At 39.1% G+C, this 288,358-nt stretch overlaps 2 protein-coding genes across 3 annotated transcripts; both read right to left on the minus strand.

Moving 5' to 3' along the window:
- Nucleotides 1-42,716: 42,716 nt before the first annotated feature.
- On the minus strand, nt 42,717-218,433 carry CKS (Nucleotide-diphospho-sugar transferases superfamily protein). 2 transcript variants are annotated; one of them, XM_089416893.1, is made up of 8 exons: nt 217,817-218,433; nt 200,905-200,950; nt 148,403-148,489; nt 148,162-148,286; nt 100,338-100,477; nt 100,153-100,204; nt 99,871-99,981; nt 42,717-42,741 (listed from the first exon to the last, which is right to left on the minus strand). In XM_089416893.1, exons 1-8 carry the CDS (start codon nt 218,033-218,035, stop codon nt 42,733-42,735), a joined length of 789 nt encoding a protein of 262 aa, XP_089273019.1. In that variant the 5' UTR covers nt 218,036-218,433; the 3' UTR covers nt 42,717-42,732. The 2 variants fall into 2 exon arrangements, with proteins under 2 accessions (XP_089273019.1, XP_089273018.1); XM_089416892.1 differs by lacking the exon at nt 42,717-42,741 and adding an exon at nt 60,733-61,066 and having other exon boundaries at nt 217,817-218,432.
- Nucleotides 218,434-245,296: 26,863 nt separating this feature from the next.
- LOC149182592 (polyamine oxidase 1-like) lies at nt 245,297-246,494 on the minus strand. Its single transcript, XM_089418608.1, has 3 exons — nt 245,980-246,494; nt 245,569-245,887; nt 245,297-245,479 (listed from the first exon to the last, which is right to left on the minus strand). Exons 1-2 carry the CDS (start codon nt 246,069-246,071, stop codon nt 245,725-245,727), a joined length of 255 nt encoding a protein of 84 aa, XP_089274734.1. The 5' UTR covers nt 246,072-246,494; the 3' UTR covers nt 245,297-245,479; nt 245,569-245,724.
- Nucleotides 246,495-288,358: the final 41,864 nt, after the last annotated feature.

Here is a 288,358-nt window from a genome sequence, read left to right on the forward strand (position 1 = left end):
AAGTATTGAATATCTGATGAAGTGTGAGATCCAGTCTGCAGGTTATGGGTTTGTGATGCTTTGCTTGATCTGAACAAGGGATGCACCTATGTGGATGATGATGAATGATGGATCAGGATCATAAGGCCTTGAATGTATTATGAGTATGTGGTTTGATCATGGATAGACTAGATCTGAATTATTGACGCATGTTTTATTGTATAAATGTTATGATCTGGGTATGACTGATGTCTGGAATAGTTGCAAAGTTATGAGTAAATATTTACATATCTGTACATAGGTTTGCTTTGGCAAAAGCGCGTATACACGCTAGTTCGACTCATCAGAGTAGCGTATACAGTATGAAGTATGATATTTGAAGTTGTAGTTGGATCTGGTTGTTGTTGCAGATTTCTGTGTTCTGCTCTGTGTTCTGTTGACTGTGTGTTGTTGACAGGGTTTAAGTAATTTAGTGTTGGGTGATTCAGAGATTGATGATGCAGGTGTAGTTGATGATTGTATTGCAGTGGTGATTGATTTTTTGCTTCCATGTTGTTGATGGGTCTAGTATGAAAATTGAATGAAACGTGGCCTTCAGATTTTGGTGTTGTGCTTCAGGAGTATCCAGTATGAAAATTTATAAAATGTGGTCCATGGAGAAAGAGTGAAGGTTGGAGCCTTCAATATGCCAGTGCCTACGTACTGGTAAACATATCGTCCAGTACAAGAGCCAAGGGGTTGGAGCTCCCTTCCAGTAGAAGCTGGAAAATGAGAGAGGGTTGTAGCCTTCTGTAGGCTGACACCTATGTACTAGTAAATATATCAGCTAGTACAATAGCCAACGGGTTGTAGCTTCCTTCCAGTAGTAGCTGGAGAACAAGAGAGGGTTGTAGCTTTCTATGCGTGGGTGCCTGCGTACTGGTATGAGTCTGCACCAGTATAAGATTGTAAATAGGTTTTTCTTATATTAAAGGAAGACAGCAGTAGGTGGTTTTTGTCCCGCATTGGGTTTCCACCTTATATCATGGTGTTCATGTGTGTCTCTTATGTGTGATGATCTATTCTATTTTTACTACACCTGGTTATTGTTTATATGGTTAATGATGTTTTGATGCACTGATTAAAGATCAACATATGATGAATTAACTTAATCATAAGTTTGCTGGATATACGCTAGTTGCATTAAACACAGTTGTGTGTACACGCGAGTTCCCTTAACTAAAGTAGCATATATGAATCTAATTATGGAAATAAAAAAGTTATTGATTTGCTAATACTGATTCACCCCCCCCCCCCTCTAAGTATTATTTCCAACAATTGGTATCAGAGCAGGTCCTTTGGTAGAATCTTGATCACTTGAAGGAGAGCCATAGAACAATGGGAAATAAAGCGCGTCAAAAGAAGAAGAAAACTCAAAGGAATAGGGACAGCTTGCTGTTAGGTGGAAGAAAGTATTCAGATTCTGAATCACCTCAAATTGAAGATGAACAAGCAAATGAAGCATCAGATAAAATCATAGATCAACAAGATCTATTTAACAAAAGGGAGAGTTCCCTCAAAGAAGAAGCTATCAGCTTAAAAGCTTAGCTAGAGTGTGCCTTCAGAGTACGTCAAATGCTGCAGGAGCAGAACGAAGAACAAGAAAATGAGATTCTCAAACTAAGGCAACAAGTGGAAGAAGGAGGAAAGTTTGAAGAAATCTTGAAGAAGCGATATCTGGAAAAGGAAGAACAACATTAGGTTGAGGTAAATATCTTGAAAGGTAAATTAGCAAAAAAAGATAAACTATTACGATTTCAAGACAGTACTAAGATTTTGGATGATATTCTTAGTAGTCAAAGGTCACCTGCTATCAAAACTAGTCTTGGTTTTTATGAATCTGTTGAAAGTGAATCTACCTCACAAGGTGAGGTAAGGAACTCTAATGCAAAATTTGAAATAATCAACAAGGAGATGAGAGGTCAACCCCATCAACAACCAAACAAAGAAAGTCTTCAAAGAAAATCCTTTACTCTTAATTGTGGAAGTGATAGACGGTTATTTCCTCCGATGAATAATGTTTTATGTTTTATATGTCATAATTTTGGGCATGTTGCAGCCAGATGCAAAAGTAGAATGGTTCAAAAACATCACACAGAAATATCATCACGTTCCAGGTATTTTAACGGACATTGTTTTGCTTTTAATATGTTTGGTCACAAAGCCATTGACTGTTATAGAAGGAATATGAAACATATGAGATGTTATGCATGTAACAAGATTGGACATTTAGCAAAGGAATGCAGGAGAAGATTTTGGGCACCATACCAAAATGAGAAAACATCATCACAGTTGAAGATATAGAAGACGAAGGAAGTACAGTCAGAAAGATGTGGCATAGCAGAGTATATAGACATGACAGACTCAGAGGGAGTTGAAAGTGTGAAATTTCAGTGTTCTAAATCTCATACGTAGGTTTCATGAAGACAAGTCTCGTATACACACGAGTTCTAAGCTGCACAGTCGCGTATATGTTAGTTTGAAGAAAAGTTGTGGGACAGACTCAGGAAAAAGGGTCTGATATGGTTCAGTCAATTACTTGCTCTATTTGATGATGGTTACAATTTATTGATGATGTGTGGAAATGTGTTGGCACTCATAAGATGTTGTTTAGAAGTTCTTTGGATCCTAACTTGATGATGATGATGCCTTGATACTTCTTGTTGATACATGCATGATCAGATCTGACAGTGAACAGATGGAACAAGTTCAGGGGGGAGCATATGCTTCGAATAATACATTGTTGGCATTATGGTTAGAAGTCTTTGGTGATGATGCTTATGTGGCTAAATGATACATCTTGATACTTATTGTTGGTTGGTCAAGAGAATGGTATTGTAGGTTACAGGTCCGGATGTTGTTGACAGATGCTTATGGTGCAGATCATATATGGTGTATGATAGTTGTTGATGACTATCATGGTCTTGTTTAGATTGTTGGTCTTTGTTATAAAAGTCATGAATACCATTTGGTGTAAAGGTCATGCAAAGACCTAATTTGTACCCCCACTATGCATGGGAAGGATGATGTAATAATTTCTATTTTCAGTCATGTATAAACATTTGGTATATCCCCACTTGGTTGGGTGGATGAGTAAAAATGGTGTATCCCCACTTGGTTGGGAGATTGATGTATGTATGAGTCATTGGTGATAGGAAGGTCATACTCACTTAGTTGAGTTGTAGAATCATGTTATTCTTTTGAAAATATTGTTGCAGACTCGGCATGTGCTCAGGGGGAGCATGGATGGATTGATACATCTTAGCATGTACAAAGGGGGAGCTCAATCAGAGATTTCAGCATGTACTCAGGGGGAGTATGGACAGTAGAATGTATATCAATGGAGAGAATATCTTGGTCCACCCTTTTCCCTTGATTTCAAAGGGGGAGAGTGACTTGGTGTGGTTGTTGCCATCAAGTCCAAAGGGGGAGATTGTTGGCATTATGATACAGGTATGATATAGGTGTTTTCCTTGATGGAAACTCTCTCAGATGAAAGATCATAGTATAGCAGGTAAACAACAAAGAATGAAGAAAGAAAGGTATACGCAGGGCCACCATTGACCAAGCCGCATATACACGCAGGTTCATTGTATACAAAGTCGCATATACGAAAAGGTATACGCAGGTTCACCATTGACCAAGTCGCGTATACACGTAGGTTCTCTATATACAAAGGCGTGTATAACATACACACGTACTTTCACAGAAGGAAAGGCACGTACATGTTGGAAAACTAAGTTTTGGTCCGTGGTATTTGGTCCATGGTATTTGGTCCGAGGTATTGACCCCAAGTATTGGGTCCAAGGTATTGGTCCTACGTGCTTTTGGACCATAGTATTGAGAGAGGCCTAAACCTATATAAGGAGGAGAAGATCATTATGCCAAGGGGTAGAAGTGGTGCAAGTATTGAATATTTGATGAAGTGTGAGATCCGGTCTGCAGGTTATGGGTTTGTGATGCTTTGCTTGATCTGAACAAAGGATGCACCTATGTGGATGATGATGAATGATGGACCGGGATCATAAGGCCTTGAATGTATTATCAGTATGTGGTTTGATCATGGATAGACTAGATCTGAATTATTGACGCATGTTTTATTGTATAAATGTTATGATCTGGGTATGACTGATGTTTGGAATAGCTGCAAAGTTATGAGTAAATATTTGCAGATCTGTACGCGGGTTCGCTTTGGTAAAAGTGCGTATAGATGCTGGTTCGGTTCATCATAGTAGTGTATATAGTATGAAGTATGATATTTGAAGTTGCAGTTGGATCTGGTTGTTGTCGCAGATTTCTGTGTTTTACTCTGTGTTCTGGCGACTATGTGTTGTTGATAGGGTTTTAGTAATTCAGTGTTGGGTGATTCAGAGGTGATGATGTAGGTGTAGTTGATGGTTGTATGCAGTGGTGATTGATTTTGTGCTTCAATGTTGTTGATGGGTCCAGTATGAAAATTGAATGAAATGTGGCCTTCAAATTTTAGTGTTGTGCTTCAGGAGTATCCAATATGAAAATTTATGAAACATGGTCCCTGGAGAAAGAGTGAAGGTTGGAGCCTTCAGTAGGTCGGCACCTACGTACTGATAAACATATTGGCCAGTACAAGAGCCAGGGGATTGGAGATCCCTTCCAGTAGTAGCTGGAAAATGAGAGAGGGTTGTAGCCTTCTATAGGCAAGCGCGTACGTACTAGTAAATATATCGGCTAATACAACAGCCAGGGGGTTGTAGCTCCCTTCCAGTAGTAGCTGGAGAACGAGAGAAGGTTGTAGCCTTCTACAGGTGGGTGCCTGCGTACTGGTATGAGTCTGTGCCAATATAAGATTGTAAACAGGTTTTCCTTATATTAAAGGAAGACGACAGCAGGTGGTTTTTGTCCCGCATTGGGTTTCCACCTTATATCATGGTCTTCATGTGTGTCTCTTATGTGTGATGATCTGTTCTGTTTTTATTGCACCTGGTTACTGTTTATATGGTTAATGATGTTCTTATGCACTGATTAAAGATCAACATATGATGAATTAACTGAATCATAAGTTTGTTGTATATACGCTAGTTGCATTAAACACAGTTGCATGTACACGCGAGTTCCCTTAACTGAAGTAGCATATATGAATCTGATTATGGAAATGAAAATTTTATTGATTTGCTAATACTAATTCACCCCTCCCCCCTCTCAGTATTATTTCCAATAATTGGTATCAGAGCAGGTCCTTTGGTAGAAGCTTGATCGCTTGAAGGAGATCCGTAGAACAATGGGAAAGAAAGCGCGTTAGAAGAAGAAGACAGCTCAAAAGAACAAGGACAAATTGCCATTAGGTGGAAGCAAACATTTAGATTCTAAATCACCTCAGATTGAAGATGAACAAACAAATGAAGCATCAGATAAAATCATAGATCAACAAGATCTATTTAACAAAAGGGAGAGTGCCCTCAAAGATGAAGTTATAAAAAGCTGAGCTGGAGTGTGCCTTCAGAGTACATCAAATGTTGCAGGAGCAGAATGAAGAACAAGAAAATGAGATTCTCAAACTAAGGCAACAAGTGGAAGAAGGAAGAAATTCTGAAGAAATATTGAAGAAGCAATATTTGGAAAAGGAAGAACAACATCAGGTTGAGGTAAATATCTTGAAAGGTAAATTAGCAGAAAAAGATAAACTATTACACTTTCAAGACAGTACTAAGATTTTGCATGATATTCTTAGTAGTCAAAGGTCGCCTACTATCAAAACTAGTCTTGGTTTTTATGAATCTGTTGAAGGTGAATCTAGCTCACAAGGTGAGGCAAGGAACTCTAATGAAAAATCTGAAATGCTCAACAAGGAGATGAGAGGTCAACCCCATCAACAACCAAAGAAGAAATGTTGGAAATAATACTGAGAGGGTGGGGGGTGGGTGAATCAGTATTATCAAATCAGTAACTTTTCATTTTCATATTCAAATTCATATACGCTACTTCAGTTAAGGAAACCCGCGTGTATACGCAACTGTGTTTAAGGAAACTAGCATTTATCCAGTAAACTTATGATTCAGTTAATCCATTATATGTTGACCTTTAATCAGTGCATCAAAACTTCATTAACCATATAAACAGTAAACATGTGCAGTAAAATAGAACAAATCATCACACATAAGAAACACACATGAACACCATGATATAAGGTGGAAACCCAATGCGGGACAAAAACCACCTGCTGCCGTCTTCCTTTAATATTAGAAAAACCTTTTTACAATCTTGTACTGGCACAGACTCATACCAGTACACAGGCACCCACCTACAGAAGGCTACAACCTTCTCTCCTTCTCCATCTACTACTAGAAGGGAGCCACAACCCCTAGTTCTTGTACTAGCCAATCCGTTTACTAGTACATATGCGCCGGCCTATTGAAGGATCCAACCTTCACTCATTTTCCAGCTGCTACTGGAAGGGAGCTCCAATCCCCTAGCTCTTGTATTGGCCGATATGTTTACGAGTACATAGGCGCCAGCCTACAGAAGGCTATGACCTTCTCACTTCCTCCAGGGACCACGTTTCATAAATTTTCATACTGGATACTCCTGAAGCACAACACCATAATCTGAAGGCCACGTTTCATCCAATTTTCATACTGGACCCATCAAAAATGTTAATGTTAGTGTCTTCACACTTCCATCGGTGATCAAATTGCTCTTTTGCATGCATATTAGGTGTCTCATTCGATCAGTTGCATTCCATTATGTCATGGATCAACTGATGGTAGTGGTTTCATTTCAGTTTCCCTCATGTCATATACCTGTTGGCTTGTTCAAACCTCTTTTCAGTCATTTATAGTCATTTCAGTTCATTTCATTTATAAAAACCAGTTTTAGGGTTTAGTTTCACTAGGTCTTAGGGTTTGTCATCATGGTCATCCAAAATTGAATAAAAAGGTCAGCAGGCACATGAGGAGGATAAAAAGGTTCATAAAATCATAAGTTTACTTCTGATATGCTCAATAAATCTTTTTCACCTCAAAACTTTGTTTTGAGGTGAAAACAGAGTTTTTCCATTTTTTGTAAAAATTTCATGTAATTTAATTGTTTCTATATGTAATAAGCACTCAGCAGCTGTTCTTGGTCACCTTGCCAACTCCTGCCACTGCAAAAGCAAAAGCATCAAGACATCAGTCCATCAAATTGCCAAGAAAAAGAGTCAAACTTCAAACTGAAAAACAGAGTTTTTGAAAAAGTGACTAAGACTTTAGAAAAGTGGGTTTGCAATGAAGAAAAATTAAAGTGTATCATATATAAAGCAAATTCATGCTAGCAAGTCATTCCATTGTGCAAAAAGTCGAGTGGAGAGCCAAAATCACGTTTTGAAGGAAGATTGAGCAAAAGAGGAAGAAAACCCAAAATTTGCAGCAAGTTTGTCTGGCGCTGTGCATCGGAGGGTCAGCGCTGCACATCAGACAACGTTTCCCTGTGTAAAAATACACTAGCACTATGCATCAGGCAGGTGCTACGCATTGGGCTTAGTGCGTTGCGCATTGGCCAGGGAGGTTTCAAACTCACACAAATTCATCTCAAATCCTCCCAAATGCTGCATTCACCTCCTACAAGTAAGTGTTCATATATCCTAAGCTGAAATAAGTCTTTTTCATGTTTTGTTAATGAGTTTTTCTTCCTAAAATAAAAACCATAGCTTGCCTCCATACTCTATTTCACCTCATTGCAAAATATTCACATCATTGCAAAACCAACATCCTTTGTCCCTTTTCCCAACTTCATTGCATTAAAACTACCCCTTGATTTTATTTTCCCTTTCCCTATTTCCCTAAGAAACTAATCCCCTTTATCAAACCCTAAGTCCCTCATACATCAAAACCCTAGTTCCCCAAATCCTTCCCTTCATTCCCCTACCCCACCTCATTACTATTGTTCCATTTACAAAATCTCTTCATACTCATTTTCTTTGTCCCCACCTATTATCCGTTGTTCGCCATATCATCACCACATTATATCATAGAGACAAGCATGGAAAGAAGCAGTGAATCAGATTTTGAAAAGGACACACTTAGTGATAGCTCAAGAGAAAGAAATGTGCAATCCAGGAGGCCTCACAAAGGTGGAAAAATCATTAGGGAGGAACCTATCAGCATGAGTGAACTCCTTGCTTGCCCACTAGCCACCACATGTTTCATATATCAGTCCTGTTTTGAGTTTTGTGAAATGGTTGAGAGGGTCAAATTCCACCATGAGTTAGCAAGGCAATTTGTGATAAACATGGATAACAATATGGTACATCTTACTGGGGTCAACTTCACTCTTTCACCAACTATCATTGCAGAAGCCACAAGAATTCTAGATGTAGGGGAAAAGTGGAACAAAGGAAAAATATCAATAAGCAGAATTATGAGCCTTATAACCATGACCAACTCAGTAGGGTGTTTCCTTTTAAATTCTTGGAGGACCGGTATGTTCCACTCATGAAACTTATCATCAAATACTTTACATGTGAGGGTAGGTTCTCCAGACTTTATGCCTACCACATCAGATTGTTCATGCCCTTCACCCGGGTCAGAATGATGAGCATCCCTTATTTCATATGCAAAAACATAGAGAGGATGACAATGATTGAAAAAATAAAACCATATCCACAGCAGCTCAATAGAATTTATCATTTTTCTGTCATCAAAATTGTTGTTTTGCATCAGTTCACTAGGTTTGGAATGCCATGGGAAACTTCCATTGCCCATGAGTGCTTCAAGGGGCCTCAAATATTTTCAGATCCCCAAGAGGAAGGTGAACCTTCCGAGCAACAAAAGGAGCCTAAAAATAAAACATAGGGGCTTCCTGTTCCTGTGTTTGTCACCTATGAAAGAGGCACTAGGATGCTCTTTGTGGCTACCAAGCAAGTACTATATCCATAAGGGGTGGAAGGGGTCTCGTTTTCTTCACCAGACCACAGGAAAATTCTATCTTCATCAAGGGTGAAAGGGGATTTTCCTTCTTCTCCAGCTATATAGGTTAGCCAGTAGTCAAATGGCAGATATAAAGGAAAGCAAAAGATGCATGAGAAGAGCTGTCCTGAAGGGCAAGACAGAGAGTTTATTTTGATTGAGCAGGATGTCACTAATTTGGGTTCTCAAAGCTCAAGACTCAAGGACATGATTATTAGAGAAAAGGAGGCTGAAATTCAAGCCTTATCTCTTAACCTTGAGAGGGCCAAATGGATCATCAACTTTCGTGAGCAGGAAAACAAACAGTTGATAGATAAGCAAGTTATTATGGAGCTGCAGATGATTAGGGAAAATAGGCAAGAGGCAAAGAAAGAAAAGATCAAGATGACCTCCCTTGAGAAAGAAATTGAGGATGACCAAGAGTCATGGTTGGAAAGGGTGAAAATTCAACTTGAGAAGTTTCTTGAGAAAGCCAATAAAGAGAAGAAAATGTTGTGCCATATAGCCTATCATTACTTAACTCGGAACAAGATTTGCAAAACAAAGGTAAAGAGGCTAAAGGCTAAGTTAAGGAAAGCCTTAAGGGCCAAGAAAGAACATGATAAACTCAAAATCTTGGCTGAATCTTCATTTTCTCAGCAAAGCACTTAATGAGGTTGCCTCTTGCCGAATTTGAGGAAATTTTGGAAACTTTTTGTCTTTCTGCATTTTTGAAAATGGAAACACAGGAAATTTCGGCTGATGCGCAGCGCCAACATTGAATTGGCTCACTCTTTTGCCAAATGGCTTGTAGTTTTGGATTCAAAATGAAAAAACAACCAAACCCAAAAATTTTCATCAATTTTGGAGAAGATCTAGGTCACCTAAAGGGCAAAAAACACCCAAAAAATGCCCTCTCTGCCACTTTTTGGACCCACAGGAAGCAGTCTTGGGAGAAATGATTTTGGAAGGGGCAAATCAACTCCAAATCAGAAAATTCAAAGTGTTATAGAAACTAGATAGGCAGAGATTTGCAACAAGCTATCTTGGGCCTGATTTGGTAAAGTGCAAGGCCTCCAAAATCAGTCTTGAAGTGGCACTGCGCATCAGGGAAATTTTTGTCAATTTTGCCTAAAACTCAAAATTTCGCCCAATTTCTTCAGTGGTTGAATTTTCTTATTTTCTTGGTAAATGTATGCAATGATGTATTTAATGTAAGTATTGATGAAAATCACCTCTTAGGGTAGATACATCAAGTTCCAAGTGGTTTTGAATTGTAATGAATTGGTTTCCTAAGTTTTAGAGGTAAGCTGTTCCACTGCCTACTTTTGTGTTCCTAGTTTAGATATGGTTGAAACCACCCCTTTTCTCATGGATTCGACCTTGATAGCTAGCATGAGTGGTTTCCTTGCCTATATTATGTAATTTCTTAGTCATTTGGCAAAAGTGTTGGCACTCATTGAACATTTGTATCAGCAATTTGGCAAGGAATAAAACCAGGTTTCACAACTATTTTTGTGGGATTCTTGTGACAGTGAGTTTATGTATTGTTTCTTCTTTGTAATGAGTTTTTACTGATGTTTTATATGTTTCCACATCTCTTTCTCACTTCTAAACTAAATGAATCAAGGTGAATAGACAAAATACACTAAATTACAGTGCTTTGTCTTGGGAATACATTTGGTTTTCAATGTTTTCAACCATTTGAAGAGGATTCGTGGTTTCTTTATCCAATCCTCAACTCCTCAGCTGTCTTAATCTACCATCTTAATCCATTTCTAGTACATAATTTCTTGTCTACCTCACCCCACAGAACATGACTGTATCCCTGAGTTGATTTCCCAGACCCAATCTGCCTTCTCCAATTGATCCAGCAACCAAAACCTAAAAATCAAACCTGAAACCCTAATCTACTATACCTAGACTAAAATCAGCATTCGTTTCAGTCATCTCAAGCCCTAGTTGCCAATATCCTAATTGAGATTGACAAGGAGAGAGCCCTCTCCCGACTTGGTAGGGCTAGATACCAAGTTAAGCGTGGTTTGATGCTACCCTAGACCTGCCTTCCTTTAGCCTGAGGTAGATCAAGGCGCTAACATAGTGGCGACCATATTGGGGAAGAGCTGAAATATATAACCCCAGTACTTTTAAAACAAAATTCTAGACTTTTGGATGATAGGTTTAGAATTCATTAGGCTGAAAAAATTGTAATGTCCATTTGAATTTTGGGGAAAAATCAAACACACTGGCTTCAAGAAGATACACCAAGGCCAATCCTGATCCTGATCCTCCTCCCCTGTTTGAAAATCCTAATCTCATTCCAAGAATACTTAGGCAAGAAAGTTCATTGAGTCCTAGACCGATTTTTAAATCCCATTCATGCCCAATCGAGTTTCAATATCTTGAAGATCTCCCTTTTGATGAACATTTTGATCTTTCTTTGTTTGAAACCAAATCTGAAAGTGAAATTGGTGATACCGTTTTAAATCCTCAATTTTTTTAAGACCTTGAAACTGAAAGAGTGAATAGATCGATTGATGATTATATCTTAAATTATCTTCAATCAACTATTGTGGCTACCAATATCCCTGGGCTTCTAGAATCAGCATCTGCTACTCTTGGTTCATCTGTTGTCTTATCTAGTTATGAGGTTCATTCTCAACCTCAGTTTATCCCCACCCTTCCTGTTCAACCCAACATATCTAATCAGAGATCTGTCACCTCTACTCCTCCTTCAACCCCTCAAACACCCATCACATCCATCGACCTTGTTGTTATAAATCCTCATGTTTCACCAAGGCCAGTTTCCAATCCACCTCGAGTAATGGCTACTAGAAATGCACCTCTCGTTTTGCCACAGAACTTGGATGCTATGCCTGCTGATTACTAAAGTAAGATACCATTGTTTGATGCTACTCAAGGCATCACAACGTAGCAGCGTGTTGACAGGATGAACAACTTCTTTGATCTTCATGAGATAGATGAAGAGAATGTGACCATGCGATTATTTATGCAAAGTTTTGGAGGCGAGGTTCGAAAGTGGTTCAGAGAACTACCTGTGGGGACTATCAATACATTGCCGGTTCTTCACAGACAATTCCTGGATCGTTGGGAGGTAAAGAAAAATCCACTCCAAATTCTTTCCGAGTATGAAAATATAAAGAGGAATGCTGGTGAAAGTGTTCAGGATTATTGTGTGAGATTCAATACTGTCTATAATGCTATTCCAGCTGATATCAAGCCACCGATGGGGCTGGATTTGATAAAATTCCCCGATGGTTTTGATCCCGACATGGCATACCAATTGAGAGAACGAGATCCTGCTACATTGGAGGATATGCAGAAAAATGCCGTGAGTGTGGAGGCAAATCTGCTAGCTAAAAGAGCTAGGATGAAGACCGAGAAAAAAGTGACCATAAAGGAAGAGGCTTCTTCCTCAGATGTAAAGGCTGATCATTTTCTCCATAAAATTGAGAATATTTTTCACATATTGACAATTTCAGGTAAGCCCAAGACACCAATCAAAAATCCAAATTTCCACGGTTAGTAGCAACCACAGTTCAGGATCAAACAGCAGGAACAAAGAGCACAAGATCAATCAGCACAGCAGCAAGTCAAAACACCTCTACAACAGAGTTATGTGCATGGCCCAGAGTCAGAGGATGATGAAGATCCCATAGGAGAGGAAAATCAATTTTTCACAGTAGATGGTTTGCCTATCTATATCACGGAGGATGAGGAATATTCAGAGATCCTGACTGTACAAAAAGATGAGGATTTTATACTATCCAATGAAACAGTCCTAGAAGAAGAATCAAATGAATATCAGAGGGGATATATGAATGCACTGACAACGCAACAAAGACAGTATTCACTCAAGAGCAGGGATGTACCAATCAATCCGGTCCAAAAGAGAAAGGAAGCAGCACAGCCTAAGAACGATTCTTCAAATGTTCAGAAAAAAGGCGAGGAGCCAGCAAATCTTACTTCCAGCAAAGTAAAATCTGCAAATGAGAAGACAAATCAGCCAAGTACAGCAAAGGAAAAGTTTGAAAAGAAGGATTCTCCAGTCAAAGAGGTAGATAAAATTATAGCCTTTAGCTTAGAGAATGAGATTTCTAAGTTAAAAGTGTCGATACCTCTGACATAATTAATGAAGAATAGTAGTTATAAGAGTCAAGTGTCAAAGATTTTGAATGTAGATCCCCTGTCTGATATGGTTAATGTGGAAGATGACCAACCCGAGCTTATTTTTGGTCCTGCATTAGAAGGCCAATCTGAGGATAGTGAAGTAGCCCCGTTTTACATCAGCCTTAGATTGCATGAGTATGTCTTGCACAATGCCATGTTTGATTCAGGAGCATCCCACAATCTGATGCCAAAGGCAATTATGGAAAAATTGGGTCTCGACATCACTCGTAAATATCATGATCTTTATTCTTTTGATTCCGGTAGGGTCAGATGTATTGGTCTTATCAAGGATTTGGTTGTGACTTTAGATCAGATTCCAGCAAAGAATGTTCTCATGGATGTAGTTGTGGCGGACATTCCCCCTAGATTTGGCATGCTTTTATCTAGGTCGTGGGGTGCAAAACTGAAAGGGACATTGCAATTAGATTTCTCCTATGCCACTATTCCTGTGTTTGGTCAGCTGAGAAAATTATATAGGGAGAAGAAGATGAAGTATATGATCACAAGCAAGGAGAAACCTTTGAATCATCCAATTAACTCTGTACATACAGATTTAGAATCTTTTGTTCTTTATTCAGATAGTGGTTTTAATGATGTAAATAGCCAGTTAGTTGAAGTGGAAGATATTCCAAAAAATGTCAGGGCAGTACTTGATCAAGAGAGACAAAATCTTGCAAGTACCGCTGAGCAGTCTATGTTCCGCCAACAACAAAAAATTGATGGACAACAGCCAAAGGTAGAAGAGCAGACAAAATTCCAGCACTTGGAGGAAGAAGCCAGTTTATGGAGTATGGATTTCAATAGAGCAGTAGGTAAGGATGGTGTTGGTATTTGGATTTGGATACGTAGCCTTGTTTTCCTACCAAATAAAGTCCCAAGCAATGTAAGAATTTATTCATGTAAACTGGCTTTCGATTGTTCTAACAACGAAGCCGAGTATGAGGCACTAATTGCAGGGTTGAAGATACTCAAGAAGTTGAATGCAAAGAGAATTTCAATTTATGGAGACTCAGAATTAGTAATCAAACAAGTCAAGGGTGAATACCAAGCCAAACATCCGCAAATGAGGGCTTACTGTAATGCAGTTTTATATATTTTGAGGTTGTTTCCATATTATACCTTGACATGTGTCCCTCGTACACAAAATGTCATTGCAAATTCTCTTGCTACAACTGCAAGTAATTTGAAGATCTAAATGAATTCAAGAAATAAGTTTGAAATTCATGTGAAGCATCGCCTAACTGTTCCTGATAATCTGAGATACTGGCAGGTGTTTCAAGATGACAAAGAAATTGATGATTTACTACAAAATGAAGGCAAATATAAAGACACCTCTATAGATGGTGAGCAAGATGATGATGAACCAGAAATAGAGGTAAATCAGATGGAAGTCTTACAGTTGAAAGGTAATGTCATCCCTAAAGGCATTATACCTTTAGAGAAACTATTTGATCAAGATGATGTAGCCCAAAAGCCAAGCTTAGTGCCAACCGAGAAGGGTGTTGAAGATGTAAATATTGGAACAACCGAGAATCCAAAGATGGTGAAGTTGTCAAAGGCATTATCTCCTCAGGTAAAAGCTAAATACATTAGTTTATTGTCTTCATTTTCTGATGTATTTGCTTGGGACTATACAAACTTAAAGGAGTACGAAAAAAGTATAATTCAACATATAATTCCTATTAAGCCAAATTAGAAGCCATTTCACCAAAAGCTGAGAAGGATAAATCCGAAGTTGCTGCCATCAATAGAAAAAGAGGTAAATTAATTGTACAAGGTTGGTATAATCGTTCCGATCAGATTTTCAGATTGGATCTCCAATCTGGTTCCTGTGAGGAAAAATATAGGTGAGATCAAATTGTGTATAGATTTCATAAATTTGAATAAAGTGTCATTAAAAGATAACTACCCGCTGCTGAAAATGGACCACATTCTCCAGAGAGTAGTTGGAGCATCTCGTATGTCGCTGCTCGATGGATATTCAGGCTACAATCAAATTTTGGTACATGAAGATGACAGGGACAAGACAACATTCACCACTCCTTGGGGAACATTCCACTATGCCAAGATGTCGTTTGGTTTAAAAAATGTTGGGGAAACATTTCAGCATGCCATGGACATTGCCTTCGCAAATGAAAAAGATGTGTTTTTAGTAGTATATCTTGATGATTTGACTGTCTTTTCAAATTCAGATGAAGAGCATCTTTACCATCTGAAAATTGTTTTTCAGCGTTGTAGAAAATATGGAATATCACTCAATCCAAAGAAGAGCCTATTTGCTATGGATGAAGGGAAGCTTCTAGGTCACATAATATCAAAGGAAGGAATCCGCATTGATCCTGCTAGGGTGGAAGCTATACAAAAGATAGATTTTCCTCATAATAAGAAAGAGATCCAAGCATTTAACAATAAGATGAATTTCTTACGTTGTTTTGTGCCTAATCTAGCTGAACACTTGAGGGAAATTACTAATATGTTGAAGAAGGATAGTGTGGTCAAGTGGACTGAGGAAGCTATGAAGTCTTTTAACCTGGTAAAGTTGGCTCTATCTTCAGCCCCGATTTTGATCAGTCTAGATTATTCACAAGATTTCATTTTATTTTCATTCGCTTCCGAACATACTATGGCAGTAGTTCTAATGCAAAAAAGAGATCAGCTAGAAAAACCAATTGCCTTTTTCAGTAGGACAATTAGGGATGCAGCCTTGAAATATAACATCATTGAGAAGCAAGCTCTTGCCTTAGTTAAAGCTTTGAAAGACTTCCGGGTATATATTCTACACTCTCATATCCTTGCTTATGTCCCTAACGCAGTAGTTAAAGATGTTTTGGTACAAACAGATCCAGAAGGAAGGCGGGGAAAATGGATCACAGCATTGCTAGAATATGACTTGGAGATAAAGCCTACAAAGCTAATCAAGGGGCAGGGTCTAGCAAAGTTAATGGCAGAGTCCAATCTACATGCATTAGATATAAATCTGATTGCAGCCATGTCTGAAGAAGAAGAAGATAGTTCGTTGATTCATGTATCTGAAATTTTTCTCCAATCTCCTTGGTATTCAGATATTGTGTACGTGCTTCAGCATCTTTCACCGCCACCGGGGATGGCTAAAAATAAATGTAGAACTCTAAAACTTAAGGCTGCTAGATTCTGTATTCTAAACAATGCATTTTATTAGAAGGATCCTAGAGGCATTTTGCTGAATTGCTTAACTGAAGATGAAGCCCAATAGGTCATGAGTGATTTTCATAAGGGAGACTGTGGAGGTCACTTATTTTGGAAGACAATGGCTAACAAAATTTTTAGAGCAGTTTACTACTAGCCTACCTTGTTTGCCGATGTTTATAAAACTATCACAAGCTGTCATGAATGCTATATTTTTCAGGGAAGAAGAAATTTGCAGCCTCTACCTCTCAAGCTAGTCGAAGTTAGTGCGTCGTTTCAGCAACGGGGCCTAGATTTCATCGAAGAGATTCATCCCACATCTTCAGCTCAGCACAAGTGGATTTTGACAACGACGGATTATTTCACAAAGTGGATTGAGGCAATCCCCACTCGGCAAGCCACGAACTTGGTAATAATTCAGTTTCTTGAAACAAATATTTTGTCATGTTTTGGCTATCCTAACAAACTTATTATAGATAACGTAGCTGCTTTCAAGTCCAAAAATATGATTGACTTTTGTAGCAAATACAAGATTACCTTAGGACATTCTACTACATATTATCCGCAAGGTAACGAATTGGTCGAATGCTCAAACAAGTCATTGGTCAACATCATTAAAAATATGTTGGAAACCAATAAGAAGAGCTAGCATAAAAAATTGGTTAATGCACTATGGGCTGATAGAGTAAGCCAAAAGAAGTCAATAGGAATGTCCTCGTTTGAGATTGTATACAGTATTGACACGATATTCGTGACATCTCTTGCAGTCCTGGTTGTTAAACTTCTGCAGGAAGCTGGTAGCGAGGAAGATCATTTTCAGCGGAGAATAAGTCAAATGATCCATTTACAGCAGATGAGAGAGGAAGTTTTTCATAATACCTTCAGGCTGCAGGAGAGAATTAAAAAGATTTATGATCGGAAGGCAAAGGCGGACAAATTTCAGATTGAAGACATAGTGTTACGATGGGATGCTAGAAATGAGGATAAAGGCAAGCATGACAAGTTCGAGAACCTGTGGAAGGGACCATACAAAATTGTTGCATATAGAGGGCAAAATGCTTTTCTACTCAAAGAAATGAACGGGGAAGATTGTCCAGGAGGACCAATAAATGGTCGGCTTCTGAAATGGTACTATCTCTAAGGAGTTTTCTGCTATCACATTTTGTCATTGTACATACCATTTTATTCCTTTCATTGCAAAGTTTGCACTGTCACCATTCATTTAGCTTGGGGCCCGAAGTGAAGGCTATAAAGTTGAATGTCTGGCTTCAGTTTTTGATTATTTAGTGTCAGTTGTTTGAGTTAGTCTCAGTTGAGTCGGTTTAGCTATGAGTCTTGAGTCAAGGTGTTTGTTTTGGTGTTCTGAAGTTATTGACTCCATATTGCCCAATGGATGAAGGCACTAGTATGCTTTTCCAAAGATCTATGGTTCTTGGCACCTCCCAGGAGCTACCATCCCCATTGGAGCCAATTTTAATGTCAGTGTTTTCACACTTCCATCGGTGATCAAATTGCTCTTTTGCATGCATATTAGGTGTCTCATTCAATCAGTTGCATTCCATTAGGTCATGGATCAACTAATGGTAGTGGTTTCATTTCAGTTTCCCTCATTTCATATACCTGCTAGCTTGTTCAAACCTCTTTTCAGTGATTTATAGTCATTTCAGTTCATTTCATTTATAAAAACTAGTTTTAGGGTTTAGTTTCACTAGGTCTTAGGGTTTGTCATCATGGTCATCCAAAACTGAATAAAAAGGTCAGCAAGCACATGAGGAGGATAAAAATGTTCATAAAATCATAAGTTTACTTTTGATATGCTCAATAAATCTTTTTCACCTCAAAACAGAAAACAGAGTTTTCCATTTTTTGTAAAAATTTCATGTAATTTAATTGTTTCTATATGTAATAAGCACTCAAAATAAAAAGCATCAAGACATCAGTCCATCAAATTGCCAAGAAAAAGCGTCAAACTTCAAACTGAAAAACAGAGTTTTTGAAAAAGTGACTAATACTTTAGAAAAATGGGTTTTCAATCAAGAAAAATTAAAGTGTATCATATATAAAGCAAATTCATGCTAGCAAGTCATTCCATTGTGCAAAAAGTCAAGTGGAGAGCCAAAATCACGTTTTGAAGGAAGATTGAGCAAAAGAGGAAGAAAACCTGAAATTTACAGCAAGTTTCACTGGTGTTGCGCATCAGAGGGTCAGCACTGCGCATCAGACAACTTTTCCCTGTGTAAAAATACACTGGCGTTGCGCATCAGGTAGGCACTGCGCATTGCGCTCGGCGTGTTGTGCTTTGGAAAGGGAGGTTTCAAACTCACACAAATTCATCTCAAATCCTCCCAAATGCTGCATTCACCTTCTACAAGTAAGTGTTCAGATATCCTAAGCTGAAATAAGTCTTTTTCATGTTTTGTTCATGAGTTTTGCTTCCTAAAATCAAAACCCTAGCTTGCCTCCATACTCTATTTCACCTCATTGCAAAACCTTCACATCATTGCAAAACCAACATCCTTTGTCCTTTTTCCCAACTTCATTGCATTAAAAATACCCCTTGATTTTATTTTCCCTTTCCCTATTTCCCTAAGAAACTAACCCCCTTTATCAAACCCTAAGTCCCTCATACATCAAAACCCTAGTTCCCCAAATCCTTCCCTTCATTCCCCTACCCCACCTCATTACTATTGTTCCATTTACAAAATCTCTTCATACTCATTTTCTTTGTCCCCACCTATTATCCATTGTTCACCATATCATCACCACATTATATCATAGATACAAGCATGGAAAGAAGCAGTGAATCAGATTTTGAAGAGGGCACACTTAGTGATAGCTCAAGAGAAAGAAATGTACAGTCCAGGAGGCCTCACAAAGGTGGAAAAATCATTAAGGAGGAACCTATCAGCATGAGTAAACTCCTTGCTTGCCCACTAGCCACCACTTGTTTCAGATATTAGTCATGTTTTGTGTTTTGTGAAATGGTTGAGAGGGTCAAATTCCACCATGAGTTAGCAAGGCAGTTTGTGATAAACATGGATAACAATATGGTACATCTTGCTGGGGTCAACTTCACTCTTTCACCAACTATCATTGTAGAGACCACAAGAATCCCAAATGTAGGGGAAAAGTGGAACAAAAGGCAAAATATCAGTAAGCAGCATTATGAGCCTTATATCAAGGCCAAGTACCATGGCAAACTCAACAGTGTGTTTCCTTTTAAATTCTTGGAGGACCGATATGTTCCACTCATGAAACTTATCATCAAATACTTTACATGTGAGGGTAGGTTCTCCATACTTTATGCCTACCACATTAGATTTCTCATGCACTTCACCAGGGTCAGAATGATGAGCATCCCCTATTTCATATACAAAAACATAGAGAGGATGACAGTGATTGCAAAAAGAAAACCATATCCACAGCAGCTCAATAGCATTTACCATTTTTCTGTCATCAAAATTGTTGTTTTGCATCAACTCACTCAGTTCGGAATTCCATGGGAACTTTCATTGCCCATGAGTGCTGCAAGGGGCCTCAAATATTTTCAGATCCCCAAGAGGAAGGTGAACCTTCTGGGAAACAAAAGGAGCCTGGAAATAAAACAGAGGAGGTTCATGTTCCTGTGTTTATCACCTATGAAAGAGGCACTAGGATGCTCTTTGTGGCTACCAAGCGAGTACTGTCTACACAAGGGGTGGAAGGGGTCTCGTTTTCTTCACCAGACCACAGGCAAATGCTATCTTCACCAGGGGTGAAAGGGGCTTTTCCTTCTTCTCCAGCTATACAGGTTAGCCAGTAGTCAAAGGGCAGAGATAAAGGAAAGCAAAAGATGCATGAGAAGAGCCCTCTTGAAGGGCAAGATAGAGAGTTTATTTTGATTGAGCAGGATGTCACTGATTTGGGTTCTCAAAGCCCAAGACTCAAGGACATGATTATCAAAGAGAAGGAGGCTGAAATTCAAGCCTTATCTCTTAACCTTGAGAGGGCCAAATGGATCATCAACTTTCTTGAGCAGGAAAACAAACAGTTGACAGATAAGCAAGCTATTATGGAGCTGCAGATGATTAGGGAAAATAGGCAAGAGGCAAAGAAAGCAAAGATCAAGATGACCTCCCTTGAGCAAGAAATTGAGGATGACTGAGAGTCATGGTTGGAAAGGGCGAACATTCACCTTGAGAAGTTGCTTGAGAAATCCAACAAAGAGAAGAAAATGTTGCGCCATATGGCCTATCATTACTTAACTCGGAACAAGATTTGCAAAACAAGGGTAAAGAGGCTAAAAGCTAAGTTAAGGAAAGCCTTGAGGGCCAAGAAAGAACATGATAAACTCAAAATCTTGGCTGAAGCTTCATTAGCTCAGCAAAGCACTTAATGAGGTTGCCTCTTGCCAAATTTGAGGAAATTTTGGAAAATTTTTGTCTTTTTGCATTTTTGAAAATGGAAACACAGGAAATTTCAGCTGATGCGCAGTGCCACCAGCGCTACGCATTGAATTGGCTCACTCTTTTGCCAAATGGCTTGTAGTTTTGGATTCAACATGAAAAAGCAACCAAACCTAGAAAGTTTCATCAATTTTAGAGAAGATCTGGGTCACCTAAAGGGCAAAAAAATGCCCTCTCTGCCACTTTTTGGACCCACAGGAAGTAGTCTTGGGAGAAATGATTTTGGAAGGGGTAAATCAACTCCAAATCAGAAAATTCAAAATGTTCCAGAAACTAGACAGGCAGAGCTTTCGAACAAGCTATCTTGGGCCTAATTTGGTGAAGTTCAAGGCCTCCAATAGCATTCTTGAAGTGGCGTTGCGCATCAGGCTCAAGGTGCTGCGCATCAGGTAATTTTTTGTCAATTTTACCTAAAACTCAAAATTTCGCCCTGTTTCTTCAGTGGTCGACTTTTCTTCTTTTCTTGGTAAATTTATGCATGGTAAATGATGTATTTAATGTAATTATTGATGAAAATCACCTCATAGGGTAGATACATCAAGTTCCAAGTGGTTTTGAACTGTAATGAATTGGTTTCCTAAGTTTTAGAGGCAAGCTTTTCAACTTCCTACTTTTGTGTTCCTAGTTTAGATATGGTTGAAACCACCCCCTTTCTCATAGATTCGACCCTGATAGCTAGCATGAGTGGTTTCCTTGCCTATATTATGTAATTTCTTAGTCATTTGTAAAGGTTGGACTTTGGCAGAAGTGTTGGCTCTCATTGAACATTTGTATCAGCAGTTTGGCAAGGAATAAAACCAGGTTTCACAACTATTTTTGTGGGATTCTTGTGACAGTGAGTTTATGTATTGTTTCTTCTTTGTAATGAGTTTTTACTGATGTTTTATATGTTTCCACATCTCTCTCTCACTTCTAAACTAAATGAATCAAGGTGAATAGACAAAATACACTAAATTACAGTGCTTTGTCTTGGGAATACATTTGGTTTTCAATGTTTTCAACCGTTTGAAGAGGATTCATAGTTTCTTTATGCCCTCCTCAACTCCTCGGATGTCTTAATCTACCATCTTAATCCATTTCTAGTACATAAGCTCTTGTATACCTCACCCCACAGAACATGACTGTATCCCTGAGTTGATTTCTCGGACCCAATCTGCCTTCTCCAATTGATCCAGTAACCAAAACCTAAAAATCAAACCTGAAACCCTAATCTACTATACCTAGACTAAAATCAGCATTTGTTTCAGTCATCTCAAGCCCTAGTTGCCAATATCCTAATTGAGATTGACAAGGAGAGAGCCCTCTCCCGACCTGGTAGGGCTAGCTACCAAGTTAAGCGTGGTTTGATGTTACCCTAGACATGCCTTCCTTTAGCCTGAGGTAGATCAAGGCGCTAAAAAACAACATTGAAGCACAAAATTAATCACCACTACAATACACCCATCAATTACACCTGCATCATCAATCTATGAATCACCCAATACTGAAACACTGAAACCTTGTCAACAAAACACAGTCTCCAGAACACAGAGTAGACCACAGAATTCTGTAACAACAACCAAATCCAACAGCAACTTCAAATATCGTACTTTATACTATATACGCAACTCTGATGAGCTGAACTAGTGTGTATATGCACTTTTACCAAATCTAACCCGCATACAAATATGCAAATATTAACTCAGAACTTTACAGATATACCAGCGTCATACCCAGATCATAACATTTATACAACAAAACATGCGTCAATAATTCAGATCTAGTATATCCATGATCAAACCACATAATGATAATATGTTCCAAGCCTTATGATCTCGATCCATCATCCATCATCAACCGCATAGGTGCATCCTTGGTTCAGATCAAGCAAAGCATCACAAACCCATAGCCAGCATACTAGATCTCACACTTCATCAGATATTCATCATTTGCACACTTGCTCATTGGCCTAATGATCTTCTTCTCCTTATATAGGTTGAGGCCTCTCTCAATACAATGGACCAAAACCACTTAGGACCAATACCTTGGACCCAATACCTGGGGTCAATACCTCGGACCAAATACAATGGACCAATACCAAAATACCACGGACCAAAACTTGGATTTCCGACATGTAAGCGCCTTTCCTTCTATGAAAGTGGGTGTGTACGTATATACACGACTTGGTATATAGTGAACCTGCGTGTATACGTGACTTGGTATATAGTGAACCTGCGTATACCTTTCTTTCTTCATTTTACCTATTATACTGTGATCTTTCATCTGAGAGAGTTTCCATCAAGGATAACACTTGTGTCATACCTGTATCATAATGCTAACAATCTCCCCCTTTGGACTTGATGGCAACAACCACACCAAGTCACTCTCCCCCTTTGACATCAAGGACAAAGGGTGGACCAAGATATTCTCTCCCTTGATATGCATTCTGTTGTCCATACTCCCCCTGAGTATATGTTGAAATCTGTGATTGAGCTCCCCCTTTGTACATGCCAAGATGTACCAATCCATCCATGCTCCCCCTAAGCACATGCAGAGTCTGCAAAAATATTTTTCAAAAGAATAACATGACTCTAAAACTCAACTAACTGAGTATGACCTTCCTAGCACCCATACATACATCAATCTTCCAACCAAGTGGGGACACACCATTTTGACTCATCTACCCAACCAAGTGGGGATATACCAATTGTTTATACATGACTCAAATAGAAATTATTACATCATCCTTCCCATGCATAGTGGGGGTACAAATTACATCATACATGAAAAGGACCAGCAATCTAAACAAGACCATGATAGTCATCAGCAACTATCATACACCATATATGATCTGCACCATAAGCATCTGTCAGTGACATCAGCAACCTGTAACCTGCAATACCATTCTCTTGACCAACCAACAATAAGTAGTAAGTTGTATCATTTAGCCACATAAGCATCATCACCAAAGACTTCTAACCATAATGCCAACAATGCATTATTCGAAGCATATGCTCCCCCTGAACCTGTTCCATCTAATCATGCATATATCAACAAGAAGTATCAAGGCATCATCATCATCAAGTTAGGATCAAAAGCACTTCTAAACAACATCTTATGAGTACCAACACATTTCCACACATCATCAGTAGATTGTAACCATTATCAAACAGAGCAAATAATTGACTAAACCATATCAGACCCTTTTTCCTAAGTTTGTCCCACTGCTTTCCTCGAACCAACATATACGCGACTATGCAGCTTCGAAATCGCGTATACACGCACCTTGCCTTTATGAAACATGTGTATGATATTTATAGCACTAAGGTTCCACACCTTTAGCTCCCTCTGAGTCTGTCATGTCTGTATACTCTGCTATGCCACATCTTTCTGACTATACTTCCTTTTTCTTCCATATCTTCGACTGTGATGATGTTTTCTCCTTTTGGTATGGTGCCCAAAATTTCTCCTGCATTCCTTTGCTATATGTCCAAGATTGTTACATGCATAACATCTCATATGTTTCATATTCCTTCTATAATAGTCAATGGCTTTGTGACCAAACATATTGCAAGCAAAACAATATCCCTTAAAGTACCTAGAACGTGATGATATTTCTAAGTGACGTTCTTGAACCATTCTACTTATGCATCTAGCTGCAACATGTCCAAGATTATGACATACATAACATTCAACATTATTCATCGAAGGAAATAATCGTCTATCACTTCCACAGTTAGGAGCAAAAAAATTTCTTTGAAGAATTTTTTTCCTTGGTTGTTGATGGGGTTGACCTCTCATCTCCTTGTTGAGAATTTTAGATTTTGCATTAGAGTTCCTTGCCTCACCTTGTGAGCTAGATTCGCCTTCAGCAGATTCATAAAAACCAAGACCAGTTTTGATAGCAAGCGACCTTTGACTACTAAGAATATCATCCAAAATCTTAGTACTGTCTTGAAATCGTAATAATTTATCTTTTTTTTCTAATTTACCTTTCAAGATATTTACCTCAACTTGATGTTGTTCTTCTTTTTCCAGATATTGCTTCTGCAATATTTCTTCAGACTTTCTTCCTTCTTCTACTTGTTGCCTTAGTTTGAGAATCTCATTTTCTTTTTCTTCATTCTGCTCCTGCAACATTTGACATACTCTGAAGGCACACTCCAGCTGAGCTTTTAAGCTGGTAACTTCTTCTTTGAGGGCACACTTTGATGCTTGTTCATCTTCAATATGAGGTGATTCAGAATCTGAATACTTACTTCCACCTGATGGCAAGATGTCGATGTTCTTTTGAGCTGTCTTCTTCTTCTGACGTGCTTTCTTTCCCATTGTTCTACAGATCTCCTTCAAGCGATCAAGCTTCTACCAAAGGACCTGCTCTAATACCAATTGTTGGAAATAATACTGAGAGGGGGGGGGGGGTGAATCAGTATTAGCAAATCAGTAACTTTTCATTTCCATATTCAAATTCATATATGCTACTTCAGTTAAGGGAACCCATGTGTATACGCAACTGTGTTTAAGGAAACTAGTGTATATCCAGTAAACTTATGATTCAGTTAATCCATTATATGTTGACCTTTAATCAGTGCATCAGAACTTCATTAACCATATAAATAGTAAACAGGTGCAGTAAAACAGAACAGATCATCACACATAAGAAACACACATGAACACCATGATATAAGGTGGAAACCCAATGCGGGACAAAAACCACCTCCTGCCATCTTCCTTTAATATTAGAAAAACATGTTTACAATCTTGTACTGGTGCAAACTTATACCAGTACGTAGGCACCCACCTACAGAAGGCTACAACCTTCTATCATTCTCCAGCTACTACTGGAAGGGAGCTACAACCCCCTAGCTCTTGTATTAGCCGATCCGTTTACTAGTACGTAGGCGTCGACCCACTGAAGGCTCCAACCTTCACTCATTTTCTAGCTGCTACAGGAAGGGAGCTCCAACCTCCTGGCTCTTGTACTGGCCAATATGTTTACCAATACGTGGGCGCCGACCTACAGAAGGCTACGACCTTCTCACTTCCTCCAGGGACCACATTTCATAAATTTTCATACTGGATACTCCTGAAGCATAACACCATAATCTGAAGGCCACGTTTCATCCAATTTTCATACTGGACCCATCAACAACATTGAAGCACCAAATTAATCACCACTGCAATACACCCATCAATTACACCTGCATCATCAATCTCTGAATCACCCAACACTGAAACCCTGTCAACAAAACCAAGTCTCCAGAACACAGAGCAGACCACAGAATTCTGCAACAACAACCAGATCCAACTGCAACTTCAAACATCATACTTTATACTATATACGTGACTCTGATGAGACAAACCAGCGTGTATACGCGCTTTTACCAAACTCTAACTCGCATACAAATCTGAAAATATTAACTCAGAACTTTGCAGATATACCAGACATCAATCGTACCCAGATCATAACATTTATACAATAAAACATGTGTCAATAATTCAGATCTAGTCTATCCATGATCAAACCACATAATGATAATACATTCCAAGCCTTATGATCTCGATCCATCATCCATCATCAACCACTTAGGTGCATCCTTGGTTCAGATCAAGCAAAGCATCACAAACCATGGCCAGCATACTAGATCTCACACTTCATCAAATATTCATCACTTGCACACTTGCTCATTGGTCTAATGATCTTCTTCTCCTTATATAGGTTTAGGCCTCTCTCAATACCATGGACCAAAACCACTTAGGACTGATACCTTGGACACAATACCTGGGGTCAATACCTCAGACCAAATACCATGGACCAATACCAAAATACCATGGTCCAAATACCACGGACCAAAACTTAGATTTCCGACATGTACGTGTCTTTCCTTTTGTGAAAGTGTGTGTGTAAATATATACGTGACTTGGTATATAGTGAACCTGTGTGTATACGCGACTTGGTATATAATGAACCTGCGTATACCTTTCTTTCTTCATTTTACTTGCTATACTGTGATCTTTCATCTGAGAGAGTTGCCATCAAGGACAACATTTGTGTCATACCTGTATCATAATGCCAACAAGAAAGTCTTCAAAGAAAATCCTTTACTCCTAACTATGGAAGTGATAGACGGTTATTTCCTCCGATGAATAATGTTGCATGTTTTATATGTCATAATTTTGGGCATGTTGCAGCTAGATGCAGAAGTAGAATGGTTCAAGAAAATCACATAGAAAGATCATCATGTTCCAGGTATTTTAAGGGATATTGTTTTGCTTGCAATATGTTTGGTCACAAAGCCATTGACTGCTATAGAAGGAATATGAAACATATGAGATGTTATGCATGTAACAAGCTTGGACATATAGAAAAGAAATGCAGGAGAAGATTTCGGGCACCATACCACAAGGAGAAAACATCATCACAGTCGAAGATATGGAAGAAGAAGGAAGTACAGTCAGAAAGATGTGGCATAGCAGAGTATACAGACATGACAGACTCAGAGGGAGCTGAAAGTGTGAAATTTCAGTGTTCTAAATCTCATACATAGGTTTCATGAAGACAAGTCGCGTATATACGTGAGTTCGAAGCTGCACAGTTGCGTATATGTTAGTTTGAAGAAAAGTTGTGGGACAAACTCAGGAAAAAGGGTCTAATATGGTTCAGTCAATTATTTTCTTTGTTTGATGATGGTTACAATCTACTGATGATGTGTGGAAATGTGTTAGTACTCATAAGTTGTTGTTTAGAAGTGATTTTGATCCTAACTTGATGATGATGATGCCTTGATACTTCTTTTTGATATATGCATGATTAGATCTGATAGTGAACAGATGGAATAGGTTTAGGGGGGAGCATACGCTTTGAATAATGCATTGTTGGCATTATGGTTATAAGTCTTTGCTGATGATGCTTATGTGGCTAAATGATACATATTGCTGCTTATTGTTGGTTGGTCAAGAGAATGGTATTGCAGGTTACAAGTTCGGATGCTGTTGACAAATGCTTATGGTGCAAATCATATATGGTGTATGATAGTTGCTGATGACTATCATGGTCTTGTTTAGATTTATGGTCTTTGTTATAAAAGTCATGAATATCATTTGGTGTAAAGGTCATGCAAAGACCTAATTTGTACCCCCACTATGCATGGGAAGGATGATGTAATAATTTCTATTTTCAGTCATGTATAAACATTTGGTATATCCCCACTTGGTTGGGTGGATGAGTCAAAATGGTGTATCCCCACTTGGTTGGGAGATTGATGTATGTATGAGTCATTGATAGGAAGGTCATACTCACTTAGTTGAGTTGTAGAGTCATGTTATTCTTTTGAAAAATATTGTTGCAGACTCGGCATGTGCTCAGGGGGAGCATGGACGGATTGATACATCTTAGCATGTACAAAGGGGGAGCTCAATCAGATATTTCAGCATGTACTCAAGGGGAGTATGGACAGAAGAATGTATATCAAGGGAGAGAATATCTTGGTCCGCCCTTTTCCCTTGATGTCAAAGGGAGAGAGTGACTTGGTGTGGTTGTTGCCATCAAGTCCAAAGGGGGATATTGTTGACATTATGATACAGGTATGACACAGGTGTTGTCCTTGATGGCAACTCTCTCAGATGAAAGATCACAGTATAGCAGGTAAACAACAAAGAATGAAGAAAGAAAGGTATACGCAGGTTCACCATTGACAAATCCGCGTATACACACGGGTTCACGTTATACAAAGTCGCGTATACGAAAAGGTATACGCAGGTTCACCATTGACCAAGTCACGTATACACACAGGTTCTCTATATAAAGGCGCGTATAACATACACACGCACTTTCATAGAAAGAAAGGTGCGTACATGTTGGAAAACTAAGTTTTGGTCCGTGGTATTTGGTCCATGATATTTTGGTATCGGTCCATGGTATTTGGTCCGAGGTATTGACCCCAGGTATTGGTCCTACGTGGTTTTGGACCATGGTATTGAGAGAGGCCTAAACCTATATAAGGAAGAGAAGATCATTAGGCCAAGGGGTGCAAGTGGTGCAAGTATTGAATATCTGATGAAGTGTGAGATCCAGTCTGCAGGTTATGGGTTTGTGATGCTTTGCTTGATTTGAACCAAGGATGCACCTATGTGGATGATGATGAATGATGGATCAGGATCATAAGGCCTTGAATGTATTATCATTATGTGGTTTGATCATGGATAGACTAGATCTGAATTATTGACGCATGTTTTATTGTATAAATGTTATGATCTGGGTATGACTGATGTCTGGGATAGCTCAAAGCTATGAGTAAATATTTGCAGATCTGTACGCGGGTTTGCTTTGGTAAAAGCCATATACGCGCTGATTTGGCTCATCAAAGTAGCGTATACAGTATGAAGTATGATATTTGAAGTTTCAGTTGGATCTGGTTGTTGTTCCAGATTTATGTGTTCTGGTGATTGTGTGTTGTTGACAGGGTTTCAGTGATTCAATGTTGGGTGATTCAGAGATTGATGATGCAAGTGTAGTGAATGGTCGTATTGTAGTGGTGATTGATTTTGTGCTTCCATGTTGTTGATGGTTCCAATATGAAAATTGAATGAAACGTGGCCTTCAGATTTTGGTGTTGTGCTTCAGGAGTATCTGGTATGAAAATTTATGAAACATGGTCCATGGAGAAAGAGTGAAGGTTGGAGCCTTCAGTAGGTTAGTGCCTATGTACTGGTAAACATATTGGCCAGTACAAGAGCCAGGGGGTTGGATCTCCCTTCCAGTAGCAACTAGAAAACGAGAGAGGGTTGTAGCCTTATGTAGGCCGGCGCCCATGTACTAGTAAATATATCAGCTAGTACAAGAGCCAGGTGGTTGTAGCTCCCTTCCAGTAGTAGCTAGAAAACAAGAGAAGGTCGTAGCCTTCTGCAGGTGGGTGCCTGTGTACTGGTATGATTCTGCGCCAGTATAAGATTGTAAACATGTTTTTCTTATATTAAAGGAAGATGGTAGTAGGTGGTTTTTGTCCCACATTGGGTTTCCACCTTATATCATGGTGTTCATGTGTGTCTCTTATGTGTGATGATTTGTTCTATTTTTACTGCACCTGGTTACTGTTTATATGGTTAATGATGTTTTGATGCACTGATTAAAGATCAACATATGATGAATTAACTGAATCATAAGTTTGTTGGATATATGCTAGTTACATTAAACACAATTGCGTGTACACACGAGTTCCCTTAACTGAAGTAGCGTATATGAATCTGATTATGGAAATGAAAAAGTTATTGATTTGCTAATATTGATTCACCCCCCCCCCCCCCTCTCAGTATTATTTCCAATAGATTCACACCCATAAGATCACGTGAAAATCCCACAGGCTTGGGTTATAAGCCCACAAACATATTTGTATGCCCATTCCTCTGAAACCTGATAGCCTAGGGTTTGGAGTACCTCCCAAGCTACAAATATCAACACTCCCTCTTAGTGAGGGAGTTACTTCCAACACTAGGGAGTCTCCATCATCATCATCTTCGATCATGCTACTCCATCTCACGTTTATCACTGCAACATACTCCATAGAATGAACCCTACAATCTCTATAGTTCCTCTACCTCATATTATCTAAACTTGAAGACCTCAACAATTCAATAGGGTTTCTTCCTATGAAGCTAGACTCCCTTTGAGTCTACATGATCTCCACTAGCTCAACCTATCATTGATCTCGTGTCCTACAAGGTCAACCCAAGTTGCGGTTGAACACGAGCCACCACCTCACTGCAACCCAATCATGAAAACTCTCATACTCCTAGATCAAACACAACCCATGAACATCCCTCCAATATTGGATATGCAACATCACGATCTAATAAAGAACCTAGCCTGGCAATCTGTAGTCCATCACATGAAGTAATTTCGATTAAACCAATCTCATCCATGCCAAATAAATCCTCGAGTTGTCCCAACGACCCATGTCAAGAGATAGGAAGTCCATGATCAACAATCTACCCTAAAACAAACTGTTATTCACTAAGCTCAACAAAAATCCACTAGAACTCCCAAACAATGTTGATGCTAAGCCATTCAAGACCACATCTCCATGTATTCAATTGAACTGTCTACTCCATGACCTAGACAATCACAACTCCCTCTAAGGTTCTTCAATGTGCACACTGTGATTCACTGGCCCTTCAAAGTATATCAAATACCATGTTGTTTTTACATGATACTGGTGTCTAGGATATAATCTTAAATCTCTGATGCTACCAAAAAAAGTATCACAACAAGTATACTTTTCATAATGAAATTATGAACAACAATAAATCTACTAGTGCACAAAATATACACATCTTTTTACACAATTTTTACAACAACCCAACTTCATTATATTAATCAAATTGATAATACAACAGCCTAGGGCTCCCGTACGAGGGACAATGGCCCTCAAATATCCACTAGTAAAAGAATACAACAACTAGGGCTTGGTGTTTTTCATTATTAACACCAATAGACCATGATCAAGGTACTCTGACCATCTGGCTGTAGTGCTCTCTTTCAGATCCTCCTCGTCGTACTGTGAACACACATGTTTGATCGTTTGGATCTCGATTTGCAACAATTGCCTCTATCAATGCACTAAGTCCAATTGGAAACTAAATCTCATCTCTAATTTTCTCTCTAGTTGACCATTATTCCTTCAATGCATCAACACATCAAGACTGTTGTTGATTTGTTCACAACTTCGTTTGTGAACAACTATCAACTTCCCACTGCTTCTCCTCAACTATTCAGGGACTTCAACCAAATATAGTATTCCTATACTTCTCCGATGAAGACCAACATAGGGCATGGAGGGATGCCACCTATCAATGCAATATTTTCTTCTCCCAAAATGAACACAGACTAGGAGGACTGCCCTTCTTCTGCTATAGATGTCCTTCTCCATAAGGCAAGTTTAGGGCTACTCAAGTTGCTCCTCATTGATAATAACTATGAGATATTCTTTTGCCACATCTAACAGTCCCTTATTCCTTTGAGATACTTTCTTCATCAGGCTTGAAGCAAGACTCTACAATCCTCCCAAGTTGTTCTTTAGGCTACTCCAACTCTTCCTTCTCTAGGCCTACACTTGGTCCACTCTCACGCCGCCCTCCATTAGACCATGAGCATCCAATATATGTTGTAGCATATGTTGACTGGTTAGGGAATACAACACTATGATGACCCTTCCTCTTGGATGCTAACAATCTTCCCAAACTGACCTCTTCTAGGACACCATCCACTATCATCCACCCATCATCAACAAACCATCTGCAACTTACTGATACCGCCCTCTTGCCTCGATTTATGTGCTTATAGAAGATTGGTTAGGGCACACCTCCGACCCTAACCCACTACTCCAACACTGTGTGATCTTCTCCCAAAGGGTTGCTCCTTTTGATGTCCAAAGATAGGCATCCAAAATCTACTCTAGGGTATGAGGCTTCTCCTCAACATACCCTACAACAAACCTGTACCAACTAGCAATATGAACATTATCCAATACATATGGAGACACCCATGTACTACTATGCATTCATCTCCAGGTGTTATGGCCTAAGGGACAAACATACACTAGGCATGACGACCCTCAAAATAGTCCCTCTAACACGTTGTTGTAGTAGCCTCCTTCTGCGGCCTCTGTAATAAAAGTAACCCAACATAAATAGAACATAAAACACACTATACTCACCTCATATTTGTGGCATGATTTGGAAACTAATTCGCTACCCAAAACAATCTAGAATAAACCCTCCAAGCCTCCTTGGTGGTTGATTCAAGCCTCATGCATTTGTGGCCATGTCTGCAAGAAGTTCGCACCAAAAATCAGAGAAAACATCTCCAAAAACCTCCTTCTCCTTACCTCCTGCTCCTTGCTTCAGGTCTACTACTAGTTTCAGATATGTTATATGATAAAAGATGGATTTAAATGGATGAGAAATGCCTCTCATCTCTCCTCAATTTATACTTTTTCATGTGGTGTCATCGAACTGTCTTGTGGCACACAAAATCAACAAGATGACCTTCTCTAATTGCCACAAAACCCACCAACTACAATAAAAAAAATAATATCTCCACTTCTAGACCTCAAATTTGAGTCATTTTTTATGCCTTCGGTTGCTCTGGAGGTAATATATCACCTCAAGTCATCACATGTCAAAATATCCACATGGGTTCACACCCATAAGCTTGGGTGCAAATCCCACATGCTTGGGTTCTAAGCCCACAAACATATTTGTGTTCCCATTCCTCCAAAACCTTCTAGCCTAGGGTTTGGATTACCTCCCAAGCTACAAATCTCAACGCAAAACTCGTAAATTTCAAATTCAAGCAAGTGTAGAGAAAATTGTTGATTTTTCAAGTACAATAGATATAAGTACTAATTTCTGCAAAACAAATAATTACTTCTAATGATGTAGATATTCTTTTAGCACTTCTAGTTTATCATTATGCAATTACACTTCAAAAATTCAACCATAAATGCACAAGGACATTAGAGATTACAATGCACAAAGATAATACAATATTTACGGTGGGAAAACTCACATGGGGGAAAAACACAACAATATTTTCCTCAGAGAAATTTTTTCATTTAAAAAGAGAAACACCTAATTCTGCTAGTGAAATATGATGGTCAAAATGACCAACAATACAATGGTCAAACCTAGTCAAATTTCCCTCTTGTCAAGTAAATATTCTTCCCAACAAACTCTACCTTCCCTGATCTGCCTAGGCTGAAATTCATCCTCCGAGAAACTACATAGAAACTCAACCTTGTTTCCCAGAAACCGCAGCTTAGAATTTCAAACATGTTGCCCAGAAGTTCAACTTGCTATTTAAAATATGTCTATAAATTCACATGTGCGAAGTTGTAGGAGGAGAGAGAGGACACACATGCGACTTCAAAGAGATAGAGAGATATTCTTTAGATGATTTCATCCTTCTTCACCCTTTTAATCCTTCTACTCCTTCACTTGGATGCCCAAAAGATATCTTGTCATGTGAGAAATCAAATTGTGAATTGTGGAGGAGAATGAGTGGAGTATATATAGTGATCCGGCTGGCCAAATGGGTGTCTCTCTGCCTAGCGTCTACTTGAGTTGAAGGAGGGATTACTTGACATGTTTAGAGCCAAAAATTCAAATTTTAAATTTTCTCTTTTGAAACCGGCATGAAGAACATGTCTTATATTAATCTTTTCAAGGGCTAAAATAAAATGACATGAAGAATATCTATTACATTTTTCATTATATATCTTTCAAGGTATAAAATATTAATTATGAAGACCGAACATAGCTACAAAATTCAACACTCCCTCTTAGCTAGGTATGTATTCATAGTGACTATTAAGTTGTTCTCTTGTTGGCAATTTTCTATAAGAAAAGGTTCATAATTTATCATTAGCATTATCATTATCCATAACCATAATATTGGTCAACATATTTGACCTATGGTAAATATATACAACATCAAATAAGCACCATAATTCTGGTTAGCATCTTTGACCTATGGTAGATCATTAGCATCAACTAGTCACCATGATTCTAGTCGACGCCTCTGACCCATGGTATTCTGACTGGTCATGGTTCACCATCATCCTGGTCAATCTCTTTGACTTGTGGTTAAACTGTAGAGACACATTCAATCCATTTGAGTACTTTGGTCCCAAATCCAAATGCCTCATAGGCTAGGCCATGATTCTAAATTAGCTCACTCAACCTATCTAGAGATTAATCTGAGCCTAATGATGAAAGACACCTACTCAACTCTATGGTTGAGTAATTTTGGGCCTCTAGGGCCATTCTTCTTGATCCTAGTCAACACGCTTGACTCAGGAAGAATTTTTATCATCTACTGGACCATTATCCCTACCTAGTCAACATACTTGACTCAAAGAGAATAACTATCACTAAAAGATCTAGTTATGTTGATGTGTCAATCCACTACCTATGAAAAGCATCCTATTTCAGCATCATACTCAACAAGTCATCACTTGGAGAAATTCACCAATTATCCAAGTCGTCACGGTCAACACCTATGACCTATGGTTGAACCCTAGGATATTACCATTCTTTCATGCTAATTTAATGGTAACTCTCTTACCCAATGCTAGAGGAGCTCACTTGTCCACTTGGGGAGCACTTTGGGCCTTGATACTCTCTCCATTATCCCTAGCCACATTTTGTGGCCCTTGGTCAATAACTTTCCTATATTATGACCTAGGGAGAATGTATACCCCTTGATGCAACAACATCACCATTCCATTTAACTAAGGAAAATATTCTCAACCACTTCAGTTTGTCCCTGAAGTATACAATATTCTCAAACTTTTCCCTGAAGTATACAAAATTCTCAAGCTTGTCCCTAAATTATACAAACTTCTCCCTGGCACATAGGCTTTGTGAGGCTCATTGCTCCCTTATGTGCTTGACCTGTCATCATGATTTTCTCCTACACCCGATCAAACAATCCTGTGAGAATTTACTAAAGCCACACTACTTCATAATTTTCTGAACCAGCTGCAATAGACTCAACTCCTGCCCAAGTAGAATCCAAACTGAATCATAATCTAAATGTTCTCTTCCTATCTTCAACACTCTTTGCCCAATTTTAATATGTATATCTCTGCAATTTCTTCCTTCCCTGGAATCATCACCACCACTACTTGATACTGAAGCAAAACCTATTGTAGCAATCTGGCTACTCCTTCTACCACTTAGCTTCTTCAATTAGTTAACATGGAAGTGGTCATGGATTGATTGTCTTTCATCCCAAATCTCTAAAGGATCTTGATAATATTCTTACCTAGATTTGTCACACTTCTATTTCTAATAAGTAATGTATTCAACCAAGATCCTTCATCTCAAACTTAGATGTCAACTCCCTATGACATTGATGCAGGTCTTGGAATTTGTCTCTATCACTGAAGAAAATCCTTCTGCCATTCTCCCTCTTTAACACAAATCACTCTAGGAGAATCCTCTTGTTGCAAGCTTTGCCTCGTCATTCCCAATGCTTTCATCTGCTGCCAAAGCCTTGGAAACCTTTATGATGTACCTGCAACCCTCACTAAGAGGTCATGGAAGAAATGATTATAACCTAGCAAAAAGGAAACAAAGACAAGAGGCTAACAAATAATAATCAAGGAAGAGAGATAAAAAGTACTTTATGTTTTGAGGATTGTATGGAATTTTCAACTCCCTTTTGATCATTATCTTCTTGTAGGAATGAAATTCATCATCCTCATCCACATCACCAATGGTTCTTTCATTTTTTTTCTTGCATGATCTAGGATTTCTTCTTTCAGAGGAAACATGATCTAGGTATAACTCTAGGTTTTTACCCACAAACAATAGGGATTTCTTATCAGGAATTCTAGAATTATAGGATTTACAAATTAGTTCTAATAAGGACTTAAGTATAAGTGTAATGAATTCTCTTTTTATGTGAGAGACTCCTTCAACTCCCTCTTGCTCCTAGCCTACTTGCAAAAATCAAAGATCTATTTGCAATTCTAGTAAAACATGTCCTTATCATTAGTTGCTAAAGCTTTTGTAGTATCATTCTTAAATTTCTTCTTAATAGGGTGCTCATCATCATCATTTCCCTTCCTCTTCTTATCGTTCTTCCCTTTAGTGTGTTGATTTTTGTAATGATCACTTGTGGAAATGAAAACATTGAACATCCTTGTTTTAAGGAGTTGGTCTTCTACCTGTATTCCTTTGGAATTTTCCAAATTTCTCCTTCCTTTGCAATTCTTAAAGTGGGTTGTAAACACTTAAGAGTCATCATCTTGAGGTCTTCAAATCTTCTCCTTTGAGATAAATCTATATTCTTCTTGAGTACATGAGGTCCATAGTTCTTCAAAACTTGGAGTTTCCTTTCTGCCACATATATTAGATGCAAATGAGTTCCACAAGCTAGGTAAACCATTAAGTGTTATAGTCACAAGTTCTTTATCGAAAATGATTTCATCAATTGCTTGAAGTTGATCTATTAGTTGAGAAATCCTCATGAAATATGAAGCCACAATATCATTTCTTATCATTCTAACATTACAAAGCTCATTCTTGAAACTCATTGCTTGAACAATGTTGTTTTTGGTATATAATGCAACTAGGGCATCATACAACCCCTTTGAATTGTCAAGATTTCTGACATATGGAATCAAATGATCTTTGATATAATATACAATAATACTCTGTATGTGATGTCAACCTTCACATATTTTTCTTTTCCTTCATTATCTGAAGGTTTAGTGACCTTTCCCTTCACAATATCCAAGACATCATTCTTTGCAAGAATGAGGTAAATCATTGTCTTCCAAGCCCTGAAATTTATAGCTCCTTCCAACTTTCTCTATGAATTCATAGAGGAACCCATGGATATAGATAAACAATCAGATTGCAGATGTAGGTCTCTTCAAGAGTGATCTTCAATTTCATTTCATTTACCAATCTCTTCAAGGGTGATCTCAATGTCCTTTTCTTCACAAAATCTCTCATACCATTTTTATTTTTCAAATGCAATTGATACAAACACTAATTTTTGAAAAAATGATAATTACTTCTAATGATGTAGATATTATTTTAACACTTCTAGTTTATAATTAAGCAATTACACTTCAGAAATTCAACCATAAATGCACAAGGGCAATAGAGATCACAATGCACAAAGATAACAAAATAATTACCATGGGAAAACCCACTTGGTGTAAAAACTCAACAACCTTTTCCTTAGAGAAATTCTTTAGTTGAACAATTGAAACACCTATTTTGCTAGTCAAATATGATGGTCAAGATGACCAACAATACAATGGTCAAACTTGGTGAAACTTCCCTCTTGTAAAGTCAATATTATTCCAAAAAACTCAACTTCCCTGATTTGTCTAGGCTGAAATTTGGGCTTTAGAAATTGCCTAGAAACTATTGCTCAGAAGTTCGAACTACTACTCAGAATCTGTCCAGAAAGTCATATGTGCGAAGTTGCATGAGGAGAGAGAAGACACACTTTTGAAGTTAAAGAGACAGAGAGAGATGATTTAGATGATTTCATCCTTCTTCATCCTTATCCTTCGTTTGGATACCCAAAAGTAATTTTCATTTCGAGAGATTGAATTGCGTCTAGTGGAGGAGGGCGAGTGGAGTATATAAAGTGATATGGCTCGCTGAATGGGTGTCACTGTTAGAAAAATTATATATTACGGAGCAATGGAACACATAAAATATTGCAGAAATATAAACACAAAATGCACAAAACAAGAGAGACACAGATATACGTGGTTCACCCAGTTTGGGCTACGTCCACCCCGAACAGCCAGTCCTTCCTTTCTATTATCTAGCAAAATGAAGAGACACAACCTACAGCAAATCCGTTGTAGTATCCTCTATTTTCTCTCACATTCTCACCTCTCTGTTTCTCACTCACAAAATACACATCTATTTCATAGCCTCAAGTACAATACCCTCATACAAAGAGAGGGTTTGCCTTCTAGGGCAAGAAACCCTAAACTAAACATAAGTTCTACCATCAGATCATCCGCCTAATGAACAACCCAGATTGACTAGAAATTACTATACTTTTACAAGGCAATTTTACATTTATTTTGGCTTCGGGGGCGCTGCCCCCGAGCCCCCGCCGAGAGACCGCTGGCCCCCGGACCCCCGCGGGGGGGACAAGTCCCCCCCGCGTGGAGGGGTGTACAAAACATCCTGGGGTATACATCCGGCTGAAACAAAGACCTCTGAGCAATCATGTTCCACACACAACAGTCACTTTGCCTGGGGCCAGCTTGACTTGAAGGAGGGACGACTTGACATATTTGGAGCCAAAAATTCAAAATTCAAAATTTAAAATTTTCTCTTTTGAAATCGACATGAAGAACATGTCTTATATTAATCTTTTCAAGGGATAAAATAAAACGACATGAAAAACGTGTCTTACATTTTTCATTATATATATTTCAAGGGATAAAATATTAATTATGAAGACCAACCATAGCTACAAAATTCAACACTAAGCACCTATACATATTTATTTATTTTCAATTTGGAATAGAGCACATCTTGTCAAAATTAAAATTCTAATGAATGAATGAATACTCCCTTGAACATGTTTGCAATTTTTTTTTATTGAAATTGCTTTAAACCATTCTTCCAAAAGAAAATAAAGGCTTTTCAATTGCTTATTTCACACCTACAATATTTTAGAGACTAAAAAAGAAAAGAAGTTTAAACTAAACTATTCCTACTCCTACTCTACTAAAGAAGATTAAAACTAAGTGAAATCATATTTCCAGTCGAGTCAGTCAAATTCCTTTATTCCTGCACATATATACACATCACAATTTAGGAACATAAATAAATTATTATTACACTATTAAAATAAAACTTCAACCTATTATGTACATCTATTTATAATATGTACATGAAAATAAAGAGCTTATTAACAAGAAATCTCGCTTAAAACATATTCTATGACCATATTCCAATAGGATTATAAAATTTAGGATGGACATCTGTTAATGATTAGTGAAGATCCAAAGGAGGAAATGATGATAAACCAAACTCAAATGATGTACCATTAAATGATGGAGACTGTAGAGACCAGTTAGTACTATGTATAAGAGGAAGAGCATAATCACAAATATTCTTCAAAATTGAACTTTCCAAACCATTTTTAAATGGATCATTAAAACCAAGAATGGAAATCTATTGATTATCTCCAAATATTTTTAGATAGATAACCTAGCTGCCAAAATCATAATGCTACTATTTCAAAGGCGTAAGCTTGTGGAATATATATTTCAGAAGATAGAATAAGTTGGTATGTTATGGACATCAAATGAAACTGAAAATCTTGAAACTCTTGATACCATGATTTAGGCCTTGAACATCATTTTCACATTCTTCCATTAACATATTTGATAAGTGTTCAATGTTTGAATGCTCCAAATGCCAACATAAAACATCAAAATAATTGAAATATAAAATAGGTTCCTAAATCTAAAAGAATCCAAAATAAATGAAAAATAAAAAATAAATTTACATCATACTTTACATTAATTTTACAAGACAACTAAGATTTATTATTAAAAAAATCCTTTTAACAAGCATCAACGAAGATAATGTGATTTGAATTAGTACTAACATCTACTTGTGAATGTGAAAGGGGTTCAGGATTATGACAAAAAATAAGAACTTGAATAATGTTAGAATCATAAATTAGAATGGATTCCTCTTTTAAAGAAATGAAATCATCATGATTATTAGCTAACTAAAAATGAGGATTTATTATAGCAGTGTGAGCATGAGAATATCTCTCATCATGAAATATAGATTGACTTTGAAGATTAAGAACATGGGAATTTGATGAAGGGTGAAATAACTCACTATTCTCAATCTCAAAATTGTCATCATAAATGACTTCATAATTCTTATTAACACTCTCTTCCTTTTCGAAAAGTAGGTTAGAACAAGAAGAACAATCACATTTAGAAGCATAAAAATTCTCATAGTTGTTGAAGACATGATCAATTAATAATTCATTATCTTGATCGGAACTTACCAACAATTCATCATTTATTAAATTTGTGGTAGCTCCCTTGTTTTCTACAAAAACATTTGTGCAAAGAGAAACCGTCGAATAATTAGCATATGAATTATTGTCAAAAATAGACTGGGATAAAGAGAGAAATGGCTATTTAAGCATACAAATCTGAAAAATTTTATGCCTATACAATGACTGTTAGAATCATAAATTGATTGTTGAGTTTCCAACTCTATTTCTTCAATATTTTCTTCAACACGGAAATCATATTTTTCAATATTTAAAGTGATTTCAGGAATGCTATGACTTTCACTAATTGTATATTCCTAATAAGGATCATTTAGCTACCTTGAATCACATAGACGAATATTATTAACAACTTGAGAAAACTCAAAATTATTTTCCATATAGCACACATTGTTGAAATTTTCAAATTGAATTGATGTCTGCTAATTTTCTTCTTCATTGAGAACAACATATTTAATTTGATTTAGAGTATTTAATTCACCAATAGCATCATGATCTAAATCACTCTCGGTATTAGCATTAACTTTATTGGATGTTCTTATGTCTTGCTGAAATTCTTCATTAGTAATTTGTGCATTTTCTGCTTCAAGAGGATAAGCCATGCTATTAAAAAGTTCAATTATTGGCTCTTAAACAACAATGTATATACTTAGAAATGTTTTGTCTTTAGTTTCTTCACAATTTTTTGGAATGCAAAGAAGCAAAGGTATATGTTGAAACAATTCCATTAACTCAATATCTGAAGGTCTATTTTTAAATTTAAATTTTAGATAATTTAATTTGAATCTAATTGTAAAATCTATTGTAGATTCGTTTTTAAATTTTTGTAAATGTCCAAGTTCAAGACATACATGTTGGTAATAATAATATTTGAACACATGACCAAAATTTGTTATAAATTCATCCCAACTGTGAATAAAGGCAACTAGAAATGATTTACACCATCTTTTAACTTTACTTGCGAAGGTTGGAGTAAAAATTCTACATAGAACACCTTCGTGAATATCAGAAAAAGTAGGATTTATAAAATTTTGAATAAATTGCAAAACATGATCATATGAAAAAGCATTACTATTATCATCCAATATCATATGTGAAAGCATTACTCTTATAATCTAACTTTACTTTTGATCAAATTATTAGAATTTTCATTGGAGTGGTGGAAGATGCTTGTCCAAAGATACAACTCCAAATAGGAATTTATAAGGAACCATTGCAAATAAATAAAACTTTAAAACAAAAGCCTCCAAAATGACAACTCATAAGTGACTCTCATTCTAGCACCAAAAATGCCAATGGAGAAAATTGACCAAATCAATGTTGGGGAGATCACCCAGTTAGGGCCCCAATTAAGCCCTTATCCATTTGGGATGGTGATTCCAACTGGTTAAAATGGGTCCACTTACCCCTTACTCTCCCTATTGGTTTGTGATATTCCTAATCATTATCAAGAAGAAGAGTTATTAGACTTACCCTCTTGCATCTAGCTTGCAAAAAAGCAATCATTAAGTTGACATAAGGTCTCAACCAAGCCACCAATGCAATGTCCTATAAAAGGAGACTTCTAAAAATGCAATAAATTAATCTAAATGCAAATGCAATCTATGCTAAAATGAAAACAACAAAAGGAAATTTATATATATCTCCATTGGGAATGATATAGATATCTTTCTAATCAAGAAAAGTATAATGAAATTTATATCAATTTGAACTTAGAATAAAATGGAGCTAATAGGCCAAAGGAAATAGTTCCAAAATCTACCATTTATTCAAACAAATAGGCATAAAAAAATATCTAATAAATTGTTATCAGATCTTTGTTGTACATATATCTAAACTCAAATGGAAATACATTCAAGCCAATAGACCATGTCGAAATACTAGAATAGTCTAAATAAAATGACAAGAATAACACAAAACTAGTATGGCATTAAGCTGATAGATAACTAGCAACTTAATGCATAAAAGCTTGCTCAAATTCAACACTTAACTCTAAATCCATCTATACCATCCCCACAAGATAGCTTGACATAAATTTGAAATAAGCATGATTTATTTTAATATAACAATTGTGCTAGTAAAGATAATCATACCTATAAAAATAGAGAATGAACAAGAATTGAATGATATATTTATAAAGTCTCTAAAACTTTGCAATAGTGCTCAATAATTGTTAGAAAAATAAAGTGTTTACTCTTTTTTGGACCAATAGGTAGCCAATTTCCTAAAAAAATAGTCTATTACAATAGTGCAAAAAGGTACTTTTGTAAAAAAATGGAACCCCTAGTCCTTAGAAATTATAAAATCAGATCCAAAATGGAATTCTATTTACATGACAATTGAGTGAAGATTTTTAGTTTGATTTGAAGGTTGAATAAATATTCTTTTCCTCCTTTCTACTCCAAACCCATTCCTTAGAAGCTCCATATCATTATTTTCTTCACAATCTCTACAAAATAATCACAAAAATATAATTAAAAACATGTCAAATTTGCACAAAAAACCCAAACTCCCGATATATCAAAAACAAACTAAAGAATTAAAATCTAACTCAATAAATTAATAAAACAAAATTCATGCTTGGCATTGATTTTTTATTGATATTTCTCTAGAAAATCAGTAACCTGAAATGAATGTTAATTTTACTTAGGGCTATATTGGTCTTTGCTTTAGATAATTGCATTTCACTATTTACATTAGATTCACCCCATAACATCATAACATTATTCAACAACGTATGCAATTATATAGAAATAACAATATCATTGTCAATGATATGGAACATAAAGGAACAATAGAAGAAAATCATTCACACATAGAGACACCAAGATTGGTCGAAGACTAGACCCCATAAGGGGGAAACCTTTCAAATTCTTCTTCTTATTATAAAATTTTCAGCAAAGGGAGAGTACAATGATCCATATCTTCAACCAAAAAACTATCAAGCAAAATCAACCAAACAATATCTCAAATATGAACCCAACAATAATTATGATCAATATCATGATTCAGAAGCTTGTGATCTACTTCCATCTTTTGTGGTCAATTGTCTTGATTTGCGGTCAACTATAAAAATAAATTCCTAGTTTCCAACCGCACATAGAGAGTATACATGCATGCGGTTGAAACCCTCCAACCACACAAATAAGCCTGCGTGCCTTCGATTGCAACCAAAAACTCCTTGTTGCAACCCTGCGACTGCAAATCAAAATCCTGCATCACACGTGCATGTTTCAAACATTGTAATTTCAAACCTATACAAACCAATCTCCGTGAACCACTTTAGACCTATGCGAGCTAAATAAAAGAAGAGAGAAGAAGAATATGCTTGATAATTATTTTGAAATGAGGTTTATTTGACTTGTATTTATAGGCTTCCAAGGGTGTCCAGATTCTACTTTTTGGGCCGACTTGTCGTTTTGTGCGCATTTGGGTTTCTATATTAAAAATATATTTTTTCTTAACCAAATTAAATTCTTCCAAGGGCTAGAAGGGGTCTTCCTAATTGAAGAGGAAGATTGTGCAAAAGATGGAATTTGTCCCTGAGCTGCCAAATTAACACTCCCTCTCAGATAACGAGAAATTACCGACTTCAACATATGTCTCATCACAAGTATCTCATCTTCTTCAAATGTCATATTTACTAATATATGCTCCTATTTCCTCATTCCTACTCATATATGCTAATCTCTTCTCATATCTTCTCATCCCTTCTCATCCCTGCTCATATATGCTCATCCCTGCGTATCTCTGCTTATCTTTGTAACTATATTCATATGATGAACACTCTCAAATCTAAAATAATATGAATTTGGCATCAGAGGGGAGCCCAGGCTACCACCCTCAATATCATTGTGGAGCTTACCTCAATCTGGAATAACATCAAGGAGCCCTACTCAACCTGGAACCATATCAGGGAGCACATCTCAACCCGAAATCCACTGACAATAAGGAAGGTCCTATGGGACACTCTCACCTCATGCCTATGACAGTGGGGAAGGTCCTATTGGACACTATCACCCCAAGTCATCTCATAGGGGAGCATACATCTTCCACCCTATGTCAAGCAATAGGCGAGATACAGTATCTCATCCCTTCTAATGCCTACTGATATTCCCAACAATGACCATCAAGAGTCATGTGGTATAACACCTACATCATAATCAAGCTTGGGTGAGATACCCGACTTACCAAAAGTAAGGATCACACGCCCCCAAGCTTTCTCAGCTCGTTGTCCAAATGGGGAACTAAAATCCCAATGAGTCTGAATTGTGGGTATAATGCCAACTGGGGTATACTATACTAGACCAAGATATGGGAGCTACATATTCCACCCTAGGGGTGACAGATAGGGATGATACCCTATTGTCCAGAGATCCCTCAACCCCGGGATCTCTACGACTCAATTCCTCACCCTAGGAGCTCAGACAGGGGGGAAGAGCTAGCTCAGTCTCCTCGATCAACCCCAACCCTTATTCAGGAGGGTCACATCCATGAATACATGCTACTCTCTATAGATCAGAAACATATCAATGTGCTCATATCTGGTATCGGCTCAAATAATTCACTAAAGAGTTCAATCATACTGCTTTATGTAGTTCTTTCGAGCAGTAGTCCTTTGTTTTCCTGTTCATACAGAACATCAAATCAAATATCATGTTAGAAAAAATACATATCATAAAAAGGATACCTTATTCATCCTCCCTCTCATGGAGGCAACAACCACAAGCCTAAGCTTGTCTCACACAATAACACTATCTCAATCTACGAGGATATCTCTATCTTAGCTATATACATGATTCTTTGTTAATTAGATCCAACTCTTGTTGTCACAAGATATCACTGTCATATCCAAAATCTGCTCAAATAGTTCTCCAAAGATCTTTCAAATTGTCGCACAAATAACCATACTAGAAATAATGTATTCAACCTTGGTTGTGCTTAAGGCTATGAACTTCTATTTACTGCTCATCCAAGATGTCATGGCATATCCAAAACTAAAGCAACACCCAAAATTTCTCTTCTTATCTATAACGTATCTAGACTAGTCAACATCAATGTATCCATGAAATAATACATCTCCAACATAATGTTTTAGACCAATATTGATCGTCCCATGTAGATTATTTCAAAATGTGCTTGGTGGCAGCTCAATTTGTACTAAAGGTGTTTATTGCAAAGCATATACCAGACGAGTGTTCTCAAGGAACATTGATCCCTCAATAAACTATTAGTACTTAGAGGATTTCGCTAAGTCAGGTCTAATAACATCTCTGTATAATTTAATTCCGTCAGAGTGTCTAAGGATTTGCATTCTGTCTTTCTAAATCTTTCCAATATCTTCATGACATATTTCCCTTGATAAAGGGAAATCTCTCTAGATATTTAGAACACAAAATGAGCAATAGGAATAAATGTTTTTATTAATATAATCTTTATAATGAATCAAGTACAGTATATATATAGGGGTTTCACTAATGACCATAAAGGCACGTTCATTGGGAGGAGTAGCTGAATTATTGTATGAGGTCGCTTATTACACAATATATCGGAGAGGCCCTTTTTAATATTCATCCAAGGCCCACATGGAGGTCCCACATGCCACATTATTAATCACAATCACAACTTTCTGAACTCCCGTAATTGCAACATCGTGAAAATCCCACAATCGTAACCCTTTGGTTTCACGATATAACATTCCCAATACCCCTACTTCCGATGGAGCGGATGCGATATTCAATAAGCTATTTTTAATAAATCTTCAGGTCCACACCTCTATCGCAATCAGCACTCCGTCGGGTCCACAAGTCTTATCACAATCGGCAGTTTGACATCCCTTAAAAACTAGCGATATTGCGAATGCGATATAGTATAAGGTGTATTATAATGGAACCATCGGGTCCGCAGTACATATCGCAATCAAAGTTTTTAGCGTGACCTTTTTAATACTTGTGATACATAACTTCCGATAGTGGTAGACACGACATTACAATAGAGCTTGTTCTATTTGACTAGTCGGGTCCGCATCTCAAAACACAATTGTAGATTTCAAGTGTGACATTCCTTTGCGATACATAACTTCCCATGCAGCAATTCCAGTATGGCGGATGCAATATAACAATAGAGCATATTGTTATGGAACCATTGGGTCCGTAATACATATCGCAGTCGGGGGATTCAATGTGACACATAATAAAGCGATAAAGCCACCGATATTGATTTCTCTGATGCACTGTGAAATTTTATAGGGTTTACACGGTTTATTCCTTCCTTCGATATTTCTCCTTAGTTCCTTTGATATGGCTCTTATTCTTGGGCATATGATTTTTCTTGGCTTGTCGCTCCTGTGGCTTTTCTTCGCTCTTATGACTTCCGATAACTACTCTTCTGATGATGTGTTCCTCTTTGCTCCTCTGATCGCTTTCCTCCTTGGGATGCTTCTTGGGTCACTGATTTTACCCTGTTTGTATATATATATATTCAACCCATGGATCCTCCATGAGATCCACTGATGATTAAAGGGCATCAATGAGCAACATGACATGTCACAAGAATTTTCCATAACAAACACAACCTTGATTAACAATCTCCCCCTTTGTCATTGATGGCAATATTCTTCTTCTCCCGCTTTCAACATTCTCTCCCCCTTTGACATCAATGGCAAACGGGGTGCCCAAGTACTCCCCCTATTGAGCTTCTTCTCTTCTTCATGGGTATGTTACTCGCCCTATCATGGTGCTCTTATTTTTACTCGAGATAGAAGGATTGTTGCCTTATCATCAGCTAGCACATTATCCCTTCTTCATGTCTCAAACAGTACTTTATCATGACTTCAACAATGCTTAAAGATATTCACTTCAATGCTTCAAAACAAACTCCAAATAGCCACACACCAAATGTTAAAGTCCAAATTTTTATGTTTCTACAATCCACATTTTGTTATCTCCATAGGTAGAATTAAGAGGTCTTCATAGTCTGAATCAAGATAAGCTACCACTTTCTCACTATCTTTCTTCAAATCCGAGTTCCTCTGTATCTTTGTGCTTCTCCCTAAGTCACTTCCATCCAATATTTCAACATCATTGCATTTGGATGAAATGGTGAGAGGTTGTGCCTCACTGTTGCTATTTTTGTAAGTGACCAACATCAAATTGGGCTATATTCAACTGTGCAAAATTCTTCTTTCTATAGTCCTTTTGATGAGCCATTATTTTTCTTGTGTTCTTGTAAAAAAAATCTCTACAGGTTATCTCCACTAGCAGATTTTGATATCTAGTATGTGATTGTCTTTTAAATTCTTTCTATTGATTGACAACTTTTTGTAATGGTTAATTATGTTAGAAGCTGCCAACTTCTATTGCTTGTGTAGTAAACAAAAGCACTCAAATTCCATTCCCAGATGTCTCTGTTTTTTTTAAGGTTGCCCCCATTTCTATCCTCGATTTCCCTGTTCTCACATCATATCCCTGAGTCGAGACATTCAAATTCTGTAATAACAACAACATAATTATTTCCCCTGTTTCTCTAGCATTAGATGGCCTTCTCTGCTCCTCCAATTTCTTCTTAGTGATCAAGTGGAAAACATATTCAAAAATAGTCCAAAGAATAGTTAAGAGATCATGTTCTTCAATGGAGTGCTCCTGAGAAATGATCTTTATCAAAGAATGATTGTTAATATAGCTCATCAAGGATTTCATAAGGACTCTTTCACGGATAGCTTCTACAATAATGATCAATAATAACAAGCTCCCCCTATCTATGCACATTCTCCTTTTGGCAGAATCCCATCATCAAATACTCAGAATATTAAGGATATCTTCATTAAGTCAACAACATGTATTGTTGGCTAGAGATTTCAGGGTATTTTCGGATTGTATTTGCTTCCTTCTCCATACTTGTGTACTTTCTTCTTTTTCATGGTTCTAGCTTGTGTAGGAGCCCAAGTCAAGTTACAATCATGTGCCATATGACCAATGTTATGACACTTGAAGCATTCTATGTTGTTCATGAATAAGAATTCATGATTTCTTGCAAAATTGCTTCTCGAAGATTGACATGGACCATTATAATTATCGTTGTGATATGCCCTACAATCTTTTTCCATGTGCCCAAAGTTTGTACAAGAATAGAAATAACCAAGAAATATACGTTGGTGATTGGGAAATGGAGATTTCCTTGATGTACTTCTGAAGTCTTTCTGCCTTGAGATTCTTTGATGATATTCATTGTCTTTTGTATTCTTGACACCATCTGCAAGTCTTCTTGGAGTAAGATTTCTTCCATAGTTGTCTTGACTCTTCTCCTTTCCTTTGCTAGAATTGGGAGCATCAATATTTCTTTCTAGCTTCCTCACATTCTTGTTGTTTGAAGCATTATCATTCTTCTTTGAGGATTCACTTGTATAGCCAAGACCTGATTTATCAAATGGAGATCTTTGATGGCTAAGAATGTCATCTAAGGCTTGAGAGCTCTTTAATATTTTGTTCATTCCTTCAACCTTTTTCTTGAAGGAGATAATCTCTTCTTCCAATCTTTCGCAATCATTATTCTTCTTAGCAAGTTGTTTCTCAATATCTTCCTTGATACAAGTTGCTTCATTTGCTTCTATTTTAAGGGAGATAATATTTCATTTCATTTTGAATATTTCTTCATTTTCTTTTGCTAGGCTGCTCTCCATTTCTTCCTTGATCCTTGTAGCTTTACATGTTTCGGCCTTGAGAAGGTTGATGTCAGATTTTAGTTTGAAGATTTCTTCATCATTTTCTTTTAGTTGACATATTATGGTGTTTCTTTCCTTTTCTAGTTCATCAACCTATCCTTTTATGATTTCCAATGCTTCCATTGTCTTCTCAGCTCCTTGCACTAGCTTTCTTGCTTATTCTAGTTGAGATTTAAGACAGGAGTCCTCTTCCTTGTATTGACCAACCTCTGGTTCAAGTTTGTTCAAGATTTTGTTCCTTTGTTCAAGGTGGCTTGACAAGGTATCTTCCTGTTTCTTTGCCTTATCGAATTTATTTATCATGGATATTGTTGTAACATGCTTTATTTTTGATAAGTTAGTTTTTATTTTATAAAAGAGGGTATGAAAAAATAAAGAAAAAATGGAAATATGAAAAAATAGAAAAAAGAGATGAAATAAAACCCCATTAAAAAAACAAATTGTATAAGTGTGCTTGTTTAAATGCCACTTCATGAAATAAATTGCATTTGTAATAAATAAAGGTTTGTGTGCAACTTGTTTTTATGCCACAACCTTTCCTTCTAATTTGGATCAAATTGTTTAATCTTAATCAAGTCATTTAAATTTTTGTATTAGATTAGAGAATAAGTTCCACCAAATAGTTTAATCTTGGTTGAACATTAGAAATTAGGATAGAATAGGACAAATAAAAGGCCTAACATGCTCAAAATTTGGCCTAAGTTATATTAGATTAGGTTTAAATTAGTGAAATAGTTAAATAAGGGCAGCTAGTCTAAACACGCCCAAAATAGATTAATATTTAATTAGCGCTTAATTACCTTTTTAAAGGGTGATTAATTATTTTGTAAATAATTGTTTATATGCTTTTTGTCAAAAGTCATATGCGACAAAAATGTTTTGTAGGCAAGCGATAAAGTTTGGACAAAATCCAACAGTGATCCGCCTCCCCGCCCAAATCAACGGTGGGGAAGCCTCTTCGCACCCCCTCCCCATGATACGAGATAATGGTAAGGGAGGGGTGGGGGGTGCGAAGTAGTTTTTCCCACGCGGGCCCCCCGCTTACGTGTCATCTCCTCATCACTTCACACCCCCCTCTGAAATCTGCCATTCTTCCTTCTTACACTTCCTGATACCGCGCTAATGGTAACACCTACCGCACCATCCGCCTCCAATTGTTCCATGCCACGATCCCTCACCCATTACCACCTATCCATTCCCGTGTATCTATTTCCGCCATTTATTGCCTCCCATTGTTGATCTTGCCTCATGTTGCTGATCTTGCCTCCCATTGTTGCATTGAATTCCTAATTATCCGATCAGCACCAACTTTCCTATAACGGTAGTCTAATCCGATGATAAATATCCTTTTGCCCTGTTACATCTATTTTCCTAAATTTCCTTTTCACTGTTTCTGTTATACAATCTCTGCCGAGCCAAGTCTACAACAGTAAGTGTCCTTTGAACATATCTCTGCAACTTTTTTGCCATTCACCATTTGAGTTCTAATATCATGGCTACAAAGAAGAAAGAAAATCCTTCTGCCAGTTCCTCTGCAGCACAGGAAATGCCAAAGGCCTCCGATGCTTTAGACCTGGACTATATCCCATTAGTCAACCAATATTTTAAAATTGCAGACCTCGAATGTGAATTTGACATGTTCGAATTTCACAACTGGCTAAAACAAACATACTTTGATTCTGAGGATGAAATAAACCTATGGGAATCCCTTCTACCTTTGTATATGTTTCCTCAGACCTATTCCTTTCCTAATTTAGTTATCTAGTGCCAATCCAAGTATAATCCTTTACAGAGAACCGTGGTAGCTCATAATGGAGACATTTTGATATCTATCACTCCAGAATCCATTAATAAAATGCTACTGATCCCTGAAAATGATTCCCTAAGATTTTTCTCCACTGCAGCCTTAATTGACCTATATCATAAGCTGACCTTCCCTCAAAGAGCTCAAATTTTTGAGATCTTTCTCCCTGAAGATGTTGAGCTCCCCAAAAAGAATCCTCCTTATCTAGCTTCCCTGAGAGAGCCAAGCATATAATTTCCCTTATTTCTTGCTTGTTAGGCTACCAATCAGACCAATGGGTAGATGAAGCTATCCTAGGCTATCTGTCAATTTTTTCTAAAGAAAACAAACCTGCCTTCATGTATAACTACAATCAATTTTTGGCTGAAGCTATGCATGAACAATTGATGAATATCACTACTGAAGGAGTGTTTAAATACTCCTATGTGCTATTTCATATGTTTATTTTTCAGTGGGAGACAAATTGCCTATTGTTTTGCACAAGCAGGATGATCAACACGAGAACCAAGTAGCCACTCAGTGGACCTCATTAATTAGAAAGAACTCAACTGAGTTCAGATTTTCAGACTTCATAGACTGTTTCATTCACCCAGTTGCACAACTTCTCAGCAGTCAAAGTGAACCCAAGATCAGTACAGAAATCAAAAGGATCCTGCATCTCAGTGATCAAGTTAGAACAAGAGACTAGTATCTTTACCAGAACTACACAGAGATCAGAGTATATGGTTGCGAATTAGCTCCATATAAGTTGCCCAAATATGTTCCAATGAGAATTTTCTCTCTGGAATATATTAGGCAAATGATGAATATGGATGAGCTTCATTTCATTTCAGGGAAGAGGAGATCACAGTTCAAGATAAAGGCACAGGTAGGATCATTCATTTGTAACACCAGATCAACAGGTTTAGAAGCAGATGCCATACTAAAATAGATGGGTTTCCAACCGAGCTTCACCTGGTCTTATGACCCATTCAGTATTATCTCAGACTTAAGGGTGGAACTGAAAACCACTTCTTATTATCATACACCTAGACTAGAGATTGAGAAGTTTAGAAATCATAAACAGTGGGAAGAGAATACTCTTCAAGAAGCAGAAGAGCAGGTTTTACCTCCTTCTACTCTTCAGACTCCTACTTCTCAAACCAAGCAGGACAAGAGGCCCAGATAAGGATCATCATCATCAGCAATTGGAGAAAAGGAATTCATTCACTATAAGAAGAAATAAAGGATTGAATCCAAAGGCACTACTACTACTACTACTCGTGATCAGAAGGAGCCTATCATCATCAATTTGGATGATTCACAGGTTTCCATAGGGACAGAAGAACTTGTAATTATTATTGCATATCCTTCTTCTACTTCACAGAACGTGTTAGAGATCACTCAATCTGCAGGAGAAAGTGAAACATAGGAGTCAAATGTCTTCACTAATTTCCTTGCAATTAAGTAGAAGAATGAAGCTTTAAAGGCAAATGTTTATGCATAGTTTTGGAAGCAAACTTCTACTTCACAACACAGGTTGTTGACAACATTTGACATCGAAAAGGGAAGAATGCAAATGGCTTTTTTGCAGACTCGAGTGCCTTTTCTTAAAGGTTCTTTAATTACAAGAAAATTGTATTTTCATTTGATGCTAATCAGATACATCCAATTGATCAATTGGACATGCATAGGTAGTGTGGTGAGATGTTGTTCTCTACCATGACCAATATTGTTATGGCATTGTCAAAACTTAAAACTGCTCTATCAAATGTGCAGTCAAAGTTGAAGATTGAGAAAATATCATCTTTAGCAAAGGATAATAGGGTTAAGTCATTAGAGGACTTAGTAATTAAAATTAGATATGACCCTATTGATGTCAAAGTTGTTGAATATATTATCAAGAAGAAAAACACAGATATTGCAGCATTGAGGAAGCAGCTGAAACTGCCTTCTACAGAGGACCCCCAGACTAAGGAGATAGAAGAAAGTGAACAACACAAGGAAGAAATGCTCAAACTGATCATTGAGCAGAATATATAGATAAATACCATGGAGGAGCAAATTGAGAAATTTCTTAAGGAAAAAGAGAAATTTACTCAGTTAGTTATAGCTCCCATCACAACTATTCCTATTATAGTGTCCAGAACAACAAGGGAATCTACATCAGCCACAACAGAATCTACATCAACAACAGAGGATTTGAACAACTCTCATAGGAGTTTACTCACTAGAAACAAGAAAATGCAAGGATTCATAAGAAGTTCAAGAATCTGGAAGCTCAAAAGATAAAGAATGATACTCTCTATGTTGAAGAAATGCAGAAAACACACAAGTTGAACAGAAGAATTGAAGAGTTGTAGAGCCAGTCATTGATGGCTCAAACCTTGGCCCAAGCCAAGGAAATCATTTGGGAAGATATCGATTAAGCCATAACTGAAGTATGGCCCTCCATTCAAATCATTTTTGAGAAGGAGGAACTCATAAACAAATGACAAGTAGCCATTGATGAAGTGAAGCAACTTCTTAAAGAAAAACCAAGTGAAGCTTCAAACATGATCATAGTTCTTAACTCAAAAACCAGGGCCGAGTTGGAGCAAACTGAGATTCTAGACAAAATAGAAACCATTTTGGAGATCAAAAAAGTTTTGCAGAAAAAGGAACTGATGACTCAGTTAGAAACTAAGTGTCAAATCTTGAAGACTTTTGTCCAAAGGTTTCATTTTAAGTTTAATTTACTTAATCAGAGAGGACTATCAGGATTAGTGGCCCCAAATAACAGGTTGATCAGTTTGGAAGAATACTCCTAGAAGATTTATACTATAGCAACTGATAAAGCAAATTTTGCAGGTATAAAGGGGCATATTACAGGGCAACAAGCATTAGAAGCTTTAGATTTTGGCTTGACTACTAAGCATGAAATTAAACATATTTTTGTAAATAAGCCCACTTTTGAGAAGTACACCGAAGTTGAAGAAGTTTACAAGAAATTGGTAAATCTTGTCATACCAAGTGAAGGCCGATGAGATCACTTGTGTGAAGTTATTGAGTAACTTTCATCAACAACTGAAGGACAATTGGGAAACACATTTTTGGGACCACATCTTCAACAGATTCCTAAAGAATAGTGCCAACACTTAGCAATTTTGAAATTCCTATAGTTTTGTACTATTTTTGTATTTTTGTTTTGAAAATATCTAGAAGAATTTTTGTATAAATAACTCCTCCTTCGAGTTATTAAGGGTTGAACCCTTGGATGAGCTTTGAGAACATAATTGTAACCAAGTTGGAGATTTGCCAAGTTAATGAAAGGATTCTGAATTTTCCTTCTATAGTTCTGTCTTCTAGTAAGTTTTTCATATGTTCTTATTTCATTATGTCTTTCTTCATATATTTAAGTCTTTATGCAAAGATCTGGGTAAGATCATACTGAGTATCAGTTAGTCTTAAATCCCCTGTGAAGTTATTAGCAATAACTAGGGACTAGCTTATAAAACTATCTGTTATTATAAACTCCCTTATATCAATTAATTGTCACACAAATCTGCATTCGTTTAAATATATTTTGTTCTACAGGAAACATTGTTTGCCTGTATTCTTTTCTTATAACCAATCAAATATTCTGTCTAAATATTTAGTTGGTTATATTTCATTAATATTATGCTATTCACTCACTTTAAATCAATTAACTACAACTAGACAAATAGTAGCCCTTTCATCTAGTTTAGTAATTGTTAAGGCTTAAGCACCTGTTTCAATAACTCATAACATTAGTCATCCATAAAATACTTCTGGTGACTCTTAGATGATCACTTTTGCAGATAACATTTCTAATTGGTGACATTGTACTACATAAGGTGGTGCTCCTTTCCGAATCGTTTTCATCATTTGTGATGATGACGTGATTTGATTTTTTGGTGCTTGGAATCCATATAACTTGTACCTCTACCCTTCCCAATTAAAGCTTATAAACTATTATTGATGATTGGCAGAGTAAGTGCCTAGGGTTCGTAGCCATTGGATACCTAAGACCACATCTACTCCTCCTAATGGTACAGTGTAGAACGGAGATTCTAAAATAAAGTCTTGAATCTGCAATTTGACCTTCTAGCATATCCCTACCTTTTCAATATTCTTACCATCGGCTACCATCACCTTCATGTTGGGCATGGGAAATATGAAAATGTTGAGTCCCTTTGCCATGGTTGAGTCTAAAAAATTGTGGGTGCTATCGGAGTCGATGGGAACCACTACGTTGTTCTTCTTTATATGTCCTTTTAATTTTAAAGTCTAGGGTTGTGATATCCATGTTATAGACGATAATGACTCTTATGGAATGCTTCTGTCATCTAATTCTGGAGAGAATTCTGGGGCATCTTCTATTCCTTCTATGTTTGATTCTACATTGTTCTTCTTTATATGTCCTTTTAATTTTAAAGTATGGTGTTGTGATATACCTGTCATAGCCGATAATGTCACTTGCAGAATGCTTCCGTCATCTAATTCTAGAGGGAATTCTGGGGCATCTTCTGTTCCTTTTATGTATGATTCCTCATTGTTTGAATTATTAGTTGCTTCACATTGATATATGTTCTTTGTCTCTTTTCCTTTAACACACCTATGTTTAGGGTCCCACTTTTCGCCACAGCGTTTGCACTTGCCTTCTTTCATCATTTTCATTTCCACGTTAGATTTTTCGCCTTCACGAAGATGTTGTGGAACATATCTTGTATTATCCGTATTCATAGACTCGGGCATTCTTCGTTTCGAATATACTTTTTTCGATTTTGACGACAGTGTTTGTTCAAATTTCTTTTTAGCAGTTTTTGCTTTGTCTTGCTACTTTTATTGGTGTAATGTCATGAAGCTCAAGTTCTACTCGAGTTTTAAGTCCAGAGATGTATGATTGGATTAGACAAGATTCGGATAACCTGGGTACTAGTGTTGCTAAGGTCTCCCATTCTCGAGTGTATTCATCCACATCTTCTTTCTGTCGCAATCTGATGAGTGTTGAAAAGAACTCTTCTTCCTTGACACCTTGGAATCTTTTAAAGAGCACATCCTTAAATTTTTTTCCAACTGATAGTGAGTGTCGTCTTCTTCCACAACATATACCAATTATATGCTTCACCTTCCATTTTCATGGAAGCGTGCTTATTTTTTTCGTCATCATTTTCAATATCGTAAATCTTGAAATATTCTTCTACTTTATTCATCCATGCAACGTTGTATTTTTCGTTACAGTCAAACTTGGGTAGCTCGATTTTTTCTCTTCGTTGATATGTCGCTAATGGTGGAGCGAAAAGAGGGTATTGATTGGAGAATGTATTCCAAAGCTGCTTATTTTGAAAAGTCGTGTTACTATTTTCTTAATGGTGAGTGGATGATTTTTTTGGAGACTCGGTTTTTTCATGAAAATCTATTGAATTTGTTAAATTTGATGAATTGTGTTGTTGATTACCTCCATCATCTTGGAATAGTTGTTCGGGTGTAATCTTCATCCTGACACATTTAACAATCAACATTGCCATTATCTGATTATGATTCATTTCGGATTTGATATGATTCTCCTTGAGCTATTGTTCTATCTTATTTCTTGTATCTTGAAGCTTTTTGATGTCGTCGGAATGTCCGGTAACCCTACTCTCGAGATCGACTAATTTTTTGTTAAAATCATCAAAGTTACTAATAATCCTATTCTTAAGATCAATCAATATTTTGCTGAAATCGATCATTGTCATCGACGACATTGAATGGGTTTGTGGGGGTGTATATTTGTTCACCAGTTTAAGCTTTCTTCCTTAATTTGAAATTATTATTATTATTATTATTATTATTATATATATATATATATATATATAGATATATCTATATATATATATATATATATATATATATATATCATTTACAATCAATTAATCTATCGTGGAAAAAACGAGGTTGACGTCGGACAGGGATTCACTGGCAGGGGTGCCGGTGGATGATTGATGATTAGCAAATGACTGGCGGAAGACAGGGATGGTAACGGGATGCAGGATTGGGTTGATGACTAGCAGACATAACGAGGGAAACACCTGGTCGGGGTGTTGCGGTGATTTACGGCATGCAGAAAGATGGCCGCTAGTGACACAATCGGACAGTGAAAGAATAGCGCGGTGACACAGTCAGAGGACGGAGTAGAATGCAGGTGTGGTGGTTGTGTGTTCACTGTGGAGCAACGATGAACAGGTGCAAAAATGGTCCCTGATCACCCAACAACAATAGCGTCGTGGGAGCGATCCGCTCTGATACCAGATGGTGCAGACAAACCAACGAAATTGACATAAAAATATGTATTTATTAATAATGAATATAAATTGATGGTTTACAGGATGAGAGGCCCTGGGCTTAAATACAGCCCTAGGTGCCTCTTGGTGAATGGGCATGATCTTTGATCTTGCCATGTGCCCTAATTAACTAATTCGTTTACAAAATACTAAATTTTTATATAACAAATTTCACAGGAGAGGTGGGACGTCTTTGATTTCACCCGCTAGTACTCTCGCCATGACTTGGGCTTGAAGATGTTGAAATACCTTCGCCTTGAAGATCACAATGTCGTCAGGGTGGACCCCAGATTGGGTCACAAGAATTTACTGTGGAGCGAGCATCAAGGCAAATTCCTTGATCCCCGGCGCCATAGTTTCACAATAGACAATGGCACAAGAGACGGTAGTGGTCTTTGTCATCACGCCCAACTTTTTCCCCACGTAGTCACATGATGCCTAAATGGCAAGTGGTGTGGCACCCTTGGAACTTCAAAGGGGAGGTATTTAAGGGCACCACTGACTTCACACCCTTGGCATCAAGAAAAAACAAACTAGTGTGGCACCCTTGGAACTTCAAACGGGAAATTATTAAATGGCACAACTGACTTGGCACCCTTGGCATCAGAAAGAGCAGGTTGAAAGATAATTAAGAACTAAAAATGATACCATGACGAGCACTAATTCACACCATGTAGTAGGTGTGGGTTTAGAATCAAAGACTAAACCTTGGGATAAAGGGAGAAGACGAAGAAATATAAAAACTGGACCAATAGTGTAACTCTATCCCTTTCCACGTTTGGAAAATCTTAAATAGATAATGTGCATTTAAGGTCATTCCAAAGTATATAAGTGATCTAATAAGCAAAACGAGAAAGGAACATAGAATTAATTAGAAACATTACTCTTAGGATAGTTTAACCTCATTAAGGAAAGAGAGTGGTGAATGAAATTAAAGAATAATATTTAAAATTACAAAAATTTAGTTTCATGAGAAAATCTCGATTTGTCAAGAGCCAACATAAGGATCTCCATCTAAGAGTTCAATTTGAGATAAACTAGGCTATAGTTGGGAAAACAAATCTGAAACCTACCAGTTGACTTCAGTAATGAACACAAAATAAAAAGTATAAAAAGGGGATCAAGAGACAGCTAGGAGAATAAATAGGAAGTCATTTTGGGGTGAAGAAAAATATTCTTTTTAAATAAGAATTTAAGTAAATAATTTAGGAAAAGCCTTAGTGAGAGGATGACATATGGATGAATGAATAATCAAAGTTTTAGATTAATAAATATAATTATTTTGCATGAAGTGACAAGTGTCACCTATGAAGACACATATAAAAGGAGCAAGCTATGGGAGAGGGATGTTTTTTCCCTATTGTTGGATGGATTATATATTGTTATTGTGATAGTGACTATGATGCCTATTGTGAGTTTGGTGTAGTGGAGGCCATTAGAGAGGGAACTCTCGACCCATTAGTGTTCTCCTCCATTGGCTAGTATTGTTCCTCTACTTTACAACTCCATCGCAACTTGAGGGTCCATAGGAAAAAAGAGTATCCAAGGAGTAGGCGGGTAGGTCAATCAGTGAGTTGGCGACGTTCGTTCGGAATGCAAAATCCTTCACAAGTGTATGCGAACAACAACAACGAAGCGCAAGAACCATGGAAGCTGAGATCGAGACTACAACCCTTGGTGCACAATATCTTGGGTGGTTGTAAAATTTTCTTACATGCCTATTTATTGTATATAACTATCAAATTGTAAAAGTGAAGGATATGAAATTTAGTGGTAAAATCATGGACTATTGATGTGTGTGTCCTTAAAATTATTATGTGATTCTCATATTTTATGTTTCTTTAATTACTATGTGATTTTCATATTGGATGTTGCTAATGGATGATTAGTTGTAGTGGAAATATTTATTTGTTTATTATTTACAATACAATAACTTGGACTGCACCATTGATTTGTTAATAGAATGTAAGCAGGGTTTCCTGCATCTAATAACATGTTGTTATCATCTTGAGTTAGGTTGTAAAAAAGAAAAGAAAAATAAAATAAAAATTATGCGACCTATGAAAGTCCCTACACTATGGACTTAACCATAGGTCACAATGACTTTGTTTTACTATGCATAATTTAATCTCTTAACGCGATGAATAAAAAATTGAATACAACTCCGAACTATGCACACATACAAACAAAATACACAATCACAGATACATTAATTATTCAAGATGAATAGATATATTTTACCATGGAAATCCAAATGAGAAAATTAGCTTTGAATGGATATTTATTTCTCTTATTATGACAATCTCAAGTTATAATGTTAGTTAGTGACCTTTTAAGCATCCCCACTCCCTTGGCCCAAGAAAGGACCATTTGAGAGTGGAAATATAAGAACAAATAAAAGGAACTAAGGTAATAAGAAGGCCAAACGGCATGACTTTTTGCTTGTCATTTCTCATTCTTTTCTCTCCTATTTTATTTTTATTTTTCATTTATTTTTATATTTTTATCTATATTTGTCTCATTCACTTATATGCTTGCATTTTTTTCAATAACTTATTAACCTTCCATAATTTCCTACTTACTTATACTGGTAGACAGAAGTCTTACAACCACATTTTATTTTATCATATTTAATATTTTATTTCTCTGTTCATTTTATTTGCATTTTATTTTATATTTAATATTAGCATTTAATAGACTCCATTCCTACATTTAGCATACTGCCTACTTATACTGGTAGACACGAAGTCTTACAACCACATTTTATTTTATAACATTTAGTATTTTATTTCTCTATTAAAATTCATTCCTACATTTAGCATACTTAGCATACTGATATTACTTAAATAAATGCAACTTGTTTATTTTGACGTATAATATCATTGTAAACAATGAACTAATATTTAATGACACGTCATTATTGAGTAGTACTCTCACTTGTATAAATGATTTGATTTTATTGGTTTAATATCTTGAATTATAAAATAGATATACAAGCAGCAGAAAATTGTATATTATTGCATTTCTACTTTCTCTGTAGGAACGATAAAATGCTACTCTTAAATTTTGTTTGATGCTAGTATTTTCAAATCATAGCTAATGGTTGTTTTGATAAAACCAATATTGCAACCTTGAAACAAGAGCTTTGTTATACGGTTAATCATTTGTAAAGTCATCAAAATTTGCTCAAACATGAAGATTTATTTGTTATTTAAATAAAATAAATTTGTTAATTATATCAAGTCTTGCTAGCACAACCGGTTGAGGATGGTTCTTGTTAGCAAGGAAGCCCAGGACCGAACCACATGGAGGCTATTGTGCTCGTGTTAGGGGGAGGAAACACGCTAAAATCCAGTGAGCTTATGGTTGGTGTGGCCTAGGCCGGGTGTGATCCCCAGGTGGCTTTGATAGCTTGAAGGTCTGTGGGTCATGGTTTCTCAAGCCACAAGTCAAGGAACACAGATAACTTGACAAAAAAAATTATGAAAAATACTAAATGTTTTGTTCACTATGATGTTTTGTCAAAAGAACATTATGTCGCTATATGCAATTTATATTGGATATTAAGGCTTGAAATTGTAAAATTATTTTGCAAGTATTATAAGAATGAAATGCAGTACAATAAGAACGAAATGTTGAAATCGACTCCAAAGATGAATGAAAATTATTCTTTGGCCTCTGAGGCAAAGAAGAGGATAAAAGGATTTCTAATTGAGATTACAACGTGCACTAAACAATTCACAATGAATAGCGACAAAGAGAAGGATAAGAGTCCTCCAAATTGAGCTTACAACTTGCACTAAACAATTCACAATGAATAGAATTACTCCAAAAAAATTTAAGAGTAACGGAACTAAGGTATGTTTCGTTCCCTCATAAATGCCTCAATCTTTGCAACATCACTTGGAACATCAACACCGTGTGCTTCATGATCCACCTTTATTACCTGTGCAAATACACAGCAAATTGGGTATGAAATAAAGCATCAATGCAAGAGTTACGGAATGAACATGAGACATAGGTGCCCATTTTTTCAACCATTTTTGGATGAAAATGAAAGTTAAAAAAAAAACCCAATATTCGTTTGGTCCAAAGAAGTAATCACGTTGATAATCTGTGGACGCAGTTCATATTACTGATCATTTCTATATAACATTTTATACCATTTCTGGTTAGAATTGGGCAAATTTGTCATCTTGGTTTCTAGCTTCTCTATTGCATTTTGAGTTGTGTCACTAGAAAAACTAATCATAATATTCGTTGATCTTTCTCAGTATTCTTTTTGATAGCCGCAAAAGACACAATGAAAATCTCAATATCACAAGCAACATAATATGCTGCTTTCCTCGTTGTGATTAATAATCGTTAATAACCATCGTGGTTTTATCTTTACTATTAACAATGCTATTAATACTGATTCTTTTAACTTTTAATAATATCTATGTATAGATATGATCTCTCGTTTTAGATCATTAAATTCTATTTTTTACAATGGGACCATAGTTGGCACTTCAAAATATTCCCAACGATTCTCTAAAAAGTACTAAAAACCATGCATTGCAAAATGAAAAAGAAACACACCACCAAAATTTTCAAATGTTGTTTGAAATTTACAAGCGCATATTTAATCCAAAGTTAAACAAAACATCTATTCACTTCTTAAACAAAACATCTTGATGACAAATTTGATATGCCATGTTTCAAATTTCAACAATTTACTCACGTGCCACTTGCTCAAAATATATTTAGCAAAATTGTTACTGAAAATATGTCCACTTCAATAACTTTAAAACAATTCAAAACATAATTCATATGGACTCATTAAGTCACTGCCATCAAACCTTTGTTGTCTTCATGACAAATCAATAGGATTTGGACTTGAAGAATTTTCCACATCGAGGCTATCCCAGCTACATCATGTGAAACAAAAGTGTTCTTGTTTGGTCTATGTAATTGATGAGATGATCTTGTTATTGTTTTGCTTGAATAATATTTGGCCACAAAAATACTCACTTTATTGAAGACAGTCATATACGAGCAAGTACCTTTTTTAGTTCAAATATATCAAGATGAAGACAATTCTTATAGATGTCACTGTAGTTGAAGTGAAGTTAATGTTGCATATACTTAGTGTTGGAAATAATGAGGGGGGAGAGAGTGGAAGGGGAGGGGGTCGTGGGGGTGAATTAGTATTTCCTTTCAACTATTATATTATTCCAGTTAAATTTTACCAGAACACAAGATGTAGTATAAGAAAAAAAAAAAAAAATTATTAATAAAAACAATGAGGACTCCAATGCTCTACAACAATTCAGGCTCCAAATAGTACAACAAAATTCTAACTTCTACAAGGCTTCAAGCTTAAATGAGAACTCCAATCCTCAAATATCAATCCAGGCTCCAACCTGGTTTCTTATAGGGCTCCAAACTTGTATGAGGACTCCAATCCTCTAGAGCTCCAATGTTCTCAATTTACTTCAAATCCTTCAAGGTGGCTTTAATATTGCTTCAAGACTTCTACAATTTTTTTCAACAAGTCTAGAAAGAGGTCTCCAACAAAACTCCAATAATGCTTCACATACTGCTCCAAAATCTACTTCAACAAATGTCTCCAAAGGGCTGCTCCATGATCTCTAACAACTGCTCAAATGTTCTTGATCTGGGGTCACTCCAAAATACTTCAAAGGTTCTTAAAGATAACTACAAGGTCTGCTTCAAGGCTTGTCTCAATCCATAGACTTCTTCAAGTGTTGGACCATAATCTGCTTCAAGATCTAGTTCAAAGTGCGCTTCAACGAAAGCTTCTTCACTCCTCAAGGCCTGCTCAGACGATGCTCCAAGTCTGCTACAACAAAGACCTTCAAAGACTACTAAGGACAACAAGGTCTGTTCATATATATTTTCAAAGGTGCTCCAAATAATTTATTACAAAAACTCTTCAAAAACTCGTTTGAGAAGCTTGGTCAAGGTCACAGTCAACTAGGACTTTATGACAATCTTTACTTCGCATCCAAGTCTGCTCTAGACATCACTCCTAATCCTTTGTTCCCAAAGAGATTACAAATGTGTTTAATCAAACTCAGGTATTTGAACACAAGTCTGAGATATAGCACGAGAATCAAGTACTTTGTTCACTGTCCAAGGAGTATAATCTGAGCTACAGGTCTGAAACAGAGGTCACAGGTTCAAGTCTTCAAGTAATCAAGGTCAAGATTGCTCCATAAATACGAGCTCTGTCACATGCCCAGGGCTTCTTTCCAAAGATCGAGGTCTGCCCAAAATGTCCACTGATCTGAGAGGTCTCTTCCATAGGTTCGAGAATTCCAGCTTAAATAGGTATGCTCAAAGGTCGAGTAGGTCTGTTACTAGGTTTGCTCCGAGGGCGAGGTTATCTTCTCTAATTGAAGGTTGAAGTCTGGTGTATAACTTTAGGACCGATCTCTATTTTTAACTTCTCCATAGGGCTGAAAAAACTTTGTCACAGGTCTTGTCACAAGTCTGTATTATAGTCCCTCCACAGGGCCGAAAGTGCCTTGTCACGAGCCTGCTTCAAGGGTAGAAAACTTCTTCACAATGTATCAATGAATCCAACAAGAAATCCACCAAGAAACAAACAAAAATCCACCCAAAAAACAAGATCCAAACACTGAGATGTCAATTACGGGTTCTTCTTTTTTGTCACCAAGTTCACGAGTTATCAACTTGTCTTTTTCTTCAGATCCTAACTTCTTTTTTTGTTCTCCTTTGCCCAGTTGGATGTCCAAGAGGAGGAATCGAATGGTCTATTTATACCAATTCAAACATGTGTGAATCGACATGTCCCTTGGGGAGGTTGACTTATTTATAGTGGAGGAGTTGACTTGTTCTTACAAATTGACCTGTACATTTCAAGTAAAGTTGATTCTATCATATTTGAGCTCTAATCACTGTGATGCCAATGATGATCATTTTGAACAGGTCTGGTGTGATGTCAAATATACCATCCACTAGTGGCAGACTGAACATGTGACTTGTGATACTTGAAAGTTCAGAAGGCAAGCACATTCTTACTATTCAAGTCTTAATGCTTATTAAAGTACATATAGAAGTTGAAGATAGAACTTTTGATAAATTAACAATGACAGAATTCACCATGTGATTCAAGAGAAGGCCTATTTGAATGTTTCCTAAATAGAATATAGAAAATAGGCATTCTACAGTAACCACTTAAACAATTATCATTCAACTCACAAGATAGTTAATCACAATGGGGTTGTTGCTCACAATATCTATAGCCTGGACATGATGAATCCATCCATTTTGAATGGCCCACTCATCCTTTGACATCAATAACAATTCTTCATAGAAAATATTGAATATGGCTAACGTCACTGACCTCTCTCTCATTGTTACCTTAAATAAAATAACGGATCCTTCAACAAATTATGGTCATGGTAGGACAGAGTTAATGATTCTATAGGTTGGTAAATCTCCTCTGAATAATACATTACTAGAACAAAAACATGTTGAGATGTTGCTGGTTGGAACGAACAAAGTTCGTTCTTCAGGTTAAATACTCCAAAAGACTTGGAATATAAAGATCCCCATTCAGATACAAGAATATATATTAAAATGTATGAATAAGAATGATGTTACAAATGAAAATGAGGGGCCTACTTATATACTAGGTAGGTGCCTCTTCATGGAAAGTCATGTCCCATTTAGACATGCCTCTTCAACCTAAAAACTAATTAACTAATCACTATTACAATTATCATTTTATATTTAATATATTTTATTCATAACATTGTCTTCCTCTTCAAAAGCTTTGTCCTCAAAGCTTACTAATCAAAGGTTTGAACTATTTTTTCTGCTTCGAATGTCTTCTTGTCTCGAAACTGTCATCTTTGTCGAAACAAGACGATATGATGCTCTAAGTGATAAACAAAATTGTCGCACTGAGAATGGATCTGACCATCCTAAATTAATCTTCTGTGGAATCTTGTGGTTAATGGATACTTCGTGTGAATTGTTATCACAAGACTGAATTGTACTGACATTAGTAGTCTTCGGAACATAAGTTTTATGTTCAGAGTGATACAGATTCGTAGATTGATTGAGATGTCTGTTCTTGTGATTCAGATGTAGATAAGGGGTTCTTTTGGTTTGTCTTTCCCTTATCATGTGTGTGGCAATATTCTGATTTACTTCAGGTGACGATGTTGTTGAGTTGGTTACAGAGCCTTCACTTGGGATGTTCATCGTTTGAACTGTGACATCTAAGTGTGTCTTTTCTTCAACTAGCTTGTCTTCTTCTTGAGATGTGATATTCACTAGATCAACATTTATTCCTTCCTCTTCAACTAGGACTTCTTGTTAAAATTGGCAACTAGGGCCAAACTCCATGTGGGTCATCTTATTTATGGCAGCTGATATTTTTCTTGGATTCCTCTCGTCGAGAGGTGTAGGATTGATCTAACGATCATCTGATTCCGACATGTATTTATGGAGATATGAATTTATTTGTATTTCCTTAACAATTTGTCAAGGTCTACCAGCAACTAAATGTGTGGCACACATCCTCAATGACTCATATAAATACAAGTTACCTTGAGGCATTATTCACTCATCTCATCTCTCACATTCTTCTATCTCTCCTTAGTTGATTGGGTACACACAAGGAGCAGCTCTCACGTGGGAAGAAGGAGGACGCAAAACTGTTTGACGACATTGACGGAGTTTGACTAGGGTTGCAGAAGGTCTCTTTGACCAGCATTGACCAGTGTGGACCTTCTAGGACTGCGGTTTTGGTGTGGATGTCTCTCCTAGGAAAGCCGCAGATTTTCGCATGCAAACCAAGGTAATCTTACCTCAGGTTTGACCAACGTTGATAGCCACAATTATTGGCAGCAAGTTGACTATTTTTTACTTCATTTGGCTAAGTTTTTCGAACTGTTTTTGGGCTGCCTCTTCTTTCTGTTGGACGCCGAGTTGACTAGGATATTGATGAAGCTGATTGGAGGTCAATTCTATCTTGTTTGACCAGCTTTGACTCTGCTGGTTAGGGTTTGCTGCTGCTGTCATAAAATTATAGATTTGTATATTCGTACTATTTCTCTCTCTGCTGAACTATTGAAGATTATAGAAGAATTGATCAAAGGGTTTCCCCACATTGGGGTTTGTCCCTGGCTAGCCGCCATATCGAGTGTCTCTTGTCTTGGCTTGTTTTTTGTCGATCTATTTATGTTCTATCAGCATTTTACTTTATGTTAATGTGATTGCTAAACAGTGAATGACATTGGGCTAATAAGAAGAAATTGAAGTAAATTGCACTAAGCATAGAACATACCATAACTTAACATGGTATTAGAGTTGAGGTGAAGACAAAGCCCAAGCAAGAGCAAGAGCAAGAGCGATCACTGAAGATTGTTGGAAAAAGTCTTAAGACTTCATGGATTCCTCATCACACTTCCCCGCCGAAGACAAGCTCCGTGAGAAGTCTGACTATCATGGATGGAAGATGTCTCTCGATCTGACATTGGAAGAGCAGGAAGTGTTGGACTATGTGAGAGGCAGAATTATTGAGCCTCCATCAAATGCACCGGTTGTTGCAAGGAACAAGTGGACAAGGGGTGAAGTCAAAGCAAAGAAGATCATCCAGGACTCTATCGACAAGCGCTTGGTGGCCTACGTTTCCGAGCTGAACACCTCCAAGGAAATCTACAATAGACTGGTAAGCTTGTTTAAAGTTAGTGATGCAAATCAAGTTTTGTTCCTCAAGAATACGCTGAAGGAAATTAAGAAGGCTAAAGACGAGGATATGCAGTCCTACTTCTTAAGGATCACCGAGATCAAGAATGATCTCCTATCAATTGGGGAAGTCATTCTTGACAGGGAACTGACTATCACAACTCTTGGAGGGCTCCCATCGAATGGTATGTATTCAGAACCACTCTTCTAAAAAATAATGTAATTTCAGGATTTAAGGAATTGATGGCGAGATCCATTCAAGAAGAGACAAGGATGGAAGAGCAAGAAATGCCTGCATTTAAAGGCAACCCCACTACTTTCTCCTCTCATGCTAAAAGGAGAAATAATTCTGGGTCTAAATCTAAAGGAAAGGTCGGATCGAAAGGTGGAAGGAAAGGAAGATGTTTCGTTTGCAACAAAATTGGCCACTATGTGAGGGAGTGTCCTAATAGAAAGGACACATCTCATGACGATGATCAAAATCACTCCCAAGGCAATTCCAACCACAATCAAAGGAATGGCAGGTTCAATGGCAAAGGAAAGAGGAATGTCGGAAATCAAGGAAGTGGTCAACCCTCCAAGAAGGCAAGAAACTCCAAGTATGAATCTAATGTTGTTAACAATAAGCAAGATGAATATTATCTGATATTGGCCCTCTCTACTACTTCTCCTCCGGACTCATTGGGAAATTGGCTTATTGATAGTGGTGCCTCAAGGCACTTCACTGGTTACAAGGAAGCTCTCTCTAATCTGATAGAGAAGGAGACCAACCTGGAAATTATTCTTGGAGACAACTCCACCTATCCCGTGAAGGGTGTGGGGAATGTTACTCTTCAATTGAATCAGGGTAAGACAATTCATTTGCAAGAAGTCATATATGTACCTGATCTCAAGAAGAACCTGGTATCCATTTTCGCAATGGAAGACAGGCTACAAAGTGGCCTTCATCAATGGCAAGGTACGTGCATGGAAAAATAATTTTAAAGATGCTTTCACTCTTGGGTTTTGAGTTGACTCTCTATATCAAGTCGGAGGAAGCCCGCTAGGAGTCATGTCTTGTGACACATCTCTTCAGTCCGAACTATGGCACTGGAGGTTTGCCCACCTTCATTATAAGGCTCTGCCCGATGTGAGACAAATGGTAACCGGGATGCCCAAGTTCAAAATAGAGCAAGAAGGTGTATGTCCGGGATGTTCCAAAGGAAAGCTCAAAAGGGGACCTTTTCCCCTCAAGCCATAGCAAGACCTCTAATATATTGCAATTGGTTCACTCCTACATATCTGGTATGATGCCTGTGAACTCTTTGGGAGGATATTTATATTACCTCACCTTTACAGATGATTATTCTCGCAAGACTTGGATATACTTCTTGAAAAAGAAAGATGAAGTGTTCTTCTGGTTTCGTCACTTCAAAGCCATGATCAAGAATCAAACCGAAAAGAAGATCAAGATCTTAAGGACTAATAATGGGACTAAGTATGAATCCAATGAGTTCCATGACTTTTGCAAAGAGGCTGGCATTAAGAGGGAGACCACAACACCATATACCCCTGAGCAAAATGGTGTGGCTGAGAGGAAGAATTGTACAATTGTGGAAGTTGTCCGTGCTATGCTCCATGATCAAAAGCTTCCAAAGTTTCTATGGGTTGAAGCTGCGAATACCACCGTATATGTTCAAAACTGATGCCCTCATCAACCATTGGGTTCCAAGACTCCCGAAGAGATGTTCACTGGTAAGAAACCTGATGTATCTCATTTTAGAATTTTTGGAAGTCCTGTATGTTTTCATGTGCTAAAAGAGAAAAAGAATAAATTGGATACATCTGGAAAGAAGGGAATCTTCGTGGGCTATAGAGAAAATTCTAAGGGCTAGAGAATCTATGTGGCTGGTCAAAGGGAAGTCGAGATTAGCCATGATGTCACCTTTGACGAAGATATGGCTCTTAGCAAAGTTGACAATCTTCCTATACTAATGAAATCTAAGGAAGCTGACACCAGGAAACTGGAGGAAAAGCAAGATGAGACAATGCCCGAAGTAGAAGAACCTATGGACCCTATTGATCCCCCTCCGCAAGAGCTTTCCTCTTCTAGGAAGAGGCCCTCATGGCTTAAGGGGACACTTGATGATGCCAAAGGACACATTGCACCCAGAGGGACTTTCCATGAAAGTAAAAAGTCGACCAGGTGTCAGGGATACTTGACCATTATGAGCACGATCATTCAAAATGAGTTGTCATCGTTCACAGAAGCTGTAAAGCATCAAGTGTGGAAGGATGCTATGACTAAGGAATACGAGTCCATCATGAAGAATGATGTCTGGGATGTGGTCCCCAAACCCCAGGACAAAACAGTTATCACTTCGAAATGGCTTTACAAAATAAAGCATGGAGCTGATGGAAGTGTTGAAAAGTATAAGGCTCGTTTTGTTGCTCATGGCTTCTCTCAAAAGGAAGGTATAGATTATCACGAGATATTTGCACCTGTTGCCCGATACACCACCATCTGCTTGATCATAGCCCTTACTGCTTCGCAAGGATGGAACCTACATCAGATGGATGTCAAGACCGCGTTCTTGCATGGTTCAATCAAAGAGAAAGTCTATGTGGAACAAACTGAGGGATTTGAGATTCATGATCGGGAATATCACGTGTGTAGGTTGAAGAAAGCCCTCTATGGGCTGAAGCAAGCACCCTGAGCTTGGTATGAGAGGATCGATAGCTACTTGATGAAGCTGGGATTCACTAGGAGTGAAGCCGATCCAAACCTTTACTTTAAGGTTGAAGATGATAAGCCTCTCATACTAGTGTTGTACATTGACAACCTCTTTCTGATAGGTGCAGACCCTCGCATTCACAAATGTAAGAGGGAGTTGGCTTTTGAATTTGAGATGAAGGACCTAAGACTGATGCACTATTTCCTACGGCTGGAAGTTTGGCAAAAACCAGGGGAGATTTTCCTATCTCAAGGAAAATATGTGGTGAAGATATTGGAGAGATTCAGTATGGTGGACTGCAAGCCCGTGACTACCCCAATGGAGCTTGACTTCAAGAAGTTAAGCGGTAATGTTTGCAAACTTGTTTTGGGAAATGCTACCGAGTATCGTCAACTCATAGGAGCATTGATGTTCTTGGTGAACTCCCGTCTGGATATATGTTTTGCAGTCAACACGTTGAGCCAACATATGGTTGAGCCAATGTTCCACCAAGTTTCCGGGACGAGGCGAGGGAGCGGGGATACGCAGGAGCAGCCTATGCAAAAGCTCCCCACCATTTTTTAGGAAACGTGGGGGAAGTCAGGGTCTTAAAAACGTATAAATATAAAATATAAATCGATGAATCATATAACTGAAAACGAAAAGCATGATCATTGATATCATTATCATATAAATTATAATCATACATCATACATGTAAGTTTGTAACTGTACAATGTAACTACTAGTCTACTAACTTACTAACAATGCACAATGAAAATAAATTATAAATGTTTAAACTTTTAAACTTTAAACCATATTGATGTTCCACTTCCAACTATGAACATTGAATATTGAATATTGAAATAAAATTATAAAAGTCAAGTGTGAAACATCAAGTCTCAAAAATTTTAATTTTATAGAGACAAAATAAAATAAGAACATATCAAAAGATAAATGAGCATAACTGATCAAGGTAATTTGTTCAACGAAGGAGCAGACAGAAGGTTTCTTGGCGATGGCGACAACGTTCCATTCAATGGAGCAGACAGAAGGTTGCTTGGCGATGGCGGCAGTGTTCAGTTCAACAAAGGAGCAAACAAAAAATGAAATGTCAAATGAACATAACGTAAACCCTTCCCGGTCGGTCAACAAATATTAAAAATTACGACTTTTTTGTTTCATAAAAAAAAATTGCAAATTTTTTCTAGGGAAACGACCCCTCAAGGCCCCTTAAGAAGACTTTTGCCTAGGAAACGACCCCAAAAATGAAGGAAATGGCCCCTTTCAAGTTTCCTCGCGTACCCTATTTTTTGGGAGCATGGAGAAACGACCCCAAAAATGAAGGAAACGACCCCTTTCAAGTTTCCTCGCATACCTTGTTTTTTGGGAGTGTGGGGAAATGACCCCCTCTCATCCCCAAGTTCTCGGAGCACGAGGGAGCTAGGAAACTCGACCCCCAGGTGGGGGGACGCAACCCCGTAGAACACTGGGTTGAGCCTCACCACTCACATTGGATTGGTGCCAAGAATCTGTTGAGATATCTTCGTGGCACAATCACTCATGGGTTGAGATACACTATTGGAGATGTGAGACTACATGGATATAATGATGTTGATTGGGTAGGCAGTGTGGTGGACCGAAAGAGCACTTCCGGGTGCTGTTTCTCTTTGGGATCTGCCTCAATATCCTAGATGAGCAGGAAGCAGAAGTCGGTGGTGTTGACCACCGCTGAGGCAGAGTACATTGCTGCGAGTATGGCCTCTCATGACGCTGTCTAGTTGTGGAAGCTCTTCAGCGAGTTGTTTGGTAATACATTGGATACTACTGTGATCCTGTGTGATAACCAGAGTGGGATTCATTTATCAGAGAATCCTGTATTTCATGATCACTCCAAACACATCGATATCAGGTACCACTTTATCCGTGATATGGTACAGCGAGGAGCAATAAGGCTCCATCATATCGATACAGATGAGCAAGTGGCCGACATTCTGACGAAGCCCCTAGGAAAGGTCAAATTCTTGACTTTCAGAGAACAACTTGGATTTGTTGAGAGACCCTCTTAAGAGGGTCCTGTCTGATACATACATCGAGCTCTGGGAGCTCCGGGGGGCTTGGCGTACTTCTTGGAGAGACAAGCGACCATAGGGCGACTCACCATCCCCTAGTGGTGCGCTGTGTACAAGGTGAATGGTTCAACCTTCCCCTGTGATACCCCGTGGTGACTTATGGACAGGATGAGTGGTTCTCCTGTCGAGGCATCTTACCCATGCAGTCTAGGACTCATGGGAAGTACCTCTCATTTAGCCAATGAGTAGGGAAATGGAGTTAGGGACCATAGGAGTACTATTGATGGACGCATCATTGTATCTACCATACTCCCTATGCTAAGATGACCTCCATTGATCTGAGATCAATTGGAACTGACTTTGGGTCAGTAAGAGTGACATAGCTCACTCTCTTTTGGCACTGATCTAGGATCAGTAAGAGTGGTATGACACACTCTCTGGGACTGACTTCGGGTTAGTAGAGGATGGTATGATACATCCTCGATCATTTCTTCTTCTTCATAGTTCAGCATAGAAGAGCAGAGCCGAGCAGTGCATTTGATGGCAGAGATAGTACCAACAGTCCAATGGATTAGCAAATGGAGTTCTCCCTAATTGAGAGGGAGTGTTAAAATTGGCAACTAGGGCCAAACTCCATGTGGGTCATCTTATTTATGGCAGCTGATATTTTTCTTGGATTCCTCTCGTCGAGAGGTGTAGGATTGATCTAACGATCATCCAATTCCGACATGTATTTATGGAGATATGAATTTATTTGTATTTACTTGACAATTTGTCAAGGTCGGCCAGCAACTAAATGTGTGGCACACATCCTCAACGACTCATATAAATACAAGTTACCTTGAGGCATTATTCACTCATCTCATCTCTCACATTCTTCTCTCTCTCCTTAGTTGATTGGGTACACACAAGGAGCAGCTCTCATGTGGGAAGAAGGAGGACGCAGAAAGGAGGACGCAAAATTGTTTGACTACGTTGACTGAGTTTGACTAGGGTTGCAGAAGGTCTCTTTGACCAACATGGACCTTCTAGGACTACGGTTTTGGTGTGGCTATCTCTCCTAGGCAAGCCACAAAATTTTTTTCATGCAAACCGAGGCAATCTGACCTCAGGTTTGACCAGTGTTGACTACCCTAATTGCTAGCAGCAGGTTCACTTCTGTTGACTTCTTTTCATTGAGTTTTTTGGACTATTTTTGGGCTGCCTCTTCATACTGTTGGAGGCCGAGTTGAGTGGGATATTGACCAAGCTGATTGGAGGTCAATTCTATCTTGTTTGACCAGCTTTGAATTTGCTGGTTAGGGTTCGCTGCTGCTGTCATAAAATTACAAATTTGTATATTTGTACTATTTCTCTCTTTGCTGAACTATTGAAGATTATAAAAGAATTGATAAAAGGGTTTCCCCACATTGGGGTTTGTCCCTGGCTAGCCGCCACATCTGGTGTCTCTTGTCTTAGCTTGTTTTCTATCGATCTATTTATGTTCTATCAGCATTTTACTTTATGTTACTATGATTGCTAAACAGTGAATGAAATTGGGCTAATAAGAAGAAATTGAAGTAAATTGCACTAAGCATAGAAAATACCATAACTTAACACTTCTACATTTGATGCTTCCTTCTTGATAAATTGTTGCATCTTATTTTCCAATGACTTCTTGTCATTCTTAAGCTTCTTAATTTGCATCAATAATTTTTCACTATGGTCTTTAAGCCGAGAAACTTCTTCATTTTTGTCAACAGTGATCTTGTCAACTTCTCTTTGCATATTCTGTAGTACTTTTTTACCTTCTTGAAAAATTACTTTTGAAATATCTTGTATGTCTTCTGGCGTTACTGAATTTGGCTTCAATGTAACATCTTGTAATGTTATTTTTTTTCTTTTTGTATGAAAATGTCAAAAACTTCTTTTTTGTATTTAGGATGAAAGACCCTAGAGTTTCCATCCATGGTGATCCCAGAATAATGTCACCTTGATCATTCCATAGGGATTGAACAGAGAATTGCGATATAAATGTATAATCTCCAATGTTTAACTGTAAATCAGTTATTTCGTATTTTTTTTGTCCAAGAAGTCTAATTTTTCGATTATATTTAACTCAGGAATCACCAATTGGTTTGCAATTTTAGGGTTTATATAATTTTTACTTTCAGCAGGAGAGATAGAAATAGTAACGTCTTTTCCTGCGAGAGTTCCCTTAATTTTAAAAAGCACTTTAGCATAGCTGGGTAAGGTTTCTAAAAATCTTCCTTCCTTTAATTCTAAACTAGATGCCATTTTTTTATCATTGATGATTGATTCTATTTTGTGTCAGTCAAAAAATTGTACTATTTCACTTAATCCTCACTGTTGTAAATCTGATCCAAAAATATATGAGAATACAAATATACCCAATAAATAACAAGATCAAAATAGATAGAAATGATTCTTTATTATCAAACCCTTAAGGTAGGGCAACACCATACATTCACTCCTTAAGGAAGGAGAACACTCCACAAGCCATATGCCTGTTCATACAATAATCCTTGACTATATTCCTTGACATGGAGTCTCTAGCCTCTATATAGGCCTCATACATACAACACCGTGGGTCATTACCATGGTCCCCTCATACCATCAACTAATACCATGGGCCCATTACATTATTATTAACTACTTGTGGTCCCTTACATGATATGGGTTAACCACCTTATTTATTACTATGGCCCATCCCATTATTACATTATTACCTTGGGTACCTCCCTTGGTACCCCATATTATCCCCCCTAGGTATATAACATTCCACCCCCCTAAGCATGTTTCGTCCCTGAAACATGGGAAGAACACAAATAATAAGATCTACTCAAAAGAGTAGTCCACTGATACCATGCACGTGCATCTAGCTATCCAAGAGAAAGGTGAACCCTCGATCTCGCTGGTGTCTCACTCGCTTGAGATGGAGGTTGACTGTGGTAGCTCTTCTGTGTGGATGTGTAGTAGGTGGATCTTCGCTCCTCTCGATCTGTCATGCGGGGGTTGTTGTCCATGTGGCTAATTGGTTGCCATCTTGATGGTTATCTTGCGGGGTGATGTGGGTGATGATATGTTGAAGTTTTAACCCACGATGGCTTTTTTTTTACTTCACCCTGCTGTGGTGCCTGTTGTGGTGTCTTCTTTTTCAATATGACTTCAACCACTGAGCCCTCCTCTGATGTATCATCACCTGTAACTTTTTCTTCTTGATCATCAAAGGCTCATCAGCTGATATGTCAGTCCCTGGAACATCTTCCGCTTCAGCCTCCATGTGCTCTACCTGCTTATTGATGGAAATATCCTGTAATGTAATTTTCTTCTTTTTATACCAGAGCTACAGGAATTTCTTCTGCACATTAATATTGATAGTACCCACGGATTCCATCCAAGGATATCCCAAAACAACATCCATATTATCCATCTCTGAAGCAAAAAAATCACCATGCAACACATATTTATCCATAGAAATCTTCAAATCCTTGTACACTTGAACATCCTCATTATCAACTTGTGCAGTTTCAATGTGTTTTGCTGGAACTTGCAATCTTTTTGCCAAATTAACATTTATAAGATTTTGCTTGCAACTAGGATTTATAGTCACAACAATTTTCTCCTTCTGAATCAATCCATGAACCTGCAATAAGAAAGCATCAGTAGAAAATAACCCTTTAGGTTCCATGGTTTCCTTCTTTTCTGTAAAAATAAGCTCTTTGCTAGGCAAAGTGTCTGTCTGTGTGAGCTTATCAACAAGAATAGTTTTTTGGCCAAAGAGGTCCATAATAGCTTTTGTAAACATGTCCCAAGTCCAAAACTTTCTATTGGAACATTGATGCTCTTGCCACCATTGTCGTCTTTCATAGTCCAAGTACATGCTTCCCACCATAAGCTGAGTCTCATTATCATAGATGCAATTCCGATTGAAACACTGCTCCATTTGCGCTATCCATCTAGCTGGATGAGAGCCATCAAATTTATACAAGTCCCTCAAAGCCCGATCTAGGGCCGCCATCACAAAAAATATTGGCAAAAATTTGAAATGGTCACAATTCCGTCAATATTGCTCAGAATCCCTATTATAACCTGTTTTTAGAAATGGAACAATTATTTTGCATCTACTCATGTGGTAGAAATCTTGATCTAGGCACTTGGAATTTCAAATCTGTGCTGCAACTCTCCCGCCGTCACCAAAATTTCTGCAAAAAAGAGCTGATTTTAAATAAGCGATATCTCCCTCATCCGGACTCCGATTCGACTGATTTTTTTTTTGAATTTAGGTATTTTTTCACAAAGAATCCAGATCTACAATTAGATTTTGCAGATCTTGTGTTAGGACGTCCAGATCTGCGCCGCAATTTCGCTGCCCTAAAAAATTATCTGCAACCCCACTGATTTTTAAATCAGTGATATCTCCTTCATCCGGACTCCGATTCGACCGATTTTTTTTTTGAAATCGGCTATTTTTTCACACAGAATCTAGATCTGCAATTAGAATTTATAGATATTGCACCAAGACTTACAGATCTAATCTGCAAACTCGCCGCCCCCGAAACCTTGCAAAAAATAAAATAAAATAAAAATTTCTCCGCGGTTTGCCCAAGAAAGTGCTCTGATACCAATTGTTGTAAATCTGATCCAAAAATATATGAGAATACAAATATACCCAATAAATAACAAGATAAAAATAGATAGAATTGATTCTTTATTATCAAACCCTTAAGGTAGGGCAACACCATACATTCACTCCTTAAGGAAGGAGAACACTCCACAAGCCATATGCCTGTTCATACAATAATCCTTGACTATATTCCTTGACATGGAGTCTCTAGCCTCTATATAGGCCTCATACATACAATACCATGGGTCATTACCATGGTTCCCTCATACCATCAACTAATACCATAGGCCCATTACATTATTATTAACTACTTGTGGTCCCTTACATGATATGGGTTAACCACCTTATTTATTACTATGGCTCATCCCATTATTACATTATTACCTTGGGTACCTCCCTTGGTACCCCATATTATCCCACCTAGGTATATAACACTCACACCTTGCATTTTATTTAAAAATGTTAATACTTTTACTTGACTCTTCTAAATATTTATTCTCAGGATTTCCACAAATACCCCTTAATGGACATTTAGGTGTATAATACTTTTTTATTTAATAAAATAATATTATTTATATCGGTGTTGCAAACATCACGATTTAATCGTCATGTTTTTAAAAAATCGCGATTTTTTACCCTTGTCGATAAAATCGCCTGATTTTTATGGTGTTTTTTTTCGAAAAAAATCTTGAAAAAACTGCGTTCAGGACAACGCGTTTTAAAAGCGAATTCATGGTTTTTATTTGTTATTTTTAGCAAACATGAAGGAATTTAATAAACTAATAAAACACTCATAAAATAAATAGCAGAAATATACCCAAACCAAACATGGCGGAAAAGGCCAGAGCCTCACTGTATTATATTCCTCACACTCTCAATGTAATGTACAAATAATGATAATAGTACAAATAAATATATGAGGAAGTTTGTCTCAAGATAGTATGTCTATCTTGGACACTATGGTTGAGCAAATCTCTCAACCAAACACTAATCTAGGAGCCTAACTAGTTGGAAAGAATCTCTCAACCAACTAAGCCTAAACTGACTCCTAACCATGAGGAACAAACTCAATCTAGAAAGGTGAGATTAAATCCTAACTTTCATGATTTTAATTAATTTAATTGTTTTGGACTTAGAATTGTTTTCATGAGAGTGAGGCTAACATTCCCCCCCTCAATGATAAGTCCAAAATAAGAACGAATAACCATCTTTCATGTTCTCATGTTGATCCTCAAAAACGCTGCTTGAAAAACCACCAAAGTTGGATGCTGAAAAAACTCTAATCCGAAGAGAACATGAGTCAGCTGCAAGTCTGAGTCATCTCTGAAATTTTGCTTGACAACTCCATCATGTGCCAAGCTGCAAAAGGATCCATCTGTCCTTTGCTTTCAATCAGCATCCTTTGTCCACTAACAAAATATTGAGAACGCCCACAGGCGAATTTGTTTATGATGCCCACTGGCTGATTTGAAGATGCCCATTGGTTGCTTTTGATGATGTTGTCGAGACTTTCAGTCTAACAACCACCCTTAATTCCATTATCATTTCCCCCTTTGTCAGCTGAAAGGAGAGACAATCATCTGCACTTGATTTCTGAACTTTGAACTCCCCCCCTTCAGGTGTAGGAGAGTTTCACTGTTGTACTCCCGCTTTCAGGTGCATGAGAGTACCATCTTCAATTGACTGTTGGCTGCAATAGTTGAGATTGAATTATGTTGTAAAACTTATACAATTGTTTTACTGTTGATGACCATTCCCAAGGATCAATCCATGCATAATTGATCTTTAATCTGGCAGGTTGGTCTTGTTTGCAGCATTTCTCTGATGAATGATTCTTCTTGCCACAATGGTGACAAGGATGGAGATCAAAACAGTGATCTTCCATGTGACCTTTTCTTTGAAAATGTTTGCATGTGGGTTTGTCTTCAACTTTCTCATGGCTTGTTGATGTTATTTGATCAAGAAATCTTGCACTGATGAACTTAATCGGCTTAGAATAATCGGGTATATGCAAGTTTTTTTCATCTTTGTCATATCCTAATCCTTGTCGATTTTTGTTACATTGGAGTTCTTCCCACGGCTTGATGATTGGTTTGGAAGAAGCAAGTTCAATTTGATCATGAACAACTTCTACACTTGAAGTTGTTTGAATGAGTGATTTGGAATCAACATCTTTATCTTCACCTGTATGGTTGAATGACTTGGAAGCATCACTCTTCTATTTTCGGAAAAGATTATGTGTGTGTTTTGTATGAATTACAATGAATTTTACAGTGGATTGTTAATAGGCTCGAAGTCTTGCAATTATTGTGAAATGAATGAGAGATAGCTTGAGTGTGAAATTTGTGTTTTTTGTGATGGTTAGAGCGTTGTAGCTAAGTCGAAGCCTGCGCTCTTGTCTGAATCTCCACACTTGTGGTGCATGGAAACTATATAATAATCAACGTCTTGGAAATCAGTCATACTTGAGAACCTGTGAGTATATCTATCAGTAAAGTTTCCCTTTTCAACTCAAATGCAGAGATGAACGATTTGGCTTAAAATCAATGGTTGAAGGTTGGGTAGAGTAAAGAGGTCACATGAGGGGAATAGTGTGTCCATGGTTTCCTGACTGCAATGGTGTCAATGCGTGTCAGGATTTCCTTATATTTTGGTAAAATAGAGATTCTGATGTCTGATTTATTTCATATTTGGTGTGCGATTTGTGGCACTGACATGGAATACCTTGGGTCGTCTAGTTTCTGCAAATGAGGGTCTATTATTGTTAAATGGGCAACTAGGGGCAAACTCCAGGTGGGTCGGCTTATTTATGGCAGCTGATATTTTTATTGGATCCCTCTCGTCGAGAGGTGTAGGATTGATCTAAAGATCATCCGATTCCGATAAGTATTTATGGAGATATGAATTTATTTTGATTAAGTAATTATTATCAAGCCGACCATCACTTGAGTAGGCTCAGAAGCCCAATAGACGTGTCTATTCATCTCCTACACGTTTTAGTATAAATATAAGAGGATTGGATGTCATTTGGACACAATTCTTGAGTGATCTCCTCCTCTCCACGTCTTGGGTTTTTGGAGGAGTGAGTCACCAAGAGTAATATGTTGGCCTTATGATGATGCTATAAATGCAGGTCACTCATACGCTGGAACGGAAGAACTTATACGCAATTATGGAGACCCAGCTGCAGTCATGAAGGTATCTATCCGCAGCAAATGAAGACACTTTATCCGTTGTTAATGTACACAGGTCATGAAGGTATCCATCCGCAGCAAATGAAGGTCCCTATCCACAGTAAATGGAGGCACCCTAAATTACAGTCATGTATGCAAAACTATACGCGGTTCATGGTAAATCTCTATACGTTGTGCATGGAAACCTGATACGTTATTCATGGAAAACCCTATACATCATACGCATTCAATGATGACACTAATACGCAGATCAGGGAGACTCATATACGTTGTACATAATAATACTTATATGCAGATCATGAAGATTCTACGCAGGTCATGAAGACTCATACACAGTCAATAGTGTAGGAATTTACAGGGTAAGTTCCTCAGACAGAACACCAAAGGACACCGCTCACAACCAGATCGCAGATCAATACACCAGTGTTTTTGACGTGGTTAATACCCTCAAAGAGGGAAACAGTCCACGGCCTGAGCCAACGCGGCCACTTCAGGCAATTTATTAATAAAAGAATGAAAATTTACATATGTTTCTCTCATGCACGGATTACCCTACAAATGACCCTCCATGCGCTTTAAATAGAATTCATGGACCAATCGGGTGTCAAGCCACGGATCAAGTGTCGGTAATATCGAGGAGAGAATGAACCGTCGGATCACTACATATCGTGACCGTCGGATTGTAAGATACAAAATGTACAACGGTAAAGAAACACACTTTACCTAACTCTACACTAGACCAAGTTGTACTTAACTATTTCCTATGTGTCGGAATATCCTAACATCCCCCCTTAAGAACAACTTGGGATAGGATTGAAGGATTTACAAATATGACACAATAGGAGAAGGAAGGAGGCACTAGAGCCTATCCCCCCTTAGTGACAGCTTCCTGAACTCCAACCATAAATCGAAGTTTAGTGAACTTCGCCTCTGTGAGAGCCTTTGTGAAAATGTCTGCAACTTGATCATCTGTTGAACAATATTGCACTTCAAGAACATGGTCGTGAATGAGCTTTCTGATGAAGTGCATGTGCAGTTCAATGTGTTTGCTGCGCTGATGTTGGATTGGATCTTTGCATAGCTGAATGGCACTTTGATTATCACACCAAAGTGTAGTTGGATGCTGCTGCTCAAAGCTAAACTCTGACAGGATCTGACGAAGCCACAAGGCTTCCTTACTAGCTTCTACAGCACCACGATACTCTGCTTTTGCTGATGAAAGAGAAATGGCAGCTTGTTTCTTACAAGCCCATGTAATAGGTCCTGAACCAAGAGTGAACACATAACCGGCAGTAGACTTCCGATCATCAGGGTCACCAGCCCAATCGGAATCAGTGAAACCAACCAATAGAGGAGATGCTTCGGCACTGTAATGAATCCCAAACTGAATTGTACCTCGAACATAACGAAGTATTCTTTTAGCTGCTTTCCAATGACTTTCACGGGGGTTTTGCATGAACCGAGCAACAAGGCCAACAGCAAAGGAAAGGTCAGGACAAGTATGGGTTAGATACAAAAGTTTTCCTACAAGTTGACGGTATAAGGTAGCATCAACTTCAGGAGAAGTACAAGTGACTGAAAGTTTGACTCCAGACTGAAAGGGAGAAGGGGCTGGCTTACAATCTTCCATGTGAAAATGGCGTAGAATATCACAGGCATACTTGGACTGGGAAAGAGAAATACCCTCCTTGGATTGCAAGACTTGAAGACCGAGAAAATAGTGTAAGTGTCCTAAGTCTGTCATTTCAAATTTCCTTTTAAGGCTAGACTTCACATGGTTTATAAGGTTGGGATCACTACCAGTAAGGATAAGATCATCAACATAAAGAACAAAGATGATAAGAGAGTTGCCCACTTTCTTGGTGTAGACAGTATTGTCAGAATGACACCTAGAAAAGCCAGATTCTAAAAGAAAGCTATCCATTTTGGCATACCAAGCCCGAGGAGCTTGCTTGAGACCATAAAGGGATTTCTTAAGTCGACATACAAGGCTGGAGTCTGTTTGTATGAAGCCAATGGGTTGTTCCATATAGATTTCTTCATGCAAGTCCCCATGCAAGAAGGCAGATTTAACATCCATCTGATGGACTTCCCATTTGAAAGAGGCAGCAAGGGAAAGAACAAGGCGGATAGAGTTCATTTTGGCAACAGGGGAGAAGGTTTCAGTGTAGTCAATACCTTCAACCTGTGAAAAACCCTTAGCAACAAGACGAGCTTTATGTTTATCAACTTTCCCATCTGGTCCATACTTGGTTCTGTAAACCCATTTGCATCTAACAAGTTTTCGTCCCTTTGGTAGAGGAACAAGATCCCATGTATCATTTGCCAACAATGAATGATATTCTTCATTCATAGCTGCTTCCCAATCTGGATGGCCTGAAGCTTCTGCAAAGGTGTCAGGATCATAATTTACTGGAGCTTGAGCCAGTAAAGAAGAGGCTCTCTCGAACTAAGAACATGTACGTCGCTGATCTGTAGGATCACCGGCAAGATCACATGCTGCATCTCGAGTAGCACGAACCCATTTTGGAAGCTGAGGAGCTGAAGGAGGATCCTGACATGGCAGGGGAGGATTGCCATCCTCACTTTCATCATCTGAAGAAGAAATGTTTTCAAAAGTAGAAGAGATAGGGAGAGGTGGCACATCCGCCGGACTAGGCTCGCAGGCCGATATATTTTCATCAAATTTTACATCTCTTCTAATGATAACATTTTTGGACTTAAATGGAATAAGTCTATAGCCTTTGACATCTTCAGAATATCCAACAAAAGTACATTTTTCACTCTTAGGTTCTAAAGCTTTATGCTTTTCATCTGGAATATGGGCCCACGCTTCACTTCCAAAAACACGAAAGTGACTTACATCTGGTTTGATTGAGCTCCATGCTTCTTCTGGAGTGATATTCTTTAAAGCCTTAGTAGCAGTGCGATTTATTATGTAATTTGCACAGTTAATTGCTTCTGCCCAAAAACTAAGACCAAGTCCTTTAGATTGTAGCATACAATTAGCCATTTCCTTTAAGGTGCGATTCTTCCTTTCAGCTACACCATTTTGTTGTGGAGTATATGGAACAGTATGTTGCATTTGAATTCCATTCTCAGTGCAATAGTTGATGAATGTGTTTTTAACATATTCTCCGCCATTATCAGATCTTAACTTAAGAATTTGATGTCCAGATTGTTTTTCAACAAAGGCCTTGAAGGCCAAAAAAGTGTTAAATACTTCACTATTGAGTTTTAAGAAGTATACCCAAGTGCGTCTGGAGAAATCATCAATGAAAGTTAAGAAATACTTGCAGCCAGAGAATGACACAACTGGAAGTGGACCACATAAATCACTATGCACAAGCTGTAAAGGGGCTGAGGCGTGCCAAGAGGCACGTTTTTCAAAATTGTCCCGATGATGTTTTCTGAGTACACATCCGGAACAAACACCATCTCTGCAAGATACCATAGGAAGACCTGTCACCATATTTTCTTTACATAGATACAGAAGGGAGCGATAGTTTAAGTGACCAAATCGCTCATGCCAAAGTTTGTTCACTTCATCGTTATGAGCAACAAATATTGAGGGAAGATTTGATGACCCAAAGTTGTGAAACTTATACAACCTTGTAGAATCATCAGCAATTCCAGTAGCCAAAATCTGTTTATGATCTCTTAAGTCCTTGATTACAACATCATGAGGTGAAAATTCAACGATTTTACCTTCACCTGAATGAGTTATCTGATATAAGGTTGCAGGATAAGGTTGGAACACATAATACATCATTAAACTGACCATTGTCTAGATGAACAGTTCCAGTCCCTACAACATTAAGAGATCTATCATCACCAACATATATATTTTTGGTGTTACAATCATTTAAAGAATAAAACATGGCTTTGTTTTTGGCCATGTGATAAGAAGCTCCAGAATCAATGAGCCACTCATGAGAATGAGAAGAAGAAGATACATTTAATGCATAGCCAGACCGAGATGCTTGACAACCACATGCAGAAAGTGTCATTCCTGAAGATGAAGTTGAAGTTGAAGATTGCCCCAAATGGATGTTATGCTTCTTCATTGTTGCTTCCAAGGCTTCCATCTTCTTAAAGCATTTTGATTCTAAGTGGCCATCTCGATTACAAAAATTGCAATGTCTATCAGTCTTCTTCCCTTTGTTTTTATTTGTCTTATCATTTTGTTGAAATGATTTTTCATTTTGGGGCTGAAATTGCTTATGACCCTTGTTTGGTTTAGGACCATTCTTTTTAGGATATGACTTCTTGGGATTCTTTGAATTTGGTTGCTGTTGGGCGGCTAACGCTTTCTTGGAAGAGTTTCCAAGATTAAGAAGACCAAGGTGTAAGAGTTTTTCTTGTTCTCTTATTAAAGAATCACAAAAGGAGTCAAAGGAAGGGGGCTTGTAGTCTGTTCCTTGAGAAATGAAGGCTTCTCTTATAGAATGGAAGGTGGAAACAAACACAGAGTAGGCTAGTCCCAACTTAGTAAGAATGGAATAGATAAGGTTACTATCTTCTTTCTTAACTTTAATACCTTCCAAAAGATATCTAAGGGTCTTGAACTTGGACAAGAAATCTTCAATGCAAGAAAAATTATTAGGGTCCAATGTAAGCAACTCATTTTCAAGTTGATGGGCTCTAATTTCATTTTTAATCGCAAAAACTTTATTGATTTGTTTCATTGCTTCATCAGGAGTATCAATTTCTGCAATATGGAATCTAAGATCTGGAGAAATAGACATCCCTATCAATCCACGTGCTTGATCTTGCCTATTTTCCCATTTAGCAGCCTTATCGGTTTCTTTTTTTGGCCTGAGGCTATTCTGTAGAGACCTTTACTTCTAAGTAAATCCTCAATGTAAGCCAACCATTGGAAGTAGTTGGTGCTGTCAAGGGTAACTTGGTATTGACTTTCCATTTCAATGGAAACTGAAGCTAAAGATGTTGAAAATAAGTGTTCCAATGGATAGATCTCGAAAAATTAGGCTGGTTTAAAAAAAACGGCTCTGAAAACGGCTTCCGGATGAAGAAGTTATGGCTTTTTGAAAAAAAGTTGTTGAAGTTGCCGATGAAGTGCGGGAATGTGCGGAAATGAAAAAGTCTGCCCCCACAAAATGGAGACTTGAACCCAAGACCTCTACTCTCTTAAAATAGCTTTGAACCAATTGATCTATACAAAAAAATTTGAGAGAGAGAGAGGGGGTGGTGCTTTGGGTTGCATGCTTGCTTTGAGAAAGCTCTTTTTCCCTACAAAACAAAAAACACAAAACCCAACACGGACATGCAAAGAAAACGAACCTTATGGCTCGAAGTTAGCTTTAGCCGAAAAACTAAATATTTTCAAAAATGAACCTTGCGGCTCAAAGTTAGCTTTGGCCGGAAACTAAATATTTTCCTCAATGTTTCTGATTTTCCGAGATCACCCTAAGGCGCAGGGAAAAGAGCATACGCATGAGAAAAATCCTTCCTTTCTGTTTCTGATTTTCCCAGATCGCACAGAGTCGCAGGGCAAAGAGCATACGCAGAAATGAAAGGTATAGATCCGGTAATAAAAAGGCTAAATAAACCGAAACCGAAATAAACAGAGAGAAAATAACAGTAAACTGCAAATAAACACTGTATACCTCCAGATCTTAAAAATGACGCAGATAGGGCTACCAAAAACCTTTTCGCGTGAAATGAAAGGGGTTCCTCACTGGAACAGATGCTCCCAACACAACAGAGCAGTCCTCTCGGCCCGAAAGCAGTCAGAAACAACAGATCTAGGAAACGGCAGTCGGATGCAGTTCTACCGGCTTCAGATTTGGATCACTAACAGACGCGGCCCTCAACTTGCTCCGATACCATGTAGGAATTTACAGGGTAAGTTCCTCAGACAGAACACCAAAGGACACCGCTCACAACCAGATCGCAGATCAATACACCAGTATTTTTGACGTGGTTAAAACCCTCAAAGAGGGAAACAGTCCACGGCCTGAGCCAACGCGGCCACTTCAGGCAATTTATTAATAAAAGAATGAAAATTTACATATGTTTCTCTCATGCACGGATTACCCTACAAATGACCCTCCATGCGCTTTAAATAGAATTCATGGACCAATCGGGTGTCAAGCCACGGATCAAGTGTCGGTAATACCGAGGAGAGAATGAACCGTCGGATCACTACATATCATGACTGTCGGATTGTAAGTTACAAAATGTACAACGGTAAAGAAACACACTTTATCTAACTCTATACCTAACTCTACACTAGACCAAGTTGTACTTAACTATTTCCTATGTGTCGGAATATCCTAACAAATAGTGACACTCAAACACAGTCAAAGCTGACATGTAAAACGCAATTATATAGACATGTAAGTAGTTGTACAAACATGCCCTAGCTGCAGGTCTTATGTATAGATCATGGAGACTTCTTTATACACTGTTCATTAAGGTCTTTATACATTGTTCATAAAGGACTTTATATGCAGATCATTGATGACATTTATATGCCGATCATGGAGGCTTATGTACGCTGTACATGATGACACATACGCAGATCATAAAGGACTTTATACGCAGATCATGGAAACTATATACGTTGTACATGATATGTAATCTGGGCACATCTAAGATTGGTCTTGATGTGCTATGTCACGTTGAAAAGAAGATCTCGGTATATAGATCATAGTGACATACAATCTGTACAGCTGTGACTTAAAGTATTAAATGATGCACCAATATGTCGTTCTCACCAAAGGTAAGAGACAGGATCATAATCTTAGAGTATAGTAAGGTGCAGTTATGATCTCAAGGTACTAAGATCATCTCAACCTCTAGGAATAGTCAAGGTGTATAATCCTCTCAGCAAAGCAGAGCAACATTATGATGGATAAGATCATGGACATGGACAGCAGCATGGTGCAGTATGTAGTGGTGCAACTAGAGGACCAAATGCACCACGATGATAGGTATCAGTTGGAGCAAAATGTCTTCAACTGCTCTCATAGTTATAGAAGATGATCTATGCTTAGATCTAGACAAGTCAAAGTGTTGACTTCTGTTGTAATTGTACTCTCTCTCTCTCTCTGTGTGTGTGCTGAACTTTGAAGATAAAAGAAGATTTGATCAAAGGGTTTCCCCACACATTGTGGGGTTTGTCCCTGGCTCACGCCACATCTTATGTCCTCTTGTCTTGGCTTGTCTTCTGCGATTTATATTTATGTTCTATCTGCAATTTACTTTGTGTTGATGTGATTGCTAATATGGAAAATAAATTGCTCTAGCATAGAACATACCAAAAATTAACGTGGTATCAACGCTGAGGTGAAGACAATGCCCAAGCAAGAACGAAAGAACAATCACCCAAGGTAGTTGGGCCAAGACAAAAGGATTAATGGGTTCTTCACAATTCACTTAGGGTGAAGTCGAAGCAGAGCATATTATCAGAATGGCGCAGCAGAACTTCTGATGGCATACCTGAAGATCACTTCATTGGGAAGTTCAGATCTAAGGGTGGAAGGAAAGGTAGATGTCTTGGTTATGAGTTCGGCCCTTATGCGAAGGAGTGTCCGAATGACAGAGATGCAGGTCATCAAAGACACAGCCGACTCTTCAAGGAAGCAAGGAACCCCAAGTAAGAAGAATCAAATATTGTTTCTGATAAAGAAGTGTTATCTTGTATTGGCCCTCTCCTTCAGATTCTTTGGGAATCTGGCATATTGATTGTAGTGCTTCAAGGCACTTTATCGGATAGAAAGGTGCACTCTCTAATTTGGTAGAGATGGAAACAATCGTGGAGCCGATGTCACCCATCCTGAAAAGGGAATGGAAGTCAAAGGTTTTATGGCGGCATTCGTCAATGGAAAGGTACGTAAATTGAAAGATGTTTTTGAGTTCAGGGTTGTATCAAGTTGCAGGAAGTCCACTGGGGACCATGTCCATTGACACAGCACTAGAGGTCTGTGAGTCAGAAGGTGACAAAGATGCCTGAATTCAAAAACAGCATGAAGGTACATGTCTGAGATGTACCGAAGGAAAATCTTACAAGGGGACCATTCCCCCTCATGTAGCAGGTCCACAGGTTTGGAACAACCCGAGGGGTTTGAGATTGATGATGAGGAATCTCACGTATGCTGGTGAAATAAAGCCCCCTATCGCTTGAAGCAAAGCACCCCAAGCGTAATATGAGAGGATTGATAGCTGTCAGATGAAGGTGAGATCCACTAAGAGTGAAACCGATCCAAACCATTACCCGAAGGTTGAGGATGATAGACCTCTCATACCGGCACGTATGTCTGATAGGTGCCGACCCTCTCATTTGTAGAAGAGAGAGGAAGTTGGATTCCAGATGTGAAATGATAAACTGCAAGCATGTGACTACCTCAAGGATCATAAGTTATATGGTAGTGATGTCGGACCAGATTTGGGAATGCCTCTGAGTTTCATAAACTCATTCGCATTGATGTTCTTGGTGAACCTCCGTCCCGACATGTGTTTTGCAATTAGCATGGTGAGCTCATATTTGGTTGAGCCTCACTGGATTGGTGCCAAAAATCTTCTGAGATATCTTCAGGGGCACAACCTCTCATGGATTGAGATACACTGCCGGAAATATGAAACCACATGATTATTAGAATGATGAGTGCGCGGGCAGTGTGGAGGATTACTAGAGCACTTTTCAGTGTTGGTTCTCTTTGGATTCTGCTTCGATGCAAGAAGCAGAAGTCGGTTGCTATAAGCACCGCCAAGACCGAATACATGGCTACGAGTATGATCTCGTATGAAGCTGCATGGTTGCGGAAGCTCTTATGTTAGCTGTTTTTCTCTGTGACAACCACAGGTGGGATTCGATTATTAAGGAATCCTGTATTCCACAATTGCTCCAGCAGACAGACATCAGATACTGCCTTATCTGGGATATGGAGAGTCGATGAGCAAGGAGGCTCCATCGCACTGAGATGATATACAGGTCGCTAAAGCCCCGGGGGAAAGATCAAATTTTCGATTTTCGCGAACGACTTGGAGTCGTCGAGAGACCTTTGTAAAAGGGTCCCGCATGTTGCATACATTGAGCTCTGGGAGCTCTGGGGGGCTTGCGGTTCTTACTGGAGCAACATACGACCACAGAGTGACTCACCCTCCCCTAGTGGTGCGCACTGGGATAGGATGATTTGCTCTCCTGTGGACAGGATGATTCGCTCTCCTGTGGACAAGATGATTCGCTCTCTTGTGGGACAAGATGATTCGCTCTCTTGTGGAACAGGATGTTTCGCTCTCCTGTGTAGCAGGATTGATGTGTTCTCCTGTGAAGCCCGGATTGATGTGTTCTCCATGGCGATTATAGCAGGATTGATGTGTTCTCCTGTGAGGCCTGGATTGATGTGTTCTCCATGGCGATTGTAGCAGGATTGATGTGTTCTCCTGTGAGGCCTGGATTGATGTGTTCTCCATGGCGGCTTGCATTGATGTGTTCTCCATGGCGATTGGAGCAGGATTGACGTGTTCTCCTGTGAGGACAGGATTGATTAAGTTCTCCTGTCGAGGCATCCTACCCATGCAGTCTGGGACTCATGGGAAGTACCTCTCATCTGATCAATCAGCAGGGAAATGAAGTTAAGGACCATAGTAGTACCGATGGACGCATCGTTGTATCTACCGTACTCCCTACGCTAGGATGACCTCCATTGATCTGGGATCAATGATACTGGTCTGGGACCAGTGGTAGGAGTTGTACATACTATGACACTGACTTCGGGTCGACTGGGACTGATCTGGGATCAGTGGTACATACTCCGAGACTGACTTCGTGTCAGTGCAGTACTGGTCTAGGACCAGTGAGAGTGGTACATACTATGACACTGACTTCGGGTCGGTTGAGACTGGTCTGGGACCAGTGATACCCTCTCTAAGCCTACGATACTGGTCTGGGACCAGTGGTAGGAGTGGTACCCACTATGACGCTGACTTTGGGTCGGTTGAGACTGGTCTAGGACCAGTGGTACGCACTCTGAGACTCGGGTCAGTGGAGAATGTTATGAGACATTCTCGATCAATTCTTCTTCTTCATAGTTTAGCAGAGCAGAGTAGAGCCAGCAGAGCTGAGCAGAGCCAGCAGAGCTGAGCAGAGCCAGCAGATCAAAGCAGAGCAGGGCCAGCAGAGCTGAGCAAAGCTAGGCAGAGCAGTGCAGGGCACTGATGGCAGAGATAGTACAGTCGGACTTATGGATCACCAGATGGAGTTCTCCCTAGTTGAGAGGGAGTGCTAAATGGGCAACTAGGGCCAAACTCCATGTGGGTCGGCTTATTTATGGCAGATGATATTTTTATTGGATCCCTCTCATCGAGAGGTTTAGGATTGATCTAAAGATCATCTGATTCCGATAAGTATTTATGGAGATATGAATTTATTTTGATTAAGTAATTATTATCAAGCCGACCATCACTTGAGTAGGCTCAGAAGCCCAATGGACGTGTCTATTCATCTCCTACACGTTTTAGTATAAATATAAGAGGATTGGATGTCATTTGGACACAATTCTTGAGTGATCTCCTCCTCTCAACGTCTTGGGTTTTTGGAGAAGGAGTGAGTCACCAAGAGTAATATGTTGGCCTTATGATGATGCTCTAAACGCAGGTCACTCATACGCTGGAACGGAAGACCTTATACGCAATTATGGAGACCCAGCCGCAGTCATGAAGGTATCTATCCGCAGAAAATGAAGACACTTTATCCGCTGTTAATGTACACAGGTCATGAAGGTATCCATCCGCAGCAAATGAAGGTCCCTATCCACAGTAAATGGAGGCACCCTAAATTACAGTCATGTATGCAAAACTATACGCGGTTCATGGTAAATCTCTATACGCTGTGCATGGAAACCTGATACGTTATTCATGGAAAACCCTATACACTCATACGCAGTCAATGATGACACTAATACGCAGATCAGGGAGACTCATATACGCTGTACATAATAATACTTATACGCAGATCATGAAGATTCTACGCAGGTCATGAAGACTCATACGCAGTCAATAGTGACACTCAAACGCAGTCAAAGCTGACATGTAAAACGCAGTTATAGAGACATGTAAGCAGTTGTACAAACATGCCCTAGCTGCAGGTCATAAAGATACTTATGTACAGATCATGGAGACTTCTTTATACGTTGTTCATTAAGGTCTTTATACATTGTTCATAAAGGAATTTATACGCAGATCATTGATGACATTTATATGCAGATCATGGAGGCTTATGTACGTTGTACATGATGACACATATGCAGATCATGGAAACTATATACGTTGTACATGATATGTAATCTGGGCACATCTAAGACTGGTCTTGATGTGCTATGTCACATTGAAAAGAAGATCTCAGTATATAGATCATAGTGACATACAATATGTACAGCTGTGACTTAAAGTATTAAATGATGCACCAATATGTCGTTCTCACCAAAGGTAAGAGACAGGATCATAATCTTAGAGTATAGTAAGGTGCAGTTATGATCTCAAGGTACTAATATCATCTCAGCCTCTAGGAATAGTCAAGGTGTATTATCCTCTCATCAAAGCAGAGTAGCATTATGAAAGATAAGATCATGGACATGGACAGCAGCATGGTGCAGTATGTAGTGGTGCAACTAGAGGACCAGATGCACCACGATGATAGGTATCAGTTGAAGCAGAATGTCTTCAACTGATCTCATCATTATAGAAGATGATCTATGCTTAGATATAGACAAGTCAAAGTGTTGACTTCTGTTGTAATTGTACTCTCTCTCTTTCTCTGCTGAACTTTGAAGATAAAAGAAGATTTGATCAAAGGGTTTCCCCACAAATTGTGGGGTTTGTCCTTGGCTCACGCCACATCTTGTGTCCTCTTGTCTTGGCTTGTCTTCTGCGATTTATATTTATGTTCTATCTGCAGTTTACTTTGTGTTGATGTGATTGCTAATATGGAAAAGAAATTAAATAAATTGCTCTAGCATAAAACATACCAAAAATTAACAATTAGAGTTCACATGCATCATATACTTGAGATATGAAGTGCATTTCGAAGCCTTGAATTCGATTTACAGATTGGGCACATTTTTTAATTTGTAGTTGTGACTAGTGGTTGTGTGTGTCCACAACTCATCTCTTTGTAGTTGCAACGCCAGTTGAAGGAACTCAATTGTTTCATGTGCTTGTTGTAGATTCATTGAAATATCAGCAAGAGTTGCTTTGCTGATTTGTACCATGTCTTCAGTAGTTGAGAGGATCAAATTGTTAAGAATCTTTAATAACTGAATGCTTTTCGCCATGTGAACTTGCTGGAACTCATGCTCGCTTGCTTGCTTCAACCAATTTCAGGCTCACTTGATGTTGTGAACTTTGCACTTGCTTGAACTCACCCTCTTGATTGATCAAAAGAAAGGTGTCAAATACTATCGAAAATGCACCCAAGAGAAACATTTACAATGATTTGAATGACTCAGTTAAAAACCAATGGATTCACTTGGTTTAATTGATTCTCTATCAATTCAAAGATTGGGTGTCAGTTTCAACCGAGAATGCACCCTTACAATTCAACTCAATTTGACTTTGATTACAATCCAACTTACAAATTATGATTTGCAAGTTACAACTTTGTATTGAGCTTATTAAAAAAATGGTGCAAGTTCATTTTCCAAATAATTGCTTTTGAGTTGATGCAAATGTTGTTGATGTAGATGACAACTTCATTAACTTGATTGGATGTTGATGTAGAATCATCTTTGACAACTTGATTATCTATTGTTGCTTCTTCATTGCTTGTAGTTTGCTTGATTACATAAGCTTGAATGGAATTGATTATGTGCAGGCATTGCCTTAATTTGTTGTGTACTTCATGTGTAGCATATTAGAAGGATAGTGTCAAAACTAGACACAAAACATGCACAATCAATCACTACACAAGGTGTACCTAAGATCCCCTTATTCAATTTCAAGCGGATCTAGGACACAATCACCACCAAAAAGATATGTCTTTATTGAGCATTGAGCACATCAACATTTTATCTTTACAACGTCAGTGAGACTTATCAAGTAATGAGAATCCACTCCTGAAATAACTTGTCTTCAAGAACTAAATAAACATTGACTCAACCTTCTGGAAGTAAAAATATTCACTTATCTCTCCAAATGTTCAACATCTAATATTTAAGAGGAATAGGTATGACAATCTCCACAAAGAAGGTATGAAGACCCTAATATGTATGATGGAAATGGAAACCATTGGTAATATGTGTCTTGGAGATGGATTCATACATATGTAGGTTTTTGATGCTGCAAGAAGTTGATGTCATGACAAAAGGCCATCATAAAAAGGTTACTTTAATTTATTGTTCATTTTGATTTTCAAAAGCATCTGGTTGGGTTATTATACGGCTCTTGAAAGAGGGTTGTAGAATAACACCTACAACCTATACTCATGAGATTGGATGGAAGATCCTGAAAGAAAAATAACTTGGAAGAGATAGTTGTATGAAGGAAAGTCGGATGTGGACTAGAAGATCACTTTTCAATGGAAGACAAAGGCTATTGGTTCAACCCTATGGTTCGTTGAAGGTAAGTGATGGAGAAAGATGGTCGAAGCCCTACAAAGAAGTTATGATGAAGAAGACTCCAAATGAAGAAGATGAAGTTCATGACATGTTGCAAAAAGAGGAGCCTTACAAGCAGCTGATAGTACCATGATCTCCACCAAAGAGAAAATAGTTGTTGTTGGAAACAAGTTCCTAGTTGAGAGGGAGCTTGGGCAAATCCCTTGTTAAAAGAGAGCTTGACAGTATTCCTTTTATAGGAATATGTCGATCCTCCCTAGTCGAGAGGGAGAGATAGACACATCATTCTTGTTTTCATGTTATGAAGAAAGAATGGAGGATCAGGTAAGCATCTAAGATTGATTTTGATACTCTGAGGATGTGATAGGGCATCCAATAGGCAAGAGTAGTCGAAGAGGAAATTCCATAAGGATGTGTTATTCCAAGATCGGAATGGTCCTAAAAGGACATACCTTGTGAACGTTCGGATGGGTTGTGTGCCTTGAGAGACAATGATGAAGAGTGTCTATTAATCATTGTCTCGCTAGCATTGTGCTATGATCTTGTGGAGAGAAGGTGTTGTTAATTAAGGCTTTGCTATGTGACAGTGTTGGTTTATATGATGAGATGCACAGGTATAAGCTAAGAAAATAGCTTATGAGATGGCTTACCAATCTGACTCTTCTTATTTGAATTCTTCAGTATGAAAATGTCCAAGTACCTTGTATGGATTATGAATACCTCCCTAGTTAAAGGGGCGTGTTGAAATGTGTAACTAGGTTCGGTCTTCATAATGTCTAATGTAATCATGATCTTATGTATTTGATGTAAAGAGAAAAAGAAATTTATTATTGTCATTCTTGATGCATGGGTTTCATGCTCAAGGTAAATTTATTTATAGGTCAAGCACCCATTGAGTGCTTCTAGGAATTTGTCATGAAGTCAAAAGAGTCATTGTAATATGTTAAAGACCCTATTGGGCATATTGTATCATGTCAAAAGAATTTTTGTAAGTCAAAAGACCCCCTCCAAGACAAGTCAACCTACATTAGGACAAGTCGGCCTACTAGCAAGACAAGTCAGCCTCATGGACAGTTATTCGACCTCCAAGGAAGACTATATATAAGAAGGAACTCAACCCCATTTGAAGAGAAGACAAGCAAGTTCGATCTCCTCAAGAAAGAAGCTGGAAGCAAAAGGAAAAGGACGAAAATCAAAGAAAAGAAGAAGAGAAGCAAGATCGAAGTTTTGGACCTCTCTCTCTCTTGTTAGGGTTTCTAAAGTAATTGCTAGACCGAAATTGAAGAAGTTGTTGGGGAAGCCAAAATTGCAGAATAAGTTGTTGGGTTGCAGAAGAAATTGTTGGGGAAGTCGAAGTTGTAGAAAAATTTGTTGGGGAAGTTGAAATTGTCGGAAGCTGCTAGGTCAAATTTGTTGAAAGTTGCTAGGTCAAAGTTGTTGGAAGCTACCAAGTCAAAGTTGCTAGAAGTTGCTAGGCCAAAATTGCTTATCAAGAAGGAAAGTTGGCTATTGGAATTTCTAAGTCTGACACGTTAGAAACCCTTCATGCACTTTACTGATTTATTCCTACCTACTTGTTCTGTTAATTAACTAGTTATTTACCGTGTAAATATTGGAAATAAATATAAATGCATGCTCAACACGTTACATATCATCAATTGAAGGAAATAGAAACAAGCACACAAGTGACACCGTTGTTTTTGGACTAATGTCCTTGGAAAAACCCAATGCGGGAAAATCGGTGTAGCTATCTGAGGGTTTGATTTATTAAGCAATTTCAGAATACAATCTGGGTGCCAAGTCCGGCTCACCCAACAGAGAAAAATCTCGGCAGTAGTACCTCTCTACTTGGAAGCAGATATTCCAGCTGAAACCTCGGATAAACACTCCGACAGCTCCACAGCTCAAATCTACCCCACGAAACCCCAGCATCAGCCTCTAGGGACTGCATCAGCCTCTCACTGGCCTAGTCTTAGCCCAACGTCACTCTGGCTTGGCCTGCGGCCGCCTCTGGAGGCACTGCGTCAGTCTTATGGCCCTCTGAGGCACTGCGCAACTCTTCGCTGGCTCTGCGTGAGCCCTGGCTAGCTATGCGTGAACCCTTGGTTGTTTCTGCGTCCCTCTCTCTGGCTACTGCGTTGATCCTCCCGGTGCTATCTCTGCCTCTCTGCTTCTGTATTCACTGCCCCTCAATTGCAACTCTGATCACTCTCTCAACTTTCTCAGCAAACCCAACCCTAGAAAGTCGAAATCTTGATCTCCTCGGTGTGTTCTCCAAGTGACCCTCAAGCCTCCTCTTATACTTTTCTCATTGACAAATCAATAGCCGAGATTAAGTCCCTAATCAACAGTTAATATTAGATCTCGCTTGATCCATGACTTTTGGACCATTCTAACACAGTTTTATATTAATTCACATTAATATTTTATTTTCCCTAAGTTTAGACTTAGGGACTCCAATAAAAATATTAATTATTTTAATATCTCCCAAACTATTTAGAATCTGCCCAAACCCTTTCTGGGTATTGGAGATCTCATGTGCCTTAGCCTCTCCACCAATTTTCATGGCTAGAGAACATCTGATGCTACCCCAAATCAACATTGGCTTGGTCTTGGAGGGGTCTTTGATAAGAGTCTTAGGTCTTGGAATTCGTCATCTGAACATTCTATAAGAAGAGAAGAATTCTTGTGGGTTTTCCTCTCAAAAGGAGAGGTTTTGGCCCTAGCTTGTAGCCTATATTTTGTGTCCTCTTGTCTCATTGATTTTCATTGTTTGGTAGTTGTTTGATGATAGCAAACACAATAATAATCAAGAGAAAGAAGAGGCTAATAAAGTTAAGTAAAAATACATCATAAGCAGTTATCAAAGTAAGAGAAATCATCTAATTAAGTTTCCCATTGATTTCTCAACACAAGAAACTCAACCCTCTAGAATTATTTCACTTGCCTAGCAAGAATTTGGCCTTCTCAAGTCAAATTCGACCTACCTAGAAAATTCCAGAATTGTTGCAATGGATAATCTGATGTTGCCCTCTAGTTCCACAATCTCTGCAAAATTCATCATCCTCCTTGTTAAAACCTTATGGATAACATGAGTGATCCTCCCCGTAGATCGGCTAGGGTGGATAAGTCTCATCACTGAAACCAATCTTAACCAACTAGGTTGGATACTCTCACCACCAAAATTGGATTCTTGTTGAGGTTTCCTCTTACACAACACACCACAAGAGCTTTCAATTCACAATATTCTAGCCATAGTCATATCCCCCATAATGAGCTCATATCTTCATTTTATAACGCTTTCCTCACCTAAATACCATCGATCACTGAAATACCATGGGTCACTTTCATTTTTAATTTAATTATCTAATATCACTTTAGAAATGTTGTCTTTTCCCCTTCATTACATTAATAATTAATTGATCCCCTTTCTTGATTATAGCCTATGGGAATCAAGATAGGCTACTAAGTCGAACCCTCTGCAGTCACTATTCGAAAAGGGGCATTACATTAAATAAATTACAAATAATTTTTTTGAGAAAATTTTGTTAATATACATTTCATATTAAAATAAATTTAAATAATAATGATTCATATTCATAACCATGATATTTCAAAACATATAAAAACTTAATAAATTTAATTAATAAACATATAATTATTAATTATAAATAAGAATATTTCTATATATAGAGCTATGAAATGTTGTTAGAAACATAATCCTCTTGGGTTATGTAAATTTGGCACAATCACTTGAGAGGAAGGTGAAAAGCCTCAAATGAAGGCCAGCAGTCATGATAAGTTCAAGAGATTTTGGAAGTCGAATCTAGTGGTCACACAAAATGTGTTAATATGTATATCTTGTGAATAATATTGAACACATGATTTATCCAATTTGTCTATCATTTTTGTGTGTCCAACATTGGTATCGGGGCCACGAGTTTTGTGGGCTTCAAGATTGTGAACCATAATTTTGTGGTCCTCCTTTTGCAATATGGGTGATTGTCATGGGAGAATGAAAGGACACGGGCTAGCCTTGTTTACAGCAAAGAAGAGTGATGGCATGAGTGGAGCAAGTTTTATTTGTTGAGTTTCCCCATGCACAGTTGCACTTGCTCAAAAATTGGCATTCCTTAGCCCTATCCGCAACTATTTCTTTGACATGTCAAAAATATGTCTGATGTAAATTCCTGTGGAGATATGTTGCCAATCTCTTGGTGTGTTATTACACCAACATAATTCCTATTTGATCCATTCTCCATGTGAACTATTTTCTCTATATGTTTGATTGCTAGTTGAAACAGTCTCTTGTCAATGTCAAATTCCCTCTACTTTTTTTAGCACCCATTTTAGGAAACCTCCGCGCTTGTCTCTGTCTCATTGAGTTGGCACACCTGGAACATGAACCCTTTGTGCTGAGAGTGTTGGCACGCCTGTCAATTCATGATTCTTGTGTGCATTCCTAAACCCTAAACTCTGCCATTTTCCTGTCACTGATAGTGCCCTGCTTTGCATCTTCTTTGGGTATGCATTCAAATTTTCCCGAGATGCAATACGTTGTGGCGTTAACCTGCCATTTCTATGCTTGTCACTCACTTCTCCATTCTTTTCACATTAATTTCCTCCTACGAACTGCTTTTGCAGTATTCACCTAAACAATAGGTTATTGGACTTCTCTATATTTTTGGTAGTCTTCGAGTTCTCAAGGGTCTCGAAGATGCATCATCTTGTGCCCAAAATCGAGAAAATGGAAAGCCAGGTTTCTCATTGTAAAAAAAACAATGGCAGAATTCATTACCCCTAGGTTTCCTTCGCCGTGATTCATAGTTCGTCGTCAATCTATGTCAAATGCATTTGGACTTGTGATTTTCCTAAACACTTATGGTGCCAATTTACGCCATTACGACATAGAGTCAAGATCATTGAAATGGCACCTACACAGTACATATTATTCAAAATCTTATTGGGGTTTTGAGGTAGTGAAAGGTCGATGCTCGAGCCATTTATTTGCACATAAAAAGATAATATTGCCACCGCACCACATTCCCTTGGCTCTGCCACCTCTTGACATTGACCCAAATCAAACCGATGCTATTCTACTCTATCTACCAAAAGGTCTGCCCACAATGTCATGGAAATTGAAGCTAGCCTTTGGAGAGCGAGTGAAACATGCCTACTAAGTGCAAAGGGATTTGGATTTGCATCTATTAGAGCTTGGGTTCTCCCCTCCTTTTGACATAGCACCCATTGTTAAAATTTAGTAGCTCAGTAATGAATTTCTCCTAGAAGAAATCATATCTTTCAATTCTGTTTGAACCACCTATAATTAAATTTCATTCCTAACAATTCTAATATGGCTTTCTAAAATAGTAAGTCGCATCTCAATTTGGAAGTGACTTTTTGAAAATAGAAAGTCATGTCTAAATGGTGAAGGTTGATCTCGACATATGGAATACACCTTAAAATTAAATCAATCATAATTATACAAGTCAAGAATCAGTATTTTATCCTTACTAGTATTATTATTATTATGATACTATTATTTATAAAATAGTCTAAAGTCATTCACCTTTAATGGATTAATAAAAACAAATTCTCAATAGTCTCATGGAATAAGTCAATTAAATTGAGAATCTCTTACTTGGCAAATCGAACCTCTCTCTTGGAATAAAATAGTAACTCCACACTTAAAAGAATGTAACTCTCCCTCACTAATTCAATGTATGGCAAAAGTGTAACTCCTCCTCATTAAATGCACTTGTAACTCTCTCACTCAATTCGATTTGTAACTCTCACCAAATATTCTCTCATGTCTAAGTGTACCTCCCTCTCTCCCTAATTTGAATTGTAACTCTTCAAGACAAATGTAACTCTCTCTCTATTCTTGGGATGAGTTACACTTCTCAAGTAACTCCTCCCTCATGGAATTTGATTCTCCTATTGTTGTCTCAAAGCATGAATAAGTAATGAGACTTCAACATGCTTGACTACCCCCCCAGAGTGTCAACCCCTGAAAAACCCTCAAGCCCTAAAAATCAAAAGCAAATACATTTTGATCAAAAAGTAACCTGTTCAAGCTACTTTGAAACTCTTTACTTATCCTTTTTCAAATTCAACATCTGAGCCACAAATCAGAAGGGTCATTTCTTCCCTTAGACATTTAGGTCATACAGCCCTAAACTGGACCATAACCAAAAACATGACTACTTTCTTTGGGGCATAAGTGATACAAGAAAATACCCTTCTAATACAATATTTCAATGATTTACATTGCAAAATTCATAATTTCACATTATGAAATATGTGATTTAATATGAATTATTTAGTATAAATATCACTGTTTTGAAGTTTTCATTGTTCAATAGTTGAAATTGTTTATGTATTTCTCATAAATGTGTACTCAAGGAGAAAGGGAGCCAACAGAATACCATTATCTATCCCTGAAACATTCTAACTTCCCTTTCTTCTTTCATTTCCATTTACCGTCTCTTTTCTTGTTTCTCGTTTCTGGTAAACATAGTAAGCCCTTGCACTTACGTACACTATTTCACCTTATTCTAAAGAATTCGCCGTAAAAAGAGAAATCACTATCATTCACCACTTGAACATATATTAGCAATCTGCAAACCAAACACGTCAACTACCGGATGTCTTTTAAGCTATAAGGAAAAACGTTCACAGCAAGAAAGAATAACAGAAGAAAACTTAACCACCACAGAAAATTGGTTTTTGGATGGGGCAAAGATTGAAAACAGAATCAGCAATGAAACACTCCATTCTGCACAGGGTGAAATATAAACTTCTGGTCTAATTAAAGAAAAAATCAAGCATGATTCCCATCTTGGTCATGTGGTACCTTCATCTTGTAGCCATTTTCAAGCACCTTTAGCTGTTCCAAATCTTCTTCAAGTTGAAGAGGTGTTGGATGAAGATCGGGGTAGATTCCCAGAAATTTAGCATCATAGCTCTGGACCAAAGCCACCATTGTTGTAAGCATCATTTAATAATGCCAATTTCTTCTAATCATAAGTATGAAGAACTGCTTCAAAATCTAAGAGATTGAAAATAAGTTTGAATAACATGTTTGCAATTGCCATTTATGTAACAATGATATTACTGCTAAAAGATCATGAACTACCTGAATCCCAAGGTGGAGGTGGTAAGGAAAATTTGGATTCACTTTGCCTGTTCTGCAGAAAGTGAAGCACAATGCTCATCAGAAAAAACAACAGTCCATCACAAAATATCCAGCCGAGAATACAATCATCAACGAGAAAGAAAAAATTGAGTTATACAAGTTATGCCTGAGTGATAGAAACTTACTTGTTGAATGGAATTAAGCCCCTAGAAAAGTAGATTGCATAACCATGTTTATTCACAACACATTTGACCCTGTTAGGATCAAGTGCATCTTCTGGATTCAGCGATGTAACAGCAGTGCTAAAGACAGCATCAGGAGCTCCCTAGATAACAGCAGCCAAAGATAAATTAAGAGGTTCATATTTATTACTTATAAAGGCAGCTTAAGTACATTTCTACAAAAAAATTGAATAAAAGCAATGTTTCAATGGCACTGCATCCAATAGTCCTTTGAGCATTGAACACTATTTACTGGAAGAAAATAAACAAGATATAAATTTTGATAATAGTAGCTCGAACAGAAACTTCTGCATAGGTTTTGTGTCAAACATGAATTTATGTTGTCCAAAGTCCTCTCTATTTTGTACTTCACTTTATTAAAGTAAATTAGCAAAGTGAAAAACCTTTTAAATTTAAGTTATGAAAAGTCTAATAAAGTGTAATTTAATTACGGTGGTGATCTAGATAAATCTCCACCTTTGACGTCCAGTGAGATTGGGATTAATCTCAACCATTGATCTCAATGAGTGATTAGGGTTGTGGAGACTAACTCAAAATTATAAAGACAATGTAGAAGGGAAATGACACAGTGAAAGATACAGTGACTCAGTTGCACAGAGTGACAGATTTTGCTCAGTATGCAAGCCAATTTAGAAGGAAATATGGGAGTTCAGCAAGGAAATCGATCTCAGTAATTTCATGAAGGCCATCCTATCTAGTAGAGAGAGGCCATACCATTTGAGTGTAGGAGGAGAAGTCAGCCATACAATTCAGCTAAGAACTCGGTTGTACGATTTCCACCATGGGCCGTACTCAGTCGTACACCATACGGACAGCAAGTCACAAGTAAATGAGGGCACAGGACAACCATACAGGGCTATATGGCCACACACAATACAGCCAGCAGATTGCCGTGGAGTTTATCTTTCTCACTGGGTGAGGCTTCACAGTGTGTGAAGCCCTTGTAAGTTCGGAATTATTTTAATGAAAAATTGATTTGAAGGGTAGAAAAATTATGTGTATTTGGAAAATTATTTTGCTTCTGCCGATTTATTTTCCAACCATTGTCCGATTAATCTATGATCAGAATTTTCTTTTTAAAATTAAAAATTAGTAAGTGAGATCATAAGGAAATTCTTCCTAGGGTTTGGGGAGAAAATTTTAACATGGTATTAGAGCTTGGTTTCTAATTGAAGCCTCCAAGTATTTACAGCAGCAGATCTATTAGATCCAAAAACCAACAGTTTTGTTTTAACTGCATGCTTAAAGGATTAAGCACATTTGTAGGCAGTTTGTTTAGATCTAAAAAGATGGCAGCAGCAAGTCTTAGATTTCTGGACAGGTTGGATGGAGCCTCAAATTTCTTGTCATGGAAAGCTAGGGATACATTGCTATTGTAGGAAAATGATCCCTGGATATTATTGAGCGTACAATTCCATTGTTAACAGATCCACAGCAGTTGGCAGCCAAGAAAAAAGGAGGTTAAAGCCGAGCAAGTAATCTTGAATGCAATGAAGGATTACATGATTCCTCACATTTATGAAAAGAGTACGGCCAAGGAGATATTCGATGCCTTGGCAAGCCTCTACCAAAGTGAGAACAATAATAGGAAGATGATCTGGAGAAACAAGACCAGATCTATAGAGATGTCCAGGTCTAACACAGTTACCAATTACTTCATGAAAATCACTCTAAGTCGTGATCAGCTTGTAGTAGATGGGGAGAAGCTGGAGGATGCTAAGCAAGTCAACATGGCATTGAGGGGTTTCCCAAGTTCCTGGGAACCATTCATTCAGGGCAATCTCCTGCTCTGAAACTCCTCCAATATGCTGATACTCCACTGAAGCCCCAATGCCAAAATTCTCCCGGCAAATGTTGCCCGGAAGCCCCCCGAAACAACCCCTGTGTGCTCCCTTTTTGCGTCCTCCAGAAACACACACTAGCTGAGCCAAAGGCTAGAAGATAAGCTCTGAAATCCCTCCAGCTCTCCTCCAAGGTGGTACGATTTGTCCTTCCTAGGGTGGCACTCGAAGTCCCCCGAAGAAAGGGTGAGTTCTCCGCTTGGAAAACTTGGTGCTAAACAGCAAGTGACCCGGCTAAGCAGCTCGAGCAACAAAAGTGAGTTCAATAGACAAAAGACCCTTTGTGAAGATGAGCTCCTCCTATTTATAATTTCATGGGCCTTCCTCCCCATGTGGGCCCCTCCTCCTTGCCTTTCGATTTCCCCTCCAAGGCTATTCGAACTCCACACTTAGCCAAGTGCGTTTTTCCTATGTGGGTGGCCCCCACATTCCACTAACAAAATAATTCGGCCTTCTTTCTCTCCTAAGTCCTTAAGTCAAAATTGGATAGGTTCCATGGTCACCAAGAATTATTCAAAATTGTGGGAAATTAAGCCTGTGACAAAATTATTTAGGAAGGGACATTACAGTTTCAAGGTTTTCAAAAGAAGAAAATCAATAAATATAGAAGAGGAGTCATCAGAAGGCAGAAATTCAGAAGAACAAACTACAGTAGTGTTATCCGGCGAGCCTGCTTTTTCATTCCAGCAAACTGGAAAAATAGTTATTGATTCTCCTACCTCTCTTGTTTCTCCATCTCGAGGACAACAAAATCTATTTGCTAGATTTAGAAAGTTGAAAGGAAAGAACGAGGCATTAAAAGCTTCTACTTATACTGAGTTCTGGAAACGGTCATCCACCACTCAACACAAGCTATTATCTGCACTAGACCTTGATAGAGGGCAATTTCAATTGGCATTCCTAGAGCCCAAAGCACCAATTCCTAAAAGTGCATATGACTATAAGGCTTATGTGTTTTCCTTTGATGCTAAGCAGATACACCCCATAGATCAAATTGATCCCCACAAACAAGCAAGTGAGATGATTTATTCCTCACTAAGAAGTTCAGCCATGGCAGCGTCTAAGTTGCAAGCCTCCTTGAATAATATTCATTCACAACTTAAATTAGAAAGAATGTCTTCCTTAGCCAAGGATACTAGAATAAAAGGGATGGAAGATTTGGTGATAAAGTTAGGAGTGGATCCTAGTGATGTAAATGTTGCTGAAGAAATAACCAAAAGAAGAAATTCAAATATAAAAGAGCTCAGAAAATAGTTAAAGCTACCTACAACAAAACATCCACAAGCTAAAGAAGTAGGGCAGCGGGAAAAAGAGAGAAAACATGTTGAAAACGATTGTGGAGCAGAACATCCAAATATAGAAAATTGACGTTGATATGGAAAGTCTGTTGAAGGAAACAAAACAACAGACAAGTTGTTAATTTTAGGTATATTCTATTCTTAGAGCAATTTATTTCAATTTTCACGGTTTGCTCAATATCTTTTCCAGATTAGCAATCACATCAGCATTAAAGTAAATTGCAGATAGAACATAAACATAGATCGCAGAAGACAAGCCAAGACAAGAGGACACAAGTTGTGGTGCTAGCCAAGGACAAACCCCAATGTGTGGAAACCCTTGATCAATTTTTCTTATATGTTCTTCAGTAGTTCAGCAGAGAGAGAGAGATGGTACATTTACAACAGAATTCAACACTTTGACTTATCTAAATAAGAGCATATATCATCTCTAAGTAAATGATACATGAGGTAGTTGAACTCATTCGAAGACATGCTGCTTCAACTGATTCTCTCAGGTTACTCCATCACCATGTTGCACCTATCATTGCACTATGCCGCATCTCATCATGCTTCATCAATCATGACTGTACCCATCGATGTACTGCATCATGTACCATCATGTGCCATTGTTGCACCATGTTTTCCATACTGTCCCATGTGCTTGCTACACCATGCTTGCCACCCTTCTGTTTCATTGTTAGCATGCCTTTGTTGCTGAACAATTGTTACATTGATGTACCATGCCACCATTGTAACATTGTTGCTATCATGATGTCATTTTAACATTGCTTCTATCACGCCATCATTGCTATCATGTTGCCCATGCATCTTGCTACACTATCATGCATTCAAACTTCATGGGTCACCTTGTTGTCACATTCCTAGCACTGTTGTCCCACTGTTAGTGACTGTTGCTCCTATGATTGCTTGCTGTCCCATTTGTGTTTGCAGCACCATGTGACCTTGTTGTCCCATCTTCCTTTGCAACACCTTGTGACCTTGATGTCCCATCTTCCTTTGCTGCCAACACACCATACAAACGTTGTTGTTTGTCACTTCATTACTATTGTAATTTTTGGGACTGGTTAGGGCACACAACAGTGCCTAACTGTCCTCACATTCGGCCCAGAATTTCGTTTATGAAATGCGGCCTACCTTAGAGTGAACAGACATCATTTAGATGACTACGTCTAGGGTATTCTAGGACTACAGTTAGGGCTTCCTTAGGACAGTGTCTAGGGCTTCCTTAGGACTGCGTCTAGGGCTTTTTCAGGACAGCATTAGGGCTTCTTTAAAACTACGTCTAGGGCTTCTTTAAGACTGCATCTAGGGCTTCTTTCTCCTAGATTTCTCTCACACTAAAACCCAAAACAAGTGGAGAGAAATCAAGAGAGAAGTGTGTGTGAAATGACTCTCAAGTCATCTCCTTTTATACTAAAACGTTGAGCACATGTGGGTGTTATTTAGTTGTTGGCCAACCTTGACAAATTGCCTTATAACACAAATAAATTCATAACTCCATGAATACTTATCGGAATCGGATGATCTTTACATCAATCCTACACCTCTCGATGAGAGGGATCCAAGAAAAATATCAGCTGCCATTAATAAGATGACCCACATGGAGTTTGGCCCTAGTTTCCAATTTTAACACTCCCTCTCAACTAGGGAGAACTCCATCTGCCAGACTGTACTATCTCTGCCATCAGTGCCCTGCACTGCTCTACTCTGCTCTGTTGAACCATGAAGAAGAAGAATTGATCGAGAACGTCTCATACCATTCTCTAATAACCCGAAGTCAATTCCATATGAAGAGAGTGTGTCATACCACTCTAACTGATCCCAGATCAGTTCCAAGAGAGTGAGTCATATCACTCTTACTGACCCGAAGTCAGTTCCAATTGATCCTAGATCAATATCAAAAGAGAGTGTCTCAAACCACTCATACTGATCCTAGATCAATATCACAAGAGAGTGTCTCAAACCACTCATACTGATCACAGATCAGTTTCATTGATCCCAAATCAATGGAGGTCATCCTAGCATAGGGAGTACGTTAGATACAAAAATGCGTCCATCGATAGTACTACTATGGGCCCTAACTCCATTTCCCTACTCATTGGCCAACTGAGAGGTACTTCCCATGAGTCCCAGACTACATGGGTAGGATGCCTCGATAGGAGAACCACTCATTCTGTCCATAAGTTGCCAAGGGGTATCACAAGGGAAGGTTGAACCATTCACCCTGTACACAGCGCACCATTAGGGGAGGGTGAGTCGCCCTATGGTCGCTTGTTGCTCCAAAAAGTACCCCAAGCCCCCCGGAGCTCCCAGAGCTCAAGGCATGCATCATGCAGGACCATCATAAGAGGATCTCTCAATGACTCCAAGTCGTTCGAGAAAGTCACAAATTTGACCTTTCCCAGGGGCTTCAACAGAATGTCTACGACCTGTACATCAGTCTCAATGCGATGGAGCCTTCTCACTCATCAATGTATAATATCCCAGATAAGGTAGTATCTGGTGTCTATATATTGGAGCAATTATAGAATACGGGATTCCTCAATAGTCGAATCCCCCTCTGGTTGACACAGAAGATCACAGTGGTATCCATCATGTGTACAAACAACTCACTGAAGAGCTTCTGCAAACAGGCAGCTTCACAGAAGGTCATACTCGTAGCTATGTATTCGGTCTCAGCGGTGCTCAAAGAAACTGTATTCTGCTTCCTGCTCATCCAGGATATCGAGCAGAACCCAAAGAGAATCAGCACTCAGAAGTGCTCTTGAGATCCTCCACACTGCCTACCCAGTTAGCATTCGAATAATCATGCAACTTCATATTTCTGACAGTGTATCTCAATCCATGAGAGATTGTGCCCTGAAGATATCTAAGAAGATTCTTGGCACCAATCTAGTGAGGCTCAAACAAAATATGAGCCCAACATGCTAACTGCAAAAAATGTATCCGAACAGAAGTTCACCAAGAACATCAATGCAAATGAGTTTATGGAACTCAAAGGCATTTCCCAAATCTAGTCCAACATCACTACCACATAATTTCTTAAAGTTAAGCTCCATCAGGGTAGTCACGGGCTTGCAGTTCACCATTCCAAATCCGGAATCCAACTCCCTCTTACTTTTGAAAATGAGAGGGTCTGCACCTATCAGAAAGAGGTCGTCCTCATAAGGTGCCAGTATGAGAGGTCTATCATCCACAACCTTCAAGCAATGGTTTGGATCGACTTCACTCCTAGTGAATCTTAGCTTCATTAGACAGTTATCAATCCTCACATAATAAGCCCGGGGCGTTAGCTTCAATCCATAGAGGGCTCTCTTCCACTTGCATACATGAGATTCCCTATCTTGAATCTCAAACCCCTCGGGTTGTTCCAAACCTGTGGAGCTGCTACATGAAGGAAGTGGTCCCCTTGTAAGATTTTCCTTCGGTACATCTCAGACATGTACCTTCAAGCTCTTCTTGAATTCAGGCATCCCTGTCACCATCTGACTCACATCGGGTAGGGCCCCATAATAAGCAGACCTCTGGTGCTATAGATGAGATGTGTCAACTGACATGGTCACCAATGGACCATCCTGTAACTTGATACAAATTTCCAACCCTGAACTCAAAAGCATCTTTGAAAATTCCATTTTCAAACACGTACCTTTCCATCGATGAATGCTACCCTGAAACCTTTGATTTCCATTGTTGAAATGGACACCAGGTTCTTGCGATCAAGTTCATAAAAGAGATTCTTGTAAATGAATCGAGTTACCCTCATCTAATTGAGGGGTAACATTCCCTACACCCTTTCCGGGATAGGTGGCATCAATTCCAAGTATAATCCCACGATTGTTTCCATCTCTACCAAATTAGAGAGAGCACCCTTCTATCCGATAAAGTGCCTTGAAGTACTACAATCAATAAGCCGGATTCCCAAAGAATCTGAAGGAGAGGGCCCATATAAGATAACGCTTCTTTATCTCATTAGAAACAACATTTGATTCTTCATACCTAGGGTCCCTTGCTTTCTTTGAAGGGTCAACTATTTCCTTGATGACCCGCATTACCTGTCATTCCTTTGATCATTGAAGATGTCCCTGGAATGATTGCTATCATCATCAAGTGATGTGTCCCTACCATTCAGACACTCCTTCGCATAATGGCTGAACTTATTACAAACAAGGCATTTGCCTTTCCTTCCTCCCTTAGATCCGAACTTCCCATTGAAGTGATCTTTAGGTAGGCCATCAGAAGCTTCCACTGCGCCATACTGATAATGTTCTCTACTTCGACTTCACCCTTAGTGAATTTGAAGAGGGATGAGGAATCCATTGATCCTTTTCTCCTTTCCCAACTGTCTTCGGTGATTTCCCTTTCACTCTTGCTTGGGCTTTGTCTTCACCTCAGCTCTGATACCATGTTAATTTTAGGTATGTTTTATGCTTAGAGCAATTTATTTCAATTTTCACAGTTTGCTCAATATCTTTTCCAGATTAGCAATCACATCAGCATTAAAGTAAATTGCATATAGAACATAAACATAGATCGCAGAAGACAAGCCAAGACAAGAGGACACAAGATGTGGCGCTAGCCAGGGACAAACCCCAATGTGGGGAAACCCTTGATCAATTTTGCTTATATGTTCTTCAATATTTCAGCACAGAGAGAGAGAGAGATGGTACATTTACAACAGAAGTCAACACTTTGACTTATCTAAATAAGAGCATAGATCATCTCTAAGTAAATGATACATGAGGTAGTTGAACTCAGTTGAAGACATGCTGCTTCAACTGATTCTCTCAGGCTACTCCATCACCATGTTGCACCTATCATTGCACTATGCTGCATCTCATCATGCTTCATCAATCATGACTGTACCCATCGATGTACTGCATCATGTACCATCATGTGCCATTGTTGCACCATGTTTTCCATATTGTCCCATGTGCTTGCTGCACCATGCTTGCCATCCTGCTGTTTCATTGTTAGCATGCCTTTGTTGCTGACCCATTGTTACATTGATGTACCATGCCATCATTGTAACATTGTTGCTATCATGATGTCATTGTAACATTGCTTCTATCACGCCATCATTGCTATCATGCTGCCCATGCATCTTGCTACACTATCATGCATTCAAACTTCATGGGTCACCTTGTTGTCACATTCCTAGCATTGTTGTCCCACTGTTAGTGACTGTTGCTCCTATGATTGCTTGCTGTCCCATTTGTGTTTGCAGCACCATGTGACCTTGTTGTCCCATCTTCCTTTGCAGCACCATGTGACCTTGTTGTCCCATCTTCCTTTGCTGCCAACACACCATACAAACGTTGTTGTTTGTCACTTCATTACTATTGTAATTTCTGGGACTGGTTAGGGCACACAACAGTGCCTAACCGTCCTCACATTTGGCCCAGAATTTCGCTTATGAAATGCGGCCTACCTTAGAGTGAACAGACCTCATTTAGATGACTACGTCTAGGGTATTCTAGGACTACAGCTAGGGCTTCCTTAGGACAGTGTCTAGGGCTTCCTTAGGACTGCGTCTAGGGCTTTTTCAGGACAGCATTAGGGCTTCTTTAAAACTGCGTCTAGGGCTTCTTTAGGACATCGTTAGGGCTTCTTTAAGACTGCATCTAGGGCTTCTTTCTCCTAGATTTCTCTCACACTAAAACCCAAAACAAGTGGAGAGAAATCAAGAGAGAAGTGTGTGTGAAATGACTCTCAAGTCATCTCCTTTTATACTAAAACATTGAGCACATGTAGGTGTTATTTAGTTGTTTGCGGACCTTGACAAATTGTCTTATAACACAAATAAATTCATAACTCCATGAATACTTATCGGAATTGGATGATCTTTAGATCAATCCTACACCTCTCGATGAGAGGGATCCAAGAAAAATATCAGTTGCCATTAATAAGATGACCCACATGGAGTTTGGCCCTAGTTGCCAATTTTAATACAAGTGCAAGGACATCTAAAGTGCAGATAGAGACAGTCAGCGAGGAAGCAACAGAAAAAAATATCAAAGCCCATGGGGGATTTCTCCCTAAGGAATGTGGAGATTGAGAAGCTGAAAGCAACACTACAAAAAAGGGAGGAGAATAAAATAAAAACACGTAATGTATATATATCTAAAATACAAAAAAAATTCAAGCTAACCGAACAGCGTGAAAAGTATGAAGATTCATCACTGACAGCACACCGATTATCTAAAGCAATGGAGAAGATATGGGTTGACATCAATTCAACCATAACAAAGCTCTGGACATCTATCGAGATTATTTTTGAACAAGAAGAACTAGTAAGAAGACCAAAGTAAGCCATAACGGAGATTAAAGAAGGCTTGGATCACAAGCCAGAGAGGCAACCAGGGTCCAGGACAATCAAAGTGTTGAATTCCAAGACCAAAAAAGAATTGGAGAAATTAGGAATTGAAGATAGCACTGACACAATCCTAGAAGTCATAAAAGTTTTGACTAAAAGAAATTTAATGTACAATTAGAAAATAAATGTCAAAACTTAGAAGTGCAAGTAAAGAAATTCCAGAAGAAACTGAATATCTTATGGCAAAAGGGACTTCCACCTCTAAGAGTTTCTAGTGACCAATTGACTCCACTAGAAAATTACCAGCATAGATTACATGAAATAGCAGCAAATAGATCAAAATTTGCTAAAGTAAAAGGAATCATAAGTGGTAAAGCATTCATTGAAGGCCTAGAATATGATTTATTTATCCAGCATGAAATTCAACATCTATTTATCACTAGGCCAACTTTTGAAAAGTACATATGTGGACCACACTTGAGGAACATGATTGGAAGACTACCTTGGAACCTATGGCATACACTTGATAATGGAAGACTATACGATGATGATAAAAGACTACATGTTGCATATGATGCTATTGATGACATTTATTAGCCTATGAGATGCTATTGATGACATTTATTAGCCTATGAGCCTTGATGAAGAAGCCTAACAAAATGAAGCCATCCATGAAGAAGAAGCCCATCCATGAAAAATATAATTGTCCTCCATATCTGCACTAAATAACAACTAGTCACATTAAAAAACATTTTTTTCACCTCCTTAGAGGCAGTATCTCACCATGAGACCTAGACCATCTTATAGAGCATAATTGTGCCTTTCCAATGAGTTATTACATGACCTGAAACTCCTAATAGTTTAGGAGAAATTGATTTTTAAAAGATTAAATTAATTCTCTGCCTATTGAGCCGACCTGTGTTAAGACAATTCATGTCGGCCTGCCCTAGAGGACGTCACTGTTCGTTGTAAGGATGAAAAGGTATATAAATAAGAGGTTAGACCTCTGTTCTTTGGATAAGAAATTCGGTGAAGAAGACACATAATTCAAAGATAAGACAGGAGGCCGAGGAGATTAAAGGGAGATCACAGTTACAACGTTTTGGGCAAATTCTATTGTAACTACAGCTCGGAATTACTGTGGAGATCTGCAAGGCAAGTCGAGAAGTAAAAGATTATTGTTTGAGCTAATAACAGTGATACATGGACCTGTGTTGTGGAAGCTTGGAGTATATTACAGTCATCTGCTTAAAGCTCAGTCTAACAATCACCATTTGGAGAGACTCAGATTACTTGCAAACTTCACATCAGGACAGAACCTCGGATCTGTGGAGTTGACTTAGGATTGCTGGCTAGGATCTAAAGTTTAGTAGCTCAGATCTACAAATTTGTGAAGGCACAATTAACTAATTGAAGCTCAACCTTCTTTTGAGGCTCAGTTTAATAACAAGAAGTGGACAGTCTCATATTGAAGACCTCGGACAACTAAGACACCTCCCCTCAAATTGATGACCTGTGACAGATGTGTTTGTGGTAGATCGGAATAACACAACTACCCAAGGAGAAAACCCCAGACCAGTGAACAAACCTTGTTGGAAGCTTGGGTTTGTAACTGTACATGTGGACTTGAACTTCTTTCAGAACCTAAAAGAGCTCAGACATTGCAGATCTGTAGCAAATAGACCTCGAACTACTGAATAGTGCTTGGGCATATAAGCAGTCACCTGTTGGAGACTTATTAAGGCTCAGACTTAGCATAAAAGCTTCAAACCTATCAAGACCTCACCTCAGACTTACATTTCTGACCAACATTTGAACCGTAATCTCAGTCCTCTAGCAGCTAGTGGAGAAATAACAATTTATGTCAGCTTGGCTCATCACTAAGGCTTGGTCAATCTCTTGGTGAAGGCTCGGACTTAACCTTCAAAAATTTGTGTATACAATCATCCTTTCTAGCCCAGACTTCAGGACAAGGGTAAGAACAACTGTGGAAGAGCTACAATACTTTGGACCTCAGTCCTGTTGTAGGAGCTCAGTTTTTTGTGGCATACTTGACAGTCACAACAGCTTGGTTCAGCATGGTCCCTGATCCAGGTGGATATTCGTGGCCACCCGCCAATTCCTCTTAGACCCCCACCATTGCTGCCTTTAGTATTTCAGTTTCCTTAATTGTAGCACAGTTTACTATTTTTAGCAATTTTTCGGGTCGTAAACTTTCGGAGCCATTTTGAGGCCCTAAATGACGTTTTTTTGGAAATCTATGTTGTCCAACTCACCCCAATGGGGCCCATAAACTCTTGGTGTTACATCTCCTCGGGTTAGGGTTTTGGTTGTTTAGGGTTTGCTCTTATTGTTCAATAATAAAAAGGCTCTTGAGCCTCAATGTAAGGCAATTCAGAGGCATGTAGCCGCCACATCTCTTCTCAGAGATAAGCTACCATCACCCTAGCTGGTTTATTTCCATTTTTCTGTTTGTAAGCATATTTCAGTATTTTACATTAATGAAATGAAGTATTATTTCCGTTGCATATCAGTATTTATGGTTATTTCTATAATTTGTTGTGTTCCTGCTTAAATCCGGATCAGTGGTATCAGAGCGGTCTGCTTTTTCTCTGTTTTTCTTTGCATGTACCCAACGAGGTCGGGATATAAGGAGTTAGGGTTTGAACTGGTCGAACCTTTGCAAGACCAGCATCACAAATCCCAATGGCCTGCCATGGCAGAAGACAAGAAAGACGAGGGCGCAGGAGATACTATCAAAATCTTGCTCAAAAAAGCCCTCAAGCGACAAAGGGACGCGATGATGGACAACTTTGCCCAGATCCTTCAGCGGCTACCCAGGGGCGACGCATCGGCTTCCAATAGCTACTCTGGAAACGCCATGCAGTTTAAGGTACAAGTTAATTTCGAAATCCCCATATTTGAGGGTCAGATAGATGCAGATGTCGTAGATAAATGGTTAAATCTGCTAGAAGGGTATTTTTCTGTTCATTATTTTTCCAGTCGGGAAAAGATTATTTTCACTCTTCTCAAAGCAGAACCCCACGTCAAGCACTGGTCGGAAACCTACTGCGAGCAGAAGGATGAAAGTACGAGCTCACTATTTTCAGCCGCACCCACTTGGAATTCATTCCGGGATGCCATCAAGGAGCAGTACTACCCTGTCAAAAGCTACGAGGACAAATACATAAAGTGGACCACGTTGCGGCAGGGAAGGGACCAAGATGTGCCGGAGTTCACAAACATTTTTCATACCCTTCACACACAGTTGGGTATCAAGGACTCTGAGCTACATTTGGTACTCAAATACCGCGGCTTCCTACACAGATACATCCAGGAAGAGATGGAGTTCCTAAACATCTCCTCGCTCGGCATGGCGTATCGATACACTGTCAAAATCGAGCAGAAGTTTAAACAAAAAAAGCGAGACTTTGGATCTGCAAATCAGAAGACTAAAGGACAAAGCCAAGGCGGGGTGACCCAAGACAACCCGTCGAAGCCGCGAGAAAAGAACACCACCACAAAGTAGAAGAAGGACACACGAAAGTTGTGTGAGTTCCATAAGAGCCCCACTCACAAAACAAATGATTGTCGGACTAAGCAGTCTCTGGTGGGCAAGTTGAAGGCTTCAAAATCAGATGCACTTTCTGACCCTGAGTCAAAACCCGACAAGGGCAATGGCAAAGGGAAGCAGATCATTGATGCGGAGACCAGTGCCACTGTTGCCACTGCCAAGATCCAGAAGAATGAGCCCGAAGATAGCGTCTTTTCCACTAACAGATGCGGGTGAAGCGTTTGCCGTTGCAATTCATTGTTGACAGTGGGAGCCAAAAGAACCCCATTTCAGCAGAGGTCGTGAAGCGGTTGGGCCTACCGACTACACCACACCCGCAGCCGTACAACATTGGGTGACTTCACCAAGGACGAAATCTCTGAGTTCGCCAGCAGTGTCGCCTTCCCTACAGCATCAAACCCTTCACAGACGAGGTATTGTGTGATGTTGCACCTCTAGATGTTTGTGATGTATTATTAGACTAGCCATACTTCTGAAGGCGACATGTTGTATATGAGTCAAGGCCTCGCGCTGTATTATTACTTTGGGTAATTCATTATACAGGATACCGAAGGTAGCCCCACCTACCGCCACCTCTTTGATCTCTGCTAAGAAATGCAGCAAGATCGTCTCCCAGAGTAGGAAATTCATTTCCTGTCTGGTTCGCTCCCAAAGTAAGGGGAAGATCGTCGCCAAATCCATGACCCCCGCAAAGGGTTCCTCCACGCAACAGCAGCAGAGGGATACGGTCATGAAAGAACAAGAAACAACTTTTCCTCACCCACAAGGATACCACACAAGTTTCGGGTGGGCGACAAAATCTGGTTGCATCTACAGAAAGAACGTCGTACAACAACCCATCAGAAGCTCAGACCACTCCGACATGGTCCTTACACCATTACCATGGATGTGGGAAACAATTCTTTGGAGCACAACCTTTCCTCATTCCTTCACCTGCACCAAGTGTTCAATGTGTACCACCCTCAACAATGCTTCCCACCATTACTGGACACATCGGAGATTGCAAAACAGCTCACCAGGGACCAAGTTTAGTAGATGGAGGAACTCAACACAATGGGGACCATTGCTTACTAAGGGGGGAGGAATGATCCAAGTGGATATTGGTGGCCACCCGCCAATTCCACTTGGACCCCCACCATTGCTTCTTTCAGTTTTTCAGTTTCCTTAATTGTAGCACAGTTTACTATTTTTAGCAGTTTTTCGGGTCCTAAACTTCCGGAGCCATTTTGAGGCCCTAAATGACGTTTTTTTGGAAATCTACCGCCAGCGATTTTTTGTCTAAATTCGATTTTTTCGTCGTAGTCCTCAGAGAGATCTTTCCAACGAGTTATCATGCGCGTCAAACGGAGATAATATGACCAAGTCGCGACCCCGGGAAGTTGGTTGTCCAACTCACCCCAACGGGGCCCATAAAGTTTAAACTCTTGGTGTTACATCTCCTCGAGATAGGGTTTTGGTTGTTTAGGTTTTGCTCTTATTGTTCAATAATAAAAAGGCCCTTTAGCCTCATTGTAAGGCAGTTCAGAGGCATGTAGCCGCCACATCTCTTCTTAGAGATAAGCTACCATCACCCTAGCTGGTTTATTTCCATTTCTGTTTGTAAGCATATTTCAGTATTTTACATTAATGAAATGACGTATTATTTCCGCTGCATATCTGTATTTATGGTTATTTCTGTAATTTGTTGTGTTCCTGCTTAAATCTGGATCAGTGGTATCAAAGTGGTCTGCTTTTTCTCTATTTTTCTTTGTATGTCCCCAACGAGGTCGGGATATAAGGAGTTAGGGCTTGAACTAGTCAAACCTTTGCAAGACCAGCGTCGCAATTACCGACGGCCTCCCATGGCGGAATACAAGAAAGACGAGGGAGCAGGAGATCCTATCAAAATCTTGCTCAAAGAAGCCCTCGAGTGACAAAGGAACGCAATGATGGACAGCTTTGACCAGATCCTTTAGCGGCTGCCCAGGGGCGACGCATCGGCTTCCAATAGCTACTCTGCAAACGCCACGCCGTTTAAGGTACAAGTTAATTTCTAAATCCGCATATTCGAGGATCAAATAGACACAGATGCCGTAGATAAATGGTTAAATCTGCTAGAAGGGTATTTTTCTGTTCATTATTTTTCCAGTCGAGAAAAGATTATTTTCGCTCTTCTCAAAGCAGAACCCCAGATGAAGGACTGGTGGGAAACCTACTGTGAGCAGAAGGATGAAAGTACGGGCTCACTATTTTCAGCCACACCCACTTGGAATTCATTCCGCGATGCCATCAAGGAGCAGTAATACCCTATCAAAAGCTACAAGGACAAATACATAAAGTGGACCATGCTGCGGCAGGGAAGGGACCAAGATGTGCCGGAGTTCACAAACATTTTTCATACCCTTCACACACAGTTTGGTATCAAAGAACTTGAGCTACATTTGGTACTCAAATACCGCGGCTACCTACACAGATACATCCAGGAAGAGATGGAGTTCCTAAACATCTCCTCGCTCGGCACGGCGTACCGATACGCTGTCAAAATCAAGCAGAAGTTTAAACAAAAGAAGCGAGACTTTGGATCTGCAAATCCGAAGACCAAAGGACAAAGCCAAGGCAGGGTGACCCAAGACAACCCGTCGAAGCCGCAAGAAAAGAACAACACCATGAAGTCAAAGAAGGACACGGGAAAGTGGTGTGAGTTCCATAAGATCCCCACTCACAACACAAGTGAGTGTCGGACCAAGCAGTCGCTGGTGGCCGAGTTGAAGGCTTCAGAATCAGATGCATGTTCCGACCCTGAATCAAAACTCGACAAGGGGAATGGCAAAGGGAAGTAGATCATTGATGCGGAGCCCAACGCCATTGTTGCCACTGCCAAGATCCAAAAGAATGAGCCTAAAGATCCAAAGGAGGGGGAGCGTCTTTTCCACTCACAGATGTGGGTGAAGGGTTCGCCGCTGCAATTCATTGTTGATAGTGGGAGCCAAAAGAACCTCATTTCAGTAGAGGTCGTGAAGCAGTTGGGCCTACCGACTACACCACACCCGCAGCCGTACAGTATCGGGTGGCTTCACCAAGGACGAGATCTCTGAGTTCGCCAGCAATGTCGCCTTCCCTACAGCATCAAACCCTTCACAGACGAGGTATTGTGTGATGTTGCACCTCTGGATGTTTGTGATGTATTATTAGGCCAGCCATACTTGTGGAGGCGACATGCTGTATATGAGTCAAGGCCTCACACTGTTATTATTACTTTGGGTAATTCATTATACATGATACGGGAGGTAGCCCCACCTATTGCCACCTCTTTGATCTCTACTAAGAAATGCAGCAAGATCGTCTCTCGGGCTAGGAAATTCATTTCTTGTCTGGTTTGCTCACAAAGTAAGGGGAAGATTGTCGCCACATCCGTGACCCCCACTAAGGGTTCCTCCAGCAGCAGCAGTAGCAACAAAGGGATACGGTCATGAAAGAACACACGAAAAACTTCTCCTCACCCACAGGGATACCACACAAGTTTCAGGTGGGCGACAAAGTCTGGTTGCATCTGTTGAAATTGAAAGAACGTCGTACAGGAACCAATCAGAAGCTCATACCACTCCGACATGGTCTTTACACCATTACCAAGGCTGTGGGAAACAATTCTTTGGAGCACAGCATTCCCTCATTCCTTCACCTACACCAAGTGTTCAATGTGTACTGCCCTCGACCATGCTTCCCGACATTACTGGTCACATCCGAGATTGCAAAACAGCTCACCAGGGACCAAGTTCAGCAGATGGAGGAACTTAACGGAATGGGGACCATTGCTTCCTAAAAGGGCAGGAATGATCCACACGCCAATTCCACATGGACCCCCACCATTGCTTCTTTTACTTTTTCAATTTCCTTAATTGTAGCACAGTTTACTATTTTTAGCAACTTTTCAGGTCCTAAAATTTTGGAGTCGTTTTGACGCCCTAAATGACGTATTTTTGGAAATCTACCGCCAGTGATTTTTTTGTCTAAAATCGTCTTTTCTGTCATAGTCCTTGGAGAGATCTTTCCAACGAGTTATCATGCGCATCAAACGGAGATAATATGACCAAGTCGCGACCCCAGGAAGTTGGCTGTCCAACTCACCCCAACGGGGCCCATAAACTCTTGGTGTTACATCTCCTAGCGTTAGGGTTTTGGTTGTTTAGGGTTTGCTCTTATTGTTCAATAATAAAAAGGTCCTTGAGCCTCATTGTAAGGCAGTTCAGAGGCATGTAGCTGCCACATCTCTTCTCAGAGATAAGCTACCATCGCCCTAGTTGGTTTATTTCCATTTCTGTTTGTAAGCATATTTCAGTGTTTTACATTAATGAAATTAAGTATTATTTCCAATGCATATCTGTATTTATGGTTATTTTTATAATTTGTTGTGTTCCTACTTAAATCTGGATCAGTGGTATCAGAGCGGTCTGCTTTTTCTCTATTTTTCTTTGCATGTCCCCAACGAGGTCGGGATATAAGGAGTTAGGGCGTGAACTGGTCGAACCTTTGCAAGACCAGCGTCGCAAATCTCGATGGCCTCCCAAGGCGGAAGACAAGAAAGACGAGGGGCAGGAGATCCTATCAAAATCTTGCTCGAAGAAGCCCTCGAGCAACAAAGCAACGCGATGATGGACAGCGTTGCCCAGATCCTTCAGCGGCGACCCAGGGGCGATGCATCTACTTCCAATAGCTACTCTGGAAACACCACGCCATTTAAGGTACAAGTTAAGTTGGGAAAAGATTATTTTCACATTTCTCAAAGTAGAACCCCATGTCAAGGACTAGTGGGAAACATACTGCGAGCAGAAGGATAAAAGTACGAGCTCACTATTTTCAGTCGCACCCACTTGGAATTAATTCCGGGATGCCATCAAAGAGCAGTACTACCCTGTCAAAAGCTACGAGGACAAATACATAAAGTGGACCATGCTACGGCAGGGAAGGGACCAAGATGTGTCGAAGTTCACAAGCATTTTTCATCCCCTTTGCACACAGTTGAGTATCAAGGACTCTAAGCTACATTTGGTACTCAAATATCGCGGTTGCCTACACAAATACATCCAGGAAGAGATGGAGTTCCTGAACATCTTCTCGCTCGGCACAGCGTACCGATACGCTGTCAAAATCGAGCAAAAGTTTAAACAAAAGAAGCGAGACTTTAGATCTGCAAATCCGAAGACCAAAGGACAAAGCCAAGGCGGGGTGACCCAAGACAACTAATCCAAGCCGCAAGAAAAGAACAACACCACGAAGTCGAAGGACATAGGAAAGTGGTGTCAGTTCCATAAGAGTCCCACTCACAACACAAGTGAGTGTCGAACCAAGCATTCTCTGTTGGCCGAGTTGAAGGCTTTAGAATCAGATGCATTTTCCGACCCTGAGTCAGAACCCGACAAGGGGAATGGAAAAGGGAAGCATATCATTGATGCGGAGCCCAGCGCTACTGTTGCCACTGCCAAGATCCAAAAGAATGAGCCTGAAGATCCAAAGGAGGGGGGGCCTCTTTTCCACTCACAGATGTGGGTGAAGGGTCTGCCGCTGCAATTCATTGTTGACAGTGGGAGCCAAAAGAACCCCATTTCAGCAAAGGTCGTGAAGCGGTTGGGCCTACCAACTACACCACACCTGCAGCCGTACAGTATCAGGTGGCTTCACGAAAGGCCGAGATCTCTGAGTTCGCCAGCAGTACCGCGTTCCCTACAACATCAAACCCTTGACAGACAAGGTATTGTGTGATGTTGCACCTTTGGATGTTTGTGATGTATTATTAGGCCAGACATACTTCTGGAGGCGACATGTTGTATATGAGTCAAGGCCTCGCGTTGTTATTATTACTTTGGGTAACTCATTATACAGGATAGCGGAGGTAGCCCCACCTACCGCCACCGCTTTGATCTCTGCTAAGAAATGCAACAAAATCGTCTCCCAAACTAGGAAATTCATTTCCAGTCTGGTTCGCTCCCAAAGTAAGGGGAAGATTGTCGCCGTATCCATGACCCCTGCGAAGGGTTCCTCCACGTAGCAGCAGTAGCAGAGGGATACAGTCATGAAAGAACACAAGAACAACTTCTCCTCACCCACAGGGGTACCACACAAGTTTCAGGTGGGCGACAAAGTCTAGTTGCATCTGCAGAAAGAACGTCGTACAAGAACCCATCAGAAGCTCAGACCACTCTGACATGGTCCTTGAACCATTACCAAGGTTGTGGGAAACAATTCTTTAGAGCACAGCATTCCCTCATTCCTTCGCATGCACCAAGTGTTCAATGTGTACTGCCCTCGACCATGCTTCCCATCATTACTGGACACATCCGAGATTGCAGAATAGCTCACCAGGGACCAAGTTCAGCAGATGGAGGAACTCAACGCAATGGGGACCATTGCTTCCTAAGGGGGGAGGAATGATCCAGGTGGATTATGGTGGCCAACCGCCAATTCCACTTGGACCCCCACCATTGCTTCTTTCAGTTTTTTAGTTTCCTTAATTGTAGCACAGTTTACTATTTTTAGCAGGTTTTCAGGTCCTAAACTTCCATAGCCATTTTGAGGCCCTAAATGATGTTTTTTTGGAAATCTATCGTCAGTTATTTTTTGTCTAAATTCGTCTTTTTCGTCGTAGTCCTCCCGAGTGATCTTTCCAACGGGTTATCATGCGCGTCAAATGGAGATAATATGACCAAGTTGCGACCCCGGGTAGTTGGCTATCCAACTCACCCCAATGGGGCCCATAAACTCTTGGTGTTACATCTCCTTGGTTAGGGTTTTGGTTGTTTAGAGTTTGCTCTTATTGTTCAATAATAAAAAGGCCCTTCAACCTCATTGTAAGGCAATTCAAAGGCATGTAGCCGCCATTTCCCTTCTCAGAGATAAGCTACCATCGCCCTAGCTGGTTTATTTCCATTTTTGTTTGTAAGCATATTTTAGTATTTTATATTAATGAGATGAAGTATTATTTCCGCCACATATCTGTATTTATGGTTATTTTTGTAATTTGTTGCGTTCGTGCTTAAATCCGGATCAGTGGTATCAGAGCAGTTTTTTTTTTCTCTGTTTTTCTTTACATGTCCCCAACAAGGTCAGGATTTAAGGAGTTAGGGCTTGAACTGGTCGAACCTTTGCAACACCAGCGTCGCAAATCCCGACGGCCTCCCATGGTGGAAGACAAGAAAGACGAGGGGGCAGGAGATCCTATCAAAATCTTGCTCGAAGAAGCCCTCGAGCAACAATGGAACGCGATGATGGACAGCTTTGCCCAAATCCTTCAGCAGCTACCCAGGGACGATGCATCGGCTTCCAATAGCTACGCTGGTAACGCCACGCCGTTTAAGGTACAAGTTAATTTCAAAATCCCCATATTGGAGGGTCAGATAGACGCAGATGTCGTATATAAATGGTTAAATCTGCTAGAAGGGTATTTTTCTGTTCATTTTTTTTCCAGTCGGGAAAATATTATTTTTGCTCTTCTCAAAGCAAAACCCCACGTCAAGGACTGGTGGGAAACCTACTATGAACAGAAGGATGAAATTATGGGCTCACTATTTTCAACCGCACCCACTTGGAATTCATTCTGGAATGTCATCAAGGAGCAGCACTACCCTGTCAAAAGCTATGAGGACGAATACATAAAGTGGACCATGCTACAGCAAGGAAGGGACCAAGATGTGCCGGAGTTCACAAACATTTTTCATACCCTTCGCACACAGTTGGGAAACAAGGACTCTGAGCTACATTTGGTACTCAAATACTGCGACTACCTACACAGATACATCCAGGAAGAGATGGAGTTCCTGAACATCTCCTCGCTCGGCACGGCATACCGATACGCTGAACATCTCCTCGCTCGGCACGGCATACCAATACGCTGTCAAAATCGAGCAGAAGTTTAAACAAAAGAAGCGAAACTTTGTATCTACAAATCTGAAGACCAAAGGGCAAAGCCAAGGCGAGGTGACCCAAGACAACTCGTCCAGGCCGCAAGAAAAGAACAACACAACGAAGTCGAAGAAGGACAAAGGAAAGTGGTGTGAGTTCCATAAGAGCCCCAATCACAGCACAAGTGAGTGTCGGACCAAGCAGTCTCTGGTGGCCGAGTTGAAGGCTTCAGAATCAGATACATGTTCCGACCCTGAGTCAGAACCCGACAAGGGGAATGGCAAAGGTAAGCAGATCATTGATGCGAAGCCCAGCGCCACTGTTGCCACTGCCAAGATCCAGAAGAATGAGCTCGAAGATCCAGACGAGGGGGAGCGTCTTTTCCACTCACAGATGTGGGGGAAGGGTCTGCCACTGCAATACATTGTTGACAGTGGGAGCCAAAAGAACCTCATTTCAGCAGAGGTCGTGAAGTAGTTGGGCCTACCAACTACACCACACCCGCAGCCATAAGTATCGAGTGGCTTCACCAAGGACGAGATCTCTAAGTTCGCCAGCAGTGTGCCTTCCCTACAGCATCATACCCTTTGCACATAGTTGGGTATCAAGGACTCTGAGCTACATTTGATACTCAAATACAGCGGCTGCCTACATAGATACATCTAGGAATCGATGGAGTTCCTGAACATCTCCTCGCTCGACACGGCGTACCAATACGCTTTCAAAATCGAGCAGAAATTTAAACAAAAGAAGCGAGACTTTGGATCTACATATCCGAAGACCAAAGGACAAATCCAAGGCAGGGTGACACAAGACAACTCGTCGAAGCCGCAAGAAAAGAACAACACCACGAAGTCGAAGGACACAGGAAAGTGGCGTGAGTTCCATAAGAGCCTCACTCACAACACATGTGAGTGTCGGACCAAGAAACTCTGGTAGTCGAGTTGAAGGATTCAAAATCAGAAGCATGTGCCGACCCTAAGTCACAACCCGACAAGGGCAATGGCAAAGAGAATCAGATCATTGATGCGGAGCACCAGCGCCACTGTTGTCACTGCCAAGATCCAGAAGAATGAGCCTGAAGATCCAGAGGAGAGGGAGCATCTTTTCCACTCACAGATGTGGGTGAAGGGTCCGCCACTACAATTCATTATTGACAGTGGGAGCCAAAAGAACCTCATTTCAGCAGAGGTCATGAAGCGGTTGGGCCTACCGACTACACCACACCCGCAGTCGTACAGTATCAGGTGGTTTCACCAAGGACGAGATCTCTGAGTTTGCCAACAGTTCCACTTTCCCTACAGCATCAAACCCTTCACAGACGAGGTATTGTGTGATGTTGCACCTCTGATGTTTGTGATGTATTATTAGGCCAGCGATACTTGTGGAGGCGACATGTTGTATATGAGTCAAGGCCTCGTACTGTTATTATTACTTAGGGTAATTCATTATACAGGATATCGGAGGTAGCCCCACCTACCGCCACCACTTTGATCTCTGCTAAGAAATGCAGCAAGATCGTCTCCCAGACTAGGAAATTCATTTCATGTCTGATTCGCTCCCAAAGTAAGAGGAAGATCGTCGCCACATCCATGATCCCCGCGAAGGGTTCCTCCACGTAGCAGCAGCAAAGGGATACAGTCATGAAAGAACACAGGAACAGCTTCTCCTCACCCAAAGGGGTACCACACAAGTTTCAGGTGGGCGACAAATTCTGATTGCATCTACAGAAAGAACGCCATACAAGAACCCATCAGAAGCTCAGACCACTCCGACATGGTCCTTACACCATGACCAATGTTGTGGGAAACAATTCTTTGGAGCACAGCATTCCCTCATTCCTTCGCTTGCACCAAGTGTTCAATGTGTACTACCCTCGACCATGCTTCCCACCATTACTGGACAAATCAGAGATTGCAGAACAGCTCACCAGGGACCAACTTCAGCAGATGGAGGAACTCAACGCAATGGGGACCATTGCTTCCTAACAAGGGAGGAATGATCCAGGTGGATACTGGTGGCCACCCGCCAATTCCACTTTGACCCCCACCATTGCTTCTTTCAGTTTTTTAGTTTCCTTAATTGTAGCACAGTATACTATTTTTAGCAATTTTTCTGGTCCTAAACTTCTGCAGCCGTTTTGAGGCCCTAAATGACGTTTTTTTGGAAAGCTACCGCCAGTGGTTTTTCGTCTAAATTTGTTTTTTCCGTCGTATTCCTCAGAGAGATCTTTCCAACGGGTTATCATGCGCATCAAATGGAGATAATATGACCAAGTTGTGACCCCGGGAAGTTGGCTGTCCAACTCACCCCAACAGGGCCCTTAAACTCTTGGTGTTACATCTCCTCGGGTTAAGGTTTTGGTTGTTTAGGGTTTGATCTTATTGTTTAATAATAAAAAGGCCCTTGAGCCTCATTGTAAGGCAGTTCAGAGACATGTAGCCGCCACATCTCTTCTTAGAGATAATCTACCATCGCCCTCACTGGTTTATTTCCTTTTATGTTTGTAAGCATATTTCAATATTTGACATTAATGAAATCACGTATTATTTCCGCTGCATATCTGTATTTATGGTTATTTCTGTAATTTGTTGCGTTCCTGTTTAAATCCGGATCAGTGGTATCAGAGCGGTCTGCTTTTTCTCTGTTTTTCTTTGCATGTCCCCAACGAGGTCGGGATATAAGGAGTTAGGGCTTGAACTGGTTGAACCTTTGCAAGACCAGCGTCGCAAATTTCGATGGCCTCCCATGGCGGAAGACAAGAAAGATGAGGGGATAGGAGATCCTATCAAAATCTTGCTCGAAGAAGCCCTCGAGCGACAAAGGAACGCGATGATGGACAGCTTTGCCCAGATCCTTCAGCGGCTACCCAGGGGCGACGCATCTGCTTCCAATAGCTACTCTAGAAACGCCACGTCGTTTAAAGTACAAGTTAATTTCGAAATCCCCATATTCGAGGGTCAGATAGACACAGATGTCGTAGATAAATGGTTAAATCTGCTAGAAGGTTATTTTTGTATTCATTATTTTTCCAGTGAGGAAAAGATTATTTTCTCTCTTCTCAATGCAGAACCCTATGTCAAGGACTGGTGGGAAACCTACTGCGAGCAAAAGGATAAAAGTACGGGCTCACTATTTTCAGTCGCACCCACTTGGAATTCATTCTGGGATGCCATCAAGGAGTAGTACTACCCTATCAAAAGCTATGATGACAAATACGTAAAGTGGATCACGCTGCGGCAGGGAAGGGACCAAGATGTCCCGGAGTTCACAAACATTTTTCATACCCTTCGCACAAACATTTTTCACCAAGGACGAGATCTCCGAGTTCGCCAGCAGTGCCGCTTTTCCTACAGCATCAAACCCTTCACAGACAAGGTATTGTGTGATGTTGCACCTCTGGATGTTTGTGATGTATTATTAGGCTAGCCATAATTGTGGAGGCGACATGTTGTATATGAGTCAAGGCCTCGCGCTGTTATTATTACTTTGAGTAATTCATTATACAGGATACTAGAGGTAGCCCCACCTACTGCCACCTCTTTGATCTCTGCTAAGAAATGCAGCAAGATCGTCTCCCAGACTAGGAAATTCATTTCCTGTCTGGTTCGCTCCCAAAGTAAGGGGAAGATCGTCGCCACATCGAGGACCCCCGCGAATGATTCCTCCACGCAGCAGCAGCAACAGAGGGATACAGTCATGAAAGAACACAGGAACAGCTTCTCCTCACCCACAGGGGTACCACACAAGTTTCAGGTGGGCGACAAAGTTTGGTTGCATCTGCAGAAAGAACGCCTTACAAGAACCCATCAGAAGCTCAGACCACTCCGACATGGTCCTTACACCATTACCAAGGCTGTGGGAAACAATTCTTTGGAGCACAACATTCCCTCATTCCTTCGCCTGCACCAAGTGTTCAATGTGTACCACCCTCGACCATGCTTCCCACCATTACTGGACACATCCGAGATTGCAGAACAGCTCACCAGGGACCAAGTTCAGCAGATGGAGGAACTCAACGCAATTTCGAAATCCCCATATTCGAGGGTCAGATAGACACAGATGCCGTAGATAAATGGTTAAATCTGCTAGAAGGTTATTTTTGTATTCATTATTTTTCCAGTCGGGAAAAGATTATTTTCTCTCTTCTCAAAGCAGAACCCTACGTCAAGGACTGGTGGGAAACCTACTGCGAGCAAAAGGATAAAAGTACGGGCTCACTATTTTCAGTCGCACCCACTTGGAATTCATTCCGGGATGCCATCAAGGAGCAGTACTACCCTATCAAAAGCTACGAGGACAAATACGTAAATTGGACCACGCTGCGGCAGGGAAGGGACCAAGATGTCCCGGAGTTCACAAACATTTTTCATACCCTTCGCACAAACATTTTTCACCAAGGACGAGATCTCCGAGTTCGCCAGCAGTGTCGCTTTCCCTACAGCATCAAACCCTTCACAGACAAGGTATTGTGTGATGTTGCACCTCTGGATGTTTGTGATGTATTATTAGGCCAGCCATACTTGTAGAGGCGACATGTATATGAGTCAATGCCTCGCGCTGTTATTATTACTTTGAGTAATTCATTATACAGGATACCAGAGGTAGCCCCACCTACTGCCACCTCTTTGATCTCTGCTAAGAAATGCAGCAAGATCGTCTCCCAGACTAGGAAATTCATTTCCTGTCTGGTTCGCTCCCAAAGTAAGGGGAAGATCGTCGCCACATCGATGACCCCCGCGAAAGGTTCCTCCACGTAGCAGCAGCAACAGAGGGATACAGTCATGAAAGAACACATGAACAGCTTCTCCTCACCCACAGGGATACCACACAAGTTTCAGGTGGGCGACAAAGTCTGGTTGCATCTGCAGAAAGAACGTCGTACAAGAACCCATCAGAAGCTCAGACCACTCCGACATGGTCCTTACACCATTACCAAGGCTGTGGGAAACAATTCTTTGGAGCACAACCTCATTCCTTCGCCTGCACCAAGTGTTCAATGTGTACCGCCCTCGACCATGCTTCCCACCTTTACTGGACACATCTGAGATTGCAGAACAGCTCACCAGGGACCAAGTTCAGCAGATGGAGGAACTAATCAACGCAATGGTGACCATTGCTTACTAAGGGGGGAGGAATGATCCAGGTGGATATTGGTGGTCACCCGCCAATTCCACTTGGACCCCCACCATTGCTTCTTTCAATTTTTTAGTTTCTTTAATTGTAGCACAGTTTACTATTTTTAGCAGTTTTTCGGGTCCTAAACTTCCGGTGCCGTTTTGAGGCCCTAAATGACATTTTTTTTTGGAAATCTACCGCCAACTATTCTTCGTTCAAAATCGTCTTTTCCATTGTAGTCCTTGGAGAGATCTTTCCAACGAGTTATTATGCACGTCAAACGGAGATAATATGACCAAGTCGTGTGTAATGACTGTACTAAGTTAAAGAGTCATTACCGAAACTGTAAAGATTACTGAAACTGTGAAACTGTATTAATTGATTTGATGAAGTACTTACCTGGTCTGCTACGGATGTTGCGATGAGGATGCTTCAGAACTGCTCCAGCGCTCTCGTTACCGAATGACCAAAAACCACCCAGCCAAACCGAATATACCTAGATACTCGATCCAGTATGCTTCTCAACCGATGCATACCGTTCCCCCGTGCCCAGAAACTTCAAAACAAGCAAGGCTCAATAGTTCCGAATTATAACCAGTATGTATAAATTTCCTCTCCTTCCTCCTCCAACAGCACCCGAATCAAGTTTTTTCCCCTTACAGCAAACACCATCTCAGGCAAAGAACCCAGCGCCCCCCTTTCTTCCCTTTCAGCCTCTTCTTATGTACCGTTTATTAGCGGTGGTTGCTCTCTCCACCTATGAGCCCACCGCTTCCCTTCTCAACGACACCTCCTCAACATGCAGAGTCCTACCTTTTTTTTAGGATATTTTGATATGTGTCATTTTACTTTGATTAAAATTTTTATATGTTTAATTAAAAAGTCCTAAGTTCATACCTAGGAGCTTTATTTTGATTTAATTTATTCCTTTAATAATTCATTCACATACTTTATTAAAATTTCTCAGATAGATAATTATATAACCTGATTTTTAAGAATTTACATAATTCTTTACATTTATTTTCTTTATAACCCTTTTACTTTATACTTTTAAACTTAATATCATTGGTAATCGCTCATTAATCATGAGGCATTAAGTAATATGTGCTAATGGGTGAATGCGACTTTTCTATATGAAGGAGTGTCAGGATATTTAATATTTTAGGTAATTTAGAATATAGCTACTAGTGCAGTGCATGCGATACATGCATATGTAGCTATCATATGCATGCATCGTATGCATGCTAATATTCTCGTGCTCTCTATATTAATGATGGGTCACTACATCGTGACCCCGGGAAGTTGGTTGTCCAACTCACCCCAACAGGGCCCATAAACTCTTAGTGTTACATCTCCTCGGGTTAGGGTTTTGGTTGTTTAGGATGTGCTCTTATTGTTCAATAATAAAAAGGCCCTTGAGCCTCATTGTAAAGCAGTTTAGAGGCATGTAGCCGCCACATCTCTTCTCAGAGATAAGCTACCATTGCCCTAGCTGGTTTATTTCCATGTCTGTTTGTAAGCATATTTCAGTGTTTTACATTAATGAAATGAAGTATTATTTCCACTGCATATCTGTATTTATGGTTATTTCTGTAATTTGTTGCGTTCCTGCTTAAATCCGGGTCAATGCCAAAAAATTATTGCTGAACTTTTGATGCAGTAAGGACATTGGTGAAGCTGTGGTGCAGAAGTCTTGGTGCAGTACTAAAATCTTGGTGCAGTGTTGAAGTCTTAGTGCAAGAACATTGGTGCAGAATTGATGAAGAAGTGTGGTGCAAAATAGATGGTGCAGTATGGTGCATAAATCCTTGTGTAAAAGTATTGGAACAATTTGAACAGTGGTCTGGTGCAGTGTCATGCAAGGACATTTGTAAAGAAGAATTGTCACAATCTAGTGTTGAAGTCTTGGTGCAGTAGTGGTCCAGTAGTCTTGAGATAATATGGTGTTGAAATATTGGTGCAGTGCAGAAGAGCTGGTGCAAACTTTGGTGCAGACCTTTGGAGGTAACTTGAAGTAATCTTTGGGACTGACCTTGGACCAGATTTGAAGAAGGTGCAGAACTATTATTAGAGCTGGTGCAGAACTTGGTGCAATTCATTGAAGACACATTGAAGTGTTGTATTGAAGATCATAATGCAGTGTTGATGTCATGATGAGGTAACTTGAAGAGATTGATTGGGTATTATGAAGAACAGTGGTGACACTTTCTGTATGACAAGGTTGTCATTGATGATGTGATGTGACGATTAAGTGAGGGGATAGCTGAAGATTGACAAGGCTTGGTGAAGAAGACTTTGGGAGCCGTGAAGTACAACCAAACATATCTTGACAAAGCAAAGCTATAGGATTGGTGTCCTTGGAGTTGGTGCTCCTAAACTCAAGGTTGGTGCCTTGGATAAGATAGGGTCGAAGCCCTAGAGGTTGGAGCCTCACTAAAGTCCAAGTTGGTGCTTGGCAACAGGTTGGAGCCTGGGAGATTGAAGATCGGTGTCTTCATCTAGGGTTGGAGCCCTATATATATTGTACTTGATTCATTGTAAAGATTATATTAATAAAAGCATTTATTCCTATTGTTCATTTTGTGTTCTAAATATAATTGATCTAACTAGTAAAAGTAACAATTGAAAAGAAATACTACACCCCCCTCTCAGTATTTCCAACACATTGGTCATCCAATTCAATTAAAACCCTTAGATGCTTTGGCACAGTTCCCCAACCTAGAACTGTCTACAAAGATACTACAGGAAATTGAGAGCCACGATTTGGAAACCTTAAAATAAATGAGGTAAATTACCCTAGAAGTTTTGAGTCTTGTATCTACTAAAAATACCCTATGTTTGTTTGTTCCTAGACTCCATTAGCCCTACATTGAGAAAGGCACTAATCCTGTCTCTTGTGACAATCATTTATACTCATAAAATCAGCCAATTTTATTGTTCTAGGGTAAATTAGGGTTTAATTGCATTGAAATCATTTATTTTCAGCATTTATTGTCTTGGATGTTATTGACCTAGGGTTAGATATTGTTTGGAATATATATATAAAAAAGTAAAAGTGTCATTTTAAGTGTATTTTCTAGCCATAGACATCTAGTGTTTTAATCGTTGTTGCACTAATTGCCAAATAATCGCGATAATATTGTTTTATCGCGATTTTTTCAAAACAAAGATAAAATCGTGGTTTTTTTTATAGCCGATTTTTTTCAAAAAATTTGCGATTTTTATCCAAAAAATCGTGATTTTTATCCAAAAAGTCGTGGAGATATAAGGAAAAAAATTATAAGGAGGAGGTGACCCAAGCTACCCCTGTCACCAGTAGAGGACGTGGTCTACCTCCTGTAGCTCCTAGTTCTTCAACTTCTAGAGCACAGCAGAGTCTACTACCAACTCCACCGACATCTAGATCTAGAGTGGCAAAGGAAATCAGTAGTATTAGACTTTAGTTATTTGGTTCATTTCATTGTATATGACATTATGACTCATGATATGAAATACATTATTATATTTTTTGTTGATATGTTGAGGCTGAGTTGGGACTCAGGAGCCAGGACTTGCTATTCAGGACATGATTCACTGTTATGTGTGATGTAGCACTAGAAATGATATTAAACATCTTATATATTAGTTCCTTTATCGTATTTATGTGTCAATGTATTTATTTTATGTTGTAGATGGTTTAGATATTAAAAAAATTGAAAAAAAATGAATATTTTTGTATGTTACGATCTTTTCCCGATTATTACCGATTTTTTCCCGATTTTTACAAATTTTTCCCCGTGCCGAAATTATCTCGATAACGATTAGTGCAACATTGGTTTTAATTGTTGTTATATACTTTTCAACCGTAGAAAATTGTTGTAATTAATTAAGTTGTTTACTCACTTCATCAGCCCTCATTTCTCACTTTATTATCATAGCTTATGGGAATGAATTTACTATTGTTACAAACAAGTGCATTGTTGCAATTTTTTATAATACATGCTAGCTTACTACAAGAAAGTGTAGTTTCTTTATTGTGTGTGTTTGGGGAACTCTATTGAGCCTTTATTGATTAGCCTAATCCTCTAGAAGAGCCATATGAGCCTTTGAACTCAAATCTCAAAATTACCTCTCAAATCCACCATAACCCTAATTTTTTAATCTCATTCCTTGGTGGTAAATCATTGTGGAACCATTAGCGGACACTTAATTTGATTAGGTTATATATTCCCTAAGATCTACTCAAGAAGCCTCCCTTGTGTTGGATTAAGTCCTCTACTAAAAAAAGGAGTAATTGTCGAATGGTGTTGTCATTGATGCCAATGTTGCCTTTGAACGCTCTTAATATTTGTCTTTGGATTGCATTGATTGAAAGCTCCACTTGTCAAGAAACCTTGATAGGATGAGGAGCTCCTACATTGTGGCCATGATGCCCCGCATTTGATAAGAAATTTGGTGGTGAGGATCAGTTTTTTTGCTTCCAAGATCATCTTCATTTGATTGTCCTCGTCGTGCCAATGACAATGGTAGGTGGCACATCATATAACTCCTCACAGTTGTGGAGATATGTCTAATCAAGGTTTGTTCCCCAAAAATTTGGTCAAGGGTCCCAAAACAAGATGATAAGGGAAGCTTGTTAATGGCTTGTATCCTCAAGAAAATTCAATTTAATTATGATGGGGAATATCCTAGTAAAATTCAAAGAATTAATCAATTAATATTTGAAATTGAGTCGGCCTTCATAAAGGATTTTTAAAATTGTCTCCAAAATATTAAATTTGAAAATTCAAATTTAGATCTTGTTAAATTGGCTCCCTCCTTTGAACAGATCAGCGTCCCCCCTTCGACTACTATATATATGGTCTCATCTACCCTCAACAAATACACGTCAACTTGCACATATTTTGAAATATCATCTGTGGTTTTTTGGAGGCCTTGAATAGTCACACTAATCTGTAGATGAGGCCGAGTTTCTTTGTGGGTTACTAAGGTTGTTTTGAAGCTACTGCAAGTTTATCTTTGGAACATAATCTCAAGATCTGTGGAACTTTTCGACCTGTTCAAAGGCCTAATTCGGAACATCTCTGAGGCCTATTTCCTAAGTCTCATGTCGCTGATCTAGGACATCTTCTTTACTATTTTCTGAGGCAGAACTGGGAGCATTTTTGAATTATTTCATGCACAAGTCTAAGTCTAGCTCATTGGTGATTCTAAGACCGATTTCAAGCATCTTCTACGGCCTTTTCATAGCTCTTGAGGCTCAATCTCAGATCCGTCTGTGCCATGTCCTGAGGCCTACTTGGCCCTGTTGAAAAAGCATTTCAGTGGACATCTATGTGTTGAGAAATCTATAGGGCAATAGATAGGTTAATTTCTCATTAGCTTGATAATTGCTTGTGATGATTTTTTACTTTTTCATCTTATTAGTTTCTTCTTGTATTTTTATGTTATTATTATCATCAAACAAATACCAAAACAAGAAGATCAACAATACACAAGAACACGGGATATAGGCTGCAAGCCAGGGCCAAAACCTCTCCACTTGAGGGGAAAACCCATAAATCTGTTCTCTTCTTATGGATTCTTCAATTGACGAATTCCAAGACCTCTACACCAAGACCAACACCCTTCTAAGACCAAGTCTGACCTTCTTGATGATGTGCCTCCTTTGTCCAAGACAAACTCAGTCAGATCTCTTCCAGCAACACAACTTCGACCCCCAGCGACAGAATTTTGGCTTCTACTGCAAGTCTGAAATTTTCGGCCCTTCCAACAACAACTGCCTCCACACATGAGAGTTGAGTTAGGACTTCCAAGACTTCTTGTTCGCTTGAGTTTCTCCTTCTGCTAGGGCTTGAGGTTGACCTAATGAGCCTTCCTTCGAACTTCTTTCTGCACTTTCTCCAATTTTGATCCAGTAGCAGCAAACCCCTAACCTAGCAGCAGAAACCCTAGTCTCCTTCCTTTGCACGTGTGATGAGAGAGAGAGAGAGAAGTAACCAAATCACTTGATCTTCGTCCTTCTTCTTCCTTCACTAGCCTTTTCCTTCTTCTCTATTGCTTTCTTGATGAAAGAATGTATTGTGTCCATAGGAAGTCGAGTTCCCTCCTATATATAGGCTTCCAAGGTGGACGAAGTACCTCAAATTAGGTTGACTTCTTAGCTAGCAGGCCGACTTGGTCTTGGAGGGTATTTTAACACTTTTAAATACAAAAAAAAAAAAAAAAAATTTTACAAGTTACGATGTTCCCAATGGGGTCTTCAACATATGACAATGACTCTTTTGACTTCTTGACCTAGGACAAACCCTGGAAGCACTCAATGGGTGCTTGACCTCTAAAATAAAAGACTTTGAGCATGAAACCCATGCTTCAAAAATAACAATAATAATTTTTCTTTCATTTTACAATATAAAAGAAACAAAAATACATTTCATATTTATGAAGACCGAACCTAGTTATACATTTTTCAACCCTGTGGAGCAAATCTATTGGATATTTCGCAAAAGGTTGCTTGAGAGTGGAGTGGAAGCCGGAAGTGGGAGCAGGGAGTGACATTTTCAAAAGCATGTAGAATGATGAATTAGATATAAAAAGCATAAAAACATGGATTTACCAATACAACATCAATCATCTAGAAGTTATAATCTTCATCAACCATGTCCACAAGTTAGTAACATACAATATATCAAGTCTCATGATTCATCAATCTTAAAGTTTCAAGCTTTCAAAATTCCATATATAACATTTATCATCATTGATCAATATATAATATTTAACACTACCAAGTAACCAAACTATAACAAAGAATATCTAACATGAAATGAAATGTTTCAACTTTCAACTTTCAAGAAGCATCATTTCATAATTCATTACAAATGAGTTATAATTGCCAACTTCAAACTTCAAACTTAAATTTTCATACATTGTTTACAAAAAATATCGTAATAAAAATGAAAGAGCCAACAGTTATAAAAACTACTAGAAACTAGAAAAGACAAGTAAATCTATTATCTATTGCTTCCTCTGGCTCTTTCCACGAGAAATGTCTAATTTCTAAGAAGCTCGTGGTGGTCTACTGAGAGTCTCCTCCCGCATAGTCGGACGACCATGTCCAAAACCAAAGCCAAACAACACATGACCTCCATGTGAGGATGCAGATGGAGGTGGCAGCAGCAAAGGCAAAGCTTGTGGAACTTGAGCACTACTACTGGATGATGGGAGTGGCATTGTTGTTGTTGTTGTTGCTTCATTGTCATCTTTCAAAAGTTTTGTTTCCAATTCTTATAAATGTAGAGCTCCATCCTCCAAATTATCTTCCTCTAGGTTGCTATCCCAAGTCATATATGATGTATCATCATGAACCGATCACAATAATGTGTCAACAACCTCAAGTTGTAGTGCACAAAAACCAAGATTTCTGATTGGTTTTCATTGAGGTTGTTTCTTCTCACATTATGGATGAAGCTGTAGGTGCTCCAACACCTCTCTGCAGAAGAAGTATTTGCAACCTGTGAAAGCACTTTTTTTGCCAATTTTGCCAAAAGTCCCCGACCGCCATACATGTCCCACCATGTGATAGCGTCCAATTTGTCCCTATCTTCCATTGCATGCAAAGAACCAAACACTCCAATGCTAGTGAAGTATTTGCCTAATTCAAGATGCAATCTAGCACACTCCTCCCTATCAAGGACTAGCTTATCTAATGTTATCATATACCCATTTTGTACCTCTGGATCGTATGGGGTTTGGTACTAAACCCACCCCCAGGTGCATGTTTTCCCAACCAAGATGGAGAGTAGTATTTTGACATAAGGATATACGCCAAGGCATGTAGTGGAACGTTAAGTTTATCCCATTGTGCACACAAACTTGTAAATAATATCATACAAGTTGGGATCTTTTTGGTGAACAATATATTTTATTTGCCTCAACATGCTATCCATCTGCTCATACACGTCCCCAATCACTGGTGCATTTGTATCTACAAAACGAATCATGTTATAAATGGGCTAGGTGTCTTGCAAAACATCCCTCACACATGCCCAAAACAGGCCATCAAGAGTGGTCTCCTCCACCTTACGGTTAGAGCCTTGTCCTTTAATACCTACCAGTGTTGACTTGATATCATGCTAGCCAATGACTCTCTTTCTTTCAAAAGGCGCCTGAAGGTGAGGTAATAGCTAGCAAATCTAGTCTTCCCAATTGTCAACAGCTCCAACCTTGAGTGACTGTCGAAAATCCCATGGGTATTGTTATGATTAGTAATAAATTTTATCATTCTCTTGCCTCTCTCTAGTAGAGAACCCATTCCAGGGCCATATCCCGTAGCTTCCCTTCATGTGGTTTCAGGCCCATATCCACTTATAGTACCGTCATTATGCCTATGCTCCCCGAGCTTTTCTGCCTAACCAAAGTCAAGTGCGTCTATCATAGCTGCTTCAATGCCAACTGGATCATTCAATGTCTCTGCCTTCGCTGATGGGTTTAACAAATTATAGCTTGTATAGGGGCCATTTGGAAAAGAAATCACAATCACAAGTAAAGCATCGATTCCAAGTAGAGTCAAACCGGTGCATCCAAAATAAACTAGCGCAGCCGGATCAGGTGTTCAAAACCAAAAAAAGAACTGGAGGGGCTAGTTACCAACGACCGGGAAGAAGTGGATGAATGCATGGAGTAAAACCTACTGCCATCTATTTATACTTTAATACATTGATGCAAAAAACAAATTACACCATTAGCTAATAGGCATCCACTACACCCCACGGAAACACACAGATGCATCATGAAAGAGCGCTACACCTACCATACAATCAAAGGTGCGTAGCCCCTATAACGTCCTGTCGTCCATCCATCCATCTATCCATTATGAAATGAGTTGGCAGCTCGCTCATATGAAAGGTCGGCTCTCGATCATATCCGCTCGATCAATTAGTTGCTGGGTCTCGCTCATATGAAAGTGCTCGGTCATCGACTTGCTCACGATTTCGGCTCGATCCACTATGAAAGTTCATGATAACCGGAACATCTTATCTCGCCTACTAATAGGTGTCTCGTTCATATGATCAAGTTCTCGAAAAACTGCTACCGAGCCCTTGCCTACTTCTAAACCCCTGTGGAGGCTCGTTCCGCGAGGCGGCCTACCAGACCACAAGACTAGACGCATTCATTAGCAACTACTATCATGAAGACGCTATAAGCTTCCTCGCTTGGCTTGCTTGGTGCTTTCTTGCCTACCTTACTCTATGGCTTCTTTCATCCCGGATCAGAACCACTCGTAATTCCGTGCTTGCTTTCTTGCCTACTTCACTACTCGCTATCAGTTCTTTCTTTCCGTACGGACTACTGACAACTATAAGTGCTTAGCTTTCAGTCTGATAGTAGTATGCCTTATTCCTCCTTCTGCATTCGCTCATAAGAGTCCTTGCTAGCTGCAAGAAGTTACCCTCATACGATATAAGAATAAGGTTATTAGATGAAGGATGGAAGACCGATCTGGCAACTGGGATGAGAGAAAGAATACGGATAAGTGACTCGCTTGAGTAAGACAAGCATACCTCGTATGGGCTCGAGTACGAGCTGACGTCTTTGGAGAGTAGGGCGCAACTACGGAATAGGAATCCCGTTTTAATAAAGAAGGAGCGGTGACTCAGACTTCTTGGTCATGAAAGAGAAGGGAAAACCCTGACCATGAGGTGGCCTGCCAAGCCCGGGACCGTCTATAGAGCCAGGGTTAGAGATATGGGTTCATGAAAGAGAAGGGCGAAGATGCATAATCTTGATAAGGTATCCTTCTTGGTCATTAAGAGGTGTCCTGCGGAGCTAACCACTGAGTGGAAGGAGGAACCCGATCTACACCTGCAGGTCATATATTGATAGCGGCAGTAGACCTACCCTCTTTCATAAGCTAAGGTAAGGATGCTGCACCTTCCTATGAAGATAGGTCACCCTAAACTCAATCATTGTCGTCATTTTCTTCACCTGCATGACTCGTTGTTTCATCCTTAGGTCATGTTCTTTCACTCTTCGACAGTGCTCTTTAATTGCTTTCTATAGGCAGGCATATGCTGCACCCTTAAATATCTAATTTGCTCTTATTATACTTAGCATTCTCCTAAAGAGACTTCCTATACTAAAAAGAGAAAGAATAGCAAGTAGTTCATTCACTATAAAGAACAACAATAATACCCCTGAGTATTATCATTATAATAGCATCAACTCAACCCATAATGACATCTTCTAGCTACCAATTATTACATCTCAAGACATAGAATACATCTATAGGCAGCAAATATAAAAAGGCAGCAAATATAAAAACACCATACCATTAGGATAGGATTTCTTTTTAGATTAGGTATGTATGTTTAGGGATTAAGATTGATAAATCGATTATTCCGGAGAAAGAATTGGTGGTGCGAAATTAAGCAGGCTTATTTAGCAGGAGGCTACACCAGGGCTATGAAGCTGAAATGTTCCCCTAATTCCGATGCTCTTGTGGTGGTGTAGAGCTTTTGTAGCCGCCGTAACTTGGTGTTGTTATCGGTAACGTGCACATCTTTACGCTTCCCCTGCTGCTGGCCAAGTAATCTAGAGGGAGAGAACCCTTTGCTCATTGGGAGGTGACCCCATTATTCATGGTGCTGCAGGCTCATAGGGCTACGTAATTGTTGTTAGAGATCCTTCTTGATTTGGTTGTTCCTAAGTCTACTAGTCTGCTGAGATCCATCTTTCTTTATTTGTAATACATAGTTCTAAGTTGGTGGAGTGTAAGACATAGTTGTTGGTTGGAGTGCTTAGTAAGACATAGTTTGAGGTTAGAGTATCTCTAAGTCTGAGGTGATCATAAATAGATTGTCGTCTGCTACTGAGGTATGGTCTGTTGTATTCAGGTGGAGTTATTGCTGATTGGGCTTTTGAGTTTTCAGGAGGTCGTAGTGGGGAGGAGAGAGGCTTTCCTAGGGTTTAGTTTTGGCAAGGTGATCTATCTATCTAGGTGCTAGCTCTCAATCAAAATTCTATTCCTACTCCTCCTTTTTTTCATCCTATTCTTTTTTCCTACTCCTCTCCCCTCGGGGATTGGGGTGGGTGGGTAAATAGTTTAGCGTGGATCAATTTTGTAGCTGTTACATAAAGATCGGACCAGCGAATCTCTCTCTCTTATACATTTGGTTGTAATGGACCTCACACAGAGGCATTCTTTTGGGTGGAAACATCACCAAGAGCAAAGGTAGGGGTAGGAGCCGTACAGAAGTTGGGATGCACGGTAGATATGTTACAGGGGAGCGGGAGGCAGCACAATAAAGCTAAAACCTCCTCGTGGGCGTGAGACAGGCGGAGATCGCGCGTAACGCACTGATTTCTGAGAGATAACGATTGGGGTTATATACGCGATTATTGCTGGCTAGTTTGGTCAATTAGATTGGGATCGCGGTTGAAAAGTTTGTCAAGAGATGGGACGAAATGGTTGAAAAGGACGGAAAGTACAGGGAGACAAGGACGAGAGGGGCGGGTAGATAAGAGGTAAACTACAACATAAAGGCAGGTAACTGTAGGCCAGGAACGCAGGGGCAAAAACTACTACGAGAAGGAGAACTAGAGGCTTACCTAATCTATTAACTGGCTCTGCCTTTCCTCCTACTGTTGAATAGGCCTCTACCTTATATAAATCTTCATTTGGCAATGTGCTCGCCCCCTTCCCTTCTTACTTTTGTCCATTTCACTTCATGACTGGAAGAATTATGCGATCTTACCCTAATTTTCAAGGAATATTCTGATAATAAGAATTCTGCCCTGGCGATCGTGGGATATGATCAATTAGATTATGCGCACATCAATTTATTGCCCCTGAATCGAAGCGTAGTAGGGGAGACCCATTACCAGAGATCACAATTTAGTTGTGGCCATCATTTTGCAGGTGGTCCCTTTCACTTTAGACTTTACCGTAGCATGATGGACGGGTCCGTAGTATCCATTTTTTGGGGGCAAGTTCGGATAAGGAAAAACCAAACTCGTAAAGCGATTCCCCCCGACGGGGCAGCACCCTGTAAGAATTATCTATACACGCATCATAGTAATGATACTAGCAATGATATGAGTCAAGAATCCAATACATTGAAGCATGCAGGCTAATTGCTACCAAGACCGATGAACTCATCCATGAACGATGAGAAGCCACTGCGCCCGATGAGCTATGGGACAAGCATTCCTACTAGTTCCCATTTGGGAGTAAGTATCCACCAGAAACAGATCGAGCAGCAATCTCAGACCCATATGCAGAGGCAAAAGCAGGAGTCTCAGGAAGATAAGCTAGTTTTAGTCCAAGTGAATTAGAAAAGACATTAACGAGCAGATCGAGATGCCCCAACCTCTGCAATTGGCTATGCTGCGAGTTTCATTCAGTAGCATCACCAGCATAGGTAGGGTAGGGTAGGGAGGTGGATATAAACTCCGAGAGTGAATTGAGTATGAACTCCGATAGGGAGTGAGTCAAATTTCAGAGAGTCAAGTTGTTCTTAATTCCGAGAGTAAAGTGGGAAAGAACTCCGAGAGGGAAGAGGTGCTTATTAAGATCAACAATTGGGTCTAAAGCCCGGTAAGGAAGTGGGCAAATTGTAGAGTGGATTGGTGGCATATGGGGATGGCAAATTCCCCTAATAAACCATGTGGGGTGGTAATTGAAGTAATAAAGGGTGGCGTATGACGACGGGTTGTTGTTGGCTGGTCTTACTCGCTGGGATGGCTAATGAAGAAGGGGGAGGTGGCCGGGGATGGTAATTTCTACTTCATGAACCTGGCCTATCGGGATGGTAGATTCTACGCCAAACAGTGGTAATTTCAAGAGTGAAAAGGTAGCTATTTCAGTGACCCTTCAAAGAGCGAGCAGGTTAGGTCCGGTCAGGTGCGAGGGTAGGTAGGCTCATTATAGAAGAAATCCAGGCAATAGAGATGGGGAAGAAAGCTAGGTTTCCTTTTTGTTCGCTACATAATAAGGAGTTTGCTTTCCAGGGCAGATTCCAATTAGCATATTTGATTATGCCGAAACCAGTCCCAATGCTGTCCATACCCACCAATACAGTCGAGGGCCCAAGACATGGGGAATTTATACCGAGGGGAGACAATACGAGGGCAGTCCTATGCTTACCGAGAGCTGGCATGCATACCGAGGGATAATGCCCCTTACTTTACGTTCGTGAAATACAAAGTAGTAGTGCGTAATGACATATATATATATATATATATATATATATATATATATATATATAATGAGATCTCTATTTTATTGTATACGATATTATGAATGTATTGACTCTACTGATTTCGGTAACTAGATATAATAAAGAGAAAACATATTGCTCAGTAAGGTGCTCCACTATAGAGAAAGAGTGTCGGGCCAACCATAGCGTAAACCCGCCCGGAACAAAACTACAGGTAACACGCCCGCTATTTGGCTAGGTAGGAAAGTCTTGTTCTTCACCCGGCCACACACTGGAATATTTCCTTGGCCCCCTATACTATATATATATATATATGCTATTGATCCTGCAATCTCTCTCTTTTTCTACCTGGATCATTAGACAGTATTCAACCTCTTGAAGGAGCATATTTAGGTACTTAGACTTATGTTATATAGATGTAGACAGTTACATATTTTATTAAATTGAAAGAAGTTCATTTTCTGTACACCTTTTTGATTTTTGTTGGGGCATGTAGTATGTAAGGAATATTTGTTGGTAGATCAAGCCAAGATAGCAGTTATCGTGGACTTACCTCCTCCCACTTCTATGAAAATGCTACACGTGACACTGGGGCATATTGGGTATTACTAGAAATTCATAAGGAACTATGCTAGAATCACTACACCATTAGAGAAGCTGCTCAAGAGGGATGCTCGGACACCAGACTTTCAAAAAGATTTTGATACATTGAAGGAGAAGTTAGTGACTGCAACTATTTTTATATTCCTAGATTGGCCCCAGCTCATTCTTCCTCCTAACCTCTACCATGATATTATCAGACACCATTCGAAGTTGGGCAGGGGACAAATCAAAAGGCTAGTCCTCATTCAAGAATACTTCCTCCTCTTTCATTTATTCCTCCTCTCCCATCATTCCCCATTATTATATAGCTCAGCAACGAATTCGTTGGATTTGCTCCAGAAATGCCCATTATTCTTAAGATGGGAGGGCCTTCTTCTTCTTTCATCTCGGAATTAAGGCTTCGCCCTCTATGAAATGCTTTATTAGGGGGTGGAGAGAAAGATTTCACGGACGGAGGAAATGGTTGGTTTATCACTCACTGGATCAGGGGAAAGGGAAAGGATTTCTACTTCTTCTGGAGGGGCCCGGGGAAGGGAAAAACGAGTGTTTTAGTTATATAGTCTATTTCTTTATTGAGAGTGCGACAAATAGTTGGTTCCCATTTCTCGTTGCACAGGCCCCTCTTATGAAAAACATTTCAACCGCCTACTCGAAGAAATCCGGAACGACTCAATCTGCTGCTCTGCAGAGCCCCGTAACATCCCGGCCTCCCTATAGTGGTGACTTGCTAAAGTGAAAGTGAGGTTTCAACTCCAGAGAAGTTGATCAATTGAATTCATGGAGATTGTTCCGGAAACGAGATATGGTATAGATGCATGCACGCCGCGAGGAAGAGTAACAAATTCTACAATAGATCCAGTAGCAGCAGAACTCTTCATTGGAGATACAGGTCCCGTTCACCGAGATGATGAACAACCATGACCCAGATGCTTGAGCTGCGGTTCAATACATGGTTTTCCCCATAGAAAGAAATAGCGCTTCCACACTATATATTAGTGCCTATCCGATTCATCACTATTCAATAACCAGGCGGGCACCAACCTTACCACCTGTGGGCTTCGTTCACTGGGAGCGAGACTCCATTTACTTAGGAAATTGACAGGTTATGGCCGATAATCACCCGAGACTATTGAACCGAAGGAATTGACCAGGTTATGATAGCGAGTAGATTCATCATAGGCATGATAGGTAGAAACAAAAACAAAGGTGGAGGTAGTAGTGTAACCATGTAAAGATGAAGTTCCAGATGATACAGAGGCAAAGGCTGCACCTCGCCTAGTGTACCTTCCATATCGAAACCCTAAAGCGGGGAGGGTAGCATGGCTAACAATAGTAGAGGTGGAGACAGGAGAAGCTAGGGTGGAGGCACCGTGGTTGCATTTGACCGAGTGGTTGACCTTAAATCAGAGGCGAAGGGAGCAAAGAGAGCATTGGTTTTGATTCAATCTCCACCGCAGCGACAGGACCAGGTTCAGGTTATACGGATCCAGAGCTACCAGCATCATATTGAGATCCCTTGCCATTAGTTTGACCGCGTAGCAGAACCAGTCCTAAACCCTGAATAATTACTGTTTGCTTTGCTCACATCGCATTCGTGGGCTTAATAACGAAGCTAGGCAACTACGGTCAGTGAAAGTTTGATCAGCAGCATCTGAGCCAAGTACATATCTAGATGCGGAGTCTGCATCCCCGCCAGTTCTACTATTGCACTTAATATCTAACATACTATGCCATGTCTGGTGCTTCTAAGATAAGGTCTTCATGGGTTGTTGGGCATTCATATCCTGATGAAGCGGTAAAGAAAGTCAAGAGTAAGGCTGAATGATCAATATATCAGAAAGGGAAGGAAGGAGACGAGGAATAGAAGTAGGGGACCTATATACCTTACCTTGTTTCTACCCACTCACCTGCAAGGGAGCCCTTATACAAATCAGCAATCCATTTGTGTTGAGGTTGTTTGTTCTTAATAATATCATGCATCAAAAGGTTCATTGTGTGAACCAAACACCCAAACCAAAATATGTTGGGGTATTTATCCTCAATGATTGCTCTCGTTGCCTTACAATTAGAAGCATTATCAGTGATGACTTGGATGACATTGTATGGCCCAATACTTTCAATTGTTTGAAGTAATGGTTCTACAATGTTGATGGCGGTCTTGAACTTTTTTGAGTAATCATATGTTGAAAGGAAGACTGCACCACTAGCAGACACACCAAGAACACTTATCAATGGCTTGCCTTTTACATTTGTCCAACCATCAGATACAATGGATACCCCATAGTCATTCCAAGAATTTGTCAATTTACCCAAAGCATGTGTTATTTTGTCTTTTTCATGATCAACTCCCGCGATCCTAGCCTTGTAATACCCAAGGCTCGTGTATCCTTTAGGGCGTCATTGATGGTGCCAACAATTTCATGCCAATAAGGTGAGAGAAGAACATTGAATGGTATCCCACATGCATAGAGAAATCAGAAAATTTTTACATCCACATCATCCCTACAGCCTTGATCAAGGAAATTTGATATGGTTTTGTGCCTTAAAGGGATGTTTGTGCCTATGCCTCCATATCCACTACCATGGGTGGATGCTGATGGAGTTCTTAGTCTATGTGGTTGTGGGCTGGTGGTGTCATGTCCAAAGTCACCCTTTGATCTTTTGGATTTGTATTGGACTTCCTCCTCTTCCCTTATGTATTTGGCTCTTTGTTGTTGTGACACACTTCCACACGTTTTGAGTCCTATTTGTTTATTTCCATCCCATGTCATTTTCCCACAGAGATGCTTTCTGGCACGGGTGTATGAACATGTGTCAGTGAATTTGCAATGGGGGCATGTAAATTTAGTGGTTCTGCCCCATTTCCCTCCTAAAAGCCTAGTAACATATTTCCACAAGAGGGTTTGGTCTACTTCGGTTTTTTCACCCTCACCATCTCCACTCTCATTATCCTCCTCCTCCTCTTCCTCTTGGTACACCTCCTCTCTAGGGTTTTCAAATCCACCACTACCCACTTCATCCTCTTCATCACTCCTTCTGCTCCCTAACACCATCATAACAAAAAAAGGAACCAACATCAAGAAAATGCCAAGCCATATAGCCATGATGTTTGAAGTTTTGAACTTTGGTGGAGTTATAAATTTTTTCCTGCAATAAAATGGAATGGGAATGGGAAAGAGAGAAGAGAACATTTTCATTTAGCAATGAACATATTAAAAACACTAATGCTAGATTAGAGTCTAGACCCTACCTCTTTGGCTCTCCAATGGTGCCTTTAATCCCAAGTTTCAATATCCCTTGCAATCCTCAAGCAACCCTCTCAATCTTCCTCAAGTTCCTCTCACTCACCTCAAGCTCCAATCCTCCTCTCATTCACCAAATGATGCAAATGATGTATTGCTTTTATTTCTTTTTCCCTTCCCCTACCTCCAACAAAAAAATTTGCATGCATTTTTACATCGGGGAGAGCTTTTTGGCGTGGGGGAGCATGCAGGAGCGATCACCCCTTGACCGCTCCCCCACTTACAAAATTGCTCCGGGAGCGAACGAGAGCAGTCAAGGAGCGATCGCTCCCCAACCGTTCCCGCGTTCACTCTCGGAATGGTAGGGAGCATAAATTTTTTTGGGGAGTACGTGCTCTGAATCTGCTCCCAAGCAGATTCGGGGGGGCGCTCCCCTGCAGCCTTGATTTGGTATAACATTTGAGGTTGTTCGTTGGCCTGATATAATGTGATTTCTTTGACCATCTAAGCCCTAGTCTGAGACCATTAGTGAGATCTTTTCAAGTTTGTTTCAAGGTTTATTACAACCATCTCCAAGGTTTGATTTTCATGTAACTATGTAATTTTTTTGTAATTCAGACAATTTGAGGCTCCTTTCGTGTCATTTTAATGGCATTCATTGGCACTATTCATCGAAGTTTCTAGGCCTAGTTTTTATACTTTTCTATGGGGATTTATGATAGCATGTGATCAGCTTCTGAGGCTTCATCCTAAGGAAATTTTGATCCACTGAGGTCTACTCTTGGATCTCTATGTCTAGGGAAGAACTAAGGCCTCTTTCTGACCTCCAAGGCAGCTTACTGAGGCATGTTTCAAAGCACTTATGTGAATGATTCGGGTTTTTTCTGAGGCTAATTGTTGTAGTGAGCTAAAATCTAATTTGAGGTTGCTCATTAGCATCTTTAAGGCATTCTGAGTAAAGGACTATCAAAGGATCTTTCCTGAGAGCATTGAAGGTTGATACTTGTAGTACAGACAACAGCAGATCAAATCTGAGCCATTGGTGTGTCAAACTCTTTACACTATTAGATTGCAAACCTTTTCAAAGGATTTCCAAGGTCTTTTATGGTCAAGCTTATTATAATATTTGGGCCATAGTATCCCTAAGAACTTTGATCAATTTCAGAACCTCATTAAGAGCATAAAAGCCTTATCTTATCAGTCATTGAAGAATTCACCTACAAATCGAGGCACAGTGTTGACAACTAGCTTCTCAAAGGACAGATTAGTGGCAGAGGAAGACATCTTCAGGAACTACAGTAGCATACTTAATATCAGCACGCTTGAGGTATGATACATGATTAGTAATTGTTGAAATGTTGCAAAGGTGAAGATTGTCGATTTCAAAAGGAAGGTCTAAGGCTTGGAAGGGCTAATGAAGTTTGGCTCACCATTACACATTTGGAGCATGCATACAGCAAATTGAGGGCATGCCGCATGATATAAGGTTTTTCTTTTGAAAGGCAGTTCAGGGCTAAGATTGGATATTGTCTTATGTGCATCTATATACACGTGTTAAGACATGTAGCAAACTATTGGTAATTATCATGTTGTGTTGATTGCTTCATTTGACACTGTATTGAAGTATGGCTGAAGTATGGACATTGGTATGTTGATAGGGTTCCAAGCATGAGACTCGCATATGTATTGTTAGTGCATTGCCTTGTGTTGTTACTCTTGTAGGGGTGAAGTGATGATATACTGTTGAGACTCAAAGAATGTGGCAGAGTGATTTAAGTCTAAGGGATGCCAGTAGGAGCATGTATGTTGTTGTTGTTGAGCTTGTGGTAATCAGGTTTTTTACAGAGGTTTTGTGAGATTGTATTGCAAGGTTCAAATTGCATTGATCGCAGTCATTATGTTGCAGAGATGGCCGATGCTATTATATCATATCTTATGTGATCTAAGTTGCACGAAGCGCCAAAACATTTTAGAGTTTCCAAAATGGGTACGTTTAGAAACGTCACCTCCCAAAAATTGAAACGTCATATATACTAAGTTGCACAATACGGGGAAATGAGTACGAGTTTCCGAAACAGGTACGGGTACGAAACGTGACCCCCCCCCCCCCAAATTTTGGAAACAAGGAAACACAATATATATATATATACATATATATATATACACACACACTAGGACATTCAAGAAATATGTACAATCATAAAGCATACATGATACATTATAATTTATTACATTATGATTAAATTGTCCAATGTTAATGCATAAACTATAAGCCTCTAAATTTAGATCACATCCTCTCATGAATGATCACATAATGAAAATAGCAATATCCAAAATCAGCAACGAGAAATTTCTAATTTCTTGTCTCGTGCTTGATTGGGAGTCTCCTCCTGCATAGTCGAACGACCTTAGTGCTCTTGATTAAATACAAGTTCCATACCCTAGTACCCTAGGTGCTCTTGATTATTGGGAGTCTCCCCTGCATAGAGGGCTTGGTTCTCTTGATTAAATACAAGTTCCATACCCTAGTACATGACAAAATCCAATGGAAACATTGCAATCCCCCAAATCTTGAAATCCTGAAAAACAGATAAGTCTATTGGATTTTGAGTGAGATCTAAAATTCTACTTTCTCCATATGAAATCCAATGAGGGCGAAACCACTCTCAAACATCCTGAGTCATTTCATGGTAATGTTAAAAATTTAAGTAAAAGGATGAAAATGAAAGATAAAGGAGAATGTCACTATTGCATATCAACACTAGGGCCATAGGCTTGAACATTAGGATGCATCACTCAAAAAAAAAAAATAGTTTCCAATCTTCAATAGCTCCCTCTATCACCCCTGAATTGGCAAGGAACGCAAATAAAAAAATATAAAGGAAAAATTAAAAAAAAAAAAATCACTTTATCATTGAAACATGGTTGTACGACCTGGAAACGTGTTTCAGTCTGTACTGGGGCACATTTCCCTCACATGAAACGTGTCAGTATGACCTGAAACGCGTTTCCCGACCGTATCAAACACGTTTCCGTTTTGTTTCTGCCCAAACACGCCTTCAGGACCAGCGTTTCCTACAACATAGCATATATATCAGTGAATAACACATTATCTTGCAAGAAAAAACGGAATGAGATCCATAGATGTCAATTTAGAAGGAAAACCATGTCTATACTAACTCTCATATATGATTACATGATGGTCGAGTTTCGGCTAAGTTTCGGAGTTTCGGTTACGGGTATGGCCTGAAATGTCAAGTTCCTAGAAGTTTCGTGCAACATAGTATGTGATCGTTATTGACAGGGATTTGTTGATGATAGTAGAATTGACAGAGCTTAGTTGGGATTGTTGCATTGATATGTGCACGAATGAGACAAAGAGATCAGAATTTCTACTAGGGCTTGCATTACATCATTGATTTGTCTTTGGTTGGATTTGCTGCTAACAGATATACATGTCAAGCAGCAGTGGACAGATATACATGTCAAGTAGCAGTGGACTAGTTTGTTGAAGCCAGGGTTTGGCCTTTGAGTAGAGGAAGTTGTTATTGTTGTTGATGACCTTGTGCCAGTATTGCAGATCAACAGAAGCAACAGATTGTTTTGATATTATTTATGTTGATATTGAGTGCAGGTGGATCTAGTTTGAAAATAAGATGAAATCATGGTCCATTGTGATGAATTGAAGGTTGGAGCCTTCAGGGAAAGTGGTAGCTTTACTTAGTAGGGTGGTAGGGTGGTGCAAGGTGGAGAGTGGAATCTCCTTCAAGTTGGAGCCTAAAAAAGCTTCAGGGCGGCAAGATGGTACTAGGGAAGGTTAGAGCTTGTGCAGGGTGTTGGAACATCCTTGCAGTCAAAGCTGAAACCAGTGTGTTGGAGCGTCCTTCCAATTGGAGCTGGTAAATCAGGGTGTTGGAGCATCGTTCCAGTTGGAGCTAGTAAATAAAGGTGTTGGAGCATCCTTTCAGTTGGAGTTGATATATCAAGGGGTTGGAACCTCCTTCCAAATGTTGTTGGAGAACCTTGGAAGTTGGACCTTCTTGTTGATGTAATATCAAAGACCTATACTAAAAGTGTTCGGTGGTTTTTCTCCCAGAAGGGTTTCCACCTAAAAATCTCGTGTATTGTCTTGGATGTTGTGCATTGTTGAATGGTGTTGCTAATTTATGTTTTGATCTAATGCTAATGATAATTAATGCTCTGTGAAGTTAAAATTAACTAATTGAAGTGAAATACTGATTCACCCCCCTCTCAATATTTCCAACAATAATTGCTAAGATGACAGTGGTTACACTCCCCTTGTTGCTCATTATCTAGGTCACCTAGTGAGACTTTGCACTAAGGTGTTAGATTTTGCTATAACATGTTGGAAGCAATTAATATACATTCATGTAAAGTAGAACTTATATTCTGTGGAATTGCATATGTAGATTTACATGTACAGATGTATGAAGCAACAAAATTCTAACCTTAACAACAATAAGAAACTGATAGATACCTGCGAAGCTTTAACAACACCATCAATATCTCAGTTTCATTAAGTGGCTCATCACCCTGAATATTTGCTATATCATGCTGGAAGCAATTAATATACGCTCATGTAAAGTAGAACTTATATCCTATGGGATTGGATATGTAGATTTACATGTACAGATGTATGAATCAACACAATTCTAGCCTTAACAACAATAAGAAAGTGATAGACACCTGCAATGCTTTGACAACACCATCAATTATCTCAGGTTCAATAAGTGGCTCATCACCCTGAATATTCACAACAATGTCATAATTCTTCTTTAGCTTCCTCAGTGCCTCATTGCATCTTTCAGTACCTGCCAATGGAAATCCCAATTAACTGTAATTTGAAATTCAATAAAAACTGACAATACTCAACAAAGATGCTATGCATAGTGCATCAAACAAATACTGAAAGCCATGAAATGCCTACCATTTCTGCAAGATTCAGGTGTCATGACCACATCTGCTCCAAATCCAAGGCAGCATTCAGCAATCTTCTCATCATCTGTTGCAATAACTGATACAAAGAAGAATTATAAATAAGGATTCTAGTCAACTTGACAGAAAGAGAAAATGGTTGTTACACAAACTCAGAAAAGTTAGAAGCTGACCAAAACTGTTTAAGTCAGGAGAATCATCAGCCATTCTCTCTCTCTCTCACACACACACACATATAATGAACTTAGAAGTAGCAGTGTATGAACTCCTGAATCGTCAAAATGTCATTTAATGCATTATTTGGATTCTAGTTGTCAAATAAAGTTTGTATCGATCAGTTATTAAACGTACTTATCTAAGACTTATATGAAACTTCTATGAAAATCCATTTAAGGTCAGGTTTGAAGGTTGACTCGGATAGGAGTTAGGACCCAAGAAACCAGCCTATGATATCCCAATAAAATATTTCAAAACGGTCATGTTAGGCATAAAGATCCAACCAGCCTCTTATATGCAATTATATTTTTTAAATTGTAAGTTTTCCCCACTTATAGGAGAAGTTGCTCTAAGGACATTTCTTGAATACGGTATTATATCTCACATAGAACACTGATAATTTGAAAGAAATTATGCTACATCTTACACCACTGGCCTTAAGGATCTGCTCCCCCCATTTCCCACTTCAAGTCATTGGACACTACCACAGCCAAATATGAGATACTTTCCTTGATCCTTATGGAAGCAGTCCTTGATTCCTGCTCCAACTCCAGAGTCTACCCAACATCAAACCCATAAACCTACCCCTCACTCTTGTCCCATGAAATGGTGGTTTGACAATCAATGCAAATCCCTCTAAAAACAACTCCATCTCACACACACAACTCATCTTCCTCCCCTCATCTCTACAAAACATACTATAACTTCTTACGTCATAAAAATAAGCATTTCTCTTTGTTGCAGCCTAAATCCACACCTAGGCTAATGTGGAGAAAATCTTCAACTCCACTTGTTGTGGCCTTGGAAACAAGTTTCGAGTTGAATAGCTGTCACTCAAATCTCAACTCCTCTATCTAGGCTAACTCCTAGCGAATCCAAAGGGGGTGAACCCTATGAGACAATAAACTAGGGCTTGATTAAGTTAACCTAAACTAAATCAAGTTTTAGGAGTCAAATGAAATTACACAAGATACAATCCACCAAAATGAATTATAACATGTACTTCGAAGCATGTAAATGATTTCACAAATGACCATAAGCATCATATTCATTCACAAACAATGGATGTGATAATGATAAGCAATTGAATGAAGTACTTGACAAGCAAAAAATATGACCAGTTAGACCAGTGCCAAGAGTGTGCCCATAAAAATAGACACTTGAAGTAAAATATTTCAAGAGTAAATTGTCGGGAAGTAAAAGTACTTAGGAAATAAACTTAAAGTGCTTGAAATGTAAATGTACTTGAACTTGAAATGAAATGCCCGAATGTAAATCGACTTGAAATGTAAAGTGGCAATAAAATATTGATCAAGTACGAAGTGCTGAAAATGAAATGTGATGGAGTGTACTTGGTTATTTTAGATTAAGATTAGATTTTCACTTAGGCTTAAGTTAATTTGGTGTGTGCAAGCACAACATGCAAATGTGTAATTGCAAAAATTAAAACTAATCTAAGATTAGCTCTCTCTTCATGCCGTATCCTCGTTGGGTTAAGGAAAGTTGCAAGGGGATCCTATAAGGGGAAGCTTCGGCTTCAATGAGTACCCTTGAGAGCCCACAAGTCAGCCTGCTTGCAAGGAGGTCCAACACTAAGGGAACAAACCCAAAGCCTTACTTCTCAAGTCAAGTGTTTATCGGTTTCCCCCAATCTCAGAATAAGAAGACATAGAAGAGGGAGGGTCCCTAATTAATCTATTTCAACCAACAAGCCATTGGAACTTGTTGGAGGTTTGTTACTCTTTGCAAGAAAAGGAAATCTAACTAATGATATGAGACCAAATCTAAAACAAGAATTCACAATTAGTCTAATCTAAGAGCATAAAAGAAAACTATTCTAGATTTACAATTAGATTTTTCAAATGACATGAAAGCAAAACTAAAATAGATTGCATGTGCAATTATTCTACTCTAGGTTAATTTTAGATCCAACCACGAAAGTAAACCACAAAAGAGACAACCACAAGAAGATCCTCAAATGGGGATGAGGGATGCTTGGGGGACTCCCCAAACTCCCAAAGAAAGTTGCAATGCTTGACAATATCCCTTGTGAATAAAGGGATCAAAATCATGAGAAGAAGAAATCCCTTGTAAATAAAGGGATTAAGAAATGATTCATGGAGTTTCAAATGGATTCCCTTAAAATTGAAAGGATCAAGATGGATCCTTAAATGGTTACACTAGTGAGATTCACTTGTTTTACAAGGTAGGAGGTTACAAGTCTTCTTTGCGTGCTCCAAATGTTCAATCCTAGATGAAATTTGCCAGCGTCCCCACTTGTAAAAGCTTGGAACTACTAAAACCAGCAAGCTAATTAGTTATGAAAGAGACAAAAAAAAAGAGTTTAAAACTATCAAAAATGTTAGCATGCAAAAGGCCAAAGATGCCAAATGATATTCCTATGATTAGAACTAAATTCCTAGACTAATCAACCAAGGGAAGACCAAGAAAACTTGGTCTTCTCTTAGCTAAGTTTATTGTTGTTAGGGCAATAATCAATAAGCAGCCTTAGAAGCTAGATATATTAATGTAAACTATTACAAATGGTGTTAGAAATACTGAGAGGAGGGTGAATCGGTATTTCCTTTAATTTTACAATTGGTTAGGTTCTTTTAAATCAAAATAAACACAAAGTAGTATCACATCACAGGAATAGTGCACAAAATATTTCTCTCAACAAAAACTTCATTATGTATGGTTACATACAAATTTACCAGTCAAGACTGGAAGGAAGTAGAATACTCCCAAGGGTTTTACCAGCAAGGCTGGAAGGAAGCAATTGCTCCCTAAGTCTGAAGATATTTGTAGACTCAATCTAAAGGGGTCTTCAGTCCCCTGTTATATTCTACAATAGTGTTGTTGCACTTCAACTCAGTCACTCTGCCCCACAACATTGTCGCCCCATACAATGATCAAGGCTAAGCTTGGGCTCCTGTACTAGGAACAATGACCTAGCTTCACTACAATCTGCTCCTCATATGTCACTGTCACAAGCACTGTCACTGCAACATATGTGCCTCTCTACTCAGAACTTTCTGCTGACTCAGTACATCATCAACTACACTTTGCTCAACAACAATAGTATCATTCTCTTACATTAGTAACAATAACTCTACTTGCTCAACAAGATGTCAATTGATATATCTACCTTACCAGCACCCACAATACATCAACCATCCATACACATCCTTTTTGTACCCTTAGTAAATTAGCTTTGAACAAATCTGTGTTGGAAATACTAAGAGGGCGGTGATGTGAAATTTCCCTGAAATGCAGCAACTGGAATTTATTCTTCTAACTAATTATCAATTTATTAATTTTCTGATTAATACCGAGTAAATCACATTGCAAATATTCACAAATAAATTTTGTGGAAGCTAAATAAAATGTTGGCACTGAGTAAATAGATGCACACACACAATAAAGATGACACTAATATTTTTGGACAATAGTCCCCTGAAAAACCCCTAAGGGAAAACCAATGCAACAAATGAGGGTTTATTTTTATTATTATGCAGCAACAAAATATGAGTACAAAAACATGGATGTCAAACTGGCAATCCATCAGTTGTTGTAGCGGCTGCAACACCCTCCAAAATTTTGGCCTGCATCCAATTTCGGAGCCTTCCTTGGGTTTTTCCTTGATTTTTGCAAGCACTCGGGCTCATCCCATGAGCCCGTGTTGAGTCTTTGCACCCTCCTCGCTTGACCGTTCATCAGACATCTTTTTGCATGTTGGTCACAATGTCATGTTTACAACCATGTTCTGGTTATGCACAAGGTCCCTCTTCGTGTGTACAAGTTGCATTCGCTATGTAAACATTCGTCGCACTCACACACGAAGTTGTATGCACTGTCGCGCAAGTGTCGTCGTGGTCATTCAACGATCTATCACAAGTGTCGCGCTTGTCACTCGCACTGTCAGTCAGTCACACTGAGTGTATGTTGTCTTGATGGTTCGAGGCGTCTTGTCGTCAAGTCATGTTGAGTGTGTGTTCGCAAGGTCATGCATGTATGAAGTCACTCGTTCACACAATCATTTTGTTGAAGCTATGTCGACCAAACCAACCCCAACAGCCGGACCTCCGCTGAGCTGCACTACGCAGTTTTAGCCCTCAATGAACATGTACTGCTGCCTAGAATTGCACAGAGCTTAAGGCTGCCTCCCAAGTAGTCTGCGCTACGCAATCCTGGAATCGACTCGATTGACTGTTACCCAGAACAACGCAGAAGTTTCCCAGTAAGCCATCTCAATCTGCGTTGCCCGTAAGCAAATCAACCAAGCCTCTAGCTGGTCAACTGGAGAGTTTGGCCGGGCAGAGACCCTAGGCCTCACTCCAAAAAATTGCGCAGACGTGTCGAATAGACGCCTACTGCCTGTCACTGCACTGCCCTCATAAATTGCGCAGTTTTTCCAGCCAGCCACCCTGTCAACCGACCTACTGTTCATCCTGAAAAGTTAAAACTGCGCAGTTTTCATGAGCAGTCTCCCAGCTGCCCAGCACCCAGCTCAACTCAGTCTTGGAACTTTCGCTTAATTCAGAAGCCTGATAACAGGCCAGCACGTTTTCACACATGTATTGTATTTGTTTGTAAGACTATTCTTTGGAAATTTGTAATGCACGTTACTTTAACCTATATTAAGACAGTTGAACTATTTTGGTTGTTCTAATACATATGCTTACAAAAATGTGTTGTATAAGTTGTTAACGTTGTCTCGCCCGTGTGGGCTATCCCGCCGAACACTTGATAGAATCATCCTCATAAACTTGTTATAACGACCGTCACACTCGTGTGGACTACTCTGCTGGGTGTTGTACGTGCTATCCATTCACTGTGTGTTTGTGACTGCCGCATCCGTGTGGACTACTCTGCCGGAAGTTGCGCATGTCCTGTTGTGTTGTGTGTCTCTGACAGAGTTGGGACTATTCCCTTTCGACTTGAGACTCACTTCCACCCTCTCCCTCTGCGATGAAAGAACCTTGACACAAGTAACACTAAGCACTCACCAGGCACGTGAACCTCATTGTTTGAAGACAAAGCAGACCACTCTCATGTGCTGACAAGCAAGAGCTAAGGCAAACCTTTAAGATAATGGCAACCGGGCCATCATACCGGATGGGACTCCTACACCAAACGGTGTGAGGTCTAGTTGGGACTTCATACCAGGGAGATCCCCTGAATGTTGGCAGTGTCTGAGGGGAACCTCCTTGGGCACATCATTGCCAGAAGCGGGATCAAGGTTGATCCGGACCGGGTCCAAACCATTACACAGATCCCTCACCCAGCCAACAAGAAAGCAATGCAATCCTTCTTGGGAAAGATAAACTTCCTCTGGAAGTTCATCTCGAACTATGCGCAGATAGTGAAACCAATACAAGATACGATTAAGAAGGATGTAGTCTACAGCTGGGACAAGAGGGAAAAGAATGCATTCACCCATATCAAGCAGGCTATAGCAGAAGCACCTGCACTTTATAGCCCATATTTCAACAAAGATTTCTTGTTATACACCTTCACCTCCTACAACTCACTTGCTGCATTACTCATTTAGAAGGATGAGCTGAACGACGAACATCCCATCTCCTTCATGAGTTCAAGCATGCAGGAACCTGAACTCAACTACCCCGTCGTTGACAAACAAGAATATGCAGTATACAAGGCGATGAAACACTTCAGACCCTACTTGCTGAAGAACCATTACATAGTCTATGTGCCTCACCCGGTAGTCTGCTTAGTGCTCGTACAGCAAAAGCTAGGTGAACAACATGCGAACTAGATTATAGGCTTGCAAGAGTATGATCTTGACATCAAGCCAGTTCACACTGTCAAGGGTCATGGTCTCTGCAAACTCACAGCTGAGGCAATCCACGCACAGGAGGAAGAAGAAGAGCTCATTGGTTGGGAGCAAGAAATCGAGATGTATGATGTAGAGCAAGCACCACCCACTGCATGCGAAAACTCTTGGTATGAAGATGTGCGCCAGTACCTTGAGCATGGCACCATACCCTCTCACTTCTCCATGAGACAGAAGAGGGCACTGCGCCTCAAAGCTGCACGGAGTGCTTTACAGAAAGCACAGTAACAAAATCTTGCTCAGTTGCCTGGAGGCACATGATTCAGAGAAGGTCTTGCATGATCTGCATGACGGACCACTTTGCGGGAAATACCATTGCGCACAAAGTCATGCAAGTCGTTTCTACTGGCCCACATTGTTCAAGGATGCACATGCCTACACCCGCAAGTGCCCGATCTGTCAACGATGCGTCGGCAGAACACGAAGGTCAGCAGCCCCACTGCACCCTATTGCAATGACTGAATCGTTCCAACAATGGGGCCTGGACATCATCGGGGAAATTTTCCCACATTCGTCAAAACAACACTGCTACATCTTAATAGCAACTAATTACTTCACGCAGTGGACAGAAGCAGTTCCGCTCAAGCAAGTGAATGACCAGGAAGTCATCAACTTCCTCCAACAGAACATCATCTCACGCTTTGGCGTTCCGGTATCACTTGTGTTTGACAATGCAACTTACTTTTCATCTTTGAAGCTTTATGATTTTGCATTGCAATATGGTATTGTGCTAAAACACTCATCTAACTACTACCCGTAGGGAAATGGTCTACAGAATCCACGAATAAAAACCTTATTCGCATAATCAAAAAGACCATGTACTCTAAGCAACGTAACTAGCATTCTGCCTTGACGAATGCCTTAGGGGTTGACCGCATAACACCCAAACCCTCTTTGAGTACTTCGCCATACTTCCTAGTTTACTGTAAAGAAGCCATCCTACCGTGCAACATCTACTTGCCTGCACTCCAATTGTCCCAGGAATCCCAAGGCAAACCTTGTCTACTAGTTCAACGTAGGATGGATACACTCCACACGCTGCAAGAAGAAAGGATGAAAGCAAAAGAAAAATTTACACTCCACCAAAACCGTATCAAGAGATGGTTTGACAAGAAGTCTACAGGGAACGCTAACTTCGATGTTGGTAACTTAGTCTTAAAATGTGACAAACCCCATGAAGACAAAGGCAAGCATACGAAGTTCTAGTCCATGTGGATTGGTTCATACACTATCCACGAGAAACTTGGCCCACACACATACTGTCTGCAATCACTTGACGGGAGGATTAACAACCTTCCTGTCAACGGCCAAGATCTCAAACATTACTTTCAATATGTCGGGGTCGCGCCCCATGCCATGTACATAGTCTGTTTGTTGCTTGTTGTTTTTTAGCTTTGCTTACTATTTTTGTTTCGTTTTGTTTTGTTTGCTCAACGTCATGGTAATTTTGTTGTGTAAATAAGTGCTACACTCTACTGAGTTATGGCTTTTGAATAAGTATGTGGCTGAAATCTAAAGAGTCTTGTGACACTGCAGCACTTGGCCAGTCCTGCGTCTGTCTTCTATGTGCTTGGTTATAACCTTCGGTCGATGAAGTCTTGGTGGAAAATAAGAGCCATCTGTAAGGGAAGCCCAAGTCCAACCATGAACCTGTATCCATACGGGGAAACCCCATGCCTATACTCAGCCTTCTGTTCTATGTGTTCAAGCTCATCCAACTACTAGAAACGGAGAAGGGGAAAATCTAAACGAGAAAACCTATGTCAGAGGTTTTACATGCTTCTCTGAAGGAACAACCTCTTCTGCTCTCAATAAGTCGGGATCCTTCTTCTGCCCCAAAAATAAATAAGTGCATATGCACAGTCCTCTTAAAAAAATACAAAGGCAAAAGAAAAGAAAGGCTTCTTGCACAGAGAGGTGAAGCATGCAACTCCACCAGGGTACTGACTAGGCTCGTTGGCAATGGAGCAATGTGTGTGTTCCTGTGTGACTCCGTCGGGGTATTGTCCAGGTCTACTGGTAGTGGAGAAACACCAAAGATGAAAACTTATACTCTGAAAAGTTTTAACTCGCGAGCCAAACTACCCTCCCCAATTTTGAAACACTGTGATCAAGTTGAAACTTGTTGTTGTGTTTCACTAAATTGGCGAAAGGTGAACCATGTTTGCCCACGGGGTAAGTGGGGAAGCCGAAGTAACCCACACAGCGATTCAATACTCCTTGAAAGACCAAGGCCTTGTGCTGTCAATGGACCAAAACAGAGAAGTTGGAGTTCAACCAATGTGTCGCCAAGTGTTGTAGCGGCTACAACACCCTCCAAAATTTTGGCCTACATCCAATTTCGAAGCCTTCCTTGGGTTTTTCCTTGATGTTTGCAAGCACTCGAGCTCATCCCGTGAGCCCGTGTTGAGTCTTTGCACCCTCCTCGCTTGATTGCTTATCAGACATCTTATTGCATGTTGGTCACAATTGCATGTTTGCAGCCATGTTTTGGCTATGCACAAGGTCCCTCTTTGTGTGTACAAGTTGCATTCGCTATGTAAACATCTGTCGCACTCACACACGAAGTTGTATGCACTGTCGTGCAAGTGTCGTCGCGGTCGTTCAACGATCTATCACAAGTGTCGCGCTTGTCACTCGCATCGTCGGTCAGTCACACTAAGTGTATGTTGTCTTGATGGTTCAAGGCGTCTTGTCGTCAAGTCATGTTGAGTGTGTGTTCGCAAGGTCATGCATGTACGAAGTCACTCGTTCACACACTTAGTCATTTTGCTGAAGCTATGTCGACTAGACCAACCCCAACAATCGGACCTCCATTGAGCTGCACTACGCAGTTTCAACCCTCAGTGAACATGTACTGCTACCCAGAATTGCGCAGAGCTTGAGGCTGCCTCCCAGGCAGTCTGCGCTACGCAATCCTGGAATCGACTCGACTGACTGTCACCCAGAACAATGTAGAAGTTTCCCAGCAAGCCATCTCAATCTGCGCTACCCGCAAGCAAATCAACCAAGCCTCCAGCTGGTCAACCAGAGAGTTTGACTGGGCAGTGACCCCGGGCCTCACTCCTCCAAAAGATTGCAATGAAGCTGCAAGGCATACCCACTTCTGCTCACTGAAGAAACTACACAAACATGCCAAACAGACACCCATTGGTTGTCACTGCACTGCCCTCAAAAATTGCGCAGTTTTTCCATCCAGTCACCCTATCAGCCAACCTATTGCTCATCCTGAAAACTGTGCAATTTTCATGAGCAGTCTCCCAACTGCCCCGCATCCCGCTCAACTCGGAAACTGCGCAAGGATGTCCAGCAGGCTAGCCTCCCAGCTCTGCACAGTTTTTGCCAACAACCTCCCGCAGCCCGCTGCCAGCTCCCCAGAAAAATTGCGCAATTTTTGCAAGCAGCCTCCCGCAGCCCGCTGCTAGCTCCCTGGACAAATTGCGCAGTTTTGACTGCCAGTTTCCCTCTGCTGCCTACACTGTCTCCCTGGAAAAATTGCGCAGATCTGCCCTCCAGCCGAGCCAAATCCCACAGACAATCATTGCTGATTCGGAGTGCCCATCTCAACCTCCCAGTGACCTCTGCGCAGTTTTCATGGACAGTGCCCACATCCTGGCTTGAAATCTACCTTGCATAGTTGCAGAGCCTTGTCCTCTCTCCCAGTCACCTGCATCCAAAAGCGAAAGACAATGCATCATGGTAGACTAGGAGATTTCTAGATTTGATGTCGTCTCGTCATGAGTGATTGCAGATACAGGTACATGGATGAGACATGGCGCGACGACGAACGAGATGAACAAGGAGCGCATGCAAGGAGACTTGTTCACAAACGGACGAACACATGAAGCATGCCAAAGTACAAGCAAAGGAGCGACGTGCACATGCAACATCAAGTGAACACCAATACCATCAAAGACTCCGCACACCTTGCCATGTGAAGGTGAAGCTATGATACACCAAGAGCACATTTATCACTCAGCAGCACTGCAACTCGACATGCACACCACCAGCAGTGTGAACACACTAGCTCTGCGTGTTGAGTCATGTCATGAGTCATCTCGGCCACATCACTACTGTGGAAGTCCAAGAGACCCACATGTAAATCTGAAGAGTCATGTAAGTCAAACAGTCATGAGGGAAGTCGAACAGTCACAAGGGCCAGTTTTACCCTTGGCTATAAATACCCCTCATTTGTACATGCAAAGGACTTTTCACCTTGGCTCCTCCCACATAGCCTTGAAAGTCTGTAGTCTTTTCTTTGAGAAGCGAGTAGTGGCTCCAATGCCCCGTTATCGGGGTTAGTGATGTAATGGTGAACCGATGTGTCTTGGAACTTTCGCTTAATTCAGAAGCCTGATAACGGGCCAGCACGTTTTCACACATGTATTGTATTTGTTTGTAAGACTATTCATTGGACACTTGTAATGCATGTTGTTTTAACTTTAAAAAAAAAGACAGTTGAACTATTTTGGTTGTTCTAATACATATGCTTACAAAAATGTGTTGTATAAGTTGTTAACATTGTCTCGCTCGTGTGGGCTATCCCACCGGATACTTGACAGAATCATCCTCATAAACTTGTTATAACGACCGTCGCACTCGTGTGGACTACTCCGCTGGGTGTTGTGCGTGTTATCCATTCATTATGTGTTCGTAACTGTCGCATCCGTGTGGACCACTCCGCCCGAAGTTGCGCATGTCCTGTTGTGTTGTGTGTCTCTGACAGAGTTGGGACTATTCCCTTTCGACTTGAGACTCACTTCCACCCTCTCCCTCTGCGATGAAAGAACCTTGACACAAGTAACACTAAGCACTCACCAGGCACGCGAACCTCGTTGTTCGAAGACAAAGCAAACCACTCTCATGTGCTGACAAGAAAGAGTTAAGGCAAACCTTTAAGATAATGGCAACCGGGCCATCATATCAGATGGGACTCCTACACCAAACAGTGTGAGGTCTAGTTGGGACTTCATACCGAGGAGATCCCCTGAATGTTGGCGGGTCCAGCACCGTCAACACCAACAAAAATCTCACCAAAAATATTTAGGAGAAAATTTTCCCTCTGCAAAAAATAATTTGGCCTCCTTTTGGCCTGCTCACATTGCTTGACTAGTTGATCACACCATTGGCCTAAGCTAGACGTACGACCTCTAGAACTGCCTCCAAGTGAGTCGTACAACCTACCTCTATCACTGGAAATGAGTCATTTTGCCTTCTGGGTGCTCTCTCGGCTATCAACCATTGAAAAAATCTCTCTCCAACACCTGCGCTAGAGTTTTTGGCTCACCCGCTCAACCTGGATGGCTTTCCGGCAAAATATTTTTGCCTCCTCTTCTGCTGGCTTTCCGGCATTGGAATAATCCTCCGGAACTCTACTACTTCACCTTCAACCATTGTTGCTTTGGCTTGAGCTCTTCTTCTTGCTGAATCACTGCACTGGATAGCTTGATCTGCCCAAGGAACTCACTCTCCATCTTGCTTGATGTACTCCAGTGTGTCTATCTCCATCCCCATCTATCTGCTCTTATAATCTCTCATTGGAGCACCAATAGCCATGATTAAATCATTATCAACGGCTAAGATAATCTTGGACTTGATCTGTGTGAGTCTCTAGAGCTTTCTCGATCTTTCACAATTAATTGTTTTTAATTAATCAATTTTCCTAAGTTAGAAATTTTTTAATTATTGATCAATTAACTTAATTGAGTTGTCTCTAGGTGTTTTCTCCTGAAAACTTTTCTGGGTTTTGGAGATCTTGTGTTTCTTAGCCTCTCTGACATAAGTCGAGACTAGAACACCTGTCTGATGCTACAAAAACTAACAAGTGAATCAGTATTTCACATATTTTTCACAATTGGTTAGTTTCCTTAAATAGTCAGGTTATTAAAGAAACACAATAAACAGCATCACATCAAAATCAGTACACAAGATATGTCGTCTCAACAAGTGCTTTGTTATGTATGGTTTACATACATATTTACAATTTGAACTGGAAGGAAGTTCAAGACTCCCCAGGGGTTTTACCAGCATGCTGGAAGGAAGCAAATGCTCCGAGTTTGGGCTCCCGTACAACGTACAATGACCCAATTACAATCTCATATGCTGCAACCTCTGCGGCTGCACTTCATTGCCACTGTTGTCCACTACTACCACCACTTCTGCCACTACTACCACTGTTGCTCACTGATGCCCACTACTTGTCTACTCTCACTGATATTGTTGTTGCTGCAAAACCACTATCCAATCCTTCTATGCACTTGGTGCCTCTGCTGCTACTGCTATCACTCCTGCTGCCACACATTTGCTCTTCACTGCTGCCACTCTTGCTCGGCTACTGCTGCTTCATCTATTCACTGCTACTGAATCTGTTGTACCTACACTTTATTGCTACCACTATTGTTGCCTCTCTTACTACTATCACTTTCAACTGCTCTGCTTGCTACCACAGTTGCTGCTTCTCAACACCAAAAGTCCATGTTGTCACAGTTATAATATTACTGCCATGCATATTGTCAAATAGAGACACTGCCATAAAGGAGTACTGCCATCAATATCAAAACAACGTTGCCATGTATCATAGTGTCACTGGCATGCCAAGATTTTTGTCATAGTTAAGGATCTTAGCCAAGGATCACTGCAATACAAGGTTACAGCTAGTTCACTGTCATATCAAAAGGACAAATAGTACAGTCATTTTATCTTTCTTGCTTCAACCCTAGCAATGCACTTCTAATCCTGAATGTAGCCAGATCATCTTCTGCCACTGTTCAAGTTAAACACTCAGTAAAGCATCAACATGTATATTATGAAGATGATAGCTGAACCCTAAGAGTTAGTGAAACAAACCCAGGCCTTTCACGAACACTGTTGTCATCAACAAGGCTACTGCTTCAGATTGAAACACAATCAATTCTCAGTTATAAGGACAGAGGATCACTTGTTGTGGAACAAGATCCAATTAACTGCAATAGAATCATTGTCATAGTCATACAAGCGTACACCAAGGTTTTGTCAATTATTGCATCACAAGAACATTCTGCCATATTTCTACTGACATCATCAATCACACCCTGTTATGTAGTAAACTCAACAGAAAGGCCCTGTTATAGTCAGTTGCTAACAATACAAACAGCACTTTGTCAAACATATGATGTGACTCATGGAGACAATACAAACTTCTGCAATATATTCATAGAAAACAAATTTTGTCTCTGTTCCAATACTCAAGCCTTGACCTTCACAAAGGTTAATTATTATGATGTTTTCATCCCTACATATTAACTCGATTCAGCTCACAGTATAGGGCTACGAATCAACAAGTTCAACAAATCATTTCAACCTTAGACCGGTTTACCAGGACATCTTTGCTTATATCATGTACTCTATCCTGCACTACAAAATCCTTTGCACACGAAAGACTAGTGTCAGCTCTCTGCTTAGTATTCGACTATCAGGTCAACCAAACATATATGTACAGTGTTGTCAAATAATTTGTCAAGTCATGATTGGAACTCACCAAGAATTATTGTCAAATTCGTTGTTATTTCTGCAAACAAGACTCATCACAGGTGGCCTTCAATTTATATTGTGAGAAATTGTTACAGAGTCTTGTTCAAATTAACTTCAGAGTTTCTACCCTAGAAAACCAAATCGTCTCTTCCAAATGACAAGAGAGAGGATCTGTGCACTGTATCAACCCACGGGCCACAGGCATTACTTCTTTGTATCCGTAGCCATATTTCCAAACAGAGAAAGAGAGCGAAGTGGCTTCACCTTCCAGCTGGGTTTTCTCCCAAAATGGTTTCCCAGAGAGCATGTCTGGTGTCTTATGTGTGTGAGAGTTTATTTCATTGTTCTCTACTTTTCTGTTTGATTTACTTTTACATGCATGCACTAATTACAGTAATGTCCACAGATCTAGAAATTAAATAAACTGTAATAGTGTAGAATCTCATATTTTTAATATAATATTGTCAGATCTGTTGTGACGAACTGTCTAGTGGGATATCCACGGCAGTTTACGGATCAGAGGGTCTCTGAGGTAAACTTGCTGATCTGCTGCTACAAAAACTCCAACAAATGTGGGGTATGTCCATTGTCGAAACCAAACCCTAGAGATAGGGTTTCAGCTCTGCATCATCTCATCTATGACAACCAGCATACTGAGGACATTAATGACGACATCCTGCACCTACTACAACTACTCAATATCTTGCACCTACTCATTACCCTGCACCTGCTCTCGCTTTGACATCAATGACAACATACTCAACAATCCGCACAAATAAATTGAATAATAGCAATGTAAACAAAATAACATTGGTTGTAGGTCAACATAAGCCTGACATAATGTGCACCATTAGGAATATACAGTGGTATACACAGCCACATCAATGGCATGACAAGCAAGCAAACTAGCTTCAATAATTTTCTTGCAGACTGTAGCCCTGTTGTGCACATCAGCACAATACAGATGTTGATCACAAACTGTCATATCATCAAAGAACTCTTTGTTTAAGCTTTATTTCAGCTATCAAGTGTACTGTTGGCACATGTACCTCTACAGCATCCGGCCTAGAACACTATTTGATTCATCAATTATTCATTTAGACTTATGATTTCTCTCCTTGAATGATACAACACTTAGACAGCAGGACAATCCCTTCTATCCTCAGCCATACAACATTCCTCTCTGATATACGTGGCTTTTAATGAGATTTCTTTGCAACAAGCAAACCCTAGCATTACTAACAGTTCAGATTGGACTAGTTTTGATCAAAGATACAACAATGTTTGTCCATGGATAGCTCTTAAAAGCGAAACCCTGAATCTCAAAAAAGACAGATAATTTACCTTTCTGATCCTTTAACAAATTAATTTGAGCCTCTCTTAGGATTAGAGGCTGCTTCGCAGGACCGAGACATTTCAAAAATAGATCACTTTAATTTGTGCCAACGATGTGTGCCTTATGGAGAGTTAGTACACCTCTGTCACAGTTATTGCTCATTACAGTTTTCTTGTTTTCAGATTTCAAGCATACTTACAAACAACCTTTAATTCAAGAGCCAAATAGGGTACTACAGAAGTGATGCAAGGAAGGTTCTTCAATTCTGAACTGAATTCTATAGATTCAGAATTACTCAAACCCTTAATCCATGCGTAGAACTGACCACACAAGTGATGTACTAAAATGTATCAACATGTCTGTAGCATGTGCTCAGATTACATGACTGAAGATAGCTTCAGATCCTAGCTTTAGTACTTGCATCAGAGATGGCCAAATAAGTCTGACAATGCTAAACTTGATAAGATTGACCAAAAATACCAAGAAGCGTTGAGTTATCAAATAATGCTACAGGTGCTCTCGAATTAGGCTATCAACTTCTAGCTAGGGCTTACTCCAATGGGTCTGCAAATAAATTAGTGAGGGAGCCAAAATAGATCTGCCTTGGCTTGAATGGAATGAGGCTTGAACTATACAGATTTCAGAGCATGGATCTGGTTAGGATACACAGAACATCAACTAATTTGAATTTGTTCAAGCACAAGATGGTGAGAAAAAGGAATCTAAAATTACTCCACAGCGACCTCAAAATTACTCAAGGGAACGCCATTCAAGGAGGCCAAAAATGGATGAAAACTTGCCTCACAGGCTCGGATGCATCACAGGATCAGGCTTCATTTAATTCAGATCAGAGATCAAGTGTCAAAAACCTTACACAGTTCAGAAAACCAAACAATGACAGATCCACTGGACCGAAATATTCTTCAGCTATTACTTTTGTTCCAGGGTCAAATAAATGATGCAGAGTTGCCTATTCCAAAGGTTGAATCCTCGCTGTAGAAAAGCAGAATCCGGGCAAGCAAGATGTGCCTTAATCATCACAGATAGGTTATAAATTAGGGCTTTGTTGTCTATAATCCTGGACCAGATCAAACCCTAATAAGGCTGCAGATGCTCCATGTAAGCCTCCAGGGAAACACCAAAATCAACAATACAAAAAGACCTGAAATCCTTCAGTGAAAATGACCTGCACACAAATATTCAAGATTACCCTGGCCGCAGAAAGAACAGACAGATGATGCGAGCTTTTCCCTTGTCACTTTGTGAGAGGATTAACTCCTTTATATACTTGATGGAGGGAGTCAACTAGCCCTTGCTCAATTTGAACCAAATTGAGACATGGAGGTAAAATAAAATTCAAAATTGAATTTTCATTGGAGCCAAAAACCCCTTCTTTTGAGTTTTCATTTAATTTTAAATTTTGAGCCAAAATTTTCCCTCTAATTTTAGGACCATTTGAATTTGGAAATTTCTTTTGGCTTTAATAATTAACTTTACCCCTTCATTAAATCAAGCTTCTTCAGACTTCAACTAATCAAATGTGCCATAATTTAGCCAATAATATGTTGCCACATCATCTCCCTTTGGGTACTTTGACCACAAGATGGGGGCATCATCTTTGATTAGGCATATTTCCCAAACCGTGAGCAACCGTGTGACATGCCACATATTGTTGGAATCAACATAATGAGAAGAATCCAATAGAGGTGACCTTGATCATAAAAACCTTAAATTTCCTTGTCATATTTGTCATCAAAGGCGGGGCATGTGCAGGTTATGATCATCTTCCAAGAGATCCAAACCCTAGAGCCCGGGTGTCATCAATGCATCATCTCATCCATGCATGCTAGCATACTGAGGGCATCAATGACATTGTCCTACACCTGTTTTGACATCAATGACAACATACTCAACAAATGGAACCAAGAAACTTTTATAGAAATTTATAATTTATTTGATGAAGGAAAGAGAGAAATTGGGGATCCTTGAAGTCCTCTTGAAAGTCCATTGGAAGTCCTTGAATTGAGTAAGATTATCGCTTTGTAGTGGACTTGAAGATGGTTGATTCAACCAAGAATGTCCCCAACACCAAGCTTGAAATAACAGGTATCATGCTTCAAATCTTTCCCAAAACAATCAGTAGCATAGGTGGTGACTTACAGAAAAGAAAAGATTAAACATGCTATTCACAAGTACTTCCTGTGAAGCAAATTGTTAAGGCTCATTTTTAAGGCTTAAACTTATGATAAAAGCCTCGGACTGTGTGCACCTTGGATAGAGCTCGAACAGCCTCGGACTAGGATCTCGGACCTGTGATTGTGGAGTTCAGGTCATACTACAGCACCTCAGACCATACTACAACCATACAACAGAACCTTGGACTTGTGCAGACCAGTGATTGTTTCTTTGGAGCTCAGACAAGACAGTTCTATGGAAGATTTGTAGTCATACATTCTCGGGCTATCCTACAGCTACTTGGACTGTTATCATTGAAGAGGCTTGGATTTCAAGCTCAGTTGAAGGCTCAGACCAGAAAATAGAAGGACAACAAACCTGTGGTAAGCACACTTGTATTGAACATTTGTGGTGGCATTTAACCTTCAGACTTGGTGGAAAAACCTTATTGAAAGTTCAAAATTAGAGGCTTGAACTGTGAAGACTAATATACTTCGGACCTCTTTGAAACTAAGTTTGGGCTATCCTTTGTAGCATCTTTAGAAGACTTGTTGAAGTACCATTAACATCACATCTTGAAGAATATCTTGAAGGCCTAATGGAGTAGTTCTCTTGTAGAAGATTGATGTGACATGAAGAGCATTAAAGACTCCTACCAAAATTATTAAAGCAGACCTCCATCTTTGAAGAGGATTTGAAGAATATTTTGTAGGCCCTAAGAATTGATTCTTTGAGGACTTTTGGAGAGAAAAGAGTCTTTGAGCATTAGAATTTTATACTCACTAGAGCAGTGATTGAAAACATTGTAGACTTTTTGAAGAAGCCCTTGAAGAGGCCTAGAGCAGGAAATTGTGAAGCACTTGAAGATTTCCAGAACTTGGGCTGCCTATTGAAGACACCTTGAAGGATACTTGAAGATATTTGGAAGACTTGTACAAGCTGGTCTTGGAGATGCTATTGGAGACCATGATGCATTGTTGATGTCATCATGAGGTGACCTTGGAGATTTTGTTTGGGTACCATGAAGAGTTGTGGTGACACCTTCTGAGAAGACAAAGTTGTCATTGATGAGCTAAGTGCCTTGGAGATCGTTTGAGGGCAGTGCTGAAGGTGAAGATATTGTCAAGGCTCATTGCAGAAGATATTGGGAGCCTTGAAGAATCATTAAACTTATCTTGACGAATTGAAGTTGTGGGTTGGAGCCCTAGAGGATAGGAGTCCTCAAGAAGACCAGGTTGGAGCCTGTACCAGAGATAGGGTTGGAGCCTCATAGAGACAAGGTTGGTTCCTTGGGAAGATAAGAGTTGGAGCCTCGTGAAGTCCAAGTCGATGCTTGGCAAAGTACAGGTTGGAGCCTAGTGGATTGGAGATTGGTGTCTTCATCTAGGGTTGGAGCCCTAATTATTATTGTACTTGATTCATTGTAAAGAGGATTGGAGTCCTCGTCATTGATTAATAAAATTATTATTCTATCATTGTTCATTTTGTGTTCTAATTCTAAGTGATCTTAATTGGTAAAAATAACAATTGAAAAGAAATATTGATTCACCCCCCCTCTCAGTATTTCCAACAATTGGTATCAGAGCTAGTACCTTCACTCAAAGCCTAACAGCTTGAAGGTAGATCCTTAGAACACAAATGACAAAGCCAAGGAAGAAAGCCTCCAATCCTTCTAAAGATGTCTCTTCCTCAACCGTGAAAATTGAAGATAATCAAATTGGGAAAGCTCCATTGTTCAATGGAAACTTTGATATATGGAAGGCAAGAATGAAGAATTTTTTAATGGCTCAAGGTTTTGAAGTTTGGGAATCAATGATTACTGAAAGCACGATGGAAGAAGAATCCAAGGAATATAATGCAAGAGCGATAAAAGCAATCTTGAGTGGGCTACCAGATCCTATAAAGGCCAAAATGGAGAAATGTTCATCAGCAAAAGGTATGTGGGACAAACTTCAAGATCTTCACTCAAAAGGAGCATTGACCATGACCTCTAATCAAGAAGATGAAAGGAAATCTTGAACCCTTAAAGGAAGTTGAAAACAAGAATGAAGACATCAAGACCAAGGAGGACCTAGAAGATGAAGAAAATGAAGAAGATCTCAAGGCAAAACTTGTAGCTTCCCTAGAAGAGATTAGCAGTTTGAAAAAGGAAAATGAGGAGCTCAAGAAGCAAGCACAAGATGGTGACCATGACCTTGACAAGACAAGGAAGGAAGTTGACCTATTTAAGCTTCAAGTACAAGAAAAAGATGAGGAGATCAGCAAGATTGAGGAGGAATTTCATCAAAACAAGAAAAGGTGTCATGAAGAATTCATATCCATGACAAATCAATTGGATAAAGCAAAGAAAAGGGAAGCCACTTTGTCAAGCCATCTTGAACAAAGACACAAGGACTTGAAGCGAAAATTGGTCAATACAAGAGGTCTCCTCCCTTAAATCTCAACTAGAAGAAGCAAAGAAACAAGCACAAGGAGCTGAAAGGGTGATGGAAGTTTTGACTCTCCTGGAAGTACAAGTTGATGAAGCAAAAAAAGAAAGAAATGCCATGACATGCCAACTTGAAGAAAAGGATGAAGATATTTCTAAATTAAAATCATAAATCACCTCTTTTAAGGCCCAATCATGTGAAGCAACGAGAATGAAGGAAGAACCCTTGGTTGATGAAACACTTTCTGTTAGCAATTTGGACTTGCCAAGCAGGCTAGAGAAAGTGGGAGACAACATCGATGATATGCATGAAGTACCGAATATCCAGGAGGAAGATCGGGGGTCATGTCGACAAAGAGCAAAGAATAAGGATCCTGATAGTGAAATGGAGTTGGTTGATAAAGGAGAACCCCCAGGTTCTCCTCGTACATCTTCTTAGAGGACAAAAGGAGATGGGCTCATTGTTGGCTGCTCAAGGCAATGAGCCCTCACTTGGAGATTGAGCAGGTATGTGGACGTGCAGCAGAAAATGGGGGTTCCCATAGATCTGGGCATGGGACCGTGAGATGGTGACACTTGATTATGTGCATGGGCACATGAAGCAGACTTGGTGGAAGCAAACCCTACATAGGTTGATGGTTACCTTGTATGAGGGAGCCTACATCATAGTAGATATCAGCCAGGGCGGTGGTTGATGAGTTGTCGAGACGACAACGTCTTCGGGTGGAGGAGAGCTCGGTCAGCGAGCTGGTGTTGAAGCATTTTGGACAGGGTTGTCTTGGAGAAAATTGAAGGTGAATCTGCTTGTAGGTGACTTGGAGAAGCAGTGAATGGTCGAGACAAGATCGCAGAAGAAGATGGCCGCCGATTCTCAAGCTGGGTCCAGTCACACAATGAGGGAACCTGCGAAGGATCCTCATCATGAGTTCATGGATAAGGTGATCGAAAGGATGGAAACCTTGGAGTCTACCTGGAGTCAAGATGTGAGCTCGCTCATTAAAGAGCGAGAAGCTATCCTGAAACTCAGGGAAGAACTGGTGGAACTTCGTACACAACATGAGGAACTCAAGAGACAGTATGAGTTCACGGAATTCATGTGTACCCAATTGGAAGGGAGGGTCAAAGAAGTTGAAGAATCAAGAGACCAAGGTCTCGCAGAAATTACTAACTTGAAGGGGACTCTTGACAAGGTATGTAAGAGTCTTGAACAGGCTAATGATGAAATTGCAATATTGAAGAGAGCAATGAAGTACAACTCAGGTGGAGGAGTACCTCATGTAAAGGTCAAGGAGCCGGAATCCTATGACGGTACTAGGAGTGCAAAGACACTCGGCAACTTCTTATGGGACATGGAGCAGTACCTAGAACGGTTGAGTCTACCCGATGGTGAGACCCAAGTTAAGGTGGCTGCTCAGTTTTTGACAAACGATGCCAAGATGTGGTGGCGAAGAAGAGTAGACCAAATCATCAATGGTAATGCTGAAGAGATCACTTCATGGTGTGACATGAAGAAAGCCTTGCAGACCCACTTCAGTCCTCAAGATGAAACTTGGGAAGCAAGGACAAAAATCAAGTTTATCAAACAAACCGGAAGCTTGCAGGCATATCAGCGAGAGTTCTCAAGTGCAGCTCTAGAACTTCCCGATATGGCAGAGAAGGACAAGGTGTTTAACTTTATCATTGGATTGAAACCTTGGGCCCGCAACGAAGTGAAGAGACAGAAGATTAGAACACTTGAGGAAGCCTTTGCTGCAGTTGACAAGCTGGTGGACCATTATGATGAGACTTCTAGTGAGAAAAAGAAGTTCGACAAACCGAAGGAAAGGAAGAAAGAGGAATCTCCGAAATCAGAGGATGGTGCAAAATTCAAAAAGCCTTTGAAGTGTTGGCTATGTGAGGGGCCACACACGGTCAAGAATTGCCCATCTAAACCGAAGATAGCTGCTGTTGCACAACCTGTTGAGGAGGATGATCATGCTTCTGTAGGGATGATGCAGATCCTTGGGGCAGCTGCTACTACAGAGGTGGCTTCTAGAAGAGATCCAGAAAGGAACAGGTTGGAATATGTCCAAATGAAGATAGGTGGAGCCGATGTTCTCACTATGGTTGATAGTGGGGCTTCACACAATTTCATGAGTGAAGACACAGCAAGGAGACTTGGGCTGAAGTTTGTACCTGCAAAGGCACAAATGAAGACAGTAAACTCTCCCCCTATGGCGATCCTCGGTATGGCCGAAAAGGTAGACACCACACTTGGTGAATGGACCGGAAGGGTGGACTTCACCGTAGTGCGGATTGACGATTATGAGGCAGTATTGGGGATGGAATTTATGAAGCAGTATGAAGCCATGGTAGTGCCACATTTGAGGAAGCTTTTCATTTACGATGGAAGGGAAGATGTGCCCATTGGTGTTCCAACCATTGGGGTAACTAAATCTGATCGTAAGTTGGGAGGCATGCAAATGGAGGACCAGGTGAAAGTGGACAAGAGATTAACCACGATGGAGGCAAAGATTGCAGAACAATCTGTAATCATCCGCACACTTTCAGATAGTATCTCGGACTTATCGAGAAGGCTAGAGTTGGTGGAGGACGACGATGATGATGAGGAAATGTATGTGAGGCCGAGTAACCAGAGGGAAGATCGGGAGGCATACCTACAAAGAATGGAAGTTGAAGATCCTGACAGGTGGATCGAATTGATTAGTAAAGGAGAGCCCTCAAGCTCTCCCCATACATCTTCTTAGAAAACAAAAGGAGATGGGCTCATTGTTGGCTGTTCAAGGCAATGAGCCCTCACTTGGAGATTGAGCAGGTATGTGGACGTGCAGCAGAAAATGGGGGTTCCCATAGATCTGGGCATGGGACCGTGAGATGGTGACACTTGATTATGTGCATGGGCACATGAAGTAGACTTGGTGGAAGCAGACCCTACATAGGTTGATGGTTACCTTGTATGAGGGAGCCTACATCATAGTAGATATCAGCCAGGGCGGTGGTTGATGAGTTGTCGAGACGACAACGTCTTCGGGTGGAGGAGAGTGTAACGCCCTGGCGAGTCGGGCAGGGCGTGCACGACATTTCTGCACGAGGGCGACTTGACCCGCGGGCGAGCCGTGCACGGCGACCCGGCGGGCGGGTGAACTGGATGGCGATTGGGTGGAACGGCGAGTCGGGCGACGAGCCGGGCGAAGGCGCGCCCACCCAACGGGCAGACAGACACGGCGGTGTTGTGAACGGGCGGGTGGTCCGGGCAAACGACGGGCGGGCGACTGCGCACGACGGGCGAACGCCCGGGCGCACGACCCGTGCACGACACGAAGGCAGGTCGGGCAGGCAGATGACGAGTTGTGCAGAGAGGCCGTGGGCGGATGAACCGCGGACGAAGGCACACGCGGGTAAGGCTACCCGGACCGGCCGAACAGGAATGCAATGAAGGTTCGGTTGAACAACCGGCAGGTCGACCCGAGGGCGACCCGCACCAAACGGGCGGGCGACCCAAGGGCGAACCATACCCGGGCGCAGGCGACGAGCTGAGACATGGGCGCAGGCCAGGACGTGGGCGCGAGCTGGGACGTGGACGCGAAGGGCGCGAGATGGACACGGGCACGAGCTGAACGCAGGCCGAGCTGGGACATGGGCGGAAGTCGGAACATGGGCGCGGGGTAACATTGGACGTGCGGTCAGGGACAAACGGAGGGCGACCGGGCGGGCGCATCTCCGGGCGACGACGACAAGGCACGGCAACACGGAACAGGTACACGGGCGAGCGCAGTGGACAGTGCGACGGAGAGGCGGGCACGACATGCGCGAGCTCATAACAGAAAATATGCAAAGGGGAAAAGACCGAAGTTTATAAGGGCGAGGTCGCCCTTGCCTTAAGGCAAGGGCCGACCTGCCCATAAAAGTTAAATTCGGGGCTTTGATTGCATACATGAGGGGTCGGCCGAAAGTTAAGAAGCCCCTCGAACAATGGGCTAGGCGACTATATAAGGAGGGCGAGCTCATTCGATCAAGCATCAAGCGAAGTCTTGGAGCGTTCTCTCTATACGCACAAGATAGAGGACTGAAATGCGCACTCTCTTGTAGTGCGAAGTCTATCGAGCTGCAGTGTGGACGAGACAACGCCAATCTAGGCGCAGGTCGAGTCAATCGGGTATCGCTACACGGTGATGCAGTAAGAGCGCAGGCCGAGGTGACGGCAAGCTCGAACGTTGGCAGAACAGTTGGGCGAAGTCTGGTTACGGTGATCTGGTTTATGGTTGGCACGATAAGTGCGCAGGCCGAGTGGGGAGTCGGAGCTCGGACGAGCTAACTCCGCCACAGCACCCGTGCACGGTTGTAAGGGCGGTCGAGCCCGGTTGTATATTTGGTAGTGCGCACAGACCGGCCGGCGAGTTGGGACTCGGGTGAGTCAACTCGGCCACGGTATTTTGGTGCTGTTGTAAGGGCGTTTGCCCGAGTTGTAATACGGTTGAGTGTGGTCGTGGTTTAGCCCGACACACGGTTGTATATCAGTTAAGTGTGGCCGTGAGTTCTGTCCGGCACACGGTTGTAAACAAACTCTGTTGTATTTTGGTTATAATAAAATTTGGTTGGGCGAACTCGTTGGGAGTTGCCCCTCCCACATATGCTGGTGTGTTTATTATTGTTATCAGAGATGACCAATATCGTAGAGCAGCAATCAAGCGAAGTCTTGGAGCGTTCCACATGCTCTGATACAACTTGTGGCGAGCATATGGATATCAAGCGAAGTCTTGGAGCGTTCTCTCTATACGCACAAGATAGAGGACTGAAATGCGCACTCTCTTGTAGTGCGAAGTCTATCGAGCTGCAGTGTGGACGAGACAACGCCAATCTAGGCGCAAGTCGAGTCAATCGGGTATCGCTACACGGTGATGCAGTAAGGGCGCAGGCCGAGGTGACGGCAAGCTCGAACGTTGACAGAACAGTTGGGCGAGGTTCGATTACGGTGATCTGGTTTATGGTTGGCACGATAAGTGCGCAGGCCGAGTGGGGAGTCGGAGCTCGGACGAGCTAACTCCGCCACAGCACCCGTGCACGGTTGTAAGGGCGGTCGAGCCCGGTTGTATATTTGGTAGTGCGCACAGACCGGCCGGCGAGTTGGGACTCGGGTGAGTCAACTCGGCCACGGTATTTTGGTGCTGTTGTAAGGGCGTTTGCCCGAGTTGTAATACGGTTGAGTGTGGTCGTGGTTTAGCCCGACACACGGTTGTATATCAGTTAAGTGTGGCCGTGAGTTCTGTCCGGCACACGGTTGTAAACAAACTCTGTTGTATTCTGGTTATAATAAAAATTGGTTGGGCGAACTCGTTGGGAGTTGCCCCTCCCACAAATGCTGGTGTGTTTATTACTGTTATGGTTGTTAACATAAGTTTACTGCCGGTTATAATATTGATGAAGTGTTATTATTATTGAAGAAAGATTAAGGTATTTGGTAATATAAGTTAATGTGTTTTATGGTTAAGGCGTAGTCCATAAACGTGCATTCGGTAAGATTGGGCGTTCGGTGGTGCCGCGCTCCGCCCAATAAGAAAAAAAAAGATTGGGGCGTTATGGCGGGTGTGGCGAAGATGGTGGCGAGACAAGAATACAACCGGGCGGAGCTGTAATCGAGTAATAATTTGGGGAGCGTAATAATTTGTTTTATTCACTAATCGAGTAATCCTTGAATGCACGTTTATGGACTACGCCTTAACCATAAAACACATTAACTTATATTACCAAATACCTTAATCTTTCTTCAATAATAATAACACTTCATCAATTATTATAACCAGCAGTAAACTTATGTTAACAACCGTAACAATAATAAACACACCAGCATTTGTGGGAGGGGCAACTCCCAACGAGTTTGCCCAACCAGTTTTTTTATTATAAACAGAATACAACAGAGTTTGGTTTACAACCGTGCGCCGGACAGAACTCACGGCCACACTTCAATTTGCATACAAAGTGGTTATTCTTTGCTCTTTGTCGACACGACCCCCGATCTTCCTCCTGGATATTCGGTACTTCATGCATATCATCGATGTTGTCTCCCACTTTCTCTAGCCTGCTTGGCAAGTCCAAATTGCTAACAGAAAGTGTTTCAACAACCAAGGGTTGTTCCACAAGCTTTGCCTTACTACCAAGCAAACGCTTGCCCTTCTTAGAATCATTTCTCATCATGTCAATGGTTGGAACACCAATGGGTGTGTCTTCCTGACCATCATAGATGAAAAGTTTCTTCAAATGGGGTACGATTAAGACCTCATATTGCTTCATGAATTCCATCCCCAATACGGCCTCATAATCGTCAATTCTTACTATGGTGAAGTCCACCTTCCCGGTCCACGCACCAAGAGTGATTATTACTCCTTCAGCCATACCAAAAACGTTTGTTGGAGGAGAATTAACTGTCTTTATTTGCGCCTCTATAGGTACAACTTTCAGTCCAAGTCTCCTCGCAGTTCTTCTACTCATGAAATTGTGTGAAGCCCCGCTATCGACCATAGCAAGGACATTGGTTTCACCAAGCTTCATCTGAACATACTCCAGCCCATGTTCTTCCGAATCTCTCCCTTCGCCTTCCACTTCAATTTCTACCCTAGAGGTAGCACTTGGGTCAACCTCATTCGTAGCTTTACCGTGAATTTCATCGGCGGAAGAGATTTCCACTACTAAATCCTCTTGAACTTGTGAGATTCTCTCCTTGATTTCCTCCTTTCGTTTCTCCTCAAGCCTGAGTTCTTCCTTCAAGACTTCGAGACGCCTTGTGACCAAGATTGGGGCGTTATTTCTCTCTATACCTGTCACGCCCCCAATCTTTTTTTTTCTTATTGGGCGGAGCGCGGCACCACCGAACGCCCAATCTTACCGACTGCACGTTTATGGACTACGCCTTAACCATAAAACATTTACTTCAATTCTTTAAAATGCATTAACATTTACCAAAGATCGCAAACATTTATCAACATGAACATTTAGAATATTTTATGCATAACATAAAACCGGACCAACAGCAACAATGTTAACATAAAGGCCAACAATATCATGTAAATAGACTTCTCTTATTCATGTGTAACCAGTGTACAATCAAAAGGGCGACCGCCCGTGCTCACCCGCACGGCGGTCCGCCTGAATTTTAAGAGTTAATTACAATACACAGTCGGGCGACCGCCCGTGTACCCCTGCACGGCGGTCCGCCGAGACAACACCTTAACACGCAGTTCCAAATAACAGTCGGGCAGCACACCCACACTCCTCGGTCGAGACAACCATCCGTGTACCCCTGCACGATGGACAGTCACAATGCGCAACGCCTGCGTTACTTGGGTGAACGCACCCGCGCGTCTTTAGTTGAGAGTAACCACCCGTGTAGCCCTGCACGATGGTTCACCGTCGTGCCAACCCTCGGTGATCTTCGGGCGAGCGCACCCGCGCTCCCCTACTTCACCTGTTCTGTGACCGCACCCGAACCAGAACTTCCGCCGATACCATACAACTGATACCGTTGCCCGTCGTTTGGTGGAAGAGCGCCCTGCGCTCGACCTGTTACTATCCCAACTCGGCCCGCACCCGGTCTATAACTGTTCCCTGTCGGACTGTCACCCGATCCGCAACTCTTCTTCTGCCTGCGGCCCTGAACTGCCGCTCGTTTCGAGTTACCCGACCTCCGCCCGCTCAACGGGCTCATCGCCGTGTAGCTGCGCTCTTAGGATGAGTGCGCACTATTTCAGAGGTAATGAGAACCGAGATCGATAAAGCTACGACGGCATAGCCCCATAACCATCAACGGATTATAAGTTGCCAGCACGAGATCATGTTGGATCTGGTGAAGTGATCGTACCCACTTCATTGGCTATGATAGAGCAATTTGCACGTATTACAACGGTGTCGAAAGGTACTTGGGGTCACTTGAAAGTAAACCTCCAATTAACCACGTTGAGGAGCTTTCAAGGGGATTGAGCTTTGTTACTCTACCCTTGCATGTACGTCTGATCTGTGACTATCCCCCCAGGTGAAATTGTTGTAGTTGGTAAACTTAGTGACCATAATCCTAGGGATCTACCTAAGGTGACGGCAAAGGGAAGGTCCTGTTGTACCTGGAACAAACGTTGACTAGACTCACTTGGACTTTTTGGAGGGTAATATTTGCTCGAGATGGCATAAGCAAAGTTACTTGCACCAGACTGTTTCATTAAGCAGGTTGTCAGGGTAACTGGTTCCAAACGCTCATATCTATAAAACTTTTCACTTTGATCTCTGCGACATTGGATTTCATCACCAACTAGTAAATATTGATCTCTGTGAAAGGTGAGTTTGTATGGTTTGAATCCCTAGATTTTTTAGCATGTGTTACTTTGTTTGTTTTTACTTTTTACAAGACCTTAGGTGTGGATTGTGAATATTATTTAATTTTAATAATAAAAACTTATTTGGATTGAATCTAATGGCTACCCATCTGGAAGTTACCAACCAAGGAAACCCCATTAACGAGAATCCTAGTCCTTTTCCCAATCTTGGAAATGTCAGTCCTCCTTATATGGCTACATTGTCACTTCCCAGATTCACGATAGGTTTACCTGTATGGTTGTTCTCAACTTCTTTAATTCCAAATACTCCAACTGTACCAACTCAACCGATTTTTTCACCTCAACCGAGTTCACCATCTCAACATCACCAACCTACTGTTGACCCTTTACCTTCTTCATCCAACATGTCCTCCTCCCTTTCTTCTTCTTCACTTGGTAAAAGCCTTGATGCTAGTAACCAAGTGACTAAGAAGAAGAAGAAAGGGAAAACTAAGAAGCAAGATAAGAAAATAGTCAACCAACCAACCATGGTCGTAAGTACTGGTAATGTTGAAGGAATTTCTACAATGCATCGTAAGCCAAAATACCCTTGCAAGCTTTGTAAGGGTGACCACTTCATTATCAATTGTCCTGGTATTCCTAAGGTTTTGGAAGTATGGTCAAATAATTCTTATCAACTTACTGAAGCAAACAAAGTTCCTTCTTTAGACTAATTATTCCAGAAGACTTGGAATATAAAGATATCCATGAGGATACAAATATTATATTAAAAATGTATGAATAACAATGATTGATACAATGAGAACGAGAGGCGTGCTTATATACCAAGCAAGTGTCTCTTCATGGAGAGTCATGTCTCATTTAGACATGACCCTTCAACCTAATTACTAATTAACTAATAATTATTTATGGTTATTATCATTTACATTATTTTACATTATATCTTATATATTTATTCATAACATTGCCTTCCTCCTCAGAAAGTTTTTTCCTCAGCTTGTTAATGAAAAAGGCTTGATCTCTTTTTCGGCTTCAAATGTCTTTCTGTCTCGGAACTATCATCTTTGTCAATACATGTTGATATGATGTTCTAAGTGACAAAAAAAACGGTCGCACTGAAAAGGGATTAGACCATCCTAGATTAATCTTCTGCGTAATATTCTGATCACTGGAATTTTGTAACGATTTGTCATCATAGGACTGGATTGAGGTTATTTCAATATTCTTCGGAACATCAGCTTGTTGTTTCTGTACTAAATGGTACATATACGTAGCTTGATTGAGTTGTCTATTCTCATGATTCGAAAGCCAATAGGGAACTTTTTTGGTTTGACATTCCCTTATTAAGTGTGTGGAAATTTTTTGATTTACTTCAGGGGACGATGTTGTTGAGTTGGTTACAAAACCTTCACTTGGGATGTTAATCATCTGAACTGCAACATCTAAGTGTGTCGTTTCTTCAACTGACTTGTCTTCTTGAGTTGTCATATTCACTGGATCGGTATTTGTTCCCTTATTTTCAACTTGGACTGTTATGACTGGAGATTTCGATACTTCTTCTTGAGTGAATTGTTCCAACTTGTCTTTTAATGCTTTCTTATCATCCTTAAGTTTCTTAATTTGAGTGAGTAGACTTTGATTATGGTTTCTCAGATGTAAAAGTTCTTTGATTTCTGATTTATCAACCTTATTTTCAATGTTTTGAATTTTAAGCTTTTCATCTTTTAGATCTCTGATTTGTTCTAATAAATTTTTATTAAGGTTCTTTAAACGCAAGGTTTCCTCTTCTTGTTCTGATAAGTGCTTCTTGAGTTCTTTCTTTGTGACCTTAGTCTTCTTCACTTGTGCCAGTAATTTTTCGACGTGGTCCTTGAGACGAGAAATTTCTTCGCTTTTTCCATTATTTCTTTGTAATGCATATCCACAAGATTTTTATGTTTGTGTTCTAACGCTTTTTTGTTTTACTGAAGTTTGGTTATTTTGCCATTCTCTTGATCTTTTAGCTGCACTTTCTCGGTACACTGGATTACATCGTTTTGTGGGAGTGATGATGGACGTTCAACTTGGAATATGGATTCCATTTTCTTTCTCTCCTCATTAAAATCAACATGTTGTCGCTCAAGTATTGTCATTAATTGTTCTATATCTCTTGCGAATGATTTTTGTTCATTACTTAGAGATTCCATAGTTTTTTCTTCACTTCTTTTAACTTTGTATGGATTTTTTTTAATATCCCTTGTTAATTATATATAAAACCCTTCAATAATTCCTTATATATCCTTTATAACTATTAGCTTAATATATTCCTTTTAAAATAATCAGGTGAGAATATTTGTTCTTAATACTTTCTTAAATTTAAATGATATTCCTCCTCACTTCTTAAGTAACTTTTTTTAATATAAACTATGTAAAGATAAAAATTATGTTTTCTTCCCACACATAAGCAGCGACTATGTTTTAATTTGGTGTAAAATATAGTTTAGTTAACCTTCCAAATAAGTGAACAGTCACGAGTTGCGAATGGTCGCTGAGTAGCTGGGTCGTGTTCTCTTAATGTATGTGTCCGTGATTGAATAACTAATATCTGGATGGATCCGCTATGATAGATTTCGTTGTGAAGGTATATGGTGTAGCAGGGACAACGAATAGCGAATGGGGGCTGATTGGTGGTCAGCGGACAAATAGAAGATAGTCGACGGGGTCCGGCGGTGACTAGGGAGGATTTTGTGCGGTAAAGACTCGGTCGCTAGTAGTGTAAACGACAAACAAAATTTTTGTTGTATAGCGTACAGACTGGGGATTTATGGTGAAGTAGGGTATGGAAATGTGCGTGAGTGGTTGCTATTACGGTGTTTGTCGGCTCGTACTGCAACGATAGTGTTCACCTTCTGACAGCTGCAACAGTGGCCAATAACAGGTGGAGAAGGTGATGGTAGATGCGGCTAGTCGACAATTCGTAAGGGCAGCTAGGTCACGTTTGTGGTTTTCGGCTGGTCAAGGTTATCTATGGTGAGGATGAGGCGCAGAGGCGGATGAGAAGAATCCCGAGATGGTTCGACGGCGAAGTGTATTGTTTTTTAAAATCTATATAATGTTTCTTTCTTTTCTTTTTTCTTAATTTTAAATAGATATAATCTCTTCTTTTTTTTAAATAGATTTTTTTTTATAATTCTTTTTTTAATTTTTTCTCATATAAATCTCTTTTTTTTTCTAATATTTTTTTCTTCCCTTTTATATATATATATATATATAATTTATTCCTTTTTATGTGGCGAAAACCCTAATGGCGAGACGGAGAAACTCCAATTGTAGCGAAACGCTTGAACTACAACAACAATAAAGTTGAAGAGTCAATGGCCAAGGGCCTGGATCGAAGAGTGTGACTCTGTGCAACGGTGAAGCAACCAGAGCATCGACAACTCTGATACCAAATGAAGCGAACAAAGTTCCTTCTTTAGATTAATTATTCCAAAAGACTTGGAATATAAAGATATCCATGAGGATACAAATATTATATTAAAAAAGTATGAATAACAATGATTGATACAATGAGATCGAGAGGCTTGCTTATATACCAAGCAGGTGTCTCTTCATGGAGAGTCATGCCTCATTTAGATATGACTCTTCAACCTAATTACTAATTAACTAATAATTATTATGGTTATTATCATTTACATTATTTTACATTATTTCTTATATATTTATTCATAACACTTACTATTGATCCATCAACTAGTGATTCTCAGATTCTAGGGAAAAAGATTAAAGTCAGGTTTCCTTGTAGGTTATGCAAAGGGACTCATCATAGTCACCTTTGCCCTCACATGGATGAAGCCTCTGAATTGTTGGAAAAACTTATTGTTTCACAACAACAATTTCCAACTAATTACCATGAACTTTCTCCCCATCTACCGTCAATTGACGAAGTGATTGATCTAAATCCAAGTACAGTCAATCCCACTCTTCCATTAGAGGGTGAAACATGTATCATTCAGGTTGATGCACCATTTGTTGATCAAATGGCTGAATCGATTCCATCTTCGATCAATCCCACTCTCCCTTTAGAGAGTGAACTTCATACCGCTCATGTTCTTCATGTTACCTCAGATTCTTCTACACATGGGGGCATTTCATCTGTTGCTTTTGAACCCCATCCAAGTAATGAGGCTATTTCTTTTGATTGGAGTAGACTGACAGAACCTCGTCTTCCTTCTTCCACCCCTTTCCAAATCATTGTCAAAGCATATGGTAAGAATGTGCGATGCCCAAATGTAGATGAAGGTGGTTCTGTCAGTGTTTTATCCTCGACTGCTTGGAATGCTTTGGGTTCCCCTCTATTTGTCCCTGTTACACAGAATCTATTAGCTTTTAAGAGAACCGTTAGTGAACCTTTAGGGATCTTTCCCAAGTTACCTATTACCTTGAAAGGTAAAATTGTCTGTATTGATCTTATGGTAGTCCAAGGTCCCTTAGATTTCAATTTTCTCCTTGGGAAAGACTGTGTCTATGCCATGAAAGCCGAGAAAGATATATTTGGGCAAATGCTTTAAGTTTTTTATTGGGTTATCATTACCTCAGACAAGGAGTACAGACCTCAGTACCTCACATTGTGGCTTGAACCTGTGGTCAGAAAACAGTGGACAGTCACCTCAAATTTCAGTTCTAAGTTACAATCCTATGAAGCAAACTGTTAAGGCTCAGTTTTAAGGCTTAAACTTGCTATAAAAACCTTGGACTGTGTGCACCTTGGATAGAGCTCGGACAACCTCGAACTAGGATCTCAGACTTATGATTGTGGAGTTCAGGTCATACTACAGCACCTCAGACCATACTACAACCATACAACAAAACCTAAGACTTGTGCAAACCAGTGATTGTTTCTTTGGAGCTCAGACAGGACAGTTTTGTGGGAGATTTGTAGTCATACATTCTCAGACTATCCTACAGCTACTCGAACTGTTACCATTGAAGTGGCTTGGATTTCAAGCTCAGTTGAAGGCTCGGACCAGAAAATAGAAGTACAGCAAACCTGTGGTAAGCATACTTGTATTGAACATTTGTGGTGGCATTTAACCTTCAGACTTGGTGGACAAACCTTATTGAAAGTTCAAAATTAGAGGCTTGAACTGTGACGACTAATATACTTCAGACCTCTTTGAAACTAAGTTTGGGCTATCCTTTGTAGCATCTTTAGAAGACTCGTTGAAGTACCATTAACATCACATCTTGAAGAATATCTTGAAGGCCTAATGGAGTAGTTCTCTTGTAGAAGATTGATGTGACATGAAGAGCATTAAAGACTCCTACCAAAATTATTAAAGCGGACCTCTATCCTTGAAGAGGATTTGAAGAACATTTTGTAGGCCCTCAGAATTGATTCTTTGAGGACTTTTGGAGAGAAAAGAGTCTGTTGATTTGGGGTAGCATCAGATGTGCTCTAGCACGAAATTTGGTGGAGAGGTTAGGGCACATGAGATTTCCAATTCCCAGAAAGGGTTTGCGCAGATTCTAAACAGTTAGGGAAATATTAAAATAATTAATATTTTAATGGAGTCCCTAAGTCTAAATTTACGGAAATTAAACTATTAATGTAAATTAATGTAAAACTGTGTTAGAATGGTCCAAAGGACATGGATCAAGCCAGATCTAATCTTAGCCGTCAATTAGGGACTTAATTTCAGTCATTGATTTGTCAACGAGAAAAGTATAAGAGGAGGCTTGAGGGTCACTTGGAGAATACACCAGAGTGATCAGTCATTCTATTCTCTAGAACGGGGTTTGCTAAGAGAGATAGAATTAGCGATCATTTGCAGCGAGAGGCAATGAGTACGAGGCAGAGAGGCAGGTACAATGTCGAGAGACTAGTGCAGAAGCAGAGAGAGGTAGATGTAGAGCCAGAGGGAGCCACGCAGAGGCAGCAGAGACTGCACAGAGCCAGAAGGGCCTGCATCATCCATGTAGAGGTTGCAGGAGTGACACAGAGAGCCAGAGAGGTTACGCAAAGCCTCAACAGACTGATGCAGAGGGTTTCAGGCTGACGCAGAGGCCAGCAGGGCTGACGCTGAGCTTCAGATTGTGCTAGAGAGGGATTTCGTGGAGCAGGCTTTCCAAATACCTGTTTCCGAAGAGAGGTATTGCTGCCAGATTTTTTTATCTTTGTCAGGTTAGCCAGTTTGGCACCCAGTGTACTCAGAAAAGAATTGCTTAATAATAAAACCCTCAGATAGTTGCACCAGTTTTCCTGCATTGGGTTTTTCCGGGGACATTAGTCCAAAAATAACAGTGTCACTTGTGTGCTTGTTTCTATTTCCTTCAATTGATGATCTGCAATGTGTTGAGCATGTACTTGTATTTATTTCCAGTATTTACATGGTAAATAACTTGTTAATTAACAGAACAAGTAAGTAGGAATAAATCAGAAAGTACATGAAGGGTTTATAACGGGTTAGACTAAGAAATTCCAACATGGTATCAATGGGTGGTTACAGATCACAGGAGAACTGAGGACATCAGCAGAGCAAAGCAGCAGCAGCAGAAAATAGTTGTCCTGAGTGACAGAAGTTGTTCCTAGCAACAAAGCAGCAAGGAAGGGGTGACGCAATGCCTGTGTCATTAAGTTCGAGCCAAGAAGAGGTTGCACAAAGGTTGAAGGAGGCAATGACAGGCTCACGCAGAGCCACACAGAGGCCAGAAGGGCTAACGCAGTTGATTCAAGGAGCTAGTTTGTCGGTGTTGGGACTGCGCAAAGCCTAGGAGCTCTCACCTTCAGGTTTTTGGGGTTTAGGAGGTTGTGGGTATGTTGCAGAGTGAAGTTGGTGGGGTACTGTAGTCAGAACAGTACCTAACAGGGCAAGGCCAAGGAGGAGGGAGTTGTTACTGAGGGTTTCTAGCCGAGAAATCCGGATCAGTGGTGCAATTACACAGATGATCAGAGTAGGGGGCATCTCGACATCGACAGAAGGGTTTCCAGGAGGGAAATCAAGGCTCAGAGGGAGTCACATCGAGAACTTCTAGAAGGGAAGTAGAAGAGCAGCATGGCACTACACAGAGTAAGAGACCAGGACAGACTGGACGGAGCCTCAAACTTTGCAGTCTGGAAGGCCAGAATCTTATCCGTACTTGACAGAAATCGTGTCAAGCACTTCGCCTTGAGGACAATAGCAATCCCAGTTGACCCAACTAATAACGACAAGTACGAGGAGGCAATGGCGAGGGCCAAGAGCATCATCCTTGACGAGGTCAAGGACCATGTAGTACCACACATTGCCGAGAAGGAAACGGCAAATGAGATGTGGGAGGCCCTAAAGAAATTGTACCAGCATACTTCTGTGCAGAGAAGGATGTTACTAGAAAATCAGTTGCAATCATACCAGATGAAGAAAGGAGAACCGATCAACACCTTCCTCAGTCGATCTAATGAGATCTGGGATTAGCTGACTTCCATAGGGGCCACACCGGATCAGGAATTGATGGTGAGAACAGCCCTGAACGCAGTCTCAGAAGACTGGGAGGTATTTGTCCAGAGTATACTAGGCAGAGCGACCCTTCCACATTGGGAGGAAATGTGGGCGGCTCTTCGCCAAGAAGAGATCAAAAGGCTAAGCAAGGCGGGAAGCAACGGCAAGGGGATCAAAGTCAAGAAGGAGGAGGAGGAGGATGGTTCCCTAGCATCTAATGGAAAGCAATAGAAACGAAAGAAGAAGGACCTCTCCAAGATCAAATGCTTCCACTGTGGGGAGTTGGGTCATTATGCGACCCAATGTCCAAGGAAGAAGAATAAGGGAGAGGCCTCCGAGACCAAGGTAGCGCCAGCAAGGGCAGAGAAGGAAGTGGAGACAGACGATGATTGTGCCATGAGGGCACACATGCCACTTGAGTGGAAGTGGGGAGACATCGAGCTATAGTCAAACGGACTACAAGCGATGAGGGGCAGGACCCTCGAGGTACCCAGCCTCTTGGATTATATCTTTCTACGGGCACCCCGAAGAGGAGTAGCGGGACTAGCGGATGTGGGCAGAGACGGATGCGGATGAAGTGGTAGAGAGAGCTACAGTGGAGAATTCCCAAGACAGTGAGAGGCTAGTAGGCTGCAACAGTGCGAGAGGCACGAGTGTTGCACTAGTGCAGGATGGCACATAGAGGTGTGCAACGGTGTGAGATGCAGGGATTTGTTGCAGCAGCGTAGAGGTCAGAGAGGGAGCACTTGTCAGTGGCAGAGAGAGCTTCGGCATCAAGAGTACTCTAGCCTGACAGAGAGGTCAGAGTTGGGAGATCATTTACTTACTTCTCAGTAACTGAGTTGCAGTGCAGCAGTTAGCAGTGGCAGTGCTATGGGCAGCATGATGAGGGGAGATGCAGTGCAGATGCAGCAATGGCAGTGGCAGGGCCATGGGCAGTAGCACAGATGCAGAGGGAGTTGTCGTAAAGATGCAACAATGGCAGTGGCAGAGCTATGGGCAGCAGTAAAGGATGCAGCAGTGCAGAGGATGATGGGCAGCAGGTCTAACATCAGCACTGGGACCGATGCCAGATGATCAGGGTGATACTCAGTAAGGAGTATTGCTAGAGCATAGTCCTCACTAAGAGGGAGTGTTGATTTAGGGTAGCATCGAATGTGCTCTAGCCACAAAATTTGGTGGAGAGGTTAGGGCACATGAGATTTCCAATACCCAGAAAGGGTTTGGGCAGATTCTAAACAGTTAGGGAAATATTAAAATAATTAATATTTTTAATGGAGCCCAATGTAAATTAATATAAAACTGTGTTAGAATGGTCCAAAAGACATGGATCAAACCAGATCTAATCTTAGCTGTCGATTAGGGACTTAATCTCGGCCATTGATTTGTCAACGAGAAAAGTATAAGAGGAGGCTTGAGGGTCACTTGGAGAATACACCAGAGTGATCAGTCATTCTATTCTCTAGAGCAGGGTTTGTCATGAGATAGAATTACTGATCAGTTGCAGCAAGGGGCAGCGAGTACGAGGCAAAGAGGTAGGGATAGTGCCGAGAGACTAGTGCAGAATCAGAGAGAGGCAGATGCAGAGCCAGAGGAGCCACGCAGAGGCAACAGAGACTGCGCAGAGCCAGAAGGGCCTACGTCATCCACGCAGAGGCTGCAGGAGTGACGCAGAGAGCTAGAGAGGCTATGCAGAGCCTCAATAGACTGACGCAGGGGGTTTCAGGCTGACGCTGAGCTTCAGATTGTGCTGGAGACTCGAGAGGGATTTTGTGGATCAGGCTTTCCGAATACCTATTTCCGAAGAGAGGTATTGCTGTCGAATTTTTTATCTCTATCGGGTTAGCCAGTTTGGCACCCAGTGTACTCAGAAAAGAACTGCTTAATAATAAAACCCTCAGATAGTTGCACCGGTTTCCCCGAAATGGGTTTTTCTGAGGACATTAGTCCAAAAATAACGGTGTCACTTGTGTGCTTGTTTCTATTTCCTTCAGTTGATGATCTGTAATGTGTTGAGCATGTTATTTATTTCCAGTATTTACATGGTAAATAACTTGTTAATTAACAGAACAAGTAGGTAGGAATAAATCAGAAAGTACATGAAAGGTTTCTAACAGGTTAGACTTAGAAATTCCAATAGAGTCTTTGAGCATTAGAATTTTATACTCACTGGAGCAGTGATTGAAAACATTGTAGACTTTTTGAAGAGGCCTAAAGCAGGAAATTGTTAAGCACCTGAAGATTTGCAAAATTTGGGCTACCTATTGAAGACACATTGAAGGATACTTGAAAATATTTGGAAGAATTGTAGAATTTGGTCTTGGAGATACTATTGGAGACCATGATGCATTGTTGATGTCATCATGAAGTGACCTTGGAGATTTTGTTTGGGTACCATGAAGAGTTGTGGTGACACCTTCTGAGAAGACAAAGTTGTCATTGATGAGCTAAGTGCCTTGGAGACCATTTGAGGGCAGTGCTGAAGGTGAAGATATTGCCAAGGCCGATTGCAGAAGATATTGGAAGCCTTGAAGAATCATTAAACTTATCTTGACGAATTGAAGTCGTGGGTTGAAGCCCTAGAGGATAGGACTCGGAGTCCTCAAGAAGACCAAGTTGGAGCTTGCACCAAAGATAAGGTTGGAGCCCTAGAGGTTGGATCCCTAGAGGTTGGAGCCTCGTGAAGTCCAAGTTAGTGCTTGGCAAAGTACAAGTTGGAGCCTTATGGATTGGAGATTGGTGCCTTCATTTAGGGTTAAAGCCCTAATTATTATTGTACTTGATTCATTGTAAATAGGATTGGAGTCGTCGTCATTGATTAATAAAATTATTATTCTATCATTGTTCATTTTGTGTTCTAATTCTAAGTGATCTTAACTAGTAAAAAAAACAATTGAAAATAAATACCGATTCACCCCCCCCAGTGTTTCCAACAACCTCAAGGTCATTTTTTGTTTGGTTTATTTCCTTCATAGTGTTTTTCTTTAGAGTCTCTACCACCAGGAGAGAGAGTTATCCCTACCTTGCACTTTAGCTCCATAGAGGCTCTCGCTTCGTATCCTCCCTCAAGTCATGCACGAGGTTGATTCTCAAAGGCATATCAACTTCTCCAATTGATTACTCTACTAGAGCGCCTACCACCATTTGGATTCTCCCTTCATGCATCAAGCCATTTCTTTCCGATTAGAAAAGTATTGAACCAAGCCATCTGAGAGAACATCTACAGATTGTACACTCAAGTCACCTGGACGTCACCTTCGACAAGCCTAGGCTCAAAGATGTCCTTCTACCTAGAACATTTTTTGAGCAGTGGGATGGCATCATCATCCACCCCCCTTATACGCGCAAGCATTGGATGCACTCGCTCAAGATCCCCTTGGGACAACTTCGAGTCAGTTCACATCTACTTCAAATAGAGATAGATCACCATATATCTCAATTAGATAATATCTATTAGGTGTGCCACCTTCAAGAGTTGGAGACAAAAAAGCACTTTATTTTTCAATGTCCCCTATACTATGAAATTAGAGGATGCTATCATTTCCATTATAGGGACTTCAGGGACTACCTCTCTACTTTCTTTTAGTATCAAGACCAAAGATGCTTATCCATTTTCATCAAGGAGATCTACCACAGATCTCATCTCACACACATCATGCCTCGCCTTTGGGTGACCAAACCAATCACTTCATACTTTCTTTTTTATCTATCATATCGAAGAAACAAATGGCAAGTAAAGTTCTAAAGCGCACTATACAACAGAATGGTGAGACCCTAAAATTCTCCTCAGCCTACCCCTTGGGGTGGCTAACCAATATTATCGAGACTACCTCAACAATGTCAGTCAACACATCAAGCTACATGTTCTCAAAGTGCTAAAGAGATCATCTCTAAACAATCTCAGAGTAGACTACCTCCCGCTTATCACATAGACTCTCAGTCCCAAAAGAGCAACTAGAGATCCATTCGAAGTTTCTAGAGATCCATTCAAAGTTTCCTTCTTCCAACCTCAGATGCTAGGAGTATCCCTCACTCATACATTCTCCCTTGGATCATATAGTTGAACCCCCCAATGGTTCGAAAGGACTCCAATAGCTAGCCAATGCCTCATTTGCCCCCTTCGCCCTCAACCATCAGACTTGGGAGATCATGACATCATTGGCTTCATTGTTTGATCTCTCTCTCTCTCTCTCTACAAGTTCTTGAGTTGTCCAAACTCACTTAGTATTTTGCAACACCATATCTTTGTCACAGTGTTATACATTTATATGTATGTTCTAGTGTTATACCTATGTCGGTTCTTTATGTATATTATTTTCAACATTTCTAGGAATTGCCCTTGCACTCGCACATTTTATTCATACTGGTTGTACTCTTTAGTTCCACTGACCTAGTTTTGTAGTCGTCCATTAGACATCAATATAATTATCTTATCTTTTCTCATCTCCTTCAGTACATACACAAAATTGCACTAAACGGACTATTTACAGAAAGTGAGGACCATATATGATATGCCAAAATACAATCATCAACAAAAAAATTAAAAAGTAATTATTATATTAACATGTGCATATCAAGAAGCTCCCAAAAAATATCTTATTAATGTTTGAGATCAATAAAGACTGAACCCCCGATCAGGGTGTGAACCAACCATGCACCAGTCGTGGGATGTGAGCTACCACCATGACAATTATGGAACGAAAGGGAGGGGGTGGCGTGGCCATCCCCACACAAGTATGTGCATGCAAAGAGGTCTCGAGAGTTATTGCGGGCAAGGACAGTGGAATACGGAAACTCCAGAGCGCCATAAGAAAAAAACCATTACAAAGGCTACTGAATCCAAGGGCTTTAATTTCATTTTTCGCACAAGTTTGTCGCAACAAAGGATAGAGGACCTGGTGCAGGACGTGGAGCTGGAAACTCTTATGGTAGGGACTTGTCCATCCTTAACCATTCGTCATCGTCACATTGGGTATGTTCTTGTTGGCCCTCTGAATATAATTATGCCTGGTTTATGGTGTATCGTTGTTAATTGTTTAGATATTTGTTTAGGCGGAGGGGTTTGGAGGAAAGAATGGTGAAATGTTGCAGTAGGATGTATGTACTGTTGCCTTGGGGTATACCATCTGTCCTTAAGAATGTGCATTGTAGTCTGGTTTAATCATCCAAGTAATTGGCCTCCATGGCTATGGGGAAGGGGGTTCAAACTATAGTTGTCTTGTTTTTTCTTATTGCTACTTGGGGGTGGGATCATGGTTGGTGGTGAAGTACCACCACCTCCAGTTGTAGCATCCTGGGTAGAAACAATGCAGACCCAGAAAGATCAAGACCGCATGGTCTAGTTCTATCGAGCTTGATGGACTTGAGGTGGGGCAACCAAAAGTTGTGACCACATCTAGACAAGGATCCGCACCCAATTCGAAGCGGAGTAGAGGCCAAGGGTTGGGGTTATGCCAGGGCATATCAACTCTGTAATGGGATATGGAACCTCTATGGTGCCAATTGGGCTGCAAACAATGTATATATCCTTATGAAAAGTCATGGTTGTCATTTACGGATCTGTTGCCTTGAAGAATTCCATGGCTATTGTTGCATGTTGTACCTGTAGGTAAGCACGGCAAGCGGTTTGTCAAGTTGGTCATTGGCATCGTAGTGAAAGACGTCCAGGGTGGTATCATCCATTGGCTAAAGAATATGGCAAGATCAGTGACACGTTAAAGCAGAGGATCAAGCTCGGGCAGAGGAAGCAGCAACAGTCGCACTCCAAACATGTCTCCCTAGGGCCACGGAAGGGGTAGTGGCAGATGATCCACTGGATGCATTGGCAGAGAAACTGCCTATGCTTATGAGACAAGGACCCCAGCCCGTGCCCGCCAAGCAATCAGTTCTTGGGAGACCGCAATTCGTGAAGAAATGGAACCCGAAGAGCAGGTACTCTTAGAAGATTTTGGGGACATCCTCCCTGATCTAGGAAATACAAGAGGAAGGACTCCGTTCAGGCAAACACTTCAGATTTACTGGATGATGAAACTCCTCCTGGCCAAAGCTATCATGTAGCCTCTTTCAGGAGAATTAGGATAAGAAGAAGAGTAGCAAGCTATTCATAATGAGCTGCAGCTGATATAGTTCCAGATACAACAGCAGAATGCATGGTTGTCTCATATTGAAAGACACATTCCATGCATGCATCCGCCAGAGCTTCCAGGCTCTAGTGCTAAAGATCCAGCTCCGATTGACTCATCTGATGATTAATTTTCTTTGATGTGTAAGCAATTAATTTTAGCTAGACAATATAGGGCAGTAGATATTAGAGGATTTTATGACAGTTATGTTTATATAGCTATGCTGGAAACTCTTAGACTTTACCGTTTTTGGACTGGTTATAATGCAACCAGATGGTCAACAGACCTGGTTTCCCTATGGTCAGGTTGAGACCATCTGGGCATGGATGCTTATGATGTAATACTAACTGGTTTTGAAGAAATGGAAAGGCGCCACCTAAACTTACAAAAAAAAATAAAGACTCAAGTAAAATTAAGTTTTAATCACTGGAATTCTATAAAGGAAACTTCCACCGAATTTCCATATCTGGATTAGTTATATTTTCTCATAGAAGTGCGAGATGTGCTCTGAACTAAGTATTATTGTTATTACTCAGAACTGTCCGTTGGAGAAATGTGTCCCAAAAGGGTCTGAGAACAGATAGATTCATTGTCCATGTCACTAACAATAAATCTCTCACTTTGAAATTCATGCATGCTAGCTAAGAGGGCTATCCATAGTTGACTCTTCCATGGTCAAACACTGAAAACCTGCAAGTAACTCCATGAATCAATTTAGAAGACAAAAAGATCTGCAATTAAAGATTGCGCATCAGCAATCAGATTCTTGAAATCTGTAAACTGAGTTGTCAAATATGCACTTGAAACCCTGAAATTATATGTTGAAATTCATATGTTGAGAAGTGCCAAGACCAATGGTCAATAACGAGAGAGGAGTACTGGCAGGATAGATCAAAATTAATTCTTGTTAATCCAAGATCCTAAAAACTGAACCATTAAAGCAAAGAGAGCATTCCACTTTGAATGAATTCTCACAGTGGGACAACTTCATAAACCAGACAAACACACTTCCATTAATCAGAGATTCAATTACATAATTCTGATACAAATCAAGACCAAGCTTGCCCCACGGAATTGGAGGGGATGCAGAATAACAGTCACTACTCGTGATCTTTGATCTATAAAGACACCCTAAAGAAGCTTTCAGGCTCAGACATAAAGACTTGAGAGTGGAACATAAGAAGAATAGAAGATCAGAAATTTAAAACTATAATGAGGTGGCAGTTCAAGAGATCATTATAGGTGGAGATTTTCCTAGTTTTTCATTCCAACAACCAGCTTTTTCAGACTGCGATTGTCACATTCAACTTTGGCTGCCCTATTTCTAAGGTCTGAAACTTCAAATTGCAGCTTGAGGTTTTGCGAATTCATCCTTGTCTAATCTTGTCAAAATAAATTTAATCCGTGCTGGATGAATAGAAAATCATTGTTGAGAACAAGGGGTGATCTAGTGATGTAGTTGTCATGGAGTAAAATTGGACTCTGATGTCTCTTCTAGTTTTGATTCTTGAATGAACCGCACTCCTTCATTGTCTCCATTGTCACCTATTAGTAGGAAATTTCACTTCAACAAGGCTGATTCCAAAGGAGATGCATCACTGGGGTTGATAAGGGGGAGGAGGGGGTCAGGACATGGTCAGGAAAAGATAGGTGGGTCGAGGTAGGGTTAGGGGAGACAAATAGGAGAGGTCAAGGTAGTGGAGGAGGCAAGGAAGACAAGACAAAGCTTGATAACATGGCCATGTTGAGGGAAGGTAAGGGTTCAAGGTGAAGTCAAGACTCAAGAAAGCGTGAGGGGAGGATTCGAGGTTGGCTCAAGGCAAGGCATTGGGGAGTCAGGCTAAAGTAATTGGAGGGTAGAGGGGAGTTTGGGTGGGACTAAGGGAGCAAGTGGGATTGGGCTAGGATAGGAGGGCAAGGGCATCAATTTGGGGCCAAGTAAGTGTGAAAATTTCGTTGTTGTTAATCCAGTTATTATTCTCCTATCTTTAAACAAATTATGTATCCCAGCAAATTATTTACTGCAAATAATGAATAACACACAACTGCAAATTTCACCAATTAAATAAACAGTGGAAACTCTGATAAGAAAACTAAGAAAACTAATCACACAATGTCGTAATATTTTCGAACAAAACGTCCCTGGAAAATCCCCGAAGGGAAAACCAATTCTTCAAATCTGAGGGTATTATTTTTATTTCCAGCAAATTCTGCAATTGATAAATATTACAACTTTTTTTCCAAACCATGGCAAAGCTCCAGCGAAATACTTCGTCACCTTGACAAATCGATCTGACCACTAGACAGCTTATGGCTTCCCTCTACAAACTGACACGACCTTCCTTGTAACTCGCACTTCCTGTTATTGGCCTATAGGGATTCGCACTTCCTATAATTATAGGAATTCACCCTTTCCGATAATACACCTATTCTGCTATCGAACTGATTTCCTGCAATTCGCTTTGCAGCTAGAAATATCGATCTACTAAATTGGCAACTCATACGGCCTCTCCTGGCAATCTCGTATGGCCTCTCCTGGCAATATTAGCCTCTGTCTGCAAAATACCTTTGGGAGAATTCCTCCTCCAGATCTCAGAAACAAGATTAATACTAATGAAAGAAAACTCTGAAAATACTTACCGCCTCAACTATTGTTGAAACCCTCACTGGTGTCAATTTTCATGCTATCACTGTGCCCTCTTCAGTGCAATGAATTAATCTCCAAGACTGCCCATCGATTTCCTTTGAAATCTCTCGTTGAGAAATCAATGGCCAAGATCTAGATCTGAAATGATCTAATCGATGGCTAAGATCACTTAGAAAATTTGCTAGAAGTCTCTAGAGGAAAATCAACCATGCCTCAATTATTACTAATTAATTAATCTATTTCCCTAAGTTAAAACTTAGAAAAATAATTCAAAATTGATTAATTAATTTAATTAAGACATTTGCATTCAAAAGAATAACTTGGGCTTAGAGATATTTTCCACTCTTGCGTTCTAGCCTCACTGACACCTCCTGAGCCTAGAACACCTATTCCAGCTACATCAACCAACACCAAGAGAAGAGGGTCAAAACAAGATCTAGCAAGGACAAGGGAGCCAAGGCATGGGCCCTTGTCTGCAAGCAGGAAACGGTTCTCATAGAAACGAGAGCTCACAAGCAGTGGAGGTGGGAGTTCTCATGAGAAAGAACATTGTCCTTTCATGGGAGGTGAAGACGAGAGAGCCCACAGCAACAGCTGTGAAATAGGAACGCTCAAGGACATTGTAATTAGGAAGGAACTTTAGACCCTTCAAATACTTTTAGCAATTACCATTTCTAGAAGCAATAGACCTCAAAGACAAGAAAAGAAGTTCACAAGTGCACAACATGTGTAGAGGAGAGGTGCATGTGAAGTGTTGGATCTGCATAAGGAAGTGAGGCTGAGACAAATGCTAAGTGGATCAAGTAAGCCTTTGATATCCCAAGCCTTGTATATGTAATCTGATATGCATCATAATGAGAATGAGTAGATCATTTTGAGCATGCTCTTGTATCTTTACATTCTACCTTGTATGGGATTGATTTTTTGTTCGTTTACACTTTGTTGCAATAACTTACACCCCTAACCAAACTCACAAGGTTGTCATGGCCTCGTTTCTCTTCCCCATTGCATCGACTCGATATGATACTTTAAATGAAATTTAGAGAACGCACTTTGTGTGCCTAACAATGATAAAAGGATTCTCTTTTCACGCACCTAATAAAGACAAATTCTCAAGTTGTTGTGTATCTACTTCACTATTACTGTCTTCTTTTTATCATTTACCTTTGTAATATTCCTAATAGGAAAAAAATTCAGTGATATTAATCAAAACACATGTGCAAACAGAAAATTTCAGCAAACCATTGAACACTCGGAAATCACACCAGAATTGCTCCAAAATCAGACATTTTATTACATTTATAAGATGAGTTCAATGCAAGAACATGTGCACCTGGGCTTGCCAAAACAAGCTAGACAATCTCAAGTGATAAATTGCTGCCCGGATGCAAAGCAAAAGACTCCTCCAAAAGGTATTGCGCTGGTCCTAGAATTTTTGCACTGTTGGTTGAGTGGAACCCCTGTTTGAGCCCCAAAATCTAACCAGAAAATTCTGCCAAATTAATTCTGAGCTCCCCACCAAAAACCCAGAAAGGGTTTTCTCTAGTTTTGACGCTCCAAAATCACCCCAAATTCCCAGCACTCCTCCACTGCCAGGAAATTACGACCTGTAGAAAATTTTGTCTATGCAGCCCTCCGAAATATTGAAAAATATCCCTTAAGCACCCTTCTTGCCTTCACAAATCACTCCAACCCCAAATTCCTTCAACCAAGCCTCGCCACAAATGGCTCCACCAAAAAGCGCAGACCCCAAACAAGAGAACTTCGACCTGAGTGAGGAGCACTCTTCCAGCAAGTAATTGACCCGGAAATCACCAGCAATTTGTCCAAGGAAATAAGCAGCAAGGACCCAATACTTTTGTTCCCATAAATTCTCCCTCACAATTACGTGGCTCTATGTTCTACGTCTAACCTGAGACAAAGTAGTTTCTATCCCCTGTTGTGTGCCTTCCCTAGCCTCCACCAAATTTTGATAAAACCTTCCTAGGGTAGCACTCAAGGTCCACCGAAGAAAAGGTTGAGTCTTCTCCCTAGAAAACTTGTGTGCTCAACAGCACTTGTAACCCAGCTAAACAGCTTGAGCAACAAAGGTAAATGAGAAAATATCAAAAGGTTCCAATAGTTGCTCCCTTCCTCATACTTATACTAGCTGCCCCTTGCCCCATGTGGGTCCCTCCAACAATTCGATTTTCCCTTAGCCATTCGATTTTCTTTTCATGGGGTGCGTATTTCATGTGGGTGTGGCCCCCACATTCCACCAACAAAATAATTCGACCCACTTTTCCTAAGTTGGTGTCCAAAAATTGTATTAGCCTCCAAAATTGCAAAAATGGGTAATTCCCTCCTTGGGAAAAATTTATTGAGAAGGGATATTATAGTCCTCCCCTCCCAAATGTTGCTTGTCCTCAAGCAACTGCAAAGCTGGATGCTGCAAAATCTGTTCACTCTCCCAAGTGGCATCCTCCACCGGCAAATCCTTCCATCGAACCAAGTATTCCTGGATGACCCTGCTCCTCAACTTCCTTTCTCGTGTCTCCAAAATGGCTTCTGGTGTCAGCACCAAGTGTCCCTCATCATCCAAAGGAGGCAGTTCAGTGGTTGTCGTAACCTATTGTCCCAAGGCCTTTTTCAGGCAAGAGACATGAAATACATTATGAATTTGGCTCTCTGGGGGCAACTCCAACTCGTATGCTACCTCCCCAACTCTCTTGGCGATCCTGTAAGGCCCATAGAAGTGGGGCTTGAGCTTCTCAACCCCCTTCTGCTTTAGTGATGACTGCCAGTAGGGCTAAAGACGTAAGTAGACCATATCCCCTACCTCAAACTACCTCTCCACCCTACGCTTGTCAGCGTACAACTTTTGCTAGTTTTGTGCCACCTGTAAGTTGTCCTTGAGAGCCCTGAGAATATCTTGGCTCTCTTGGACCCAATCCTTTGCCCTAGGGGCCCTGCTATCTCCAAAAACCATGTCAAAAAAAGAAAGTGCATCATACCCATAAAGAGCTCGAAAAGGAGACATACCAATCGACATATGGTAGGTGGTGTTGTAGCAAAACTCCCCTAGGTGAAGCCACTTCACCCATGCTCTCTGCTGCCCCGTCACATAATTATGGAGGTATCCCTCCAACCACATGTTTACAATCTCGGTCTACCCGTCAGTCTGGGGGTGATAACTAGTGTTGGGTGTAAGCTCTGTCCCCACCAGTCTAAACAACTCCTGCCAGAAAGCCCCCATAAATCTGTTATCTCGGTCACTGACTATGGTCTTTGGAAGACCATGTAGTCGGAACACCTCTCGAAAGAACAGCTCTGCTACCTGGGAAGTAGAAGACCTCGAAGGGATAGCGAAGAAGTGAGCAAACTTGGTCAGTCTGTCCACCACCACGTATATACAATCTTGTCCCTGTACAACTGGAAGCCCCATGATGAAGTCCATGGATACGCTCTCCCATTTCCTCTCTAGGATAGGGAGCGGCTGAAGTAGCCTAGTTGGGTGTGATAACTCCCCCTTGTTCCTCTAACAGACTACACACTCATGTACATGTCTCAAGACATCCCCCTTAAGTCCCCTCCATGAGAAACGCTCCCTGATGGCATAGTATGTCTTGAGGAACCTGGGGTGTCCTGCTAGAGGGGAGTCATGTGTTGCCTGCATAATCTTCTCCCTGAGCTGAGATCTAGGCACCAAGTAGATCTTGTCCTTATAATATATCACATCATCCATCACTCTGAACCTGTCATCCCCACATGTGCCATCCAGTATCTCACAAGCTTGCCTATCCTTGGAATACTCAACCAAAAGTTGAGCCTTCCAATCATGAGTGATGTCCATCAAAGATAATGTCGCGGGCCTCCGAGAGAGGGCATATGCCACTACATTCTGCTTTCCCTTGACATACTCAATCTCAAAGTCATAGGCTTGGATTTTACTCACCCACTTTTACTGTCTCTCCTGCAATGTTTGCTACTCTAGGAAAAACCGAAGACTGTTGTGGTCAGTCTTCACCTTAAACCAATTTCCCACCAAATACTACCTGAACTTAGCATATGCATGCATCACGGCCAGCATCTCCTTGTCATAAATAGAGTACAACCGCTCATGGGGTAGCAGTTTTCTGCTCTCAAATGTGATAGGATGGCCCCCCTGCGTCAACACAGCTCCAACCCCTTCACCAGAGGCATCACACTCCAACACAAACGATCGTGTGAAATCCGACAAAGCCAAGACAAGACAACTTCTCATGACCTTCTTAAGGCACTCAAAGGCCTCCTGTGCCACCTGCGTCCACTCAAAGGCCCCCTTCTTAGTCAAATTTGTGAGGGGTGCTACAAGTTGTGAGAATCCTCTCACGAACCTCCTATAGTACGTGCAAATGCCCAAAAATCCTCTCAACTCGATCACATTCTTGGGCGTCGGCCAATCTAGGATGGCCCTAATCTTCTCCTGGTGTACCTTCACTCCATCCTCTCCTATCACATGCCCAAGGTACAACATCTCCATCAACCCAAACTCACATTTGGACATCTTCGCATACAACTGTTGCTCCTCAAGTATGCGAAGTACTTCCTCCAAGTGTTGGAGGTGCTCCTCCCAAGTTCGGTTATAGATAAGAATGTCGTCAAAGAAGACAAGGACAAAGTGCCGCAACTTCCCACGAAACATGTGGTTCATACAGGACTAAAATGTAGCCGAAGCGTTGGTTATCCCGAAGGGCATCACTAAGAACTCAAAGTGTCCATAATGGCAATGAAAGGTAGTCTTGGGGATGTCCTTCTCCCTCACCCGGATCTGGTGATACCCCGAACGTAGATCTATCTTAGAGAAGTATCTCGCTCCCCTAAGCTCATCCATCAGCTCATCAATGTGCAGAATGGGGTACCTATTCTTCAATGTCTTCTTATTGAAGGCTCTTTAGTCGATGCTCATGCAGAGAGTCCCATCCTTCTTCTTCACCAACACCACAAAAGAAGCAAAGGGAGTCGAACTGGACCTGATGTGTCCCAATCTCAGCAACTCATGTATCGAACTCTCAATTTCGTCCCGATAAGCTTTGGGGTGCCTCTAAGGTGTAGTGATGACTGCATGCACCCCCTCCTCCAGCTCAATAGTATGCTCAAACCCTCTGTCTAGTGGCTTGCTTGGAGGAATCTCCCCAAAGACCCCCTGGTGTCTCTCCAACAAGGCTAGTACATCTGGATGCACAGGTCGTGTCGAAGCTCCTGTCTCTAAAATCCTAAGCTCCACTGCCCACTCTATGTCCCCATGTCGTAAATTTGCCTCCATTCAGTGAGCGAAAATTGTTTGGGGTAGGTAAGAGTACGTCCTTCTAACTTATGCTAATCAGTGGTGACCCTCCCCAATGAGTATAACCACTGGACACCGATCACCACGTTGGTGTCTGGAACATCAACTACAAAGAAATGATCAGTGATGGAGTAGTTCCCCATCATCAGAGTCAAACTGGGAACATACCTCGTGCGCTGCATCGTTTAGTCTCCTGGAACTAGCATCGAGAACCCCTCAAATGCCTCTGTGTGAATGCCCGTCCTCTCCATCATCTGGGCATCGATAATATTGTGGGTGTCACCACTGTCTATTAGAACTGATACTCACTGCCCTTGCACAGTCCCTCTAACCCCAAGTGTCAAATACTTCGAGACTCCCCGAAGCGAAGCAAGAAATCCCCCCTAATAAGGAAAACGGTCCTCCTCTATGTGGTGGTGGTTTCCCGTACTTTTTTCGAGGAAAGAATCCATTAGTTGTTGTGTTTCCATTGCCATCTCCTTTGCTGCCACTTCGTCTCTTAATTCCTTGTTGGTCTTCCTTCCTTATTTTTTGTGTAGGTCTAAGGAGGAAAGGGAGTCTTTAGATTGATTCCTTGTGAGTATTCTCTCAAAGGATGGGGGAGGAGGACTGAGAGGAATGTTTGGGGAGGAAGAGAGGGTGAAGGGAGGCAGGGAGGGAGGACCAAGGGGGAGGAGGGGGGAGAGGAGGAGGGGATGAGGGGTTCATTTAGGGCCAAAGGAGGATCGAAGGAGGGGTTGAGGGGCCTGAAGGGATTGGGGTCATGGAGGGGAGGTTGGGGGATGGCTGAAAGAGAGGGGGAGGGATTTAGAGGAGCTGATTGGGATGGGGCTTGCTGAGAGGAAGATTTGTTCGTTGTCTTCTTTTTTTTGACTGGTTCCCATTTTGTTTCTTGGACTTCTACTTCATCAGTTTCTTGCTTTTTTGGACATCTATTAGCAAAATGACCGTACTCGTGACATACCTTGCATTTAAATGGGATTTGTTCGTAGTCCAGTTGCTGAATGTGCATCCAGCTATCAACTCTAATCTTTATTGCTTCCGGAAGGCCTTTTCCCAGATCGACTTCCACGCAAATCCTTGCACAAGCGTGCATATTCTCCTTTGGTTCGCTTCTATCTATGTATTTTCCAACTGCATTTCCTATTACTTTTACTGATTCGTCTCCCCAACAGTGGAGGGGGAGGTGGGGGAGGCGAACCCAAACTGGAACAACATTCGGAACATCCAACTCAGGGTCAAAGTATGGTGTCCATCGATTTAGATAAAGTCCCCTTGTGTCCATGAAATATGGTCCGTTCCTGAATATCAGATCTTTGTCTTCTTTGGTTTCGAAGTGGAATGTGAAATATCCTCTTCCACAGAAGCGAATGGAGATTTTCCCATTGATTGAAGGTGACCAGTTCCGCTCGACCCACTTCTGCACTGATCTAGGAGAAGGCCAGAGGCCTGTAAACTGACCCACCAAGCCACACTCTGAAAGAGAGAGGGAAACTCGACGAGGTAGAGGGGGTAAAACGATTTCTGGAATGTCATCAAGTTTCTTAACAAATTTGGAGATAGATGGCCTTGATCGAGGAGGACCAAGAGAAGATATCAAGGAGGCGAAGGCAGAGGTAGACTCTTCTGGAGGATGCTCAACCGAGAGAGAAGATGCAAAAAGGCTAAGTCACCTGACACGGGGATTTGGGATTCATAGGATACGGGGATTCGAGTGTCGTATTCGGACACGTTGACCCCCCGGAACATACATAGGATTCGTTATATATTATTTTATTAAAATATATATATATATATATATAGATATTAAAAATTAGATATTTCTTACACAAATTCTCATTAATGATACAAATTCATTGATTTCAAACATAGATCTTCATATAGATGTTAGTTTTACTGTTTACAAAGTTAGTAACATTATAGCATGCATAGTACATACAAAATTCAAATATCTGCATAAACCCTCACAAACCTCATAAACCCTCGTAAACCCTCACAAACCTCATAAACCCTCACAAACCTCATAAACCCTCACTCATAAACCCTCACAAACCTCATAAACCCTCATAAACCCTCACTTTTTTGGGATTCGAATCCCAAAATCAAGACACGACCGGGATTCGATGGTGTCCTGTTAGGACACGTGGTGTCCCATTTTAGGATTCGAATTCCCATCGAATCGTGTCGGATTCGTGGGATTCGGACACGTACCCCATCCGGAGGATACTCTGGAGGGGCCATGGCTACCGCTGGAGGCCAAGGCAGCAAGAAAACGCGCAGGCAGAGAGCACAAAGCTAGGTCATATATATATATATATATATATATATATATATATATAACAAGACACATAAATATATATTTAAAAAATAAACATATATATTAAAGTGTATATATGTTAATATAAACAATATTAGTTAATCATATTTCTTAATTTTTGGTGATGGCATTCAACAATATAACATTTTATTAGTTGTTTTATTTTTGTGATGAAATCTTTGTCTTTATTACTTTTTAGTTTAATTAAGCTATATTTAAGCTAAGCGGCAGGTACTGGCTACTATGTAGCCCTTGTTAAATACTAGGACGTCGGTAATAGGGCATTACTTGCAAGACAGTAACTTGTGTCTTGGGATAACTGCTTATCTGTAATCGTATAAATAGAGGTTATATCTATTATTTAAAATGTCTGTCTTACTTTAGAGTGACTGTCATGACTGCATGTAGAGGAAGAATAAGTATGCTTCTGTTATCTAATGAAGTAAATTCTGTTTTCTAAATTCTAAGACATATTTCTATCATTTGTATCATTTTTCTATATATTGGGACCACCACAGAAAAACATCAAATGGAATACCCATATCGCATGAATTTGTGCTTCTACTTGTTTAGATGAATTTCCCAAGAATTGTATTTAGCCTTTTAAACTGTTAAAAGGAATTTCCTATGATGAGCCTTTGATGTTTTGAACTGTACTTCCTAGGAATTGTGTCTAGATTATTTATCAAATAAATTCAGTATATATCTGTTAATTAGACTGTGTCCATTAAGCATGTTAACCAAACATAAACTATATTCAAGACAGATATCATGCAAAATATTACAAGTCAATTATATGCAACTTACCAACTTTATCCAAGGTTGCAGCCAACATTGCTCTCTCCCAAGTTCTCTGCATTGCAATTCAAAACATAGTAATCCAAAAGCAGTCACAAGAAATTATTGTCATTCGATTTCTAAAACTGCTTTGAAACCAAACCATTATATTGCAAAATAAGTAACAACTTGTCCTAAACTTGTAACTAATACTAAAGGCACCAAATAAAACTATCAATATACCTTTGATGCATTGTTCCAAAAGTTTTTGCAAATCCAAATGTCTCTTTCATTTGATAGATTCAAATAAAACTTAAGGCAAAAGTTAAAACTATATATAAAAAGTAAAAGAAAGAGACGTTACAACAAAAAGCCTTTAGTAACACCAATTTGTAAGAAAAATGACAAACAAATTATTAAACACTTCTCTTTGCTAAACATTGTAGGAAATCCTTTTATACAAAATACACATGGAAGGAACTGTTGGTCAAAGTTGTCATTGATGTCAATATGTTGAAGCATTGTTGAAGATAACAAAACCCTAAGTGTTGACTGCAAGAGGAGAAGCTTGCAATATTAAAGGAAAAATCCATGGTGCCAAATACAATGATGATGATAATGGAAACCCTATAATGAAAAAGCCTTAAATCATAAATGTTGTTGTCCTTGCTCTTGATGAAGATGCCCATGAGACCTAATGAATATAATGCCAAATAAATCCTCAAACAAGGCTATTTTGGAAGCCACCCAGGCGTTACGAGTTTCTGATGAAAATCACCTCAAAGATGAAAAAACCCACCTCCTTAAGGTTTTTAATAAGAATGGCTATAGCAGGTCCCAGTGTCTTAGAGCCTTCCTTAAGGCAGAAAGAGGTCCTAGGAAGAGGAATGATCCCAAGGATCGATTTTCTAGAGTGCACCTTCTGTTTATTCAAGGGACCATGGATAAGATTGCAAGGGTCCTAAAAAAGCATAATATTCCTTCAACATTTAGGCCCCTTAGCACTATTCGGAGCTCCCTAAGATCGGTTAAGGACCCTGTGAACCCTAAAGATGGGAAAGGTGTTTACATCATTCCTTGCTCCTGTGGGACTCCATATATTGGTGAAACTGGTCGATCAATAAATCAAAGGATTTATGAGCACGTTGCTGACATCAAGCATGGTAGGTCTCGCTCCTCCACTTTGGCAGAACATGCAGAAAAGACAAATCATCACATCTGCATCGAAGAGGCTAGGGTCATTGCAAGGATTGACCATTTTCATCATCGTAAATTTAGGGAGGCCTTGGAAATTGAAAAAAGGCCTATAAATCTGAATAGAGATGATGGTTGGAGTATCAGCAGGTGTTGGATCCCTGCGCTATCTTCCTAAGTTGTTTTTTTTAGAAGTTCATTTTTTTATTTCTTTGGTAATAAAAATATTTATATTAAAAAAAATTATAATTTTTGGATTTTAGAGATCTGTGGGTTGAATCTTTTGAATTCATGATCGGAGAAACCACAGTTTAGGTTTTTGAATCAACGTTTCGAATCCCAAATGGGATCCATCATCAGGATATGAGAATGATGATGAGCAGAAGAGCAACACAGCATTGATAAATAGTGGTGAGGATAAAACCAATAAGAAAGACAAACTGTCGGCTGTCATAATTTTTATAATTTTTAATTAATTTATTAATTTGTTTAATTAATTTTATTAATTTTTGAATTTAATTTTAATTTTTATATAATGAATTTTGATATTTTTATTTATATTAATTAATTAGTTTTATTAATTTTATATATATACTATTAATATGTTTTTTAAAAACTTATTTTGTTATAATATATAATATTATTAGTTTTAATATGAAATTCATTCCTAAATAATTTTATTTAAATTATTAAAATTAATTATATTATTAATATATTATTAATCTTATATTAATTATCATAATTATTATAATAATTATATTAGTATTATTATAATTTATTAAATTATTATTCCTAAATATATATATATATATATAATTATATTATTACTAATAAATTATTATTAATATTAATTAATTATTTATTTAATTATTTTAATTAATTATTTAATTAATTAATTATAATAATTATATTATTATTATATTAATTAATATTAATTAAATTAATTTAATTATATTATTATTAATTATAATATTATTAATACTAATTATATTAATTAAATTAAATTACTTCAATTATATTATTAATACTAATTTGTTTTTAGAATAAAATATTAATCCTAAAATGAAACTAAATTAACTTTATACCTAGGGAATATTGATTCTACAATGAAACCTAGGGAATATTAGATTATTAATATTACTTATATTAATGATAATATTAATATATTATATTATTTTATTATTTTATTATTATTATTAATTATATAAATTATTTATTAATATATTATTAATATTAATTATTTGTATTATTATTAATATATTTTAATTATTAATAATAATATTAATTATATCAGTTATTATTATAATTAATTAATTATTTATTTATTTAATTATATTGATTATATTAATTATATTATTATTTATATTTATATTATTATTCCTCAATATAATTTTATATTATTATTATAATGAATTAAATGATATTAATTATGTTAATTATATTATTATTAATAAAATAATAATAATAATATTAATTCTATTCATTTTGAAAATCTATACCTAGACCTTAATGAAAAGAAAGACTTGAAGGCACAAGAAAGGAGAGGGATAACTTACCTGCTCAGGTCTTTACCAGAGGATGCGCTTGCGTTTTTTATTTCCTTGATCAAGGGCAGCCAGCTCCCGCTAATCTCCACGCCATTATCTCTGTTCATATTATGAGGATGCTTGATAATTTCAAGCGCTTCTCTGATCTTTCGTCTCTGATGCTGCTCTTCCCTAGCGATAATTGATGCGCCTTCCAGACAGATATGGTGTTTAGTTTTTAAGGAGTGCTCTGCTAGGGCTGAAGTACGAGATCTTTCGTTCTTAATATCCGCGCCATGTTCCTTAAGTCTTGTCTGGAGGGAGCGACCTGTTTCACCAATGTAGCATTTTCCACACGAACACTCTATTTTATAAACTCCTTTAAGCTGTTGCTTGTCGATATCATCTTTTACGGACTTCAAGCTTTGTCTGATCGTACCTGGGGCTGAGAAATGAGTGATAATGTTTTTCTTTTTTAGGATTTTGGCGATTTTGTCCGTAATCCCCTGGATATACGGTAGAAAAACAATACCACAATTAGGCTGGTCTTGAGCCTTAGGTTCATGAGACATCAACTTCTTTTCAGCTTTCTCTATGGCCTTTTTAATTTCCTGTTCCTTGTAGCCTATACTTTTAAAAGTTAAGATTAGATGCTTCTTCTCTTCTTCCAGATGCTCTGAGTCGGAAATTCGAAGGGCTCTGATGGCAAGCGTGTTTAGAACACCAACCTTCTGCGCAGGGTGATGGTGGGAATCAGCATGGAGGTAACTCTCTGTGTGGGTTGGTTTCCTGAAAACCTTATGGCCCAAAGAGCCATCATCTTTTCTGATGATAAGAACGTCTAAAAATGGAATGCTTTTGTTTTCTTCAAGTTCCATTGTAAACTTAATATCTGGAGAGATCGAATTTAAGTGAAGTTTCTTTTCTTTTTATATCTTCTTTTGTAATAGTATTATAATCAATCTTTTTTATAATTAATAATTATTTTTAATAAAGTTATTTTGAACAATTTCTTTCTATAGATTTATAAATATTATAAATAAATAAAATATTTATAATAAATTTACTTTGAATAAATATTTCTTACTTTAGAATAAAAAAAATTATTTTATTAATAACGGCTCTTTGATCAAACTAGCCGTTATAATATTTCGTAAAAAGATTATTATAATTCGCTTTATTAATAATATTACCAATTATTTTTAATAACATTACTTATAATTAATTTATATAAATTTATAAATATTAAAAATAAATATTATTATTTATAATTAATTCATTTTGAACAAATTATTTCTTCTATATAATAATTTTGATTAATATTAATAAAAAAGTTCTTGAGTCAAACTAGCCGTTAAAATCTAACTGCTAGTTGGTTTTTCTCTACATCTATTTATTTTGTTGCCTAAATCGGGTTCCTCATCTTTGTTGAAATTTGGTACCGAAGGACAAGTGGTTCCCTTAGGCTTTGATCTTTGGCCTAGGGAAAAGTGTCCAAAAGAATTTAATTTTTCTCCTAAAGTGACTTTATAATTTTATAAAGTTAAATCTAATTTAAAAGTGACTTTAAGTGATAAAGTTATTAAGTCTAATTTTAAAGTAACTTTTATAAAGTAAATGAAAAATTAGAAAGGAAAAGTGACTTTGGAAATAAATGACTAAGTGGGTCTTTATTAAAGTGGGGTGAATTAAAAAATAGAAAGTGAGATTTAAATGAGCATTTAATCTCAGCCATTGATCTAAATCTATTTCAGCCATTGGATTTAGAGATCACCCAAAAGTCACTTGGAGTTATATTAAAGGAGGAAAAGGTCATTCATTCTTTCATGAGCAGATTGGGAGAAGGAGAGCAAGAGAGATTTCTGAGCAGGGAGGAGAAGGAGACAGCAGCTTGGCACACATTCCAAGGCAGCAGTTGAGCAGATTTGTACAGCTGATTCAGCACATAGTGAAAGGTAGATTTTTGCACAAAAATCGAGGAGCAGTTTGCTGATTTTTCTGCACACAAAACGGAGGCCGTACAGCATTTATTGCTGTCCTGTTTGCTGTAATTTCCAGATTGCTGTGAGGCACGGGAAAGGAGATAAGTTGTAAATTTGCTTGCTGATTTTTTGCTGAATAATTCTCACTGTAAAAAGACAATTTTTAGAAATAAAGAAGAGCTCTCAAACTGGTTTTCCCCAAGAGTTGTAGGGGGTTTTTCCAGGGTCAAGTTGACCAAAAATATCAGTGTTTCAATGTGTTTTAATGGCTGTTTTTTATTGCTGATTTTTAATTCTGCAATTTCCAGCATTCTGAAAAATTTCCAGAATTTGTGTTTTCAGCAATATTTATTTTTTTCAGTCTGTTAAATGTATGGTTATGGGAATGGGCATTTAACTACATGGGAGAAATAAGGAGAAACTGAAAACCGGGGTGGAAAAACAGAAATTTCTACATGGTATCGGAGGTTGAGTGCTGAAGGGCAGTTTGGGATAGCAAAAGGAAAAATTACAGTTGCTGATTTTTCACTCAGAAAATTACAACAAGCTGATTTTTTCATAAACAACAGTTTTATCTTTACTACAGCAGTGCTATTTTTCAGTTTTAGGACAGCAGGATGTCATTGGGATTGAGGGTGGAGGATAGGTTGGATGGGCATACAAATTACAGTGTTTGGAAGGAGAGAATGCAGAGTATCTTTGAGGAGGCAGAAGTCTGGGATATCATGGTGCATACCGCACAGAACCCTGTTGTTGTGCCCACTGATGTTACTCAGTTGGCTGAGTATAAAAAGAAGAACAATAAGGGTAAGAGGCTGATTCTAGACGGAATCAAAGACCATTGCATTCCTCATGTGAGAGGAAAGAGCAATGCCCATGAGATGTGGACAGCATTGTCCAAGCTCTACCAAAGTACCAATGAGAACCGGAAGATGGTCCTGAAGGAGAAGCTGAAGAACATTAAGATGGGGAATGATAGTGCAGCTGGATATCTCACAAAGATTACCAATGTGAGAGATGAGTTGGCAGCGATTGGAGAGGTCATTCCATCCACTGAGTTGGTGCGTATTGCGGTGAATGGCCTCCCCCGTTCATGGTTGAACTTTGCTGATGGGGTTTGTGCACGTGAGACCCTTCCCACATGGGAGAGGTTTTGGGATGATTGCATTCAGACAGAGATCAGGAAAGGACAGCTTGGGGCAGCCAAGCCAGTTGAGCAGGATGAGGACGTAGCACTGGTGGCAGGAGGCAAGAAAGACAAAGGTAAAGGTAAACAAGGGAACACACAGAAGGACTATTCCAAGGTGAAGTGTTGGAATTGTCAAAAGATGCAACACTATGCAGTTGTGTGTTCAGAGAAGAAGAAGAAGAAGAAGGGGAAGAACCAGGACGTGGCAGCTTCAGCAGAGATTGAGGACTTTGCTGGTCGTTTTGACCGAGAGTTTGCGTTCACTACGTGTGAGTCCTCTAGTGCAGGATCACCTGCCACACAGGTTCAGAGGGAGCATGCTTTTCCCTCGATTAGCGGAGCATCTACAGGTATCTGGTATGTGGACAGTGGGGCTTCACGTCACATGACAGGAGTCTGTGAGTACTTCTCAGAGCTTTCAGAGAGTGGCACTGATATCGAGGTAGTACTCGGTGATGACAGAGCTGTTAGAGCAATCGGGGTGGGGACAGTGACATTTCAGAGGGAGTCCAAACCTCCCTTGAAGGTGTCAGAGGTTCTTTATGTGCCAGGGATGAGGAAGAACCTCATATCCGTCTCAGCTTTGGAGGACAGAGGATATGAGGTACTGTTCAAGGGAGGACAGGTGTTGATGTATCCCAGGGGCACTCCAGCTAATTCAGCTAGAATGATAGGTGTACGCCATGCAAAGGTGTACAAGTTTGCATTCCAACCCCTTTTGGCATTGAGCAGTAGTACCGACAGCAGAGCTAGCAGTTCTGAGCTGTGTGAGATTTGGCACCGCAGGATGGGACATATGTATCATGGAGCCTTGAGGACATTGCGGGAGATCACTACAGGTGTGCCAGATTTCAGTACTGATCACTTTGATACTTGCAGAGGTTGTGCGATGGGCAAGTTTGCCAAATCCCCTTTTCCCAGCAGTGACAGCAGAGCGACTGGGATACTTGATTTGATTCATTCCGATGTGAGCAGTCAGATGTCTCATGTTTCCTTGAGTGGATATGAGTACTATGTCTTATTCATTGATGATCACTCCAAGAGGACCTGGATTTATTTTTTAAAGACCAAGAGTGAGGTCTTCAAGCGGTTTCAGGAGTTCAGAGCTCTTGTGGAGACTCAGACAAGTCAAAAGATCAAGTCCTTGAGGTCCGACAATGGAGGAGAGTACACCCTTGGAGAGTTTGTTGACTATTGTGCGGAGGCAGGCATTAGGAGGGAGTTCACTGTTCCTTACAACCCCCAGCAGAACGGGGTTGCGGAGAGGAAGAACAAATCCATCATAGGGGCTGCCAAAGCCATGTTACATGATCAGGGGTTGCCATTGTTCTTGTGGGCAGAGGCCTGCAACACAGCTATTTACTTGCAGAACAGGAGTCCGCATCGTGCCTTGGGGCACATGACTCCGGAGGAGGCTTTCTCCGGGAAGAAGCCTGATCTTGGTCATCTTCATATCTTTGGATGCATTACATACTCCTATATACCCAAGGAGAAGAGGACCAAACTAGAGCCCACCGCAGAGAAGGGTATCTTTGTGGGCTACAGTGAGACCTCAAAGGCCTTTCGGATTTACATCCCTGCACAGAGGAGAGTTGTTGTCAGACGGGATGTGAAGTTCGAGGAGGACAGGGCCTTTAGGAGGTCACGGGAGTTAGAGTATCTGGATCAGCCAGACCCTCAGCAGCAGTTGAGTCAGTCACAGGGATCTAGTGGGCAGGGATCAGGAGGATCCGGAGGTACATCCATGAAGATGTCAGGTCCATCAGTGAGCAGTGGCTCGCCGAGCCAGAGGGGTGGTGCTCCGGGCAGCGTGCAGAGTAGTTCACAGAGCAGTTCACTAGGGAGTCCACTGATGGACAGCTCACACGGTACCTCAGCTTCTACAGGTTTAGGTGCAGGCAGGAGAACAACAGACAGAGAGTCAGGAGTTCAGGCTACTGATGGTGATGAGGAGGAGGAGTTTCATTCTCCTATGGGAGAAGCATGCTCAAGGAAGAGGAAGCCCAAGTGGCTTCAGGACACCTTGAGAGATGCCACATCTGTTGCTGAGCCGAAGAGGCCGGTCAGAGAGAGTAGACCACCTGAGAGGTTTTGTAGTTATATGGCGATGGTTACCAGCATCCTTGACTCTGAGCCTTCTAGCTATGAGGAGGCAACTAGCCAGCAGGTCTGGAGAGAGGCCATGCAGGAGGAGTATTCTTCTATCATGAAGAATGATGTTTGGGAGGTGGTGCCGAGGCCTGAGGGCAAATCCGTGGTTACTTCCAGATGGCTTTACAAGGTAAAGCATGCTGCAGATGGCAGCATTGAGAAATTCAAAGCGAGGTTTGTGGCTAGAGGGTTCTCCCAGGTAGAGGGAGTTGATTATGAGGAGACCTTCGCTCCCGTGGCTCGATATACTTCGATCCGCCCCATTATATCGATAGCAGCAGAGATGGGTTGGAAGATCCACCAGATGGATGTGAAGACCGCATTTCTCAATGGCTTCATACAGGAGGAGGTGTACATTGAGCAGCCACAGGGCTTTGAGGTGCATGGGAAGGAGTCCCATGTGTGCAGATTGAAGAAGGCCCTTTATGGCCTGAAGCAAGCTCCCAGAGCTTGGTACTCCAGGATAGATGCATACTTGCAGGGGATGGGTTTCACAAAGAGTGAGGCAGATCCGAACCTTTACTTTATTGTGATTGGTGAGGAGCCTCTCATTCTGGTGCTGTATGTGGATGACTTGATCATTACAGGTGCAGAGAGACTCATAGAGCACTGCAAGAGAGATCTTGCAGCGGAGTTTGAGATGAAGGACATCGGCTTGATGCATTACTTTTTGGGTTTGGAGGTGTGGCAGGAGGAGGGGCATTTCTTCCTTGGGCAGGGGAAGTATATTGTGGACATCCTTAGCAGATTCCACATGGAGGATTGTAGACCCATGTCGACACCGATGATCACCAACTGGAAGAAGCTTCATGCTTCGGATTTCGAGTTGGTGGATCCCACATTGTACAGGCAGCTGATTGGTTCCTTGATGTATTTGGTCAACACTAGACCAGATATCTGTTTTGCAGTCAACACGATGAGTCAGTTTATAAGTGAGCCTAGGAAGGTTCACTGGGTGGCTGCAATACACATTTTGCGGTACTTGCAGGGGACAGTGGATTATGGTCTGGACTACAGGCAGGGAGATGGAGTGAGATTGGCAGGATACACTGATTCTGATTGGGCAGGTTGTGCTTCTGATAGGAAGAGCACTTCAGGGTGTTGTTTTGGGTTGGGTTCAGCAGTAGTGTCATGGTTCAGCCGGAAGCAGCAGTCAGTAGCACTGAGTTCAGCGGAAGCAGAGTATATGGCAGCCAGTCTAGCTAGTTGTGAGGCCATCTGGCTTCGCAAGATGTTGTTTGGCTTATTTGGTCAGCCATTGAGACCTTCAATGATTTACTGTGATAATCAGAGTTGCATTAAACTCACGGAGAATCCAGTATTTCATGACAGGTCAAAGCATATCAGGATCAGATATCATTTCATCAGAGACTATGTTCAGAAGGGAGTTGTGAAGCTTGAGTATATTTCCACTGATGAGCAGGTTGCAGATATCCTTACCAAAGCCTTACCACGGGGCAAGCATGTCTACTTCAGAGACAAGATGGGTGTGGTGAGGAACACCTTCCTCGGTAAGAGGGAGTGTTGAAATTTGGTACCGGAGGACAGGTGGTTCCCTTAGGCTTTGATCTTTGGCCTAGGGAAAAGTGTCCAAAAGAATTTAATTTTTCTCCTAAAGTGACTTTATAATTTTATAAAGTTAAATCTAATTTAAAAGTGACTTTAAGTGATAAAGTTATTAAGTCTAATTTTAAAGTAACTTTTATAAAGTAAATGAAAAATTAGAAAGGAAAAGTGACTTTGGAAATAAATGACTAAGTGGGTCTTTATTAAAGTGGGGTGAATTAAAAAATAGAAAGTGAGATTTAAATGAGCATTTAATCTCAGCCATTGATCTAAATCTATTTCAGCCATTGGATTTAGAGATCACCCAAAAGTCACTTGGAGTTATATTAAAGGAGGAAAAGGTCATTCATTCTTTCATGAGCAGATTGGGAGAAGGAGAGCAAGAGAGATTTCTGAGCAGGGAGGAGAAGGAGACAGCAGCTTGGCACACATTCCAAGGCAGCAATTGAGCATATTTGTACAGCTGATTCAGCACATAGTGAAAGGTAGATTTTTGCACAAAAATCGAGGAGCAGTTTGCTGATTTTTCTGCACACAAAACGGAGGCCGTACAGCATTTATTGCTGTCCTGTTTGCTGTAATTTCCAGATTGTTGTGAGGCACGGGAAAGGAGATAAGTTGTAAATTTGCTTGCTGATTTTTTTGTTGAATAATTCTCACTGTAAAAAGGCAATTTTCAGAAATAAAGAAGAGCTCTCAAACTGGTTTTCCCCAAGAGTTGTAGGGGGTTTTTGCAGGGTCAAGTTGACCAAAAATATCAGTGTTTTAATGTGTTTTAATGGCTGTTTTTTATTGCTGATTTTTAATTCTGCAATTTCCAGCATTCTGAAAAATTTCCAGAATTTGTGTTTTCAGCAATATTTATTTTTTTCAGTCTGTTAAATGTATGGTTATGGGAATGGGCATTTAACTACATGGGAGAAATAAGGAGAAACTGAAAACCGGGGTGGGAAAACAGAAATTTCTACAATCTTGTCCTCAAGATGAACCACACTAGTTGGTTCGAAACACGTCGACGAGATTTTCTCCTATGTGATTTCTACCGAAAATTCTTTGTCAAACATATTATGGATCACAGAACCCTGAATTCAAAAATATACATATGCTGAAAGAAAATGAAAATTATCAACATTAGAGGTCATATATTGAAGAAAAGTCTACACCAGCTTATAGAGGAAGTCATAAGCTTTCTAACGAGTAATTATATACCTTATAACTCCTTACCATTGCAGAGATATTAATTTTTGCACTGAAAATTATTATTTTGGTAAGTCTGCCTGAGCCTACACAAATCGGCCCTCATGTCAGCTCACACACCTTTTCAACCAACGTATCTCTTCAACATATGGCAAAACAACTATGAATAGCAAACTGAAATCATCATTCTGGTAAAAGAACTTGGTCAAGGAAGAACAGAGATAAAGGACTTGGATCTGAGGAATATAGAGCTAAAAAGTACGAAATCTGGTGCAGAATTTTTGGACGAATCTGAATTTTTTTTTATCTGTGGTTACATCACTGTTCTATAAAGGATTCGGACCTATAACTCACATCAGTTGCAGAACTGTGATATTTCAGAACTGAGCACCTGTAGCACCATATTTTCGGACCTATTGCACCTAAAAAGAATTTCGGACCTGTGGCTCATTCACTGTAACACTCGAACCTGTGGCAGAGGATAAAACTTCAGACCTGTAGCTTCTGAAGCTTGAACCAATTGCAACTTGAGACTTGTGGCATGTTTTGGCATCATTCAAGAGCAAGGTTTTTTTAACATTGTTTAGAGCAATCTGGTGAAAGAATTGAAGAAACCTTTGACAGTTCTTGGCATCTTTTGAAAGCAGTTTATTGGACATTGTTTGGAGCAGTGAAAAATTCAGACAGTCACATTTAGGCTCTGTTCTGTGGAGAATTCTCCTGTGGTTAAGCTCAACTCATACCCTCGGACTGTTGGCCAGTGAAGAGATTACAACAGTGACATTTGAGCACAGACCTGTGGTAATAAGGCTCAAGCTTGGACTTAACATTTGGAGGACTTTGCATTTTATTTGAGGGCAGATTTGGCATCTTTTGAAGTCTACAGTGACAAACTTGTGAAGTAGAGATCTAAAGCCTACAAATTTTGCCTCCTTGGACTTGAAACATTTGAAGAATGCAGACGTAAATCAAAGAAGTCTTATTGAAGATTTTGAAGAAGCCCTCTTGAAGATATTTGTTGGAGCAGCCTTTGGAGTAGACTTGTCTTCAAAGTAGACATTGGAGACTTCTTGGGGCAGCCTATTGAAGACACCTTGAAGGATTCTTGAAGACATTTGGAAGACTATAGAAGTTGATCTTGGAGGCGCCCTTGAAGATCATGATGCATTGCTGAAGTCATCATGAGGTAACCTTGAAGATTCTGTTTGGGTAACATGAAGAGTTGTGGAGACACATTCTAAGAAGACAAAGTCATCATTGATGAGTTAAGTGCCTTGGAGATCGTTTGAGGGCAATGCTGAAGGTAAAGATATTGTCAAGGCTCGTTGTAGAAGATATTGGGAGCCGTGAAGAATATTGTTGCCACTCAACATACTACCATGCCTCGTGTTCTCCACCAAAACTCCCATCCAGCCACCCCAAGTTGCAATAATCCACAGCTCCTTGTCTGAACATTTTGCCCCATGTCTCACAAGGCATATCTAGCCAACTCTCTTGGCAACACTACTGCTTCCTGAAACAGTCCCACAACTCCCTCTCAGACACCTGTGCACATCTTAGATCCAAATGTTCTTCAAAAATGTGTTGATACCATGTTAGAATTCCATGCACCCCAAGTTTGGTCTATGTTTTGACAATTTCACAAAACAGAAAACATAAACATACTAAACTGCCTAACTTTAAAAACAACTTTTGCACAGCAGAATATATCAGCAATTAGATACACAATACACAATATTTATTGCCCAAAATTGATTTCCTATTAGTCCATTAACAAGAATCCTTAGGCTTCCCGTACCAGGGATAATGGCCCTTTACAATCCCTAGAAAATGCCCAATTTCAAGACAAACCCTTTGTCAAATTTCCTAGGGCAGAGGCTATTTCCCTTAAGTCCTCTTCTGCCCAACTACAATGTCCAGTGGCTGTCCTTTGCAACCAAGACTTACAGCCACCAATTTGCCCAGCCAGCTCCTCTAGGCACAGGCATCCATGAGTGCACACCTTTCCCTCTCACCAAGCACAACCGCTTTCAGTTGAGTCTGCCCTTCCGCCAGGTCACTTAGACACCTTTCCTAGGCTCAATGGCCTTCCTACCTTTTAGGCTGCTGTTCACTCTTGCACTAGCTGTTGCACGTTTAGCAGCCTTCAACCAACCTTAAACAGCCTGGTTACTCCTTAAACCAGCTCGGCCTGCTGCCCAAGGACAGTAACAGCCTGCAGCTGTCCTCAAACTAGCTGTAGCAGCCCTCTGTTACTTCTAGACAGTCCTGCAATCCTTTATCTTGCTGTAGCCTGTCCTTATCCTGTGCCACAGCCCTTTCTCAAGCTGCAGCTAGCCTTCAAATCATGCCCAGCAGTCCTTAGACCTTGCAGCCAGACTCCAAACCACCTCGGCCTTCAACCTTTACCAGTCTTAACACAGATTCCTAGGGCTGCAGCCTAGTCTCTTAAGGCACAGACATCAGCTTGGCCTTCCTGAAACAACCCCATGGTTCCACAAAGAATACCCTGCTACCCTAAACTCAGGTCTGCAATAACCTCAGAAAATCAGAACCCGAAAATCTCTGAAATCTGTCCTAAAACCGTCCAAATGTGATCTATTTATACTATATAGTGGTTTGCAAGCCAAAAAGAAGGAATGCAACCCTTCAAAGTGTCACACCTCTTCGGCTCCCAGCCAACCTTTCAAGTGCCTAAGATAACGTATCTCTTCAAGCTGACCCAAGAAATATTTTCCGAGCTACCAGATTCAACAAACTGTAATATACTCTTTCACCCACTGATGCTATTATTAGACGCAATGCCTTAATTTTCACTAAATCTTGCATATTCTTGAAATCACTTGAAATTTATGGGCTTTCTTCTCCATCACTGTACAACCCCATCCGTACATGGTACTTTCTAAAGATAGAAAATCTGAAAATAGACAATCCCTGATCACCAACAAAATTCACATGCAAGCTCTTCTCCAAAAGGGTTATCTATAAATATTATTAATTTCCAAAAATTAGAAAACTTCTAAACATAGCATATTCAAAAACCAGAAAATTTTCCTTTCAGAACTATCAAATAGGTACTCAAAACTGTAGCCAGTTGCTAAAACTAGGAAATTTATAAAAAGATAAATTTTCCTGAAATATCAAGTCTTGAAATCAGGAAATACCCTTGTGAAACAATCTCCCTCCCATCCATGCTCCAACATGGGACACCTACTAAAAATAGAAATTGATCTGTTCCTGGCTGATCTCAAACTGAAAGTGATGTCCGTGAACCAATCAGAAAAACTCAGCCAAATCTTGGACTGTGATAATACCAAAGTGTATGCTCACATACATGCTCAGTGCTTCACAGATTTGCATGAGGAAATCTAGTGTTGGCACACATCATTAAATCAGGAAGTACCCTTTTGAAACAATCCCCCTCCCATGCATGCTCCAAGATGGAACAACTACTAAAAATAGAAATTTGATCTGCTCCTGGCTGATCTCAAACTGAAAGTAATGTCTCTGAGCCAATCTGAAAAACACAGCTAAATCTTGGACTGTGAATTGTATTACCAAAGTGTATTTTGACATATGTGAATTGTATTACCAAAGTGTATTTTGACATATGTGAATTGTATTACCAAAGTGTATTTTGACATATGTGCTCACTGCTTCACACAAGATTTGCATGAGGCAATCTAGCGTTAACACACATCATGAAGTCTTTGCTTATACACAGCCAAACTTCAACCTTTTGGCCAATGCTTCATGTATAGCATTGCAAATTTGATCTTGGAGACTTTAAGTTGCTGCAACATGACCTATATGCATTTCTTCCAATTTAACCCTCAATTCTGAATTTCCTCAAGGAGAAAAATTCATTTTTACTGCCATTTCATTGGATAACATTGACGCAGAGGATAATAGGCAGACTTTTGCTGCAGACAAATTAGCTCATCGACACTAATTGCAGTTGAAGGGCTTCTAAGATCAGACAGCTCAAAGTCAGCCTTCAGTCGCCTTCTTATCATGATCTCTGACATAGTGCTTATCATCCTTGCCTCATCGATGCCCCATGGTGGGATGTCCTTCTGATTTGAAATCTGCCTGGCTTCAACATTGGCTCCATTATTTACCCAATGACTCCCCTGTTATATCCTTTACAAGGAACATGATAAAATTTAATGCTTTGAAATAACTTGAAATGTTGGGTTGTCAAGATGTCCACCAGGTTGTGGTCTAGTGGTCCAGATGGGGCATTGCTACAATAACAACCCTATTTCAAAACCCAGCAAGCATAGATCCCTGATCATGTATATGAGTTAGCTAAGTTTGACAGCCCCCATGTTAAAGTGGGCATTATTGTGATAATGAAAAAATTGGGGTCCATAGCTCCCCACAGATCAAGAAAAGCATTTACCCTCACCAAAATACCAGGGGGTTGTCAAGACATTTTATCTTTGGAGATTTATGTTAGAAGTGGGATCCCCATTTCATCGAGTTGATAGCTAAACAGTAAACTCAAATCTTCGAAATAAGTCAATTTCGTAAATACTTGCCTACAAAACAAAGTCCGACACTTCACAAAGGGTGTGGCACTGTGGCCTTCAGCAAGAATCAAGATTATTGGTTGTGGGGTCCTATGCCACAGGCATATTTGAGAACCAATTTTATTAATAGTGTGGCATGTACCGCAACTGCATCATCATGACAGGGCAGGGATATATTATCTGGAATCAACTGAATTGCACATTACTTTTTTTTTCGCAAATTACCAGACTTGGCTAAGCTCCATTTTTTGGGCTGTTTAACACTGTATCTGATTCTAACATTAACTTTCAGCTTTTCAACTAGGTTAAGTCAGCTTAAGTGAAGAATCTATTGCATCCTGCCTATTTGATGGTTGAGGAGCTCAACCTTTTAAGCAACAATCCTCACATTTTTTGGTATTTTAGATTGCATAGTGAGAACATCACTAATCCAAGCATATCTCTTGGGAGAGCATAGTCCGATAGAAAAGTTTGAAGAGGTGCCCTCGACTATAAATTTCACATGATACGCATCCTGTTAGCAAGCATTAAAAAGCAATCTAGTCAATATAGACGGGTAGCAGGTACAAGAGGCTTCACTCACTGAAATTTACAATTCCTTCGCAGTAACAGATCCTAACTTCATTTTTATCCTATTATAACGTTAGCAAAAACTTACAGACGAATAAAAGAAACTCATCATTTACATCATTCCAAAATCAAAGATAGCAAATTAGATTCCCAAGGCATTTGAGGATCTTACTCCCACCCGGGTACATTTACCATCTATACCCTGGAACCACGTCCTGGCATGTGCAGAAGAATTATGAGCCATGGAATATTAATAGGGACCATCAACACCACAACGGGGCTGAAAGTAAAAGTGATCCTACTCCAATCAAATGAACAAGAGATCAATAGAAGTGAAATCAAATAGGGCCAGGCAGATTTCATATTCTCTTGTTCAATATGAAATTTGAATAATCTGCTCCAAATAATAAATACAGATCCTAACCTAACTCTAAATCTCTTGAACATGTGAAAAACGAGATCTCAGACTAAATTAAGACAGGACAAATTGAAATCTGACATCCAAAAGAAGGAATTGAAACCTTGACGTACTGTTGAGAATGCATCAAACTCGCTCCTGCTCTAATTAAGCTGAACATGTGAGCTTCCGTCAGGCGGTTAAACTAAATTTCAGCAAAAAATTAATGACTAATCAATCTAATCTCATATCAGCACTGAGCAGGTCGAACCGGGAAATATCTTAAAGGCCGCGAAGATTTATATCGATGTGACTAACCCAACACAGAAAAAATCTTGAAAATATTTAAATGTGTAAAATATAAATGTTTGATATAAAATAAATATTTTACTACTAATTCATGGACATTTTGTCAAATGTAGAATATATTGACTTGAAAAATCAGTCGATTTCTCCAAGACCATGGTAAACTTTAACGAATTGGAGGTATAATTAGAATTGCCCATGTTAAAAGAGTACAGAAGTTAAAATGTGCAATGCAGGATGATTTTAACATGAATTTAACCGCAATTTGCCAATACTGAGATTTAAAAATACAGATCATATTGATCTTTTATAATTAAATCAATCCAAACCTGGATCATAGGCTTGCCGAGAATCTCTACCAAGGGTTTGCCTTCAAAACGAGTCGAACGGAAACGGGCCGGAATAATTCCGACGACTCGGTTCCGGGCACGATTCGATCTGGCGACCAGTCGGAATCCAACAGTAGCAGCCGCCACGGCTGCTCCCGCTAGTAAACCGTGCAAGATCCAAAACTTGCATTGACCTGAACCAGAAGCTGATTCTGTCATTTTTCACTGTACTGATATTCTTTTTCAACTGCTGCTTCTGCGCTTTAGCCTGTTATAGATCTGAAATTTTTGTGGGCTGAGAAATTAGATTTGAGAATATATTTTGTATTGTTCCTGTGGAAGGAGAATTGATTGATATATAGATGTTTAATGTCGTCAGACATTTACTGGATCATGATACGCACGTGATGTTTTGAGAAACAGAAGCTCAGGGGGGAGTTCGGACTCGAGTGTAAGCTGTTCAAATGGTGTTGAATCTTCGAAATCTCGTTATATAGAGAATCTGTAGGAGGTTAAAAAACTAATAATAATTTAAGCTCTTTCATATATATATATGTCGCAGGTGGATGGACAGCATTGTACTTTTTGGTTGGTTACAGTTATACCGTAATTCAGTTTGAAGGGGGTGTTTTATGGTAACGGTTAACTAGCTTGTTATATCGGGTATTAAATGTCTGTTTAGCTGTATTAAATGTCTGTTTAGCTGTAAGCTCGATAGTTATATAGTTTTTGGTGGGGACAGAGTGTTCAGAAAGCATCGCTCATATCTGTTTTATATGACTATCGAGCTTGCAGCTAAACAGACATTTAATACCCATAGCAGACTCGTTAACCCTTTCCGTATTTTACCGATCTTACACCGAAAAATACATGAAACAACTCTCCGGACAGCGAAACTATAAAAGTGGTAATTAGTGCCATGCGGGAAGTTTGTATGGCCAAGACGTAGGCAGCCTTTGGAGAGCGAGCCTTGGCCTACACCTGCTCAACACAGGACAACCGTGGTGTAATATCGTTTCACGTTACGGCTATGTATGGTTGAGGTCTCTTCATATTAATGGCACGAGGGTGGGAGATCGGGTTATTGATCCCATTTGCTTAGACCTTTCAGGTATGGATCTGCTATAAATTTAATAAATTAAAAGTTATAGAAATGGGAGATTTCATTGCGAGAAATGTTAAAAAAAAAACTCTTTTAAAAACTCAAAATATATAATTTTGACTAATAGATTTTATTAATCTGTATAAATTTAATTTTTACTAGATTTTAATGGAAAAACATTAAAATTAGGTTCTATAGAAAAAATATTTTGATGGTTTTTATTTTCAAGTCAAAAATTACATCAATATCAACTAGTGTAATATAGCTTTGACGTTTAATTTTTAATGCAAAAAGTAATCGATAGCAAAGTTATTACAATTAAGATAAAAAGAATATGATTAAAAAAAACTTAAGATAAAAAGAATATTATGACTATGTAAAAAGAATATTATAAAAAATTGTCTATATTTATAGCGATTTTTAACCTATTTTTATAAGTAGATTACTATATTGAGTAACGTATTAAATAGAACTATTATATTGATTTTTTGGTTGTGCTTTTTTACTAGTAGCTTTTTGGATGTATTTTTAATCATGAGTCTATGTTGGTAAAGGTGGTCTTAGTTTTTTGGTACTTTCCCTTTCTAACTATTCTTTTTCATATTTTCAATGAAAGAGTGTTTTTTTTTCTTTTTGGAAAATAAAAATAAAACTATTATAGTGATCTATGTATAAAACTATCATTATAAAGATAGATAAATTGTTTTGCAAATATAAGATTAAAATCTATAGGTTATAAACAAATTATTAAATTGAAGTAAGAGAACATTTTTAAATTAGTTTTGTAACTATGCATATTACTATAAAACTTATTTCAACTATATCAGAATTAATATTTTTTTTAAATTTAAATATATTATTTATACTTTGAAAAGCCTAAAGTGAAAGTTGACTATTCAAACTTATGAATCATTTTATTATGAAATTAAAAAATTACTTTATATAAAATTTATGAATTATTTTATTATAAAATTACTTTATATGAAACTTATGTAATGTATAATTTAATCAATTTTTAGAAATTTTAAAATTGTTAGAAGATATTCATTTATTTATATTTAATATTATATAAAATAATTTTTATTTGGATAAAGTTTAATAATTGACAGGACTAGATCGTGACAAGGTGTTTTGTTAAGGCACTCTGTGGTATAAAGGTCACCGGTTCTAAACTATGTGAGCAAAAATTCAGTCATGTTAAGGGTTGGTGTAGCCCAAACCGATTGTGATCGTCGGGTGATTTTGATGGCTTAGATTCTCTTGGGTCGCAACTGCTCAAGCTACAGGTTATGTTTGTCAGTCATCTCAAGACTCGCATTACCTAGCAAACAAAAAATATATATAATTATATTATTTAAATATATGTCTTTCAGATCCATAACATCAATAAATTAGTTGTTGATGAGTTTCAAACCAACTAATGTGGTACATCATTAGGACGAAAAGATAAATTTGATGATAAACCACATTAGTTAGTTCAAAATGCATCGACAGCTAATTTATTGATATAATAGACCTTGAAGGTATATATTTAAATAATTCTACTTACAAAAACTTATATTCATAAAATTATATTATTTTCTTACATATTGTGCCATTGATACTTTACTACGTAAATAGAAAAGTGAGGAAAGCCTAAAAGGATGTGAGAGGACAATGTCTCATATGTTCTCTAAAATTAATTGAACTTAAATGCATTTGTTGCCTTTTATAGACCTAATATTCTTTATATTTATCTCATTATATTTATATCAATTAAAAGTTGGTTAGGTAAACCTAAGCTTTGAAGAACAATGTCTCATATGTTCTCTAAAATTAATTGAACTTAAATGCATTTGTTGCCTTTTATAGACCTAATATTCTTTATATTTATCTCATTATATTTATATCAATTAAAAGTTGGTTAGGTAAACCTAAGCTTTGAAGAACAAAGATGAAATATAAAATAGTGAATGTGAACAAGTTAAAATAGTTCGTAGGTTCCAAAAGAATTCTGACATATATTAAAAGAAATAAATTTGTTGATAAGTTTCACTCACTGTTTTTTGGAATTTCATAAGCGGATATTAAATCATCTCATTTTCAACTATGTTGAAATATGATGAATCACCGAAACAAAGTTACTATAAAACTATATTTTATTTTTTAAGTTTAAGTCTTTTAAAAAGCATGGATGAAACTTTAACTAAACTTTAACATGGTCTAGAGTTCAATATCATCTAGAATGTTTTGTGTGTTCATTTAATACTTGATATTTAGTTTAGTTTGGTTAATTTTTAAATAGGATAGTTTTCAAATAAAACACATTTTTAAAAAATTAAGTATATATATATCGATGTGTATATTATTTGTATATTTAACAATCATTTTAATTTTTAATTTTTAATTAATAATAATGATCTATTTTTATGGGGAGGCAAGAGTGGGAGGGGTTATCTTTCGCTTCAATGAAGAAAGGGAGATTCAATTTGCTTGTGGATTAGAAATCTCTACAAATAACCAGTTTGAATAGCCCTGTGGCAAGGATTGGAGTTGGCCTATTCTAGGGGACTACACGAATTGATGGTTTTCGACGATTCAATGATTGTGATCTAGCAGGTGAATAATGTTAAAGAAAACGATGAGCAAACTTTAGCTTCTATTATGCGTATAATTAAATTATTATGAGATAGATTTAATTTTGTTGAACTTTATCATGTTAAGAGAAACCTTAACATTGTGGTTGATTCATTGCCTAACCAAGGAACGCTTTAAGAACAAGGGGTCTTAAATCTTGATGAAGTGGATTTACAAATAAAAGCCATCCCATGAGGAACATAACTGATATATTTTTTCCTCCTGTTAGGACCTCATATTGTCTCTTTTTGACCATACATTTTGCTATGATGTCATCCTTTTTCAACTTATATTTAAAGTCCTTGTTATTGTTTTAACCCAATTATTCCAAAGGTACACAATATTTCTTCTCATCACTATACGTTTAATTATTTTACATATAATTACGCTATCTTCATAGTTAATCATTGAATTGATAGTTGCTAAGCAGTTAAAGAACGATGTGCAGTCCACGTTGCTGAAACTGCCGAGAGATTGCAAGATTACTTCTACAGTTGCTGAAACAGTAGGAACGACGTGCAAATCTCATGGTTGAACAGTTGTGATTTGCAGTCTAGATTTGACAGCAACAGAAGAAGATCACCGAAGGAGCTGCTACACTGGATGTAACGACCATGATCTAAAGACAGCATTACTGTAACAACATTTTGTTGATGGGAAAACTGATTTCCCTATTTTTGTATAAAGGGTTAAAATAGGACTTACAATGTAATCTGTTGTAATAGATGTCTCCTCTTTAAAAAGAGGAGACATCTACATTAGAGAAGGAGATGAACAGACTGCAGGAAAAGGTTTAGTTGAAGGAACAGAACTGGAATCCTTTTTGTAACATGACATATTGATGGATGAATAAAATCTTGTTCTGAACATTTATTTCTAGTTCTTGTCTCATGGGGAATCTTGTGAGAAGGATAGGGCCCACCTTCATCACAAGATTCACCCATTATATGTCTGCAGTGTGTTGAGTGTGTCTTTTACCCATGCCTTGTTAACAGTACTATTTACTGAATATTGTTTTCACAGTATTGCTGAAACCCTGTTTTCTTTCCAATTAATTGTTGCATTATTTAGTTTATCCACAGTTCATTCATGAGTGTTTCATTGGCAATTGAGTTTACAGAGTGGGTTGGCAGCGTGGTAATCAGAAACAGGTGTTGAAGATTCTCGCTCTGGGAATAGGGTCATGTTCTCTGTTACAGCATAGCTAGTGCTTTCCTTTGCAGATTGATTCTTTTTCATTAGATTACTCCTTTAATGAAATTAAGCCTTCTTTGGTAGTTGTCTGCAATAGATTGTTTTTGTTGTAACTCAGAGTGGAGCTTCAGTTTGCTTAAGCAAGGTGTGACTAGTTTTTACTACAACTTTTATTGCTTTTAAGATTGAGTACATATAGTACGCAGTTGCCTTTGAAATAAACAGACTTCCCTGGGTTGACAATTTATGTAGCACTTGGTTGTTTGAATTAATAAGCAATTAAAGTGACCAACATTTTGGCGTCGTTGCCGGGGAAGGCAATCATAGATTTTAAAAGCACTAATGATTTTCTTTTAGATATGTAGGATGCATGAGAGGACGCAAGAAAACTAATCCTACAGGTGGCAAGGGCAAAGGAAGAGGAGGAAGAAAAACTTTTATTGATGAGATTATTTCAAAAGCTGAGACTTCTCAGAGGCCATAGACTCAACACTCTCTCCAAATGGACTAAGAAACAGAGGAAGTAGTGGGACCTGAAAGGGTTGAAGAGATAGTAGAACATACTGAGGAACCAGTAGAGGACATTGAAGAACCAATAGAAGATATTGAAGTTGAGGAACCAATCCAGGACATTGAGAGTCCAACAGAAAGCCCTGAAGACTGGGCAAGTGCAACAGGGGAACAACCAATGGATGGAAACAATGAAGGACTCTTTGGTGGGGGACATGGAGGAGGAGAAGGAAGAGGCGAGAACTCTCTCTCCACCTTGGAATTCCCTATTGGGGAACTTCCTAAAGGAGCAACTCCTATGAAGAACATCCCACTCTCAGCCTTACCTAACTTCCATGGTCTATCCTCTGAAGACCTTGATAAGTTTCTTTTCGAGTTTGATATATTGTGTAGAAGCTATGATTATGTTACTAATGCTCAAAAATTGAAGTTATTTCCAGCAACATTGAAAGGAAATGCACTAAGATGGTTTATGAGCCTGAGAGGTCATGTGATCACAACATGGGAACAGATGAAGGAGAAGTTTCTGGCCAAATATCAAGACTATTGCCGGACAAGAGAGAAAAGGGAGGAACTATTCAAGATGGTCCAGAAGGAGGACGAAAATCTGGAGGACTTTGTGGAAAGACTCAAATATAATCTGCAGAGATCCAATCACCCCAATGTAAGTAAAGATATTCTTAGGACAATATTATTGAAAGGGGTAAGGGATGATTGTTTAGACATGCTAAATATGCTTGGTAAAGGGGACATATCTAAAGAATCGTATGATGAAATTGTCAACCTCTGCAAGAGATGTTCAAGAGGAGCTGCAAATAGATCAAAAAGCAGGGACAATACATATTCAAGAGTCCAAAAATCAGCCAGTGGGGGAGCAACAAGAGCTGATTGATACCTTGCAGGTTAAGAGAAAACAGGCAGAGGCAGAAGCTGCTTTGGCTATCTTCTGTCCTAAATGCAGAGAAAAACATCCACTAAGGGAATGCCCATTGGACAAGGTACCAATTTGCACCATTTGTGAGAAGGACCATGAAACTCAACAATGCCCTTCTTTACCAGGGATAAAAGTAGCGTTGCAACCAACTGAGGAGGAAGCTGAAGCAGTTTATTTGCTGACACAGAGGAGGCAATGGCAACCATGAGGACAAGGTACGAACTCTAGTATGCCATTTAATCATTGGAATAATTATCCTTCTTTTAATCAAGCAAACTACCCACCCTTCAACCAAATGCAATACCCACCCTTTAATCAAATGAATTTCCCACCCATGCAACAAACAAACCCTCCCTTTGTAGACCCTGCAATGTGGACTCCTTGGCCTCCACAGCAATCTTATTTTAATCAATGGAACCCAAACTGGAGAGCTCAACAAATTCTGTTCCCAAACCAATTTCCTCAGTTTCAGCAACCACTCTCTCTCCCGTCAGGTGCTCCACCGAACAATTAGACAATGAGACCCCAACTGCCTATACAACCAAACCCTAACCCTAATAATAATAAAGTTGTGCAAGTCATCGATATTCAGAACCTGCCTACATCTCCTATGCAGTGTAATGATATTCATTTACGATCTGGGAGAGTAGTTGAGCCAATTATTGATGATATTACCTCTTCTGACTCTGACAAAGAAGAGACAGAAAAGAATAATTTACCTGATAAGGGTGTTGAAACAGTTGAGCCACCCTCTAATAAAATTGCTGAAACAGTAGAGCCACCATTCCCTGAGTGGCTAGCTCTCACTAAGACACCTGAGCTGCCTACTTTTAATCTTCTAGGGGAATTGCAGAATCTTTATGTTAAAATTCCACTTTTACAAGCACTTAGGGATGTACCGATTTATGCCAAAACTGTCAGAGACATTTGCATCAAGAAACCTGGCAGAAAAGCTAAAGACCCCCTTACAGTTCATGTGATGGGTGATCTATCTGCTTTAATGTCAGAAAAAACTCCTCCTGTAAAATATGGTGATCCTGGCCATCCTACGGTCATAGTATAGGTTGGAAAAACTATTGTTTCGCGAGTTCTGGTAGACTTAGGTGCTGCTATAAATATTATGACCCTTGAAACTGCACAATTGTTACAGCTGAAAAATGTAATCAGAGAGACACCAACCATCCTGGAATTAGCTGACCATTCCACAATCAAACCAGAAGGGGTTATTGAAGACCTGATCATTTCAGTTGAATCCTGGAATTACCCAGCTGACTTTGTTGTATTACAGACTAAAACAAATTTGGTCAGTAGAAATCGAACCTGGAAAAACATTGAACATAAACCCCAATTTATCAGATGCTGAAACACAACAGCTAATGAAGTTACGTCGTGAAAACAAGGAAGCATTCGCATGGGACTACACAGACATGAAAGGGATCTCTCCTGAATTATGTACTCATCGTATCTATATTAAGGAGGGGTGCCGACCAGTTTGTCAACCCCAACGGCAAATGAATCCTAATTTGAGGGAAATTGTTAAGGAAGAACTTCAAAAATTGCTTAATGCAGGGTTTATATACCCCATATCTGACAGTGAATGGGTTTCTCCATTGGTGATAGTACCTAAGAAAAACGGGAAATGGAGAGTATGTGTAGATTATAGAGCCTTAAACAAAGCCACTCAAAAAGATCATTTCCCCTTGCCATTTATTGATCAGGTGCTAGATAGCTTGTCAGGAAAGAGATTATTTTCCTTTTTAGATGGTTTTAGCAGATATAACCAAATCAAAATTGCACCCCAAGATCAAGACAAGACCACTTTTACTAGTCCTTGGAGAACTTTTGCCTATAGAGTCCTCCCCTTTGGACTGTGTAATGCTCCAGCAATGTTTCAAAGAGCAGTGATAGGAATCTTTTCTGATATGCTTAATGACTCTATGGAGATATTTATGGATGACTTTACTCCTTATGGTGTGACTTTTGAAGATGCATTACAAAACCTTGAGAAAGTACTTAAACGTTGTATACAAGCTCACCTTTCCTTGAGCACTGAAAAATGTCATATGATGATGAACGAAGGAATTGTATTGGGACACTTCATTTCATTCCTAGGGATTCAAGTAGATCCATCCAAAGTACAAGTAATTCAGACTCTTCCTATCCCTAAAACACAAACTGATGTAAGAAGTTTTTTAGGACATGCTGGATATTAAAGGAGATTTATCAAAGATTTTTCTAAAATAGCTTCTCCTTTGTTTGTGTTACTTATGAAAAATGTTGAATTTAAGTGGACTGATGCCTGTCAGAAAGCATTTGATGAACTTAAGCATCAGTTGTCTACAACTCCTATTCTAAGGGGACTTGATTGGGCACTTCCCTTTCATATATCCTCGGATGCTTCAGACACTGCAATTGGAGCTGTCTTGGGACAAGAAGAAAATAATCTTCCTTATGCTATATGTTTCATTAGTAAGAATATGACCCCTACTGAGCTTAATTACACAATTATCGAAAAGGAATTTTCAGCAGTCATTTATGCTATTAATAAATTTCGACATTACATTACTAGTTACCCTACTTTTGTTCATACTGTTCACTCGGCCATTAAGTATTTAATGAACAAATCTATTACAAATGCCCGAGTTACCAGATGGTTATTATTATTACAAGAATTTGATATTACAATTGTAGATTGACCAGGCAAAGAAAATGTAGTTGCTGACTTCCTTTCTCGGATAAAAACTGATGATAACACTCCAGTAGATGATTCCTTTCCTAATGAATACTTATTTGTAGTATCTTCTCACTCACTTTGGTATGTAGGCATTGCCAATTATTTGGTTGCAGGGAAGTTACCATCACACCTATCACACTGGGAGAAAATAAAGATCATTCAACAAAGTGCTCGGTATAACTGGATAAGTGGGTGTCTTTTTCATACAAGAATTGATCAGGAAATTCGAAGATGCAATAGAGAAGATGAGGTTTATGATATATTGAAGGCTTTTCATGATGGCCCTTGTGGAGGGCATTTTGCGGATAAGAGAACAGCACAGAAAATTTTCAAGATGGGTTATTATTGGCCCTCACTTTTCAAGGATGCAAAGAAATATGTCAGGGCCTGTGATAGCTGTCAAAGAATGGGTCAACCTAATCATAGAGATGAAATGCCACTGAATCCCCAAGTAATACTTGAACCCTTTGAAAGATGGGCTCTAGACTTTATAGGACCCATCAATCCTCCATCCAGTCAAAGAGTTTATATATTGGTATGCACAGATTATATGACTAAATGGGTGGAAGCTAAGGCACTTACTAGAGCTAATGAGGAATCTGTTTTAACCTTTTTATTTGAAGAAATCTTTGTTAGGTTTGGAGTGCCTAGAGAACTAATCACAGATGGAGGACCTCCTTTCAATTCTCATGGTTTTAAAGCTATGCTTCAAAAATATCATATTAATCATAAAATGACTACACCTTACCACCCCAAGCTAATGGTCAGGTGGAAAGTACAAATAAAGTCATAGAGGCCATTTTAACAAAAACAATGAAGGAGAATAGGAAGGATTGGTCTCAAAGGCTGCGTGAGGCATTATGGGCTTACAGAACTACCTGGAGGAACACTACAGGTTTTTCACCCTATGAATTGGTTTATGGTAAAAATGCTATTTTTCCTGTGGAATTTGAAATTAAAACCTTAAGAATTGCTTTAGTTGTTAACCTTGATTTGACTGATGCACAGACAGCTAGGTTGTAGCAGCTTCAGGAATTGGATGAAAAGAGGTTGGATGCCATCCATCAAACAACTATGATTCAACAGCAAAGAACCAGGTGGCATGATAAAACTATTAAGCATAAGCAGTTCCAAAAAGGTAATTGGGCTCTATTGTATGATTCCCGGTTTGAAAATTTTCAAGGAAAATTACAAACAAGGTGGCTGGGACCTTACGAGATAGATATTGTTTTTCCCAATGGAATAGTAAGGCTCTTAACAATTGATGATTCTAGGACACCATTGTTAGTGAATGGGTATCGGCTCCATCTGTACCAGCAACCTAGTTCTAAGGAGGATTTTAAGGCCACTTGCATGGCAGATTCACATTATATCTTTTTGGGGGAGCCTGTTGCCCCTCATTGCATTTAATCCCTGCATTATATATATTTTTTATTAGATTAGATTTCTTAACTAATAATCCCTGTCAAGGGTTGCCATGTTACAATTTATTATTTTGCAGGTCTCACATTGGGAGGCTGGTTGAAAAGAACAATTGTATTGCAAGCAGGATCAAGTTTCATTTTGGGAAACATTCTCATCTCACTTTAGTTCACAACTCATTCCCCCACATTACCTCTCAACAACATTTCCCTATTTTTCTTTGCAGCAACATCTCTCTCAATTTTTTCGTGGCTGAAACACCAATTTTCCCCATTGCTAAAACACCAACTTTTCCCAATTTTATCCATTGCTGAAACCAATTTTTCCATTGCTGAAACACCAACTTTTCCCATTCTCCCTAAAACACCAATTTCTTTCCCATTTTTCCGTAATTGAAACATCAATTCTTCTCAAAAGGATGAATGCATATTATTTTCCATTGTGAGAACTATCTATTGATCCTTATAACTTTGTTCTTTCACTACCTCCTCCTATGTTTATAAAAGCCTTTCATATAAATACCCTCATATTTCAAAACCCTTTTTCATAACCATTGGTGATCTATTAGCAACGACATTATATCTTCAGAATATCAATCAAAGGTAAACATGAGGTATGTGTTTGTTATGTGTAAATATTATTAAACTATAGTTAATGAGAAGATCGTGACATGATTACCACAATTTCCGTACGTTCAAACTCATCATTTTAGCCGCAGTTGGGGGGGAATACCAAAATTATGCAATCATTTCATGATACGCCAATCACCGTCGTTTTTTTACCACGATCATATCTTGTCACCCCATCTCTGTCCTATTATGTCACAACTTTATTTGCAAAATTTACTCTGTTTCGGGTGCGGTAACTCGGCTTTGCACTATGCATTTTACTGAAGCTAGTAACTATGGGAGGTTCTGCTATCCGAAATGAACTCGACTCAACAGCTCTATTGGAATTACACCCAGAAGTATATCAGATTTTTCAGCAGGCAGGCTGGGTAGATTATTTTCGGAGGCTCCAGGGATTTGATCCTCAACAAGTCCTTGAATTTGCACGTAATTTACGGGAAGGCTACTCTACTATTCAAGGAGTCCGAATTCCAGTTTCAGAAGATGATATAGCACAGGTTTCAGGCCTACCAGCCGCTGGCATTCAATGGTTCAGTCGTAAACACATCATTTTGAACGCACAACAGGACTTCCTTCTACCAAGAGAGCGGGTCGAGCCTAAAGGCAGGGGTGTGGCACTTCATTCATTACCACTTCCATGGCCGACGGTTTCCGAATTTGTCAAGCACTATCTCACCTGCGAAGGACGTTACCAGGTAGTTTATCAGCATGATTTTGTCCTATTGAATCATTTGAGACATGGTCGACTGTTAAATATGCCGTATTATCTACTTGGGTGTCTAAAGAATATGTCACATTATTGTTTGAATGCAAAGTACCCACACCTTTCCCTTACCCATCATCGTCTTGTCCAGCTTTTAATTCAGAGGGGTTTTTCCCAACAGAATCCCCCTCCCCTTAACAACCCACCCCCGGAACCCCATGAAGCTGCTGAAATTCCTCAAGCAGCAGCCGAAAATCCTCAGGAAACTGCTGAAATTTCTCAAACAGCAGCCGAAACTCCCCAATTAAATGCTGAAAATCCTCAACGGACCCCTGGAATCCCTCAGCAAATTGAAAATCCTTCTACACAACAACCAGGGAGCATCTTTGATTCCCCACCACCCACAACAGTTAATCCAATTGACCCCTCCACTACATTGACCCCACCCCATAATTTAGTTGAATCATCCATTCCCACTGTCCATATCCCTAGTGATGATTCTGATGACAACATTCCCATTGCTAAGCTAAAAAGAAAAAGGCAAGAAAAGGTTGTGCCCCTACCAAAAAGATGAACAAGGGCCTCAATCAAAGAAGCTATCACTCCTGATGACCCTCCTACCCTAGAGAAAGCTACTCATAAAAGAAAAACCATTGTTCTTCCTGCCTTTTTACCGCGAAGACGAACAAGGACGTCTTTTGGAGCAGCAACTGAAACCACCACCCTAAATTCCCCACCTATTATCCTAAAACCCCATACCCCACCACAGTCCCAAGGCCCTGAATCTTTACCTACCTCACCCTCGGGTACTGAAATGCAAAATGCCTAGGATTTTGTGACATCATTCCTTTTGGAAAACGTAGCTGTCACACAAGAACCAGCTACCGATCCAGCAGCTGCCACACAAGAACCAACTGCTGATCCATCAAATTTAGATACCCAAGATGATGAACGACACGTAGCTGCCCCACAAGAACTAGCTACTGACTCAACAATTGCCACACAAGAACCACCTGCTGATGTCCATAAAACAGATGACCGGGACGTAGCTACCCCACAAGAACCAGCTATTGACTCAACAGTTGCCACACAAGAACCACCTGCTGATGTCCATAAAACAGATGACCAGGACGTAGCTGCTCCACAAGAACCAGCTACTGACTCAGCAGTTGCCACACAAGAACCACCTGCTGATGTCCATAAAACTGATGACCAAGATGTAGCTGCCCCACAAGAACTAGCTACTAATTCAGCAGTTGGTACACAAGAACCACATGCTGATGAACAAAATATAGATAATCAGGAACCAGCTACGCAGTCAGCAGCTGCCACACAAGAACCATCTGCTGATATGCAAAATTTGGATGCTCAGGATGATATAGTTGTTACAGAACCAGCTGATGATTCAGCAGATGTCACACAAAAACCACCTGTTGAGGCTGCAAATAATGAAGCTGCTACCAAACAACAACCCTTCCATCCACTAGAATCAGCTACTGAGACTGTGACTGCTACACAAAGCCCAGTCACCTTGGCTTCCCTTCTACAGGAAAACGAGTTTCTTAAATCAGAGCTCGAGGTTTATAAGCAGGAATTAATAATGGCGAGGGAAGCCTATGAGAGAGAGCTTAATTTGTATACTTTAGCTCATGCAGCATCCACAGCTGAGAAAAGTGTAGACAAAGATCGATATAAAGAATACATGTGTAGCCAATGTGGTAATATTTATCATCAAGCTGGCTATAAGACAGTTGAAGTTCCATTGCCTGGAGCCACTCCTGCACCTACTTATGTTACAATTAAAAAGGAACGTCCTGCTGTTACACAAGAACCAGCAGGGCCTTCAAAGATTTTTGAAAAAGAAATTAAACCACAAATATCTCGGCCTACTCTGGTAGTTAAAACTGAAAGTCTTGCATCAAGGCCTATAAAGATTGCGTTTACTCAGATTGAACCTCGGAATTCAAAGACTGTCTTCACTCAGACCACAAGCACTCAAGCACAAATGGATATATGGAAGAAGGAATATGTTACGTCACAAGAAAGGATCTTGCAAGAACACAAATTATCATGGCAAAATCATATATATGAAAATTGGGAAGTTTTGGAACAGTCTCGTGCCCAGAACAAGGAAATTAAACAGTTGAAAGCTGGATTGTCTCTCATGTTTGATCTGGTTCAAAGACTACCGGCCACCAGGAAACCATCCTTTAATTATTCAGTGTTTCTTGTAGAATGCTTAGCGTTCTTCCAAGTAAAGGCAATCAGAGATGGACAACCTCATGAGGTATCTACACCTCAACAGTTTGTCAAAACATTCACAGAGGCATCAGTCAGTGAACAAAATTTACTCTGTGAACTATACCTCCATAATGAAGCCATGCCTGAGGATAGAAAGCTTAATCTGATCCCTCTGGTTGGGGACATTCAGATTAGAGCCTTTGTCTCTTTCCTGGCCAATCATCTCACGTGGCAAAATGCCTTCCTTTTAGCAAAACACAATGAAGATAATCGCCTTCTGTGGATTCGATCTGAACCACAGAATGTTGTTGTTTTCGTCGCTGAATATCATCAGTTTTTAAGGGAACCAGGAATGACCGAGCATATCAGGGAATTATAGGCAACAGTCTTAAAAGATTTCCAATATTATGTCAAAGCCAAGGGAGCTCTTGCCTTACAGGAAAACAATCTATTTTGGGAACACTGCCCTAAGGAGAGAAAGGAATATCATCCCTTTAACCCTCTTAATCTTCAAACAACAATTTCACGGCTACCTAACTATGTCAAATGCATTCAACAGTGTGCCAAAAAATGGTTAGGATATCATTTTCACTTCCCTCTTCTATGGCTGCCAGCACAGCAATATAAGGCTTATTTCATGTTGTCCAAAAAGGAGGAGCTCGCACCATGGCAGAGATTACAAAACATCTAGGGTTTCAGAGATTTGGTTGATAGCACCTTCGATACTTACTGTCTAAGTAATTTGCACTATACAGCCCAATACTCGGACTCAGACTCAGAGTAAAAGTTGCATGAGGACATGCAACCCTTTCAGTTGGGGGGGATGTTAGGACCTCATATTTTCTCTTTTTGACCACACATTTTGCTATGATGTCATCCTTTTTCAACTTATATTTAAAGTCCTTGTTATTGTTTTAACCCAATTATTCCAAAGGTACACAATATTTCTTCTCATCACCATACGTTTAATTATTTTACATATAATTACGCTATCTTCATAGTTAATCATTGAATTGATAGTTGCTGAGCAGTTAAAGAACGATGTGCAGTCCACGTTGCTGAAACTGCCAAGAGATTACAAGATTACTTCTACAGTTGCTGAAATAGTAGGAACGATGCGCAAATCTCGTGGCTGAACAGTTGTGATTTGCAGTCTAGATTTGACAGCAACAGAAGAAGATCACCGAAGGAGCTGCTACACTGGATGTAACGACCATGATCTAAAGACAACATTACTGTAACAACATTTTGTTGATGGGAAAACTGATTTCCCTATTTTTGTATAAAGGGTTAAAATAGGACTTACAATGTAATATGTTGTAATAGATGTCTCCTCTTTAAAAAGAGGAGACATCTACATTAGAGGGAGATGAACAGACTGCGGGAAAAGGTTTAGTTGAAGGAACATAACTGGAATCCTTTTTGTAACATGACATATTGATGGATGAATAAAATCTTGTTCTGAACATTTCTTTCTAGTTCTTGTCTCTTGGGGAATCTTGTGAGAAGGACAGGGCCCACCTTCATCACAAGATTCACCCATTATATTTCTGCAGTGTGTTGAGTGTGTCTTTTACCCATGCCTTGTTAACAGTACTATTTACTGAATATTGTTTTCACATTATTGCTGAAACTCTGTTTTCTTTCCAATTGATTGCTGCATTATTTAGTTTATCCACAGTTCATTCATGAGTGTTTCATTGGCAATTGAGTTTACAAAGTGGGTTGGCAGCGTGGTAATCAGAAACAGGTGCTGAAGATTCCCGCTCTGGGAATAGGGTCCTGTTCTCTGTTACAACATAGCTAGTGCTTTCCTTTGCAGATTGATTCTTTTTCATTAGATTACTCCTTTAATGAAATTAAGCCTTCTTTGGTAGCTCTCTGTAATAGATTGTTTTTTCTATAACTCAGAGTGGAGCTTCAGTTTGCTTAAGCAAGGTGTGACTAGTTTTTACTACAACTTTTACTGCTTTTAAGATTGAGTACATATAGTACGCAGTTGCCTTTGAAATAAACAGACTTCCCTGGGTTGACAATTTATGTAGCACTTGGTTGTTTGAATTAATAAGCAATTAAAGTGACCAACACCTCCGACATTCATGAGAATTAAATGGGGAATAAGGTGTCGAGTTTCATCGTTTAATCCAAACACACATTATATCGAAATCACATTAATTCTCTCAACATGCTGGCAGCCTTTGTATATCATGGAGGGTCGTGCTAGTGCAACCACTTGGATAGTGATCGTCATAATGTGTTGGATACGAGATAGATGGAGATGCGAAGATATGGTTAGTAAAACCTTTCGAATGTGGGAAGCATTTGATCCTACAACTGAGATGATTTTGCATGTGTGAAACCTTTGCCCTTTTTGGAATTTGCTTCGAACGACAATCTTTCCATTATGGCACCCAATTTCCCTGGTCAACTAGTATATGTGGCTTGAGAAAACATTAATGAGGAATGCAAAGGCTTCAATTCAAGAAATGTTAGCCTGACGATATATATAGAACATCAGAACTTATATGAAAGTGAAAAGTTAGGGACTAGAGTTATACTCCGTCAAGTTTGTCAACGGGTCTACTATAGGTTCATGATTATGGAGCACAACACTGAACATGCAAAAGAAGAGCTCGATAATTTGCTAGTTAAACTAGCGAGTGCCTTGGAATTTTTCAGCAAATTGATCTCAAGGCATGCAGGGATGATCTTGATTGAATCACGAGCCTAGTGCGATATTTTAACTCATAAAATGGGAATATTGGAGTTTAAGAAGGATCATATGCAATTGGAAAATGAAATGTTGAGCTTTTTTGTGGGAAATTTGGCACAGTAAACGACGTTGACGATGATGAGTTTTAGGATGGAGCAACTAAGCATATCATGGAGCAATGCGAGATTTCTGAGGAGCATGAGGAGAACAACCTTGGTTCTGTTGAGGAACGAATGTTATCTTCCCTCAGTCTGAGCCTAGAGAAAAGGGAGCCTAGGTCACCTCGAACATTGAGGATATGTAGTGATTTACTTAATTGTTAAATTTTTTTTATATGCTTTGCAAATATGTAGTGTTTGTAAGTGTCTTTTGATGAATGTAATAGCTATTTGTAATCAAGGAGTTAACTGTGTCAATTTTTCATGAAGATTTTGGACTTCAGAAGATGAATTTTCGGCATATGATCTAGAAAGTCCTAGCCTTCAAACTAGAATGTTTTAATGCAATATATAATTGTTTCTTTAAAAAGGAATAATAACTAATTTTAAGTTGTTTTTATTATCGAACTTAACCTATTTAAAATAATCTCCAATCTAATTTCTTAATTAATAAAGCCAATCATATAAATATTAAATTGTTTTTTAATAAACTAGCATTTGCACCAGATGTTGCAAAAAAAACGCCGTAAGGCATAAAGTGCGGAAATCCATTATCCATGTAGTGTGGGCATTATTCAACAAGGTGGATCTCTTTAAATCTGTTGCAAACATTTATGTTATTGCATTGCTAATTTATTTAGAATCTACTACTACCTCCTCTTCTTGGAATATTAAATTTCTTATCACCCCATGATGACAATCCCTCTAATTATTGGAATCACAATTTTTTCCACTTTAGTGGGTTTACCGTCAACCTAAAGAAACATGGATTTGAGTCACTCAACTAAAAAGAAATTGCTAAATTGCTATTTATCATGTTTTGAGTAAAAACAATTAATAACTCATATTTACAACCCTTGAAATATTTACAACCTTTTAAGTCTTGTATTTATAACTCATATTTATAACCCTTTAAAATGAAACTAACTATCTATATTTTTATTAATAATAAAAAGAATCTTCTTTATAAAACTGACACTCACATGCTACTCCTATTGAAAAGGAATCAATACTCTTTGATAAGCAATATTCTTTGATAATCAGGGAAAGCATTATACTCGACCTCAGGGAACTCAGTGGGAAAAATGATCAATAACTAGTTAATATTGATTTGCATCAATTTCTTTTGGTCCAACCAGCAATTAAAATCCATCCCCTGCCACTGCAACAATAATACACCATATATCACCTTCCCATTAAAACTGAGAATGAGCTGCAAATAACTGTGAGAACGCGGATGCCTCATAAGCATGGAGTTAAGTTTGATCCCTGAGCTTTGCTACAATCCTCAACTGTAGAAATATTGAAATTTTTAAGAAGACTCTGGCCATTTCATAAGCAGCTGACTTGACAACAGAGTTTGTCTGTTGCTGAGTCCCAATCATAGAGATGTCTATATGAGTTATGTCAATGTCTAAGTAGAGTTGTTGAATATGGAATGTCAGTGTAAGTCCTCATCTCTGTCCAACTTATGTCAAAGCAAGGATGCTACATAGGAAGAAAGAATTGGTTAATCGGTTGTGGATGATGGCATTTTTCCTAGAAAATGCAATATCTCCTTCATTGATTTCAAAACTCCATTGCTTCACTTGCACCTATCTTCTCAGGCTTTCATATTGATAAAAACAATGTAGAAAATTTTGGTTCAGTTAGTTTCAAACCATAAAATCTACCCCAACTTCATCTAATGGGCTTGTAATATAGCCTTCTTTCCCACATTTTCTTGATTATAAAATAATGTCAAAGTAAAACAAGAGTTAGAAATATTTTTCAACAATAGTCACTTGCATCAGATGATTATTATCTCGCTTGGTTTTCATCCTTATGGCCTAATATGGACGGACACGTCACATTTTAGGGATGTCTTTCTCAGAGGGAACGCCTTACGGTGTAAATATGATCGCGCAGTGGCATGAAATGACAGTGCATATCTGAGCAATTGAATAGTCAAACATGTGAATAAGGTGCAATGTTATTACAACGTTAATGCATTATTATTATTGTAGATGATAGAGAGACTGAACAATTATTATTGGAACGTTATAGATCTCTGTCGTGTTAGTTTCCTCCACCCTATAGATGCCATTTTCAATGTATGTGTTACATCATAAGGAGGGTAAAAAATAAAATTAATAATAATAATAATAACACGACCCTGAGAGATGTCCCCTTGTGCGTTGCTGCTTTATTCATTGTCATTTGGTATGGTGCATTAGTTATTTTGGAGTGAAAGGCATAATTGTTTAACATTTGTTTGAAATTGGAGCCTAAATTTCAAAACAAATTGCGTGAACAACACATTTAAACTTCAATTTGAATTGAGAATTGGAGAGAATGGGAAATAATTCACAGCAATGGCATGCAAGATGATGCCATATGTGGTCTGACTTAAATTCAAATATAATAGATAATTTTGTTTTGGGGACCAACATACCTATTCCATATGATCTTGTTAATGATTCGAAAATTTATGAATATGGTGAGCCTGGTCATTTTGTACGAGAATGGAGGGGTAGGAAGTGGTCACCATCGGGGTCTCAGTCCTCGATACAGGTGGTGTAGTTCAAGTTATGGTCGTCGTTCTCTAAGACGTTGATGTTTCAAACCTATATGGGGAAGAAGTATTAGCAGGTCACCTCCACCTCGTCATGATCATCGAGTTCAACCTTGCGATCATGTCTTCTGCTTCTGGTGTGTTCACTGTGCCATGAACTATCACAGAGTCATATTGTTCACTTTGTAGGAGTCCATACAATCATTTTCCAAGAGTGTGAATTTCTTGACTTTATTCTCTTGAAAGAATTTCTTAAGGATTATAGACAAAAAGCATAACACATACAAGAAGAAGAGTGAAAAATGAAGATATTCTCTCCCGAACTTGATGATCCTGAAACTACTAAAATCATGTATGGTTCAAAGTTGAATGGCTCAGAAACTGCTACAAATTTTAGGGAATCTTTACAAGAAAAATCACTTTTAGAATTGAGCACTACAACAAAAAGCACGGAGAGTATTTACTCATCGGTGCTATTAGGAAGGGAACTGAGTCAATGCATAAATCTTCCTGTCATCAGAGTGAATAAGTTGATGTTGAAACATAAGTGATCGTTAACATTCTTAAAGGAAATGATGGTCCAGGAGGTGTGTCTTCCAATACAATAAAAGATCATCCAAATACACCAAGTCTTATTTCATGTAATAAAGTTACAGTGGATGATGTTTTGTATTGTTGCTGCAAAAGGTTACTGTATCATCTTATGGTCCTGAATTATGGTCATGTGGTACTTCAATCATGCATTAATATCACTGAAGAGAGAACTCTGAACTGCCAAGTTTTTCAATGGATACACCCTGGAGATTGACCATCTGTTTGTTTAAAGTTGGACCATATCTTGGAGAAAATATATCCTATAGAATATGCTGAAAGGAAAAAGCCAGTTCTTGTCCAAGAAGAAGAACACCGACACCAACAAATAGAGGGGGTTATGACAGATGCCCTTGTGGGATAGGATGTTTTCGCCTTTGATATCAGTAACCAGAAGGCCTCTTGCTGCATCAATTTTAGTATAATTCTTAGGGACATGCTAGCGATTTTGTACGTTTCTTGAATCAATCCCTCGATGTAAATGAAATACTCAATTCTCCTAAACACCACCTTGACTTAATGAATATGGCTGTGGCTGGTCAGAACTCTGGATCCTAAAACTGGCATTGATAATGACAAATTTCTCTAATTAATTCTGAAGTATACAGGCTATTGATCTTGTCGTACCTAATAATCCTGAGGAGAGCTCAGAGATCATAGAACAACCGTTTAAAGCCCTGAAACAATTTGTAAACTCAACCATCAGAAAAGAGTAACGATATGTTCCTCCTAATTAGACAGGATCTGAACTGCTGATAACAGAAGGAAAGAAATAGTAATTCCTTTTCACATTATCATAAGACGATGAAAATGTCATAAAAAAAGAGTACATACACCTTATCACTATTTGCACAAGGCTACGCATGCAGGGAAGAAAGACATGAAGAGTCTCTGCGAAGAGTTTCATCGCCAGCAGGCAGTCTCTGCGAAGAGTTTCATCGCCAGCAGAAGAGTCTCATCGCCAGCAGAGCAGGCCTGGCCTTTCATGGCCCATTACCATGGGAAAAAAACTATTTTTCTATGAAAAACAGATTAAACGAATGGCAGAAAACACCCCAATCATCTAACACACAAAATAAATGGCTCAGTATCCCACACGTCACATTTTAGGGATGTCTTTCTCAGAAGGAACACCCTACGGTGTAAAAATGAAAAAAGAATCATATCATTATTATTTCTTTTAAAAGAAAATCAGGATTTCCTCTCCTCGAGAAATTAGCGACGCATTGATTACGCCAAGTTTTAAACACTTCTAAACCTCAAGAATCCTGCATGTAGATAAGCAATGCCCTTTTTTAATGAGTTAAATTTAATTAGAATGTCGGTTTAAGAATATTTTAATTTTTAATGTTTATTGAACTTAATTAAATTGCTGGTTGAAAACTATATTTTGTTGATTTAAAAATAAAAAGTGAATTGATTGACCTGCCTTTTGTCATTTAGGATATTAAAATCTAAAATATTTTTGAAATTAGAAATCTATCAATTAAAAATATTAGTGTATTACTTGACCTGCTTTTGTCATTCTGCCTTGTCACTACGACTCTGTATATTAAAATCCAGAATATTCCTGAAATCCACTAAAATACCTTCCAATAAAGCCATTGGCAATATCAAATTTTTTAAAATTCTAGAATACCTGAAGTCACCGAAAAAGGAACTCAAACTCTTGAGGCACAACCTCCAATTTCTCAGCTTTCAAAGCAGGTTAGGGTTGTGCGCCCTCCTGGATGTAAACACCTGTAGCCCTATATAAATAACAGATCACAAATGCAAACACACGCGAAGACAGTAGAAAGAAGCAACTTCTATATATATATGCAATACAATGATGTGTTTCACACAGAGTGAGAGTTTAGGCAATTTATTTAAAATCCATATGGAACCTGCAATATCTAAAACGAATTCAAATACTATTTTCTGCAAACCCAGCATTCGCGTATTCTGATCTTAGAAAGTGGCCTTGTTCAGCACCGTAAACGTGACGGAGGACGACTGGTCTATGCTATACGAATTGTATTGCAGGAAGAAGTGCGCCACAAACAACCGCGCCACCATCACAATAATGTCTTTGCCCCCACACTGCTTGTTATCGGCGGACGTTTCATCCGTTTCGCGGCCGTTGGACCAGAGAACGTACTTGAGCATCTTCTCCCCTTCCGAACCCATGAACCGACGGGGCACAAACTCATCCACTCTATCGAACAACTTTGGATCCTTGGTCGCAAAAGACATGAAGAGTCTCTACGAAGAGTCTCATCGCCAGCAGAAGAGTCTCATCGCCAACAGGCAGTTTCTGCGAAGAGTTTCATCGCCAGCGGAAGAGTCTCACCGCCAGCAGAGCAGGCCTGGCCTTTCATGGCCCATTACCATGGGAAAAAACTATTTTTCTATGAAAAAACAAATTAAACGAACGACAGAAAACACCCCAATCATCTAACACACAAAATCAATGGCTCAGGATTGCACACGTCACATTTTAGGGATGTCTTTCTCAGAGGGAACGCCTTACGGCGTGATTACTCTGCGTGTATATGCAGATTTATTACTCTTACTATGATTCTAATTACTTTGTCCCGATTGGTGCATAATGTTTATCCAATATAATATTCTAAAAGTAGATAATGTTTAGAGTATATAGGAATGTAAATTATATATTATATATGGAAATACTACATTTTTAAAGAGTGTAAAATATAATATATATATATAGAAATATTAGGTTAAATAGGATATATCATCTATATATTGAATTGAATATAGATTTAGAAAATAAGAGAGGTAATTTTTCAAATATTTTAAATTTTTATATATAATATTTTAATATTTATGTAAAACAATTTTATCAATTTATATATATATATATATATATATATATATATATATATATATATATATAGATATATATATATATATAAAATATTTCTTATTCCATTGATATTTCAATTTCTTAGTATTAGAGAGAGGAGATTTATAATGTAATATTCAAAAGAATATTAATTAAAAAAGATAATGGAGAGAAATAATAAACATTTTAATGTGAATAATGTGGGTTATAAACAAAATATTTCAAAAGTCATATTAATTAAAATATTTAAATGTCAATTATGTATGTATTATATAAAACAATTTACAAAAAAGTTATGGTTAAAACAATTTATTGATGTTTGGTCAAAATAAAAGATATTTGTAATTACTTCCTTCCTTAATAAGGGGTTTATATATATATACACGCACGCACACAACTCAAGAGATTTGGTCCTTTAAGATGGTTGATAGGTTAGAGGTTGAGACGAATTCTCTTTATATATATATACACATAAATGAAGAGATTTTGGTCCTTCTAGATGGTATTATCTATAATTTAAAATAAAATTAATTAAAGCTCTATGTGGAAGGATTGTAAAAAAAGAAAGATAGATATATAGGATGGAAATATTTAATGTAAAATGAAATAAAATGGATCCTCTCTCTCTCTCTCTCTCTCTCTCTCTCTCTCTCTCTCTATATATATATATATATATATATATATATATATATGATGTTTAAAACTCAAGGGATTATCTCAAGTGGAGATGGATTTATAGGCATACTTAGGATTGAATGAGAAAATGAAAACTATGGTTTGTAAATGAATAAATAAGATAGATAAGATGAAAGCCCATGGGGTGTAAAATAAAAAGTGGTAGGGTGTTCTGTTAAGGAACTATTTGGTGGAAAGGTAACCAAATTGAAACCCCATAAGAAGAAATATAGTCATGCTAAGGGCTAGCGTGGCCCAGGCTGAGTGTGATCCTTGGGTGGATTTGATGGCTTAGATGACCATAGGTCGCAGTTACTCAAGCCACATGTTAGGCATGTCATTCATCTCAACACTCACACTACCTAACAAACAAACAAACAAAAGATACATAGGATGAAAAGATTTAATGTAGAATAGAATAAAATGGTAGATTGTGTGAAGGTAGTCCATGCTTGGATGTCCCTTGGGATAGTTTAATTCCCCCGAAGGTTGCTCCTCAAACATTTGGTATTGGTAATAACACTCTAATTGCTATTTCTATTTTAAGAGTAGCAATTTTTGCTATATTTATTGAAACAAATATAGTGTAATTTAAACGCTTTACATTTTATTTGGCATATTCTCTAATGAGTTAGCCAAAAATTGTTGAAATGGTCTACTTGAGTTTTTAACTATGTATAGATTTAGTGCTTTGAATGCATTTATGTTCGAAAATGCATTTTAAATAAAGAAAAAAGGCAAGTTGACTTGGATTTGTATCACCAAATTTCCATAAAAAAATAAAAATGTTTTTACCTATGTATAGATTTAGTGCTTTGAATGCATTTATGTTCGAAAATGCATTTTAAATAAAGAAAAAAGGCAAGTTGACTTGGATTTGTATCACCAAATTTCCATAAAGAAAATAAAAATGTAAAATGATCAGATTCCCCATGTGAGTAATATAAATTTCATTAAATCCAATGTTGTTATAACTTTTTTTTATAAAATAAGTTACTCAATTTATCACCTTGTTAAATCATAAATATATGTCATAATTCTAAAGCAATAAGAAATTAAAGAATATGATGTTCCACTAAAATACCAATCTCTATCCATAATAATGTTTTAAATTATGGTGGATGGAAAGGGGACAAAGTAATTAGGGTGGAGGGAAAAGGATTGAAAATGATTAGTGTGGTTACATTGAGTTGCTCTAAGATACAAAATAGCCTAAACATGAACCCCGACTCTACTTACTCTCTCTCAGAATGTAGTCCATCACTATCCTCTTGCCAATAAAATTTGGTACTAAAGTGCATCTTGAAAGGTCAAGGATTTGTCTATCACTATCCTCTTGCCAGTAAAATTTCGTACCAAAGTGCATCTTGAAAGGTCAAGAATTTAGTTGACTGCAATATATTCCCCCACAACTAAGAACACATCGTTCCTTGACTCCCAATGACCTTACATAATTTGTTTTTCTAATGAACCCAAAACCTTCCTTCTACACTCCTTCAACATCACCTTCCGTCATAGGTATAGAGAGTTGAAGCACACAAGAGGGTGTTTGTTTTTCTAAGCATTAACTTTGAAATTGGTAGAATCGGTTAGAGAAAATACATCTATTCTCATGTCCTATTTAGTAAGGACCTTATAATAATCTAAAATTTAGAAATATTAAACATTTGTACCACCAACTACTCATAACATTCGACTAACTCAAAACACCCTTATCTTCACATTATCTAAAATATGTAAAAATGTGCTTAACCATATGAAATATCATATAATTACAATATTCATGGACCTTATTCGATAAATCTTCCATTACTTACTCAAAAACCAATTAAAAAAGATCTCATCTTTAAACAACATATCATTATTATTATCATTCACTTCGGGGTTTCCTTTCGGTATGCTAGTACATATATAAAATGAAAAATACACTGAGTGTACAAGACAAGCACAATGTGCGAGGGACGATCTCGGTTCCAATGCATTAGACAAGGAATCTAGACAAAATTAGAATAATAGTGTAATGGAAGATCTTAAACAACTTTGCCGCCTCAATGGCAGAGAAGGACAAAGAATCTAGACAAAATTAGAATAATAGTGTAATGGAAGATCTTAAACAACTTTGCCGCCTCACTGGCGGAGAAGGACCAACTGCGTTGTATTCTATTGGAGCTTTGCAGTGGCCTGGATTGTGGATCGTGGCTGCATATAAGAGAACAACTGGAAGCGTTAGACATGCATTCATTTGTTAAAGGTGTCATTTTCAAATACCTATAAATACCAATAAAAATGTATAACAAATGTATGCTTTGTGAGATGGGGAAGCATCCTATGGGGATGAGGGGAATATTTGCGCCAATCTTCATAGTTGTACCAAGTGCTGAGGGTTATACATGGCCTCTTTCAAAATCTTCACTACCCTTCTCTTCTTATCATCTATCTCGTCGTCTCCGCTAATCCAATAACTCATCGGCGTCTCATTTCATAGCGCTCCGGTCGCACGGGAAGCCATTTCTCAGCCTGCTCAATCTTGGCCACCTGCTCGATCTTCCACCAGAGGCTCGATCTTGGCCACTTGGTTAGCTGTGGTTGTCCAACTTGCAGACACATTAACGGATGACACATAAAATAAAAAAGGACCGAAACATTAACCAGTAGACAATGAATACATTAACTAAAAACACAGAAAATCATAAAGAAGTGCTCGTGATCAACCAACGGAGATTAAATTTTCCCAAACTTTTAAAGGCTTTCCCAAACGCCAGGATACAACAATCAATTGATAATTCCGATGGGAGGACCTAGACATGGATTGGAACGACACGCTCGTAAAATAGCATGGATATGTTGAGATACAAGATCAATTAAGCTGATGCTTTGGAAAGGGTTGAGGGCCACTGATAACATTCTTTCCCTTACCATATATAATTTTAATGAAAGACATGAATAAAATTTGCATGAAATAACCAAAATTTAACCTATATTATCCATATACATTTATAAATCAACCATATTAATAGGGTCTCCTACATCTGCAATGGGTGGATGAGAAATTGGCTAATTATGTGAGAAAATCTCATCTAGTAATGATAACATCTACATGGCACAAAGGAAAATAAGAGTACATAATGGGTTGATTTCGCATATTTTCTAGACAGGTTTGGGTGCTTGCTTTCATGGACTCAAATTGGGTTTTGTGCACTTCTTTTTGTTCGGTCTATACCTCTTTCTTTGTATCACGAGTAAATTAACTAATGAGAGCTTCCTGAAATGTGACTTACCTTGTTGAGTCATGTAGATTCCATAAAAGAATTGGATATCTTATTTTGATTCTCCATTGACAAGTACAGTGAGCAAAAAAATAGCTATAATCTCAAGATAGAGATCATTACATAGGTCTTATTTTGATTCTCCACGCCTACTAATAAACTCAAATGCTGCAAGCGACTTCCTACCCTTTGACCCACACCCAAATATGCTATATTTAGTTCTTAAATTATTCTTTATTGTGTTTTCATATAAAAAAACTTATTCACGTTGCTAAAGTGTGGCCAATTTGAATTTCAAAAGTGGCCAATCACGGTCTTGTCTGTCTTTCGTACAATTTTCTAATTGTTATTGTGGGCTCCAATACGTAAGGAGGCGCTGCAAGCTCGTGACCGACAACAAGGCGGCATGAAGGCCTAACTTCAATTGACACGTCTACAATCTGGTCACTGCACCAATTTTATATAAATCTAATCAATGGATGGCTAAGCAAAACTTCTTCTTTAGAGAACCAGACCGCTCAAAAGAATTTTCTTTAAATTGTATTTTAAAGAGAGCGGAACTTTAAATTGTATTGTAAAGATCTGTCTGTTCATTACGCAAGGTACAGCTTTTACCTTGTTCAATTTTAGTCGGTCATCTATCACATGCCCGCTGTTAGAATATTTGAGAAATTCTTCGGCCAATTTATGAACAACAAATTCGTAGCCTCGATCATCAGCAACCATGAATTCCCGTTCTCCAAATTCAGTGAATGTCGGGATTGGCTCCACTTCTGTATTCATATTAGTAGTTAGCAATCAGTAATATGTAACGATTGTAATGTATATGTGAGTTACACAATAAGGATTATGAAAAGCCTACCTGCCATCTCAAAATCGTGCAACATATAATCTATGGCCAGTTCCAATGGCGTTGATGGAAAGTTGAAGCATTTCAAAAACAATATAAACATGAAGCTCCATTAGAGGCTGAGAATTTAATCAAAATTTATCAATTCCCAAATAGGGTTTGGAATACTTACAATTCCTCAGCTTTTAAGTCTTTGAATGGACAAACGGAATTAGCCACTGCCCTCCCATCCGCCATGGTAGAAGCAGCTTCAATGGCCAATGCACGATTAGCAGAATCCACTGCCAATTTATATGAAGTTGCTGCAACAGATCCAGGAACTCGAACACCGCTAGCATAAATGTACAGCCTTCAATTAGATTAAATTTTAAGTTAAATGACTGTTTCTACGATCACATTGAGAAAATTTATGTGGGTTAATACCTGGGGTCATATATGTTGAATGTAGCATTGCTATAATCAGAATAGAAAATCCGGAGGCTGTGTTTCTTGGCAAGTTCCCAGACGGGATTCATCTTGGTGCCTCCAACCCCTGCCACCCACACTGCACCACCCCCACTGTAAGGCCAGCGAACTGATGCTTCATCAACCGCCCACCGATTCGATCTGCAGCCTCCAGAATGAGAAAGTCTTCAACTCCATTGTCTGCGAGAACCTTAGCAGCCATTATCCCTACAACCCAAGTTTCACATGACAAGGATAAGCAAACAGAAGAAACAAAGAAATGATCGAATTGCAGACACAGACAAACTAAACCCATTTTCGATCCTTTCCTACAATCCCAATTTCCTTACCTGAAATGCCTGCGCCGACTATAATGGCAGTGCAGGAAGAATTTGAAGAATCCATGTGTGCTGCACCGACTGTGTGGGACTGGGATCCGAAGATCTGAAAAGGATGAATGAATGAGTGGATGGTGTTTCCGGTCTGAAGCAAAGAATTCCCTCCTACAACAAATAATACCCTCCTCTGCAGGGAACGCTTCATATCCGGCGAGTACGAGAATTCCCTCCTACAGCAAATAATACCCTCCTCTGCAGCGAACGGTTGATATCCCGGGCGGACGTGTTGGTTAGGGTAACAGGCGGCTGATTAATTAATTTTCATTAAATAATTTTACATTAAAAGGTTTTTTAAAAAATTCAACGGCTGAACATTGTTTAATCGTCTAACAATAGATCTGACGGTTAGGATTAAGACAGGGAGGCAACTTGGGGAGTTGATTTCAGAGGGGAACGCCTTACGGCGTAATTAATTAACTTAACACATGGTGGGCAATTTAGCGAAGGAAATCAATTCAATTGGCCCCAACATATATATATATATATATAATTTTATTTTTATTTTTTTCTTTTTCAGGGCAGAAAAAGCATAATATTATTTATATAAGAGATATAAAAGAGTCTGCATGGTACATTCAGCCAGGATACATATGTTGCTGTGACATAGCAACTGTTCATCAATGAGAGAAACAAAACATATCTCCGATATATCAGATTATGCCATGGCCGATAGAGCATTTTGAGCATATAGAAAAAAATCGGCATATATCGGATAATGACCAAAATACAAAAACTAGATCAGTTGAAAAAGATCTCCATCCGATAGGATAAAGAGAAAAACTACTGACTGCCATACCCAAAATAGATCATAGTGATGTGGAAATACCTGTTCAATAACCAAAAACACATAACGTAATAGATCATAGTCCCTTGCAATTGAAAATAGATAGCGCAACAGAAAAAAACAGATAGAAAGTATGAGCATTGAAAACTAGAAGTAGGGAGGGAAAAAGTCCTGTATGAAGAAATATTTGCCATCTGAGGAAACCTGTAAGTGCCACAAACCCGGATCATCGTGAAGGCCTTTTTTGAGAGACGATCAGCTTCTTGGTTTAGCTCCCTGCGAATGTATTTTATAGAGCCACCAATTAAGGAGGTCCATAAAAACCTGATCCGATCGAGCCAGCCAGCGAGATGTGCCTTGGAGATAGTGTTTTTTCCGGCAACGAAATTGACCAAGACTTGAGAGTCACCATATATTGAGACATCATGGAGATCTAAAAAGAGACAAAAACTCAAGAGTCCAGTGAGAGCCATCGCTTCGGCCATCATGTTTGTACCTCTTCCCCCATTCCAATGAATGGAGAAAGAACTGCCTTCATCAGTCACTATATGAAAACCACAGCCACAAATGCCGTTCTGTTCGGCCCCATCAAAAAAAGCCCTGGGCAGAGAGGAAGGCATCTTTTGAGATTTTATATCCTGAGACTCCTTTATCATAGGGGAGGGTAACAGAATATCCTCATAAAGCGCACATATGTTGAAGAAAATATCCAGCAACGGAGATCTTTTATTTTTGAAGATAAAATCATTCCGCCACCTCCAGATACACCAAAGTGTAATGATAAAAATGGATCTCCAAGAAACAATTTGCTTACTACACCATATAAAAGCATCCATGATCGACGAGGGAGGATCGAACTGAAACCCATAAAACTTTTCCAAGAGCAACCAAATATGCCGAGATTCCTTACAGAGTAAAAAAAGGTGAGAGTTGTCCTCCTCCGCAGAACTGCATAAGGGACATAAACCTGGACCCAGCCAACCACGCTTTTTTAAATTCTCCCATGTAAGATTTTTATTATGAAATGTCAGCCAGGAAAAGAAAACCATTTTAGACTGGCATCCCGTTTTCCAGAAAATGCTTGGGAAAGAAGAGATACTTTGTTGCCGACTATCAGAAATCAAAAGCCGATATATATCCCGAACATTGATGGATTCCACCCCATCAGAGTTCCGCCATATGAGGTAGTCATGTTTAGTTGTTCGAAAAATCCCACCATTTCTGAGCTTTGATTTAATATGATCCCATGATAAAGCAATATCCACCGGCATATTCAGACATTCAGCCTCACACCAGATAGGAAAAGGGCCTTGCCAACTGCTAATCAGACCATCCCAAAAAAAAATGCCCTTCCTGTGCAAAAAATCCAACAAAAAGTCTGGTATGCAAATCTCCTCTTTACCACACAGAAAGGAGTCTCTTCCAACCAGAATCCTATCCCCCGATTGAAACCGCCATATCAGGTTCTTCAGGAACAATTTCTCAACTTTGCGCAGACTCAACCAAATCGGCGATCCATGAGCAGGGCCAATGCATCCTTTTCTGATCCAAAAGGAAAGATCTTTTCTTCCCAGATATTTTTCCTGAATAATAGAACTCCATATACCATGATCATATATGCCCCTCCATAATGACTTGCAGAGCAGGGCCTTTCCAAAAGACCTCATGTCTAATAGACCCCAACCACCAATGCTTTTTGGAGCAGATATAAAAGAGAGCTTCGAGAGATGATACTTCCTTCGCCCAGTCTGACCACCCCAAATGAAATTGGCAGTGAGTCTGTTCATAGATTGGATGATACTCGAAGGAAGGTAAAAGAGGTGAGCCCAGTACACAGCCAACTGATTTAGGACCGATTGTGCCAAAACAACTCGCCCAACCAATGAAAGACATCTGAATTCCCACGACGAAATCTTCTTGAAATATCGCTCGGGAATCCACAGCCAATCAGATCTAGAGTAACAATGAGTCTTTAACATGAAACCCAGGTATTTGATACCCAAGCTAATGGATTGCACTTCATAACCAAACAAAATCGACAACCATGCCAGGTCTTCCTGATTAATATCACTGTGATATATTACGGACTTTGAACTATTTACCTGTAATCCCGATGCCTTTTGAAAATTGTGGAGTATATCATAGTAGCACATCCAAGTGAGTCTGCAAAAAATGCCGAACAAAATAACATCATCGACAAACAGATTGTGGGAGATAGAGATGTTCCGGCATAATTTCAACGGGGAGCACCTGTTTTCCTCAACCGCCTTGTTTATGTGCAGACTGAGAGAATTCATGGCCAATATGAATAAAAGAGGAGACAGAGGACATCCCTGTCGGAGGCCACGAGATGCAAGGAAGAAGGCCGTAGGCATTCCATTGACAATGACAACATAATTTACCTGTTCAACACAAGCCATGATCCAGTTGATCATGTTTGCTCTTAAACCCACCTTTGCTAATAAACATCTAATAAAAGCCCAATCCATGCAGTCGTAGGCTTTGCAGAGATCGATTTTCAGGATGACAGCATCACATTTTTTCTCCCGAATGGCAAAAAGACCTTCTTGAGTTGTAGCAACCGCATCTAAGATGTTCCTCCCTTGCAAGAAAGCATGTTGATTCTTTGATAAGTGAAGAGACAATGTTCCTTTGATCCTGTCAGCTATAATTTTAGATATAATTTTATATGATATGTTGCATAGAGAAATAGGACGGAAATCCGAGAATGAGGAGGCATTTTCTTTTTTAGGAATGAGGGCAATATAGGTGGATGTTGTCTTCTGATTAATGCAGCCCGACATTCTGGATTCTTCCACCATTTTAAGCAAGTCAGATTTGATAATGTCAAAAAAATGACAAAAGAATTCTATTGACCACCCATCCGGTCCAGGACATTTGTCCTTTTTAAAGATCTTTAAAGTCCTCAGCAATTCCTCCTCAGAAACAGGTTGAAAGATCTGATCATTAATGTCGTCGTTGAACATCCTAGGATACAACTCAATTCCCCACAGGATATCCCGAAAAGACCTGTCTTCTGTTCTCTTATATTGATTTTCAAAAAACCTCATAGCCTCCCTTGAGATTTCCTCTTGAGAATACAAGAAACCCCCCTTTCCATCACTGATTTTCCAAATAGAATTTCGCTCCCTTCTTGCATTCGCAAATCTATGAAAAAACTTTGTGTTTTTGTCTCCTTCTCTCAACCACATGACCCTACTCTTCAGCCTCCAAGATAATTCTTCTTGTTCTAATATCTTGGTTTTCTTTCTTTGTAACTCATTTATGCGGCATCGCTGCTGAAAAGATATGCTATTCGATGCCATGGCATCCGAAGCATCATCTATTACTTTTTGGATTTTCCGTAACATCAACCTGTTAGATTGTCTCTTCTTGAATTGCCAATCTTTAACCACCTTTCTAATTATGTCCATTTTTTCTCTGAAAGACATAATCAAAAAGCGAGGATTAGAAGGCAGCCATTCACACCAGAGATTATTTATGAGAGCATTGAAAGTCGGATCCTCCAAGAAGGTCCTATTGAATTTGAAGGAATAACCCTTTCTAAAACCTTTTTCCATCCATCCCAATACAATCGGACGATGATCAGAAATAAACACCCTTTCAATAGATGAGCAGGGCATGCCCATCTTGTCAATCAAACTAACATGAAGGATAAAACGATCAAGGCGTTTCGCGACGTAGGCCTCTCCAGACCTTCCATTTTCCCACGTCGGAAACATCTGAGCCGGGATGATATCCACAAAATTTCTACACAGCAACTCGTTTTTAAGCTTTTCCGCCAATGGGTCCTTTCTCTGTTTCGAACCCCAAATTTCATCCATATTTAGAGTAAAATTGAGGTCCCCTGCAATCAATAGATTTTCAATGTCAAGAATCTCAGAATCAAAAAGCTTCTCCCAGAAAGGCTCTCTATTCCTGTAAGGAGCATAAACATTTAAAATATTTATGGAGACATTTTGACCCCGGATCTGAGCCGAAATCAAAATTCCTGCCATGCACCTGTAAGTTTTTGCCATGATCCAAACCGGATCCCAAAGGACAACTAAACCACCGGAGAGTCCGTTAGCATCAACAGCCGATATATACCAAGAAGGGAACATTTTTCTAAAATAAGAAATGGAAATAGAAGCTGAATGCATAGATTCCTGAATCAAGATAATCTTTGGACTAACAGAGGTGAAAAGATCTCTTAACTCCAAAAAAAATTTCCCCGCCCCCAACCCCCTAATGTTCATAGATAACATAAAATTCATTTAGGAAGCTTCTCGGCCCAGCTTGCTCTAAGAGGCCTCTCGTCAGTCATATCAACAATAGGAACATCAGTAAGCGATAAGTTACGGATACCCCTGCCAGCACCTTCCCCCCTACCACGAAAGTGTCTACTGCCCCTTCCATTTTTCCTCCTTACAGTGATGTTGCTGGCAGAGTCGGGACTAATGAAGGGAGGGGCCTTTGATCCAGGTTTATGGATAGTAAGAGCTTTCAATTCCAACGACTTCTTTGAAAGCAAGAAGTCCAAGTCACTACCAATTGAATTAGTCGGAGAAGAAGTCGGAGAGTTAGCCGGGGTGGGAGAAAACAAAACATCCTTTCCTTTTCCCAACAAAGAGCAAGACAAATTAGGTGCAGGCGAAGAATGATCTGGGAGAGAATCGCAGCTACTGAGAAGAATGGGAGGAGGAACCGGAGGCGGGTTAGGAACCTCGTGATCAGAGATCGGTTCAATAGGATGGGAGGGTCTGAAAGGGATCGAAAAAGGAGCATCCTCTAAAGGGGGCATCGAAGGGGATATGGGATCCACTGGAGCAGGAGGCTCCGAATGCGAAGGGAGGCCATGCGGATCAGCAGGAGAAGATACCAAACAGTCCTCTGATCCATAGGAAGACCGACTCTTCGACGAAGGAAGAAAATCCGAGTCAGGGAAGGGGGAGGACCCCTTACCATGACGATTCCACCTATAAGAAAACCGTCGGGGGCAATTCTTAATCAAATGACCCATGAGGTGACATGCCGAACATCTAAACGGAATTCCCCAAAAGTCCAGCCGCTGCCTGATATTCATATTCACCCAGGAAATGTCAATATGTTCTGGAAAACCCCCCCTGTATGGTTTATCAATCAGAACCCACGCCACTCTCTTATCCTTCTCTCCAAGACACCATGGGTCTACATATACGCACTTACCAATAGCATTCCCAATCTCAAACAATGTTTCTTTCGACCATAATTCCAGCGGCAAACCAGGGAGTTTAACCCAGATGAAGTGGTTTAAGGGAGTATTTCTGAGCGGATTAAAACCCAAATACCATCGATGCAAAACCAGGAAGCTTCGGTTGAAAACCCACTGATGCTTTAGGATGGCTTCCAGATCACTCGACTTTAAAAAGTGGAAACAATACCACCCCTTAAGAAGGCCAGCAATAATAGGAACATAACCAATAATCGGCTTCCACTGGGACGCGAGCCATTCACGCATCCGAGCGTCACTCATCTCTGGAAAATGCCAACGCCCGATCAGGGCATTTTCTTGAAGACTGGTTAAACGCTCAGAAAGGTGGGAGCTGTCAATTCTTATGGCAGCGGGAGAAGGAATAGTCTTGACCGGCTTCTGGACTTTCAGAGAAGACCCGACATCCCGATCCTTCCGAGCATTTTCATCACCATTTCGTCCGATAGATCGCGAGGATTCACCCTTATGCCCGACACAATTCTCCACGTCCACTTGTGGGACCGAAGGCCCAATCAGGAGGTCCCCCAGAGTGGACTGCCAGTCAGAAGACATTCGAGCATTTGCATGGGCGGATTCTGCCAAAGTGGCAGCCAGGATCAAAGCCTTCGTGGCAGATGAGTCGGAGGGCAAATCCATAAATAAATAATCCAACTACCACAATCACATCAGTACTACATAAATCCAAAAACAGAGATATGGATCGGACAACAAGGTACATCAACCACCCGAACAAGATGCCTGGAGAGAGAAAAAATGGATAGCAGGACTCTGACAAGGAAACTGACAAAGAAGCCTCGAGAATTAAGAGATACACATCCCTAAAAGGCATATAGGGAATGCAAATGCCATCTGTCCCCCGAGCCTTTAAGAACCAGAGACTTCAGCGAGAACATGGTACAATCAAGTGGAGAGATATTCAAAAACTGACGGCTCCCAGTAAATACCAACGGATGGGTAAGGCCTCGAGAAATATGAAGCTGAGAATAACGTCAGCAATACATCATCAGGAAAAAATCAGGCGAAAAACCGACTGACGGAAAAAGGAGAGCAAGGCCCGGAAAAACCAGGACAATGTGGAAGGTGGCACAAAGTGCCCAGCCCCGGAAGGAACAGAGGAGAAACGAAAAGAGACTCCCAGAGCCCAGCCCTGTAAAGAAACTTTCCTGACAGAAGAGAATAAACCAGCCAAAATCACGTTGCTTCCTCAGGACATACTACACAGCAGCAAAACAGAACACATGTGCACCACCATGAACCTATCTTGATTCTAAAATCAGAGCAAGGCTTAGATAGAACTATATAATTCTGGATTTTCAAAACTGAGACTCGAAACCAGTGTAAAAACATCTCTAGCGCTCCAATTGAAGACTACAAATAAACAGAAGCAGGACTCTTTATGATAATCACAGACTATCCCGAGAATGAGAACATGGAATATATGAAAAAAATGAAAAGCGCCACCATAAAGAACTTCAAACGATGTAAAACCTCCATATACCCATTGACCCAGAATATAAATTCCTTCTACAACACATCAACATCTAAAATCAACTCCAGAAGCAAAAGAAGAAGAGCAACTGACCTGGAGTCACGTGGTTGCCGAGAGCGGAGTGCAGCACAAACTCACAGCACATTCATCCTCATAAAAAAAACCAGGGGTCGAAAAAAGACAGTTAGAGGAAACTATCCTTGAAAAGGCGAAGAGGAAAAGCATAGCCACCATTGAGTGCAAGGCACAATAGGGCAAGAAGAGAGCTAGAAGTCTTCCCACCCAGAAACTGTAAAAAAGAGAAGGAAAAATCATCAGATAAAGATCGATTCTGGTTGGCCACACTCCACAACTCGACCACCACGGTGCTGATATGCAATATATATATATATATAATCCATCGACCAGAGATTAAAGAAATGGTTTAATATAGAATACCTATGGGGAAAATAAAAGAAACAAATATTTCCTTGCTATCGTTTGTTACTACTACCATTCGAATTATGAAACTCAACAATAAAAAATTAATTTAGGTACAAATTAGAATCGCTCGTTGACCTAATTGGATTTAGGTAAAAATTGTAATATTGTATCATTCAAAATGTCAATGCCTACAGAGATGAAGTTGGAGCCTCTCAATACTTCATTTTCGGTGACCGCAGGATTAAGACATGGTAGCACAACTTTAATCCCCAATTTCTAGCCCGAGATGCAAATATTTCATGCAGATCTTATATTAATAATAGCCCATTAATAATTGCATATAGAGTCCAATTGTACTTTTAAGACAATTCCTATACAACACCAGGTGCGAAGGTGCATGGAAACAAATGATTTGAACCTATGTGATTGAACGAAATCACTTTGTACCTGCTTGAAATCACTTCGCTCCCACACCATATCTGCCATGTATGAAGAACCATAAGGAAAAAATATGTGAAAGAGCTATGTGTAGTTTTTTTTGTGTTTTTTCTTTGTTTTTTTTACACATTTATTTTAAATCATATAAAAGAATGGTTAATTTAATATTTACCACTAATTAAAAATTAGAAATTTCATTTGTAAAAAAAAATGTTTTAATAAAAAATTATGAGAAACATTATGAAAATTTGATAATAATTTTTGGTTTTAATAAAAATCAAAGTAATTTGACTCAAGTTAAGTTTTACTAGCACAACTAGTTGAGGATGAGCCTTGTTAGCAAGGCGGCCTAGGATCAAACCTCGTGGGGGGTGGTTGTGTCATGTGCTAGGTTGAGGAGACATGCTAAAAAATCAAGTCAGCTAAGGGTTGGTGTGGCCCAGGCCGGTTGCAATTCCTGGGTGACTTTGATGGCTTAGATGCCCCTAAGTCACGGCTACTCAAGCGACAGGTCAAGCTTGGAGGATCACAAACATCTTGACAAACTAACAAACAAACAAACACAAAATAATTTGACTAGTACCAATTGCAATATAACCTGCCTTCCGCAGGTATAATAAACTAGGTATATGAGTGATAATAATAGGTATAATACAAATGGTAAAGACATGTTGTATAACCACACTTTGCATTAATATTGGTATTAGCATTATGGAACATGTTACTTGCAATAGTGTGACAAATTAAAGTTCATCTTGTAGCCAACGCTTCAAACTCCTTGCAACTTTATGTTGCATTCAAACATTTTTTAATCTCGCTAATTTCAAGGGCTTATTACATTGATAATTTAAGAAAATTCCTTGTAAAAAGGCAAGGGTATAAAACTAATTGAAAGGCATTATCCTTAGGGTAGGTGTGAGAGGGTTGTAAATTTAAAGAATTACTTTAAAGATTTTTCTTATCTTTTAGATAACCTTGTCATCATTTTTATATTATTTTTGTATCATTTTTTTATGATAATATAATATAAGTAGCATTTTTCTCGTTATAGTAGTTTTTATGTGGGTTGGGAAATTAGATTTGAGAATAAGATTATTTTTTGTTATTAAGAAAACCATAATTGGAATAAAATCATTGGTTGTATACATGGACAATTAAAGTATAATATATTATATGTTTCAAGAGGAATTATCTACAAAAGCTCAAAGTAAGGTTATGAGTTTCAAATGGTCTTAAAATTAATGTGTTGTTACAAAGATATCTTGTTAGAAAAACATATTATGTTTTATTTTAAATCTTTTAAATATATATGTGGGAGAAGGTTAGACTAGTGGGCTATCTCAAGTATCGAGTATTTTGAGCTTCATGCAAGAGGTTTCGAGGTCAACCTACCATGTCGGTTGTCTCTATTACATGCCTTATTTGATGTCCCTACTAGGTCAAGTGTCATAATCAATACCAATAGGTTTACACCAAGTACAGTTTGCAAAATGCAAGGAAGTACCTCGTGTTTTGCTTATAAAGTTTTCCTTGAAAATATATATGGGAGGGCGGTAGAAAAGAAAGTGTTTTTTTCAAACACGACTGCATTGGAATTTAATAAATCAAATTTTGCCTAAAACACTTGAAAATTAATTGAAATGAACATAGTTGATGCCATAAATAATTTCCAAGGGATCAAAATTCTTGAGGCACACAAAACACATCATTTCAACAATTGGATTTCACCATTCGAACAATGCAATATTGTATTTTATCATATCCTACTGACATCTTTTCTAACGGACTTGCTGGAATTCAACAAACCAAGTTCATCCCAAAAACAATGGAAATGGAGGCTACCAATGCCCCAAATTGATTCAAAGGTGTTAAAAACCCCTAGGGCACCCAAAACACATAATTTCAACCATTGGAATTCACCATTCTAGTAATGCAAAATCAAATTTACTAGATTTTAGTTAAAAAAACCATTAAAAAAGGACATTGGAAAGTTGCATTTTATTGGCTTTTTATCCTACAATAGAGGATAAATTCCCTTTGGGGATTGAGAAGCCACAAGGAGGATAAGCTATACTTATGGGCGACAATGGTATAAGCATATCAAACATGTTAATGTTTGTCATATGACCAACAATTAAATCCCTTGACATTATTTTGTTGCATTTAACTATGTTTATCCTCAACACTGTAAAGGCTTCTTGCATTGAAAATTTAAAAGGAGGTGTTATGAAAGAACAAGGTGAGAGGCATTGCATTCTCCTTTTGTTTTTAGGTAAAATTAAGAGTTTTTCTATGTTAACCTCATATCATTTTCAATTATATTAATACAAGCAATGTTTTCCAAATAGGTGAGAAATTCAATAAACACTACATTCAAGTTTCAATTTTCATTAGAGATGGCACTTTGGTGAATAACTATTGATTCAATTGGGTATAAATTATATAAAAAGGTTGTTAGTGATTGGACACACTAAGTTACATCCATTATATTTTCATTTATTTATTGACCTCATATTATGGTAACCACACTTAATTGTACCATGTTGCTTAGTATTATTCTCCTTGTGATTAATGATGCAAAATAATCGACTCACACCCATTGTTGAGCTTTTATGTTCAATCTAAATATTTTTCCAACTTCAATTCATTAGGGAAATCAAGAATGGATAAGGTTGGTTGTTACGGGAGCTTTGAAAAATTCGATCTCTCTGGTTTGAATCGTGTTGTAGTTTGTGCACATCGTTTTAGCTTCAATGACACCCCCATGGGGGGGAGGCGGTGGCCCCTCCTTCAGAAATATGGTTGCCAATCATTCTAATCAACAACCAGTGTGCATATCCAACAACATAGTCAACAAACAACCCATCAATGTAGCCCTAGACAAGAAATTTATGATTGCATGCACTAGCAAGCAACAACCCTCTGCTTCGTCTCTAGAACCCACAGGAAAAACAATGTAGTCGGTTGGACCTTGTCTCCCACAAGCCCAATAATTTCCCATTTTGGAGATCCCCCTTGAAAAATTGGGTGCAACAGTCGAGCATATGAAGGAACATGCAATACTCTGCAAATTTATTGGACCTAGGCCCTCAGAGTAGCTTCTCATCAACAGGATGAGAAAAAACTAGACAGTCAAGGGGGGTGTGGATCTCAAGCTGGAATATAAAGGATTTTGCATAGTAATCTTCAACAATATTAAATATTAAGATCACATCTTCTGAGGAGGCCCTTATTTCATAAATTTGGCAAGTCTCTTCATGAAACCTTGGGTTCCAATATTCAATCTCGAGAAGGAGGATTTATACTCCTTACCAATATAGAAAAGGTTATACTTCCTTCTTCGGGAATACAAGTGTTATAAGCCATTTTTTTGCATCTGGTCAATAGGACTTCAAACAGGATCAATTCACATCCTTCAACATATTGTCATCACCCCTACACAAAGCCCTAAGCATGACTCTACTAAATCCCTGAGTTTCTGCTCTTGACTGTTGAGTTTCCAAGCTTTTAAGGCCTAGTTTACCTTGGCCCGTTAGGGACTAGTGTTGACTACTAGGTTGACCCTCTTTGCACCTGCACTGATCACCAGTAGGTTGCTCAGTCTTGGGGGTGCGCTGATTTTAGAAATTTGGGAAAAATAGAAAGAATCTCTAAGTTTCAACCATTTACCTTGGATAAGAGTATCGAATCCTATCCTATCCCATCTTGGAGTTTCACCTCTTATCCCTTGAGCTCATCCTTCCATCTCAAGTGGATCTCAAGCCTAGATTGGTAAATGGATAAGAATTCATGAACTACCTCCCTCATCTATATATTTACAACCATCCATAGGCAAGGGGTTGGCTTTTGGAGATTGATTCTACCCTCATGTTGTTGCTTTGAGAGTCATTATTCCATGCATTAGGGTGACATAGAGGCATACTTTGTGGCAAGGAAAGGACAAGTCAACTTGGGGAGCTCTTCTACAAGATCAACTCCTATTTTTGGTTGTAACTCTCTCCATTTATATTAATACAAAGAGTAGACTATTTTCCTATATGTGATGTTATGATTTCATGTATTTCAATACCATGTTGATCTATTGAATGAAGTGATTGAATTATGCTACATATATGTTGTAGATATTTGGATTGTTTTGTTTGATTGTGTAGGTTCTAATTATAGCGATCAGAGCTAGGATTGGAGCGTACAAGCCGAGGAAGGAGCGACCTCAACCCATCATCCAATTACTTTAAGGAAGACATTGTGCCCTTTTCTTTCTGTTGTTCTAGGACAGTCCACCAGGCCTAGGGAAGACACTTCTTTCTGTAGTCGTAGATTCTGTATAACAACAAGGATCCAAAAATCCTAGCTCATATCAGCAATAAAATTGGGCACTTCGTCATGTTATCTGATATCATGAAAAAAGGGAGATATACCTCATACGCCCTACTATGTGCATACTTGGATCTCTCCGTCACCTTGCTAACAAGTATCCTTCTAAGTAATGAAGGTATTATTTGAGGGCAGCCGATAAATTACAAGAAGATCCCTTTATGGTGTGTCTATTGCCATGCATATGGCCAGCTATTCATGGATTGCCTTACAAATCCACCCCAACAACCTGAATTAGGAAACACACCTGCTAATCAAGTTCCCCTGAGAATGAGTTCACCATAGATTCAAGCAGAAGGAAAGTTGCTAGAAGATAGGGGGAAGGCTCTTCTTTGCATGGGGTCCAAGGGAAAAACCGATACACAATTCTTTAGCATATGGAGGAAGAGAATGTACCAAACTAGGAAGCACCATCAGCCGATCATCCTTCGGAATAACCTGCCCATGGGGATTTTCCTAATACAAAATCCAATCCAGTCCCCCAACCTCATGATCATAGACCAGAGAACAACACCACTAACCAAGAGATCTTGAATCCAATGGAGGAAGAAGATATGGAAGATCTGGAATTGCTAAACATGGATCTTCAATGAATCATGGACGGATGGAAAAACAAGGACCCTGTTGCTATTCTAGAAGAAAAAATTCAAATGGTTGCCAAAGCCTATCTTTGTCATCAAGATTTGTCCCTCCATTGAGAAAATACATTGGTACCATTTCTTCCCCTTCCACTTCTTTTTCTTCGCACAAGATCAAACGTAATACCCCCTGAATCATTCCATTTTGGCCAAAGAACCTAAGAAAAAAGGTCGCAAAACTAATAGTCAGCTTGTTCAAGACTTAGGTGAATTCCTTGTTAATTCGGATAGATTCGCTCCCATGGATACTCTCTTCCCCCACCTCCAAATCTTAAGGATGAAGGTTATATCATGGAATGCACAGGGAATAAATGGAAAATCCAAGTATTGGGTCCTAAAGAACAAAATTTAGAAAGAAAAACTTAACATTTTGCTTCTTCAAGGGACTAAGTGCACTCACAACAGTCTAAGACAAACCGCTCATTCATTTTGGAGAAATTGTGATTTTTTAACCCAATGTGCTACAAGTGCATCATGGGGTCTTGCAACAGTCTGGAATTTGTCAACAATCATCCTCAAATATTTGTTTTCTCTTCCTAGAATCTTGAAAACTTGCTTTCAACCTATAGGTTCCTCCCAATTTGGTATTATTTCCAGTGTCTATGAACCTAACTCCCCACCTGAAAAGAGAACCTTCATTTCTAACCTCTATGTTGTTACTCACCTAGTCGACCCTGGTCACTGGATCTTGGGAGGGGATTTCAATATCATCTGATCTCTATAGGAACAAAAATGGAGTATAAGGAGGCTTGAAGAAGAGGTTTGTCTCTTTAACACTTTTATAAATGATTCCAAAATGGTGTTAGCGCCAATTTTGTACCTTTCCTAAAGGTCCAAAGGTTATGATTATCAGTTCATTGTGCAAGGGCTTATGTAATGGCCTATGATTTGTTTTTTTTCCTGGAAATGTAACATAAGCTTAGGAACATTTCTAAACAATTATTTCACCTAATCCTAAGTGTTCCCTAAGTTTTTGCAACAAAATAAACCTATCATAAGCCTATAGGTGGAGCTACGAAAATATTTCGTAGCACCCATAACAAGTTTAAAAATATGAGTTTCCAAACTGCTTTTCAAGTGCCCAAACCATTTTTCAAGAACCTTTACCCTTATTAAACCTTGATATGAAATTTGGCAGAGTTTTCAAGCCTAAGAGAGATTTTAAATTAAACCCTAAAACGACAGTTTGCTCTAAATGGCAGTTTCCAACAGTTTTCATGTTTTAACAACTATGTTCAAACACATATTTCAAACAGGTGGTGGTGAATTTTAAAAAACCAAAAGATAGTTTTGTTGGGAACGAGATGATTTACAAAAAACTCCTTCATACTTTACTGAGACATCATGGTTTGGAAATTACAGAGGAATATTTGAGGACTATTTTTATAGATTCTATAATTTTGTTATTTCCTTGTTTTAGTCACTATTTTCAAATGCAGTTTACGAACATATGGAGATGAATTTGTAAAAATAAATGAGGTTTTTGTTGGTAAAATACCAATTTAAAAAAGCGCTTCTCAATTTTTACCGAGCTAGCATGGTTTGAAGCATATGAAGGAATATTTGAAGCCTATTTTTCAGGATTTAAATATTTATTTATTTAATTATTTCCTATTTTAGCCATCCACTTTGGGTGCGGTTTTTGAGAAGATGAAGATGAATTTTCCAAATCTGAAAGAGGTTTTTGTAGGGAATGGACTGATTAAAAAAAAAAATCTTTCAGTTTTTACACATCTATCACGGTTTGGGAGGTCCGAATACCTCTTTGAAGCATATTTTTCATAAAATTTGCCAGATTTTTCGAAATTTTGTTTCCTATAAAAATGCCAAGTCAACAACTGAAGGCCACCTCATCAAATTCGACTTGCGGATAAAACTAAAGATGGCTGAAGAGATTTTTTATATCCATTTCTTTTGTATCTTGATGGTTATTGTAATTAATACTTCCCCAAACATTGTGGATCTCAAATTTATGTATTTTTCCTATATAATGAATGAAAAAGAAGGAAGAAGGGTTGGACTTTGAAACAAAGTATTCTTTTGTTGTGTGTGTGATCAAATTATTCATCTTTCAAGTGCCAAGAGGACTAGGATATTATGTTCATGATACAAAGATTCCTGTGATGGTATGCTCAATGAGTTTTCTTTTGAGATAGTTTCTTTTCTATGTGATATCATTTATCTATTATCTTCTGGTGTTTAAATGAGATTATGTGATAGAATTCATTAGTTTAATGCTCTGGTTCATATGGTTTAAGCATCTGCACCATTTCTCCTAAAGCTTGCAGGATTCATGTTTCATGCCCTGCTATAGTGGATTGTTTTCCTTTTTTACTACCATTCATATGATGTTTGATATGTCTACAACTTGTCATCTATCTCGCCTTTGTCCCTCTTGATTCATACAATCAAGATCTTGTTGTCTACATTTGAAACTTGATTTGTTGACTCCATTGTCCAATAGATTACTTGTTTCATCCCAACTCTACTGAAGATCCAAAAACCTTGCTGAATATATTACCATTGTTTGAAGATCAACTAGTTTCTAAGCTCATTGATTAGGTTGTAGAGAAAGCCCTCTCTGGATTGAAGGGGCTAGCCTTCAATCTATAAGCTTGGTTTTAAAAGGTTACCTTAGGAATTTCCCTTTCACAACCAAGATAAACGTTTTGAGTGATAAAATTGTGGCGAGCATACTAGGGATGAATGACTCATCATCCCCTGAGGGGAGTTAAATGATCATATATAACTCCTGAGAGAAAACAAGAAGTTAGACATCTATTGGCTATACATCTACTGTGGTGAATCCATTTTCGAGAATCCAAAATTTGAATCTTCAATGGTGACTCCATTGTTTGAAGAATTTAAAGCTTGAATAATGTACTAGTGGCTCCTCTGAATTCAATGAAGAACTCAGATGTTGCTACTAATGTTTCAATGTATGCATGCTTGGATTTTATAGACCTTCCTAGTTTTCCAAAACCTCTTCCTATAGATGAATACTTTTTTAGGAGTGGTCCAAAGTTTAATGGAGATGATTTAAGTTTGGCTTTGAAACATATCTCAAATTTCCATGACTTTACTGATATTCTTAAAGTCAAGAATGAAGATGTATTTATAAGATTATTCTATGATTCATTCCAAGGAAAGTGCAGGAAGTGGGTTGAGTGTTTGCCTACTAAATCCATAAAGTCTATAATAGGTTTTTGAGTTATCTTTTTGGAAACATGGATGGAAAAGACAGAGTTAGTGGCGAACTTTGTTTCCATTCAAGGTTTTCGAGAATGGAACGATGGGTATACTAATGATGAAGTAGATGAGAATTTTGCTTCATTCTTATCCTCTTATTTAGAGTCATGTAAATGTAACTTAGAAGCTAAGATTTAGTTTCTCGAACAATTTGCTAAGGAGATTGAGATAGAGCTTGAAGTTTTAGAGGCCCAAAGAATTCTTTCATATCAAAGTCATACTTTTCAAATTCATTTTCAACAACAATGAAAAGACATATTGTTGTTGTTATTGAAAGTGGGCAATTTTTTGTTTTGGATTATGGATTTGAAATAAAAAGCATAAATGAAAAGCTCAACCATGATGATCAGATTGCATAATATGTTGAAGATCAACAGATAAGAGATGACACCTATGAACTTAATGATCCTGTAGTTGTTTATATGGAGGGTCTTTGTAGCTTGAATGTTCAACCTTGTTTTCACTTTGAAAAACATATCCATTATGAGTTTCCACAACTTTTACATTTTTCAGTTTTCATTTTGTTGAAGCACTATCAAGAACCCACATTCTTTGAGCAGCTACTTGATTGACTTCACTGGAATTTTTGTATTACCTAGTTTCAACAATTATTCAACAGATTAGAGTAGGATGTTGCTCAATAAGTTCATAGTCAGAGCATCTTTTCAGCAGTTTGGTTTTCAGTTTTTTAGTCAGTGTTTTCAATAAGGATTGGACTCGGTCAGATCGCAGGTCACAGTTTGCAGGTTGCAATTTGATTTCAGTTGCAAGTCGGGTTATTATTATTCAAGTTAGGAGCAGCCCAATGGATCATGCACATGGTGAGAATGTTCTTTACTACCTCCTATGGAGACAATATCCCCACTGGAGCTGATTGTTAGCACCAAGTTTGTACCTATCCTAAAGGTCCAAAGGTTATGATTATCAGTTCATTGTGCAAGGGATTATGTAATGGCTTATGAATATTTCTTGTGGAAATGTAACATAAGATTAGGAACATTTATAAATAATTATTTCACCTAATCCTAAGTGCTCCCAAAGTTTTTGCAGCAAATCAACCTATCAGAAGTCTACAGGTGGCGCTACGAAAATATTTCGTAGCGCCCATAGCAAGTTTAAAAATATGAGTTTCCAAACTGCTTTTCAAGTGCCCAAACCATTTTTAAAAAACCTTTACCCTTATTAAATCTTGATAAGACATTTGGCATATTTTTCAAGCCTAAGAGAGGGATTTAAATCAAACCCTAAAACGACAGTTTGCCCTAAATGGGAGTTTCCAACATTTTTCTTGTTTTAGTCACTATGTTCAAACACATATTTCAAATAGGTGGTGATGAATTTTTAAAAACCAAAAGAGGTTTTTATTGGGAATGGGATTATTTAAAAAATCCTTCTTCATATTTTGCCCAGACATCATGGTTTGGAAATTACGGAGGAATCTTTGAGGCTTGTTTTTCCATATTTTGTAATTCTATTATTTCCCTATTTTAGCCACTATTTTCAAATGCAGTATCCAAACATATGGAAATGAATTTGTATAAACAAAAATATATTTTTGTTGGTGAAATATAATTAGAAAAAACCTTTCTTAGTTATACCTAGCTAGCATGGTTTGAAGGATATGAAGGAATATTTGCAGCCTATTTTTCAGGATTTAAATATTTAATTATTTCCTATTTTAGTCATCCACTTTGGGCGCGGATTTTGAGAACAAAAAGATGAATTTTCCAAATATGAAAGAGGTTTTTGTGGGGAATGAGCTGATATTTGGAAAATTCATCTTTGTGTTCTCAAAATCCACGCCCAAAGTTTCTAAATCACTCTATTTAGCAAAGATCAACTTGGAGGCCTCAATTCTCCCAAACTACGGTTCATATCAATGGTTGATCACTCTTCATATGGGCTGGTCATATTCACCGCACAATAATCCCTTTCATTTTAAATCATTATGGTTGTGCTATCCAAACTTAATTTCCAACATGGAAGCTTGGTGGCAGAAATCGACATCCATACATAGTCGTGTTATGTTCCGCTTTCAACAAAGGTTAAAATATGTTAAGCAAAAATTAAAGGATCAAAATGTTGTAGACTTCGAAAATATCTTCAAATAAAAAAGTAAACTAGAAGAGAAAATGAGTGAGGTTCAACAAACCATTATTAAGGAGGGGTAGACAGAAGAATTGGTAGCATCTGAAGGAGAAATGTGGCAACAATTAGAAGAAATATTATAGGAGGATGAGATTATCTACAAAATAAATCTCAATTGAAATGGTTGAAAGACTGGGAGTGTAATACTAAGTTCTTTCATAACTCAATGATTAATTATAGGCAATATAATCACATATATCACATTTGAAATGAGAACAACAAAGAGTTGGAAGATCATAAGGATAGCATCCAAGTTCTTTCTCAACACTTTTGATCTATTTTAACAAATCCGATCTCTGACAGGCACATTGATATTCAAAGGGTAACCTATAATATCCCTAAGCTTAAATCAGTAGAGCAAAATGCTCTTTTACTTAAATATTTTTCTTTCCAAAAAGTGGAAGAGGTTGTTACGAGTATGCGTAGAGACAAAGCCCCAGGCCTATATGGTTTTGCAGCTGAATTCTTTTCAGTTTGTTGGGCTATTCTTGGGAGGGATGTTTGGCAAGTTGTTGAAGACTCTCACTGCTCTGCTTTATTTCTCTGTGCATTTGATGCCACCTTTATCTCCCTTATGCCCAAATCCTCAAAGGCCTCTTCCCCCTTTAATTTTGTACCTATTTCCTTATGTAATGTCATCTATGAAATCATTTCGAAAACCATTGCTAATATACCCAAGCCTTTTCTTCCTTCTCTTATTGCCCCTGAGCAGACAGGTTATGTCGAAGGTAGGCAAAACATTGATAGCATATTCCTAGCTCAATAGCACATCCATTCTCTTTGTAACTTTGAACAACTTGAGATGATCTTAAAACTCAACATGTCAAAAGGTTTTGATAAAGGTAAGATGGAAGTTCATATATCATACCATCATGGCTTATGGATTTCATGGAAAATGGGTCTTTTGGGTGATGGTCCTCATTTCCAAAGCTTTCTTCTCCATTTTGGTTAATGGGTCTCCCTCTCCCACCTTCACCCCTTCTTGGGGCGTAAGGCAAGCCCCATTTCTCCTTATATCTTCTTGATGGTTGTTGAAGGCCTGAGTTGCTCTATCTAGAATGCTCTAGCCCAAAATCACCTCAAATGCCTCCCCCTTGGCTTAGATAAAAAACTCTCTTCCCACCAATAATTTGTAAATGATATCTTGCTCAAGAGTTAATCTTCTATTTAGGAGGCTTCGAAATTCAAAAAAATCTTGGAAGCTTTCATAGCGGCCTCCAAAACTGATATGAATAAAAGTAAGTCTCAAATCTTCTTTGTCAATACCTCTCAAACAGTTCAAGTCCACATTTCTTCTCTTCTTGGCTTCAAGAAGAGCTCCCTTCCATCCAAATATTTTTTTTTTTGGGGGGGGGGGGGGGGGGGGGGCGGGCTGATAACTAATCCCCTCCACCAATCAGTCTAGGAAGATATATTGCTTAAAATCGAAGCAAAACTCTCAAGCTAGACCTTCAGAGCTATGAATCTTGCTAAACGCTTTACCCTCCTAAAATTCATGCTTCAATCCATGCCCACCTGCATTCTTTTTCCCCTTGCTCCTCCTAAATCCATTTTTAACAAACTCCAAAACCTTCAATGATCCTTTCTTTAGGAAGGTTGGGGTTGGGGGGGGGGGGGTTGGTGAAGTTAGAGCAGAAATGGGCCTTAAAGGCTTGGGATAAGTTATGCCTTCCCAAATTTACAGGTGGTTTACGCTTAAGAGATCCATGGGTTCTAAGTAAAGCATTGAGTGTTAAAACATGGTGGAGATGGCTAAAAAACCCCTAATCTTTGTAGTGTCAAATGTGGACTAGCAAATACATGTAGGGTATCCAATCCTCTCATCTAGCGAGAATGTGAGAAGGCATTCACAAATCCCACATATGGAATGCAACTTGGAAAAATAAATCTTTAATTCAGGACCACAATTTCTAGGAAGTTCGTAATGGCGTGACAACCTTGATTTGGGAGGATTCTTAGAACCAATGGCCTAAGCTTTCCTCTTTAGCCAACTCCCAACAAATCATAAATAGTTTCAATCGAAGAGGGATTTCATTGGTTGCCCACTAGGATTCCCATTCCTCTAACTCACCTAGGTTCCCATGGATAATCCAATCACTAGAATATTCAAGGACTCACGGAGAAGAGAAACACATTTTAGCGTTAGCTATGGCCACTAAAAATATTGTAATACAAGCTGATAGTGATATTTTGCATTAGGATATGGACCATCAGGAGATTTTAACCTCAAGGAGGCTTGTAGAATTATGATGCAAGAACAATAGATTGAGCCTAATCAAACCTGGAGACATGTATGGAAAATGGAGCACTGACCTAAAATTACTCTTTTCCTCTAGTTACTCTCGAGAAACATGACCTTTGTTGAAATTATAACTAGTGTCAATCTTCATGGTGTAATGTAACTTTCTCATTGACATAATTATTATATTTTATTTTTGGTCAAAGCATGTTCTTCATGCTCATTGAGTTAAAAAGAGTCAAAATAATTTATTATGAGTAAAAAGAAATTGTATTTAAGTCATGTCCCATTTGGACATTTGAAAGAAAAATAAATTTGAATTTTTGTTTGAGGGAAAGTCCACCAAATGAGCAATTCAGCCCAGTCCTCCAAGAGCCACCCATTCGACCTCTTGGATATATATACATGTATGATAATTCGACCTATTGGCAGATCATCTAAGCACAATACAATAAACATTTTTTCTGAACCAACATAGGAAATTAAAGAAGAGAGAATCTAGCACATGTGGATGATAAATTTTGTGAATGAGGATGAGTTTCTAAGGCAAATACAAACATATTTTGTTCTCATCTATTGCAAACCCAAAATTTCAGAATGTTGACTAGAAGAGGACCAAAATTTCGGGAATAAGAGAAGATTTGGACCAAGTTTGACCTGTATTGACTTTGATTCTTGGAGGTTACTTGGAGGAGGGTTGGACTTGGTGTTTGGTGGCATATTTTGGCCTTGGGTCTTGGATATCTCATTTTGATATGATTTTATAAGAGAAGGATTATTGGGTTTTCCCCCTTGTGGGGTTTTTCCCTGGCTTGGAGCCTAATTTTGGTGTCCCTTGTCTCTTTGGTTTTTTGAAAGATTGAATATTTGTATAATTGCTTGATGAAGAACACTTAAGAAGTAATAATAAGATGTTAAACACTCACAATTAATTATCAAGTAAGAGGAATCATTAAGCCTTATATACCCTATGCTTGGTTTCTCAACATGGGATCAAAGTTAGGGAAGATCTAACAAGCAAGAAAATCAACATGAAGTAGTGACATCCATCTGAGAGCTTGATATGAAATTATGAAGCATCAATTCTAAATTTTGTGTCATTGATCAAAGTTTGTAGCACCTATTTGAGCTTTGTGGTAAGAATCTATTGCATAGATCTGAGTTTCAGAGAGTGATTCAAAATTTGTAGCATCTAAGGTATGTCAAGAAGGTTAGAAACATAGACAAAGCATAGGTCTCTTATTAATTAATATTTACTAGCTCAAGTAGAAGGCAAAATTTTTGCATTTGATATATGAATTCCATATGGTATGCAAAGTCTCTACAACACTGTAACATAAATAGTCTTGGAGACATTGTGTATTGTGAAGCTTCTTGGAAACTATGGTATGCAGAACTTTTGTGAAATCATGGCACTACAGTATGCGAGTTTCCTCAAGGAATTTTTTATGACATCTTATGGACAAACCTGAGACAAAATTTATAAGAGAATTTTTTATTTGGTGAAGAGTTGATTTGACACTTGAATAATAGGTCTACAGTGCGTACCTGTGGCTTTATACCCCTGCACCTTGAATCAAGTCTTGTGGAACTTTTTTGAGTTGCATAAGAATCACCTATGGCAATATATATCATGATATCCAAGTTAAAATACTTGAGGGACTACGCAAGTCAAAGAACTGTAATATATATCCTTAAAATATGATTCAAATATATCTGAAGTCTGTACTATATCATGCCTCATCACTGTTCAAAGTGACATTCAATTTTGTAACCAATTTGAGCATCTCTGTGACGGATTAGTAAAAAGCATTTGAATTTGTAACTAGACTAAGCATGAAAGGTATTTCCTTGAAGGCATCAATGATAACACCAAATAACAATAACACTTGTCCAAGATCCAAACCATACAAGGCATCCAAAATTTTCCGAGTTTTAAAGTACAAATGATTAATTTCTTCAAGTTTTGTGGCTATATACTATGCAAATCTTATGATAGTATACGTCTCTATCTCTTGTACAACATATGTGATTATATGTGAGCACATTGGTCCGTGGTTATATGTACTTGAGAAATGTTACTCCTTAAAATATTCAAAGGACAAAAGTTTGAATACCTAAGGATATAGATTGACCTCTGACATTGACCTCATTACAGTAAAGGACAAACATGTGAAATTTTGTTTTGAAAGGTCACCTCGTCAACGGTATTTAGTGGAAGGGACCTAAACTATGAGAGCCATCTCTGTAATTTTATGAACTCTGTGAAAGTACTATGATGACTATGGAAAGAATAAAATGTCCTCTATAGAAAATGTATGCGCAAACTATGTGAACCAAGACAAATGACATTATTAGTAGCTCAAAAAAATCTCTGTGGTTTATGGCTAAAAGTATAACGAATATCTGCTGGAGAAAGATGGCACATGCCAAATGAAAGGGATTAAATCCCTGCAATGATGGATATGGTAAGATTTAAAGGGGTGCATATAAAATTTGTTCACTTTTAATCAATTGTAGTGCATAAAATGCTAACATAATGATCTAATGATCTCTTGAAAGATAACAACACATCATTAAAAGGGCCTACATAGATATATTTTTGGAGATCATTTGTATGTTAACATTTGAAGTTTGTCCTTGCATATAAAGACTAGGATTCTAAAATCAAGGAATTAAATGAATTTCAGCTCACATATAGAGAGCTTGCTAATGACATTTATAGTGTTTGCAACTAACTCATTAGTATGCTTGTAGAATTTGCAATTCTTAAATGCATATCTTGAAGACTTTGGAGAATTTAGGGCTTGTAAACCGTATCAAAGGTTTGAATTCGAAAAACCTAGGAACAAAACCCTAACTAATAATTTTCATTGTAAAAATAAAACCTAGCTCTTGAGAATGATAGGAATGACATCATGATGATGTGAGGACAAGGTTGATGAAAAGGTCCAAGATTAAGAGGGAGTTGACCTTCCTGATAAAAATAAGTACTCTACATCTCCTTTCTTTGACTACTATTGTTGCTATTTGGTATATGCACTTTTCCTTTGTTATTTCATAGTCTTCTAATAATGTTTGTAGATCAAATAAAGAATTAGCTACTCTTTATTAGCAGATTGAACAATTGAAAGGTCATAGTAAAGCACTGAGATTTATCTTAATCTTAATAGGCATAAATGAAGAAGGAGAGATAAATTTGAAGTATGCATCAAAGAAGTTGATTATATGACAACATGAAATCAAGACTTAATAAAAGAAGTTGACTTACCTTAATTGGAAAGATGGAGCTGCAAGATCTTGGGTGGATACTGTTGAGTTCCAAAACTGTCTTTCCCTTAAGCAACTTTCTCATCCTTATTTCTTTGCTTTTCCATGAAAAATGCATCCTTATCATCAAAAAAACCATTACACATTGCCTCAAGGAGTATATTTCAGTGATTTACATGTTATACTGTTATGTTTGCTATTTGAATAGGTTTTTGTCTTTCAGCTACAGAATTTAGCCACATTCTGCAGCTAATTGGTTGTTCTGTTGCCATTTCCACGCTTTTGTAGGTTCCAGGTGTCAAGAGAGGAAAAGGACTACGTGGGTAGCTTGGGAAACATCAGAGCATGGATCGTATCCTATTCATCTGGCCTAGATCGATGAGGAGGACTCCGGTCAAAGGGAAGTCAACCATAGAAACCTATGGCAAACAAGACTCTATTTTGCACACGTTTCTCAGTGATGGGATCTGAAGCAGTCTCTTGAGGCCACGAACTTCATGTGCCACCTGCACAAACAGAATCTAACAGCCACTACCATATATTTATGTTTCCAAGCAACCAGGGACAAGAATTCTACATACTTGCCTGTCTACGTGTTTTGTTGTAGTTGATTTCTCTCTTCAAAACAATTGTATATTTCTCTATAAATACCAACGTGTAGAATGTAGAACAAGTTCAAGTTTTTGCTTATGTAATAGTTCAGATTTCCGCTTTGTAGTTTGAAGAACTCAGTTCTCTGTTTTAATATAAAGACTTTGTTTTCAATGGATACCTGAAGCGTTGTTGGTGTATTGATTGAGTGCTTATAATCCGAGACCTTTGCAGAGGGCCCCTGCATGGTCAAGGGTACATTTTATTTTTGTTTTGTCTTTCATAGTTCAATTGTAAATTCACTGTGTTTTTTCATAATGTTTATAATCGTTTTCTAACTCTATTTATAATGCAACTTGTGTCATCTTTTCACTAACTCAGAGTAGTTTTATTTTAGCACATAATAGTTCATTGGTTTTCACTGCTTTCTAGTATCTTACCAGTAGCTTTAAGTTGATGTCAGTATCATAAATTGATTCATTTCATTTGCTGTTCATTAGTTTTTAGATTTTGAATTAAGTTGTTCAATGCCATTTTCTTATTAGTTTAGTAACTCATGTTATAAATGAATATTTCCAAAATCCCTTTCAGTTGATGGTTAATCTTAAAACTAAGTGGTGAAATGTTTCATTTATGAATGAGTCTTTCTTTGCATTTTAATGTTTACTTTTCTTAGAATAATGAAGAATGAAATCTCTCAAAATGCTATTACAAGGAGGTAGTTCCCCCTAAATTGTGTAGCAGAGTGACAAAAATACTTCATTTATCCTTTCTTTCATAATATAATAGTTGCAACTTCATTTTCAATTATAGTTTTTCACTTAGTTTAGTTGCAATTCCATCTTCAGTTGCTCATTAAGTTTTGATTCTGCAATAGATTAGACAGTTGGTAATCTTATTTCTAGTACTTCATTTTTGGTTGCAATCTCGTTTTCTCATTTAAGCTTTGGTTTTGTAATTGAGTAGATAATAGTTTTAAGTCCTTTCAGTTCATGTTTTGGAAACAATCACAATAGCAAGAAGAGAAGCTTTGTTTTCATTTTCTTGTTTAAAACTTTACTTCCAAATCTGGCTTAAAGCACTTTTAGCTCTCATTTCATTTTTCTAGATTCTTAGCAGCAATAGATTAAGATTTTGTAGATTACATTGCAGAACATTAGAAATCAAAATAGCAAAACCCCAAAACAAACATAAACTCAAAAATAGTGAGGTAAGAAGGGTCATCTAGCACATATAGTGCACTACACTTCATCAGTTTATGATACCCGGATTGATAATTTATGTAGCAATTTAGGACATTAAATTGAATGAACATTTTGGTGCTGTTGTTGGGGGAATGTAACTAGGTAGCCTTATCTCTTACAGTTAGGCAGCCTTATCTCTTACAGTCATATATATATATATATAAAAAAAACAACAACAACAACAATGACATGCATAAAGAAAGAGACTCTAGGGGTAGATTAATAGATAGGGGCAGAAGTTCGATTTCCACAACTCCACGTACTCCACCAAGAGTTAGAAAAGGCACACCTCCATCCTATACTCATACTCCCAGCCATAGGATTCCTGGAATTCAAGGGGCAACAACTTAGTTAGAAGATTCATCTACTAAAACAGACCTAGGAGAGAAGACCTTTTTCACCTCTACAAGAGAGCCTATTGTAGTTGAGGAAGTAGGAATACCTAGTGAAGAAGAAGAAGTAGAAACTCTCTCCCATAATCCATTAATAGAAGAACCAGAGGACTCTGAAGAAACTATAATGGCAGAAGAAGAACAAGATGGAGAATTCTCACTATTTGGAGGAGGGGGTAGAGGGAGAGGTAGAGGAAACAATGGAGGAGGTAGAGGTAACAATGGAGAAGGTAGAGGTAATAATGGAGGAGGCAGAGGAAATAGGGAAATAGATAACTCATTTGGATTCCCTATAGTAGATGAGGAAACACATACCACAATGAAAAACATCTCACCATCTGTCCTCCCAAACTTTTATGGGTTGAGAAGTGAGGACCCTGAAACATTTTTGTTTGAGTTTGAAGTCTTGTGCAGAACCTATGACTATCTAGAAGACTCTCAAAAACTCAAATTGTTCCCTTCAACACTAAAAGGGGCTGCTTTGAAATGGTTTATGGGGTTAGTCACTCAATCCATTAGAACATGGAATGACATGAAACAGGCATTTTTGGATAGATACTTGGATTATTGTATGCCTACCAATCATAAGGATGAAGTGTTCAAAATGATGCAAAAGGAAGATGAAAACTTAGAGGATTTGCTTGAAAGATTCAACTACAATTTGAAAAGAGCAAAAATGAACAATTTAGATGAAGAAACTTTGAAAGCTCTTTTGTTAAAGGCCATTAGAGATGAATGGATAGATATCCTTAACATGATGGGGAAGGGAGACATCTCTCAACTTCCATTGAATGACATAGCAGAACTATGTGTTCATCTCTCAAGAGGGAAATCTAAAACCGGGAAAGGACCGAGAGATCCTTCTCTTGTTAGAGCAAACAAATTTGCAACCGGATCTGTAAGTAGGGCAGAAATTGGCAATATGCTTGATGAGTTTAAAACTGATATTTTAGGGAGCCTTAGTGAGCAGCTAGACACCCTCAAAATCCAAAACAAGCAGAAAACAGAGGCTGATGCTTTAGCCATCTTTTGTCCAAAATGTAGAAAGAAACATGCTCTAAGGGAATGCCCTTTAGATGCAAAAATTGTAGAAACTTGTATGATTTGTTCAGAAAGTCATGAGACCAAGGGTTGTCCTTCAATCCCAGGTCTTAAGGCTGTCTTTCAAGAGGAAATAGTCCCAAATTCTGTAGAACCTCTTTGTTTTGTTGCAAGAAGACCTTGGTAGGGGCAAAAAAATCAAGGATTTAACAATCCAATGTACTTTTAGCCCCCACCAAACTAGAATTCTTGGCAGCAACCTTGGCCTCAACCTCAAACTCAGTATCAATCTTAACCATGGGCATAAGGGGTACAAAATCCTTATGGGAGATTTGCTCAATATTATCAATATCCTCCATCTTATCAGAGCTATCCTCCCCCACAAAATCAACAGTAAAATCAGCAACCACAACTTCCAAATCAAAGTCCTCACCTTTCATTGCCATTTCCACAACAACCTCCACAACAAAGTCGAAATCCTCTACTCTTACTTCCATTTCAACAAAAACCAAATCAACTACCAGCCCAACCATTGCCAAACCCCAATAAGAAAAACTCTCAGAATGCTTATATGGTAGAAAGACAACAATTTCCTACTTACATGATTGCTCCTCTAGATCTTAATGATGTTCAACTTAGATCTAGTAGGATATTAGAAAAGGAAAAACCTTCTATAGTCATTCAAGAACAAGATGCTTCTGAGGAGGATTCTCTAAAAGTCAATAAAAGTTTTGAGGGAACATCCCTCCAAAACCAAACCATTGAAAAAGGAAAACAAAAAGAGTCAATAAACACAACTCCTATCATTGAGCAACCAACATCTACTTCTACACCTCCTTTTCCTGAGAGATTACAAATTGATAGAGGAGTAGAAAAATAGATCTTGTTGCCCAATTATGACTTCCTAGATGAATTGAAGAATGTTTGTATCAAAATTCCTTTGTTACAAGCCATTAGAGAAATTCCAATTCTAGCTAAGACAATAAAGGAGTTGAGCATCAAAAGACCAGGAAGAAAACCAAGAGAAACAAAAAGAATTCACCTGGTAGGAAAGATAGCATATATCATGATGGGAAAGGTTTCCATGTAGAAATATGTGGATCCAAGAAGTCTAATTGTCAAGACACATATAAATGGGATTGAAATTCCAAACACATTGATTGACTTAGGGGCAACAATAAACATTATGAGTAGACAAACTATGGAGCAACTTAAACTTCCTAACCTTCTTTACACACCTACCTTACTGCAACTTGCAGATAGATCAGTAATCAAACCAGATGGTGTGCTAGAAGACATTTCAGTCTCCTTAGATTCTTGGGAATATCCTGTTGATTTCATGATTTTAACTCCCAAGAATAATCTACGAGGACAGCCACTGATATTAGGAAGACCTTGGTTGGCCACAACTAATGCTTTTATTAGTTGTAGATCTGGTGACATTTACATTTCTGATGGTAATTCAACAAAGAAATTTACTTTGTATCCTCCAGCAAAAGAAATCACAGAAATAGATGACAAGGAATGGATCGATGATGAATATGTTATTCAACCTATCTTTACTATACCCGAAATTAGTGAAGATAGTCAAATTTTGAACACATTGGAAAATTTTGAAACATCTTCAGAATATGATCATGCACAATTCCAGGAATAATCTAATGTTGAATACTTGTTATCTAGGTAGATGTCTCTTTATTCTATGGAAGAGTTTGGTGGCTCTACAATTGAAATTTTTCCAGGTAGGACATTGAACATAACAAAAATTTGGAGAAACTACAACAAGAAGAGTTAACCAAAATATTACAAAAGCATTCTGTTGCATTTGCATGGGAGTATACCGACATGAAAGGTATTGATCCTAAGACTTGTATCCATCATATCTATATTGAGGAAAACAGTAGACCAATCAGACAACCTCAAAGAAGAATGAATCCAAATCTTAGGGAGATTGTGAAAGAAGAGCTCCACAAATTACTCAATGTAAACTTCATTTACACAATCTCAGATAGCCAATGAGTTTCTTCTTTGGTAATTGTGCCTAAAAAGAATGGTAAATGGAGGGTGTGCATTGATTACCGAGAATTGAATAAATAAACCTTCAAAGATCACTTTCCTTTTCCCTTTATAGATCAGGTATTAGATACATTAGCAGGTAAAAAGTATTTCTCATTCTTGGATGGTTTTAGTGGTTATAATCAAATTCAGGTAGCACCTGAGGATCAGGATAAAACCACATTTACTTGTCCATGGGGAACTTTTGCCTACTGAGTGCTTCCTTTTGGGTTATGTAATGCACCAGCAACATTCCAAATAGCAGTGCTAGGAGTTTTTTCTGATCTAATACATGATCATGTAGAGGTATATATGAATGATTTTACAGTCTATGGTAACACATTTGAAGAAGTTTTGGAAATTTTGGAAAAATTCCTTAAAGGATGTAAAGAAACAAACCTTTCACTAAGCCATGAAAAATGCTTTATGATGTTTACAGAAGGTATTGTTTTAGGACATCACATTTCAGGAGATGGGATTAAAGTGGAAAAATCAAAAGTTGAAGTCATCTCTAAGTTACCAATTCCAAATTGCCAAAAAGATGTTAGAAGTTTTCTAGGATTTACAAGATATTATAGAAGGTTTATAGAAAAATTTACCAAAGTAGCATCTCCACTCTTCAAATTGCTTACAAAAGATTGTGAATTCAAGTGGAATCCTGATTTCCAACTAGCATTTGAAACCTTGAAAGCAAAAATATCTGAAGCACCTATCTTAAGAGGACCAAATTGGAAACTTCCTTTCCATATTTCTACAGATGCTTCAGATACAACTCTAGGAGCTGTATTGGGACAAAAAGATTTGATTCCTTATGCCATTTACTACACAAGTAAAAATTTGACTCCCACTGAGTTGAATTATACTGTGACTGAAAAAGAATTCTTAGCTGTTGTTCATACAATTGACAAGTTCAGACACTATATAACATGCTATGAAACTTTTGTTCATACAGATCAATCTACAATTAGATATTTGATGAATAAACCTATTACTAATGGCAGAGTTACAAGATGGCTTTTACTTTTGCAAGAATTCAACATTACTGTACTAGATAGACCTGGAAAACAAAACACAATTGTTGATTTCTTGTCCAGGATTCAGAATATCAAAGAAGACTCTCCGGTTAAGGATAAGTTTCCTAATGAATATCTATTTGCAGTAACTACTGAAACTCCTTGGTTTGAAGATGTTTCTAACTGCTTGGTTATAGGGAAGCTACCTTCACATTTATTTCCTAGAGAGAAAATAAAGATTATTCAAGATAGTGCAAGATATTCATGGATCACTAACGAATTGTATAAAACAGGGCCAAATCTTATGATTAGAAGGTGTGTCAAGGAAGATGAAGTGTCTGATATTCTCAAAGCATGTCATGATGAGCCGTCTGGTGGACACTTTGATGACAAAAGGATAGCCTATAAAATCCTTTCTTTAGGATATTATTGGCCATCCATCTTCAAAGATGATAAAGAATATGTCAGAAGGTGCAACAGCTGCCAAAGGGTAGGGAAACTTGCCCCCTCAAATGAAATGCCATTACAACCTCGGGTACTTATCGAACCCTTTGAAAAATGGGCTTTAGACTTTATTGGACCTATTAATCCTCCATCCAAGTAGAAAAAATATATATTGGTATGCACTGATTATGTCACAAAATGGGTAGAAGCCAAAGCATTACTTTTTGCTAACGAAAAATCTATAGTTAGTTTTATTTTTGAGGATATTTTTACTCGCTTTGGTGTTCTAAAAGAAATTGTGACAGATTAGGGAGCTCACTTCACATCCAACATGATGGAGAGGCTTATGGAAGAGTACAAGATCAAGCATAGGAAATCCATTCTCTATCATGCACAAGCAAATGGTCAAGTGGAGTCTACAAATAAAGTGATTGAAGGAATCCTCACCAAGACTGTGCATCTACATAGAAGAGATTGGGCAGAAAGGCTTCTTGAAGCCTTGTGGGCCTATAGAACTACATGGAGGAACACAACAGGACATACACCCTATGAACTTGTTTATGGAAAGCAAGTCCTGTTCCCCATAGAGTTCCAAGTCAAAACTTTCAAGATGGCAGTCCAGTTGGGGATGGATTTATCAGAAGCTCAAAAGCATAGACTGGAGCAGTTAAATGAACTTGATGAAATCAGACAAGAGACTGTTCAAAGAACTAGTCTAGTTCAGCAACAAAGGGCTAAGTGGCATGACAAATACATCAAGGACAAAAGGTTTCAAGAGGGAGATTGGGCACTGTTATTTGATTCAAGGTTTAAGGATTTTCAAGGAAAGTTTCAAACTCATTGGCTTGGGCCATATGAGATTGAAAAAGTTTTCAATAATGGAGCAGTAAGAATCAGAACAATAGATGAGAATCAAACTCCTCTCCTTGTGAATGGTCATAGGTTGAAAATTTATCAAAAACCAATCTCAAAGGAGGAGTTCATCAAGATCTTTCAAAATAATTATGAAATGAAGTTGGTGAAGAAGAATCCTTCTTCTCCACCAACTTAGTCTTTGTTCTTTTCATCATATCTAAAAAAAAAAAATTGTATAAGGTTGAAAACCAATCACTGATTGGCATGCTTATATAGAAAATACAGGGTGAAAATCAGAAGACTCTGACACCCTATATTTTCCAAAAAATGGTGACTCATTATGCATTCTGAAAAATTCATTGTTTTATTTCATTTCATTCTGTTTTACTTCTGCAAGTTTCACTTCACTCCACTACCATATTCCACCAATAAATTTTTCTTCTCCAGCATTTCTTCCATCTCCATTTTTTTATTTTTTTCATTTTGTCATATTTTCACCCACACAGCCATCTCCATTTCATTCATTCATAAAGTCACATTTTATTCTCTATTTTACATTCCGTAGTTGTTCTCATGTTCCACAGCTGTTCCCGTTCCATAGCTAATCCTGTTCTGTAGCCAATCTGACTCTGCAGCAATAGTTTGATCATCAGTTCAAGAATAAAGAGGCCAGTTCATAATAAATTTCATATGCAGGTAATGGAGGAGAGAACAACTTTTGAAGACCTATCACATCTAAGCACCTGAGGAAGCAAACAACAAAAGATTAGCAAGTGGAAGGTATGGTTCTAGAGGTAAGAACAAAAACTTATTTCAAAAAGCAATACAAAACATAGATTGTATAACTCGTATAATCACACTACTCCTTGATTTATCATTATGAGATTTGATTGCCGTGATGATTCCACCACACCTTTCGACTTTAATGCCTAACGGTCTAATGATGCAATCTCCGTTTTTGACTCGTACTTAACTGTACTTCTCCAGCACACCTGTTAAACAGTTAGATTCATGACATAACCCATTTGAATACGACTCTTCAAAACCCTATTGTTCATTTATTACACCGAGTTTCTCTCTTATACTTCCGCAACCTTCTTGTGTATACAAACACTTGTTACATTGAGCACACAGTCATTCTGTTTTCATATTCTCTGTGTATAGTAGTCACTCTATTTTTCACACAGTTTACGTGTGCAACCACTCCATTTCATATATCTTCTATACACTCTGTTTTCACATATTTCATGCATACAACTTCTTTGTTTTCGTATACCTTGTATGTACAGTCGTTTTATTTCATGCTCATAGTCTTTGTCATTTCATCCCCATATCCATAGCTATCTTTGCTTTCATATACCAGTAATTCCACTGTCGTATACACAGTCTTATTTACGCAATCACTTCATTTCTCAGACTGTGAAGGGAATTTTGAAGAATAACAGAGAATAGAAGTGATGGGTCTCATCGTTAGAACTGAACCCATAGGAGTGAAGTACATGGAAGGTTATCCTCAGTTGAAAGGAATGTTGAAGAAAGCTGGTTGGTTGAGTTTCATTGAGAAATTCGATGGTCACCATAAAGAAATCACCAAATCATTTGCTAGATCGTTTGATGGAATGGACATGGAGATTGGTGACATAAAGTTTACAATGATTGAGTCTTTTATTGCTAAAGCAACTGAGCTACCAAGAGTAGGAGAGAGGTGGTTCAAGAATAAAGAATTCCATGATGAAACTTGGAAAGTCATTCTCCAAAATCCAGGTATGGACACTTCAGTTTTTAGGAGAGGAATTCCCATCTCTGCACTTAAGGGTAAATGGAAGATCTGGTTCCATGTATTTATATCACATACTACTGTTGATGAATTTTCTTGAAAACAGAACCCTCAATCTCCCATTTTTCCTGTTGAATAGTTTGAGGAGAATGGCCACTACTGTTCAGAAGAAAATGGAAGCCATAGAAACCAATCTTTATCACCATGGTCTAGTAAAAATTTTAGTTGAATATCACTTAAAGAGTGTAGGAGACACATGGGAGAAATTTTTGATCAGAAACTTTTTCCAAGATGCACCAGAATTGCCTGAGGGAAGTTCTGTAAAAAGAAGTAGGAGAAGGAAAACCAGTCTCACCATTCAAAACACTCCTGAAACTTCAGCACAAAAAAACAGTGAAGAAGAGCCCATCTCTGAAACATTAACAGAGATCAGAAAGCAGACAAAACGAAGGAGAAAGATGAAATAAAAAGTTGAGGAAATCCATAAAAATACTCCTGAACCTTCATCAGAGGATGAACAATTACTTTATGAGAGATTAGTCAACATCAGGGATCAGTTCAAGAAAGAGAAAGAGAAGGGGAAAAGAAGACAGGTTATAGAGGAAGAAATCATAGGCTCCCAAAGTTTGAGGAGAAGTTCTAGACTCAAGGGAAAAGTGAAGAAAGCAAAACCAAAAGAGACTCAGTTCATAGATTTGGGGGAAGAAACTCCAACTCAGTCCCAAGACAATATCTCATATGAGCAGAGCCCACAACACTCTCCTCAACAAAACTTTGAAAGCAACCCAAAGAGAACCTCTCTAGGAATTGATCCAATCCAACAGTAGATTTATGATTACATTGAGTCACTAGAGAAAAATAATACATCACTGGATCAAGGAACTTCATCCAACCCTAAGCAACCAGCCACATCACAAGAGACTTTGACTAGCTCACTTAAGCAGGAAATCTATGAGCTAGAGGTTCTAAATAGGCACATCCAGAGGGAAAATGAAGCCTTAAAAGAACAAAACAAGTTGGATAAGATTATCCATGATAACACTATGCTTCATTTGGGTCTATGGTACAAGAAGAACAAAAAACTAAAAAGGAAAAACAAGAAGCTAAACAGGGCTCTCATTAACCTCAAGTATAGATTTCTCATGAGGAAGCCTAGGATGGCAGTTGCAACAAAGAAAAGCAAGAAGAGGTTGGATGTTTTGGCTGAAGTCTCAGAGAAAATGCAGTAGGAGGAGGGAGTTCACAATTTTGATTGCATGGGGACATGCAATAGTCTCGCAGTGGGGGTATGTTGAGTTCCAAAACTGCCTTTCCCTTAAGCAACTTTCTCATCCTTCTTTCTTTGCTTTTCCATGAAAAATGCATCCTTATCATCAAAAAAAACCATTACACATTGCCTCAAGGAGTATATTTCAGTGATTTACATGTTATACTGTTATGTTTTCTATTTGAATAGGTTTTTGTCTTTCAGCTACGGAACACAGCCACATTCCGCAGCTAATCGGTTGTTCCGCAGCCATTTCCACGCTTTTGTAGGTTCCAGGTGTCAAGAGAGGAAAAGGACTACGTGGGTAGCTTGGGAAACATCAGAGCATGGATCATATCCTATTCATCTGGCCTAGATCGATGAGGAGGACTCCAATCAAAGGGAAGTCAACCATAAAAACCTATGGCAAATAGGACTCTGTTTTGCACACATTTCTGGATGGGATCCAAAGCAGTTTCTTGAGGCCACAAACTTCAAGTGCCACCTGCGCAAACGAAATCTAATAGCCACTACCATAGATTTATGTTTCCAAGCAATCGGGGACAAGAATTCTGCATACTTGCCTGTCTACGTGTTTTGCTGTAGTTGATTTCTCTCTTCAAAACAATTGTATATTTCTCTATAAATACCAGCATGTAGAACGTAGAACAAGTTCAAGTTTTTGCTTATGTAATAGTTCAGATTTCCGCTTTGTAGTTTGAAGAACTTAGTTCTCTGTTTTAATATAAAGACTCTATTTTCAATGGATACCTGAAGCGTTGTTGGTGTATTGATTGAGTGCTTATAATCCGAGACCTTTGCAGAGGGCCCCTGCGTGGTCAAGGGTACATTTTATTTCTGTTTTGTCTTTCATAGTTCAATTGTAAATTCACTATGTTTTTCCATAATGTTTATAATCATTTTCTAACTCTGTTTATAATGCAGCTTGTGTCATCTTTTCACTAACTCAAAGTAGTTTTATTTCAGCGCAGAATAGTTCTTTGGTTTTCACTGCTTTCTAGTTTCTTACCAGTAGCTTTAAGTTGATGTCAGTAGCATAAATTGATTCATTTCATTTGTTGTTCATTAGTTTTTAGATTTTGAATTAAGCTATTCAATGCCATTTTCTTATTAGTTTAGTAACTCATGTTATAAATGAATATTTCCAAAAGCCCTTTCAGTTGATGGTTAATCTTAAAACTAAGTGGTGAAATGTTTCATTTATGAATGAGTCTTTCTCTGCATTTTTATGTTTACTTTTCTTAGAATAATGAAGAATGAAATCTCTCAAAATGCTATCACAAGGAGGTAGTTCTCCCTAAATTGTGTAGCAAAGTGACAAAAATACTTCATTTAGCTTTACTTTCATAACATTTTCAATTATAGTTTTTCACTTGGTTTAGCTGCAATTCCATCTTCAGTTGTTCATTAAGTTTTGATTCTGCAATATATTAGACAGTAGTTGTAATCTTATTTCTAGTATTTCATTTTTGGTTTATCATAGATAGCTGCAATCTCATTTTCTCATTTAAGCTTTGGTTTTGTAATTGAGTAGATAGTAGTTTCAAGTCCTTTCAGTTCATGTTTTGGAAACAATCATAATAGCAAGAAGAGAAGCTTTGTTTTCATTTTCTTGTTTAAAACTTTACTTCCAAATCTGGCTTAAAGCACTTTTAGCTCTCATTTCATTTCTCTAGATTCTTAGCAGCAGTAGATTAAGATTTTATAGATTACATTGCAGAACATTTGGAATCAAAAGAGCAAAACTCCAAAACAAACATAAACTCAAAAATAGTGGGGTAAGAAGGGTCATCTAGCACATATAGTGCACTACACTTCATCAGTTTACGATACCCGGATTGATAATTTATGTAGCAATTTAGGACATTAAATTGACTAAACAAATACTTCATTACTTGAGTTGATTGGATTTTTGATTTATTGAGTTGGCAGTGTTGATGATGACTAAAGATAATACAGATGGTTGGGAACTATTATGATTTTATTGGAAGAGCATGAAGAATAATTTTGTTCCGATGTGAAGGAAGAAGATGTGAAGGCTTGTGAAGAATTTTGGCTCCATAAGGTGTTTGATGAACTACTTGATGACATGTTGGATTCAATTATGATATTTATTGTATTTGCATGGAGATTGTCAAATAATCAGGAAGGTCGAAGTGCTTCATGATTCGAGAGTATGATGTAGATAGGAGCCGAGAAGCTATTAAAGGTCTTCACTAATGAACAAGTAACATATGTATTGACCAAGTACCTTCTTAAAAAGAATCATAAGTATTTCCGAAACAAGCTTGGGTTTGTGGATATACCCTCCATGGTTGAGAGGGAGTGAAGCTCTCTTCCCTGGTTAAGAGGGAGGTAGGGTAGACATTGTGTTCTCCATGTGTCACATACTATGACCGAGACTAACAACCACAAGCCTAGTGCATGAACACTAGTAGGGAGAATGGTGGATTGGATAAGCATTAGGGACCAACATTCTTTGAAGATATATATTGTGACTAGGACTAATAGCCCTAAGTCAAGTACATTGATCTAAGATAAGAATGGTCTCGAGGACTGATATTTCCTTGTGTCAAGTATTGTTACAATGGATTAGGAAATGTTCCTGTGAGTACATACCTTGGTGAACACTTGAGTGGGGTATATGCCCTAGAGAGGTGATGGTTTCCAAATTTATGCCTACTAGCATTGTGGTCTGATCTAGTGGAGAGATAAAGCTTACTTGTCAAGGAATTAGTAGTGTGATAATGTTGGTTATGGTGATGTAATCATCTAAGATGCTTATCAATCCATATCCTTTCTTATATGAATATTTCAACTTGATAATATATTGTTAAGTAATTATGAATACCTCCCTAGTTAAGAGGGAGTGTTGTAATTGTAACTAGTTGTGGTTTTCATAATCTAATGTAAGTTTATCATTGGAATATTCTCTCAGAGTAAAAAAGAGTTAAAATAATTTATTACGAGTCAAAATAAATTGTATTTGAGTCATTTCCCATTTGGACATTTGAAATAAAAATAAATTTGAACTTTTGTTTGAGTCAAAATCCACCAAATGAACAAGTTGGCCCTCCTTGGGACAAATTGGCCCAATCCTCCAAGAGTCACACACACAAACACACACACACACACACACACACACACACATAGTATACAATTCAACCTATTGGCATATAATCCAAGCACAATACAAGAACCATTTTTCTGAACCAACAAAGGAGAAAGAAAGTTGAATTAAAGAAAAGAGAATCTAGCACATGTGGAGGATAAAGTCTGTGAATGAGGACAAGTTTTTGAGGTAGATATAGACATATTTTTGGCCCCTCTATTGTAAACCTGTAATTTTAGGACATTGACCATAAGAGGATTGGAATTTCAAGAAGAAGACTAGATTGGGACCATGTTTGACCCGTGTTGACTTTGATTCTTGGAGGTGGCTTGGAGGAGGGTTGGACTTGATGTTTTGGTGGAAAATTTTGGTCTTGGGTTTTGGATATATCATTTTAATCCCATTCTATAAGAGAAGGATTGTTGGGTTTTCCCCATTGTGGGGTTTTTCCCTGGATTGGTGTTGGGTCTTCCTTTTGACTCTTATAATGCCCTAATTAACCTATTTTTTTTGACCTATTTTCCCTCGAATCTATCTACTATTCGCTTATTTTCTCCAAGTATATGCCCTTTTATTCTTCTAATGTGTATATGAGGTAATCTATATCTCAAAATGAAATTTCTATGTTTTCTTATGGTAAAAATATAATTATTTGATCTTTTACTCTATAATTTCTTTGTTTGGTTCACATAGATCTATGGATTTCCTACTATTCGAGTACTCATTCAGCATTCTAGTACTCGGCTAGTTCAACATTCCGATACTCGACCAATTCAACATTCTGGTACTCGGCGAGTTCAACATTCCAGTGCTTAGTCAATTCAATATTCAGGTACTCGACCACTTCAGCCTTCCGGTACTCGGGTAGCTCAGCGATCCAGTATTTCGTCCAGTACTTGTTCAGAAATCTGACACTCGTCAACCACCTATGCACCTATCCAGTACTCGACCAATAGCTGCATTCTCAGTGACCGTGCTCACCACACGCGTGCACTCATCCGACACTTGACCTGTGGCCCGAGATTTTGGCTAATGCGCTCATCACAACCATTCCACTGTTTGATTATGGTACCAAATTTCTCCACTGTTTGATTCTAGTACCAACTACTCCAAATTTTCTATTGTTTATCTCCAGTACTTATATTCTTTGTTCAATTTTGGTACCCGTATTCCACTGTTATGTTCTGTTATTAGTGTCTACTGTCCGATTCCGGTACCAGACTTGATCTCCAGACTTAGAGCTTCAACAAATAATCTACGATGGAACCAACGAAGCTATTGAAGACATCTCCTTTACTTAGTTACCCGAGATCCACTTCCTCCTCATGCACTTCGTGCCACGAGGATGAAGTTACAAATGTAATTTCAGTGTCATTATATAGATTGATGATTATCTCCAGTACTTTGATTGTAGCGACCCTCTTCTTTATAAAAGAGAGGTCTGTTGAACAATTAGGTTAATCATAATCTTTTTCTTGAATGGTTAATAGTTAATCTCTTAGTCTTCAGAGAGATTCGAGAAGGGAGATTAGGTTAGAAACAAAGCACTATGAGATTTGTAATGTTGATATTGTAATCCTTCTTTTTCATTAATAATATGAGCAATAATTGTTAAGATTGATGTGTTATTTTACTTCTTAGCTCTATAAGTCTTTAGCTTACCTTGGTAGCTTGGCAAGGGCCCACCGAAGCCATCAAGGCAAGTTTTCCTTTGTTTAAGTTATTAAATAGTTTAGTGTTTCTAGTTTTGTTTTATGAGTGATGCTTTCTTAGTTCAAGTTGTATTTGAGTTGTAGATTTAATGATTGATTGTTTGAAGTATAGGAAGGATAAAACTTGAGATCTCACCATTCACCTACATGCGCCACTAGTGAAGACTCATATTTCCTATACTGATTTTGATTGCCTTGTTTAAATGCATTGAATTGATTAAGAGTAATAGTTGCAGGAAACGAAGTTAGATCCATCTTGTTATTTCATGAGCCGATAAATGGAGGAACTCGTTACCTGATTTAGAATATTCAGTTTGCAGTACTTGAGCGTTGTGTGGATTTTCATTAATTGTGTGACGAAATGAATTACAGTTTGTAGAATGAAGTGTTAGTTTGTAATACTCACTATCTAGACTATACGCAACAGACAACAAAACTTATCTATTGTCGGCACATATAGTGCATCAACTCTACTGATTACGATTCCCTGGTCGATAATTAAGTATTGAGGCAAACACTTATATATATATATATATATATATATATATATATATATATATATATATATATATATATATATATATATATATATATATATATATATATATATATATATATATATATATATATATATATATATATATATATATATATATATATATATATATATATATCTTGGAGCCTAATTTTGGTGTCTCTTATCTATTTTTTTCCTGAAAGACTGAATATCTGTATAATTTCTTGATGAATAACACTTAAGAAGTAGTAAGAAGAAATTAAACATTCACAAGTAATTATCAAGTACGATGAATAAAACCTTATCTACCTTATGCTTGTTTTCTCAACAACCTTAACATGGGATACGCTTCAAAAACATGGATTCATGGGTTCTTCCATTTTTCATTTGTGCCTTGCTCAAGCGGAAGTTCACAATCATCTTTTTCTAACCTGTTCCTTCTCCTCTTCGCTCTAGGAACAAATGGATACCTTCTCTCGAATAACTGATCTCATTCCCCACTACATCATTGCCTCACTGGAAAATTGGAAACACTCCCCATTTTGCAGCCCCATTCTCAATTGGGCTTGGCTCTTAATCCCGAGCTTCATTATATGGAATATTTGGAAAGAGGAATTCTAGATTTTTTGAAAACTCCCCATCTCCATTGGAGGTAGTTTGGCATATTGTACTCTCCCAAATTAAAGAGACCATAACTTCTTCCCAATGGGCTACTCAGGATTGGGAGTGCCCTTTAACTGAACATAACATTTTTGCGTCAACTTGGGATCAATCTTCAAAATATCCCCTCCATACCTACCATATCTTCCCACCTTGTCAATGCCATAACTTCCCCCCTCTAACACCAGGCTTGGTTATAGTCAAATTTGATAGGGATTCATGAGGCAATGTGGGGCTAGCTAGTTACAATGGAGTTTTTAGAAGTAGCTTGGGGCATATTCCTGATAACTTTGCTGGCAAGATTGGTATTATCAGGTGAACCAATTTTTATTTTAAATCAGAGCAATAGGTCCACTCTCACATTAATTGTCAATCTGTATAGTCTAGATTTAAGGCTATCACGCAAATTCTATGCAAGGGCAATGATAACTAAGAAAATTATTCTCAAACCAAGGTTGTTGCAAACTCACTCCTAGCAAAAAATCAAGTTGTTACACTCCTAAACACAACTAGAGAAGAGTCACACATTTGCAAAATAAACCACTATGTTACACCATCTTTCTCACTCATAAGAAACACTCCTACAAAATCTTTGATCAATCAATCATTGTTGGATACACACATTCAAAGAAAGTGAAATCCAATCTATAACATAAAAGTAAATAACTCATTGCTACACTACTAAGAGGGACCGGTCCAGGACTATATTGTCACACCATTGAAAAGCTCTCTGCAATCATTAACTTATACATAAAAATGACAATAACAATAATTACATAAACTAGAAGAATTAATGCAAACAATTATTATATTCTATGTAACCAGTGATCCCTGCTAAGAAGGAGGGCTCTTCCTCCTCAACAGGGGCTGGTGCACACAAATAATACTCAGAGAAAGATATAATGCCACAAGGTTGAGATTTGCATTAATAAAATATTAGGATTACAGAGCTTGGTGCTTTTCCGAATCCTATT

The sequence above is a fragment of the Pinus tabuliformis genome, chromosome 3_2, assembly GCF_031772625.1.
Source record: "Pinus tabuliformis cultivar Carrire ecotype Pingquan chromosome 3_2, CPIR1, whole genome shotgun sequence".
Classification (NCBI taxonomy): Eukaryota; Viridiplantae; Streptophyta; class Pinopsida; order Pinales; family Pinaceae; genus Pinus; species Pinus tabuliformis.

Excerpts from the sequence above, each read along its gene's own strand:
- LOC149182592 (XM_089418608.1), bottom strand. The coding sequence starts at position 246,071 with ATGAATCCCGTCTGGGAACTTGCCAAGAAACACAGCCTCCGGATTTTC. Across the intron at positions 245,888-245,979 it reads TTCAACATATATGACCCCAG|CGGTGTTCGAGTTCCTGGAT; the intron begins GTATTAACCCAC and ends CATTTATGCTAG.
- CKS (XM_089416892.1), bottom strand. The coding sequence starts at position 218,035 with ATGACAGAATCAGCTTCTGGTTCAGGTCAATGCAAGTTTTGGATCTTG. Across the intron at positions 148,490-200,904 it reads TGCAACCTTGGATAAAGTTG|TTATTGCAACAGATGATGAG; the intron begins GTAAGTTGCATA and ends TCTTTGTATCAG. Across the intron at positions 100,205-100,337 it reads GGCTTAATTCCATTCAACAA|AACAGGCAAAGTGAATCCAA; the intron begins GTAAGTTTCTAT and ends CACTTTCTGCAG.